This window comes from Ranitomeya imitator, chromosome 4, assembly GCF_032444005.1.
Source record: "Ranitomeya imitator isolate aRanImi1 chromosome 4, aRanImi1.pri, whole genome shotgun sequence".
In the NCBI taxonomy this organism is placed as follows: Eukaryota; Metazoa; Chordata; class Amphibia; order Anura; family Dendrobatidae; genus Ranitomeya; species Ranitomeya imitator.
The window spans coordinates 632,843,632-633,124,810 of NC_091285.1; the positions used below are offsets into that span (position 1 = coordinate 632,843,632).

The 281,179-nt window shown below is 44.7% G+C and overlaps 3 protein-coding genes across 5 annotated transcripts; 2 read left to right on the forward strand and 1 right to left on the reverse strand.

Annotated features, from left to right (window-relative positions):
• Window positions 1-38,542: 38,542 nt before the first annotated feature.
• LOC138677002 (adhesion G protein-coupled receptor E3-like) lies at window positions 38,543-146,152 on the forward strand. 2 transcript variants are annotated; one of them, XM_069766774.1, is made up of 19 exons: window positions 38,543-38,617; window positions 52,038-52,073; window positions 69,954-70,133; window positions 72,332-72,427; window positions 89,702-89,836; window positions 90,084-90,167; window positions 97,634-97,704; window positions 98,381-98,461; window positions 102,442-102,610; window positions 106,149-106,259; window positions 106,343-106,530; window positions 120,922-121,083; window positions 131,146-131,340; window positions 132,500-132,735; window positions 132,959-133,019; window positions 133,113-133,204; window positions 137,610-137,778; window positions 137,873-137,971; window positions 144,810-146,152. In XM_069766774.1, the coding sequence occupies exons 1-19, from the start codon at window positions 38,587-38,589 to the stop codon at window positions 144,867-144,869; spliced, it is 2,256 nt and encodes a 751-aa protein (XP_069622875.1). In that variant the 5' UTR covers window positions 38,543-38,586; the 3' UTR covers window positions 144,870-146,152. The 2 variants fall into 2 exon arrangements, with proteins under 2 accessions (XP_069622875.1, XP_069622876.1); XM_069766775.1 differs by lacking the exon at window positions 89,702-89,836.
• A 32,076-nt stretch (window positions 146,153-178,228) lies between these two features.
• TECR (trans-2,3-enoyl-CoA reductase) lies at window positions 178,229-226,337 on the reverse strand. Of its 2 annotated transcripts, XM_069766776.1 has the most exons (13): window positions 226,228-226,337; window positions 204,225-204,275; window positions 200,412-200,463; window positions 199,507-199,551; window positions 199,188-199,291; window positions 192,063-192,178; window positions 191,442-191,547; window positions 186,773-186,845; window positions 181,589-181,632; window positions 181,289-181,346; window positions 181,029-181,117; window positions 180,158-180,203; window positions 178,229-178,635 (listed from the first exon to the last, which is right to left on the reverse strand). In XM_069766776.1, the coding sequence occupies exons 1-13, from the start codon at window positions 226,240-226,242 to the stop codon at window positions 178,508-178,510; spliced, it is 927 nt and encodes a 308-aa protein (XP_069622877.1). In that variant the 5' UTR covers window positions 226,243-226,337; the 3' UTR covers window positions 178,229-178,507. The 2 variants fall into 2 exon arrangements, with proteins under 2 accessions (XP_069622877.1, XP_069622879.1); XM_069766778.1 differs by lacking the exon at window positions 226,228-226,337 and having other exon boundaries at window positions 204,225-204,503.
• A 45,609-nt stretch (window positions 226,338-271,946) lies between these two features.
• On the forward strand, window positions 271,947-277,629 carry DNAJB1 (DnaJ heat shock protein family (Hsp40) member B1). The gene is made up of 4 exons (XM_069766779.1): window positions 271,947-272,070; window positions 273,365-273,616; window positions 275,583-276,151; window positions 276,390-277,629. Exons 2-4 carry the CDS (start codon window positions 273,406-273,408, stop codon window positions 276,618-276,620), a joined length of 1,011 nt encoding a protein of 336 aa, XP_069622880.1. The 5' UTR covers window positions 271,947-272,070; window positions 273,365-273,405; the 3' UTR covers window positions 276,621-277,629.
• The last annotated feature ends 3,550 nt before the right edge of the window (window positions 277,630-281,179 follow it).

Genomic DNA, 281,179 nt, shown 5'->3' on the forward strand with positions numbered 1-281,179 from the left:
TGTGATCTGGTGCTCTGGACTGTGGACGCTGAAACCTTCAGTAAAGGTAAAGAGACTGCAACCTTGTGTCCTCGTTATTCACTGCGCCTCACACCATCCATCATCTACTCACTGGGAAGCCCTGGGGACATACTTGGGGACATACTTCACCTGTGGGAAAGTATACCATCTAGCTGCCATAACATCACCCTAGTGGACCCCTAAGCAGCGTCGGTCACCCTGACCGAATACCACAGGTGGCATCACGAACATTATCCCTTTAAAGACCTTTCCCTCATTTTATTATCGGACGTTCCCCTAGGGCCACGGACCGGGTCAGCCACCGTGACATCCCCACCGAGAACCGAAGGACCCGGTATTTTATTATTATTATTATTATACATTTTTATAGCGCCATTTATTCCATGGCGCTTTACATGTGAATACGGGGCAAATATAGACAAATACATTAAACATGAGCAGATAACAAGGCACACGAGTACATAAGGAGGGAGGACCCTGCCCGCGAGGGCTCACAGTCTGCAGGGGGTGGGTGAGGATACACTAGGAGAGGGAAGAGCTGGCTGTGCGGCTGTTCAGTAGGTTGAGGATCACTGCAGGCTGTAGGCTTGTCGGAAGAGATGAGTCTTCAGGTTCTTTTTGAAGGTTTCTATGGTAGGCGCAAGTCTGATGTGTTGGGGTAGAGAGTTCCAGAGTATGGGGGAAGCACGGGAGAAGTCTTGGATGCGGTTATGGGAAGAAGAGATGAGAGGGGAGTAGAGAAGGAGGTCTTGGGAGGATCGGAGGTCGCGTGTAGGTAGGTACCGGGAGACCATGTCACAGATGTATGGAGGAGACAGGTTGTGGATGGCTTTGTATGTCAGTGTGAGGGTTTTGGGGTACCGAGTACCCCATTCTCTACTGTTTTTACAAGAAGAGCTTTTCTAAGAGACTGTTCCTGATGACATCGTGAAAGTTTTTGCTGTTTTAAAAGTTAATAAGTGACTTGTGTATTGATACTTTACACTACCTCAGAGAAAGACTTGACGTTACCCTTAAGGGGATTGTTTACTAGTTGCACTGTGCTAAAAAGTTAATATATTATGGAAGTTAATATAATAGATAGTGAGTTAATGCGATAAAGAGAAATAGATAGTAATAATGTTTGCATTGCCGATAGTATGTAGTTAGAAAGTACAGTCATGGCCAAAAGTTTTGAGAATGACACCAAAATTATATTTTCACATGATCTGCTGCCCTCTGGTTTTTATTAGTGTTTGTCTGATGTTTATATCACATACAGAAATATAGTTGCAATCATATTATGAATACCAATAGGTTATATTGACAGTTAGAATGAGTTAATGCAGCAAGTCAATATTTGCAGTGTTGACCCTTCTTCTTCAAGACCTCTGCAATTCTCCCTGGCATGCTCTCAATCAACTTCTGGACCAAATCCTGACTGATAGCAGTCCATTCTTGCATAATCAATGCTTGCATTTTGCCAGAATTTGTTGGTTTTTGTTTGTCCACCCGTCTCTTGATGATTGACCACAAGTTCTCAATGGGATTAAGATCTGGGGAGTTTCCAAGCCATGGACTCAAAATCTCTATGTTTTGTTCCATGAGCCATTTAGTTATCACCTTTGCTTTATGGCAAGGTGCTCCATCATGCTGGAAAAGGCATTGTTGGGCGCCAAACTGCTCTTGGATGGTTGGGAGAAGTTGATCTTGGAGGACATTCTGGTACCATTCTTTATTCATGGCTGTGTTTTTAGGCAAGACTGTGAGTGAGCCGATTCCCTTGGCTGAGAAGCAACCCCACACATGAATGGTTTCAGGATGCTTTACAGTTGGCATGAGACAAGACTGGTGGTAGCGCTCACCTCTTCTTCTCCGAATAAGCTGTTTTCCAGATGTCCCAAACTATCGAAAAGGGGATTCATCAGAGAAAATGAATTTGCCCCAGTCCTCAGCAGTCCACTCCCTGTACCTTTTGCAGAATATCAGTCAGTCCCTGATGTTTTTTCTGGAGAGAAGTGGCTTCTTTGCTGCCCTCCTTGAAACCAGGCCTTGCTCAAAGAGTCTCCGCCTCACAGTGCGTGCAGAAGCACTTACACCAGCCTGCTGCCATTCCTGAGCAAGCTCAGCACTGCTGGTAGTCCGATCCCGTAGCTGAAACAGTTTTAAGATACGGTCCTGGCGCTTGCTGGTCTTTCTTGGGCACCCTGAAGCCTTTTTGACAACAATGGAAGCTCTCTCCTTGAAGTTCTTGATGATGCGATAGATTGTTGACTGAGGTGCAATCTTTGTAGCTGCGATACTCTTCCCTGTTAGGCCATTTTTGTGCAGTGCAATGATGGCTGCACATGTTTCTTTAGAGATAACCATGGTTAACTGAAGAGAAACAATGATACCAAGCACCAGCCTCCTTTTAAAGTGTCCAGTGATGTCATTCTTACTTAATCATGACTGATTGACCGCCAGCCCTGTCCTCATCAACACCCACACCTCTGTTAAAGGGAACCTGTCACCCCGTTTTTTGAGATTGAGCTATAAATACTGTTAAATAGGGCCTGCGCTGTGTGTTCCTATAGTGTATGTAGTGTACCCCGATTCCCTATGTATGCTGAGAAATAACTTACCAAAGTCGCCGTTTTCGCCTGTCAATCAGGCTGGTCAGGTCGGGAGGGCGTGGTGACATCGCTGGTTCTTCCTCAGCTTTACGTTGGTGGCGTAGTGGTGAAGACACAGCGCGCGATCTGCGCTGTCATCCCTTTCGTCGGTGGGGGCGGCCATCTTCCTGGGGCCGCGCGTGCGCAGATCGAGTGCTCTGCTGCACGGGGCTTCAGGAAAATGGCCGCGGGATGCCGCGCGTGCGCATTAGAGATCGCGGCGGCCATTTTCCCAAAGCCGAGTTTGCATCTCGGCTTTGGGAAAATGGCCGCCGTGATCTCTAATGCGCACGCGCGCCATCCCGCGGCCATTTTCCTGAAGCCCCGTGCAGCAGAGCACTCGATCTGCGCACGCGCGGCCCCAGGAAGATGGCCGCCCCCACCGATGCAAGGGATTACAGCGCAGATCGCGCGCTGCTTGTTCACCACTACGCCACTACACCACCAACGTAAAGCTGAGGAAGAACCACCGATGTCACCACGCCCTCCCGACCTGACCAGCCTGATTGACAGGCGAAAACGGCGACTTTGGTAAGTTATTTCTCAGCATACATGGGGAATCGGGGTACACTACATACACTATAGGAACACACAGCGCAGGCCCTATTTAACAGTATTTATAGCTCAATCTCAAAAAACGGGGTGACAGGTTCCCTTTAATGGATCAATCACTAAAACGATGTTAGCTGCTCCTTTTAAGGCAGGACTGCAATGATGTTGATATGTGTTTTGGGGGTTAAAGTTCATTTTCTGGGCAAATATTGACTTTGCAAGTACAGTAATTGCTGTTAAGCTGATCACTCTGACATTCAGGAGTATATGCAAATTGCCATTAGAAAAAATGAAGCAGTAGACTTTGGAAAAATTAATATTTGTCTCATTCTCAAAACTTTTGGCCATGACTGTAGGTAATAGTAAAATGTTTGATAAGGTACTTTTGAATAAATTAAAGGGGAGCTTGTCATGGAACATCAGCTAGGCGGAGCTGGTACGTAAGGAGAATAGCTGAACAGGAGTGAGAGTCTGTAGCTCCTAGTAGCACGTTTGATGTAGTTTGAGAATAAAATGTTAAATGATATACTTTAAATAAAATTGAGATTTTAGGAAACGAAATGCAGTAGGCCCGTGGGGGTAGACAGATAGTTCTGCATGTGTAGAGGAGAGGTAAAGAAAATGTTGATTTGCACTTTAAGGGTTAATGATAGTATGCCCTTATATTGTACTTGCACTTAGTAGATAGAATACCTCTATGGGTAATCGTGTTTCATAGATAAATAGTAATTATTTTCCATTTGCTTTTAAAAGTTGCACGCACAATGTAAATATGTTATTGTTTGCAACGTTCAAGTGTTCTCACCTTCCATAAAGGGATGCACTGTCATATTAACTTGCTTATTAGCATTTCAAAAATGTTGCATGTCTTTTGCTAATGTATTGTTGTTTCTTTTTCCCAGTCTGGGAGTACTGGATTTAACAAGGGGGGAGGGTGGGTGCAGGGTCCCAGAGTCCTGGTCGTTGCAGTAATGTTATTCTTCCACCAGGGGGAGTGATGTTACGTCTGAGGGCAATGAAGGAGATCTTCTGTCCAGGTATCACAACCACAAAACACAACTCACACTCCAGGCCACCAGGGGGAGCCTGTTGTGAATTCTGTGATCAAGCTCCCTCCTGTGGTCACGAGTGGTACTGCGGCTTCTGAGTTTCCTTCCTCAGGTGATGAGGTTAAGTCGTTAGGTGCTGCTCTATTTGACTCCACCTGGTGCTTTGATCCTGGCCTCCAGTCAATGTTCTAGTATTGGTCTTGCTTCCTCCTGGATCGTTCCTGTGGCCTGTCTGCTCAGCATAAGCTAAGTTCTGCTTGTGTTACTTTTGTTGCTATATTTTCTGTCCAGCTTGCTTTTTTGGTTTTGCTGGCTTGCTGGAAGCTCTGAGACGCAGAGGGAGCACCTCCGTACCGTTAGTCGGTGCGGAGGGTCTTTTTGCCCCTCTGCGTGGTTGTTTGTAGGTTTTTGTGTTGACCGCAAAGCTATCTTTCCTATCCTCGGTCTATTCAGTAAGTCGGGCCTCACTTTGCTAAATCTTTTTCATCTCTGTGTTTGTCTTTTCATCTTACTCACAGTCATTATATGTGGGGGGCTGCCTGTTCCTTTGGGGAATTTCTCTGAGGCAAGGTAGGCTTATTTTTCTATCTTCAGGTCTAGCTAGTTTCTCAGTCTGTGCCGAGTTGCATAGGGAACGTTAGGCGCAATCCACGGCTACCTCTAGTGTGGTTTGATAGGTTTAGGGATTGCGGTCAGCAGAGTTCCCACGTCTCAGAGCTCGTCCTATGTTTTGTGGTTTTTGTCAGGTCAATTGTGTGCTCTGAACTTCAAGGTCCATTGTGGTTCTGAATTACCTATTCATAACAGGAGCCATGCTTCTATCTACTAGGGCACTCCTCACACTTGGATAACACTGGTAGTTGGTTAGTAAGTCAGTCAGTCAGTCATAGCAACAGGAGAAGAATATCAGAGGGAGACTAGCTAGAAGCAGGCTGCCTCCTTCTGAAGCGCAGTACCGGTAGCCAGAACACCGAGGGAGTAAGGATCTCTATGCTTTACTTCAGTGTTATGATCCGGTGACCTTGGAGCTGCATGAGAACTTTCACTGGAGAAAGTGGCCACTATACTGACCGCAAACCTGAACTTAACACCGCAACTAGAAGTAGCCGTGGAGTGTACCTAACACACCTAGACACCTCGTCACAGCCGGAGGACTAAATACCCCTAAAGATGGAAATCGGAATACTGTCTTGCCTCAGAGAAAATCCCCAAAGGATAGACAACCCCCCACAAATATTGGCGGTGAGTCGGAGAGGAAAAAACATACACAGGCAGAAAAAACAGGATTTAGCACAGGAGGCCACTCTAGCTAGATAGGACAGGATAGGACAGAGTTCTGTGCGGTCAGTATTAAAACCCTTCAAAAAATCCACAGCAGAATATACAAAAAACTTCCTACATCTAACTAAAGATGTAGGAGCGTATATCTGCAACTCCAGTGAAACCAACCAGACTGAGAAAACACAGACACAGTCTAATCTGGACAAAAGAAAAACGAACGAACAGTACTGAAAATAAGCACACTGCATGTGTGCCACAGGAAAAGAAACAGACACTTATCTTTGCTGAACTGGCAGATAAGCAGGAGAGGCCAGGCAGAGATCCAACACTTCCAAAGAAACATTGACAACTGGCAAGGGCTAAAGGATCCTGCACACCTAAATATCCCAGTCAGAATTGTAATTATCCGATACACCTGGCCAGGACTGCGAGTCAGAGACAACTGCATTCCCACCAACAACCACTGGAGGGAACCCAAGAGCAGAATTTACAACAGTACCTCCCCCTTGAGGAGGGGTCACCGAACCCTCACCAGGGCCCCCAGGACGATCAGGACGAGCCAGATGAAAGGCACGGACCAAATCAGCAGCATGGACATCAGAGGCAAAAACCCAAGAATTATCCTCCTGGCCATAACCCTTCCATTTGACAAGGTACTGAAGCTTCCGCCTCGAAAAACGGGAATCCAAAATCTCAACATATTCCAACTCCCCATCAACCAACACAAGGGCCAGAGGATCAGCAGAGGGAACAACGGGCTCCACATATTTCCGCAACAAAGATCTATGGAAGACATTATGGATAGCAAAAGAGGCCAGAAGCACCAGTCGAAAAGACACCAGATTAATAATCTCAGAAATCCTATAAGGACCAATAAACCGAGGTTTAAACTTAGGAGAAGAAACCTTCATGACGGGAAGACAACCAGACCAGATCCCCAACCCGAAGCCGGGAACCAACACACTGACGACGATTAGCAAAACGTTGAGCCTCCTCTTGAGACAACACCAACTTGTCCACCACATGAGCCCAAATCTGCTGCAACCTGTCCACCACAGAATCCACACCAGGACAGTCAGAAGGCTCAACCTGCCCAGAAGAAAAACAAGGATGAAAACCAAAATTACAAAAGAAAGGCGAAACCAAGGTAGCAGAACTAGCCCGATTATTAAGGGCAAACTCGGCCAATGGCAAGAAGGCCACCCAATCATCCTGATCAGCAGACACAAAGCATCTCAAATAAGTCTCCAAGGTCTGATTAGTACGCTCGGTCTGGCCATTTGTCTGAGGATGAAATGCAGAAGAAAAAGACAAATCAATGCCCAGCCTAGCACAAAAGGCCCGCCAAAACCTAGAAACAAACTGGGAACCTCTGTCGGAAACAATATTCTCCAGAATACCATGCAAATGAACCACATGCTGAAAGAACAACGGAACCAAATCAGAAGAGGAAGGCAATTTAGGTAAGGGCACCAAATGAACCATCTTAGAGAACCGGTCACAAACAACCCAGATAACAGACATCTTCTGGGAGACCGGAAGATCAGAAATAAAATCCATCGAAATATGCGTCCAGGGCCTCTCAGGGACTGGCAATGGCAAAAGCAACCCACTAGCACGGGAGCAACAAGGCTTGGCCCGCGCACAAGTCCCACAGGACAGCACAAAAGAACGCACATCACGTGACAATGAAGGCCACCAAAAGAACCTACCAACCAAATCTCTGGTACCAAAAATGCCAGGATGACCGGCCAACACGGAACAGTGAACCTCAGAAATCACTCTACTAGTCCATCTGTCAGGAACAAACAATTTCCCCACAGGACAGCGGTCAGGTTTGTCAACCTGAAATTCCTGAAGAACCCGTCGTAAATCAGGGGAAATGGCAGAAAGGACCACCCCCTCTTTCAGAATACCGACCGGCTCTAAGACCTCAGGAGAATCAGGCAAAAAACTCCTAGAGAGGGCATCAGCCTTAATATTCTTAGAACCCGGAAGGTACGAGACCACAAAATCAAAACGGGAAAAAAACAAGGACCATCGAGCCTGTCTAGGATTCAGCCGTTTAGCAGACTCGAGGTAAATCAAATTCTTATGATTGGTCAAGACCACAATACGGTGCTTAGCTCCCTCAAGCCAATGTCGCCACTCCTCAAACGCCCACTTCATAGCCAACAACTCCCGATTGCCGACATCATAATTGCGTTCAGCAGGCGAAAACTTACGGGAAAAGAAGGCACACGGTTTCATTAAGGAACCAACAGGATCCCTCTGAGACAAAACGGCCCCTGCCCCAATCTCAGAAGCGTCAACCTCAACCTGAAATGGAAGAGAAACATCCAGTTGGCGCAACACTGGAGCAGAAGTAAATCGACGTTTAAGCTCCTGAAAGGCAGAAACAGCCGCAGAGGACCAATTCGCCACATCAGCGCCCTTCTTCGTCAAATCGGTCAAGGGTTTAACCATGCTGGAAAAATTAGCAATGAAACGGCGATAAAAATTTGCAAAACCCAAAAATTTCTGAAGGCTCTTCACGGATGTGGGCTGAATCCAATCATGAATGGCCTGAACCTTAACCGGATCCATCTCTATAGACGAATGAGAAAAAATGAAGCCCAAAAAAGAGACTTTCTGCACCCCAAACAGACACTTAGACCCTTTCACAAGCAGGGCATTGTCACGAAGGATCTGAAATACCATCCTGACCTGTTGCACATGAGACTCCCAATCATCGGAAAAAATCAAAATATCGTCCAAATATACAATCAAGAATTTATCAAGATAAGTCCGGATGATATCATGCATGAAGGACTGAAAAACAGATGGAGCATTAGAGAGTCCGAATGGCATCACAAGGTATTCAAAATGGCCTTCAGGCGTGTTAAACGCAGTTTTCCATTCATCACCCTGCTTAATACGAACAAGATTATATGCCCCTCGAAGGTCAATCTTGGTAAACCAACTAGCTCCCTTAATCCTAGCAAACAAATCGGAAAGCAAAGGTAACGGGTATTGAAACTTGACCGTGATTTTATTCAAGAGGCGATAATCTATACAGGGCCTCAAGGAACCATCTTTTTTAGCAACAAAAAAGAACCCCGCTCCCAACGGTGAAGAAGATGGCCGAATATGCCCTTTCTCCAAAGACTCCTTAATATAGCTCCGCATGGCGGTATGTTCAGGCACAGCTAGATTAAAAAGTCGACCCTTAGGAAACTTACAGCCTGGAATCAAGTCAATAGCACAATCACAGTCCCTGTGCGGTGGAAGAAAACTGGACTTGGGCTCATCGAATACATCCTGAAAATCAGACAAAAACTCTGGAATTCCAGAGGAGGAAGAAGAGGAGATTGACATCAAAGGAACATCATTATGAACCCCCTGACAACCCCAACTAGTCACAGACATGGACTTCCAGTCCAACACAGGATTATGTACCTGCAACCATGGAAAACCCAGCACGATAACATCATGCAAGTTATACAACACCAGAAATCGACAATCTTCCTGATTGGCTGGCGCCATGCGCATGGTTACCTGTGTCCAAAACTGGGGCTTATTTCTAGCCAAGGGTGTAGCATCAATGCCCCTCAAAGGAATAGGGTTCTGCAAAGGCTGCAAGGGGAAACCACAACGCTTGGGAAACTCAAAATCCATTAAATTCAAGGCGGCGCCTGAATCCACAAACGCCATGACAGAAAATGATGACAATGAGCAGATCAAGGACACGGATAAAAGAAATTTAGGTTGTACAGTACTGATGGTAATTGAACTGGCGATCCTCTTTGTCCGCTTAGGGCAGACTGAAATGACATGAGAAGCGTCGCCACAATAATAACACAACCTATTTTGACGTCTCAAACCTTGTCGTTCCGTTCTAGACAGAATTCTATCACATTGCATAGGCTCAGAAATTTGCTCTGAGGATAACGCCACAGCGCGCACAGTTCTGCGCTCCCGCAGGCGTCGGTCAATCTGAATGGCCAGAGACATAGAATCACTCAGACCGGAAGGTGTGGGAAACCCCTCCATAACATCTTTAACGGATTCAGAAAGCCCCCTTCTGAAAATTGCCGCCAAAGCATCATTATTCCATTTAGTCAATACAGACCATTTTCTGAATTTCTGACAATACAATTCTGCCGTCTCTTGACCCTGAGACAGGGCCAACAAGGTCTTCTCAGCTTGATCCACAGAATTAGGTTCATCATATAATAGTCCTAAAGCCTGAAAAAAGGAGTCAATATTAAGCAAAGCCGGATTCCCAGATTCCAGGGAAAACGCCCAATCCTCCTGCGGGTCGCCACGCAGCAGGGAGATTACGATTTTTACCTGCTGAATGGAATCACCAGAGGATCGAGGTCTCAGGTCAAAAAACATTTTACAGTTGTTTTTAAAACTCAAAAATTTAGACCTGTCACCAGAAAACAAATCAGGAGTAGGAATCTTCGGTTCTAAAGCAGGAGTCTGAACAATATAATCAGAAATACCTTGCACCCTAGCAGCAAGCTGGTCTACACGAGAAGCTAATTCCTGAACATTCATGCTTGCACCAGGCTCCTCAGCCACCCAGATACTAAGAGGGAAGAGAACACAAAACAGACTGGAGAAAAAAAAATGGCTCAAGAGCTTCCTTCCCTTCTTCTGAGATGCATTTAACTCATTGTTGGCCAGTTGTACTGTTATGATCCGGTGACCTTGGAGCTGCATGAGAACTTTCACTGGAGAAAGTGGCCACTATACTGACCGCAAACCTGAACTTAACACAGCAACTAGAATTAGCCGTGGAGTGTACCTAACACACCTAGACACCTCGTCACAGCCGGAGGACTAAATACCCCTAAAGAAGGAAATCAGAATACTGTCTTGCCTCAGAGAAAATCCCCAAAGGATAGACAGCCCCCCACAAATATTGGCGGTGAGTCGGAGAGGAAAAAAACATACACAGGCAGAAAAAACAGGATTTAGCACAGGAGGCCACTCTAGCTAGATAGGACAGGATAGGACAGAGTTCTGTGCGGTCAGTATTAAAACCCTTCAAAAAATCCACAGCAGAATATACAAAAATCTTCCTACATTTAACTAAAGATGTAGGAGCGTATATCTGCAACTCCAGTGAAACCAACCAGACTGAGAAAACACAGACACAGTCTAATCTGGACAAAAGAAAAACGAACGAACTGTACTGAAAATAAGTACACTGCATGTGTGCCACAGGAAAAGAAACAGACACTTATCTTTGCTGAACTGGCAGATAAGCAGGAGAGGCCAGGCAGAGATCCAACACTTCCAAAGAAACATTGACAACTGGCAAGGGCTAAAGGATCCTGCACACCTAAACATCCCAGTCAGAATTGTAATTATCCGATACACCTGGCCAGGACTGCGAGTCAGAGACAACTGCATTCCCACCAACAACCACTGGAGGGAACCCAAGAGCAGAATTTACAACACTTCAGAGACTGGCAGGACAGTTGATTCCACGTTGGCTGCCCGACCATATACCCAGGAGGCACGGTGGCAACTTGTAGAGGCCGGGGCGTCTCTAGGGTCCCTATAAAAATGCTCAGGCCACCAGTCATACGGGTTTGTCCTATCCGTCAGGGGGACAGAGAGGAAGAGATTTAACATCTACAATAGTTGTGAGGACCTCACCGAGTTGCTCAGCAGGGAGGAACTACAACACTCAGGCACTAGAGGAAGGCTACTGATTTCCACCTGGATAAGGGGCCTCTGAAATTGCCCTCAGACCTGCCGGACTCTGCCTGCCCTGTGATCTGGCGCTCTGGACTCTGAAGCTATCAGTAAAGGTAAAGAGACTGCAACCTTGTGTCCTCGTTATTCACTGCGCCTCACACCATCCATCATCTACTCACTTGGAAGCCCTGGGTACATACTTCACCTGTGGGAAGGTATACCATCTAGCTGCCATAACATCACCCTAGTGGACCCCTAAGCAGCGTCGGTCACCCTGACCGAATACCACAGGTGGCGTCACGAACATTATCCCTTTAACCCCTTTACCCCCAAGGGTGGTTTGCACGTTAATGACCGGGCCAATTTTTACAATTCTGACCACTGTCCCTTTATGAGGTTATAACTCTGGAACGCTTCAATGGATCCTGGTGATTCTGACATTGTTTTCTCGTGACATATTGTACTTCATGACAATGGTAAAAATTATTTGATAGTACCTGCGTTTATTTGTGAAAAAAACGGAAATTTGGCGAAAATTATGAAAATTTCGCAATTTTCCAACTTTGAATTTTTATGCAATTAAATCACAGAGATATGTCACACAAAATACTTAATAAGTAACATTTCCCACATGTCTACTTTACATCAGCACAATTTTGGAACCAAAATTTTTTTTTGTTAGGGAGTTATAAGGGTTTAAAGTTGACCAGCAATTTCTCATTTCTACAACACCATTTTATTTTAGGGACCACATCTCATTTGAAGTCATTTTGAGGGGTCTATATGATAGAAAATACCCAAGTGTGACACCATTCTAAAAACTACACCCCTCAAGGTGCTCAAAACCATATTCAAGAAGTTTATTAACCCTTCTGGTGCTTCACAGGAATTTTTTGAATGTTTAAATAAAAATGAACATTTAACTTTTTTTCACAAAAAATGTAATTCAGCTCCAATTTGTTTTATTTTACCAAGGGTAACAGGAGAAAATGGACCCCAAACATTGTTGTACAATTTGTCCTGAGTATGCCAATACCCCACATGTGGGGGTAAACCACTGTTTGGGCGCATGGCAGAGCTCGGAAGCGAAGGAGCGCCATTTGACTTTTCAATGCAAAATTGACTGGAATTGAGATGGGACGCCATGTTTCGTTTGGAGAGCCCCTGATGTGGCTAAACATTGAAACCCCCCACAAGTGACACCATTTTGGAAAGTAGACCCCCTAAGGAACTTATCTAGAGGTGTGGTGAGCACTTTGACCCAACAAGTGCTTCACAGAAGTTTATAATGTAGAACCGTAAAAATAAAAAATCATATTTTTTCACAAAAATTATCTTTTCGCCCCCAATTTTTTATTTTCCCAAGGGTAAGAGAAGAAATTGGACCCCAAAAGTTGTTGTACAATTTGTCCTGAGTACGCTGATAGCCCATATGTGGGGGTAAACCACTGTTTGGGCGGATGGGAGAGCTCGGAAGGGAAGGAGCGCCGTTTGACTTTTCAATGCAAAATTGACAGGAATTGAGATGGGACGTCATGTTGCGTTTGAAGAGCCACTGATGTGCCTAAACATTGAAACCCCCCACAAGTGACACCATTTTGGAAAGTAGACCCCCTAAGGAACTTATCTAGAGGTGTGGTGAGCACTTTGACCCACCAAGTGCTTCACAGAAGTTTATAATGTAGAACCGTAAAAATAAAAAATCATATTTTTTCACAAAAATTATCTTTTTGCCCCCAATTTTTTATTTTCCCAAGGGTAAGAGAAGAAATTGGACCCCAAAAGTTGTTGTACAATTTGTCCTGAGTACGCGGATACCCCATATGTGGGGGTAAACCACTGTTTGGGTGGATGGGAGAGCTCGGAAGGGAAGGAGCGCCGTTTGACTTTTCAAAGCTAAATTGACAGGAATTGAGATGGGACGCCATGTTGCGTTTGAAGAGCCACTGATGTGCCTAAACATTGAAACCCCCCACAAATGACACCATTTTGGAAAGTAGACCCCCTAAGGAACTTATCTAGAGGTGTGGTGAGCACTTTGACCCACCAAGTGCTTCACAGAAGTTTATAATGCAGAGCCGTAAAAATAAAACAAAATTTTTTTCCCACAAAAATTATTTTTTTAGCCCCCAGTTTTGTATTTTCCTGAGGGTAACAGGAGAAATTGGACCCCAAAATTTGTTGCCCAATTTGTCCTGAGTGCGATGATACACCATATGTGGGGGGAACCACTGTTTGGGCACATGGGAGGGCTCAGAAGGGAAGGAGTGCCATTTGAATGCAGACTTAGATGGAATGGTCTGCAGGTGTCACATTGCGTTTGCAGAGCCCCTAATGTACCTAAACAGTAGAAACCCCCCACAAGTGACACCATTTTGGAAAGTAGACCCCCTTAGGAACTTATCTAGATGTGTGCTGAGCGCTTTGACCCACCAAGGGCTTCACAGAAGTTTATAATGGAGAGCCGTAAAAATAAAAAAAAAATTTTTTCCCACAAAAATTATTTTTTAGCCCCCAGTTTTGTATTTTCCCGAGGGTAAAAGGAGAAATTCGACCCCACAATTTGTTGTCCAATTTGTCCTGAGTGCGCTGATACCCCATATGTGGGGGGGAACCACTGTTTGGGCGCATGGGAGGGCTCGGAAGGGAAGGAGCTCCATTTGGAATGAGGACTTAGATGGAATGGTCTGCAGGTGTCACATTGCATTTGCAGAGCCCCTAATGTACCTAAACAGTAGAAACCTCCCACAAGTGACACCATTTTGGAAACTAGACCCCCTAAGGAACTCATCTAGATGTGTTGTGATATCTTTGAACCCCCAAGTGTTTCACTACAGTTTGTAACGCAGAGCCGTGAAAATTAAAAAAAAAAATCTTTCCCCCCAAAATTATTTTTTAGCCCCCAGTTTTGTATTTTCCCAAGGGTAAGAGGAGAAATTCGACCCCAAAAGTTGTTGTCCAATTTGTCCTGAGTACGCTGATACCCCGTATGTTGGGGGAAACCAACGTTTGAGCGCATGGCAGAGCTCGGAAGGGAAGGAGCGCCATTTGGAATGCAGACTTAGATGGAATGGTCTGCAGACGTCACATTGCGTTTGCAGAACCCCTAATGTACCTAAACAGTAGAAACCCCCCACAAGTGACCCCATATTGGAAACTAGACCCCCCAGGGAACTAATCTAGATGTGTTGTGAGAACTTTGAACCCCCAAGTGTTTCACTACAGTTTATAACGCAGAGCCGTGAAAATAAAAAATCTTTTTTTTCCCCACAAAAAATATGTTTTAGCCCCGAGTTTTGTATTTTCCCAAGGGTAGCAGGAGAAATTGGACCCCAAAAGTTGTTGTCCTATTTGTCCTGAGTACGCTGATACCCCATATGTTGGGGTAAACCCCTGTTTGGGCACACGGGAGAGCTCGGAAGGGAAGAAGCACTGTTTTACTTTTTCAACGCAGAATTGGCTGGAATTGAGATCGGACGCCATGTCGCGTTTGGAGAGCCCCTGATGTGCCTAAACAGTGGAAACCCCCCAATTATAACTGAAACCCTAATCCAAACACATCCCTAACCCTAATCCCAACAGTAACCCTAACAACACCTCTAACCCTGACACACCCCTAACCCTAATCCCAACCCTATTCCCAACCGTAAATGTAATCTAAACCCTAACTGTAACTTTAGCCCCAACCCAAACTGTAGCCCTAGCCCTAACCCTAGCCCTAACCCTAATCCTAACCCTAGCCCTAACCCTAGCCCTAACCCTAGCCCTAACCCTAGCCCTAACCCTAGCCCTAACCCTAGCCCTAACCCTAACCCTAGCCCTAGCCCTAACCCTAACCCTAGCCCTAACCCTAGCCCTAACCCTAGCCCTAGCCCTAACCCTAGCCCTAACTCTAACCCTAGCCCTAATGGGAAAATGGAAATAAATACATTTTTTTAATTTTTCCCTAACTAAGGGGGTGATGAAGGGGGGTTTGATTTACTTTTATAGCGGGTTTTTTAGCGGATTTTTATGATTGGCAGCCGTCACACACTGAAAGACGCTTTTTATTGCAAAAAATATTTTTTGCGTTACCACATTTTGAGAGCTATAATTTTTCTATATTCTGGTCCACAGAGTCATGTGAGGTCTTGGTTTTTGCGGGACGAGTTGATGTTTTTATTGGTAACATTTTCGGGCACGTGACATTTTTTGATCGCTTTTTATTCCGATTTTTGTGAGGCAGAATGACCAAAAACCAGCTATTCATGAATTTCTTTTGGGGGAGGCGTTTATACCGTTCCGCGTTTGGTAAAATTGATGAAGCAGTTTTATTCTTCGGGTCAGTACGATTACAGCGACACCTCATTTATATCATTTTTTTATGTTTTGGCGCTTTTATACGATAAAAACTATTTTATAGAAAAAATAATTATTTTTGCATCGCTTTATTCTCAGGGCTATAACTTTTTTATTTTTTTGCTGATGATGCTGTATGGCGGCTCGTTTTTTGCGGGACAAGATGACGTTTTCAGCGGTACCATGGTTAGTTATATCTGTCTTTTTGATCGCGTGTTATTCCACTTTTTGTTCGGCGGTATGATAATAAAGCGTTGTTTTTTGCCTCGTTTTTTTTTTTTTTTTCTTACGGTGTTTACTGAAGGGGTTAACTAGTGGGCCAGTTTTATAGGTCGGGCCGTTACGGACGCGGCGATACTAAATATGTGTACTTTTATTGTTTTTTTTTTTTTATTTAGATAAAGAAATGTATTTATGGGAATAATATTTTTATTTTTTTTTCATTATTTTGGAATATTTTTTTTAATTTTTTTTTACACATTTGAAATTTTTTTTTTTTACTTTTTTACTTTGTCCCAGGGGGGGACATCACAGATCAGTGATCTGACAGTTTGCACAGCACTCTGTCAGATCACTGATCTGATAGGAGTGCAGGCTGCTTCACAGTGCCTGCTCTGAGCAGGCTCTGTGAAGCCACCTCCCTCCCTGCAGGACCCGGATCCGCGGCCATCTTGGATCCGGGGCTGGAGGGAGCAGGGAGGGAGGTGAGACCCTCGCAGCAACGTGATCACATCGCGTTGCTGCGGGGGGCTCAGGGAAGCCCGCAGGGAGCCCCCTCCCTGCGCGGTGCTTCCCTGTACCGCCGGCACATCGCGATCATCTTTGATCGCGGTGTGCCGGGGGTTAATGTGCCGGGGGCGGTCCGTGACCGCTCCTGGCACATAGTGCCGGATGTCAGCTGCGATAAACAGCTGACACCCGGCCGCGATCGGCGGCGCTCCCCCCGTGAGCGCTGCCGATCGCATATGACGTACTATTGCGTCCTTGGGAAGAAAAGCCCACCCCACATGGACGCAATAGTACGTCTAATGGCAGAAAGGGGTTAAAGACCTTTCCCTCATTTTATTATCGGAGGTTCCCCTAGGGCCACGGACCGGGTCAGCCACAGTGTCATCCCCCCTTGAGAACCGAAGGACCCGATACCGAGTACCCCATTGCCCTAACGTGGGGGCGATCGACAGGCAGGAGTCCATATTTCAGAATCTTGCTAATTGAGTGGTGTAGGCAGGAGTCCACATTTCAGAATCTAAATTATTTGTGCTATTAGTGTGGTGCAACCTGTAGTCCATATTTCAGAATCTGAATCGTTTCTGCTAATAGTGTGGTTCAGACAACAGGCAATTTTTCAGTATCTAAATCATTTGTGCTAATAGAGTGGTGAAGCCAGGAGACCACATTTCAAAATCTAATCAGCTTTTGCTAATAGTGTGGTCCAGCCAGTAGTCCACATTTCAGAATCTAAATCCTTTCTGCTAATAGTGTGGTTCAGACACCAGACATTTCAGAAATCTAAATCATTTGTGCTAATAATGTGGTGCAGCCAGGATACCACATTTCAGAATCTAAATAGCTTTTGCTAATAGTGTGGTCCAGCCAGAAGGCCACATTTTAGAATCTAAATAGTTTGTATAAATAGTGTGATCCAGCCAGGAGTCCACATTTCAGAATCTAAATCTTTTCTGCTAATAGTGTGGTCTAGACATCAGGCCACATTTCAGAATGTAAATCCTTTCTGCTAATTGTGTGGTCCAGATACCAGACCACATTTTAGAATCTAGATTGTGCAGATAGTGTGGTCCAGCCAGGAGTCCACATTTCAGAATCTAAATCCTTTCTGCTAATAGTGTGGTCCAGACATCAGGCCACATTTCAGAATCTAAATCATTTTTGCTAATGGTGTGGTCCAGTCAAGAGTCCACATTTCAGAATCTAAATCATTTCTGCTAATAGTGTAGTCCAGACACCAGGCCACATTTCAGAATCTAAAACTTTCTGATAATAGCATGGTCCAGACACCAGGCCACATTGTTTAATCTAAATCCTTTCTGCTAATAGCGTGGTCCAGACACTAGGCCACATTTCTTAATCCAAATCCTTACTGCTAATATTTTGCTCCAGACACCAGGTCACATTTCTGAATCTAAATCCTTTCTGCTAAATTATACCATTTCTACTCTGGGGACTTTGATGCTACTTTACTGGTGTGGCAAAAATTTGGGGAAATGTTTGGGCTCCAAGCTGGGTCTCCTTCGTGTGTTGCCTAAATTTGGTAGGGGTCTTAGAGCACCAGGCCTACACCTGTCACTCTTCCACCTGTTACTGATCAATGTTTCAGCTAGAAATGCTGGTCCAAGCCTTGTCCAAGGCTCTGTCCCATGCATTCATGCTGCACAATTATACTATTTGTTCCCTGGGTCAATTGATGCCACTTTTCCTAGTGTCTGTGCCTAATTTGAGCTGTTTTGGAAGTTTTTTGGTCCTCCTGAAGGTGTTGTCTCTGCGTTTGGTTTTGCCTCCCATTGAATTCAATGGGGTTCGGATATGTTCGGTGAACTGTTTGGCGAGCATTGGGACATTCACCAATCCGAACCGAACCTTGAAAGGTTTGCTCATCTCTTATCATGAGCATGGATACAACAATATATTACATCATAGAAAATGCAGACAGTAAGGGAAATCTGTTACATGAAAATTGTGTTTATGTCTGAAACACCAAAGAGGAATTGCTTAGAAGTCATTTATAGATGTTGTAATATTTATCAAAGCACAGATCGTTTTCTTAAAGTGTGAATGAGAGCGTACGAGAGGTATCATTAAACAAAATATCACAGTATATAGCTTAACTATTCACCATTTATATACTGTGATCAATCGATAAAGCTTTTTTAATAAGAGGTTTACTATCTTATTTTTTTGTATATTTTTTGCTTTGCAATTTAAGTTTAATTTATGAATACTTATTGAATTATTTTGTTTAATGATGATACCTCTCGTATGCTTTCATTCAAATTTCAAGAAATTGATCTGTGTTCCAGAAGTCGTAAGAGACAACACAATTTGTGGGTGGTGAGTTACTGAAGGTCCAGCATGGTGAAACAATGACAGAGTCGAGTGAAGCCTCCGAGGGTGGCGGACGGTGCAACCGGAGAAATAGAGAAACCTGAGGAGATCAGATCCACAGCAAGGATGCGGCCTTGCCCTCTGGCGTTCCTGACAACTGAGTACAGGAGAGCCAGAATTCGGCAGCTGGTGATTAACTTAAGGGGTCTGGGCTGGATGGAAGAGAGAAGGAGGCGGGCCAGAACCAGGGCTACAAGGTATTGAGATCTGGCAACCTGGGGAGATGTCGTCATCTATTACCTGCTGCATAAACTGGGGTCCATAGAAGAATTTGGGACCCACCACCATGTTCTGTTGGACCAGAGGGCACCCGAGACAGAACACCTAACCCGAAGGCTGAAGGAACTGATGGCCAGAATCAGGGTCACCTTCCTAAAGATTTATTGTATGCCATATGCAAATTGCCTCTTCTGAGAATAAGAGGACTTAAACTCTATAGCGCCACCTGTTGGAAGTAGCGATCCAACAAGTCACAATCAACTCTTTAACGAGTCGTGCAATATGACTTAGGATTAAAGCCAAATCAGTATCTCAATTCGCAGACACGGTGTTTCGGGCTGTTGGCCCTCGTCAGTGCGAAGCATGAGAACTGATTTGGCTAGGTGAGAGGCTCTGGACTGGGGTCTAAGGGGTATCGTTTCTCCTTGTGGAGAGTGACATACCATCTCTGGCTTGTCAAGGTAAGGAGGCTTATTCGCCGTGCAATGCTCCTCTGGGAAATTAAATATGCAAATTGCCTCTTCTGAGAAAAAGAGGACTTAAACTCTATAGCGCCACCTGTTGGAAGTAGCGATCCTACAAGTCACAATCAATATGACTTAGGATTAAAGCCAAATCAGTATCTCAATTCGCAGACACGGTGTTTCGGGCTGTTGGCCCTCATCAGTGCGAAGCATGAGAACTGATTTGGCTAGGTGAGAGGCTCTGGACTGGGGTCTAAGGGGTATCGTTTCTCCTTGTGGAGAGTGACATATCATCTCTGGCTTGTCAAGGAAAGGAGGCTTATTCGCCGTGCAATGCTCCTCTGGGAAATTAAATATGCAAATTGCCTCTTCTGAGAAAAAGAGGACTTAAACTCTATAGCGCCACCTGTTGGAAGTAGCGATGCTGCAAGTCACAATCAACTCTTTAATAGGCATTATTCGGGAAAGCAGGGAGCAGGATGAGCCCTTCTTGCTGAATGTAAGGGCCTGGGAGCGGGTTATCGAGGTGGCTTAAGTTGGGACTACCACCTCTAGGGCATCAGATGGTCCCAAGGGGTCCCCACCATGCGAGACCATGTAATGGTTCAAGTGATGCAGGGGGCAGTAGTCCATTCCTACATGTCAGGAGCTCCAGTACTGCCTGAGGCCAGGTCACTTGCAGCCCAGGTTCCTGGAAACCGGGCTCCAGGAAGCAGGTGGAGCATTCCCCAGAGGCACCTAAAGAAAGACAAAATGTGGATGCCTGAACTAGAAGGGAGGAGTCTACTTTGCAAGCTCAGATGTGCTCGCTACACAAGGAAAATGTAGTAAAGGAACAGTTCTGCATTCCTGCGGGAACATATTGACCAGAAACCCCCAAGTGGTAGCCAGGATGGCCAAAGCTTTGTGTCTCCCCTATCCCAGTTTGTTTTACACATGTTTGCATAGCTCCTTGCTGGATTGAGGGGCTGTGAACTTTTAAAGAATCCCAAACCCTTTACGGTCCCTATGGACTGTACATATTGCCCTCATGAATTCTGTCCCCTCTCCATGGACTCTGCCCCCTGATTTTCCATGAACTTTGCCCTAAGAGACTGCGAGCCTAAGTCTAGGGTGGCATTGTGTAATTTGAAGGGAATGTTGGTCACGAAAGGGGGTGGAGAGGAAATGGACAACCTGATGTTTCTAGCAAGGAATACAAAGTGTTGTGCCCTATCCCACATGCCATAATCTGATAAACTTGAACTGACCAGCAAACGTTTGTTGGTTGAAATTAACCTGGTGTCCCGAGTTGTTTGTGGTGGCTCCTGAAGATGGAGGCTTGCAGAGAGTGAAGGCCTTCCCTACTAGTGAGTGTAATGCACCTCACACCTGTCAGCACACCGGGACTGGAACATGGTTTTCCTGTAAAGTGGAGAGTATGATGGGACAGCAGCTCGATTATGACTGCCGCACTTGGCCACTTTACAATTACACAAGGAGATCCTAGACAGGGAAGTTGAAGGGCATCAACCCAGCCGCAGAATTTATTTCTTTGTGTGAGGAGGAACACGAGGAGCATATCCAGAGCCCTACAGTAATAAGACATTAAGTGGGCTACTAGTATGCATGTTTCTGACCATACTGTCAGAAATATACTCCATTAGGGCGAGATTCCTGTAGTGAGACCTGTGCTCAAAGTCCCATACAATGCAGCTTAATTAGCATTCACCAGAGAACACCAGTATTGTGAGGTCTACAGATGGAAGCAGGTTCACTCTAAGTCCACATGTCTGACATGAAAGAGTCTGGAGACACAGTGGTGTTATGCTGCCTGCAACATCATCTAATATGACTGATTTGGCGGTGGGTCAGTGATGTTATGGGAAAATGTGTCCTTGGAGGATTAGAGCGCCCCATAGGGCCGTGGGATAGTCTGTACAGGTCCAACAGTGTTCTGTCTTCATACACGTTGATACGGTGTGTGATCCGACATACGGCATAAACCACTTCTGTCTCCCAAATAAGCAGACTGTTCTCTGTAGTCTAACTTGTTTATTGGTAAACATGAGCGCGGTAAAACTATAAGAATACAAATGATTTGAGTAAGTATTGGGCAAATAATAACATGACTGCAACTAACAGGGAAAGCATACAGGATGATGCAACTTCTATAATAACTACATACAGCAGGTAACTGAAATCACATTTCCTGTGTACTGGCTGCTATACAGTTAATCACACTCTGTACAACATTACATAGCAAGAACAGGGATAATGGTCTTACCGGATAATCTTAACCGGAATGGCAAGTAAGTGAGGTAGTTCAACACAGCAGATTAACACGTGTGTCCAGGGAAATACACAGAGAGAAAATGGAGTTTCCCCTTCCCATGATACCTTGGTGAATCCCAGAATGCAACACTCTAATAGTTACTGAAAAACACAGGTAATAAATGTAACTACCACTGGGTGGTGCTATAACACAGCAAAACCAAAACTATGGTATTAAACCTTTTTAATACAAGATATGAACCTGTCCTTCGCTAGAAAGGGCAGAACACTCTCAGCTTGGCATCAACTGATGCCACCCACAGGTTCTTTTGGTGAAAACAGTAAGACAAGTTCCGCAACTGGTCTGAGGAATAGTTTACTCTCCCCGGACTTGCCTACTTTGACCTCAACCTTACGCACTTTCCCATCTTTGCTTGGGAATATTTTAGTGATGAGGCCTAGTGGCCTCTCATTACGGTGAGACTGGCTGTTTTTCATGAGAACAACATCGCCGGTTTTGATGTTTGGTTTGTCGGTCTGCCACTTCTTCCTGGGTTGTAAGGTGGAGAGGTACTGCTTCCTCCATCTGTCCCAGAAGGTATTGGAGAGACTTTGGACTTGTCTCCATTGTCGTCTGTAGAGGTCTTTGTTGCTAAATTCTCCAGGTAGAGCGCTGAGAACGCTGGCTTTCTGAGTAAGTAACATGACAGGAGTGAGAATGGTCGGATCCTCAGAGTCACTAGAAAGTGAAGTCAATGGTCTAGCATTAATGATCGCCGAAACTTCTGCCAGGAATGTGGTCAAACTTTCATGTGTGAGTCTTGCGCTACCTGCTTGCAAGAAGATGGAGTCAAGGATTCTGCGTGCCATTCCTATCATCCTCTCCCAAGCACCTCCCATGTGAGAAGAGTGTGGAAGATTGAAAGTCCAGGTGCATCCCTGCTCGTTCAAGTATCTTTCCACACTGGTGGTGTCTAGGTTGGAAGGAATTTGAAGTTCTTTCACTGCTCCTACAAAGTTGGTACCTCTATCGGAGCGTATGTGCTTCACGGGCCCTCTGATGGAGATGAAACGTCGGAGTGCATTTATAAACCCTGAAGTGTCCATGGACTCAATTACTTCGATGTGGACTGCTCTGATGGACATACAGGTGAACATAACCGCCCAGCGTTTGGCGTTGGCTTGGACTCTTCTAGTGTGCCGTGCAACCACAGACCATGGCCCGAATACGTCCAGTCCGACGTTGGTAAAAGGAGGTTCTGTACTAAGTCTGTCTGGTGGGAGATTGGCCATCTTTGGCTTTTGAGTCCCACCACGGAGTTTGCGACAAATCACGCAGTTGTAAATGAGTTTACTCACGCATCGCTTTGCTCCAACTATCCATAATCCAGCCGTTCGTAGATTTCCTTCGGTAAACAGTCGGCCCTGATGTTTCACCAAGACGTGGTGGTGTTGCACAAGCAGGGTCGTGACATGATGATGTCCAGGAATTATTATAGGGTGTTTCTCCCCAAATTCCACTTCAGCTTCTTGAAGACGACCTCCAATTCTTAACAGCCCATCTTGGTCGATGATTGGATCAAGCTTCTTCAAGACACTGTCTCTAGAGACAGGTTGGTTTTTATTGAGGTTATCTATTTCTTTGGCGTAACATTCACGCTCTATGGTACGAATTATAACGTTCTTGGCATTTTCAATGTTTGGAATGGTAAAGGCAAGCTTGCAGTGGTGCCAACCATTGCAAGGTTTCTGGATGGCGGGTGACGTTGACTTGTAGGATCGAGCCACATGAATTAAACAAACGAGGGCACGAACAAGCGAGTTCCAAGTTGAGAACCTATTGAAACGGTGGGATTTGAGGTGATTGTCTTTAGTCACCGTATGTAGGACGGATACCTGAGGGCGGATTTCCTCATCTGCCACCGGATCTACCAGTTCAAAGATGTTTGACTCGTCCATGTATGGCGTCGAACGGTATAAGAATGTAGGGCCAGTAAACCAGGTTGTGTCCTTAAGGTGACTTGCTTCAATGGATCTGGTTGCGTGGTCCGCAGGATTGTGGTTTGTGGACACATAATGCCACTGTTTAGGGTCGGTGGATCTCCTGATCCTTAGCACCCGATTGCTGACATAGACATAGAAACGACGAGTTTCATTGCAAATGTACCCCAACACTACCTTGCTGTCGGTGTAGAACTCGATTTCTTTGACCTCCAGGTCCATTTCTGTCGAGATAAGCTCAGCTAACTCTACTGCTAACACAGCTGCACAGAGTTCCAGTCTGGGTACTGTGTGTTCACGGAGTGGGGCCAATTTTGTCCGGCTCATAACAAGCCTCACGTGGCATTGTTCATTGATGTCAGTAGTTTTCAAATACGCCACTGCTGCAATTGCTTTGGTTGAGGCATCGCAGAAGATACAAAGCCTTTGCATCTTGATTTCTGTTGATGGCACAGAAGCATATGGTCGTGCAACGTAGAGACTTGACAGGGCTTCTAAAGAGTTCTTCCATCTTACCCACAAGTCTCTTTTCTCACTGGGAAGCGGATCATCCCAATCCGACGTCTCTTGGGTGAAGTCTCTCAACATCATTTTACCTTGGATAGTTACGGGAGTTATAAATCCCAGAGGATCGTACAAGCTGTTCACAACGGACAGGACGCCTCTACGCGTGAAAGGTTTCTCTTCTTCGCTGATCTGGAAGGTGAATGCATCCTTTTTCAAATCCCAAAGTAAACCCAGGCTCCGCTGCATAGGAAGGGAGTCCGTGCTTAAATCCAAGTCTTTTAAATCGGTTGAGTAATCTTGAGAGGGAAAGGCTGTCATTAGTTTTTGGCTGTTGGAAGCAATTTTGTGCAACCTCAGATTGGATGAAGCGAGCATTTCTTGTGCCCTTTTCAGGAGACTGACTGCCGACTCATCTGTGGGTGTGGATTTCAGGCAGTCATCTACGTAGAAATCCTTTTCCACAAAAGATCTTACATCCGATCCATACTTTGCTTCACCCTCTCTGGCTGAATGTCTAAGCCCATAGATAGCGACAGCAGGGGAAGGGCTGTTCCCGAAGATGTGTACCTTCATACGATATTCCACGATGTCCTTGTAGGGGTCATTATCGCGGTACCAGAAAAACCTCAAGTAGTTTCTGTGTTCTTCTTTAACAAGGAAGCAGTGAAACATCTGTTGTATGTCGGCCGTAAATGCTACTGCATCTTTGCGGAAACGAAGGAGTACTCCCAGAAGTCTGTTGTTGAGGTCTGGACAAGGTAGAAAGACGTCGTTTAAAGAAACACCTTCGTATCTGGCACTTGAGTCAAATACCACTCTTATCTGACCAGGTTTCTTCGGATGATACACGCCGAAAATAGGTAAGTACCAACATTCCTCGGAATCTTGAAGTACAGGTGCAGTTTCCGCGTGGCCACTCTGGAATATTCTCTCCATGAAGGTAAAGAAGTGTTCTTTTGTCTCTGGTGACTTCTGCAGTTTGCGTGTAAGGGAGACAAATCGACTGTACACAAGTTCTCTGTTGTTGGGTAAGCGTTGCCTCTGTGGTTTGAATGGTAAAGGTGCGACCCAACTCTTTGATTCATCTCTTACTATCTCTCGCTCCATGATGTCCAAGAACAGTCTGTCCTCTATGGACGTTGCTACCAGGTTGTCTTCTCTTGTCCTGTGGAAAACTGTGCACCCTATATGATCTTGCTCACCGTCGCATGCATGGTCTTCACAGGAGGGATCAGCTAACGGACAAGATGGAGGGGTGTTGTGTGGCAATTCTTTAATCAGGAAACTGCTCTCGCATGGCTGGAAGAGAGACGGGCATCCATTCTCGAGGGTATTGGTGAGCATGCTGTTGACTGATGTCGGCCTGTGTGCTCCACCCAAACAGACGTCTCCCACAATGACCCATCCTAGGTCAAGTCTCTGAGCATATGGGGCATTTTGTGGGCCGTTGATCTGTCCTCTAGCCTTGTGGACCCGTAGAATGTCTCTTCCGAGGCGTAAGACAATAGGGGCTCCTTGGTCAAGCTCCGGTATCAGGTGAGCTATACGTCTCAAGTGGGTGTGATGAGCTGCTACCTCCGGTGTAGGTATCTCAGACCTGTTGTCCGGAATTTGATTGCACTCTAGTATTGATGGTAAGGATAAGCAGGTTTGACCGTCCATAGACTCTACTTTGAATCCGGTCGCTTTTCTCGACAGTACCTGCACATGTCTTCAAGGAGTACGGAGAGCCGGGACCAGCAATGTTGAAGGTGTAGAAGAGAAAGGGCTTAGCTAGAGACCTGTTGCTCTGATCATCCAATATTGCATATACCTTGATTGCCTTATCCCGTTGGCTCTCTGGGAATACTCTGACAAGACAGATCTTCGAGCAGGATCTTCCTGCTACAAGTTCCTTGCAGATCTCTGTACACTGAGAAGTGACCACTGGGGTGTCAATGTCAGTGTCCATCTGTTTTTCGGCAGACTCTTCTACTCGCGACGATACCCCTGAGGGTGGTCCAGGGTGTAGAGCCGTGTTATGCTCCGCACTACTGCATTCTGCGCATTTCACACTGGTTTCACAGTTCTTGGCGAAGTGTGAGGTAGTCGCGCAGCATCTGAAGCATATCTTGTTTTCCCTTAGGAAGCTCTTACGGTCTTCTAGAGGCTTCTCCCTGAAGGCTCTACATTTTAGTAGAGGATGAGGTTTCTTGTGTAGGGGGCAGTGTTTGCTGAGATCCTGAGGTTTGTCCTCCTCTGGAGAGGACTTACTTGCCCTGTAAGGAAAACCTGTGGAGGTAACATTAGTTTTGTGTACTGCCACAGGTGTTTTACTGGGTTTTACACCGGAGGCAGTGGTATATGACATAGTGAAATCGAAACTGGGGTCATTTCTAACTTTAGCCTGCTGAGCAACAAAGTCTACAAACACCCTGAAAGGAGGAAATGGCACCTTATGAGCCTGTTTGTAACGGGACCCGTGACTGACCCACTTTTCTTGTAAATTGTAAGGGAGCTTTTGGACAATCGGGTTGACACCTCTGGCAGTGTCCAGGAATGCCAACCCTGGTAGGTCACCTTCTGCCTGAGCAGCATGTACCTCCATTAACAAGTCGCTCAGTTCCCTGAGCTTTTGATAACCCTTATTTGCTATCTTGGGGAAATCATCAATTCTTTTATACAAAGCATTTTCTATAGCTTCTATTGACCCATAACATTCTTCGAGTCTCTCCCACACCATGCGAAGTCCTGTGTGTGGGTACTTTATGTTAATGTTCCTGATTCTTTTGGCGTGTTCAGCTGACTCGTTCCCAAGCCACTTAACCAGTAGATCTAACTCTTCACTACTGGAAAGATGCAAGTCTCTGATGGCGTTCTGGAAGGAGGCTCGCCAAGATCTGTAGCTTTCAGCTCGATCGGTGAACTTTACAAGTCCCTTGGTGACCAGCTCCCGGCGGGTAAAGAACCTTGCAAAGTTCATAGTGGCTGAGTCAGTGCCAACATGAGCTGGTGTGCTGTTGTCATGCGGTGTGTGTGGTGCATCCTCATACCTGGTAGGAGCTTCTGGCTTAGGAAAGTCTGTATAAAACCGTTCTGAAGCGAAGGGTGTCCCTGTCAGTCTGGGAGGAGGCCGTACCTTCTGTTCTGTAAGACGGTAGTGGTGGTCGACGTCGTTTCGCAGTATACCTTCCTGCTTCCAGTACGGTGTTTGGAGGAAGGATCTCTGGTAATCTGTATAGGCTGGTTGGTGTAACGGATCAGAGTTGTCTTCTATTCCAGGATGTTGGTGGACATATTCTGAGACGCGTTGAGCAGGGTCCTGACGATCAAGGTCTGGTCCACGTACGTCGCTGTCACGCTCAGATTCGGGAAACTCCACGACTTCTAAGAACTCAGCTTTGGCTATTGCGGCTGCTGCTTCTTTTTCAGCGGAAAGCCTTTCTAAGGTTGCTCGCAGGCGTGCTGTATCTGCGTCTCTATCGGCTTGCAGGCGGGCTCTTTCTGCTTTTTGGCAGGCTCTTTCTGCTTCTTGGCAGGCTCTTTCTGCTTCTCTATCTGCTTGCAGGCGAGCTCTTTCTGCTTCTTGCTCTGCTTGTCTTAACTTTAACTGCATCTCTTGTGCAGCGAAGGAGGATCTTACCTTCGCCGCCTCAGCTTCTGCTCGGGCGAGGGTGACAGACCTTATCGAGGAAGACTTGCTAGAACGGCTTGTTTGAGACCTCGTCCTGACTGAGGATGCTCGACTTGCAGACATCGTGTGTCCGTTTGCAGGCTGTAGGACGTCTCAGAGCGGGTAGGAATGACTTCAGCGTAGACTGAGACGTGTAGCGCTTGGCGGGCAATATGGCAGCCGCTGCGGTATCGGCAGGCTGTGCGGTGAGGTACAAGCGGCTGTGTAAGTGGTCTTGTTATTGCTGGCGTCTAGCCTGGTTTTGCTAGCCTCCGCTGGTATTTAGCTTCTGTTTTACTGCTTGCTGGTATCTAGCCTGCGTTTTAATGGCCTCCGCTGGTGTCAAGAATCCGTTTTACTGTTCTGTCTTCATACACGTTGATACGGTGTGTGATCCGAAATACGGCATAAACCACTTCTGTCTCCCAAATAAGCAGACTGTTCTCTGTAGTCTAACTTGTTTATTGGTAAACATGAGCGCGGTAAGGGCAGAACAAACAGGACAGTTCTTAAAGGGGAAGTTCACGGCAGCAGTAACCCGGTCCGTGGCCCTGGGCATCCATAAATAAATTGTTATTAAAGGGGATTAAAGTTTTTAGGAGAAAATGTTCTGGATGCCACCCGTGGTGTTTGGCTATAATAGCCGACTCTGCAGTCAGATCCTCTGGGGCGATGGTGGTGCAGCAAAGATGGTGCAGCTCTCCACGGGTAGGGCTAGCCCCAGGGCTGATGTAGAGTTAAATGTTAAGATGGCCGTTGTGGTTGTGCCAGGCAGGTGACGCAGCAATAACTAGAAGGACACAGAAGGGTGCAGTTTCTACTTTTACTCACAGTTCTCCAGTGCAGAAACGCCAGCCGGGTGCTGTGTGCTACAGGTCAGTGGCCCAGCAAACTCCCAGGTAAATTGAGGTACACTTTTCCAGGACTCCTCTCTTAAGCTTTTCTCACTATGGTTGTCTCACTATGCTGGCTTCCACTTCTCTTGCCCAGCACCTCACCCACAATATCCCAAGTCAGCAGCCACCAACCTGGTCAGGCGACGTCCTCTGAGTCCCCTGGATTCTATATGGCTACCTTTTTAGCCAGTTATGGGTGGATGTGGCTATGACTCTTGCAGATGCCACAGCCTCCGGTTTCTTAACCGAACCTGGAAGATTTCCAGTAAATTGGGGCCGGTCCCCTGACTGAAACCTGGTCCCTCTTCCCGACTACGGTTGGCATGGATTCCTTCTTGTTCTCCCTCACACTTCTCTTCTCAGTCACGTTCTTCACTCCTCTCACTTTGGTCTTCCAGAACCAACTGCTCTAGCACACTGTCCTTGCCGCCTTCTAAGCTCCTCATCTTTTTCTACCTACCCCACCCACTCCCACCACGCAGTCCTATCCAGCCTGGGATGAGGCCTTCCTCCCTAAGGGTACGCCCAGACCCTGACTAAACTGGTATGTGTTGGGTGTGAGTGTTAGAGTCCTGGGTGGTGCCCCACTCGTTACCTGAGAGTGGGATACCACACCTCTGGATGAGGTGCAGTACCTCTGTGGCAACTGGATCCTCAGGGGTGCCACAGGATCACATAAACATCCACGTGATAGCCAATGGCACCCTGACTGGTGTTAGGTGATAGGATGAAATCCTCAGACCCATTATCAGATCTTATACTAGTGCATTGTTTCGTCCCGAGGACCAGAGGAAGTAAGCAGTTCCTGGATGATGAAGGAATTAATACCATTGACTAGCCCTCATGTTGCCCAGACCTGAATCCAATATAAATCCTCTAGCACATTATCTAAAGACGCAAGTAATGCCACAAACTGTCCAGAACTACACTGATGCCATAATCCAAATCTGGGAGAAGACATCATCCACTTTTTCATCAAGAACTTGCCCTGACATTTTCCATTGTCAGAAGAATGATATCTACACATCCTCCTAGAGTGACTTCTCGAAATGAAACAGGAGCAATTTGGTGATGATGAACAATGCTTTCTCCAGCATGACAGAAACTGTCACAATTAATTTTTGGTTTTGTGGCAGCTCTGGTTCTGCTATAATTTAAATGTGGCTTTTTTCATTTTGGGCCAGCAAGGGTTAATGTTAGTTTCCTTGCTGGCAGTTGTTTTGTTGCTGGTCAACTGATGTGGGTGGTGACCACTGCCTCCATCCTTTAATCAATCACATGATGCATCAGCTGACTGTTGATAATAGAGTTACTCTATGAAGACCAGCCTAGGAGTTTGGCACTTTCTGGTGCCAGTGGTTTATCTGATACTTCTGTGGAGTTCGATTTCCTGATTCCATGTTCTCTGCTCTGTGGAGCTTGACAGCGGAGCCTGGAGCTAAGTTTCTTCTTCCCTTTCCTTGTCTGTCTTGTGCTTGTCACTACCCCCTATGTTTATACCATCTGCAGTGGTGAGGCTAGTGTCCTTGCCGGCCAGTGAACTTGCCAGGGTATAGTGAGGTGACAGCTAGGGACTAGGCACATGACGGCGGCGAAGGGAAGGACCCGCATAGGGCATTAGGGGCGCTTATGGATAGAAAGAAACAAGTGCCACTTATAAAGTGAAACAATAAAAAAGGGGGGTTATACAGTTGACATAAAGTCAACAATTGGAGAGAACACCCCTATAGGATAAATAGATACGTCCTGTGTTAGCCAGGATGGGATCTATATGATTATAGGGAACACCATTACAAATTCATAAGGTAGTGCCTATGAGTAATAATTCACAAAAAGCACAATGGTATACTCCTATATATATATATATATATACATATATATATATATATATATATATATATATATATATATATATATATATATACAGTCAATTGTAACATCCAATATAAGAAAAGTCACCGCTAATCATAATGTATTGGTATACAGATTTTCAACAATTACAAAAGTAAAAAAGAAAAAAGGAACAATCTCACCAAATTAGATGGCTGTGTGTAATTAATTTGTAATTGTTGAAAATCTGTATACAAATACATTATATTTGGCGGTGACTTTTCTTATATTGGAAGTTACAATTGACTGCATATATATAGGTGTACTCCATTGTGCCTTTTGTGAATTATTACTCATAGGCACTACCTTATGAATTTGTAATGGATGGTGTTCCCTATAATCATATAGATCCCGTCCTGGCTAACACAGGATGAATCTGTTGATCCTAGAGGGGTGTTCTCTCTAATTGTTGACTTTTATGTCAACTGTATAACCCCCCCTTTTTATTGTTTCACTTTTATTGGTGGCACTTGTTTCCTTTTTAATCGATTAATAAAAGGTATTTTCTAATTCTCACTTTTTGCTATATTTATATTATTTTTGGTGAGATCCTTAATATATTTGGTGGTATTATTCCATCACTGCTTTTTTCGAGCCCAGGTTGTGGTCAGGAGATGCCTCATTCCTTGCTCCCTACTGTTAGGGCCTTCCTCTCCCTTTTTCCCTCCCGTTGTTGGTGTTTCTTGGTTGTCCGCTGGACTTACCCTTGTAGGTCATGACAGAGACCATGTCAAAAGGCAAAAGCGATAACTATGTTGCTCTATGAACAAAGCATTGAATTTTTGAGTACATGGCTTCGAAACTTCCCACATCTCAAACCTATTAAGAACATGTACTCAATCCTCAAAAAGAGCGTATATCAAAAATAAAAAAGAAATCGTGATAAACCCCAAGCACCAATTAGACGAGAATGTGTCATCACTCAGGATTTGGCTCAGAAGCTGATATCCAGCTGCCGGGGCGAAGGGCAGAAGTCTGATTGGTATGGTGAAATTAATGCAAATTTGATCCGTTTATGATTTTATTACTTTAATTTTTGGGGTGATTTGGAACCCACTTATCAATTGATTGATAATTTTGGTTTCCAATGACCATTAATACATAATTTTGTTCTCACTAAATTACACAAGTTATGTTAGCAAAGATTTAATCCTTTGTTCAGTGAGATCCGATGTGTAATTTAAATATTCTTTTCATTTTTTGAGCAGTTTACTGCACTGCTCAGCATGACCTGACCAGAATATACTTCCTATTACTTTACAGTTCATGAGAACTTCATCTACATACTGTTTGGTTTTGTAATCTTGCCTCAAAATTTGCATTCCTTGTCTTGTGTATTCTATTTACTTCCTTCTTCTGCTGTAAATGCATCTCATTAAATGAAACCTGTGACTGTAATTCCCAAAGGGTTTCTTTTCCCCATCCTGTCTATGCACTATCACTGATAAAATGTTCTGCATTGCATTTCTTCCGCTCATCACCTAAAATAACTTTAAAGTGTAACTAAACTTTTAAAACATTATTTTAAATGTTGTAGCCCCTTAAACATTATGTACAATACTTTTGTCTAAGTATTAGACTGGTGTAGAAAAATATACAAAGTGAATGAACAAAAGAGAAATCTAAGGCCATGTTCACACTTTGCGGCGTTCCTCTGCGGGTTCTCCCGCAGCGGATTTGATAAATCTGCAGGGCAAAACCGCTGCGGTTCTCCCTGCAGATTTATCGCGGTTTGTTCCGCGGTTTCCGCTGCGGGTTTCCGCCTATACTAATGATGCTGCATATGCAGCAATATGCAGCATCAATAGTAATGTTAAAAATAATAAAAATTGGTTATACTCACCCTCTGATGTCCGGATCTCCTTGGTGCTGCACACGGCGGTCCGGTTCCAAAGATGCTATGCGAGAAGGACCCTTCGTGACATCACGGTCATGTGACCGCGACATCACCGCAGGTCCTGTTCGCACAGCAACTCTGACCGGACGGCCGCGTGCAGCGCTGAGAGGTGAGTATAACATGATTTTTTATTTTTATTCTTTTTTTTACCCCAAATATGGTTCCCAGGGGAGTCTCCTCTCCTCCACCCCGGGTAGGAACCGCACATTAGCAGCTTACTTCCCGCAACGTGGGCACAGCCCCATGCGGGAAGTAAGCGGTTCAATGTATTCCTATGGGTGCAGAATCGCAGCGATTCTGCACAAAGAAGTGACATGCTGCGGGTTTTAAACCGCTGCGTTTCTGCGCGGTTTTTCCGGCAGCATGTGCACAGCGGTTTGCGGTTTCCATAGGGTTTACATGTAAATGGAAACGCTATGGAAACTGCTGCGGACCGCAGCATCAAAATCGCGGCGGTTCCGCGGTAAAAACCGCGAAGTGTGAACCCAGCCTAAATGTTCCAAACATCTTGGAGAACTAACCACAGATCTTCCGTGGATAAAGGATTGAACAAATCATTCTGTCTCTTCATATAATCCAAGACAGACTCGATGATGCTGAGATCAGGGCACTGTGTGTGTCATATCATCACTTCCAGGACTCCTTGTTCTTCTTCCCATGAAGATAGTTGTTAACGACATTTGTGGTCGTTGTCCTGCTGTAGCATAGCCAGTCAGATGCCTCCCTGATTATATTACATGATGGATAACTAATTGTTCATATTTCTCAGCATTGAGGTCACCATTAGTCTAGACCAAATCCCCAACTTCATTTGCTGAAATTCAACCCGAAATACGCCAGAACCCCCCACTGTGATGTTATAGATTTTCGACTGCAAATTTTCTATGAAGACCACTTGTGGCCAGACTTCTTCAAACAGTAGATTAGTGTAGCTAGGTTCCACTGCCTGCTGCAAGTTCTAAGCTGATGGCACTGCTGGATATCTTCTCATTTCCAAGGGAAGCAGCCATGATGTATCTTTCATCTGGTCAACGACTGGGACTATGGTCCTCAATGTTGCCCATTTCTTGGGGTCTTCCATGCTGAGGCATATAGGCCGATACCTATCCATCATGCAATACCATCAGGGAGGCATCTCATTGGCTCCAAACTTATTTTTCAGCAGGACAACCATCCCAAACATACGGCCAATGTCACTAAGTGATATCGTTAGTGTAAAGAAGAGCAAGGAGTTCTGGAAGTGATGATATGGTCCCCAAAAAATTCTGATATTGACATCATCGAGTCTGTCATGAAGAATAAAGAAACAGAAGGATTTGCACAAACAAAATCCACAGTAGATCTGTGGTTAGTTCTCCAAGATGTTTGGAACAATTGTAAGGATATGGATATGCTGCCCACATTTCCCTCTTGGATAAACAAGTTTTTTGTCATTGCTAGGAAATGTTATGTGATGTGATATGTTATGTGATGTAATGTGAATTGTGATGTGCATTAAGATGTTAGTGATGTTGGTAATATGTGTGGTTTGGCCATGGAGATAGTTATAGTTAATATTTGGGACAAGGCCAGAGTGGGATGTGAGAAGTCACAGGGAAAGTGACAACTTCCTGTCAGAGATGCAGTTGGGGCCTGAAGTGCATAGTGAGTGGACCTAAAGGTCCAAGGTGAATAGTGCTGGATTCTGGGATGACCCTAAGTGAGAAGAGACTGAGGAAAAAGGGATAGTGAGACCTGGAGTAGAAGTGACTGAGAGACAGAGTGATCTTCCCGAAAAAGGATCCCGCAAGTGGACGTCTAACCACAAGACCCAGAGCTTATAACTCTATAAGGTAATGGGCCTAACTAGACAGGTAAAGTGTCCCGAGCAGGAGTTCTATAGCGTCAGCATTACCGGTCATACTGGCACCTTAAAGGGAAAGGAGGATGTGCAACGGCAGGACGAGTAAACAACTCGTGCTAAACAGGAATGTAGTGTTAAAATTGGCTGGTGGTGAAGTAGTGAGAAAGAGTGGACATAGAGAACACTGGAGTAAACTCGGGAAATAAACTGTGCGGAAAATGCTTTAAGTTGTACAGGAAACATTCATAAGACTGTGTACCTGCTTTCCCTTTGTCAAAAATCCCAGACGGGGTGGGTCGTTCAAATCCCATCACTGCCTCCAATTGTCAAGGATACACAGCCTAGGGGGTCACACCAATCCCACCACTTTTACCACTTTGCCACAGATGACACCGGGGAGTTCACACAGAACCACCAACCGTTCCACCAACTTTTTATCAGGAGAACGTGACTCCGCTGCCTCCATTTGTCAGGACAAGTACGCAATTGTCTGACGAGTGATGTATGAGAGGGCGGCTGCTTCCACTACTAGGCTGGTTATTGGGGAACTCACAGTGAATGTATGGTATGTACACCAACACAAGTAATATATATATACTATATATATATATATATATATATATATATATACACCCTGGTATTGTCACTGCCAGATTAACAAAGGAAACTACTCGCTGCCACCACCAATTATTTATAAAGGCCAATTGGACACCTGTTACAGATAGTGTATTACTTCGGGGGGGGGGGGGGGGGGGTTTACAGAGTAAGAGGAATAGAGCTATTCAATTTTATATTTAATCCAGAAAGATAGGTTGTTTATAAAAAAAATATACAATCATACAGAATGGGAACAAAATAGTACAGTATGTATAATTACATAAAATAAAAAGGGATAACAAAAGAAACTTACTAAACACTGGTCACAGAAATGGCTCAGAGCTTAGCGAAGGGAAGCATTTAGATTGAGAGAACGTCCGGTGAAAACATGGGTCAAGCCTACATAGCAATGTATCTTCCTGTTATTGAACAAGAATTATAATCAGCACTGGCTTTTTATTAGTTTCTAAATTACGCCCACCCACCTCCCCTCGTTGATTTCATGTGAGTCAGATTGTGGGATGTACTGGGTCTGTTAGAATTTTATGCGATCCCCAAATCACAAGATGTCTTCACCTCTGAAGATCACTGGCGTTAAATATTGGCGTCAATTTTTTTATCATGATTTTACCGATACATAGAGACCAACTATGACAAGTAAACCATCATCTATCAGGCAGTTATTCAACTGGAGGAATTTTAATGGCCCCACAGCGATGTGAAGGGGTGCGTCACATCCGTCTTTCTGCTACGACGCTGAACATCTGTATCCCATAAAATATTAGGTTGATACAAAACCCAATGTTCCTATCTTAACGCCGGAGCTGGCCGGTCTAACTGCCATTGTTATTGTTCAGTTTTCTTTCATCATAGGAGCTTCTGCCTGGGGGAGGACAGTTTTCTTCCTTTTTGTACACAGAGCTCAGCCTTCTTGTCTCAGAAGAATTCCCTGTTTCATTACCTGGCCACTGCATGGGGCTGCTGCTTAAAAGGTTGCTTTAATGTGTTTTCTCTCCCTAGCTATAAATAATTTCCTCTCTTCCCCCACATGTTCCATTGTGAGGTCTTACTTCCAAAAAGGGTTTGGATTGTCAGCTCTGTCTCCTTCTGGAGATGACTTATGGATTACATTTTTTTCCATGACACCCTTCTATATATGTATTCCCTACTAAATCTCTATTTAGTAAAGTTTATTTTTGAATTGTGATCTCTCTCATTAAACTGTGAAACATTGATACTGACAAACCAGCATAATCGCTCACATGCATCCTGCACGGGCGTAACTCCCTCACACACCCATCTGGGACCCTCATATTCATGTAATGTGTCGGGGCGCAACAGACGGGGCACCTCGTCCACGACTACCTCCCTGCGCCATGTTACTCAACCTCCCTGTCGAGTTCCTTCAAAAACTGTGTACAAGCAACAAGTGTAACTAGAAGAACTTATGTTGTTTTGCAAACAAAGTGTGTACAGTGTACACTTGAAATATTAATTTAATTTAGATTTCTCTTTTGTTCATTCACATTGCATTTTGTAAATTTATAAAAATAAACTATTGCTTGTCCATTTATTAAATCATTCTTTGCAGCATGTTTTCCACACCTACCTAACACTTTTGCACAGGACCGTATATAGTAACATAGTAACATAGTAACATAGTTAGTAAGGCCGAAAAAAGACATTTGTCCATCCAGTTCAGCCTATATTCCATCATAATAAATCCCCAGATCTACATCCTTTTACAGAACCTAATAATTGTATGATACAATATTGTTCTGCTCCAGGAAGACATCCAGGCCTCTCTTGAACCCCTCGACTGAGTTCGCCATCACCACCTCCTCAGGCAAGCAATTCCAGATTCTCACTGCCCTAACAGTAAAGAATCCTCTTCTATGTTGGTGGAAAAACCTTCTCTCCTCCAGACGCATATGAATGGAGTTGTGTGTTCTGAGACCGCCACTGGTTGCTTAAACCCTAGAATGCGTGACTTCACAAATCTATGCAGTGCCCAAGGGTTCTGGTCGTTGCAGTAATGTCATTTTCCTCTGGGGAGAGTGATATTACATTTGAAGGCAAAGAAGGACAACTGCATCCAGGTATCACAAACATGCAACACATTTCACACTCCAGGCCACCAGGGGAGCTCTGCTCCTATTTATTAGGGCACTCCTCACACTTAGGTAAAACTGGTTACGTGGGGAGGAAGTTAGTTAGATGCTGGCTGAGATTCGCTCAGGTAGTTGGTCCCTGACAGGGGTGGGATCCTGTCAGAGATCGAGGAAGAAGGACACGGAGCTGTGCATGCCCTGAGAGCTGCAGCTTCAAGAAAGAGACACTGAAGGAGAACTGTATTGTAGAGAGGGTGAAGAAGTCATAGCAAAGGAGAAGATACCAGAAGGGGAACAGCCCTACACAGGCTGCCTCCTTCTGAGGCGCAGGATCCCGGTAGCTGGAATACCAAGGGAGCAATGATCCTTTATGCCTTGCTCCAGAGACCGACAGGACAGCTAATTTCATGTTACCTGCCCGCCCTATACCCAGGAGGCAAGGTGGCACCCTTTAGAGGCTGGGGCATGATAGAGTCCCTGTAAAACACCTCAAGCCACCGGTCATACGGGTTTGTCCTATCCTATCCGGGGGACAGAGAGAGAGACATAACATCTATAACATCTGTGAGGACCTTATGAGAAGCTTAGCAGTAAGGGACTACAACACCGCAGCGCTAGAGGAAGGCTACTGATTTATTCCTGCACAAGGGGACTCTGGATTTGCCTCCAAACCGGCCAGACTCTGTCTGCCCTGTGATCTGGTGCTCTGGACTGTGGATGCTGAAGCCTTCAGTAAAGGTAAAAAGACTGCAACCTTGTATCCTCGTTCTTCACTGCGCCTCTCACCATCCTACCATCTACACACTGGGAAGCCCTGGGGACATACTTCACTTGTGGGAAGGTATACCATCTAGCTGCCATAACATCACCCCAGTGGACCCCTTAAAGCAGCGTCGGTCACCCTGACCGAATACCACAGGTGGCGTCACGACTCATGAACATTTCCCCTTTAAAGACCTTTCCCTTTTACACGGACGTCCCAGGGCCACGGACCGGGTCAGCCACTGTGACATCCCCCATGTGAACCGAAGGACCCGGTACCGAGTACCCCACGGCCCCATGGGGGTGCTCCATCAACACTTTTATGTAACGGGGGCCTTTTAGGCAACATATTCTAAGTAAAGTAATTTTGCAGATAATAGCAAAAAAGTAAGCACCGGGGCCTAAAAGGCCCCCGATACACATTCTAGGGCCTGTGCATCTCCCAAATAAACACACACATGTGTACCGGCTCAATCGAAAGTCTATGGGTTGATACAACAATGTGCTGTCACTCATACAGAACTTCGGAGCTTCTGCTTGAGCATTATAGTTCCACATGCATTTATTTCCCCATGAGGCTACTAGTAGTAAAAGATCACTGTAATTTGCCCAATAGGCAGATGCCGACCATCACTTGACTCTTGCCCTGGCCATGTAGACTAGATACAAATCAGGAATTTCACAAAAAATAACATTTCTTTTAATTATGAGTCACTGCTTTTTTTTTTTTTTTCGGAAGGAAGTACAATGTAACAAGGGCTATCACAAGAGATCACTCTCACTTCTCTTTATCTCTGGTCACAATGCAGAGCTCGAGAAGATTCCTGCTCTATGGTGAGTAGCTGGATTTTTATATTTTCGTCCCAAAAATGAGAGAGACAATTACAAATGTAGGAGATCTGGACATGGGCATAGGGGGTCACCTACAATTACTTATGTATTTCCAAAGTGACGAATTTATTCTTTTGTATGATCCTAGTGCTTGATCATTAAGAACCGTATTTAAGGCGTATAAATGAAACATTTGTACACGCCAGTTCCGACAAGAGCTAATATGTATTCCTTAGAATATACACAGTAATATTATAAAAATTTGGGATGAGTCTAAACTTCCAATTATTATACCCTAACTGATTAGCTAGTCTGATTACCCACCATCCCTACATTTTTGAGGTTATGGTTTATCTACCTTGCACTAATGAGGGATAACAAGTCCGAAACATCTGTATGGAACTTGGTAGAAATGTTTTTAAGCGTGGTTACAATACTAAACCATTCCTGTTCGGAAATGTGTAATGAAAGTGTATAAATAACTTCTCTCTCAGTGAATGGATTTCGGATTACAGTTTCCCTCCTGGTGATCTAGGTCTGCTCTTGAGATCCTTATTCCTGGATCAACCAAGAGTGATGCTTGGGCTGCAGTCCAAGCAACTATTTGGGCAACAATAAGTTTTATTAGGCTCAGTGTTAGCCACCTGTCCTTGGAGAACTTACTGGTTTGGATAGGCTTGTAATGGCCCTGGGCACCTTTACCTTTAAATAAAAGCTTATGATTGAGTTCATTCTTGTGCATTGTTGTGTGACCTACTTGTTATTTTTGATTTTTGCACCTGGATGAACAAAAGTGTAAAAACATGCAGCTGTGTGAAGTGTGCACGGGCTCCATACAGTTCTGTACTGCAGACCTGTCCTTGAGAACAACTTCTGATCACAGTATGGGCTTGTAAAAGGCTCTAAAGAAGCCTTCTTCTGAATGGTTCAAAATCTCAAGTGGGGGCTTCACTAAAAGCAAAAACTATCTAGAAACAATTGGACACAATAAATGACATCCAATTAAGCACACTACGATTTTTTTTTCATGTAGACTCCATGTAAGTCAGGGTTCATTATCCCAATGAAATTTATTACTGTCATATTCAGAGTCTGCCTTGTAGAAAACTTGGCACTCAGGTACATGTTGTAAGCAGATAATTTTATTTTGTGCAGGCAATCCAAAAATAATAATAACAATCATCTTTTTTTACATAGCCCAACATATTCCGCAGCGCTTTACAGTTTAACAGTTTCAAACACAAGTCATAAGTAACAACGTTAACAATACAATAAATAAAGCACAATAAGACGACCCTGCTTGTGAGAGCTTACAATCTACAATGAGGTGGGGGAGATACAAAGTACAGGTGTGTATTTATAATGATGCGTTTACAGTGCCTTGCGAAAGTATTCGGCCCCCTTGAACTTTTCAACCTTTTCCCACATATCATTCTTCAAACAAAGATACCAAATGTAAATTTTTGGTGAAGAATCAACAACAAGTGGAACACAATTGTGAAGTTGAACGAAATTTATTGGCTATTTAAAATTTTTGTGGAAATTCAAAAATTGAAAAGTGGGGCGTGCAATATTATTTGGCCCCTTTAACTTAAAGGGAACCTGTCACCCCCAAAATCAACAATGAGCTAAGCCCACCAGCATCAGGGGATTATCTACAGCATTCTGGAGTGCTGTAGATAAGCCCACGATGTATCCTGAAATATAAGAAAAAGAGGTTAGATTATACCTACCCAGGGGTGGACCCACTGCAGTGGACGTCGCGGTCCGGTCCAGGGTCTCCCATCTTCTTACGATGACGTCCTCTTCTTGTCTTCACACTGCAGCTCCTGTGCGGGCGTGCTTTGTTTGCCCTGTTGAGGGCAGAGCAAAGTACTGCAGTGCGCAGGTGCCAGGCTCTCTCTGACCTTTCCCGGGGCCTGCGCACTGCAGTACTAAGCTCTGCCCTCAACAGGGCAGACAAAGTACGCCTGCGCCGGAGCCACAGCATGAAAACAAGAAGAGGTCATCATCGTAAGAAGATGGGAGGCCCCGGACCGGACCGCGACGCCCATCGGACCGAAAAGCAGCGGGAACGCCCCTGGGTGAGTATAATTTAACCTCTTTTTCTCATATTTTAGGAAACATCGGGGGCTTATCTACAGCATTCCAGAATGCTGTAGATAAGCCCTGATACTGGTGGGCTTAGCTCATCATCGATTTTGGGGGTCACAGGTTCCCCTTAATACTTTGTTGCGCCACCTTTTGCTGCGATTACAGCTGCAAGTCACTTGGGGTATGTCTCTATCAGTTTTGTACATTGAGAGACTGAAATTCTTGCCCATTCTTCCTTGGCAAACAGCTCGAGCTCAGTGAGGTTTGATGGAGATCGTTTGTGAACAGCAGTTTTCAGCTCTTTTCACAGACTCTCGATTGGATTGAGGTCTGGACTTTAACTTGGCCATTCCAACACCTGGATATGTTTATTTGTGAACCATTGCAGTGTAGATTTTGTTTATGTTTGGGATTGTCTTGTTGGAAGAAAAATCTCCGTCCCAGTCTCAGGACTTTTCCAGACTCCAACGGGTTTTCTTCAAGAATGGTCCTGTATTTGGCTCCATCCATCTTCCCATCAATTTTAACCATCTTCCCTGTCCCTGCTGAAGAAAAGCAGGCCCAAACCATGTTGCTGCCACCATGTTTGACAGTGGGGATGGTGTTTTCAGGGTGATGAGCTGTGTTGCCTTTATGCCAAACATATCGTTTGGCATTGTTGCCAAAACGTTCGATTTTGGTTTTATCTGACCAGAGCACCTTCTTCCACATGTTTGGTGTGTCTCCCAGGTGGCTTGTTGCAAACTTTAAATGACACTTTTTATGGATATCTTTGAGAAACGGCTTTCTTCTTGCCACTCTTCCATAAAGGCCAGATTTGTGCAATTTTGGAAATCATTTTGTATCCAAAACCGGCTTTAAACTTCTCCACAACAGCATCACGGACCTGCCTGTTGTGTTCCTTGGTCTTCATGATGCTCTCTGTGCTTCAAACAGAACCCTGAGACTATCACAGAGCAGGTGCATTTATATGGAGACTTGATTACACACAGGTGGATTATATTTATCATCATTAGGCATGTAGGACAACATTGGATCATTCAGAGATCCACAATGAACTTCTGGAGTGAGTTTGCTGCCTTGAAAGTAAAGGGGCCGAATAATATTGCACGCACCACTTTTCAGTTTTTGAATTTCCACAAAAATGTAAAATAACCAATAAATTTCATTCAAGTTCACAATTGTGTTCCACTTGTTGTTGATTCTTCACCAAAAATTTACATTTGGTATCTTTGTGTTTGAAGCATGATATGTGGGAAAAGGTTGAAAAGTTCAAGGGGGCCGAATACTTTCGCAAGGCACTGTACAATGATGGTCCAGCCATCTTGAGGGAGTGGGGGATAGGTGGAGATAGTGAATGGGCTACACACGCACCCTTACACATAAAATGATTTTAATTAGGGAATGTGATGGGCCGCTCTGGACAAATATGTTTTGAGGGTGCGCCTAAAACTATGCAAATAGTGGATGGTCCTAGTTTCTTGGAGTAGAACCTTCCAGAGGATTAGTGCAGCGCTGGAGAAGTCTTGGAGACAGGAGTGGGAGGTACGGATTAGTGCAGAAGTTAGTCGAAAGACACTTGCAGAGCGGAGCGATCGGTTAGGCCGATAGACCGAAATAAGGGTGGAGATGCAAGGGGGTGCCGCATAGTGGAGAGCTTTGTGGGTGAGAACAAGTACGTTGAATTGGATCCTATAATGAATGAGCAGCCAGTGTAACGACTGGCGAAGAGCGTCTGCATGTGAATATCGATTAGCCAGGTAGATGACCCTGGCTGCTGCATTAAGGATAGACTGGAGAGGGGAAAGTCAAGTGAGGGGGAGGCCAATTAATAGAGCGTTACAGTAGTCCAGGCGGGAGTGGATCAGAGCAACAGTGAGGGTTTTAATTGTTTCCATGGTGAGAAAAGGGCGAATTCTAGAGATGTTCTTTTGGTACAAGCGGGCAAGAGATTGTATATGGGAAGTGAAGGAGAGATTGGTGTCAAACATAACACCGAGAAAGCACGTCTGCTGTCGGGGTATTATTATGGTGCCACGGAGAGGGAAATGTCATATTTAGGGAGGATAGTAGACGGTGGGAGCAGAAGAAGTTCAGTTTTGGAGAGGTTGAGTTTCAGATAGAGAGCGGACATGATGTCGGAGACTGCGGACAGACAGTCAGTGGCGTTCTGTAGTACAGCAGGGGTAAGGTCAGGGGATGATGTATATAGTTGTGTGTCATCAGCATAAAGATGGTACTGAAAGCCAAATCTGCTGATGATCTGTCCAATTGGGGCCGTGTAGAGAGAGAAGAGAAGTGGGCCAAGGACTGAGCCCCGACAGTGAGAGGAAGAGGGGGCAAAGTGGAGCCAACGAACCGATACACTGAAGGAGCGGTCAGAAAGATAGGATGAGAACCAGGAGAGGGCAGTGTCCTTAACCCATTTACCCCCAAGGGTGGTTTGCACGTTAATGACCAGGCCAATTTTTACAATTCTGACCACTGTTCATTTATGAGGTTACAACTCTGGAACACTTCAACGGATCCTGATGGTTCTGACATTGTTTTGTCGTGACATATTGTACTTCATGAAAGTGGTAAAATTTATTTGATATTACCTGCATTTATTTGTGAAAAAAACAGAAATTTGGTGAAAATTTAGATAATGTCGTAATTTTTCAACTTTGAATTTTTATGCCCTTAAATCACAGAGATATATCACACAAAATACTTAATAAGTAACATTTCCCACATGTCTACTTTACATCAACACAATTTTGAAACCCAAATTTTTTTTGTTAGGGAGTTATAAGGGTTAAAAGTTGACCAGCAATTTCTCATTTTTACAACACCATTTTTTTTAGGGACTACAACACATTTGAAGTCACTTTGAGCTGTGTATATGATAAAAAATACCCAAATGTGACACCATTCTAAAAGCTGCACCCCTCAAGGTGCTCAAAACCACATTCAAGAAGGTTATTAACCCTTCAGGTGTTTCACAGGAATTTTTGGAATGTTTAAAAAAAATTGAACATTTAATTTTTTTTCACAAAAAATTTACTTCAGCTCCAATTTGTTTTATTTTACCAAGGGTAACAGGAGAAATTGGACCCCAAAAGTTGTTGTGCAATTTGTCCTGAGTACGCTGATACTCCATATGTGGGGGAGTAAACCACTGTTTGGGCGCACGGCAGAGCTTGGAAGGCAAAGAGCGCCATTTGACTTTTCAATGCAAAATTGACTGGAATTGAAAGGATGCCATGTCGCGTTTGGAGAGCCTCTGATGTGCGTAAACATTGAAACCCCCCACAAGTGACACCATTTTGGAAAGTAGACCCCCTTAGGAGCTTATCTAGATGTGTGGTAAGCACTTTGACCCACCAAGTGCTTCACAGACGTTTATCACGCAGAGCCCCCAGTTTTGTATTTTCCCAAGGGTAACAGGAGAAATTGGACCCCAAAAGTTGTTGTCCAATGTGTCCTGAGTACGCTGATACCCCATATGTTGGGGTAAACCCCTGTTTGGGTGAACAGGAGAGCTCGGAAGGGAAGGAGCACTGTTTTACTTTTTCAACGCCGAATTGGCTGGAATTGAGATTGGACGCCATGTTGCATTTGGAGAGCCCCTGATGTGCCTAAACAGTGGAAACCCCCCAATTCTAACTGAAACCCTAATCCAAACACACCCCTAACCCTAATCTCAATGGTAACCCTAACCACACCCCTAACCCTGACACACCCCTAACCCTAATCCCAACCCTAATCCCAACCGTAAATGTAATCCAAACCCTAACCCTAACTTTAGCCCCAACCCCAACCCTAACTTTAGCCCCAACCCTAACTGTAGCCCTAACTCTAACCCCAGCCCTAACCCTAGCCCCAACCCTAACACTAACCCCAACATTTTACCCTAGGCCCAATCCTAACTTTAGCCCCAACCCTAGCCCTAAATCTAGCCCTAACCCTAGCCCTAACCCTAATGGGAAAATGGAAATAAATACATTTTTTAAATTTTATTATTTTTCCCTAACTAAGGGGGAGATGAAGGGGGGGGGTTTGATTTACTTTTACAGCGAGTTTTTAGCGGATTTTTATGATTGGCAGCTGTCACACACCAAAAGATGCTTTTTATTGCAATAAATAGTTTTTGCGTCTCCACATTTTGAGAGCTATAATTTTTCCATATTTGAGTCCACAGAGTCATGTGAGGTCTTATTTTTTGCGGGACGAGTTGATATTTTTATTGGAACCATTTTTGGGCACGTGACATTTTTTGATAGCTTTTTATTCCGATTTTTGTGAGGCAGAATGACCAAAAACCAGCTATTCATGAATTTCTTTTGGGGGGGCATTTATACCGTTACGCGTTTCGTAAAATTGATAAAGCAGTTTTATTCTTCGGGTCAGTACGATTACAGCGAAACCTCATTTATATTTTTTTTTATGTTTTGGCGCTTTTATGTGATAAAAACTATTTTATATAAAAAATAATTATTTTTGCATCGCTTTATTCTGAGGACTATAACTTTTTAATTTTTTCGCTGATGATGCTGTATGGCGACTTGTTTTTTTGTGGGAGAAGATTGACGTTTTCAGTGGTACCATGGATGTTTATATCCTTTTTTTATCGCGTGTTATTCCACTTTTTGTTTGGCGGTATGATAATAAAGCGTGGTTTGTGCCTCTTTTTTTGTGACGGTGTTCACTGAAGGGGTTAACGAGTGGGACAGTTTTATAGGTCGGGTCGCTACGGACGCGGCGATACTAAATATGTGTACTTTTATTGTTTATTTTTTTTAATTTAGATAAAGAAATGTATTTATTTGAACAATATATTTTTTTCTTTATTTAGGATTAGGCTGCTGATCGCGCTGGAAGTACTATTCCGTCTATGGGAAGTAGGGCCCACCCCACATGGAGGGAATAGTACGTCCAATGGTAGAAAGGGGTTAATGCGTAGTGACTGAAGCCTAGAGAGTAGGAGATGGTGGTCAACAGTGTCAAAAGCTGCAGAGAGGTTGAGAAGAATGAGCAGAGAGTGGTCACCATTACACTTTGCTGTCAGAAGGTCATTGGTCACTTTGATGAGTGCAGTTTCTGTCGAATGTAGGGGGTGGAAACCAGACTGTGAAGGGTCTAGGAGGGAGTAAGTGGAGAGGTAACGGGTAAGGCGGGAGTAGACTAGGCGCTCCAAGAGTTTAGAGATGAAGGGGAGGTTGGAGACTGGTCTGTAGTTATTTGTGCAGGATGGATCAAGAGAGGGTTTCTTTAATAATGGAGTAATGATAGAGTGTTTGAAGGAGGATGGGAAGATGCCCAAGGAGAGGGAGAGTTTAAAGATTGTAGTTAGGTGAGTTGTGATGACTGGAGTGAGCAACTGGAGGAGATGTGAGGGAATGGGGTCGGTTGTGCATGTAGCCGGACGAGAAGAAGAGAGGAATACAAAAAATCCCAGACTCATATTGTTCAGCAAACTAAGCGAAATCGCCTAGCTACTCACATACCACTCCATATTGAATATACTAACAAAAGGAGAAACATAGGAGTTTATGGTAAAAATTATTACAAATCTTTATTAACAAAGTCACACATAAATTGACAAACTATTAAAAGATGTGATAACAAGGACACCAACCTAGGTAATATTCAGCACCATATCAAGTACCCGTCCAAAAAAAGGACTATAAGTATAATATAAGAATCCCCATCCAATATCAGGTCCATCCATATACTCCCCAAGTCATTGGAGGGAGGACGCCATTCATTATGACCTTATGGTTAATGCATAATAGTATCCCTAGATCCAAAGAGCCATTTTCCATTTTCCGTGCTAACATTCCAATATATATAGTCATAACATCAATGTGTGGCAAAAAGAATGGAGGTTACCTTTACCGGTGTTGAAATTCACCTCTGGACGCACCCCGACACGCGTTTCGCCGCTTTACAGCCCTGCTTTCTCCCCTTGAGAAAATAGGAGAAAATGGACCCCATAAATTGTTTTGCAATTTGTTCCGTATGTGATTATACCCCATATGTGGTCAAAAACTTCTTCTTGGGCACATGGCAGGGTTAGAAAAGGAAATAACTCTCTCCCTGGGATAAATTGTAAATGCTATGTCACAATTGAAGAGTCTCTGATATATCTAAACAGCAGAAATCCCCCACAAGTGACCCAGTTTTGGAAACTAGACCCCTGAAGGAATTTATCTAGGGGTTTGGTGAGAATTTTGAGCCCATAGGTGCCTCACAGAATGTTCTAACATTGAGACGTGGAAATATAACAATTTAGTGGTAACAATTTAATTTTTGTATTTGCTGCACATTTGTCAGGTAAACAAGGGTTAATAGATGAAACTAGACCCCAAAATTTCTTGCACAATTTCTCCCGAACACAATGCTGCTCCATATCTTGTCAGAAATTACTGTTAGGCCATACGTCAGGGCTGAGAAGGAAGGAGAGCTATTTGGCTTTTGGATCACATATTTTGTTAGAATAGTTTGCGGGAAACAGTTGCAGAGCCCCAAAGGTGCCAGAATAGCAGAAAATCCCCAAAGTGACCCTATTGTAGAAATTGCACCTCTCAATGAATTCATCTATGGCTGCAGTGACTATTTTGTAACATCTATGCCAGGCTTCTTTCTGGAGAATTGCAAATCTGCCAGTCTAAGGCCATGTGCACACGCTGCGGATTCCGTTGCGGAATTTTCCACAGCGGATTTGATTAAATCCGCAGTGCAAAAAGTACTGCGGATTTATCGCGGTTTTTTGTGCGGTTTCCACTGCGGTTTTAGACACCTGCGGATTTTTAACATGGAGCAGGTGCCAAACCGCTGCGGATTCTGCACAAAGAATTGACATGCTGCGAAAAATAAACCGCAGCGTTTCCGCGCGTTTTTTTCCGCAGCATGTGCACAGCGGTTTTTGTTTTCCATAGGTTAACATTGTACTGTACACCGCATGGAAAACTGCTGCGGATCTGCAGCGTCAAAACCGCTGCGGATCCGCAGCAAAAACCGCAACGTGTGCACATACCCTTGATCTGCCCATACATTATACCCCCATATATTGCAGCACCCCCATACATTGTGTCCAGCTTATGCGTCTGACGATACGCACTTCTAAATTAAGTGCCTTCTCTCCATTACAATAATGTGAAATAATTGACTGCTTACTGGGGTTTAAGCACAGTGGAGAACATTTGAATTTAGGAGCGAATAATTCACTGGATTTTATTTGGGGGGACGGGAGACCCCAGAAAACATGACTATGGCCAGATTTTTCAGTGAATAACGGCGATCACAAAAAAAAGTGTGCCGTCTGTTTCAATGATTTCTCTCTCTCTCTTCTAACATGATATACACCAATACCTCCGCCATCCCCGGACCCTCTTGATCCATCCCCCGCCCGGCATCATATTCTTTGGGAAGAAAAAAGGTGGACGCATGCACCGCCAAGATTTGCTGGCCGGTACTCGGCAATTTTTCCTATTGGTTCCTTTTGATCACTGTGATAGATCCTATCACAGTGATCAAAATAAAAAATATATAGTAAATCAAATCCCCCTTAATTAGATAAAAAATGATAAAATATATATATTTTTTTCCATTCTTTGCAGTTGGGCTTAGGGGTTGGGCTTTTGGTTGGGGATAGGCCTGTGTTAGGGTTAGGGCTGTGCTAAGGTTAGGGGTTAGAATTGTTTTTTTTTTCAAAAGTAAAAAAAAAAAACTGACGATATGACGGCTAGTGTTGAGTTTGCATCAGGTGCTAGGGTATGCACAGAGTATTGCGGATCCTGGCATTTTTTTGGGGGTGTTTTTTGGTTTGCAAAATGGGGTCAATTGTGGGGGCTTCTATTGATTAGGCACATCAGGGGCTCTCCAAACACAACATGGTGTCCGCTAATTGTTCCCAAATATTTTGGGTATGTTCTATCATATAGACCACTCAAAGTCACTTGAAATGTGAGGTGGTCCCTAAAAAATGGATTTGTAAATTTTGTTGGAAAAATTAGAAATCACTGATGAAAACTCATAACTTTCTAACAAAAAAAATGTTTTTAAAATAATTGTGCTGATGTAAAGTAGACACGTGGGAAATGTTATTTATTAACTACAGATGCTTCTCATAAAATTAGAATATCACCAAAAAGTTGATTTCTTTCAATTCTTCGATTCAAAGAGTGAAACCCATATATTATGTAGAGTCATTACAAACAGAGTGATCTATTTCAAGGGTTTATTTCTGTTAATGTTGATGATTATGGCTTACAGCCAATGAAAACCCAAAAGTTATTATCCCGGTAAATTAGAATACTTTATAACACCAGCTTGAAAAATTATTTTAAAATTCGAAATGTTGGCCTACTGAAATATATACGCTGTGTGCAGAATTATTAGGCAAGTTGTATTTTGATCACATGATACTTTTTATACATGTTGTCCTACTCCAAGCTGTTCAGGCTTGAGAGCCAACTACCAATTAAGTAAAGGTGTGCTTAATTATTAGGCAACTTCCTTTCCTTTGGCAAAATGGTCAGAAGAGAAATTTGACGGGCTCTGAAAAGTCCAAAATTGTGAGATCTCTTGCAGAGGGATGCAGCAGTCTTGAAATTGCCAAACTTTTGAAGCGTGATCACCGAACAATCAAGCATTTCATGGCAAATAGCCAACAGGGTCGCAAGAAGCGTGTTGGGCAAAAAAGGTGCAAAATAACTGCCCATGAATTGAGGAAGATCAAGCATGAAGCTGCCAAGATGCCATTTGCCACCAGTTTTGCCATATTTCAGAGCTGCAACGTTACTGGAGTAACAAAAAGCACAAGGTGTGCGATACTCAGGGACATGGCCAAGGTAAGGAAGGCTGAAAAATGACCACCTTTGAACAAGAAACATAAGATAAGACGTCAAGACTGGGCCAAGAAATATCTTAAGACTGACTTTTCAAAGGTTTTATGGACTGATGAAATGAGATTGACTTTTGAAGGGCCAGATGGATGGCCCAGAGGCTGGATCAGTAAAGGGCAGAGAGCTCCACTTCGACGCGAGCAAGGTGGAGGTGGGGTACTGGTATGGGCTGGTATCATCAAAGATGAACTTGTGGGATCTTTTCGGGTTGAGGATGGAGTGAAGCTCAACTCCCAGACCTACTGTCAGTTTCTGGAAGACAACTTCTTCAAGCAGTGGTACAGGAAGAAGTCGGTATCGTTCAAGAAAAACATGATTTTCCTACAGGACAATGCTCCATCACAGCCTCCAACTTCTCCACAGCACGGATGGCCAGTAAAGGTCTCAAAGAAGAAAAAATAATGACATGGCCCCCTTGTTCACCTGATCTGAACCCCATAGAGAACTTGTGGTCCCTCCTAAAATGTGAGATCTACAGGGAGGGAAAACAGTACACCTCTCGGAACAGTGTCTGGGATGTTGACCGTAAACAGATCAGGCAACTGACAGAATCTATGGATGGAAAGCTGTTGAGTGTCATCATAAAGAAAGGTGGCTATATTAGTCACTAATTTTTTGGGGTTTTGTTTTTGCATGTCAGAAATGTTTATTTCTAAATTTTGTGCAGTTATATTGGTTTACCTGGTGAAAATAAACAAGTGAGATGGGAATATATTTGGTTTTTATTAAGTTGTCCTACTAACATAGCCAAATCTAAAGAAAAAACCCACTCCAACTTCCAAAAATATTAAGCTTTGATATTTATGAGTCTTTTAGGTTGATTGAGAACATAGTTGTTGATCAACAATAAAAATAATTTTCTAAAATACAACTTGCCTAATAATTCTGCACACAGTGTATTCAGTAAATGCACTCAATACTTAGTCGGGCTCCTTTTGCATCAATTACTGCATCAATGCGGAGTAACATGGAGGTGATCAGCCTGTGGAACTGCTGAGGAGTTATGGAAGCCCAGGTTGCTTTGATATTAGCCTTAAGCTCATCTGCATTGTTGGGTCTGGTGTCTCTCATCTTCCTCTTGACAATACCCCATAGATTCTCTATGAGTTTAAAATCAGGCGAGTTTGCTGGCCAATCAAGCACAGTGATACTGTTGTTTGTAAAAGAGCTGTAGTGTTCCCACACCCTGTGCAGCAGAACACTCACATTAATTGCAGGGGTTCCCTCTGCTTCTGTCATTCCGGCTTCAGATCCACGGGTCTCACAAACAACCCCAGACACAATGTCTTTTCTTAACAGTTCAACTTTACTCACTAGTAGGGTTTTCATTACAAATGTGGAACAGTGCATACAGACTGACACTCCTATGGCTTTCCTGGTCTTCCTAGCAATCACTGCTCTTCCTAGACAATCCCTGTCCCATCCTGGCAATCTCTGCTCTTCCTGGATAATCTCTGTCCCGTCCGTGCCTTTAGGCCCACCAGCTTCCTCCCATTCCCCTTGTCTGGCTTCAAAAGGAAGAGGTAAAAGGCTTGCAGTCTCAACTTCACCTAGTCCCGTCGTTAGGCCCCGGATCCTCTTCGGAATGGTTACCGTTTAAGCTGGTGACTGCTGGTTAACTTTTTGATAATATTCTAATTTTATGAGAAGCACTTGTATCTTTCTGATTTAAGGGCACAAAAAAAAAATCAAAGTTTAAAAATTGCTAAATTTTTGAAATTTTCACCAAATTTCTGTTTTTTTCTTTCATACATACAAGTCATATCGAACAAATTTTACCACTATCATGAAGTACAATATGTCACGGAGAAAATACTCTCATAATCAGTGGGATACATTGAAACATATTACCCCATAAAGTGATACTGGTCAAAATTGTAAAATGCGGCTTGGTCATTAAGGTCAAAGTTTTCTCAGTCACTAGGAGGTTAAAGTTAATCAGAATCAGTGTTAATGATGGCAGCAATATACTGGCTACTATGTAAGATTAGTTTAATTATAATTGGCTAATTCTGAAGACAACCACATCCTTAATTAAAGAGGATGCAACCACTTTATTTTAGCTTTGTTATTTTTATTTTCCCTATCAAAATGATTTTAGCTTGTTTCTCAATTCATATGTACAGATCATGGGTGACATTAATAGTAGAAAACGTTCTGAAAAGGTTCTTCTTTGTATGATTTGTAATTTAACAGGGGTGTGTAGACTTTTTGTATCCATCGGTATAATCATTAATACATATGTAATATCTGTCATGCTAAAGCTGGTTTCAGTGCCCATATTACTCAGAGGCTGGTTTCAGTGCCCATATATTTACCACCTGGACTCATACGGTGATTTCATTGCATAACCTCAAGGAGTCTGGAGGCTATGGTCCACCTCTAGCTTACTTGTCTAGACATGACAGCTATATGTAACTGATTATTTTTTCTCCCAGGTCTCTGCTTCATCTTGCGTTGCTGCCCAGTCAGAGGTAAGTTGCAGGGGTAATAAAGGGAATCATTTGGATATGTGGGAGAAGGTTATATGGTGGCTGGTTGTGTACTGTGTAATACAGAAATGCTGAATATATACTGTGTGATGTGTCAGGGGCAGTAGCATAACTGGAGTCTGATGGGCAAGATGTGGACCCCATCCTGAATAAATTTGCAACCTCCATACTGGTATGTGGGTCCTTCATCCTGGTATATACGTCCCCTATTCTGACACTGTTCTTTAATGTATAGAAAAAAATAAGCTATTATACTCACCAGGGGCTTACATAGAAGTCATAGGGCCCCATAGCAGAAGTATAATGCACCCCCCCCCATAGTCCTCCACATAGTATAATGTATCCAATAGTTCTCCATACAATATACTGCACAGCCCATAGTCATCCTTTAAATGTAATGCACAGCCCATAGTCATCAGCCCGTTCATGGTTCGCAACCTTCACGGTTCAGGTCCTTTAACACAGGCACAAACACCTTCCTGGAGTGCTTCCTATCCAGGCACACTGAATGCTGCTGTCTTGGAAAGCCAGCCACTTAAACCCTAGATAATGCAACCACTCGATCATGTGACTGATGACATGATTGTGACATCACATAGGTCCTGTCAGCACACGGCGGAGATGCCTCTGTAGGTGGAGATAAGGTGGACATTCTCCCACCCGCTCTATGAATGTCCACATAAAATCCAGCCCATTATGCAACTTATTTTAAGCCTCAAAACACTTAATATTCTAGAGGAAAAACTCTGGTAGTGAAACATATCTCCCCTCCAGCACTTTAACAGTGACTTCGTCACACAGGGTAACACTTAAGTTTGCTTCCTCTGTCCATTTCCGCCAACCACGGACAACAAAGAGGGGCTCATTATCCTCTTTATCTACTGACAGTTGCACGCCCATCACCTCTTCCTCCTCGTCCTCCTCCATGTGTTCCTCATCTCCTGCACCTTCACAGCACACAGCGACTGTGTTTTCTGCAGCAGAGCATCCAGGCTGGAATAGTGGCAGAAACATTGCTGTATCAACAGGTTTAGGACGTGAGCCATGCGAGGCACATGTGTGAGGTTGCCCAGGGGCAGGGCCGCCACCAGGTTCTCACCGTTATCGCACATGACCTTCCCTAGCTCCAGGTTCAGTGTAGACGCCCATTGCTCTAACTCATCCTGGATAGCTGTCCACGACTCTTGAGCTGTGTTACTGCGATCTCCAAGGCATATTAATTTGAACACTGCCTGATTGCTGTTAGCCTTGGCTACGCAGTACAGGGGTGGGTGGGGATTTTCTCTGAACTGTTAAAACACATGTGTCATTAAGGTAGAGGTTTAGGGCACAAGTGGAGGCCCTGGAGAAAGTGGAGAAGCCAGAAGCAGTGGAGGAAGTGTTAGGTACAGAGGTTTGTCCTGCAAGCCTTGGGAATTCCAAGACGTGTGGCATCCCCTTGACCGCCTGTCCTCATAGCCACCAGAGTCACCTTGTGTCCAATTTGTGAGATGTAATGCCCCTTCCCATGTTTGCACGTCCAGGTGTCAGTGTTGAAATGCACCCCGGCAGACAGATTTTTTCAGGGAATGGGTTATCTTGTCTACGAAATGCTTTTGTAGCACAGGTGGAAAGGCAGCATTTCCGTAGCCAACAGTTTGGAGATGGTGGAGTTCAATCTCTTACCTTTGGCATGCGAAGGAGAAAACATTCTTTTACGTGACCACAACTGTGGGACCGAGGGCTGGCTGCTGTGCTGAGATAAGGTAGAGTAGGGTGAACATGACAAACTGCTGGACTGTGCTTAAGGTGCAGGCCGAGATGTTATGGTGGATTGAGACAGATGTGGTGTGCTCGGTGAAACAAAAATTGTAGGCATCTCCACTTCAGTAACAGCTGACAGGCTCTCACTCACCCCGACTGTAGGGGGTAGCAAGAGTAGGTTCTGCGGCCGGATACCTGTGAGAGAATTGCCATGGTGACAGAGGCGGAAGAAGCAGCATATTCGGTTGATGGGATGGCCCATGGTTAGTGAGGCCTGCTGGTCCACATTTTAGCATAGTGTCATTCTCAGACTAAGGCATGTTGATCGTGTATGTGGCGGTTCATGCATGTAGTAGTTAAAGTATTGCAATTTTTGCCTCTACTGATTAGTTTTTTCAAAGTTGGCAGATAACGTGAGTTGGGTCATCCATTGCGGTCTCTAAAAAGGCCCAGGCTAGGCAACCCTTGCCACTCCTGCGAACTTCAGACTTGCAACCGGTGCTGGCCATAGCCACAGTTGTGTCTGAGGATGTAGTACTTGTTGTGGTTGCATCAGTTTGTATCTGTGCGACAAGATGCAACATAACCTCCTCATCTTCCTCCTGCTCCACCTCCTCTGCTGAGCTGCCTCTGGATTTACACCAAGTGGAATCTACAATCTCATTGACATCCTCTCTTTTCTTCCGAGGGTCACCCACCTCCTCTTTCTGCCCTGACAAGACAGTACAGTCCACGAGTGCCACACGTATCTGAGTCTCATCATCATCTCCACCTCAGGGGCTAATTTTTGGTGAAGAGGGTCTACATTCTGCTGGGACCCTACTTTGCCCTGCGCCAAATCCAACAGGATAAAAATTGGAGCATCGGTGCAGATGCTTTCCTCCTCTAGATTCTGTGAATCTTTGGAGCAGACCTCTGATGCCCATGGAATAGAATGTGTGAACAACTCTGCAGACTGGTCCCTCTGTGGTTCCCCACAGTCAGTTGGAAAGTTGTGACGCAGGGGGAAACAAGGGTAATTGGGGTGCCACCACTGAGGACTGTACTGTGTGTGATGTCAAGGTGGAGGAAGAGGAGGAGAGGCCACTTGATGCAGCGCTTCCATCCACTTTAGCACATGCTCTTTCTGACCCTCATCTACAAGGCATACCGCTGTGTGGCTGCCAAAAAAAAGGGAGTCAAGTAGCCCGCCCAGTAACAGATGTTGTCAGTTGTCCTTGGATAGGACGAAATGGTGTTTTTTCAGTAGAGCTTTCAGCAACATTAACACCTAACCCATATACACGTTGAACACCAAGCCTATTCCCTCTTCACCTACGACAACACTATTAGCCCTAATGATTTTCATTAGCAAATGGAGCCTCCTGGCTGCACCCCAATATTAACCCTAGCGATTTTGATTAGAAATGGTCTTACTGAGTCTTGACTGCAGCACAGTATTAGCCCAAATAATTTTGAGTAGGACCTGGGGACTCCAGTCTGCACAACACTATTAAGCCTAATGATTTTGATTAGCAAATGGAGAATCCTGGCTGCCCCCAATATTAGCCCTAATGATTTTGTTTAGCAAATGGGGCCTCCTGGCTGCACAACACTATTAGCCCTAATGATTTTGATTAGCAAATGTGGCCTCCTGATTGCAACACAATATTAGCCCTATTTTTTTCAGCAAATGGGGCCTCCTGACTGCACCACAAAATTAACCCTCATGTTTTTGATTAGCAAATGGGGTCTCCTAAGTCATGTCTGCAACACAGTATTAGCCCAAATGATTTTGAGTAGGAAATGTGGACTGCTGCCTGCAAAACACTATTAGACCAAACTAGTTAGATGCTGGAAGGTTGATTTCACACAGGACAGGATTCTATCTAGCTATATGACAACAACATCGTCATCGCCGGCAGCTTTCTATCTGAAACAGGAGCGCACTGAATGCTGATGTCATCCACCAGTGCGGCTGTGTCAGACAGGAAGCACAGGACGGATCCTTGCAGCTCCGCTCCGCTGCCATTTTCTCCTGTTGGCAGTGGAGCTGCAGCTTTCGCTCCCTGCCCTCCGCACATGAGGGCAATCTGGCCAGGGGTCCCCTAGAACCTCGGGGCTGGAGAAACAGGTCAGATTGCCCTCATTATTAGCCACCCCCAGAAAGGGGCCCATCTCCACCTCCGGGCTCCGGTGCAGCTGCAGCGGCTGCACATGTGGCATGTCCGTCCCTGTCCCAGTGCCCAGGCCTTGATGCACAGGGTAATCTGACAAGGAGTGAAAAGTTTTGGAAGATAGAGGAGTGCCAGGCCGACTGTACCAGCGTCCCCTGTGATTTCTCTGTGCTGTACAACTATTGCGTATCCAAGCTGGACATGTGGCATGATCTGTCCGGCTAAGCCTTGCAGGTACTGGCCTGTCCTGCCGCTAGCGTTTTGTCAAAGCGGGTTTTTAGTGACACAAGGCATAATGACTGAAAATGCTGAGAGGCTGACTCTTATCAAAATGTACAAGGCCTGTATTGTCCCAGAATTCTCAATCCCAACAGATAACAGCAGCAGAACATAAAGTCAAATAAAATGTTCATTTTTTGGGGGGTGTATTCCCATTCACCTCTTCCCGCTTAAACAAGGGTATACAGTTCTTGATTTCTGAATTTTAGAGTCTTTCTTCTCCTCCAACATATCTACAGGTTAATGAGCCGACCATCGCTCCATTATGCGTCACTCTCTCCAAATTATTAGATGGTCATTATGCATCAAGCTCTCCAAATTTTTAGAGGGTCATCCTGCAGTGTTCGTTCAAAATGTTTGACTTCCAGGGTGTACGGCAGTTCCTTTTTCGAATTTTTGGTCATTGCACTTAGAGCACATAAAGGCACGGATGATTGACCTCGTGGAGACCAAAACATCCAACACCGCGGAGACACCATCACGTGTTTCTCAACGCAGTGATCCAGAACACTGCCCCCAAATATGCAAATGCAAGTAGAGGAGCTGCGGAGACACCATCACGTGTTTCTCAACGCAGGCAGTGAATAGCCAGGCCTTTCACCGGGAAGGAACAACCAAGGGAAGGGCAGCATCCAATAAAGGAAAACATCCAATAAAGGAAAACCACCTATGCCAAGCATGGTATCCATCCACAGACAGCTGTTTCGGGGTTTTTGCCCCTCATCAGTGTGGAGTAGGAAACTGGCTATCAGGAGCAGTGCCTAGTAGAAAGTCTATAAAGGCACGGATGATTGACCTCGTGGAGACCAAAACATCCAACACCGCGGAGACAGCATCACGTGTTTCTCAACGCAGTGATCCAGAACACTGCCCCCAAATATGCAAATGCAAGTAGAGGAGCTGCGGAGACACCATCACGTGTTTCTCAACGCAGGCAGTGAATAGCCAGGCCTTTCACCGGGAAGGAACAACCAAGGGAAGGGCAGCATCCAATAAAGGAAAACATCCAATAAAGGAAAACCACCTATGCCAAGCATGGTATCCATCCACAGACAGCTGTTTCGAAACAGCTGTCTGTGGATGGATACCATGCTTGGCATAGGTGGTTTTCCTTTATTGGATGTTTTCCTTCATTGGATGCTGCCCTTCCCTTGGTTGTTCCTTCCCGGTGAAAGGCCTGGCTATTAACTGCCTGCGTTGAGAAACACGTGATGGTTCGAAACAGCTGTCTGTGGATGGATACCATGCTTGGCATAGGTGGTTTTCCTTTATTGGATGTTTTCCTTCATTGGATGCTGCCCTTCCCTTGGTTGTTCCTTCCCGGTGAAAGGCCTGGCTATTCACTGCCTGCGTTGAGAAACACGTGATGGTGTCTCCGCAGCTCCTCTACTTGCATTTGCATATTTGGGGGCAGTGTTCTGGATCACTGCGTTGAGAAACACGTGATGGTGTCTCCGCGGTGTTGGATGTTTTGGTCTCCACGAGGTCAATCATCCGTGCCTTTATAGACTTTCTACTAGGCACTGCTCCTGATAGCCAGTTTCCTACTCCACACTGATGAGGGGCAAAAACCCCGAAACAGCTGTCTGTGGATGGATACCATGCTTGGCATAGGTGGTTTTCCTTTATTGGATGTTTTCCTTTATTGGATGCTGCCCTTCCCTTGGTTGTTCCTTCCCGGTGAAAGGCCTGGCTATTCACTGCCTGCGTTGAGAAACACGTGATGGTGTCTCCGCAGCTCCTCTACTTGCACTTAGAGCACAGACTTTATGAATATAGGACTCCCACTACCTAACAATTTTAACAGAATGTGTATGAGGCTCTCCTTTATGTTTAATACAGGGTGCATTGGAATCCCTCTTCCTTCTAATTTTTGACAGTTCTTGCATTGTCCACATAGGCTTTGTGCGTTTCCAGGTCCCTCCTTCATAAATTAAACAGGATGTGCCTGACCATGTCATATATATCACATGCCCAGATAAACTTACATTTGCCGGTGGCTTTAGTTTTATTTCCCCCTCTACTATGTCATCTACTGTAGTCGTATTCAAAGATGAAATACGATGAGAGATAACTCGGATATTAAGTGGGAAGGAGGTTAATTTTTTTTCTCTTTTTACAGTAATTTTGCCTTATATAGAAGTTATTATATAGGAAAGAATGTTTCCTAAAAAATGTTCCTGTAAAATCCTTTTTACCTTTGTTTTAGTATGTTTTATTGTCAGTTCGTAAAAGTTGCATAATATTCTGACAACCTTGTTTCCAGCAGTGACTTGACGCCACTATTATGGACTGACAATAAAACATACTAAACCGAAGATAAAATGGATTTTACAGGAAAAATAGTGATAGGAAACATTGTTTCTAATATAATGACTTGTATATAAAGAAAATTAAAAAAGAGAAAAAAAATGCCTCCTCCACCCCTTAGGCTATGTTCACATAGAGCATTTTACACTTCGTCATTGCTTTCAAAGTTGAAAAAAAAATCACTGGTAAATGTAATTTTAGCATTTCACTCACTTTTCTGATCATGTGGTGTGTGTGACATGGTCAGAAACATACTGTTTGATTTATCAAGGAAGGATTCTGAAACTCAGAAAGCCTATGCGACCAATACAAGAACTGCCAAAAATTAGACAGAAGAGGGATTCCAATACATCCTGTATCACACATAAAGGAGGGCCTCGTTCACATTCTGTTAAACTTGTCAGGTAGTGGGAAGCCTAGACTCATAAAGCCTATGCTCTAAGTGCAAGGGCTGATAAAAATGAGAAATAGGGACTGTAATACACTATGGAAGGTAAGCATAGAAGGGACTCAGAATAAATGATCTGACAATTGTTAAAAGAGTGGGACTTTCACATTTTAAAAAGATTGTACAAAGACAAAATATGTCAATGAATGCATGGAAAAAAGCTATTATGCTGTGGCCTGTGGTACAGAATTATGTGACCAGAAGTAACACTCATTTCCATCAGATTATAATCATATGAGATAACGAGAAGCAGAACAACATGGTAAAAAGCAAGAGCTTGACATGAATAAAGCTGTTGATGTGGCTAGTGAAGACTACGTGGATAGTAAAGATCTTACCACCATTGCTGTACTAAAAATTGAAGAAACAACACAAAACAATTATAGGATGGAGAAGGCCACATTCACTGTAACTAGAGAAGAGCAGAGGGTCAGAGCAGTTGAGTTAAAGAGAGTGACTGGCAGCGTGACAGCGGACCGATCCCCGGAAGAGGTGGACCTACTGCCGCAGAAAATGCGTTGTTAGTCATTGTCCGTGGCCATTTTATCGGAGACTCATATCCAGAGAGAGAATTTTAAAACCAGCAGGACACCTACAATTCCAAGGCCTATCTACTTAGTGCAAGGCCTAGCAAAAATGTAAAGGAGGGATTGCAGTACACCCTGGAAGAGACTTAGAGGAGGGCCTCAGAAAACATTTATTTACCATTTGGAAGAAGTGGGACTCCTAGACTAGTAAAGTGTGTGCACTATGTGCAAGGGCTGCCAAAATTAGAAGGAAGCACTGCAGCACACCCTGTAAGAGATGTAGAGGATGCCTCAGAAAATATATTTTTCCCATTTGGAAAGAGTGACACTCGCAGACTGGTAAAGCCGATGCCCTAGGTGCAAGGGCTGAAAAACATTTACCCCAGTGGGGTGTAGATATCTACAGTATATGTAAGAGATTTTTAGAGTTAGACCTCTAAAAATTATGAAGGAGGGCAGCATACACACCCTGTTAAAATTAAGAGCGAGGGTCTCATGATCACCCTGTTGATAAGGTAGATGAGGAGGAGGACACCATGAGCCATGTATACCCTTGTTTGGGTGGGAAGGGTAGCATGGGAATACCCCAGAAAAAAATCATTATCACCCAATCCGCAATGAGAAGAAGAGATGAGGCTGGGCTGGGTAGTATCACCTTATGTACTTTCTTCCTGCATCGCCACCTGGTCCGAATGCAAATCTTCCTCTTTAATTGTGAGCAGTGACCGTTTGAGTAGACACAGAAGCGTGATGTCTACGTTGATTATGTCATCATCGCCACTCTCCATCTTGGCTGATTCCTCAAGGTTTTGGAAAACCGCACAGATGTCAGACATCCATGACCACTCATCAGTTGTTATTAGTGGAGGTTGAGCTGAATACCCACAGGCATGTTGCAGCTGGTATTCAACTACTGTCCTCTGCTCCTCACAAAGCCTTGCCAACATATGCAATGTTAAGTTCCAGCGCACAGGCAGGTAGTATACCATTCGATGAGTTGGCAGTTGCAAGCTCTGCTGCAACACTGCCAGACCAGCTGCAGATGTAGGTGAAATGGGCACCCACATGGTGTACATTCACAAGTAGCTCAGCCAAATTTGGCTAGGTTTTCAGAAACTGCTGAACCGCTAAGTTAGGGTACTTTCACACTGGCGTTTTTTGTAATACGTCGCAATGCGTCGTTTAGGGGAAAAAACGCATCCTGCAAAGTTGTTTGCAGGATGCGTTTTTGCCCCATAGCGTAACATTACCGACGCTGTTGTGAATTCTGCTCTTGGGCTCCCTCCGGTGGTTATGAGTGGTAGTGCTGCGGTAGTTGGATCACAGCATTTATCAGGTGTATCCATTTTTTGCAATTTGGGCTGGGCTATTTAAGTCCTGCTTTATCCTTTAGTCAGTGCCAGTTGTCCATTGTTTTTGGAGGATTCACATCCATACTTGGTCTCTCCTGGTCTGCTGTTCATTTCTTCAAAGATAAGTTCTGGCCTTGTTTTTGCTGTCCACCTGCTGTGGACCTTATTGTCTGTGCATTTTCTTGTTTTGTTTTGTCCAGCTTTGTCTGTGAAGGATTTTTTGCAGCCTAGCTTTGTCTCTGGAGATGCAGATATACCCTCCATGTCTTTAGTCAGATGTGGTGTTTTGTATTTTCTGTGGTGGATATTTTCTAGTGTTTTGATACTGACCGCATAGTACTCTGTCCTATTCTTCCTTTTTAGCTAGTATGGCCTCCTATGCTAAATCCTGATTTCATGTCTGCGTATGTTATTTCCCTCTCCTTTCACAGTCAATATTTGTGGGCGGCTGTCTATCCTTTGGGGATTTTCTCTGAGGCAAGATCGTTTTCCCGTTTCTGTCTTTAGGGGTAGTTAGTTCTTAGGCTGTGTCGAGGGGTCTAGGGAGTGTTAGGTACCCCCCATGGCTACTTCTAGTTGCGCTGCTAGTTCAGGGTTTGCGGTCAGTAAAGGTACCACCTTCTCCAGAGTACGTCTCATGTTGCTCCTAGGCCACCAGATCATAACAGTACAACTGGCCAACAATGAGTTAAATGCATCTCAGAAGAAGGGAAGGAAGCTCTTGAGCCATTTTTTTTTCTCCAGTCTATTCTGTGTTCTCTTCCCTCTTAATCTCTGGGTGGCTACGGAACCTAGTATTAACATGAATGTTCAGGAGTTAGTTTCTCGGGTGGATCAGCTTGCTGCTAGGGTACAGGGTATTTCAGATTTTATTATTCAGACTCCTGCCTTAGAACCTAAGATTCCCACTCCTGATTTATTTTTTGGTGACAGATCCAAATTTTTGAGTTTCAAAAATAATTGTAAACTGTTTTTTGCATTGAGACCCCGTTCTTCTGATGATCCCATTCAGCAGGTTAAAATCATCATATCCTTGCTGCGTGGTGACCCACAGGATTGGGCATTTTCCCTGGAATCTGGCAATCCTGCTTTGCTTAATGTTGATTCTTTCTTTCAAGCATTGGGGTTATTGTATGATGAGCCTAATTCTGTGGATCAAGCTGAGAAGATCTTGTTGGCCCTGTGTCAGGGTCAAGAAGCGGCAGAATCGTATTGCCAGAAATTTAGAAAATGGTCTGTACTGACTAAATGGAATGAGGATGCCTTGGCGGCAATTTTCAGAAAGGGTCTTTCTGAATCCGTTAAAGATGTTATGGTGGGGTTCCCCACGCCTGCTGGTCTGAGTGAATCTATGTCTCTGGCCATTCAGATTGATCGGCGCTTGCGCGAGCGCAGAGTTGTGCACACTGTGGCGTTGTGCATGAAATGTGTCTGGGTCCCCCTCCCTGCCCAGCATCATACCTCCCAACTTTTGAAGATGGGAAAGAGGGTCAAAGTTTGCTTTGCGCGCCACGGCAATTTTTAGGCCACACCTCTGGTCACACCCATTCATAACTAGTCACAACCATATCCACGTCCCAACCACACCCATTTAGCACTGCTGATCACACTGTTTCATGAAGAATAATTATAAACAAAAAAATATGGCCACACAGTGCTCCATACTGTATAATGGCCACACGGTGCTCCATACTGTATAATGACCGCACTTGATGCTCCATACTGTATAATGACCGCACGTGATGCTCAATACTGTATAATGACCCCACATGATGCTCCATACTGTATATTGGCTGCACATGATGCTCCATACTGTATAATGACCGCACATGATGCTCCATACTGTATAATGACCGCACATGATGCTCCATACTGTATAATAGCCGCACATGATGCTCCATCTATATATATAATTGCCTACGGGTTTTTCCGTCTGTCTGTCTGTCTGTCTTTCTGTCTTTCTGTCTGTCTGTCTGTCCAGGAAATCCCACGTCCCTGATTGGTCGATGCAGCCAGGCCTCGACCAATCAGCGATGGGCACAGTATCGACGTAGAAATCCCGCGTCTCTGATTGGTCGAGGCCGCCAGGCCTCGACCAATCAGCGACGGGCACAGCGACGATGATGTCATAAAGGACGTAGACATCCCGCGTCTCTGATTGGTCGAGGCCGCCAGGCCTCGACCAATCAGCAACGGGCACAGCGACGATGATGTCATAATGGTTGCCATGGTGACAATGATGTCATAAAGGTTGCCTCGATCAATCAGCGACAGACACAGTCTGCCGCGAATTCTAGAATCATCATTGTCCATATACTACGGGGACATGCATATTCTAGAATACCCGATGCGTTAGACCGGGCCACAATCTAGTACTGTATAATGGCCTTACATGATGCTCCATACTGTATAATGACCGCACATGATGCTCCATACTGTATAATGACCGCACATGATGCTCCATACTGTATAATGACCGCACATGATGCTCCATACTGTATAATGACCACACATGATGCTCCATACTGTATAATGACCGTACGTGATGCTCCATACTGTATAATGGCCACACACGATGCTCCATACTGTATAATAGCCGCACACGATGCTCCATACTGTATAATGGCCTTACATGATGCTCCATACTGTATAATGACCGCACATGATGCTCCATACTGTATAATGACCGCACATGATGCTCCATACTGTATAATGACTGCACATGATGCTCCATACTGTATAATAGCCACACATGATGCTCCATCTATATATATAATTTTCTAAGGGTTTTTCCGTCTGTCTGTCTTTCTGTCTGTCTGTCTGTCTGTCTGTCCTGGAAATCCCGCGTCTCTGATTGGTCGAGGCCCGCAGGCCTCGACCAATCAGCAACAGGCACAGCGACGATGATGTCATAAAGGACGTAGAAATCCCACGTTTCTGATTCAGCGACGGGCACAGTATCGACGTAGATGTCATAATGGTTGCCATGGCGACGATGTCATAAAGGTTGCCTCGACCAATCAGCGACGGGCACAGTCTGCCTAGAATTCTGGAATCATCATTGTCCATATACTACGGGGACATGCATATTCAAGAATACCCGATGCGTTAGAATCGGGCCACAATCTAGTACTGTATAATGGCCCCACATGATGCTCCATACTGTATAATGACCGCACATGATGCTCCATACTGTATAATGACCCCACATGATGCTCCATACAGTATAATGACCGCACATGATGCTCCATACTGTATAATGACCGCACATGATGCTCCATACTGTATAATGGCCCCACATGATGCTCCATACTGTATAATGACCGCACATGATGCTCCATACTGTATAATGACTGCACATGATGCTCCATACTGTATAATAGCCACACATGATGCTCCATACTGTATAATAGCCAGACATGATGCTCCATACTGTATAATGGCCCCACATGATGCTCCATACTGTATAATGACCGCACATGATGCTCCATACTGTATAATGACCGCACATGATGCTCCATACTGTATATTGCCACCACTGCATTGTACTATGTGCACATATATAGTGTTACATGCACTGACCAGGCTGCAGGAACTCACTTTATAATATATATCTCATATATAATGTGGGATGTCCTGGAGCCGGGCTCAGGGTCACACAGTGCAGGGTGAGGATAACTGTGAGTTATTGCTACAGCTTACATACAGATCAGGTGACGCTGAAGCCGGGACCTTATCTGTCTGTAAGCTTAAGATGGTGCAATAAATCTCACAGTACAGAGAGATCTACAGAAAGCAGGAATGAGATGAAGCCCTTCACATACCTCCTGCCCGGGACCCCATGGCTTTCTACTAATCTCTCCTCTCCAGGCCTCCAGCAGAGTGAATCAGGCGCGCAGGTGACATCAGATCAGCAGACACACAGCCTGCTGTCTGCAATGGGAAATGCCGGCCGGCACTTGTAAACTGCTGATACAGTGCGGGGCCTGCACCGATCTACAGCTGCACCGGTTGAACCGGCGGTAGGTCCGCCCCTGGTCTAGAGCTGAACGACAAGGATTTAGGCGTCAGAATAGGTTGTGTTTTTACTGCGGCGATTCTGCTCATGTTATTTCTGATTGCCCTAAGCGTACAAAGAGAATCGCTAGTTCTGTTACTATCAGTACTGTACAACCAAAATTTCTGTTATCTGTGACCTTGATCTGCTCATTATCGTCATTTTCTGTCATGGCATTTGTGGATTCAGGCGCCGCTCTGAATTTAATGGACTTAGAATTTGCCAGACGTTGTGGTTTCCCCTTGCAGCCTTTGCAGAACCCTATTCCTTTAAGGGGGATTGATGCTACACCATTGGCTAAAAATAAACCTCAGTTTTGGACACAGCTGACCATGCGCATGGCGCCAGCCCATCAGGAAGATTGTCGTTTTCTGGTGTTGCATAATTTGCATGATGATATTGTGCTGGGTTTTCCATGGCTACAGCTCCATAATCCGGTGTTAGATTGGAAATCCATGTCTGTGACTAGTTGGGGTTGTCAGGGGGTTCATGATCACGTTCCTTTGCTGTCGATTTCCTTTTCCCCCTCTTCTGAAATTCCTGAGTTTTTGTCATGTCAGATTTCCAGGATGTATTCGATGAGCCTAAATCCAGTTCCCTTCCACCACATAGGGACTATGATTGTGCTATTGACTTGATTCCAGGTTGTAAGTTCCCTAAGGGTCGACTTTTCAACCTGTCTGTGCCAGAACATGCCGCCATGCGGAGCTATATTAGGGAGTCTTTGGAGAAGGGGCATATTCGGCCATCTTCTTCACCATTGGGAGCAGGTTTTTTTTTTGTTGCCAAGAAGGATGGCTCCTTGAGACCATGTATTGATTATCGCCTCTTGAATAAGATCACGGTCAAATTTAAATACCCTTTGCCTTTGCTTACTGATTTGTTTGCTAGGATTAAGGGGGCTAGCTGGTTTACTAAGATTGACCTTCGAGGGGCATATAATCTTATTCGTATTAAACAGGGTGACGAGTGGAAAACTGCATTTCATACGCCCGAAGGCCATTTTGAATACCTAGTGATGCCATTCGGACTCTCTAATGCCCCATCTGTGTTCCAGTCCTTCATGCATGATATCTTTCGGAGTTATCTTGATAAGTTCATGGTTGTATATTTGGATGATATTTTGATTTTTTCCGATGATTGGGAGTCTCATGTGAAACAGGTCAGGATGGTATTTCAGATCCTCCGTGATAATGCTTTGTTTGTGAAGGGGTCGAAGTGCCTCTTTGGAGTGCAGAAGGTTTCTTTTTTGGGCTTCATTTTTTCTCCCTCATCTATAGAAATGGATCCGGTTAAGGTTCAGGCCATTCGTGATTGGATTCAGCCCACATCTGTGAAGAGCCTTCAGAAATTCTTGTGCTTTGCTAATTTTTATCGTCGTTTCATTGCCAACTTCTCCAGTGTGGTTAAACCTCTGACCGATTTGACGAAGAAAGGCACTGATGTGACAAATTGGTCCTCTGCGGCTGTTTCTGCCTTTCAGGAGCTTAAACGCCGATTTACTTCTGCCCCTGGGTTGCGTCAGCCGGATGTTTCTCTTCCATTTCAGGTTGAGGTTGACGCGTCTGAGATTGGGGCAGGGGCCGTTTTGTCTCAGAGGAATTCTGATGGTTCCTTGATGAAACCGTGTGCCTTCTTTTCTCGGAAGGTTTCGCCTGCGGAACGCAATTATGATGTCGGCAATCGGGAGTTGTTGGCTATGAAGTGGGCATTTGAGGAGTGGCGTCATTGGCTTGAGGGGGCCAAGCACCGTACTGTGGTCTTGACCGATCATAAGAATCTGATTTACCTCGAGTCTGCCAAACGACTGAACCCTAGACAGGCTCGATGGTCCCTGTTTTTCTCCCGTTTTGATTTTGTGGTCTCGTACCTTCCTGGTACTAAGAATGTTAAGACGGATGCCCTCTCTAGGAGTTTTTTTCCTGATTCCCCTGGGGTTCTTGAGCCGGTCGGCATTCTGAAGGAAGGGGTGATTCTTTCTGCCATCTCCCCTGATTTACGACGGGTTCTTCAGGAATTTCAGGCTAATAAACCTGACCGCTGTCCAGTGGGGAAACTGTTTGTTCCTGATAGATGGACTAGTAAAGTGATTTCTGAGGTTCATTGTTCTGTGTTGGCTGGCCATCCTGGGATTTTTGGTACCAGAGATTTGGTTGGTAGGTCCTTTTGGTGGCCTTCTTTGTCGCGGGATGTGTGTTCTTTTGTGCAGTCCTGTGGGATTTGTGCGCGGGCTAAGCCTTGCTGTTCCCGCGCTAGTGGGTTGCTTCTGCCTTTGCCGGTCCCTGAGAGACCTTGGACGCATATTTCTATGGATTTTATTTCAGATCTTCCGGTTTCCCAGAGGATGTCGGTTATCTGGGTCGCTTGTGACCGGTTTTCTAAGATGGTTCATTTGGTACCTTTGCCTAAATTGCCTTTCTCTTCTGATTTGGTTCCGTTGTTTTTTCAGCATGTGGTTCGTTTGCATGGCATCCCGGTGAAAATTGTGTCCGATAGAGGTTCCCAGTTTGTTTCTAGGTTTTGGCGGGCCTTTTGTGCTAGGCTGGGCATTGATTTGTCTTTTTCTTCCGCATTTCATCCTCAGACAAATGGCCAGATGGAGCGAACTAATCAGACTTTGGAAACTTATTTGAGATGCTTTGTGTCTGCTGATCAGGATGATTGGGTGGCGTTCTTTGCCATTGGCCGAGTTTGCCCTTAATAATCGGGCTAGTTATGCTACCTTGGTTTCGCCTTTTTTTTGTAATTTTGGTTTTCATCCTCGTTTTTCTTCAGGGCAGGTTGAGCCTTCTGATTGTCCTGGTGTGGATTCAGTGGTTGACAGGCTGCAGCGGATTTGGGCTCATGTGGTGGACAATTTGGTGTTGTCTCAGGAGGAGGCTCAGCGTTTTGCTAACCGTCGTCGGTGTGTTGGTTCCCGGCTTCGGGTTGGGGATTTGGTCTGGTTGTCTTCCCGTCATGTTCCTATGAAGGTTTCTTCCCCTAAATTCAAGCCTCGGTTTATTGGTCCTTACAGGATTTCTGAGATTATCAATCCGGTGTCTTTTCGCTTGGCCCTTCCAGCCTCTTTTTCCATCCATAATGTGTTCCATAGATCTTTGTTGCGGAAGTATGTGGTGCCAGTTGTTCCCTCTGCTGATCCTCCGGCCTCAGTGTTGATTGATGGGGAGTTGGAGTATGTGGTTGAGAAGATTTTGGGATTCTCGTTTTTCGAGGCGGAAGCTTCAGTATCTGGTCAAATGGAAGGGTTACGGCCAGGAGGATAATTCTTGGGTTGTTGCCTCCGATGTTCATGCTGACGATTTGGTTCATGCCTTTCATTTGGCTCGTCCTGATCGGCCTGGGGGCTCTGGTGAGGGTTCGGTGACACCTCCTCAAGGGGGGGGTACTGTTGTGAATTCTGCTCTTGGGCTCCCTCCGGTGGTTATGAGTGGTAGTGCTGCGGTAGTTGGATCGCAGCATTTATCAGGTGTATCCATTTTTTGCAATTTGGGCAGGGCTATTTAAGTCCTGCTTTATCCTTTAGTCAGTGCCAGTTGTCCATTGTTTTTGGAGGATTCACATCCATACTTGGTCTCTCCTGGTCTGCTGTTCATTTCTTCAAAGATAAGTTCTGGCCTTGTTTTTGCTGTCCACCTGCTGTGGACCTTATTGTCTGTGCATTTTCTTGTTTTGTTTTGTCCAGCTTTGTCTGTGAAGGATTTTTTGCAGCCTAGCTTTGTCTCTGGAGATGCAGATATACCCTCCATGTCTTTAGTCAGATGTGGTGTTTTGTATTTTCTGTGGTGGATATTTTCTAGTGTTTTGATACTGACCGCATAGTACTCTGTCCTATTCTTCCTTTTTAGCTAGTATGGCCTCCTATGCTAAATCCTGATTTCATGTCTGCGTATGTTATTTCCCTCTCCTTTCACAGTCAATATTTGTGGGCGGCTGTCTATCCTTTGGTGATTTTCTCTGAGGCAAGATAGTTTTCCCGTTTCTGTCTTTAGGGGTAGTTAGTTCTTAGGCTGTGTCGAGGGGTCTAGGGAGTGTTAGGTACCCCCCACGGCTACTTCTAGTTGTGCTGCTAGTTCAGGGTTTGCAGTCAGTAAAGGTACCACCTTCTCCAGAGTACGTCTCATGCTGCTCCTAGGCCACCAGATCATAACACGACGCATTGCGACGTATTGACACACGTCGCAACCGTCGTGCGACGGTTGCGCCGTGTTGTGGTGGACCGCCGGGAGCAAAGAACGTTAAATGTAACGTTTTTTGCTCCAGATGGACCGCTTTTTCCGACCGCGCATGCGCGGCCGGAACTCCGCCCCCACCTCCCCGCACCTCACAATGGGGCAGCGGATGTGCCGGAGAATGCATCCGCTGCACCCATTGGGGTTACTCAGAGGTCTTTCCAATGATCTTTTTATACTTAGGACTGTGAAACTCAAGCCTTTTAATGAATAAGGCAAGGCGCATGGTGGCATATATCACTATATGCGGCTCACACCAAATCCTACACCAGCCACTACAGGAGTAAGATTTGTGCTGTAACGAATGAAGCCAATTATCATGAATTTGAAGGAGATCACCAGGCCCTGTCCCAGCTATGCCCACTTTTTTGGAGCTGGGGTGAATATAACACGAATATGCCAAAAGTCGCACATTTTAGCACAACCTCACATTTGCACAAAAAGTGCAACTTTCCAAAACTTTTTTTTCACCACAAATCTGCGTTAATGAATGTCCCCCATAGTCGCAATCAGTCTGGTTAGTTTATTTACACCGAATATGACAAGAACCTAGGGGACATGTTCACACCAGCAACCATTTTCCCCTGGTCCTATTACAGGTAATATAGAGGCGGTGTATGATTAGAGCGATATATGGGTAATAGTAATGTAGAGGTTGAGGATATATGTTAGAAATGATATTTTAAATACTGACATTATGTACCGTATAATTAATCTAGCTTTATATATAACACATTGTTGATTTCTCCTTACTGTAGGAATTGCGTACGTGCCCGACAAAGCGATCAATTTTACTAAGTGTGATCCAGCACAGGATCAGTGCCCCACTCATTCCTTCTGTGAGGAGTCAAAATACGGCTACTACTGTAAATGTGGCCAATATTTCTACAATGAGAAGGACAAGACAAACATCGTTTACCCGGGTGGAGAGTGTCTCGGTACTGTGCACCAACTTACTTTGTCATTTTTTATTTTATTTTATAGTCATTGAATTCTCAGGTTTCTCAGGCACAATCACCTTGTAGTTAGGTGGAACATCTGTAAGGCCAGGTTCACATTGCGTTAACAGCAGCCCGTTCAACACATGCGTTAACGGGCCGCTGCCGCGTCCCTGGGTCCGTCACTCAATGACGGCACATCGCTAGCGCACGCCCACTGTGGGCATGCACTAGCGATGCGTCCAACATAGGACTTAATGGCGGCGTTAACGGACTACATTACACCGCGTTATGCCGCGGTGTAACGTAGTCCGTCTAACGGACGCCTATAACGTAATGTGAACCCGGCCTAAAGCTGTAATGGGCCAATACCTACCATGTATAATACTGTTAATGCTTTATGTCATAGAGATGTTTTTTGGCCCACCACAAAAGTCACCAGGGTTGCGCGCGACTGTTACCTCTGCAACCCTGGAGCTCTGCTTTGCTGGACTAATTATAAATATAGTGATATATAGAAACTCACAGAGAAGAGCATGGGTCCCATATAATACAAATTACTGTCAAAGTTGACTAAATGTATATACCCATATATTTAGAGGACTAGTAGGTGTATACTCCCAGAATACATTATTAACACAAAAGGGATTGGAGTTCCATACACATAGGAATGTAATAAAAAGTAAACTTTATTGAAAAATACAAAAGACATACAACAATATGAATAAAAAGGACAAAGAACACCTAGTTGGGAAACAAGTGAAACCTCAGCACCAATGAGTATATGTACACTCTCACCAAGATATAGCATGTATACTGCTCTATGATGGTTATATAGCACCCAGTTAGTATATCAGCAGTGTGCATGAAGATCACTGAATGCCTATATATACATGTGTGCCCTAATGTTTGTCATAGTGACCAGCACACAAAAAGGAAATAGAGCAGTCTTAGTGTATCAAATAGAAGATTATCTTACCCATGATGGAAAAAAGTAAAGTGCCGAGGTGCCAGATCGACCCCCCAGATCGACCCCCGAGACCAATTATGTTTTTTTGGTCACCGTGACACTTCATTAAAATGCAATAACGGGTGATCAAAAAATCGTGTCTGCACCAAAATGGTATCATTAAATATGTCAGCTCGAGATCACGAAAAATGGAGACACTACGGGTATAGGAATATGGCACAATTTTTTTTTTACAAAGTTTGGAATTTTTTTTCACCACTTAGATAAAAAATAACCTAGACATGTTTGGTGTCTATGTACTCATAATGACTTGGAGAATCATAATGGCAGGTCAGTTTTAGCATTTACTGAACCTGGTAAAAAAAAAGCCAAACAAAAAACAAGTGTGGGATTGCACTTTTTTTGCAATTTCATCACCCTTGGAATTTTTTTCCCGTTTTTTAGTACACAACATGGTAAAACCAATGGTGTACAACTGTCCCGCAAAAAATAAGCCCTCACATGGCCATTTTTCCAGAAAAATAAAAAAGTTATATCTCTGGGAAGAAGGGGAGCAAAAAACGAAAAGCAAAACTGAAAAAAGCTCCGGGGGTTAAGGGGTTAAAGACATAAAAATGAAAAAATTGAAAATTGCTAAATTTTCTAAAGTTTTGCCAAATTTCCAATTTTTACACAAATAAACACAAGTCATATCAAAGAAATGTTCCACTATTGTGAACAACAATTTGTCATGAAAAAACAGTCTCAGAATCAGTGGGATCCGTTGAAGTGTTCCAGAGTTATAACCACATAAAGTGACACTGGTCAGAATTGTAAAATTTTGCTTGGTCATTAAGGTCAAAAGGGGTTAAATGAGCCAAATAAACCAGTACGTAGGTCATACTAGATTATACTTTTGGTGCATATTTAGAAACTTTTATCTAACTTTTCACCACTTCTTGGTTGGTTTTATAATGAGGTTTCCACTTCCTATTAAATGACATTATATAGTCCATCAGGAGATACAGATGAAGAACAAAGTTCTTTGAATAGGAGCACCCCTTGTAGGGATCCTCGCTTTCAGGTAGCAGTACACACAGAAAACAGCCTTTTCTCCTGCATCAAACCCCCCCCAAAACAGTCTATATAGTAGTACAATGTCCACCAATGTGGGCTCACCCGTTTTTCAATGTCGATAATCCTCTAACCTATTTTTATACTCTCACTGAACCGTATGTTCACCCTCCAGGAGTCTGTGACACGAACGGAAATATTTCCATATGTGCCTGTCGTAAAGATGGATTTGTTGCCCAGCTAAATGACAAAGGGCTCTATGCATGTACAGGTAAGAATCCTGCCATCATGTTATAGTAATATTTAGGCTGGCTTCACAAGTCCAATAATCATGGTCCAAGAACAGGCCACTAGTGATGAGCGAGTGTACCCGTTGCTCTGGTGGTCTCCGAGTATTTGTAACTGCTCGGAGATTTAGTTTTTGTTGACACAGCTGCGTGAATTACGGCTGCTGGCCAGCCTGAGTACATGTGGGGGTTGCCTGTTTGCTAGGGAATCCCCACATGTATTCAAGCTGTCTATCAGCTGTAAATCATGCAGCTGAGGCAACGAAAACAAAATCTCCGAGCAGTTACAAATACTCGGTGACCACCCGAGCGTGCTCGAGAAAACCCGGGCAACGAGTATACTCGCTCATCACCACGGACCAACACTAACCGCTGGTCTTTTAATTTAAATGATTTTTATTAATCTTTCATTTAAACAGTTTAAAAGGTTGTAGAGTACAGAAATAAAGAGGGAGTAAGGGGTGAGGTACACGGGGAAGAAGGGGGAAGGGGACAGATTGTTGCATTTAACACAAGAGATAGTCCATACAAACATCTAGTGATTCTACTGTATATTGGAATCTCCCATTAACTTAAGGTGAGATATTTAATGCCACACCAATTGAGGGGTTACACTGGTGGTCTATCCAAGGGGCCCATATGCTGAAGAATTGTTCAGATCTATCTGTTCCGGTAGCTTCTATGCGTTCATACAACATTAATGTGTTTTTTCTATATATAATCTCAGGCTAGGATAGTTTTGAAGTCTTCCACTTAGAAATGATATGTATCTGTGAGGCCACAATTATAAAATTAATTATTACCCTATTAGTTTAATTATTGGTACCTTTCAGATTATTCCCCAAGAGTAAGATTGCAAAGTCAAGTTGCAATGATTTATTTATATATTATTAATTAAGGTAATGATTTTTTGCCAGAAAGTTTTCACATGTGGACAGGACCACCAAATATGCTCTCTATCGCCTGGTATATTACATAGAGATGAGCGAATATGTATGGAAAACGATCGCCAAACTTAAATTCGGCTCAAATATGGTACATTCGGATTCGTGATCGGTAACACGAGCATTTTTCTTAAAATAGGAAAGAGTCAGTATACAGTTAGGTCCATATATATTTGGACAGAGACAACATTTTTCTAATTTTGGTTATAGACATTACCACAATGAATTTTAAACAAAAGAATTCAGATGCAGTTGAAGTTCAGACTTTCATCCTTCATTTGAGGGTATCCACATGAAAATTGGATGAAGGGTTTAGGAGTTTCAGCTCCTTAACATGTGACACCCTGTTTTTAAAGGGACCGAAAGTAATTGGACAATTGACTCCAAGGCTATTTCATGGACAGGTGTGGGCAATCCCTTCGTTATGTCATTCTCAATTAAGCAGATAAAAGGCCTGGAGTTGATTTGAGGTGTGGTGCTTGCATTTGGAAGATTTTGCTGTGAAGTAAGCATGCAGTCAAAGGAGCTCTCCATCCAGGTGAAACAAGCCATCCTTAAGCTGCAAAAACAAAAAAAAACCCATCCGAGAAATTGCTACAATATTAGGAGTGGCAAAATCTACAGTTTGGTACATCCTGAGAAAGAAAGAAAGCACTGGTGAACTCATCAATGCTAAAAGACCTGGGCGCCCACGGAAGACAACAGTGGTGGATGATCGCAAAATAATCTCCATGGTGAAGAGAAACCCCTTCACAACAGCCAACCAAGTGAACAACACTCTCCAGGAGGTAGGTGTATCAATATCCAAATCTACCATAAAGAGAAGACTGCATGAAAGTAAATACAGAGGGTTCACTGCATGGTGCAAGCCACTCATAAGCATCAAGAATAAAAAGGCTAGACTGGACTTTGCTAAAAAACATCTAAAAAACCCAGCACAGTTCTGGAAGAACATTCTTTGGACAGATGAAACCAAGATCAACCTCTACCAGAATGATGGAAAAAGAAAAGTATGGCGAAGGCGTGGTACAACTCATGATCCAAAGCATACCACATCATCTGTAAAACACGGCGGAGGCAGTGTGATGGCTTGGGCAAGCATGGCTGCCAGTGGCACTGGGTCACTAGTGTTTATTGATGATGTGACACAGGACAGAAGCAGCCGAATGAATTCTAAGGTATTCAGAGCCATACTGTGTGCTCAGATCCAGCGAAATGCAGCAAAACTGATTGGTCGTCGTTTCATACTACAGATGGACAATGACCCAAAACATAAAGCCAAAGCAACCTAGGAGTTTATTAAAGCAAAGAAGTGGAATATTCTTGAATGGCCAAGTCAGTCACCTGATCGCAACCCAATTGAGCAGCATTTCACTTGTTAAAGCCTAAACTTCAGACAGAAAGGCCCACAAACAAACAGCAACTGAAAACCACTGCCGTGAAGGGCTGGCAGAGCATCAAAAAGGAGGAAACACAGTGTCTGGTGATGTCCATCAGTTCAAGACTTCAGGCAGTCATTGCCAACAAAGGGTTTTCAACCAAGTACTAAAAATGAACATTTTATTTAAAATTATTGAATCTGTCCAATTAATTTTGGTCCCTTTAAAAACAGGGTGGCACATGTGAAGGAGCTGAAACTCCTAAACCCTTCATCCAATTTTAATGTGGATACACTCAAATGAAAGCTGAACGCCTGAACTTCAACTGCATTGGAATTGTTTTGTTTAAAATTCATTGTGGTAATGTCTATAACCAAAATTAGAAAAATGTTGTCTCTGTCCAAATATATATGGACCTAACTGTAATTCGGTAAAAGATAGAATAAAAGCCGGCAATTCATGTGCCGCGTTCAGTAAAATCACAGCGTGACAGGTTAGAATAGAATAGATAGAATAGATATATACACATAGAATACATATATACATATATACATATATATATACTAGCTGAAGAGCCCGGCGTTGCCTGGGCATAGTAAATATCGGTGGTTAGCTATAGCACCTCACTTCTCTTATTTTCCCATCACGCCTCTCATTTTCCCCCTCACATCTTTCATTTTCCCCCTCACACCTCTCATTTTCCCCCTCACTCCTCTCATTCCCCCCTAACACTTGTCATTTCGACCTCACATCTGTCATTTTCCAATCACTCCACTATTTTCCCTCACTCCTCTCATTTTGCACTCACACCTTTTCATTTTCACCTCACACCTCTCATTTTCACCTCACACCTCTCCTTTTCCCCTCAGTATATACATGTTTGCCATCTCCTTTATATATAGTATACACCTGTATGTCATCTCCTGAATATAGTATATACCTGTATATCATCTCCCCTGTATGTAGTATATACAGTGGGGCAAAAAAGTATTTAGTCAGTCAGAAATAGTGCAAGTTCCACCACTTAAAAAGATGAAAGGCGTCTGTAATTTACATCATAGGTAGACCTCAACTATGGGAGACAAACTGAGAAAAAAAAAATCCAGAAAATCACATTGTCTGTTTTTTTAACATTTTATTTGCATATTATGGTGGAAAATAAGTATTTGGTCAGAAACAAAATTTCATCTCAATACTTTGTAATATATCCTTTGTTGGCAATGACAGAGGTCAAACGTTTTCTGTAAGTCTTCACAAGGTTGCCACACACTGTTGTTGGTATGTTGGCCCATTCCTCCATGCAGATCTCCTCTAGAGCAGTGATGTTTTTGGCTTTTCGCTTGGCAACACGGATTTTCAACTCCCTCCAAAGGTTTTCTATAGGGTTGAGATCTGGAGACTGGCTAGGCCACTCCAGGACCTTGAAATGCTTCTTACGAAGCCACTCCTTCATTGCCCTGGCGGTGTGCTTTGGATCATTGTCATGTTGAAAGACCCAGCCACGTTTCATCTTCAATGCCTTTGCTGATGGAAGGAGGTTTGCACTCAAAATCTCACGATACATGGCCCCATTCATTCTTTCATGTACCCGGATCAGTCGTCCTGGCCCCTTTGCAGAGAAACAGCCCCAAAGCATGATGTTTCCACCACCATGCTTTACAGTAGGTATAATGTTTGATGGATGCAACTCAGTATTCTTTTTCCTCCAAACATGACAAGTTGTGTTTCTACCAAACAGTTCCAGTTTGGTTTCATCAGACCATAGGACATTCTCCCAAAACTCCTCTGGATCATCCAAATGCTCTCTAGCAAACTTCAGACGGGCCCGGACATGTACTGGCTTAAGCAGTGGGACACGTCTGGCACTGCAGGATCTGAGTCCATGGTGGCGTAGTGTGTTACTTATGGTAGGCCTTGTTACATTGTTCCCAGCTCTCTGCAGTTCATTCACTAGGTCCCCCCGCATGGTTCTGGGATTTTTGCTCACCGTTCTTGTGATCATTCTGACCCCACGGGGTGGGATTTTGCGTGGAGCCCCAGATCGAGGGAGATTATCAGTGGTCTTGCATGTCTTCCATTTTCTAATTATTGCTCCCACTGTCGATTTCTTCACTCCAAGCTGGTTGGCTATTGCAGATTCAGTCTTCCCAGCCTGGTGCAGGGCTACAATTTTGTTTCTGGTGTCCTTTGACAGCTCTTTGGTCTTCACCATAGTGGAGTTTGGAGTCAGACTGTTTGAGGGTGTGCACAGGTGTCTTTTTATACTGATAACAAGTTTAAACAGGTGCCATTACTACAGGTAATCAGTGGAGGAAAGAGGAGACCCTTAAAGAAGAAGTTACAGGTCTGTGAGAGCCAGAAATCTTGATTGTTTGTTTCTGACCAAATACTTATTTTCCACCATAATATGCAAATAAATTCTTAAAAAAACAGACAATGTGATTTTCTGGATTTTTTTTTCTCAGTTTGTCTCCCATAGTTGAGGTCTACCTATGATGTAAATTACAGACGCCTCTCATCTTTTTAAGTGGTGGAACTTGCACTATTGCTGACTGACTAAATACTTTTTTGCCCCACTGTACCTGTATGTCATCTCCCCTGTAAATAGTATATACCTGCTGTATGTCATCTCCTCCTGTATATTGTATATACCTATGTGTCATCTCCTCCTGTATATAGTATATACCTGTATATCATCTCTTCTGTATATAGTATATACCTGTATGTCATCTCCTCCTATGTATAGTATATACCTGTATGTCATCTCCTGTATATAGTATATGGAGCGCCCCCAGTAGTAGGGCTGTGAGGTACTCGGAATCGGGTCCTTAGGTTCTGGGGATGTCACGGTGGCTGACCCGGTCCGTGGCCCTAGGGGTGCGTCCGTTGATAAATTGGGAAAGGTCTTTAAAAGGATAATGTTCGTGACGCCACCTGTGGTATTCGGTCAGGGTGACCGACGCTGCTTAGGGGTCCGCTGGGGTGATGTTATGGCAGCTGGATGGTATGCCTTCCCAAAGGTGAAGTATATCCCCAGGGCTTCCCAGAGTGTAGATGGTAGATGGTGGGTGATCTAAGGCGCAGTGAATAACGAGGACACACGGTTGCAGTCTCTTTACCTTTACTGAAGGCTTCAGCATCCACAGTCCAGGGTAGGGACCACAGGGTAGGCAGAGTCCGGCCGGTCTGAAGGCAAATCCAGAGTCTCCTTATCCAGGAGGAATTCAATAGCCTTCATCTAGCGCCTGGGTGTTGTAGTACCTCCCTGCTGAGCAACTCAGTAAGGTCCTCACAACTATTGTCGATGTTAAGTCTCCTCTCTCTGTCCCCCTTACGGATAGGACAAACCCGTATGACTGGTGCCTTGAGGCTTTTTATAGGGACCCTAGAGACGCCCTGGCCCCCACAAGTTGCCACCCTGCCTCCTGGGTATATGGTTGGGTAGACAACGTGGAATTAACTGTCCTTTTTGTTTTGCGTACCTAGTACCCTCACTAGAGCTATCAACCTTTCTAAAATTTGATGCAAGTATTTTTCTTGCACTTCAATTTTGCGTAAGTGTTCTTCGTCAATGGTCTTGTTCATCTTAAGTCTATTTTCGAGTTCCTTCCATTTTTGAAAGCTAGTCATGTGATCTTTGCTTTTTTCGTGGCTGGCTAAAATAGCAGATATGGTTTTCCAGTCATTTACACTATCAGTACCTAAGGCTGAGCGTTTGATGATTCCTAGTTGAAGTGATGAGTCTGTAAACAACGTGCAGCAAAAACAAAAAACTGAATTTTTCTGAATAGAATACATTAGCCAATTGCGATCAAGACTTTCACCATTGACAAGACGACGTTTATAGTGAACACAAGAACTTTTTCTTCGATTAGTGTCCAAAGGAAAATCGAAATCTTTAACTTGTGTTGGGCCGAGTTTTACTACATGTAGGCGTAAGTCATCATTGATTACGGTCCACGTAGCGGGATCGTCCGAATAGTCTTTGTGTAGTATTTCTATAGATGTACCAGCCTCCATGTCAGTACTGGTACTTTGATCAGATCTACCACCAGATATTGATGGTTGTAATTCACTATTTTCAGCATGAGAAACAAATTCTATTTCCACATTCGATATTTCAGAGGCAACATTGCTTAGATATTTTAAAAATGACCCTTTGATTTTTAAAGTGATTTCTCAGCTTTTCTTTTACGGTTCTGAAACCCCGAAAGTTTTTTCTTCTTATCAGCCATGACTCGTTACAACACACAGCATTTACCTAAAAGTTAACACGCCGATTAAAATTGTTATCTGAACATTATATAATACGATTTTACTCTTAAGACAAAAACCACAAATTTCTATAACAATTTCCAATGTTTCCAATATTTTTGAAAATCAAAACAATATACCTACCTCGCAGCGCCTAACACTTTAGAACCTAGGCCAAAAATTTACTAAAAACCTCCTATTTTCTATTTGCATTCATGATACCTCATGGAACAATGAATCTAATGAATATATAAAATAACAGCAATGACTCACATGATAAAGCATGCAAACAGTAGAGACATACCTCGAAAATATTATAATCACGCGCACCGATATGCAAAAAACGTAGATACTATCTATCTCCCTTGCCTTAGCTGGCCTGACTGGCAGTCCAGCCAGGCAGTCTACGCCAATGCGTCAAAACAAACTCCTCCCACTAGCCACATCGACTGCTGATGACATCTATCAATATAATCGCCAACTAGTACCTAGTACCTAAAGTCCAAACTACGTATAAATAGGCCGTATGGTAGACCTATCTTTTAACCCTCCGCCAGGAACAATATTTGCACTAACTCTTAATGGAACAATGTGCCTGTCAGGCGCAGGCTAGAAAAATGCCTAGAATATCTAATTTTCTCAATTTCAGTGATCTAAAAGTGATCAGAGACCTTCATAGGGATGTAATAAAAGAGACTACACATTATACCACCCTGCCTCCTGGGTATATGGTTGGGCAGCCAACGTGGCATTAACTGTCCTGCCAGCCTCTGAAGTAACGACATAGAGCTCCTTACTCCCTCGGTGTTCTGGCTACCGGTAGTGCGCTTCAGAAGGAGGCGGCCTGCTTCTAGCTGGTCTCCCACTGACGTTCCTCTCCTTTTGCTATGACTTCTTTTCTCACTCACTGCAACACAATTCCTTTCGTGTCCTTTCCTGGGATGCTGCCGCATGGGATGCAGGCGCAGCTCCGTGGACCCTCATGCTCTGCAGAACTCAGTCTGCTCTGTCTGAACTGTTCTGCAGACTGTTCTAACTTCCTAACCAACCCACCAGTTTTACCTAATTGTGAGGAGTGCCCTAATAGATAGAAGCGTGGCTCCCCCTGGCGGACTGGAGAGTGAAGTGTGTTTTGTGGTTGTGATACCTGGACAGAAGATCTCCTTCATTGCCCTCAGACGTAACATCACTCCCCCTGGTGGAAAAATAACATTACTGCAACGAACCAGGACTCTGGGGTGCTGCATATATACCTGTATGTCATCTCCCCTGTATATAGTATATACCTGTATGTCATCTCCTCATGTAGATAGTATACACCTGCTGTGTGTCATCTCCTCATCTATATACCTATGTATCATCTCCTCTTTTATATAGTATATACCTGTATGTCATCTCCTCCTGTATATAGTATATACGTGTGTCATCTCCTCCTGTATATAGTATATACCTGTAAGTCATCTCCTACTGTATATAGTATATACCTGTGTGTCATCTGCTCCTGTATATAGTATATATTTGTGTGTCATCTCCCCTGTATATAGTATGTACCTGTATGTCATCTCCTCCTGTATTAGACCTCATTCACACGTTATTTGGTCAGTATTTTTACCTCAGTATTTGTAAGCTAAATTGGCAGCCTGATAAATCCCCAGCCAACAGGAAGCCCTCCCCCCTGGTAGTATATATTAGCTCACACATACACATAATAGACAGGTCATGTGACTGACAGTTGCCGTATTTCGTATATGGTATATTTGTTGCTCTTGTAGTTTGTCTGCTTATTAATCAGATTTTTATTTTTGAAGGATAATGCCAGACTTGTGTGTGTTTTAGGACGAGTTTCATGTGTCAAGTTGTGTGTGTTGAGTTGCATGTGGCGACATGCATGTAGCGACTTTTGTGAGATGAGTTTTGTGTGACAACATGCGTGTAGCAACTTTTTGTGTGTTGAGTTCCATGTGACAGGTTAGTGTAGCAAGTTGTGTGCAGCAAGTTTTGCACATGGTGAGTTTTGCGTGTGGCGAGTTTTATGTGTGGTGCGTTTTGAGTGTGTGCAAGTTTTGTGTGAGGCAACTTTTCCATGTGTTGCAACTTTTGTGCATGTGGCAATTTTTCCGCGTGTGCAAGTTTTGCATGTGGCGAGTTTTCCATGAGGTGAGTTTTGCACGTGTGGCGAGTTTTGCATATGGTGAGTTTTGCATGTGGCGAATTTTGCGAGTGGTGAGTTTTGAGCTGTGACTTTTGTGTTTCGACTTTTATGTGGCAAGGTTGGTGTATTGTGGGTATGTGTGGTGAAATGTGTGCTGAGGGTGGTATATGTGTTCAAGCACGTATAGTGTGTGGCGCATTTTGTGTGTGTGTTCACATCCCCGTGTGTGGTGAGTATCCCATGTCGGGGCCCCACTTTAGCAACTGTATGGTATATACTCTTTGGCACCATCGCTCTCATTCTTTAAGTCCCCCTTGTTCACATCTGGCAGCTGTCAATTTGCCTCCAACACTTTTCCTTTCACTTTTTCCCCATTATGTAGATAGAGGCAAAATTGTTCGGTGAATTGGAAAGCGCGGGGTTAAAATTTTGCCTCACAACATAGCCTATGATGCTCTCGGGGTCCAGACGTGTGACTGTGCAAAATTTTGTAGCTGTAGCTGCGAGGGTGCAGATGCCAATCCCGGACGTACACACACACACACACACACACACACACACTCAGCTTTATATATTAGATATATATATAGATATCAGTGACACACACACACACATATATATACAATACAGTATATATATATAAAGCCAGCAATTCAACAGCCGCGTAGTGTAGAATCATTGCAGTAGCCGACAGCATAGAAGAGATGGATTACATGCAGTAAATGCATATAGAATAGATATATAGATGCCAGTGACAAATACAATTAGTACAGTGTGTGTGCAGCTTACTGTACATGTATTTAATTGTTAAAAGATTATTTTTCTGAAAAAAATGTTGTGAGCTCCTGTGTAATTTTTGTAACTAGCAGAGGGAAAGCCGACGGCTGGGGGACAATGTTTATAGCCTGGGAAGGGGTTAATACCCATGGAGCTTCCCAGGCTATTAATATCAGCTCACAGCTGTATACTTAGCCTTTACTGGCTATTAAAATGGGAGACTCTAAAAAAATGATGTAGGGTTCCCCTATCTACTATATAATTGTCTAAGGGTCACTTCCGTCTTTCTGTCCTTCTGTCTTTCTGTCTGTCTGTCACGGATATTCATTGGTCGCGGCCTCTGTCTGTCATGGACATCCAAGTCACTGATTGGTCGCGGCAAAACAGCCATGACCAATCAGCGACGGGCACAGTCCAGAAGAAAATGGCCGCTCCTTACTCCCCGCAGTCAGTGCCCGGCGCCCGCATACTCCCCTCCAGTCACCGCTCACACAGGGTTAATGCCGGCGGTAATGGACCGCGTTATGCCACAGGTAACGCACTCCGTAACCGCTGCTATTAACCCTGTGTGTCCCCAACTTTTTACTATTGATGCTGCCTATGCTGCATCAATAGTAAAAAAAGTAATGTTAAAAATAATTAAAAAACTGCTATTCTCACCCTGCATAGTCCGCTGAGCCGCTCGCGCCTGCTGCCATCTTCCGTTCCTGGCGATGCATTGCGAAATTACCCAGAACACTTAGCGGTCTCGCGAGACCGCTAAGTCATCTGGGTAATTTCGCAATGCATCCTGGGAACGGAAGATGGCGGCAGCTGCGCGCGTATCGCCGGAGCTCAGCTGGATCCCAGGGATGAGTATATAACTATTTTTTATTTTAAATATTTTTTTAACAGGGATATGGTGCCCACACTGCTGTATACTACGTGGGCTGTGTTAGATACCGCTTGGCTCTGTGCTATATACTACGTGGCTGGGCAATATACTACGTGGCTGGGCAATATACTACGTGATTGGGCAATATACTACGTGGCTGGGCAATATACTATGTGGCTGGGCAATATACTATGTGGCTGGGCAATATACTACGTGACTGGGCAGTATACTACGTGTCTGTGCTGTATACTACGTGGCTCTGTGCTGTATACTACGTCGCTGTGCAATATACTATGTGGCTGGGCAATATACTATGTGGCTGGGCAATATACTATGTGGCTGGGCAATATACTACGTGGCTGGGCAATATACTACGTGGCTGGGCAATATACTACGTGACTGGGCAATATATCATGTGGCTGGGCAATATACTATGTGGCTGGGCAATATACTATGTGGATGGGCAATATACTACGTCGCTGGGCAATATACTATGTGGCTGGGCAATATACTACGTGGCTGGGCAATATACTACGTGGACATGCATATTCTAGAATACCCAATGCGTTAGAATTAGGCCACCATCTAGTAATTAATAACCAGCAAAGGCTCTGCAGACAGCTGTGGGCTGATACTAATAGCCTAGGAAGGGGCCATGGATACTGTCCCCGCCAGGCTAAAAACATTAGCTCTCAGCCACCCCATAAAAGGCGCATCTCTAAGATGCGCCAATTCTGGCACTTAGCCTCACTTTTCCCACTTGCCCTTTAGCTGTGGCAAGTGGGGTGATAATTGGGGGGGTTGATGTCACCTTTGTATTGTCAGATTACATCAAGCCCCAAGGTTAGTAATGGAGAGGCGTCAATAAGATTCCCCCATTACTAACCCCATAGTCACATTGTATGAAAACAATGGGGCGGCTGTGAGCTGCTATTTTTAGGCTGGCAATATCCATGGCCCCTGGCAAAACCAGGGATTCAAGCTTCAGGAGGCTAATTTGCATATTCCAGGTGCCTTCTGGGAGAAGCGAAGTCTCCCTAAGCTAGAAGATCGTTGGGTACAGCCGGGACCAGCTGCTTCGAAAGCATCACCAAACCAGAGATTCAAGCTTCAGGAGGCTAATTTGCATATTCCAGGTGCCTTCTGGGAGAAGCGAAGTCTCCCTAAGCTAGAAGATCGTTGGGTACAGCCGGGACCAGCTGCTTCGAAAGCATCACCAAACCAGAGATTCAAGCTTCAGGAGGCTAATTTGCATATTCCAGGTGCCTTCTGGGAGAAGCGAAGTCTCCCTAAGCTAGAAGATCGTTGGGTACAGCCGGGACCAGCTGCTTCGAAAGCATCACCAAACCGCGTGCCTTACGGCGCGCGAATTTTTGCCTGTAGGACATTATTGCAAGAGAGCTTGGCTGAGTAGATTACACAAGAAGGAAAACACACAGCAAGTCAGCAGGATCTAGGAGCAACATGGCAGATGTGACAACCTACATGGTGAGCTGCAGCATGTGCTACATGTTCACAGATCGACCAGAAGAAGAATCCAATTTCACCTGTCAGAAGTGTAGACTAGTGGCCCTTTTAGAAGAAAAGGTGCGGGGTCTGGAAGAAAGAATAGCAACTTTGAAACTCATCAAAGAGAATGAAGACTTTCTAGACAGAACAGAAGCATCTCTACTGGTCACAGAAGGTGCAAAAAGTGTCAGAGAACCTCCAAAAGCAGATGAGTGGAAGCATGTGACCAAAAGAAGCAAGAAGACCATGGAGAAATCACCAACCACACAACTGAAGAACCGATATCAAATCTTTGTAGAGGATGAAGATGGCACACCTAAGAATGAAGCAATACCAGCAAGCAAAAAAGAAAAGGGCACACAGCAACAAGTGACAGCAAAAAGTACAGCCAAGAAGCAACGAAGAGTGGTGGTGGTGGGAGACTCACTACTGAGAGGCACAGAAGCAGCCATCTGCAGACCGGACATAACTGCAAGAGAAGTATGCTGCCTTCCAGGTGCGATGATCAAGGATGTGACCGATAGGATACCAAAGCTCTTCAGCTCCAAGGACATCCACCCATTTCTTCTGATACATGTTGGCACCAATGACACGGCAAGGAAGGACCTACCGACAATCTGCAAGGACTTTGAAGAGTTGGGGAAGAAAGTAAAGGAACTGGATGCACAGGTAGTTTTTTCTTCTATCCTTCCAGTAGACGGGCATGGCACCAGGAGATGGAACAGGATCCTTGATGCAAACAACTGGCTAAGACGATGGTGCAGACAACAAGGATTTGGATTCCTGGACCACGGTGTGAATTACTGGTATGATGGACTCCTCGCCAGAGACGGACTACACCTCAACAAACCTGGGAAACACACATTCGCCAGAAGACTCGCTACACTCATCAGGAGGGCGTTAAACTAGAAGAAGAGGGGACGGGAAGAAAAACATTAGACTCGAACAAAGACGACCCAGGAAAACATACTCAGAAGGGAGGTAAGAACATTTCTAAAACAATCCACAGTGAGGAGATTGGAACAAAACAAAATCCTCTGAACTGCATGCTCGCAAACGCCAGAAGCCTGACAAACAAGATGGAAGAACTAGAAGCAGAAATATCTACAGGTAACTTTGACATAGTGGGAATAACCGAGACATGGTTAGATGAAAGCTATGACTGGGCAGTTAACTTACAGGGTTACAGTCTGTTTAGAAAGGATCGTAAAAATCGGAGAGGAGGAGGGGTTTGTCTCTATGTAAAGTCTTGTCTAAAGTCCACTTTAAGGGAGGATATTAGCGAAGGGAATGAGGATGTCGAGTCCATATGGGTTGAAATTCATGGAGGGAAAAATGGTAACAAAATTCTCATTGGGGTCTGTTACAAACCCCCAAATATAACAGAAAGCATGGAAAGTCTACTTCTAAAGCAGATAGATGAAGCTGCAACCCATAATGAGGTCCTGGTTATGGGGGACTTTAACTACCCGGATATTAACTGGGAAAAAGAAACCTGTGAAACCCATAAAGGCAACAGGTTTCTGCTAATAACCAAGAAAAATTATCTTTCACAATTGGTGCAGAATCCAACCAGAGGAGCAGCACTTTTAGACCTAATACTATCTAATAGACCTGACAGAATAACAAATCTGCAGGTGGTCGGGCATTTAGGAAATAGCGACCACAATATTGTGCAGTTTCACCTGTCTTTCACTAGGGGGACTTGTCAGGGAGTCACAAAAACATTGAACTTTAGGAAGGCAAAGTTTGAACAGCTTAGAGATGCCCTTAATCTGGTAGACTGGGACAATATCCTCAGAAATAAGAATACAGATAATAAATGGGAAATGTTTAAGAACATCCTAAATAGGCAGTGTAAGCGGTTTATACCTTGTGGGAATAAAAGGACTAGAAATAGGAAAAACCCAATGTGGCTAAACAAAGAAGTAAGACAGGCAATTAACAGTAAAAAGAAAGCATTTGCACTACTAAAGCAGGATGGCACCATTGAAGCTCTAAAAAACTATAGGGAGAAAAATACTTTATCTAAAAAACTAATTAAAGCTGCCAAAAAGGAAACAGAGAAGCACATTGCTAAGGAGAGTAAAACTAATCCCAAACTGTTCTTCAACTATATCAATAGTAAAAGAATAAAAACTGAAAATGTAGGCCCCTTAAAAAATAGTGAGGAAAGAATGGTTGTAGATGACGAGGAAAAAGCTAACATATTAAACACCTTCTTCTCCACGGTATTCACGGTGGAAAATGAAATGCTAGGTGAAATCCCAAGAAACAATGAAAACCCTATATTAAGGGTCACCAATCTAACCCAAGAAGAGGTGCGAAACCGGCTAAATAAGATTAAAATAGATAAATCTCCGGGTCCGGATGGCATACACCCACGAGTACTAAGAGAACTAAGTAATGTAATAGATAAACCATTATTTCTTATTTTTAGTGACTCTATAGCGACAGGGTCTGTTCCGCAGGACTGGCGCATAGCAAATGTGGTGCCAATATTCAAAAAGGGCTCTAAAAGTGAACCTGGAAATTATAGGCCAGTAAGTCTAACCTCTATTGTTGGTAAAATATTTGAAGGGTTTCTGAGGGATGTTATTCTGGATTATCTCAATGAGAATAACTGTTTAACTCCATATCAGCATGGGTTTATGAGAAATCGCTCCTGTCAAACCAATCTAATCAGTTTTTATGAAGAGGTAAGCTATAGGCTGGACCACGGTGAGTCATTGGACGTGGTATATCTCGATTTTTCCAAAGCGTTTGATACCGTGCCGCACAAGAGGTTGGTACACAAAATGAGAATGCTTGGTCTGGGGGAAAATGTGTGTAAATGGGTTAGTAACTGGCTTAGTGATAGAAAGCAGAGGGTGGTTATAAATGGTATAGTCTCTAACTGGGTCGCTGTGACCAGTGGGGTACCGCAGGGGTCAGTATTGGGACCTGTTCTCTTCAACATATTCATTAATGATCTGGTAGAAGGTTTACACAGTAAAATATCGATATTTGCAGATGATACAAAACTATGTAAAGCAGTTAATACAATAGAAGATAGTATTCTGCTACAGATGGATCTGGATAAGTTGGAAACTTGGGCTGAAAGGTGGCAGATGAGGTTTAACAATGATAAATGTAAGGTTATACACATGGGAAGAGGGAATCAATATCACCATTACACACTGAACGGGAAACCACTGGGTAAATCTGACAGGGAGAAGGACTTGGGGATCCTAGTTAATGATAAACTTACCTGGAGCAGCCAGTGCCAGGCAGCAGCTGCCAAGGCAAACAGGATCATGGGGTGCATTAAAAGAGGTCTGGATACACATGATGAGAGCATTATACTGCCTCTGTACAAATCCCTAGTTAGACCGCACATGGAGTACTGTGTCCAGTTTTGGGCACCGGTGCTCAGGAAGGATATAATGGAACTAGAGAGAGTACAAAGGAGGGCAACAAAATTAATAAAGGGGATGGGAGAACTACAATACCCAGATAGATTAGCGAAATTAGGATTATTTAGTCTAGAAAAAAGACAACTGAGGGGCGATCTAATAACCATGTATAAGTATATAAGGGGACAATACAAATATCTCGCTGAGGATCTGTTTATACCAAGGAAGGTGACGGGCACAAGGGGGCATTCTTTGCGTCTGGAGGAGAGAAGGTTTTTCCACCAACATAGAAGAGGATTCTTTACTGTTAGGGCAGTGAGAATCTGGAATTGCTTGCCTGAGGAGGTGGTGATGGCGAACTCAGTCGAGGGGTTCAAGAGAGGCCTGGATGTCTTCCTGGAGCAGAACAATATTGTATCATACAATTATTAGGTTCTGTAGAAGGACGTAGATCTGGGTATTTATTATAATGGAATATAGGCTGAACTGGATGGACAAATGTCTTTTTTCGGCCTTACTAACTATGTTACTATGTTACTATGTTACTATGTTACTATGTTACGAGCCTGAGAATACCAGCCCCCAGCTGTGAGCTTTAGCAAGGCTGGATGTCAAAAATGGGGGGCACCTCATGTCGTTTTTTTAATTATTCACTTAAATAATTAAAAAATATGGCTTAGGGACCCCTCTATTCTTGACAATTAGCCTTGTTGAAGCTGACATCTGAGGGTCGCAGCCCCCAGCTGTGAGTTTTTCTTGACTGGTTATCAAAAATACAGGGGAACCCACACAGGGTTTTTTTTTTTTTAAATTATTTATTTACAGTGCAGGAGCGGCTGATGAATACTCCCATCTGCTGCTGCTGCTCTCACTGCTATTAGCGGCAGCAGGTGTCAGCTGATGGGAGCTGTCGTCTCATCCGCTGACACCAGTGCCCAGAGGTAAATTTCATACCTCTGATCACAGCTGAGCGCTCACGCTGTCTTCTGATAGCATGGGAACCATGGCTGTCTGACTGGCGGGGATGATTTCACCGCCGATCAGAAGCGCTACACCAGTGTTTCCCACGCTGTCACACATCATGGCAAACACCGGCTTTTGAGCTCTGTACGTTCGGCTATATTCCGCGATTAAATCGGCTAATATTGAAAATTCGGCGATCGTGAGCTGAACCGACTATTGAAATACTCGCTCATGTCTAATTATACATTCCCTAAAGCATCTGTCTGAAGTATTAGGGTATATCTTATGGAGTTTCATGGCGACATACAGTAGTATGTTCTGAACAGCAATTTGATAGATGTTTTGACTAGAGAAGTTTGATTACTGCCTTTATGAGAAGTTTTTACAGCAGCGAGACCAGTCTCACTAGATAATACAAAACCAAGCTCTTCTTCCCATTGAGTCATGTATTCCATTTTCTTGTTCTTGGAACGGAACGTTAAATATAGAGTAAAGTAGGGAGGTAGTCCCACATGCAAAAGAGTTATAAAGGCATTTTAAGTTTGAAAGTTGTAAAGATAGGTGTATTCAAGTCACCCGAGTTTTTTTGGGTGAAATGTAAAACTTAGTTGATGTGCATCAATTCTGTCAAGGGTGAATCGTATTTTTGAATGAACTCTGGCCTAGTCATAACAGTATTAGCTGGTGATCAGAGATGTTTCAAGACAGTAATCTTTTTAGATAACCACCACTTGGAAAAATCATTAGCAGTCACCAGGGATGAATGCTCAGTTTCTTGGGAGCATGCCATGGGAATAATTATGGGGCCACGAGTATGAATGTCTGTCAGCCGTGCTCAGTTTAGGAAACTCTTATTGCTGCAGATGAGGAACCTAGAGAAATGGCAGCTCTGAATGTGCACAAAGCTTAGCATTGGGTATTTGGAAAATCCCATTAAAGGGAGCCTGTCAGGTGAGACAGATTAACTCTGAGTCTGGCCAAAATTAATTTTAATATAATTGTTTCTGGCAGATAAATGCAGGAATGACTCCGATTGTCCTGCTCGAGCCTCTTGTCATTCACAAGCCTGCCACTGCAATGATATTTGCCCACAACCAACTACCGGTAACTGTGTTACTCTAGTGACACTGAATGGAGTATGTGCCGGTAAGAAAACTGTTTAAATTAAAGGTATTTTCTGGGATTTTCTCTTGATGTTCTGTCTTTAGTATAGTCCATCAATGTATGACCCAGGCCCCCCACCAACCTAGAGAACCAATGGGCCGCAGTGTGCGTTCGAGTGATGAGACACATTTATTGTGCTCAATGGTGGGATTGTGCCACAAAAGATCATGCATTATTGGCTATGCTAAGAAACGTACTTAAAAAACTTTTCTTAAATTGTCTTCATCAGCCCCAAGTACCACCACTAGTCCATTGCTGACATCATATAGGACCATGGGAGGCGTGCGTACAGTAATTCCGACAACACAGCCAGGTGAGTATTGCAAAAGAGTCATCAACTTAGTGTGAGATGTTAGTCATTGCCTTGAATTTTGAAGATTTCGTTGGTGAGATTCCAAATACCATATGAGTTTAGGAGTTTAGGATTTCTTGGATTTTACTTAAATGGGAATTTGATATACTGACCTTTATGATAAATCACATATTATCAGATCGGTGGGGGTCCGAGACCCAGCACTCGCACCATTCAGCTGTTAATAGCTCCAATGGCGGCCAGATATAAACATTGAACAGTACCGCAGTACACAGCTCCAATCAATATACAGCAGACACTACTGTGTACTGCAGAACAGCTTCTATGCAGCAGCGACTGACTATTACAGTTCAGTGTTTCCATCCGGCCATCACCGGAGCTATAAACAGCTGGATGGTGCGAGTGTTGGGTATCAGAACCACAGCGATCTGCTCACATATCATAAGGGCAGGTCCTCCATATCAAAAGGCCAGAATACCCCTATAATATTAAAAAATCATATAATTTCCCATTTTATTTCTAATCTAACTGAACATACCAACCTATGCTGATTTTTGTAGTGCATTATCCGCTATCATTAATAACATAATGATATTGTCAATAATAAAAAAATAATTATTGTCATTTCTAGAAGGGGTTACATGTCAAATGGAAAAGAAAATGCTATACTCCACTGCTAGTCATATTATCCGGTAATAAAATACTGTTAAATGTGGCATTAAAACAAATTCAGCACCATTTCTCCTTGAATTAAATACTGTAAAGGGATTGTTTCTCTGAAACAGTGCCAATCTTGTCAATGGACTGTGTCTGGTATTGCAGTTTAGTCATGTAAGAATCTGCCTATTTTTCACACAAACAGAACTCAATTTTTCATTTGTCTAATTGTCAATCTGCTGCCATAGTCATTATTTATTGTCATGGCCAACAGACCTTCTTTTGGTTCACTCAAGTGTAGTTGAACAGGTGACATCAATCCTTTTTCTTAGCTAGAGGAAACCTTGGATGTTTATCTTCTTGCCCCTAGAGGACTATCTTTCCTAAGATGACTGCTGACACCAAGATCTGGGCTTTGTCCTTGGATTATGGAAAAAAATTGCCAGCCTTGACTCTGGGACATCTTGTATCTCTTCAATGGAATTTTTGTGGATGGTTAAACAAGAACACTCCCACCTGTCAATAAGTGGAGATCTCTAGACTTCAATTGAACTTTATTTTTATATTTTTCCTGTGGAAACTAATTTGGTGGACATTTTTTTATTGGGAAATTAATGGTAAACATGGCATATGGGGTATCAAAACTTGATTTCCTAAGATTTTATTAAAACATCTTCTCCATCATCAGCCCCAATCTCTACCACAGATCCTTTGCTAACACCGAGTGTGAACATGGGAACATCTACAACAGTCTATACAAGAAAATCAAAAGAAAAGGGCAGACGCACAATCAGCTCCAAAACACCTATTGTACTACCCTCAGACCAGTCAGCGTTATATTTAGCCACTACGGAATGCGGTGCTCGTAGAAAACAGGAGAAAGTTCTGAAATAACGAAGAATATAAGAAAACGAGCACTCACCATCCGTGCAAAAATGTCCTTCCTTTATTGAGGCTTCATATTAAAACAGCAAAACATAGCAGGGAGAACCTGTGGTTCCAAATGACGACGGCCGTTTCGCTCTCCTGAGCTTCTACGGGTCTAATGGTAACTCCAGGTGGGAGGACTTATCAAGCGTATCCGCCCGGAAAGTACTATACCACCTGTGAGCGTCACCAAACTACGGAACTCCTACTAAAAGGTAAAAACTTTAAAAACAATATGAAATAGAACAAAATGACTTAACAAACATGTAAAGATGCATTTACAATAGAAAACCACAGAGTACTGCAACAACTTGCCAAAATACCTTTATAAGAAGACTAACATATCAGTACGGTCATTTAACCCTAAGGGGCCCGTTGCATCTACTCTCAATATCCACCTCCCCTCTCTTCTTAATAATAGCTTATGGAGGTCATCTCCTTGTTCTGATAGGGTTACCCTCTCAAAGCCTGCAAAACGCAGGCATGCTGCATCTCCTGCATGGTGGATGTGTACATGACTTATGAGTCTAGGGACTCCCTTACCGGTGCTGATAAATTTAAAGTGTTCCCTGAATCTGATGAAAAGGGGGCGTATAGTTTTTCCCACATAATAGAAGCCGCACGGGCAGAACAGGACGTACACTACATACGGAGTTCTACAGGAAATAAAATCCTGGACTACATGTCAAACAGGACCAATTTGGATCAATTTTCCTACTAAATGGTAAGTACAGAAGTTCCAGTGTCCACATTTCACATTGCCTTGTGGGATGCCCGCTGTTAACCAATCAACTCGTTTTGACACCACTCTATTACGCACCAATACATCCTTCAGGTTTTTTCCTGTTTCCTGGAAAGCACATGGAGGAGGACATGTGCCTGCAGAGTCCGTGATGGCTATCTGAGTTTTGGAAGCTACCGTCCTTCTGAGGTTCTGGAACTGACAGGTTGGAGCTTGTCGAACAAGTCATAGTATGGGTCAGTGATCCCTTACTGGAAGTCAGTACTGACAAGGAGTCAGGAGCTCCTGGAAGGTAACCTTGGACAAGAGGGTTGTAAGAAAGGCAGATGGGTGTATCTGGTATTGGAACAGACTGGTTGTCATAACATAGTTCATTGATGTAATGAAATGGACTGTACTTTAGGTGGTTTATGCTGTGTATAAATAAACTGAATGGACTGTCTTAAGTGGAATATTGTTCCTGTGTGCCTTAATCCCACTGACAAGTAAGTGTTCCCAAACACATTCAGTGAGTGCTATCTCACAATTGGTGGAGAATGCGGGCATCAGTCCAGGAGGTACCTGGGAGGATTACAGCAGGTGATTGCTGTGGATCGGCGGGTCCATAAAATCTGCAGATCGGAGGCTTGCAGAGCTGTGTAGAGCCGGGAAGAGAGGTGCAGAGCCTTGTGGAGCTGTGTAGAGCCTTGCAGAGTGGTGCGGAGCCTCGCCATGCAGACCTGTATAGAGCCGTGAAGAGAGGTGCAGAGCCTTGCACAGCGGTGTGGAGCCCTGGGGTGGAGAGCCAGTGGCTGCAACAGAAGCTGTGGCAGCACCAGTAGGAGCTGGTGGGGTGTTGCAAGAGGACATTGCCAGACCAGGTCAGGCAGTCTCATAAAGGGCCAATGCAAGCCCAGAGAGATATCAGCGGACTGTGCGAACTGAGGCCTGAGGGGGATCCCCAAAAGGGGTGGAGTCCCAAAAGGGGGGCGGTGACCCAACTGGGGATGTTTGCCCAAAGGGGGTGGAGTACAAAAAGGGGGCAGAGTGTCCCAAGGCAAAAGGGGTGGCGGTGACAGAAAAGGGTGAGATGGCTGAATATGATGAAGGCTCCAGAGAAACTGATGCAGAGGAGCTGGAGTATGTGGGATACTCTGCAGTTCCAGAGAATTGAGAGGTAGCTAAAGGTGACATGGCAGGCCCTCAAGAGAGGGTCAAAGTTGTTACTATAGAACCCAAGAGGAGGCCAAAGGCACAGAGGTGGTGGAAGCCGCTGAAGAGGTGACCTTGGTACCAGATAACTCTTCAGAGGATGCAAGCTCAACTGATTCTGAGGGTGGTGGTGCCGAGAGAACTCGGAAGGGACAAGAAGAACTCCAGGGGCAAGCGGCTGAGAGCAGAATAGGCGAGCTGGAGAAAGAGGTGTCTAAGCTCAGAGGTCAGTGGTTTATGCTGTGTATAAATAAACTGCATGGACTGTTTTAAGCGGAAAATCTTTCCTGTGTGCCTTAATCCAGCTGCCAAGTGAGTGTTCCCCAACACATTCAGTGAGCGCTATTTCACACCATCCTTTGCATAAATATGACAAGAAGAATAATGGAAACTTAAAATATGGAGGAAAGAAGGGGATGGCACATTCAGAGTAGGATACATGTTCAAATTTTGACAAATCCTAGGAGATCTTCTTAAAAACTTTAACAGGTGGGTCACGTGGATACCAAAATCCAATGTGCCGCCTGTCACTGTTCAGATGTTTTAACCTTCCCTTTGGATATCACATCATAAGTCTCTAAGTAACCCAATGAGCGCACCGTTGCTCACCCTACAGCACACTTTTTGGAGGAAAAATGTCTCTCCAATACCAAACTGATACATGAAATAGGATCCAACATGGTGATTATAAGCCCATGTGGATCTTTCCCCATCGTCCAGGATACTTCCATTCAATAGCTGCCAACAATCTGCTTCTTCATCACTATTCCCTCTGAGTTTCCCATACATACGTACACTTGGTTCATCAAATGTGTCCTAAGTGCAGATTGGGGAGTGAGCCGCAGCGAGATACCCTATCTTGTTCGAGAACCTCATAACCCTTCTTTTTTTTTAATTCAACATGGGCAACCTTTTTGTATCCGACATTGGCCGATGGTGGTCCATTTGGTCAATACTAGCTTTATATACAGTATATGAACACATGCTTGAAAGTAAGGGAAGAGCACTTATCGGGCAACACAATATCAGATGGGGAGAAGAGAAAACCAGACATAAAATGTGAATGACTGGAAGAATAACACCCTCAATCCCCCAAGGGTGGCTCGCTCAATTCCATTCAATGAAAACAATCTTTTCCCTATTGAATCACGTCAGCATGCAGGGTTGTGTGCAGCAAATACTGCATATTTCTCCTGACACAGCATATGGCAAGTATCCCACAAGTGTTTCCATACTGTTACCATAACAAGCTTCTTTTCTGGCTGCAGACTACGTGGTGTCATAAACCATAGAACTTCCTAAATCCAAAAATGAGAACTATTTTAGGAACTAATTTAGGAACTATTTTCAGTAAGGTTTGATAAAATGACCATGAGTGCAGCCCATCCGAAACACCCACAGTGTCTCCATTAGACCAGGGTCACTGTTGTGAATTCTGTGGCTGAGTTCACTTCTGTGGTCACAAGTGGTATTGCAGTCTCTGGGCTTCCTCCCTCAGGTGTTTTGGTGAGCTCGTTGGCTGCCTTGCTATTTAGCTCCACCTGAGTCTGTCTTCCTTGCTCCTTGTCAATGTTCCAGTGTTGGATCTGAGCTACTGCATCTTTCCTTGGGCCTGCTGCTCTGCTAGATAAGTGCTTCTAGTTTGTTTTCTGTTTTTTTCTGTCCAGCTTGCTATTGTCTTTTGCTGGAAGCTCTGAGAAGCAGAGGGGTGCACCGCCGTGCTGTTAGTTCGGCACGGTGGGTCTTTTTGCCCCTTTGCGTGGTTTTCGTTTTAGGGTTTTTTGTAGACTGCATAGTTCTCTTTGCTATCCTCGCTCTGTCTAGAATATCGGGCCTCACTTTGCTGAATCTATTTCATTCCTACGTTTGTCTTTTCATCTTGCTAACAGTCATTATATGTGGGGGGCTGCCTATTCCTTTGGGGTATTTCTCTGAGGTAAGTCAGGCTTGTATTTCTATCTTCAGGCTAGTCAGCTCCTCAGGCAGTGCCGAGTTGCATAGGTAGTTGTTAGGCGCAATCCACTGCTGCTTATAGTTGTGTGAGGATAGATCAGGTACTGCAGTCTACAGAGATTCCACGTCTCAGAGCTCGTCCTATTGTTTTTGGAAATTGCCAGATCTCTGTATGTGCGCTGATTACTGCACGCTGTGTTGCCTGATTGCCAGCCATAACAGGTCACACTTGCGAGTTCAATGCGAGTAACTCAGATGTGATGTTGTTATCGGACCGCTGAGGCCTTTCATGGACGGCACGGGGAAGGCTAGGTTCACACTTGCATTGTGCAGTCGGTTCAACACATCCGTTAAACGGACTGCACTAACGCAAGTGCCGACTTTGGCACTGCGCTAGCACAGATGGAGCATCTGCTAGCTCCATCTGCGCTGGCAGTGCGCTAGCAGTGACGGACCCGGAAACGCTGCAGCCCGCATCTCGGGTCCGTCACTCAATGACGGCACACCGTTAGCGCACGCCCATTGCGGGCAGGCGCTAGCGATGCGTCTGCCATTGAAAGTAATGGCGGCGTTAACGGACTACGTTACACCGCGTTATGCCGCAGTGTAACTTAGTCCGTTAAACGGGTTCACACAACGCAGTGTGAACTCAGCCTAAGGTGACTCTAACAGGACTTTATTAGATGCACAGTCGATGACGTCCCGTCTTTACTGTAGCCAATTACAAGCCTAAGGGGTCAGATAACCTAAGAACAGAATGTCATCACTTCTGATTCAGATGGACAGCACTGGAGTGGCATGAGCTAGAGCGACGGGGGTTTTCAACTTGGTGAGCAATGTCTCGTTTACTAATTTATACAATTAAGGGGTTTTCTCAAGTTTGGAAGTTATCAGCTATCCATGTGATAAGGGATAACTTACCGATTGCTGTAGTCATCACCGATCCCGTGAACCAGGGCTCGTGAGAGCCCCATGCGAAGTGGTGGTTGACCATGTACACCTCCATTGATCATGTGCACATCCACTCCATTAATTTTAAAAGTGTAATAGCCAAGCACGGCACTCAGTTGATCTTCGACATGCCCATTAAGAACGAAAGAAGCAGGAGTGCGCATGATCGACCCCTGCTCCATTCGCATAGGGCTCTTCAAAACGCCAGTTCTCGGGATCGGTGGAAGTCCCAGCCGTTGGACCCCCAGAAATCATAAAGTTATCGTCTAGCCCATAGATCCCCCAACTTGAGAAAACCCCTTTAATTGCCTGTGGGATTATTTTTTAATATAAGTTGGATAACTTATTTACATTGCCTTGTCCTTTACAAGCACTTAGTTCTATCAATCGTCAGGGTCACAGTTGTTAAACCTTTACCAGTTGGATATTGATGCCAATTTGACATCAATGTCTTTCCTCATACAACTCCCTCATTTCAAGACGAGAATTCATTTTTTGGTTTCATAAATTTCATAAAAAATATTTTACCAAATATAATCCCTACCAGATTAGATTTATTTGTACATTATAGTTATAGAAGACAGAGCGGAGGGGCCGCCGCTGCAGTTTCTGTGTATGTGCGGCTGTATGCTATGAGAGGTGCAACAACAGAGAGAGCCATCTGACCTGCAGAGACAAAAACTAAAGCCTAGATAAGGTCTTTCTACTTTGCAGGTAGTCTTTCAATCACGGGTAGTGACCGGTAGGTGGAGATGGCAGTTCTCTAGAGCAACATGGGAAGGCGTAATTTATGGCTGATAAAAAAAAGAGCAAGTCCTACAGTATATTTGCAACTTGGACCAATTAAATTACCGTAATGTCTATCGAGGAGCGCTGTGTGATGCATTCTAAAATCACCACCATGGGCACCAACAGAGCTTGTACCACCCCTGCTGTAAATAAATAAAAAATGAACTAATAAGTGCTAAATTACATCTAAGTGGAAGTTAGAGCCTCTGCATTGTGAGAATGAACTTCTTACCTTTTTTTTTTTTTCTCTTTCCAGGGTATGACAGATGTCACAGTGAGTCCAGCACCGACCAGGAACTCGAGAAATGTGAAAAACATAATAGCATGGTATGTGATGCTACCAAATCCTTGTGTAAGTGCATAGAGATATACATCTCAGAACACTTTTCTTAATTTCTTAATGGATATGAGTACTTTTTCTCAAATCATAAAAATATCAAATAAATTAACTTAGTTATTTGTTTTGATGAAAAAAATCCTATTTGTGTATACAGATCCAACGCAGAACTAGGTGTTCCCAGGTTACAGACTACAAACAAATCCTTAGTAGTCTGATAATGTGTTTTTCTCATCTCTTTGTCCCCTCTATTGTCTGTAGGTTGTCAAAAGAGAGGATAGAGAGTAACACATGGATCAGATAGGATCAGACTACACAGGATTTGTTCGTAGTCTGCTACCATGTAGACGTATAGCTCAGCATAGGAGCTGTATACACAAAACATAAGCTAATTTTAATCAAGACCATTTGCAAAAGTTGACTATTTTTATTCTAGGTTTATGGCAGCTGAATTAAACATATAATTTAAAGTGAAAATATACACGATATGATAGAGGAGCTTCTATCCTGATGATGGTGCCTGTGTGGGATCCTGCAGTTGCACCTGCTGTGCTGGGCCTCATTCACATGACAATAATATGAAGTGTGAAAGCTTCGCACCAGAAGGATAAGTAGACATTATTTCATGTATATATATTTTTAGACACTTTGTTTAATTCTCTATAGGATCCGCTGTGCACATTCTTGAAATCCATTGAGAATATTACAGAAAATGCCTGTGAGAAAAATAAAACCAACCCTGTTGAGGTAAGAAAAGAACTGATGAGATTTGTAAGATTTTTATTTCCTATTGTTCTGCTTCTGGGACCTAATTAAAAATCCAGAAATCTACTTTTTCCCATTTAGAATCTTACATAATTTTCTTTAAGAATTTTATTCAACTTCTTATGACGTGAATGCCCATATAGACGGCTTAGGGGGGTTCAGCCTACTGAAAGATTCCCTTTAAGATTATGAGTCGACTGCCAGGGCCGTGGGGTACTCGGTACCGGGTCCGGTCGACTCAAAGGGGGATGCCACTGTAGCGGCGACCTGGTCCATGACCATGGGCGCCCATGTTAAAGGGACGGTCTTTAAAAGGGGTTTTGAGAATAAAGTTTGTTCGTGAGCGCAACCTGTGGTATTCGGTCAGTAGGGACCGACGCTGCTTAAAGGGATCCTCTGGGGTGATGGTATAACTTCCCACAGGTGAAGTAGGTCCCCAGGGCTCCCGTGTGTAGATGAAGATGGTGAATGGTGCAGTAAAGAACGAAGGACAAAGGTTTGCAGTCTCTTTACCTGGTTTACTGTAGGCTTCAGGCAACCGCAGTCCAGGGCACCAGATTACAGGTACAGGCAGGGTCCGACTGGCTTGGAAGCAAATTCAGAGTCCCTTTTACCAGGTGAAGTTAGAAGCCTTCCTATTAGTGCGGTGATGTTGTAGTCCCTTACTGCCTATGGCTTCTGGCAAGGTACTCACAGTTCTCTTTCTGTCCTTCATAGAAGTGGGACACAAACCCGTATGACAGGTGGCTCAAGTCTTTTTGTATGGTCTCTATCACGACCCGGGCTCTATGTGCCACTGTGTCTCCTGGGTGTTATTGCAGACAGGTTATATGTAGTCTGCTGTCCTGCCGGTTTCTGCTGTGCCACTTAGAGTCTGACACACCCTTGGTCCTCCGGCTACCGGTATCTGCGCTCTCCAGGGAGGTAGCCTAGTCGCAGCTGTCCTCCCCTGTTGTCACTCGCCTGTGCTTCTCTCTCCTGCACGCTCACTAAACACTGCTCTTCCTTCGGTATATCATGATCCAGGAGCTGCAGCACTTTCTCGTAGCTGCACGGCCCCTCTACTTCCTTCCCCTCTGTCTCTCTGACAGGAACTAACTCTCTTTCCCTCCAAACCAGAATGTACAGTACAGACCAAAAGTTTGGACACACCTTCTCATTTAAAGATTTTTCTGTATTTGCATAACTATATAAATTGTACATTCACACTGAAGGCATCAAAACTATGAATTAACACATGTGGAATTATATACTTAACAAAAAAGTGTGAAACAACTGAAATTATGTCTTATATTCTAGGTTTGTCAAAGTAGCCACCTTTTGCTTTGATGACTGCTTTGCACACTCTTGGCATTCTCTTGATGAGCTTCAAGAGGTAGTCACCGGGAATGGTTTTCACTTCACAGGTGTGCCCTGTCAGGTTTAATAAGTGGGATTTCTTGCCTTATAAATGGGGTTGGGACCATCAGTTGTGTTGTGCAGAAGTCTGGTGGATACACAGCTGATAGTCCTACTGAATAGACTGTTAGAATTTGTATTATGGCCAAAAAAAAGCAGATAAGCAAAGAAAAACGAGTGGCCATCAAGCGCTATAAAAAAACTGGCTCACATGAGGACAGCCCCAGGAAAGGAAGACCAAGAGTCACCTCTGCTTCTGAGGATAAGTTTATCTGAGTCACCAGCCTCAGAAATCGCAGGTTAACAGCAGCTCAGATTAGAGACCAGGTCAATGCCACACAGAGTACTAGCAGCAGACACATCTCTACAACAACTGTTAAGAGGAGACTTTGTGCAGCAGGCCTTCATGGTAAAATAGCTGCTAGGAAACCACTGTTAAGTACAGGCAACAAGCAGAAGATACTTGTTTGGGCTAAAGAACACAAGGAATGGACAATAGACCAGTGGAAATCTGTGCTTTGGTCTGATGAGTCCAAATTTGAGATCTTTGGTTCCAACCACCGTGTCTTTGTACGACGCAGAAAAGATGAACGGAAGGACTCTACATGCCTGGCTCCCACCGTAAAGCATGGAGGAGGAGGTGTGATGGTGTGGGGGTGCTTTGCTGGTGATACTAATGGGGATAAATTCAAAATTGAAGGCATGCTGAACCAGCATGGTACCACAGCATATTGCAGCGGCATGCTATTCCATCCGGTTTGCATTTAGTTGGACCATGATTTATTTTTCAACAGGACAATGACCCCAAACACACATCCAGGCTGTGTAAGGGCTATTTGACCAAGAAGGAGAGTGATTGGGTGCTACGCCAGATGACCTGGCCTCGACAGTCACCAGACCTGAACCTAATCGAGTTGGTTTGGGGTGAGCTGGACCGCAGAGTGAAGGCAAAAGGGCCAACAAGTGCTAGGCATCTCTGGGAACTCCTTCAAGATTGTTGGAAGACCATTCCCGGTGACTACCTCTTGAAGCTCATCAAGAGAATGCCAAGAGTGTGCAAAGCAGTCATCAAAGCAAAAGGTGGCTACTTTGAGGAACCTAGAATATAAGACATAATTTCAGTTGTTTCACACTTTTTTGTTAAGTATATAATTCCACATGTGTTAATTCATGGTTTTGATGCCTTCAGTGTGAATGTACAATTTTCATAGTCATGAAAATACAGAAAAATCTTTAAATGAGAGGGGATGTCCAAACTTTTGGTCTGTACTATATATCTAGGGAAGCCATCCATTAACTGGATCAGGGCTCCCCCTTCTGGCCCGGAGTGTGAACATGTTGTATGCATTGTGGTGATAAAAGAGATCTTCCTTTGCTTCCAAGCGTGAGATCACTCTCCCCATTAGGAAAGCAATGACACTGTGACGACCAGGCCCTGGGGTGTCACAATTATCTTTAATAATGCTTAATTTTTTGTTCCCAACTGTTGTGGTTACCAGAAGTTTTCTGACATGTTAATCATTGTTTTAACTAATTAAGAATGTATTAGAGAACCCTCGTTTGTATTTGCTCTTCACTAGCCCAAGATACTATCATTGATACATCCCACAATAACTGTAGGACTGATGAGATCAATGTTCAGTAATTAGACCCTAAAAATTTACAAAAATCTCACTGTTAGATGTGTCAGGTACTGGGGTGTACTGGAACCATATGAGAAGACCTGTGATAGTTGGGTCCCTATTGGACATTTTACTAGAGCTTGAAGTTCTGCCATTGTATCACGGGGATACCATGACAGAGAGATCGTGACGTCTGGTTTCACGTACTCCTGCACTGGTTAGAAATACTTCACCATCTTAATAAACAGCGCAGGTTTTTACCTTGCTGGCAGTGCAAGGTTTAATCAGTTCAGTTGCAGCTCATGGAGCTCTTCAACATGGCTTGTTTCAGCTGTTCAGTGTTGGCCACTCCCCTCTGTCATATACACTCGCCTCTGGAACTTAGGAATTGCCAGTGTTCGTTCTTACTGCCTGGTTTAGAGTTCTAGGTACAGTTCGTGGGTGGAGCTGGATTTGGAGAGTTGTTCAGGAGATTGTTTGGATATTTGTTTTGTGTGCACATCCTTATCCTCTCCTAATTCAGAGAGTGTATTTTGTGTGATTGCTATTTTCATTAATCCTTGTCCGTCTTCCCTTGTTTGTCTGGTTAGTTTTATCGAATACACTACGGCTTCTCACCTCCCTGGGTGGGGGAGGGGGCAGATAAGGGTTGATTTAGGAACATAGCAAGGTAGAAGGTGTCTGCATATCCACCTTCTGGACTAATTTGGGGGACAAGAATAAACTAGGGCTCCACTAATTCTATGGAACTGGTTAGAGCCCATAGTCCCAAGGCACTGCGTAACACCAATGTATGTACAATAATTAGATTTATCACTTGGGACATTTGTCGTATATCTCGGTGGACGGCACTAGAGTTATTTTTAAAGGTTTTTGTATCTAGTCTTTTCCTAATGTTATTGGATTTGCTTCTAAATGTCCTAAATTTCGTCATCTTCATAGAAAGTGGCAACTCAAATCACTAACCTTCTCAATCAAACTTCTTTGAAAACATTCAATTCCACCGAACTCCAAACAGTTTTCATTGCTGTAATCGAGAAAGTGGAAACTTCACTACTTGCATCTTTTGCTACAGACCCCAGAGATCAGCGAATAAACACTGCTGAAATCAGTGAGTAGATAAAAACTTGTATTATTATTATTATACATTTTTATAGCGCCATTTATTCCATGGCGCTTTACATGTGAACGGGGCAAATATAGACAAGTACAATAAACATGAGTAAAACAAGGCACTCACAAGTACATGAGGAGAGAGGGCCCTGCCCGCGAGGGCTCACAGTCTACAGGGGATTGCCAATATTTTTTGTATGGGCAGGCAATATACACCTTTTTTTCTGGGGGGGAAAAATCACTTTGATTGCAGCTAACTTTTAAAGAAGTTGTCCACTACTTTTACATTGCTGACCTATCCATAGAATATATCATCAATGTCTGATCAGCCTGAGTCCGACACCCCTGCCGATAAGCTGTTGTCGGTGTCGGCGGTGGCCGGCAGCTGGAAGTACTCACTTGTGAGCTGCTCTATTTTCTGTTAGTGGCCAGGGCTTGGTACTGCACATCCACCTCCTATTCAAATCAATAGGAGGCGGATGTGTTGTACCCTGTGGTGGCCACCCTCAGAAGATAGAGCATCTCGGCAAGTGAGTACTTGCAGCTGGCTGCCACCGACACCAATAACAGTTGATCGGCGAGAGTGCCGGTGTCGGCCCCCAGCCAATCAAACATTGATGACCTATCCTAAGAATAGGTCATCAATATAAAAATAGTGAGCAACCTTTTTAACTATTATACTGTATATCAGTTCAAATATTCAGCAATGCATGAATAGTCCCTGTACTGACCCTACATTGATGGCAACATCTCATTCCTAAGATCTTTCCACATATTTTTATGGCAACTTGGATTCCTAACAGGAAGTAAAAGCAGCTCTCATAGAGGTTTGTTAGATACTAGATGGTGGCCCGATTCTAACGCATTGGGTATTCTAGAATATGTATGTTTGTATGTATGTATATAGCAGCCACGTAGTATATAGCACAGCCCACGTAGTATATAGGAGCCACATAGTATATAGCAGCCACGTAGTATATAGCACAGCCTCGTAGTATATAACACAGCTCACGTAGTAAATAGCACAGCCACGTAGTATATAGCAGAGCCACGTAGTATATAGCAGCCATGTAGTATATAACACAGCCACGTAGTATATAGCACAGCCACGTAGTATATAAAACAGCCCACGTAATATATAGCAGCCACATAGTATATAACACAGCCATGTAGTATATAGGAGCCACATAGTATATAGCAAAGCCACGCAGTATATAACACAGCCCACGCAGCATATAGCACTGCTCACTCAGTATACAGCCCACATAACAGACAGCCACGTAGTGTATAGCACAGCCACATAGTATATAGCATAGCCACTTAGTATATAGCAGCCACTTAGTATATAGCAGCCACTTAGTATATAGCAGCCACTTAGTATATAACACTGCCCACGTAGTATATAGCACAGCAGTGTAGTATATAACACAGCCCACGTAATATATAGCACAGCTCACGTAATATATAGCACAGCCCACGTAATATATAGCACAGCCCACATAATATATAACACAGCCCACGCAGTATTAAACACTACCCACGTAGTCTATAACACTGCCCACATAGTATATAACAACAGCCCACGCAGTATATAATACAGCCCACACAGTATATTACACTGCCCACGTAGTATATAACATTGCCCACATTATATATAGCACAGCCCGCGTAGTATATAACACTGCCCATGTAGTATATAGCAGCCATGCAGTATATAACACAGCCCAAGTACTATATAGCAGTGTGGGCACCATATCCCTGTAAAAAAAAAAAATTGAATTAAAAACCAGGCGAGGCGTTTAGCGATGCTCCTCGCGACACTCTGGTCCCAAGAATGCATTGCGGTCTCAAGATGATGACGTAGCGGTCTCGCGAGAGTGCTATGTCATCATCTCACGAGACCGCAATGCATGGCCCGGAGCGTCGCAAGGAACGGGAAAGGCGCCGGAAGGTGAGAATAGCACGATTTTTTATTTTTTTTATTATTTTTAACATTAGATCTTTTTACTAAAAAGTTTGTCACATAGGGTTAATAGCAGCATTAACAGACTGCGTCACACCGCGTTATGCCGCGGTGTAACGCAGTCGGTTTAACGGACTGCTACAACGCTATGTGGGTGGCGGGCGCTGACTGGGGGGGGGAGAATGGAGGGGGCACTGAGTTCAGGGGAGTAGGGAGCGGCCATTTCGAGGCTGGACTGTGCCAGCTGGCCACGACCAATCAGCGACTTGGGATTTCAGTGACAGACAGACAGAAAGACAGACAGACAGAAAGATGGAAGTAACCCTTAGACAATTATATAGTAGATGTCTAAATCAATCAGGACTGACCATAGCTTGGATGATGTCCTGGGAAGTACTTCTCCTTAGTATGGCGTACCAAAGAGTGACTAAATAACACCGATGAACCAGTTATGTAGAGATGCCGCAATTGTAACAAGTCCGTTCATGATATTTCTTCCCTCCTAAATATTCCGCCATCACCTGTAAGTGATTGAGAAGTGGAAGGAACCGCAGCAACTCAGCCACAAAGTGGAGACCATGTAACATTACAGAGCAGGGTCACCAAGTGCTGAGGAGCAGAGGACAGAAAAGCCACCAACGTACTGCTGACTCAATAACGGCCAGACCTCCTCTAGTATGTCATAGTATTCTGGAGAAAACACGACAAAGAAACAGGCAAAGGTGCTTACTCGTGATGAGCGAATATACTCGTTACTCGAGATTTCTCGAGCATGCTCGGGGGTCCTCCGAGTATATTTTAGTGCTCGGAGATTTCGTTTTTATTGCCGCAGCTGAATGATTGACATCCGTTAGCCAGCATAAGTACATGTGGGGATTCCCTAGCAACCAGGCAACCCCCACATGTACTCATGCTGGCTAACAGATGTAAATCATTCAGCTGTGGCAATAAAAACGAAATCTCCGAGCACTAAAAAATACTCGGAGGACCCCCGAGCATGCTCGAGAAATCTCAAGTAACGAGTATATTTGCTCATCACTAGTGTTTACCTGTCCAGGCCTCAAGTCAAATGCACTATCATGGTGCAGGGGGCCCAAGTAAAGATGGCGGCTGCACAGGTGCGGTAATACCAAATGAGACAGCCAGCCTACAATCAGGGATTGGCCGCTTGGCACAGCAGTGCAAATAAATAACCTGCAGCAGTGTTCACACAGCATCTGGATAATAGCCTATTAGTAACGCCCTGTGGCGGGCTGACCGGTGCTAACTATAATGCGCACCTGTGTAGTCGTCATCTTTACTTGGGCCCGCTGCACCATGATAGTGCATTTGACTTGAGGCCTGGACAGGTAAGTACCTCTTTGCCTGCTTCTTTGTCACGTTTTCACCAGAATATTGGAGGCTTTTTCCTCCTTTTTTGTTGTGTTTTCTCCTCCGGTATATTGTAAATTGGTGCTTTGTTGGCTAGTATTATAAGAAGGCTAATAATATCTTAGAAAGTATGACATGGCACCTATATGTATGACCAATACACCCTAATAATCACATAAAGCCTCTTTTTTATCTTCTATAGAGGCAGAGATGAAGGTTTCTGATGAGCATTGTGCTAGTGGATCTTCCATTTTTCTTAAAGTCGATAAAGACAATATGCAAGTACCGTGCTCACTTGTCAACTTCAAAGGTGGTAAGTCTGGAGTTGACTGTAGTGACTTTACAGTTGCATTAGTTGATCATATGCTTATTCTGTAATATGTTTGTGCTTATCAGGTGGAGCCATTTTCATCTCATACAAAGTTCTCAACGCCAGGCTAAATGGCAGCATTCTTGCAGCTCTTGGGGATTCTGATAATAGATCAAGAGAAGATATTATCTCCTCAGTGGTTGGTGGCATTATCACAAGTGACAAAACACAGAATCTGGGCTCACCAGTGAGATTCACTCTGAAACATATGATGGTCAGTACAAGAAATTTCCAGTGCCTTGCGAAAGTATTCGGCCCCCTGGAACTTTTCAACCTTTTCTCACATATCATGCTTCAAAACATAAAGATACCAAGTGTAATTTTTTGGTGAAGAATCAACAACAAATGTAACACAATTGTGAAGTTGAACGAAATTTATTGGTTATTTTACATTTTTGTGGAAATTCAACAACTGAAAATTGGGGCGTGCAATATTATTCGGCCCCTTTTACTTAATTCTTTGTTGAGCCACCGTTTGCTGTGATTACAGCTGCAAGTCGCTTGGGGTATGTCTCTATCAGTTTTGTACATCGAGAGACTGAAATTCTTGCTAATTCTTCCTTGGCAAAAAGCTCGAGCTCCATGAGGTTTAATGGAGATCGTTTGTGAACAGCAGTTTTCACCTCTTTCCACAGATTCTTGATTGGATTGAGGTCTGGACTTTGACTTGGCCATTCTAACACCTGGATACGTTTATTTGTGATCCATTCCATTGTAAATTTTGCTTTATGTTTGGTATCATTGTCTTGTTGGAAGACAAATCTCCGTCTCAGTCTCAGGTTTTTTGCAGACTTCAACAGGTTTTCTTCAAGAATGGTCCAGTATTTGGCTCCATCCATCTTCCCATCAATTTTAACCATCTTCCCTGTCCCTGCTGAAGAAAAGCAGGCCCAAACCATGCTGCCACCACCACCATGTTTGATAGTGGGGATGGTGTGTTCAGGGTGATGAGCTGTGTTGCCTTTACGCCAAACATATCGTTTGGCATTGTTGCCAAAAAGTTTGATTTTGGTTTCATCTGACCAGAGCACCTTCTTCCACATGTTTGGTGTGTCTCCCAGGTGGCTTGTTGCAAACTTTAAGTGACACTTTTTATGGATATCTTTGAGAAATGGCTTTCTTCTTGCCACTCTTCCATAAAGGCCAGATTAGTGCAGTGTACGACGGATTGTTGTCCTATGGACAGACTGTCCCACATCAGCTGTAGATCTCTGCAGTTCATCCATAGTGATCATGGACCTCTTGGCTGCATCTTTGATCAGTCTTCTCCCTGTTTGAGATGAAAGTTTAGAGGGACAGCCGGGTCTTGGTAGATTTGCAGTGGTATGATACTCCTTCCATTTCAATATGATCGCTTGCACAGTGCTCCTTGGGATGTTTAAAGTTTTGGAAATCATTTGAATCCAAATCCGGATTTAAACTTTTCCACAACAGTATAACGGACCTGCCTGTTGTGTTCCTTGGTCTTCATGATGCTCTCTGTGCTTTAAACAGAAGCCTGAGACTATCACAGAGCAGGTGCATTTATGCGGAGACTTGATTACACACAGATGGATTATATTTATCATCATTAGGCATCTAGGACAACATTGGATCATTCAGAGATCCACAATGGACTTCTGGAGTGAGTTTGCTGCATTGAAAGTAAAGGGGCCGAATAATATTGCACGCCCCACTTTTCAGTTTTTGAATTTCCACAAAAATATAAAATAACCAATAAATTTCGTTCAACTTCACAATTGTGTTCCACTTGTTGTTGATTCTTCAACAAAAATTTACATTTGGTATCTTTATGTTTGAAGCATGATATGTGGGAAAAGGTTGAAAAGTTCCAGGGAGCCAAATACTTTTGCAAGGCACTGTATGTCATGCTAGTTGTTGAGTAACATTCATGGATCTTATTTGTATAATAAGCAAAGTAAATAGGCTAAAAAGCCACAGCCAGCTCACCGATCCACGCAGGTGCACGGAACTTCATCTCGGACCAGGATGAGTGAATATAGCGAAAATAAAAAAAGGCGTTCCAGCTCCGTAAAACTTCAAAACTTTTTTTCTCCATTAAAAGTAGATACAGCAACTCCTTGCCTTGATGCAAATGTCTGAGTGCAGAGTACATGCGACGCGTTTCGATCGTGCCCGATCTTAATCAATGCATGGTTTCTTGGAGATTGCGGTGATTGTTAAACGCTCATGGACCAATCCTATTAACAATTCAAGTCACATGACTATTACTGCAGGTCCTGAATGCACAAACTTCACAGCAGCTGCAAAGAATTACACCTAACCACGGTAAAGTAACAATACCTAACAGAATATTCCTCATAAAATATACAGCTAAAAAATACAATCAATAATACAATGAACAACTAGCAATAATGATACATAATTTCATTTTTACGATTAAGACCAAGTGGATATCTAGTTCGCAAATTGTAGATCCAAAAAGCTTCTCTGGTTAGAAGCTGTCTTTTAACATCTCCACCCCGCTGTGATAAATTAACATGCTCTATGCCCTGAATCGTCATCATGGATATATCTCCTGCATGATGTGCACTAAAATGTTTTGCAACGGCTGATACATTTCTATTAAGAGTGTTACTGCTCCCTAAATCCCTCAAATGCTCCAATATTCTGGTTTTCAACTTTCTTGTTGTGCATCCTATATATGCTACATTGCATTCGGTGCAATCAATTTTGTAAACTACGTTACTAGTATGACAATTAATAAAACTTTTTATATGATAGGTTTTAATTTTATCCCTATCCTGAAATGTGTTTTTTTTGTTGATGCATTCCGACAAGTACTGCAAGCAGTAACACCACATTTATAGAAGCCCTTGCATTCGAGCCATGTTTTTGAAACCGGCTGCGATGAGAAAAAACTCGGCAATAGTGAGTTGCCAATAGTCGGCGCTCTTCTAGCCACAACATTAAGACCGTCTTTTAGAATTTCAGAGAGTGAATCATCTTCTTGTAGTATAGGTAACCTTTTTAAAATTATGTTCTTAATTTCCTGAAACTGAGTGCTATATTGGAAGCACACATAAGGTTTTTTCCTTCTTGTTTCTTTTCCTCTCTTATTTTCTCTGTCCGGTACTAGAAGACTGTCTCTTGACTTGCTCAGTCTCAACTATTTTCTGCGCCCTATTTCTTTTAATTTTACTTTTAAGCGACGAAACTCCTCTTTTCTCAATGTGTCTCTATCTCTACTACAATTTCTTTTAAGCCGCGTGTATTCCCCGACAGGAATCGATTTGACGGTATGTTTGGGATGGCTACTCCTTGCATGTAACACAGTATTGCCACTTATGGGTTTAACATGCGTTTTGCTGTCAACGATCTCATTTTCAACGCCCATCAGATCTAGGTCCAGGAATGAGATTTCACTCTGGTTCCATCTGTGGGTAAATTTGATGCCATAATCATTTCCATTGATGTACCCCATAAAGTCCGGTACGGCAGACACATCGCCACCACAAATAATTAGGGTGTCATCGATGTATTCGGAGATTGTTTTTTCGTGACATATTGTACTTCATGTTAGTGGTAACATTTCTTCGATATTACTTGCGATTATTTATGAAAAAAATGGAAATATGGCGAAAATTTTTAAAATTTTGCAATTTTCAAACTTTGTATTTTTATACGCTTAAATCAGAGAGATATGTCACGAAAAATAGTTAATAAATAACATTTCCCACATGTCTACTCTACATCAGCACAATTTTGGAAACAAAATTTTTTTTTGTTAGGGAGTTATAAGGGTTAAAAGTTGACCAGCAATTTCTCATTTTTACAACACCATTTTTTTTTAGGGACCACATCACATTTGAAGTCATTTTGAGGGGTTTATATGATAGAAAATAATGAAGTGTGACACCATTCTAAAAACTACACCCCTCAAGGTTCTCAAAACCACATTCAAGAAGTTTATTAACCCTTTACGTGCTTCACAGGAACTGAAACAATGTGGAAGGAAAAAATGAACATTTAACTTTTTTTTGCAAACATCTTAATTCAGAACCATTTTTTTTATTTTCACAAGTGTAAAAACAGAAATGTAACCATAAATTTTGTTATGCAATTTCTCCTGAATACGCCAGTACCCCATATGTGGGGGTAAACCACTTTTTGGGCGCACCGCAGAACTTAGAAGTGAAGGAGCGCCGTTTGAATTTTTCAATGCAGAATTGGCTGGAATTGAGATCGGACGCCATGTCACGTTTAGAGAGCCCCTGATGTGCCTAAACAGTGGAAACTCCCCACAAGTGACACCATTATGGAAACTAGACCCCTTAAGGAACTTATATAGATGTGTGGTGAGCACTTTGAACCCCCAAGTGCTTCACAGAAGTTTATAACGTAGAGCCGTGAAAATAAAAAAAATCGCATTTTTTCTACAAAAATGATCTTTTTGCCCACAAATTTTTATTTTCACAAGGGTAACAGGAGAAATTAGACCACAAAAGTTGTTGTGCAATTTCTCCTGAGTACGTCGATACCCAATATGTGGGGGTAAACCACTGTTAGGGCGCGCCGCAGAGCTTGGAAGAGAAGGAGTGCCGTTTTACTTTTTCAATGTAGAATTGGCTGGAATTGAGATTGGACGCCATGTCGCGTTTGGAGAGCCCCTGATGTGCCTAAACAGTGGAAACCCCCCACAAGTGACACCATTTTGGAAACTAGACCCCTTAAGGAACTTATCTAGATGTGTGGCGAGCACTTTAAACCCCCATGTGCTTCACAGAAGTTTATAACGTAGAGCCGTGAAAAAAATAATTGCATTTTTTCTACAAAAATGATTTTTTGCCCACAAATTTTTATTTTCACAAAGGTAACAGGAGAAATTAGACCACTAAAGTTGTTGTGCAATTTCTCCTGAGTACGTCGATACCCAATATGTGGGGGTAAACCACTGTTTGGGCGCACCGCAGAGCTTGGAAAAGAAAGAGTGCCGTTTTACTTTTTCAATGTAGAATTGGCTGGAATTGAGATCGGACGCCATGTCGCGTTTGGAGAGCCCCTGATGTGCCTAAACAGTAGAAATCCCCCACAAGTGACCCAATTTTGGAAACTAGACCCCCCATGGAACTTATCTAGATGTGTGGTGAGAACCTTGAATGCCCAAGTGCTTCACAGAAGTTTATAATGCAGAGCCGTGAAAATAAAAAATATTTTTTTTTTCCACAAAAAAGATTTTTTAGCCCCCAAGTTTTTATTTTCACAAGGGTAACAAGAGAAATTGGACCCCAAAAGTTGTTGTCCAATTTGTCCTGAGTATGCTGGTACCCCATATGTGGGGGTAAACCACTGTTTGGGCGCACGGCAGAGCTCGGAAGGAAGGAGCGCCGTTTTGGAATGCAGACTTTGATAGAATGGTCTGTGGGCATTATGTTGCGATTGCAGAGCCCCTGATGTACCTAAACTGTAGTAACCCCCCACAAGTGACCCCATTTTGGAAACTAGACCCCCCAAGGAACTTATCTAGATGTGTGGTGAGAACTTTGAATGCCCAAGTGCTTCACAGAAGTTTAGAATGCAGAGTCGTGAAAATAAAAAATATTTTTTTTTCCACAAAAAAGATATTGTAGCCCCCAAGTTTTTATTTTCACAAGGGTAACAGGAGAAATTGGACTGCAATAGTTGTTGTCCAATTTATCCTGAGTACGCTGATGCGCCATATGTGGGGGTAAACCACTGTTTGGGCGCACGGCAGAGCTCAGAAGGGAAGGAGCACCTTTTTGGAATGCAGACTTTGATAGAATGGTCTGTGGGCATTATGTTGCGACTGCAGAGCCCCTGATGTACCTAAACTGTAGTAACCCCCCACAAGTGACCCCATTTTGGAAACTAGACCCCCCAAGGAACTTATCTAGATGTGTGGTGAGAACTTTGAATGCCCAAGTGCTTCACAGAAGTTTAGAATGCAGAGTCGTGAAAATAAAAAATATTTTTTTTTTCACAAAAAAGATATTGTAGCCCCCAAGATTTTATTTTCACAAGGGTAACAAGAGAAATTGGACCCCAGAAGTCGTTGTCCAATTTATCCCGAGTACGCTGATGCCCCATAAGTGGGGGTAACCCACTGTTTGGGCTCACAGCAGAGCTCAGAAGGGAGGGAGCACCATTTGACTTTTTGAGCGCAAAATTGGCTGTCGTGTTTGGAGACCCCCTGATGTACCTAAACAGTGGAAACCCCCCAATTCTAGCTCCAACCCTAACCCCAACACACCCCTAACCCTAATCCCAACCTGATCCATAATCCTAATCACTAACCCTAACCATAATCACAACCCTTACCCCAAAACAACCCTAATGTCAACCCTAACCATAACCCTAATCAAAACCCTAAATCCAACACACCCCTAATCCTAATCTCAACCCTAACCTCAAACCTAACCCTAATCCCAATACACCCCTAATCACAACCCTAACCTTAACCCTAATCCCAAACCTAACCCTAATCCCAAGCGTAACCCTAATGCCAACCCTAACCCTAATACCAACCCTAATCCAAACCCTAACCCTAATCCCAGCTCTAACCCTAACTTTAGCCTCAACCCTAGCCCTAACTTTAGCCCCAACCCTAACCCTAGCCCTAAGGCTACTTTCACACTTGCATCGTTTGGCATTCCGTCGCAATCTGTCGTTTTGGACAAGAAACGGATCCTGCAAATGTGCCCGCAGGATGCGTTTTTTGCCCATAGACTTGTATTGCCGACGGATCGTGACGGATGGCCACACGTCACGTCCGTCGTGCACTGGATCAGTTGTGTTTTGGCAGACCGTCGGCACAAAAAACGTTCAATGAAACGTTTTTTTTGTACGTCGCATCCGCCATTTCTGACCGCGCATGCGTGGCCGTAACTCCGCCCCCTCCTCCCCAGGACATAGATTGGGCAGCGAAGGCGATGAAAAACTACAGCTGCTGCCCACGTTGTGCACAATTTTCACAACGTGCGTCGGTATGTCGGGCCGACACATTGCGACGGCCCCTGTTGTGATAGGCAATTCAGTAACACAATGTACATAGCGATCAGAGCACATACAGTGATCTGACAATAACCCAAAATAATAGAACGAGCTCTGAGACGTGGGAACTCTGTAGACCGCAATCCCTGATCCTCTCCAAACACAACTAGAGGCAGCTGTGGATTGCGCCTAACGCTCCCTATGCAACTCGGCACAGCCTGAGAAACTAACTAGCCTGAAGATAGAAAAATAAGCCTACCTTGCCTCAGAGAAATACCCCAAAGGAAAAGGCAGCCCCCCACATATAATGACTGTGAGTAAGATGAAAAGACAAACGTAGGGATGAAATAGATTCAGCAAAGTGAGGCCCGATATTCTAGACAGAACGAGGATAGGAAAGATAACTTTGCGGTCTACACAAAACCCTAAAGAAAACCACGCAAAGGGGGCAAAAAGACCCTCCGTACCGAACTAACGGCACGGAGGTACACCCCTTGCGTCCCAGAGCTTCCAGCAAAACAAATAGACAAGCTGGACAGAAAAAATAGCAACAAATAGCAAAGAAGCACTTAGCTATGCAGAGCAGCAGGCCACAGGAATGATCCAGAGATACACAAGTCCAACACTGGAACATAGACAGGAAGCATGGATCAAAGCATTAGGTGGAGTTAAGTAGAGAAGCAGCTAACGAGCTCACCAGATCACCTGAGGGAGGAAACTCAGAAGCTGCAGTACCACTTTCCTCCACAAACGGAAGCTCCCAGAGAGAATCAGCCGAAGTACCACTTGTGACCACAGGAGTGAACTCTGCCACAGAATTCACAACAGTACCCCCCCCCTTGAGGAGGGGGGTCACTGAACCCTCACCAGAGCCCCCAGGCCGACCAGGATGAGCCACATGAAAGGCACGAACAAGATCGGGAGCATGGACATCAGAAGCAAAAACCCAGGAATTATCTTCCTGAGCATAACCCTTCCATTTAACCAGATACTGGAGTTTCCGTCTTGAAACACGAGAATCCAAAATCTTCTCCACAATATACTCCAATTCCCCCTCCACCAAAACCGGGGCAGGAGGGTCAACAGATGGAACCATAGGTGCCACGTATCTCTGCAACAATGACCTATGGAATACGTTATGTATGGAAAAAGAATCTGGGAGGGTCAGACAAAAAGACCCAGGATTAAGAACCTCAGAAATCCTATACGGACCAATAAAACGAGGTTTAAACTTAGGAGAGGAAACCTTCATAGGAATATGACGAGAAGATAACCAAACCAGATCCCCAACAAGAAGTCGGGGACCCACACGGCGTCTGCGATTAGCGAAAAGTTGAGCCTTCTCCTGGGACAAGGTCAAATTGTCCACTACCTGAGTCCAAATCTGCTGCAACCTGTCCACCACAGTATCCACACCAGGACAGTCCGAAGACTCAACCTGTCCCGAAGAGAAACGAGGATGGAACCCAGAATTGCAGAAAAACGGCGAAACCAAGGTAGCCGAGCTGGCCCGATTATTAAGGGCGACTCAGCCAAAGGCAAAAAGGACACCCAGTCATCCTGATCAGCAGAAACAAAGCATCTCAGATATGTTTCCAAGGTCTGATTGGTTCGTTCGGTCTGGCCATTAGTCTGAGGATGGAAAGCCGAGGAAAAAGACAAGTCAATGCCCATCCTACCACAAAAGGCTCGCCAAAACCTCGAAACAAACTGGGAACCTCTGTCAGAAACAATATTCTCTGGAATGCCATGCAAACAAATCACATGCTGGAAGAACAAAGGCACCAAATCAGAGGAGGAAGGCAATTTAGACAAGGGTACCAGATGGACCATCTTAGAAAAGCGATCACAGACCACCCAAATGACTGACATCTTTTGAGAAACGGGAAGGTCAGAAATAAAATCCATAGCGATATGTGTCCAAGGCCTCTTCGGGACCGGCAAGGGCAAAAGCAACCCACTGGCACGAGAATAGCAGGGCTTAGCCCGAGCACAAATCCCACAGGACTGCACAAAAGTACGCACATCCCGCGACAGAGATGGCCACCAAAAGGATCTAGCCACTAACTCTCTGGTACCAAAGATTCCAGGATGACCAGCCAACACCGAACAATGAAGTTCAGAGATAACTCTATTCGTCCACCTATCAGGGACAAACAGTTTCTCCGCTGGGCAACGATCAGGTTTATTAGCCTGAAATTTTTGCAGCACCCGCCGCAAATCAGGGGAGATGGCAGACACAATTACTCCTTCCTTGAGGATACCCGCCGGCTCAGATAAACCCGGAGAGTCGGGCACAAAACTCCTAGACAGGGCATCCGCCTTCACATTTTTAGAGCCCGGAAGGTACGAAATCACAAAGTCAAAACGGGCAAAAAACAACGACCAACGAGCTTGTCTAGGATTCAAGCGCTTGGCAGACTCGAGATAAGTCAAGTTCTTATGATCAGTCAATACCACCACGCGATGCTTAGCTCCTTCAAGCCAATGACGCCACTCCTCGAATGCCCACTTCATTGCCAGCAACTCTCGGTTGCCCACATCATAATTTCGCTCAGCAGGCGAAAACTTCCTGGAAAAGAAAGCGCATGGTTTCATCACTGAGCAACCAGGACCTCTCTGTGACAAAACAGCCCCTGCTCCAATCTCAGAAGCATCAACCTCGACCTGGAACGGAAGAGAAACCTTCTGCACACCAAAGAGACACTTTGATCCCTTCACAAACAAAGAATTAGCACGCAGGACCTGAAAAACCATTCTGACCTGCTTCACATGAGACTCCCAATCATCCGAGAAGATCAAAATGTCATCCAAGTACACAATCAGGAATTTATCCAGGTACTCACGGAAGATGTCATGCATAAAAGATTGAAACACTGATGGAGCATTGGCAAGTCCGAACAGCATCACTAGATACTCAAAATGACCCTCGGGCGTATTAAACGCAGTTTTCCATTCATCGCCTTGCCTGATTCTCACCAGATTATACGCACCACGAAGATCTATCTTAGTGAACCAACTAGCCCCCCTAATCCGAGCAAACAAATCAGATAACAATGGCAAGGGGTACTGAAATTTAACAGTGATCTTATTAAGAAGGCGATAATCTATACACGGTCTCAGCGAACCATCCTTCTTGGCTACAAAAAAGAACCCTGCTCCTAATGGCGACGATGACGGGCGAATATGCCCCTTCTCCAGGGATTCCTTCACATAACTGCGCATAGAGGTGTGCTCAGGCACGGATAAATTAAACAGTCGACCTTTTGGGAATTTACTACCAGGAATCAAATTGATAGCACAATCACAATCCCTATGCGGAGGTAGGGCATCGGACTTGGGCTCATCAAATACATCCCGGAAATCAGACAAGAACTCTGGAACCTCAGAAGGGGTGGATGACGAAATTGACAGAAATGGAACATCACCATGTACCCCCTGACAACCCCAGCTGGACACCAACATGGAATTCCAATCCAATACTGGATTATGGGCTTGTAGCCATGGCAACCCCAACACGACCACATCATGCAGATTATGCAACACCAGAAAGCGAATAACCTCCTGATGTGCAGGAGCCATGCACATGGTCAGCTGGGTCCAGTATTGAGGCTTATTCTTGGCCAAAGGTGTAGCATCAATTCCTCTCAATGGAATAGGACACTGCAAGGGCTCCAAGAAAAACCCACAACGTTTAGCATAATCCAAGTCCATCAAATACAGGGCAGCGCCTGAATCCACAAACGCCATGACAGAATACGACGACAAGGAGCATATCAAGGTAACGGACAGAAGAAATTTTGACTGTACAGTACCAATGGCGGCAGACCTAGCGAACCGCTTAGTGCGCTTAGGACAATCAGAGATAGCATGAGTGGAATCACCACAGTAGAAACACAGCCCATTCAGACGTCTGTGTTCTTGCCGTTCAACTCTGGTCATAGTCCTATCGCACTTCATAGGCTCAGGTTTAATCTCAGGTAATACCGCCAAATGGTGCACAGATTTACGCTCACGCAAGCGTCGACCGATCTGAATGGCCAAAGACATAGACTCATTCAAACCAGCGGGCATAGGAAATCCCACCATGACATCCTTAATGGCTTCAGAGAGACCCTTTCTGAAAATGGCTGCAAGCGCAGATTCATTCCATTGAGTGAGCACGGACCATTTTCTAAATTTCTGGCAATATAGCTCTATCTCATCCTGAGCCTGACAAAGAGCCAGCAAATTCTTTTCTGCCTGATCTACTGAATTAGGCTCATCGTACAGCAATCCAAGCGCCAGGAAAAACGCATCGATATTACTTAATGCAGGATCTCCTGACGCAAGACAAAATGCCCAGTCCTGAGGGTCGCCACGCAAAAAAGAAATGACGATCCTAACCTGTTGCGCTGGGTCACCAGAAGAGCGAGGTTTCAAAGCCAGAAACAGTTTACAATTATTCTTGAAACTCAGAAATTTAGTTCTATCTCCAAAAAACAAATCTGGAATAGGAATTCTCGGTTCTAACAAAGAATTCTGAACCACAAAATTTTGAATATCTTGAACTCTTGCCGTGAGCTGATCTACACATGAAGACAGACCTTTAATGTCCATTGTAACACCTGTGTCCTGAAGCACCCAAATGTCTAGGGGAAAAAAAAGACAAATCACAGTGCAAAGGAAAAAAAATGGTCTCAGAACTTCTTTTTTCCCTCTATTGAGAATCATTAGTACTTTTGGCTTCCTGTACTGTTGTGATAGGCAATTCAGTAACACAATGTACATAGCGATCAGAGCACATACAGTGATCTGACAATAACCCAAAATAATAGAACGAGCTCTGAGACGTGGGAACTCTGTAGACCGCAATCCCTGATCCTCTCCAAACACAACTAGAGGCAGCTGTGGATTGCGCCTAACGCTCCCTATGCAACTCGGCACAGCCTGAGAAACTAACTAGCCTGAAGATAGAAAAATAAGCCTACCTTGCCTCAGAGAAATACCCCAAAGGAAAAGGCAGCCCCCCACATATAATGACTGTGAGTAAGATGAAAAGACAAACGTAGGGATGAAATAGATTCAGCAAAGTGAGGCCCGATATTCTAGACAGAACGAGGATAGGAAAGATAACTTTGCGGTCTACACAAAACCCTAAAGAAAACCACGCAAAGGGGGCAAAAAGACCCTCCGTACCGAACTAACGGCACGGAGGTACACCCCTTGCGTCCCAGAGCTTCCAGCAAAACAAATAGACAAGCTGGACAGAAAAAATAGCAACAAATAGCAAAGAAGCACTTAGCTATGCAGAGCAGCAGGCCACAGGAATGATCCAGAGATACACAAGTCCAACACTGGAACATAGACAGGAAGCATGGATCAAAGCATTAGGTGGAGTTAAGTAGAGAAGCAGCTAACGAGCTCACCAGATCACCTGAGGGAGGAAACTCAGAAGCTGCAGTACCACTTTCCTCCACAAACGGAAGCTCCCAGAGAGAATCAGCCGAAGTACCACTTGTGACCACAGGAGTGAACTCTGCCACAGAATTCACAACAGGCCCCGTACCTACGTAAGTGTGAAAGAAGCCTAACCCTAAATTTAGCCCCAACCCTAACCCTAAATTTAGCCCCAACCCTAACCCTAAATTTAGCCCCAACCCTAGCCCTAACCCTAGCCCTAACCCTAGCCCTAACCCTAACCCTAGCCCTAACCCTAACCCTAGCCCTAGCCCTAACCCTAAGCCTAGCCCTAACCCTAGCCCTAGCCCTAGCCCTAACCCTAACCCTAACCCTACCCCTAACCCTACCCCTAACCCTAACCCTTGCCCTAACCCTACCCCTATCCCTAACCCTAATTTTAGCCCCAACTGCTGTTCTCCTGCCGGCCGGCAGATGGAGACAGATGGCGGGCGCACTGCGCATGCGCCCGCCATTTTCTTCTGCCGGCGGCCAGGAGGAGCAGCAAGAGGATCCAGTGACACAGGTGAGTATTGTAGGGTCCCCGAATCCCCCTATTTCTCTGTCCTCTGATGTGCGATCACATCAGAGGACAGAGAATTACACTTTACTTTTTTTTTTTTTTTTTTGCGGTCGCCGGATCAGAGGACAAAGAATTACACTTTACTTATTTTTTTTTTTTTTGCGATCGCTGGTAAACGGTTAATTACCGGCGATCGCAAATGCGGGATGGGTTAAAAACCCCCCGAATCATGTTCTCTGGGGTCTCGGCTACCCCCGGCAGCCGAGACCCCGGAGAAAATCCGACTCTGGGGGCCGCTATTCACTTTTTCCACAGCGCCGTTAATTAACGGCACTGTGGTTTAAGTACCCTAATCGCCCGCCGTTAAATGGCGTATCGGCGGTCACTAAGGGGTTAAATAAGCGTATTCCTAATATTCCTAGATATTCCCTGGCCCTTATCACATTTATATTTTTAGCAGCTAAACAAACTATAGCTTCGGCTTGGAAAAAAACAGGCTTGGACGTATCGGGAGTTAAATCTCGCCTTTCCTGGTATATGGTAAATGAAAAATTAACTGCTATACTAACTGACAGAGTCGACAGATTTGAACTTTTTTGGCTCCCCTGGGCAGAATATGCAAGCCACACCCCTTTTAAAGGATGAAGGGAGTGGTCACCACCAACATCAGCTGACCCAGCAGCAATGTAAAGCAATGCAAAAACACCAGCGGACACCAGGGGAGGGAAACTGCATTATCCCCCAATGACCAGAAAGGAAAAAAGGTCTTAAACTAAAGGAAACCAGATCTGCCATAAATCCAAAAATGGATCGTGACATAATGATTCTGTCTTGGAGCTGTTCATAGCCATTGGATGGGAATAAAATGATGTCTTGTGCAGGTTAAAGGGAACCTGTCACACCCAAAATCGAAGGTGAGCTAAGCCCACCGGCATCAGGGGCTTATCTACAGTATTCTGTAATGCTGTAGATAAGCCCCCGATGTATCCTGAAAAATGAGAAAAAGAGGTTAGATTAAACTCACCTTGGCGGGCGGTCCGATCCGATGGGCATCGCAATCCGGTCCGGGGCCTCCCATTTTCTTACGATGACGTCCTCTTCTTGTCTTCATGCTGCAGCTCCGGCGCAGGCATAATTTGTCTGCCCTGTTGAGGGTAGAGCAAAGTACTGCAGTACGCAGGCGTTGGGAAAGGTCAGAGAGGCCCAGCGCCTGCGCACTGCAGTAATTTGCTCTGCCCTCAACAGGACAGACAAAGTATGCCTGCGCCGAAACAGCAGCGTGAAGACAAGAAGAGGACATCATCGTAAGAAGCTGGGAGGCCCCAGACCGGACAGCGACGCCCATCAGGCCGGACAGCAGCGGGAACGCCCCTGGGTGAGTATAATATAACCTCTTTTTCTCCTCTTTCAGGATACATCGGGGGCTTATCTACAGCATTCCAGAATGCTGTAGATAAACCCCTGATGCCCGTGGCCGCAGCTCACCTTCGATTTTGGGGGTGACAGGTTCCCTTTAATCTTAATAAGAGGACCACTAAGAAGTCATATCAACTGGACAATTGACTGTCCATTTTCCTTTTCCTGACTATTATTCATTGTTGTTTTATAAAATCAGCAGTGAGATGAATAATAGCTTTATGTAACCTACCTATACCTCTTTTTTCCATATAGGCTGTAAAACCACACTACAATACACGGTGCGTGTTTTGGGACTCCAAAGTGTGGTCAACCCAAGGATGTGAAACTCGGCAGTCAGAGCGAGAGAACAGCACGCTTTGCCTCTGTACACATCTCTCCACCTTTGCTGTCATCATGGCACCCACTCCAATTGAGGTGATATGAATATGATGCTGGAATTGTTACCTATTTATTGTTATTTAGGAGTAATTATGCGGTGTGTGGACTTCCGACAATCTGAGTAATGAACTGCCAAACCCAAGGGGTGTAGCATCAGGGTCTGCAGAGGTAAAAGTTGCAAACATTCTATGTGATTTAAGGGAACCTGTAATGTTCAAAAATATTATTTACCTACAGAAATAAGGTTTATCTTCAGGTAAATAAAGTAAACATGTAGCCTGGCTGCCTTTATGAAAGTGTGTCTACTAGGTGAAAATGAAACCATATCCTTCTGGAGCCATTCGCGTTCAGTCAATGGGGCGTGCAAGGACAGTTACATTCATCGCTCCTTATACTGTGAGTGGCGGCTGTAATCACTGCTCACCAATTTGATTGACAGATGGCTCTGCAACGCATCTGTTCAGAGCGAGCTCATACGAATTTTGACTTACTACAATTGGCCTTCAAAACAGCATCTAATCTTCCAGGTGCAGTATACCATTTTTGAAGGAACATAGAACAGAAGTTATATCAAGCATCTTGGAGAACTAACCACAGAGCTTCTGTGGACGTCACTTGGGCAGATCCTTCTGTGTTGTCATGTAACACCACACGGACTGGATGATTATGAGATCAGGGCTCTGTAGGGCCATAACATCACTTCCATGACTCCTTGTTCTTCTTTGTGCAGGATATAGTTCTTACTGACATTGGCTCTATGTTTAGGGTTATTGTCCTGATGCAGGATAAATTTGAGGCTCATTCAAAAAAGCTTGAACAGCACATGATGGTGTCCCAGTCTGCTTTGTAATCTTTGCCAAGAAGAGACCTTGCTGATACAATATAACTACCATGTGTCTTGATTCCTTTGCTCAGTCTTAGGTCTTCAACACACGTCCTGGTGATTTCTGTACTGGAAAAAAACAGTACTGGTGTAATCCGTGGTCCGTGTGCCATCCGCGTTTACGCATGTGACATCCTTGTGCCATCTGTATGTCATCGTTGTGTCCGTGTGCTGTTTGTCTGACACGTATGGAATGAAATGCAGCATAAGAATTAAAGAGTTTTATGAATAAAATATGTTGAAAGATAGAGATAGATAGTGATGGGGAACATAGGTAGATAGATAGATAGATAGATAGATAGATAGATAGATAGATAGATAGATAGATAGATAGATAGATAGATAGATAGATAGATAGAAATATGTCAGTGTGATTTCTAATCAATGCTTTGCATGCTTATTTTTCTATATTTCTATTTATTTTTTAAATAAAGAAATAAAACAGCATGGGGTGCTCCGTAATTTTCATAACCAGCTGAGTGAAAGCCAACAGCTGGGGGCTGATGTTAATATTCCGAGAATGAGCCAAAAGCCATAAAGGTTCCTAGGCTATAAATATCAGCTCATAGCTGTTTGCTTAGCCATTACTGGTTATTATGATGTATATACAACTATTTCCCAATTTGTCTCCACACCAGGTCAAGTGGAAAGAGCGCAGACTAAACACCAAAATTGGCGCATCTAATGGATGTGCCATTTCTGGGGCGACCGAGGTCTGATATTCTTAGTCTAGGAGGAGGACCAATATCCATTGCCCCTGCCTAGGATATTATTATAAACCCGCAGCTGTCTGCACAGCCTTTGCTGGTTAGTAAATACATGGCTGACCCCATGTCATTTTTGGGGGCATCTCCCCAAAAACCAGTAAAGACTAAGCAAACAGCTGTGAGTTGATATTAATAGTCTGGGAACCTTTATGGCTATTGGTCCCTTCCCAGAATATTAACATTAGCTCCCAGCTGTTGGCCTTCCCTCAGCTGGTAAGGACCTCATGCCATTACTTAAAAGAAATTATTTCTTTAAAATGCGCGATACACAGATTCCGGCCGCGGTTGCTGACTACAACTATCATCAGACTCACCTGGTTCTGCTAATCGCAGGGAAACTAGGTGACAATGATGACAGTTGTAGTCATAGCTAGAAACAGATGGTGGCCGCTGACTACAGCTGTCATCAGACTTGCCTGGTATCGCTGATCGCAGGGAGACTAGGAGAGGATGATGAGAGATGGACTCAGCACCCAGCACCTGGAAACAGCGCAAACTGTACTGCTTTTTCCCAGATGCCGGTAAGTGTCACACTGTCACAGAGAAGAAAAAAAATATCTTTGGAGACCTATATCCTTAAAAAATTCACATATCATTTTCATTTTCATTTTATTGTTATAATATTAAAAACCAACAAAATAGGTGCACTCAACACAAACCATCACCATGACAACAACATATCATAGAAAAGACCAGGGTGGTGCCTAGCTCTGTATTACACTACCTGCACCCTGCCTGCCAGCGGAGGTTGGCACCCTATAGTCCTGCGCAATTGGCGCCCCCGCTCACCATCGACTATCCCTCCTACCCCTATTGGGCCCTAATAGGATGGGATAGGAACACATAAACAGTCATAACAAACCACAGTCGTTTGCATGATTGAAGCAAAAAAATGAGGTCTATAATACTATCTATTCTGCCCCTGCCTGTCAGCGGAGGTTGGCACCCTATTATAGTACGACAGTGGCGCCCCCGCTCCACGACGACTGTCCACAATCCTGTCCCTTGTTAGATGATTAAGGGTATAATATGTAATAAGGTGCTGTAGTGCTTATCAAAATGTATAAATGCTCCCCAGGATTACATATATATGTACGGATCCCCTCAGTATAACTCTCATTCGTAATACATGTATACCAGACACAGTACAGTTTGATGTAAAGAAATTCCAAGTATCTGGCCTAGTGCACATCCAGATCACCCTGGTGCACTAATCATTACCAAATATATATAATCCACAATCAATCGGTGTCACCACTATTCGGACCCCAAATAATAGACCATAATCAATCGGTCTCCTTGCTATTAGGATACCGTACAAAACCCTTGGGCACAACAATATATATTGCTTATATGTCTATAAGTGTATCCCTTCTGTACTCGACGCGTTTCCCCTCACTATTGCATGAGGTTCATCAGGAGCAATACACATTTCTAAAGGGTTACTTAGTTCTTATCTTCATAATTGGTGTGTCATAACCGATATATGGTACAGCATCTCAGGGCGGATCCCCTCTTGATATGGTGGATCAAGAGGGGATCCGCCCTGAGATCCTGTGCTCTGTGGTACTGTGTGCCCTCCAAATTCTAAAGCAACTATCTACAATATAGTAATGCTGGGTGCAAGTGTCATAGAAAACACTGCCCACATTTTGCCCACTAGAACATAATAATGCCCTGTGTGCCCCTTTGATAGTCACAGTAACCTGAATTTCCCATAATAATAAGTTCTTTCTTTACATTTAATAATGTTCCGAGTCTCCCCCCTGTACAGCTCCCCTATACACAGAATGATGCTCTCTTATACACAGTCTAAAGCCCCCTCACTGTATATATACTGACCCCTTAGTATTCCCCAAACTGTTTAATACTTCCAACACTGTAATCTCCACACTGTATGACATCCCCCTAGATAGCCTCCATATAGTATAATGCAACAGATAATTCTCAATATAGTCCTCAACAAAGTATAATGTACTCCCTATATGCGTCCATATAGTATATTGCACTCCCCATAGGCCTCCATATAGTATAATGCACTCCCCATAGGCAGACTCTATATAGTATAATGCACACCCTATAGGCAGACTCTAAGACTCTATAGTAGAATGTACCCCCATAGGCAGACTCTATAGCATAACGTACCCCCCATAGGCAGACTCTATAGTATAATGCACCCCCATAGGCAGACTCTATAGTATAATGCACCCCTTTAGGCAGGCTACAGTATAATGCACCCCCATAGGCAGACTCTATAGTATAATGTACCCCCATAGGCAGACTCTATAGTATAATGCACCCCAATAGGCAGACTCTATAGTATAATGCACCCCCATAGGCAGACTCTATAGTATAATGCACTTCCCATAGGCAGACTCTATACAGTATAATGCAGCCTCTAATATAATGCACCCCCATAGCAACCTCTATAGTATAGTGCAGCCTCTAATATAATGCACCGCCATAGGCAGCCTCTATAGTATAATGCAGCCCCTAATATAATGCACCTCCATAGGCAGCCTCTATAGTATAATGCAGTCCTTAATATAATGCACCGCCATAGGCAGACTCTATAGTATAATGCAGCCCCATAAAAAAATAAATACAATACTCACCTTTCCTCCAGTTCCTCCACTGATCTGCGTGCCCGCACATCTCCGGACCACAGGTGCCGAGTTGTTACATCATCGTGACTTCCTGTCAGTGTCGGCGTCAGTGACGTCAGACACTGAGTTGGGGATGATGGGCCCCCCTCCTTCTCAAGGGCCCATACTGGCCGGGTGGCAGAGCAGGGAGATCAATACTCCCTGCTCTTCAGCAAAATGTAACTGTATCGGCGCGCTGCGCACGCAGATACAGTTGCAGTGAGGTAGCTCCGGATGGGCCTACTCAGAGCACGGGGCCCGGGGCGACCGTGTCCTTTGCTCCCCCGGTAGCTACGCCACTGACACACTGAAATAAAAAACGGATGTATGAAGGGGGCCTTACTATGTTGATTTGGGACATGAAAAGTCTTCCAAAACCTCACCCATCAACAGATATTGTCTGTACCTCACCCAGTTTTAAACCTCATACACAGCTGTTTCTCTTTCAATTAATGCACACGTTTCTAGCTACAACTGAAAATGATCATCATTATCACCAGTTTGGTATAATTTGTTACTCATACACCAGGCTATAATCCTACAAAATCCCTGACTTTGTGCAAGTGTACCTAGAAGAATTGACGCTGTATGAAGGCAAAGACTGGTCACGGCAAATATTTATGTGATTTAGGTTTCTCACATTTGCATTGTGTTAATTGATAGAAAGTAAACTATTAACACTTGTATTTCTTAAAGTATTTTTACTTTGCAGCAATTTTTACACCCCGGCCTAAATCTTTTGTGCAGAACTGTATATAGCTCAAACCTATGTAAACACTTTCATGGAAATCTTTGATCTGCACAGCTTCCTATTATTACGGTATATGGTACATATAATATATATATATATATATATATATATATATATATATATATACATGTTCTCATGTGTACATGGGATAATCCTTGTTGCTGTAGCCCCCCAAAAAATAATTTAAGAACAGATAGAAGGCAGAAGCAAGTCCATGCATCTTACTTCAAAAAGCCCTGGGAAAAGGATATTCCTTACAGAGCATGGTCTAGGTCAGTGATGGCATACCTTTTAGAGATCAAATGCCCAAACTGCAAATCAAAAGCCATTTATTTATCGGCAATTTACCCTAAATACTGTGGTTTTAGTTTAGAAAAAGCAACGATACACTAACACCTTTTGTCTTAACCCCTTAGTGACAGAGCCAATTTGGTACTTAATGACCGGGCCAATTTTTACAATTCTGACCATTGTCACTTTATGAAGTTATAGCTCTGGAACGCTTCAATGTATCCCACTTATTCTGAGAATGTTTTTTGTCACATATTGTACTTCATGTTAGTGGTAACATTTCTTCTATATAACTTGGATTTATTTATGGAAAAAAATGGAAATTTGGCAAAAATTTAGAAAATTTCGCAATTTTCAAACTTTTAAACTTTTAATTTTTGTACTCTTAAATTAGAGCGTGTTGTCAACCAAAATAGTTAATAAATAACATGTCAACTTTACATCAGTTTTAGTAACATTATTTTTTTTTGTTAGGATGTTATAAGGGTTTGAAGTTTACCAGCGATTTCTCATTTTTCCAACAAAATTTAAATCCATTTTTTTAGGAACCACCTCACATTTGAAGTGAGTTTGTGGGGTCAATATAATAGAAAATACCCAAAAGTGACACCATTCCAAAAACTGCACCCGTCAAGGTGTGCAAAACCACGTTCACCCTTCAGGTGCTTCACGAGAACTAAAGCAATGTGGAAGGAAAAAATCAACATTTAATTTTTTTCACAAAAACTTTACTTTGGAAACAATTTTTTTATTTTCACAAGAATATAAGGAGAAAATGGACCACAAAATTTGTTGTGCAATTTCTCCTGAGCATGCCAATGCCCCGTATATGGGGGAAAACCACTGTTTGGGTGTATGGCAGGGCTCAGAAGGGAGGGAGCACTGTTTGACTTTTTGAACGCAAAATTGGCTGGAATCAGTGGAGGTGCCATGTCACGTTTGGAGACCCCCTGATGTATCTAAACAGTGGAACCCCCCAATTCTAACTCCAACCCTAACCCCATCACACCCCTAACCCTAATCCCGACCATAACCCTAACCACAACCCTAACCCCAACACATCCCTAACCCTATTCCCAACCCTAACCGTACTTCCAACCATAACCACAACCATAAACCTAACCCCAACACCACCCTGACCCCGACACCTCCCTAACCCCAACACAACAACCCTAACCCCAAAACAACCATAATCCCAACGATAACCCTAGCCCAACCCTAACCCTAGCCCAAACGTAACCCTAGCCCCAACCCTAACCCTAGCCCCAACCCAAACCCTAACCCTAACCTTAGCCCAATCTTAGCTGAACCCTAACCTTAGCCCAACCCTAGCTGAACCCTAACCCTAGCCCCAACCCTAACCCTAGCCCAACTGTAATCCTAGCTCTAATCCCAACCCTAACCCTAATGGAAAAATGGAAATAAATATATATTTTTTTATTTTGTTATTTTTACTTAAGGGGGTGATAAAGGGGGGTTTGATTTACTTTTTTTATTTTGATCACTATGATAAAGTCTATCACAGTGATCAAAATGAACCAAGAGGAAAAATTTCCTACTGTTGCCAGGTGCCGGCCGACAGAGCATGCAGGTGAACTGCGCATGCACCCACTATTTTCTTCCTGGAAAAAGACATTGCCATCTGGGGGACATCACGGAGGGGTGCAGGAGGGACAAAGGAGGTACCAGGGGAGAATCCAGGGACCCCATTTCTCTCTCCTCTGATGTGCAATCACATCAGAGGAGAGAGAAATTAAACGGTAAATCAGGCTTTTTTTTTGTGGTCGCCGTTATTCCGTGAATAATGGTGATCACAACAGTGGGGTCGGTAAAAACCGACCGAATCATGTTCTCCGGAGTCTCAGCTACCCCCCGGAGAATTTCCGACTCTGGGGGGGCGTTATACACTTATTTCTCAGTGGCGTTAAAAAGTGATGCTGAGGGATAAGTACCCTTAACTGCCGCTGTTAAAAGGCGTATAGGCGTATTGGCGGTCGTTAAGGGGTTAAAAGAAAACACAATAACAGAGCTTTCAATCATGCAAATAACTTTTAAAAAAAGGTAAAAGTTTGCATTTTGCATGCTTCTCTAGAAGGAACTGTGTATGGTTCCTGCACAGGGAAAAACAGTACTGATGAGATCAGTGGTCCCTGTCCGTGTGCCATTCTTATGTACTAATATGGCATCCGTGTGACTACCATGAATCTGTTTGCTGTTCCCAGGTGCCAGCTGCTGAAGGCAGCTCTAATCATTGTCGCCTGGTCTACCTGAGGTTAGCGTGATTAGGCGACAATGATGGGAGTTGTATTCAGCACCCGCTGAGTAAAATTAAGAATTAAATTAAAAAAATTGCATGGGCTCTTGCGTAATTTTCAGAACCAGCAGAGAGAAAGTACCCAGCTGGGTGCTGATGTTAATAATCTGGGAAAAGCAACAATATCCCAAAAGGTTCTCGGGTTTTCAATAACACCTCACAGCCGTTTGCTTAGCCTTTACTGGTTACGGTAATTTACTGGGGATCTCAGAAAAAAATGGCATATAGTCCCAATATAAATTCAAACCAACAAAGGCTAAGCCAACAGCTGTGGGTTGATTTTAATAGCCTGGGAATGGCGATCAATATTGCCCCCCCTCCCGGGCTACCAACATCAGCCCCAGCCACCCCAGAAATATCACGTCTGTAAGATGCTACTAGCTACTTGTCCTATGGCGGCAGCAAGTGGGGTATTAGGGTTGGGGTTGATGTCAGCTTTGTATTGTCAGCTGACATCAAGCCCAGGAATCAGTAATGGAGAGTTATCTATAAGACGCCCCCATTACTAACCCCTTAGTAAGTTTTGAAATAAACACATAGCAAGAATAAAATCCTTTATTTGAAATAAAACTCAACGTCATCTTTTACACATTTATTAAAAAAAAAGTTATACTCACCTTTACACCTAGAATCCATTGATGCCTATGTCCCCTGTAAAAGACAAAAAATAATTTAACAACCATATTCCTCACCTGTCCAACCAGAAGAAAATCCATTGAAGCCCATGTCCCCTGTAAAAGACTAAGAATAATAAGTACCCATATTCCTCATAACCTGCCTTCAGCAGCCGGAGCCTGGGATCAGTGTGAACTGTACCGCTTTTTACCAGACACCAGTACGTGTCACACTTATGACACACAGTTGTAATCCGTGTGTAATCAGTGTGCAATTGTGCGGCATGCATTTTATCTGTGCTGTGCAAAAAAAAATGACACGCCTGTGGGTTTTCCACACGGACACACGGTCCATGTGAAAAACCTGACATATGCGCACTACCATTAAATGTAATGGGTGCGCGTATGTCCACATTTGCGATTTGTGTTCCTTAAAAAATGGACCGCATACGGACATAAAAAATGGACATGCGAAGGGGGCCTTATAGGTACTCCTTTGAAGCCAGTGTGTTATGGGTGCTCTCAGGAAGGCACGGTATCATATGTACTCTTCAGATAACACTGTGTTATGGGCACTCTTCATAGGCACTGTATACGGACTACTTGGCTACAGCACGGATCACTCTGCTGGTCTACGGCTAGACAGGGACCAATAAAATATCATCCTTTGGCCACTTGACAACTGAGGCCTATTACAGGGCATCAGCAGAAGCAAATCTGATGATGTTTCCAGTCACTTGAGGTCTTAGTGATCAAATGCTCAAACAATGGGACATCATTACTCCCTGTCTTGCTAGAGACCACTAAAGCAGCTTGTGCTACACCAAGACTGAGGAACCTTTTTTTCTCCCAAGGGCCATTTAGAAATGTATAACTTAGTTCCGGGCAGTACTAAATTTTCAGCTTGAACCACTGGCAGTACAGGAGTACATCACTAGAACCACCAGCCATACAGAAACAGATCACCAGAACCAGCAGAAATACAGAAATACTTCACCAGAACCACCAGCAGTACACTAATACATCACCTGATGCACCATCAGTACAGGAATACATCACCAGGACCACCAACAGTACATGGTTCATCAACTGTAATGTCAGGTCAGACCAATATACATTTGTATCGCTAGTACAATTAATTTGCTGGGCACAGGTGCAATTCACCTTCTCTGAGCCGCCTTTGAGCTTGCCAGCTAGCTCAGAGAATCCCAGAGAACTGTGGAATTACAGGAAAGGTCATAGTGCTAGGGCGACGGCACACATGCCCACAGATAGAGATCTGAGTGCCACCTCTGGCACGTGTGACATAGGTTCACTACCACTGGTCCAGATTAAGACAATCCATAATATATACAGGTCATGATCTACCTTGAGTCAAGAAACGAATCATATCAGAATGATCAGATAATTAATCCCACCTACGGGCATGTGCACATGTTAAGTATTTTGTATAGAAATTTCTGCATCATTTCTGCATTTCTTGGCAGGAAAAACGCAAAGTAAAATAGTTGCGTTTTTTACTTGAATTTTTGTTGCAGATCTTTGTACACTTATTAGTATGCGTGAAATCTGCAGCACAAACCCTGAAAATATTAGCATGCTGCAGATTGAAATGTGTGCGAAATCTGCAAGTCAAAAATAAGCAATTTGTGCACTTTTCTGGCATCAGGAAAGCTTTTATATTTTCTGACAAATCTGAGCAGAAAAAATGCACAGGCCCTAATGCCGCATATCAGAACTGCATTTCAGGGCTGTTGCAGTCCAATTCTCCATATCAGAAGAAGTACAATGTCCTTCAGAATCACTTCTAAGCCTTTGTTTTCTCAACCCTAGGTGGACGCTGGCTTACGACTGATCTCTCACATCGGCCTGAGTATGTCCCTTGTCTGCTTGTGTCTCTCTTTTCTCACTCTCATCCTCTGTCGGTCTCTGAGAAGCGCTCACACCTCCGTTCTGACCGCTCTTTGCGGATGTCTGTTCTTGGGCCAATTTCTCATTTTGGTGGGTCTTCAACAAACCCAGAATAAGGTAATTATGGCTCCATGAAGTACTGCAGGTCTCCTAGAGCTGATGGGAGATCCTGTTTCTTTTCCTTTAGGCTTAGGTCTCTTTATAACTGCTTTAAAGGGGGATCTACATGACTGCTTCTTTCGCTAAACAGTGCCACACCTGTCCACAGGTTGTATGTGGTATTGCAACTCAGCTCTTTTTCACTTTAAAGGGGTTGCCTACTTTTTGCTTATATTTCATTAACACAATTCAATATGTTTAATGGCATATGGTTCAGTATTCCCTCCAGCCTGCAAGGTGAAGCCCCTCGAACATCTACTGATGCACGTGTAAACTTACTGTTGCGCTCATAGATTCAATATAGCGCCATCTGAGTGCCAATTAGACCATTCATTTTACCATATCTACAATACAATGCATTGGAAAATGAGGGGGGGGAATTCAAGTGTGATGAAATGGTGAAAACAACCAAATATCACCATTGCTTTTTGAGATTTTTCAGTATTCATTGTGCAGTAAAAATGACCTGGCCACGTGATCTCCCATATTATAGCGAATACAGGGATGCCAAACAAGTTTTTTTTTATGTCATTTTTAAAAAAAATTGGGTTTGTGTTTCGATTTTATTTTGTTGGCGACCTGTAACTTTTTCCGTTGGCGAACCTGTGTGATAGTTTGGCTTTTGGCTTAAAGAACAGCATAAAATACATCTCACATAGTCTAATCATAAGAGAATACCCCTCATTGCCTGGAGACTTACCTTATCAAATTTTTGAGGACCATGTCTGTTCCCATATACCAAATGTACCCATATTGGCCCATTGTGAAATCCACAAGACTCTTGTATCCATCCATCTCATGGCAATAGCCTTAAGGGCCTAATCAACTTTTCAATGAGAAGAGTGTGAAGTTAGTGAGACCAGGTCTCCTCGTTCATAATAAGCACAACTTGGGACAGAGTACCACATAGACCATCGATGATTATAACCTCACACCAGACATTTTACTGTCTTTGGTATATATCTGCATTGAAGACTCTATTCATTTGCTATGGTAAAATCATGGCTAGCATGGTGGACGCCAACGGACCACATTATAAGTCAATTGGGTCCGAATGTCTCAGAAAAATGGAGATGCAAATGTGATTATAGTCTAACACTAATTGTCTTCATTTCAGATCCTCTGTGCTGTGATTGCGGGCTGTCTACAGTTCCTCTTCCTCTGTGCATTCTGCTGGATGACTATTGAAAGCTTCCTTCTCTTCTTGACTGTCCGAAACCTTCAAGCTTTGAATTACATGAACTCTCAACGCTCTAATTTCCCATTTGTCTGTCTGATTGGGTTTGGAGTCCCCGTCATCATAACAATTATATCGGTATCATCATATCCAGATCGTTATGGGGAAGAGACACAGTAAGTCCATCATTGAATCAAGACAGGTTCAGGCTGAATAAAACCAATAACCCTCGTAAATGTCTCTGGTAGACAATTGGATAATCTTTGGTGTCTTCATGGGGTGGGCAGCGACATCATAGTCCAAGCTTCAGAATCCAAGATGATCGGACAAGACTGATGAAGCAACGAAAAAATAAAAAATGTCCTGTCATGTTTTTTTTTCTACTCTTTTTTCTTTTAGTTGCTGGCTTAAAATTAGTCACGTCTGGAGTTTCCTTGGTCCAGTTTGCATGTTTATCTCTGTGAGTATCTGGTATCCTTCTTGTCTTCTGACCCTTCTGCGTTCTGTTATATCTTGATAATTTACTTCCTCTTCTCTTCGACTCTTTCATCAGGCTAATTTCGTTCTCTTAGTCCTTACGTTCTGGCTCCTCAAGAAGAAGTTGGCATCTCTAAACGCTAATGTCTCCACTCTAACACATACTCGGTAAGCTCGAGACAAAAAAAACTGTTGGATGTTAGGAGTCATAATATTCCAATTTTGATTAATATTGGGTTTATGGTCATTCAGTATATAAACACATAAATTATGATGCCGTGATAACATATCATAGTCACCTTCTTTACTGTTTTCATCTCTTTTTTGGGTCACTTTTTACTCTGCAGTCAAACATATACAGTCAACACCTGATGTAGATCTATTATACCCATGAATAACATAACAAGAGTTCTTTTAGCCCTTGTGAAAAATATGAACCTAGGCCCCTACCAGCATGTTGTCAGACGGATGCAACCCTGAAATAATCTCCTCTGTCCTGGCCCTCATCTTTTAATTACGTATCCCATCATGGCCCCTATCCTGTATGTAATGTCCCATATCTTAGCCCATGTCCTGTAATAATGTCCCCCATCCTGGCTTTAATCATGTAATACTGACTTCCATGTTGGTCCCCATCTTGTGATAATATTCCTTGTCCTGACCACCATCCTGTGATAATGTCTCCCATCCTGTGATAATGTCCCCGTCCTGGTCCTCATCCTGTAATAATGTCCCCTGTCTTGGCCCTTTCCTGCAATGTCTCCTATCCTGTCCCCCCTTCTGTAATAATGTTCCCCATCGTGGCCCCCATCTATTTATATAATTGTCTATGGGTCACTTCCTTCTGTCCGTCTATCACGGAAATTCCGCATCGCTGATTGGTCGCGGCACAAGGCCGCGACCAATCAGCGACGGGCACAGTGAGGCCGCAAAATGGCAGCTCCCTACTCCCCTGCCGTCAGTGTCCTCTCCATACTCCCCTCCAGTCAGTGCTCACTCCGTTAATGCTGCTATTAACCCTGTTTGACCAACTTTTTACTATTGATGCTGCCTATACAGCATCAATAGTAAAAAGATCTAATGTTAGAAATAATAAAAAAAATAAAAAATCATTATATACTCACCTTCTGTCGGCTCCCGGATCCAGCACAGGCCTTTCCTGCTCCTCACGATGGTCCGGTCCATGCATTGCAGTCTCGCGAGATGATGACATAGCGCTGCGTCATCATCTCGCCAGACCACAATGCACTCTTGCGACCGGAGCGTCGCGAGGAGCATCGGGAAACACCTGGGCTTGATCCGGGGGCCGATGGAAGGTGAGTATATACCTATTTTTTATTTTAATTCTTTTTTTTAACAGCAATATGGTGCCCACATTGCTATATACTACGTGGGCTGTGTTAGATACTGCGTGGGCTGTGTTATGTACTACATCTCTGTGCTATATACTAAGTGGGCTGTGCTATATACTATGTGGCTGTGCTATATATAACGTGGCTGGGCAATATACTACATTGCTGTGCTCTATGCTACGTGGCCTGGGTTATATACTGCATGGGCAGTGTTATATACTACGTCTCTGTGCTATATACTACGTGGCTGTGCTATATACTACGTGGCTGTGCAATATATTACGTGGCTGGGCAATATACTACGTGTCTGTGCTATATACTACGTGTCTGTGCTATATACTACGTAGCTGGGCAATATACTACGTGGCTGGGCAATATACTACGTGGCTGGGCAAAATACTACGTGTCTGTGCTATATTCTACGTGGCTGGGCAAAATACTGCGTGGCTGGGCAATATACTACATGGCTGGGCAATATACTACATGGCTGGGCAATATACTATGTGTCTGTGCTATTTAGTACATGGGCTGTGCTACATACTACGTGGCTGTGCAATATACTATGTGGGCTGTGTTATATACTATGTGGGCTGTGTTATATACTATGTGGCTGTGCTATATACTACATGGGCTGTGTTATATACTACGTGGGCTGTGTTATATACTACGTGGGCTGTGTTATACGCTACTTGACTGTGCTATATTTGTCTGCTGTATCTGTGCATCATGAATCATGGTATGTGTTAAAGAGGGGGCCCACTGAGATTCTTTCGCCCGGGGCCCTCAAAAACCTGGAGCCGGCCCTGGCTTCACTGATTGGTCAGCCCGGCCGCGAACAATCAGCGACAGTCGCAGTCCGCCTGCGAATTGGCACGGAATTTTAACCACGTTTCGCTCATTGGTCACGGCCGGCTGAATCCTGTGTATAAATTGCATTATTCTGAAAACTTCATAAATAAACTACATACATATTCTAGAATACCCGATGCGTTAGAATCGGGCCACCATCTAGTCTATTTATATAATTGCCTTGTAATGTTTTAATTTCCTGTTCTGTCCAGATGTCACCATATCCCAGAATTCCAAGCGGAGGAAGGTCACCAACCGCCATATTAGGACACCCAAGTGATGGGTGTCTCAATATGGAAACTGCTGCTGGTACCAACCTATTGCGCGGTACCACCAGTGAAACACCGTCGCACCACACACACGCACACACACACACTCTTTATATGCCGTATGCACCACACACACACGCTCACACACTCTCACACTCACACACTCACATTCACACACACACTCACACACACACACTCACGCAGCCTTTTGTGCGGTACCACCAGCGGAACACCGTCGCGAACCCGCGGCCGCCAGGATCAGTCGAATGATTCACTGACTGCCGTCATCTTTGTACAGGAGGAGCGCATGTGCAGTTTTAATGTGACTGCCGCTTTCTGCACAAAGATGGCGGCGGTCTGATTTACTGCGCCTGCATGAATTCCGCGCAGGTGCAGTGAATCATTCAGCTGATCCCGGCGGCAGATGCGCGACGTGTTTACAGGCAGAGGAAGCCGGTCACATTAAAGGGGTTTTCCCACAAACGAAAGTTCATTTTAAAAATTGACTGTGTCTGACCGTGTACGGAGCATACCACATCTCCTGGGCAGGGGAGGAAACAACAAATAATACTGACATTACAGCAGGGGATCACAGTGGATTCATTTTGTGAGGTAAAATATTTCACTGATTTCACTGTTTTTAAAAAATATTTTACCTCACAAAATGTATCCTCTGCGATCTCCTGCTGTAATGTCAGTATTGTCTTTTGCTTCCTCTCCTGCCCAGGAGCTGGTACACGGTCAGACACAGACAATTTTTTTAATGAACTTTTGTTCGTGGGAAAACCCCTTAAAAATCAAATATCAATGCCAACATAGCTCCTCATAAAAAGTATGCCAATGACAATGAAAGGAAAGCAGCAAAGGCACAAAGTCGCAGACAACAAACGGCAAATGAGACTCTTGAAGAGCAACAGCATCGCTGGGACAACACCAATGCATATAAGCGTAGGCATCAATCACATGAGTCCCTTGATGCAAAAGTCATTAGATTATCACAGGATGCCAGTAGGCAACAACAGCGCCGCATGCCTGCCCCCATCGTGATATTACTGCCTTCCGATGTGATAGCATCGGGCCTCCATCTAGTGCTGTAATAATCTACCCCATCTTGGCAACCATCCTGCAATAATGCCTCCTTTTCTAACCCCATGTTGTGTTAATGTCACCAATCCTGGCCCCTATCCTGTATTAATGCTCCCATCTTGGCCCCTCCTGTAAAAATGTTGCCTATCCTGGCCCCCATTCTCTAATAATGTCACCTATCCTGTTCACTTCCTGTAATAATGTCCCCCATCTTGGCCCTTTTCTATAATAATGTCCTTGATCCTGTAATAATGTCCACCCTGTCCTGGCGCCTTCCAGTCCCCCATCCTTGCCCTTTCCTGTAGTAATATCCCCCTCCTTGTAATAATGTCCCCCATCCTAGCCCATATCATGTAATAATGCCCCCAGTCGTGTAATAATGTCCTCAGTCCTGGTGCTCTTTTCCGACACATTAAAAAAAATTCATAAATAAACCATTCTTCTCATCTGTCTCTGCTACTGCGGAAAACAGCATCCTCATCTTGCTTCACATTCGGTGCATGGAGCAGCACATGGCAGTGACGTCATGCACCACTCGTGACTGGTACACAGACAACAGCTGCCGGCATCTGACTGTCTGGCAGCCTGTATGGCTTTTGTGGTGCAGGGAGCCAATGCCTCTCTGCACCGCAACACATTTCAGCTGAATGTACGTCCAAGGATGCACATTCAGCTGAAAATAGCACTGACATGGGTTGGCCACCTGACTGTATAGGCCCAGTCGCACACTTTGTGACCGCCATCATTATGCCCCTGTTGAGCACTAATCTTGGCTTTTTCTGGCATCCCCATAGGGAATGACTGGAGCACAGGTTCAGCATGTGCAGTGTTGCTCAATTCTAAAAATGTTCCCCATTCTGCTGATCAGTCTCAGCAGTTAAACTCCCACGACCTATAGTTATTATCTATTGTTTAAATAGGTGATATCTTATCTATAATGGACAGCCACTATAATAAACTCTGAATTAAATTCTGAAAATATGGAATTACATAATTTGACCCTTACTCTCCCCGCAGCCTGCTGATATTCAAGGCCTTTTCCCAGCTCTTCATACTCGGCTGTACATGGATCATTGGCCTCTTTCAGTTCGGATCTGAGTATCTTGTTGCGTCTTACATCTTCACCATCTGCAACAGTCTCCAAGGAGTTTACATCTTCATAGTTCATTGTCTGCTCAACCGCCAGGTGGTTCACCACCCATTATTTCCTACATTGTCCCAATATGATCACAGTCTCTAAATGAAGGTTACTGGATGCTCTTCTTACCTTTCCTTTATAGGTACGCGAAGAGTACAGCAGAGTGTTCAGGAGGCTTTATTCCAAGAAGTCCACATCGGACACGACGACTGGTAGTACTGTGCCCATGACTATAAAATCAGTAAGTCTCAGTATTATCTAATATCCTATCCTTTTACCATTTTTCTGGTCAGTTTCCTCATTTTTTTTGGGGATGAGAAAAAAATGGAGGTTTTCCCAGCTTCTCCTATCAAACTGAAAATTGACACCACACAGATGACATCCAAATACTGGTCGATTTTTTTCACGGGCCCATAGACTTTCATTGATGAGTTTCATCTGACTCTCAGATCAATATCGAACAAGTCTCCGTGCTTTTGTGTGGACCACCGGGTCTCAGGAAAAAATAAGACATTCACCGTGTGTCCGTGTGCAAAACACGTAGACATGTCCGTTTTTTACCGGCAGCACGGACCACAATACGGACAGCACACGTGCACACGGAGAACAGTGTACACTCTCCTCTGTGTGCACGTACCGCCCGCAGGATAGACACCGCTACAGTAAGCGCTGTCCCGCCTGCGTGTGGTGCTGAAGCCAATATTCATCCCCAGCGTTGGCTGGAGAGAAGGAATGAAAAATCAATGTTTTTTTTATTCGCCCCCCCCACCCCCCCTCCTGCCGGGTAATACTCACCCAACTCCTGCGATGTCTCCTCTCAGCGCCGGCAGCAGGTCCTGTGTGAGCGGTCACATGGTCCCGCTCATTACAGTGAGGAATATGCGCCACACGCAGGGGACAGCGCTTAACTGTAGCACTGACTCCTGCACGGTCCGTGTGGTCCTCAGTCGGCACACGGGCGGCACACGGCTGCCGCACGTGTGCCACACTGATGTGCTACGTGAGCACACGGATACACGGACACGGATAATTCCGGTACCGATTTCTCCGGTACCGAAATTATCTGGACGTGTGAAAGAGGCCTAAGCTGGCTATTAAAAATTACTGATTAGTGATTATATATCTCATTGACATATCTCTATCTATCTATTCTATCTACTCTATTCTGACAGTTCGGGCTATGAATTTTCGGTACTTGGCTGATGAAATGTCAGGTTTCCTTTGAGATGTGTGTGTAAAATTCGGACGGCACGTGTGCCGTGCATTTTTTTTTTCTTCCACCCATTCACTTGCACCAATCCAATCCGATTCTCACAGACAGTCGCAGCATGCTGCAATTTTTTTTCTCAGCCCGATCCGAGCAGAGAAAAAAAAAATCGCAGATGAGCGCTGATTCATTTGAGTGAGTGAACCCTCATGTTGTCCCAGGCAAATTTGTATACCCATCAATTTTTTAACCAAAATCCCATGCCACATGGACCCGTGTAAATTCAGTAGAAATTATGGCATATTTGTGCATTGGACTGCATATGGGCATATTAAAAAAAAACGGCGCTTCAGCAATACTGAAGTACTGATATACTATACAGCACACTAATTTTTCCGTATGACCATGAAAAGGACACGATTTTAAGCAATATGGATACCTTCCTTCAGTTTCAGGAGGTCGCCTCAATGCTCTAGTGTTTGGAACTCAGGAATGTGAGGGTCCCAGCACTTCTGAAACTGATGGTGCCCGTATCGTACCAGATCAACATTTTCCTGGTAAGGTTCCCCAAACAGCAAAGAAGGTGCAGAGTATGCTCCAAGAGGGGAATACAAAAGGACACAATTTACCATTGTGAAACCTGCCCTGAGAAACCTGACCTTTACATTAAAGATTGCTTATATCCATAAATTAATAAAATTTGGCTTGATCCTGTTGACACTTGTATAATCTGATGCACTCTGCACAACTTATACATACCACCCTATTATAAATTCATACACCAGTAAAACCAAAAGCATTATTGTCATTACTATAGTTATGCCTCTAGACAAATCCTGAAAGGGATCAGTTTTCAAAAATGGGGTCACTTGTGGGAGGTTTCCACTGTTTAGGCACATCGGGGGCTCTCGAAACGCGACATGGAGTCTACAGACCATTTCATCAAAGTCATCAAAATGTCACTCCTTCCCTTCCAAGCCCTGCCGTGTACCCAATCAGTAGTTTCCCACAACAAATGGGGTATCAGCGTAATCAGGAGAAATTGCTCAACAAAATTTGGGGTCCGTTTTCTCTTTTTACCCTAGTGAAAATTAAAACATTTGGGGCTAAAGCAACATTTTTCTGGGAATTTTTTTAAATCATTTTTACGGTTCAATGTGGTAATATTCTATGAAGAACTTGTGGGTTCATGGTGCTCATCACATGTCTAAATACATTTCTTGATGGGTCTAGTTTCCAAAATGGGGTCACTTTGGGGGGTTTCCACTCTTTAGACACATCAGGGCCTCTCCAAACACATTCAAAAACTCAAACAATGCTCCTGTCCTTCTGAGCCCTGCCGTGTGTCCAAACAATAGTTTTCCCCAACAACTGGGGTGTCTGAGTATTCAGGAGAAATTGAACAACAAATTGTATGGTCTATTTTCTCCTGTTACGTTTCTGGAAATAAAAAATTCGGGGGTAAAACAACATTTTTGTGGGAAAATTCGATTTTTTTTTTTATTTTCATGGCTCTATGTTATACAATTTTGTGAAGCACCTAGGGGTTCAAGGTGCTCACCACACATCTAGATAAAATCCCTGAGGGTCTAATTTCCAAAATGAGGTTACTTGTGGGGCGTTGCCACTGTTTAGGTACATCGGATCTCCAAACGTGACATAGTGTCTGCTCTCGATTCAAGACAGTTTTGCGTACAAAAGATCAAACGGTGCGCCTTCCCTTTCAAGCCATGCGTTATACCCAAACAATAGTATTACACCACATATAGTGGCTATCTAAGTAATCAGGAGAAATTGCACAACAAGTTGTATGGTCGATTTTCTCTTGTTACCTTTGCAAAAATAAAAAATTTGGGGCAAAAACAACATTTTTGTGAGAAAATGTGATTTTATTTATTTTCATGGCTCAATCTTATAAAATTCTGTGAAGCCCCTGAAGGCTTAAGGACTCACCATACAGCTAAATAAATTGATTGAGTGGTCCAGTTTCCAAAATGAGGCTACTTGTGGTCAGTTTCTGCTGTTTAAGCACATCAGGGGCTCTCCAAACGCAACATGGCATCCGCCTCTATTCCAGACAATTTTGGGTTCAAAAAGTCAAATGGCGCTCCTTCCCTTCCGAGCTCTGCCATGGGCCCAAACAGTGGACTTCCCCACATATAGGGTATCGGCACGCTCATAAGAAATACCCCAACCAATTTTGGGGTCCATTTTTTCCTGTTACCCTTGGGAAAGTTAAAAAAAAAATGTGTCTAAAGTAAATTGTTTGTGAAAAAAAAAATTTGTACATTTTTTTCCACATTGCAAAAATTCCTGTGAAGCATCTGAATGGTTAATAAACTTTTTGAATGTGGTTTTGAACACCTGGAAAGAAGCCGTTTTTAGAATGGTGTCACTTTTGGGTATTTCCTATCTTATAGACCTCAAAGTCACTTAAAATGTTAGGTGGTCCCTAAAATAAAAAAAAAGGTTTTGTAAATTTTGGTAAAAGGAGAAATCGCTGGTCAATTTTAACCCTTATAACTTTCTAACAAAAACAAATTTTAGTTTAAAAAATTGTGCTGATGTAAAGTAGACATGTGGGAAATGTTATTTATTAACTATTTTGTGTAAAGCGTCTCTCTGATTTAAGGGCATAGGAATTCAAAGTTTGAAAATTGCCAAATTTTTCAAATTTTCACCAAATTTCCATTTTTTTCACAAATAAATGCAAGTTATATTGAAGAAATTTTACCGCTATCATGAAGTACCATATTTCATGAAAAATAGCCTGTGAATCAGCGGGATCCGTTGAAGCGTTTCAGAGTTATTACCTCATAAAGTGACACTGGTCAGAATTGTAAAATTTTGCCTGGCCATTAACTTGCAGGCCACCTTGGGAGGTAGAGGGGTTTATGCTTGGTGAGATGTTCTTTTCCTGAACTTCTGTGCCCTTTTTTCTCCACATGTACTGTACCTTTGATGATTGTGGCCAAAGTGTTCTATTTTAACCTCATCGGTCTACAGGACTTGTTTCTAAAATGCATCAGACTTGCTTAGATGTTCTTTTGCATACTTCTAACTCTGAATTTTATGATGAGGATGTAGGAGAGGTTTTCTTCTGTTGGCTCTTCCGTGAAGGCCATATTTATGCCGGTAACTCTAAACATTAGAACAGAACAATCTATCGCAACTCCAGAGTCTGTTAAATCTTTCTGATGATCTTTTGCAGTCAAGCGGGGGTCCTAGTTTGCCTCTCTAGTATTCCTAGAAGCATCTCTCAATGAAATTTTGCTTGGTCTTCCCGACTTTATATTGACCTCCACTGTTAATGTTACCTGCCATTTCTTAATTACATTTCGGACTGAGGAAAGGGCAACTTGAAAACCCTTTGCTATCTTCTTATAGCATTCTCTTGCTTTGTGGGCCTCCACCATTTTTAGTTTTGGAGTGCTAGGCAGCTGCTGATTTTTGGCACAAGGTTAAAGGAGGCTGTGTTTTTATAAATTTGCATCACCTGGCCTTTCCTAATGATGATAGGAAAAAAAGCCATACCCATAACGGGCTAATTAAGGTCTATAACCTTGGTCAAAGGTGTCTGAGCACACAAATCTCCAAGGGTGCCTAAACTTTTGCATCAGCCCATTTTCCTTTTTGTAATTTTTAAAATGTAAAAAATAACAATATTTTTTGGGAGGCCAAAATACAAAGGAAATGTATCATCTTTAAAGGGAACCTGTCACCCCGAAAATCGGGGGTGAGGTAATCCCACCGGCATCAGGGGCTTATCTGCAGCATTCTATAATGCTGTAGATAAGCCCCCGATGTTACCTGAAAAAGGAGAAAAAGACGTTATATTATACTCACCCAGGGGCGGTCCCGCTGCTGGTCTGGTCAGATGGGCGTCTCCGGTCCGCTGCGGCGCCTCCCATCTTCTTTCCATGACGTCCTCTTCTGATCTTCAGCCACGGCTCCGGCGCAGGCGTACTTTGCTCTGCCCTGTTGAGGGCAGAGGATAGTACAGCAGTGCGCAGGCGCCGGAAAGGTCAGAGGCTCGGCGCCTGCGCACTGCAGTACTTTGTCTGCCCTCAACAGGGCAGAGCAAAGTACGCCTGCGCCGGAGCCGTGGCCGAAGATCAGAAGAGGACGTCATGGAAAGAAGATAGGAGGCGCCGCAGCGGACCGGAGACGCCCATCTGACCAGACCAGCAGCGGGACCGCCCCTGGGTGAGTATAATCTAACGTCTTTTTCTCCTTTTTCAGGTAACATCGGGGGCTTATCTACAGCATTATAGAATGCTGCAGATAAGCCCCTGATGCCGGTGGGATTACCTCACCCGCGATTTTCGGAGTGACAGGTTCCCTTTAACTTTATCCCTTCTGGAGATCATTTCATCTTTAACTTTCTTTACTGCTTGCAATAGCAGTAATTTTGACCAGGGGTACCCAAACTTTTACATGCCGCTTTATATGAGGACTTAATTGCTGCAGATGATACTGGCACAGCTCCTGAGCCTGCAACATCCCGTAATGTTATTGTACCGGAAAGTGCTGGAAGTTGCTTCAGTCTTTGACATACAGCTTTATAAAAGTTTTGGAAGACGTTTAAAGCATTGTTATTATGTGCCAGTATGGTCACTGAGATATTCAAGAATCTCAAGAATCTCAAAAAAGCTGGATGACAGCCATTGTGAGTGATACCCTGGGATCCCAAAATAAATATACGTAAATGTGTTGTCCTTTATAAAGTTTTTCTGCCTCGGAAAATTGAATAGATTTTAAAATAACTATCATAAAAATACTCACCCTCTTCAGATGATGCACTGCCTCTCCACCGCTGTGTCGGTCATTGTTGATAGGTTGCAGCGGTGACATCACATCAACAGTGCACATGACTGTTGCAGCCAATCACTGATATAAGGCACAAAATGCAGAGTCAGGTGATTGGCTGCAGAGGCAGCACAGCACCCAGGGAGGGTGAGTATTTCTGTGATTGCTCTTTTAACGGTATGCAAAGTCATGGACCACTAACATTAATGGGAATCTGTCACCAGGTTTTTGCTTCCTCCTCTGAGCACAACATAACGTACAGCCAGAGACCCTGATTCTAGCAATTTGTCACTTAGTTTACTAACTGCAGCAGTTATGATACAATCAGAGTTTTTAGATGAAGCGGAACTCAGAAGAGGGGGCGTGGTCAGACCAGGGCTCACATGAGCTGTAGTCCAGGCAGTGATAATCTCCTGGTAATAAAACATTCATTGCATTGAAACAACAGCACACAGCCTAATAAGTGACACATCTCTGAAATCTGCGTCTCAGCTCTTACCTCATGCTGCCCTCACATTACATAGCAAATACCTGCTGACAGATTTCCTTTAAGTAACATTATTGACGTCTCATTTCTTATAACACTGTGGTAACTTGTTGTTTTGCGATTACGACTGGTAATGTATGAATGAATGAATTAATTAATTAATTGAAAATGGAGTGCTACTATTGCTCTCATCAGTGGGGTGCCTCCCTAAACTGATATGGTGCGATCAGTGGTGAAGGCGTCAGACTGAGTAGGTTATACACTATTGACAATTGTGAATAATATCAGCTGTGAATGCATTCAGCCATTTCCAGGAGGAATAACAGAGGAACACTCAAGGCGGATTTCTAAGAAAAGATGTTAAAACATTATTATTTCATGTGGAATAAAACCATTTATTAATAGAGATGTCAGAAGCTGACAACTAATGGTATCTATCTGTAGGGTCAGCTGTCCTGTATAGTCTAGTAATATTTTGGAGAGACGCCCCCAGACTATAATACATTTTACATTATTATAAATCTCCTTATTTTAGTAGCTCAGATCACCAAGTAATGCATTGTGATCCTTTCACAGAGTCAAGTCTTTGCGGCATCAAAAGAAGACGACGTGCGCAACATGGAGATGAGCTATTGAGAATTAATGGACTCTTCATGTTCCCGTCCCTTTACCAAAATGTATTACACCACCAAGGGCATAAAGTCCATATAAACAATATGAAGACCTCAGGGCACCTCCTCCCTGCTGGCGCCATGATGAAGATGATAGCCAAGCAGTTGGATTAGGACAACCAGAGGCCATGATTTTGAGTGCCCACCCACCATCTATACCAGCTTTTACTTGTACTGTCATCGTCATTACTACCACTGTACATAAAGGACCTATCATCAACAAGGTATATTGAGTTATTTGTGACTCATCCCATGAAAAAAATAGAACCTAATGACAAGTGATTGGCTTCAAAGTCACCCCCAAATGGCATTATCTTCTGCTACATTTGGGACCCTTTATGGTGGCACAGCCTGGGTCTCCGGAGGATCCTCTGGTACTCTGCATCTGAATCAAGAATGAGAATGGATTTACTTTAAAAACTGAAATAAGGTCCGAAAGCAAGATTGGGAAGAGGATGGTGGGCTCCCACTCCATCCAGACTGTCTGTGTCCTGAACTGTTTAATCAGGTTCATCAGGAGCAAGCTGAGATGTCTGCTTAAAGGGGGCCTGATACCACATCAGAAGTGGTCACTTTTCGCTCTTATTTTATTCCCACTGTTCCCCCGAATATTCCATTTTCGGGGTATTTTTAAATCCTCCATACGGTTCCACAAATAAAGACCTTTTTATTTAATGCTAAGTTTTATGGTCTTTACTAAGGGGGCGTGGCTCACGGGGTAATAATGCAGAGACCTCTAAGGACACGCCCCCAAAGAATTCACTGAGCCACGCCCCTTAGTGAAGACAATAAAAATTAGCACCAAATAAAATGGCCTCATATCTCTAGAACTTTATGGCGGATTTAAAAAAAAAATAAAAACCAGAATACTCAGGAGAACAGCGGAAATAAAATAAGAGCAAGACCTTGACATTTTTAACCTGGTGCCAGATCCTCTTTAATAAGGGTTTTCTTATGTAACTATATTTTAACAAGTGAAGGGGCATTATTTTGTGGCAGTAATATATTGGTATTACACGTACCGTGCCGATCTCCTCCTTTTTGAAGAGCTGCCCTCGCAGACTGCAGAGATTTCCCGACAGTTGATGGAGGATCATGAGACCAAACAAGACAACCCGCCTCCTCCAATGAAAAAAACGCTGTATATGGGAAAACATTTCTATCGGAGGAGGCAGATGGGATTTTATGTGGTTCTGTGGTGTGAATTATTTTACCTTGTGGCAAGAAAATAAAACCGGATGGGCTATCCTCAGTGTGGGAGCGAAATTCTTTGTGTGCCAACCGCTATGTTTTTACTTAAACTTGTGAAATGTTCTAATAAATAAATTATACATTTTATGAAAAGGTTACAATGCCCTCATAGAAGTAATATAGGCACTCTTTCCATAGACAAACAGGCTCATTACTATTTTGTTTAATTAGCAGTGTAACATGTAACCACTAGGCTCCATGTCAAAATTTCCGCTTTGTATTCTTACAGCTAGACAACTTACAATATGCCACTAGAGGGCGCTCACCACTTAGAGATTTACATTACACACTACTGTTGCACTCAATAGTGCATTCATGTATGATGAGCTCCCTCTAGTGGTGGCAGAAAGAGTAGTATCATTTAACTCCAGATTTTCTTATAGATTGCTCAGAACAGAATTTGGCTTGAATCCCTGGGACAAACATCTGCCGCTATTGTGGAGAAGTGCCAGTCCATTCTGTAGACATGGAGAAAGAAGATGTCTAACATTAGAAGCAGTTATTCCCATCTGCAGATATGGGGTTAATCTGCAGGTGAATAGTGCCCGCACTTACCCGAACGCTGCAGAATGAGAATTAACTTTATTCTCCCTGGCAGCGTTTGAGTTTCAGTAAAGGGGTGATGACGGCGTGGGTCCAGTCACTGCTTTAAGAATACAGAACATCCGCTGTATCCGCTCCCCGGGCCTTGACTGACAGCCGACCCCAATGCAGAGCCAGTGCCAGCTGCCGCTCTATATAGTGCGATGACTGAACCCACGGGCACCGACCCGTAACTGAAACACGAACGCTGCCAGGAAGAATAAAGTTCATTTTCTCCCAGCAGCGTTCGACTAAGTGCAGGCGCTGGGCAGGTATAAGCGGGTCACTTAGTACCCTGTTTGTGCTCGTCACACTGGCCACCCTCGGTCCCTTCAGGAGTGTGGCCCTGGCCTACACCTAGTACCGTACATCTACACTGGTACTAATGGCCCAGTTCACTTGGGTTTCCTTGTCACCACAGCAGACGTGCGTCTTCGTACAATGATCAGCTTCCGATCTTTGATGTTCGACCTGCGGCATCTGGATATCGGGTCTTGGTTGGTGAAGACTGAACTTTGGGTCTCGACCAACTCAGTCTGGGCTTCAGTGCTTGACCAACGATGTCTCGCCTGCCTTTGTCTCCCGCCAGCCTTCGGTCGCTCAGCCTCTGCTTTCAGCTGCTCACATGCCATCTCGGTCTTGCTTACTGGAGCCAACTGCCTTCGTGCCTTACCACCTCAGCCTTTTATATTTGATAACTGCGCCACAGGTAACACCTGACCTGGTGTTTCCTTCAAATTCATCCCTCCAGAAATGCTTCCTCCGTCTTTTAGTTCCACCATACTTGGTTCACTCAACATTTGGTCGTGTGTGCCATAGAACATTGATGAATCACATCTTCTTACACAGGCTTGGGTCTACAAGTGTTCAGTCATTCTATGTGACTGCAGACTTGTGAATCCTCACAGTGTGCAACCGCAAGTTTTCAATTTGTATACTTCCATCGACATTCCGACTAGACGTGTCTGGCTTCGCTTAATTCACTTGCATTGCGCACGGCCGCACATGGTATATGATGGCATGTATGTAAATTGCATACTTGCGGTCATGCACCTGCCTGCTCTCGGTGCTAGAGGATCCTGACAGTGTGCACACTATGAGGATTTACAAGTCTGCAGTCACGTAGTGACTGCGAACTTTAACCCCAATCCTGGGCAACCCATTAAACTTCAACTCTTTCCAATCCAGTTTGTTTGCAAAATTTATGGCTTTCGTTAATTGGTCTATTTACAAAAATATTGGCCAAAACATAAAAAATAAACACCTATAATGGCAACTTTTTACAAGGATTATGTACAACTGCTGGAAAAGTCAAGCCAGTCCACACATATCACACCATACTAGCTCCATATGCAGCTCCATGTGGCAATCTGCAAAAACAGATGAGTGCCAGATCTGCCACTAAATATGTGAGATGTGTGTCGGCTCACCAAGGTGATATAAATTGTTGTGGATTCTGTTTTTGGGCTCCCTCTGGTGGTTACAGATGGTACTGGGTGACTTGTGTTCTCTGTGGTCTCTGGTGTCCACCTGTTCTATCAGGATATGGGAGTTTCCTATTTAACCTGGCTTTCTTGTCATTTCCTCGCCGGCGAGCAATGTAATCAGTGTGTCTTGTTACCTCTGCTTTCCGCTTCAGTAATCTTCAGGACAAGCTAAGTTTTTGATTTTCCTGTTCCACGTTTTGCTTTATTTTTGTTTTAGTCCAGCTTGCAGTTATGTGATTCCTTGTTGCTGGTTGCTCTAGTGGGCTGATATTACTCCTCATGTTCCATGAGTTGGCACATGAGTTCAGGTAATTTCAGGATGGTTTTTTGTAGGGTTTTTCGCTGACCGCGCAGTTCACTTTTGTATCCTCTGCTATCTAGTTTTAGCGGGCCTCATTTTGCTGAATCTGTTTTCATTACTACGTATGTTCTTTCCTCTCATTTCACCGTCATTACATGTGGGGGGCTGCTATTTCTGTGGGGTGTTTCTCTGGAGGCAAGAGAGGTCTTTGTTTCTTCTAATAGGGGAAGCTAGTCCTTCGGCTGGCGCGAGACGTCTAGAATCATCGTAGGCACGTTCCCCGGCTACTGCTAGTGTTGTGAATTAGGTTCAGGATCGCAGTCAGCTCAGTTTCCATCACCCTAGAGCTTGTTCTGTTTTTTGTGTGCTTGTCCTTTTGTGATCCCCTGCCATTGGGATCATGACAATAAATGTGTATACCTGTGTCCGCATCAGTATAATACTGCACCTTTTGTAAATAGGTTTGTCCCAGTTCCCGGAGTGTTAAGAGGTAATATGCGGCCGGCTTAGACAGGCACGGCAGTAGGTAGATTTACAAAAAGCATAGTAAGTACAGATTGTTTGGGTGCCACACTGTACAGCACAAGAGTCTCAGCCTTCCGGCTGTTTTTAATTTTCTGGTTGAGTCATCTGTGGTGCCCCAGGGTCCTGGTCGTCACAGTAGCATTGCTTTCCTCACGGGGAGAGTGATGTTACGCTTGAAGGCAAGAAGGGATAACTGTAACCAGGTTCCACAAACATGCAACACATTCACACTCCAGGTCTCCAGAGGGAGCTTTTGATCCTATTTACTAGGTGACTCCCCCATATATATATGGTAGTCTGTAGGGAAAGTTATAGAGTTCTTGCCAGGAAATAGACTGGATCAGTCTGAGGCAGAAGGGGGTTTATGGAGCTGTGTAGCCGCAGTGTAGCAGTTCCCGGAAAGAGACATTCAGAAAGCCGAACACATTGCAGTGAACGTGCAAGAGAGCAAAGCACAGGAGAGGATACCAGGGGGAGACGAGCCCCGAGCAGGCTGCCTCCTTCTGAGGTGCAGAAACCAGTAGCCGGAACACCGAGGATCGTAAGGCCCTCCACGACTTAAATCAGAGATCGGCAGGACAGCTGAACTCCATGTTATCTGTCCGCCTTAGTACCCAGGAGGCACGATGACACCCTTAGAGGCTGGGGCGTGCTAGAGTCCCTATAAACCGCCTCAAGTCACCAGTCATACGGGTCGTGTCCTATCCTATACGGGGGACAGAGAGAGAGAACATCTGTGAGGACCTTATGTGACGCCCTAGGCAGTAAGGGACTACAACACCGCGGTGCTAGAGGAAGGCTTTGATTTCCACCTTGGTAAGGGAACTCCTAACTTGCCTCCAAGCCGGCCGGATCCTGCCTGCCCTGTGATCTGGTGCCCTGGACTGTGGCTTCTGAAGTCTTCAGTAAATAAGGTAAAGAGACTGCAAACCTGTGTTCTCCTTCTTCACTGCACCTCTCACCATCTTCCATCTACACATCTGGAGCCCTGAGGATATACTTCACCTGTGGGAAGATATACCATCTAGCTGCCATAACATCAACCCAGAAGAGCCCTTAAAGCAGCGTCGGTCCCCACTGACCGAATACCACAGGTGGTGTCACGAACATAAACTTTATTCCCTTTAAAGACCTTTCCCTTTTAAAATGGGCGCCCAGGGCTACGGACCGGGTCGCCATCGTGACAATCCCCCTGTGAACACCACCGGACCCGGTACCAAGTACCCCACGGCCCAGACGAGGCAACTCACATCCACATATCTAAGTAAAATGATTACGGTGAGTGAACTGTGTAGGAGTCGGTTTTCTTGCCAGTGACCTCGCTCTATCCTGAGGAATACACCACGGTACAAGACTTACAATTTGGTGTAGTTGGCAGCATACAGCAATCGTTGTGGACAGGAACGTGGCGGAAAGCAATTCCCTAGTGCTGGTTCAGGGCCCAGTTTAAGGTGCCCCAGCCCAGCAAGGCCAGCTTGACCCGACACAGGCTAGCAAATCAGCAAAAGTGTAGCCAGTAAGGCCAGCCCAGGCAAGGTACCTTCCGTCAGGGACACTGCTTCAGCACATGGCCAAGTTCAACAATAGTAACATGGGTTTTCAGGATTGGATAGAGAGAGTTCAGAGTGCGGTCCAGGTGTGCAACCTGACCCCGGAGTTACAAGCAGCGGTAGCTCTGAATGAGCTAGAGGGTGATGGCAGGCGGACATTGATGGTTCACTCTGAAACTGAGATGGAGACACCACATTGCTCTGCTGGACAGGGTCTATGGGTCCCATGTGCAGGTGGTGCAGCTAAAGAGCGAGTTCTTTAACCTGATGCAGTACCCTGATGCCCTTCAGGAGGCGATACAGGAGATCCGGAGATGCAACCTAGCAGGCATGGGCGCCTTTCAAGAGCTGGATCGACTCCTGAGAGACCAATTCATTGCTTGGATAGCTAATAATACCTTGAACGACAAGCTCCAAGAGATGATTCGAGGAAACTCAGCTCTGAAGTTCGACGACATCTACCTGGCCACCCTAGAACAGGCGAAGGAGTCAAATCTTGTGTTCAAGAAGTCAGTGAGTAGTGCCCAAATTATCGAAGGTTCGATTGGGTCAGAGGAGGTGACAACACTGAGGGAGGCGGTCCAGACTCTGACAACAGCAATGTAAGAACAAATACGGGAGCTCCATTTAGAGCAGTGTTCCCCAACTCCGGTCCTCAAGAGCCACCAACAGGTCATGTTTTCAGGATTTCCTTAGTATTTCACAGGTGATGAAATTATTGCCTGTGAAGGTGATGCAATTTTCACCTGAGCAATACTAAGGAAATCTTGAAAACATGACCTGTTGGTGACTCTTGAGGACCGGAGTTGGGGAACACTGGTTTAGAGGTAACTCAGATGAGGACTCAGGCACTCTATGCACTGCCAACAGTACCATGGTCATGAGGCCCTATGGCAAGACTGGCCAACATAAGAGATCCCGTGAGTCACGACACGCCTGAACCATGACCCTTCCGTGGGCCCCAATGTATGAGCTGCTGACGTTACAGCCATATAGCTAGGGACTGCTCTGTACAGATGGAGGCCGAGCCAGCATTAAACTTCCGCCAGTCACAGTAGTTGGGCTTCCTGCAGCGGTACACCAAAAGGCAAGCTCCATGCAAGATGAACATGACATATATGACAGCAACCCCATTCTGGAAGCTGACTTAGAAGGCCAGAATGTATGCTCACTAGCTAACACTGGGTCAGAACGCACCATTATGCCCCTGGAGTTTTTCAAAAGGCATTTTAGGCAATGATGGAGCCGGAAGATGGAAACGTCATCAGACTGACGGCGACCATTAACAGTGAGATGGACATACAAAAAATTGTCTGGATGCAAGTTCGATTGTTTGGGTGGGACATTGGCAAGAAGGAAATCATGCTTGTAGACCATCCATCCTGGAAAGGATTGGATGTGGCACTGGGTATAAACGTGTTGAGATATCTAGACCACCATCTTTATGCCAGAGAATGGCCTAAGTATTGGCAGCATGCCACCACACGCTGGCCGACTCAGAAGATTCTGCAGCAGATTGTGAGAAGCTGTAGTCTGAGAAAGTGCACCATGTGCACCCAGTCCATAGGACGAGTGAGGGTGCCACCGAGGACTCCAGGGAAGATCAAGCCACAGCAAGAACATATATTGATGCTGCCAGTGGGAGCTGGGTGTCAACTAAATGGGCTGGAGGACCTAATCGAGCCTGCCACCCAGGGAGAGACGTTGACCAGACCACTGGTAGCCTAGGCCCTTGCCACTGTGGATAGGTGTGTGCACATACGGTGTATTAAGGTTCTAGACAGCGAGTTAACATCCACGGAGGTACCTTGCTGGCCGCAGTCTAAGTGCCTGATGAGAAAGTCCTTCTTGGCAGAGATTTCACTTTACAGCCAGATAGAAAGTCAGCCTGGACCTATGTCGTAGATCTTCAATGAAGACAAGCCCCAACAGTGGAGTGGAATGTCCAGGAGATCAAGGCCCTCATGGAGGTGGACTGTCGGACATTGATACTGGGACAACAAAAGCCTCTATAAGAAACTGGGAATTCCAAGAGATGATGAGGACTTTGGATATGCTACCGCTATTTAATACAAACCCCTACGGTTTTGTGCCATTCCGAGAATGGTACCTGCAGATCCCACCAAAGATGTACCAGTAGGGGAAACATATGGTGGCCTGCACATTGGCAAATTGGGTACTCCAAGAAAGCCAAAGTCCTTGGGCTGCACCAGTAGTCATGTTTCAGAGGAAGGACAGGTCCCTTCGTTTCTGTGTGGACTACCGGAAATTGAACTCCCAGACTGTCGAGGATAATAATAATAATAGTCTTTATTTACATAGCGCCAACATATTCCACAGTTGCCTATCCTCTTCCACAGATCAAATAGTCTTTATCCGCACTGAGTCATGAAAAGTTCTTCTCAACTCTTGACCTAGCCTGCAGATACTGGCAGGTACCTGTGGGCAAGAAAGACAAGACATCCTACCCATGGGACTCTGCGAGTTCAAACAAATGTCTTTGACTTGTCCAATGCCCTGGGGACATTCCAGCGGTTGATGGAGCATTGTCTGGGTGACCTCAACTTCGAGTCAATATTGATATACTTGGATGACGTGGTTGTGTTTGGCACCTCCTTAAAAACATCTATAGAAGCTGCGACAAGTTCTAGGGTGGTTGCAAGGCTATGGCCTCAATGTCAAATCCAGAATGTTTCAATACTAGATAGAGTACTTAGGACATGTGGTCACCCCAGAGGGCGTGCAGCTGGCTGCCAGCAAGGTGGATGCTGTCCAGAAGGGGCCTTAGCAAATATCCTCCAGGAGGTACATGTCTTTTTAAATCTGGCAGGATAGTATCAAATGTTTATAGCCAAGTTCACTCATCTGGCTGGCCCAATAAACTCTGAATCTTAGCTAATGACCTGCATTCTGGAACTTGGCACATTCAGGTGGGGTAGCTTTGGCTGATTGGGGAAAGTTCAAGATGACCTTCTGTACCTATGGAGAGTGAAAGAGTGGGTCCTGATAAAGGTCTGGCCACGGCCGGAAGATTAGGCCCATCTGACTCAGAGGTCCAGTAGCTGCTGAAGCAAAAGGATAAGCTGAGTGATACCCAGGAGCTTCTGTGTCAAACTGTCTACTGACAGTCAGAGTTGCAGTAGTGACAGCAGATAGTCCTTCCCATGTCATTGGGGCCGGCAGCTGCCAGGGAAGCCCATAAGGCTACGTTCACATTTGCGTTGTGCGCCGCTGCGTCAGCGACGCAACGCACAACGCAAATAAAAATGCACCAAAACGCATGCTAAAACGCTGCGTTTTGCGACGCATGCGTCCTTTTTTGCCGAAATTTGGACGCAAAAAAATGCAACTTGTTGTGTTTTCTTTGCCCAACACTTGCGGCAAAAAAAACGCATGCGTCGCACAACGCAGCACAACGCATGTCCATGCGCCCCCCATGTTAAATATAGGGGCGCATGACGCATGCGTCGCCACTGCGGCGCCCGACGCAAACACGCAAAACGCTAATGTGAACGTAGCCTAAGACGGATGCCCATTTTGGAAGTGATAAAACGTACAGTTGGCTCCAGCACTTGGTATATTGCTCTGACTTGAGAGACATGGTAACTGAGGCATGTCTCAGGTGCTGGCCTTGCTGGAGGAATAAGAGCACCGAGCAGGGGGCCCATGTCCAGACCATTCAAACTTCTGCGCCCCTAGAGATCCTGATGATTGACTATGTACATATTGGGTATTCTGTCTTGGAACACTCATGCTATCTGGTAATGACAGATCATTTTACAAAATACACAATGGCTGTACCCACCAGAGATCAGACGGGAGAGTCGGCCACTGAGACGGTCTGCAAACACTTTATACAAGTGTTCGGAAGTTAGAAGAGAATTAATTTGGATCAGGAGGCATGATTCCAGTGTATGTTTATAGCCAAGTTCAATCATTTGGCTGGCCCGAAAAACTCTGAATCTCAGGCTATTACCTGCATTCTGGAATTTGGCACATTCAAGTGGAGTGACCTAGCTGTACCAACTTTATGGCATACTACACCCAAGGTAATGAGCCATGCAAGCTGCTTAATCGCTCTCTGCTCCATATGCTGGGGACTAGGAAGGATAGTCAAAATGCCAAGTGGTTGGGATACTTACCCAAATTAATGTGAATCTATAACAACAGGGTACAGAGCACCACTGGCTACTCATATGCTCATGTTCAGGAGAGTAGGCTAGGAGATCGAGGATCTGCACATGCCCGACCCAATGGACCCACTGCCAAGAAATCGCCTGTGGTTGAGAGCGGTGCACAAGGTTGTGGGGAGCAACTGAGACAAGTGGTGCATCCCAACTCAAGGCCCATGCAGAAAAACTAGTATGTTTCAGGTGATCGGGTGATGGTAAGGGCCAAGAGGCCATCTGAGAAGTTGGATGGGCAGTGGGAGGCGGTCTGATTTGTCGTGAAAAGGAGGGTAGATGTTAACATCCTGGTCTATGAGGTAGTGCCAGTAGGGACTGTGGGACCCTCGCGGAATCTTCACTGTAGCAAGTTGAGACGCCGCACCATTGACGAGCCTATGGCTGTGGGGGAAGTACCTACTCTTACTTTGAAAGCAGCAGCATACCTCTTAGATGAGGAATGGTGGGTAGTCCTGGCATCAACAGAGAATCCTGCAATTGCAGGCTTACCACCTGGGGAGGAAGTTGCGCACAGGGCAGCTACTTCCCACACATATGTGCCCACTATTCCCAATCCTATGACTCTGTGTAGGATAGCCAGATCTAATGCTGGTTTACCCCCATAGTGCCATGATCAAGACAAATTTGTATGAGGAGGGTTGTAGAGGATATCAACCTCTTGTGGGGTGGCATGTGGGATGCGTGTCGGTTCATCAGGGTGGCATAGATGTGTATACCTGTATCCGCAACAGTATAATAATGTACCTGTTGCAAATAGGTTTGATCATCTGTCGTAATTTTGTTATTTGGTCAAAAGATGTCACTGTTGCCTAAGCATTACTGAAAGACTGTAAGATACATATTGAATGTCAGAGGTGAAGTTACAAACTGAGTTGATGTGAAACACAGGAAGAGAAAATGTGACCATCTAGGGCAGTCTGCAGAGAGAGGACATGCCAGAGGGGAATCCAGCGACATCCTCTTGTGGAGGCATCTCATGGAGACCAGAGCAGTGACAGAGTGGAGCCGATCGTGTCCCTGACCAGAGTTTTTCCAAATGTGAGGAAATTTCTTGCAGGGTTCCTGCTGAGAGGCTGAAAAGGCTGGTGCCTAAAGTGAAAGGTGATGGATGCCACAGAGGAGTTAAGTCACAGTCATCAACGATACCATTCACCTACTGGAGATACTCACCATCCATCCATATACCCTGATTGTTTATCCAGAGTAGACCCGGGTAGGTAAGAAAACTAAGGCCCACTGCGCCGCCGCTGCACCCACTTCACTACATTCTGGCGCCAAAATATTCAAGACTGAGATAGAGCATGTAGTTAGATAAATAGGAATATTTACTGTTTCAGGCCATGTTTATTGCAAAAATCAGAGTCCGGAACTTCCGCATTTGCTGCCACGGTCCCTGTTTGTTCTGTAATTAGAAATCCTAATCCACGTCTAGGTACGCAAATGAACTGCAGCCAAACTTGCATCACAGTTGGTTAACTGTTAAGGCATTTTCGTCATAGTTGAAGACGGACTATTCCTCTGAGTTCATTGAAGTCACATCGGGACGGGAAAGGGATAATTGGTTGGGTAATTGATTGTTAGATTGTAAACTGTTGTGCTGTACTGCAGGCGAGCCCGTATGTTACACTAATATAATTGTCCCAGTTCCCGGGGTGTTAACAGGTGGCCAGTATATACAGGTACGCCAGTAGGTAGATTTATAAAAAAGTTTAGTAGGTACCGATTGTTTGGTCGCCATGCTGTATAGCACAAAATGCAAAAGAGTGTATAATGTTTTCTATTTTCTGGTTGAGTCATCCAAATAAATAAGTAAAATAATTAAGGTGAGTGAACTGTGTAGGAGTTGGTTTTCTCGCCCGTGACTTCGCTGTATTCTTTCTAATTCATGCACCTTTCTACTCTGTAAATCGACCTGAGATCATTGGAAATAGTAACCTGGACTTTTAGAATCATGCTAACATTATGGGCACTGAAGAGCATAAAATCTCAACTAACAGACAATTAATTTCTAAAATAAAATAAAAAAATGTGGGATGAGGCACCATTGTTGATGAAACTGCATATGAGAGCAGTGTGATACTTTGGGTCATTTTCCAGCTCTCCTGCCTAGACTCGAGGTTACATGGTAGAACTTTGGTGGTCTGTAGCCACCATACCTTTTATCCAGGGACCTCAATAATTCAACAGGTTTTGCAATGTTTAGACATTGTGTGTAAATGCTGTAATATTTATAACTTCCTAATGTGGTGTGTAAAGCTGGGATGCCTTTAGAAGCGAGTGTTAAATGCAATCACGTGACCCAGGTCCCCAAGTCTATCTCCATCTTGTATGAAGACTTGTTCTCCTAATGCCGGGTTTACGTGACACAACTGCATGACATGAAAGCCCATCGGAGGATGTTTAATGCAAGAGAAATTGACATGTTGAAGATTTGTGAGGAAGACAGGAATAAAAGAGGAAACTATGTAATTAAACATGGAGCTACTGTTTACATAACAAGAGAGTACATTATATACTAAGGCATGGCACAATACATAATAAGTGAATACACTATATACTAAGGGACAGCACTAGACATAACAAGAGAATATACAATGGGACAGCACTATACATAAGTGAGTACACTATATACTAAGGGCCGGCACTATACATAAATGATTACACTATATACTAAGGGACGGCACTATACATAATACGTGGGTACACTATATACTGGGGTATGGTGCTATACAGTGGGTACAGAAAGTATTCATACCCTTTTAAATTTTTCTCTCTTTGTTTCATTGCAGCCATTTGGCAAATGCAAAAAAGTTCATTTTATTCACATTACTGTACACTCGGCACCCCATCTTGACTGAAAAAAAGCAGAAATGTAGTAATTTTTGCAAATTTATTAAAAAAGAAAAACTGAAATATCACATGGTCATAAGTATTCAGACCCTTTGCTCAGTATTGAGTAGAAGCACCTTTTGAACTAGTACAGCCATGAGTCTTCTTGGGAATGATGCAACAAGTTTTTCACACCTGGATTTGGGGATCCTCGGCCATTCTTCCTTGCAGATCCTCTCCAGTTGCATCAGGTTGGATGGTGAACGTTGGTGGACAGCCATTTTCAGGTCTCTCCAGAGATACCCAATTGGGTTTAGGTCAGGGCTCTGGCTGGGCCAGTCACAAATGGTCACAGAGTTGTTCTGAAGCCACTCCTTTGTTATTTTAGCTGTGTGCTTAGGGTTATTGTCTTTTTGGAAGGTGACCCTTCGGCCAAGTCTGAGGTCCAGAGCACTCTGGAAGAGGTTTTCATCCAGGATATCTCTGTACTTGGCCGCATACATGTTTCCTTCAATGACAACCAGTCATCCTGTCCCTGCAGCTGAAAAACACCCCCATAGCATGATGCTGCCACCACCATGTTTCACTGTTGGGATTGTATTGGGCAGGTGATGAGCAGTGCCTGGTTTTCTCCACACAAATAGCTTAGAATTATCACCAAAAATGTCTATCTTTATCTCATCAGACCAGAGAATCTAATTTCTCATAGTCTGAGTCCGTCATGTGTTTTTTAGCAAACTCTATGCAGGCTTTCATATGTCTTGCACTGAGGAGAGGCTTCCGTCAGGCCACTCTGCCATAAAGGCCCAACTGGTGGAGGGCTGCAGTGATAGTTGACTTTGTGGAACTTTCTCCCGTCTCCTTACTGCATCTCTGGAGCTCAGCCACAGTGATCTTGAGATTCTTCTTTACCTCTCTCACTAAGGCTCTTCTCCCATGATTGCTCAGTTTGGCTGCATGGCCAGGTCTAGGAAGACTTCTGGTGTAGGAAGACTTCTGGTGGTCCCAAACTTCTTCCATTAAGGATTATGGAGGCCACTGTGCTCTTAGGAACCTTGAGTACTGCAGAAACTCTGTTGTAACCTTGGTCAGATCTGTGCCTTGCCACAATTCTGTCTCTGAGCTCCTTGGCCAGTTCCTTTGACCTCATGATTCTCATTTGGTCTGACATGCACTGTGAGCTGTGAGGTCTTATATAAACAGGTGTGTGTCTTTCCAAATCAAGTCCTATCAGTTTAATTAAACACAGCTGGACTCCAATGAAGGAGTAGAACCATCTCAAGGAGGATCACAAGGAAATGGACAGCATGTGACCTAAATATGGCAAAGGGTCTGAATACTTATGACTGTGTGATATTTCAGTTTTTCTTTTTATTAATATTACTACAATTGTTTTTTTTCAGTCAAGATGGGGTGCAGAGTGTACATTAATGAGAAAAAAATGAACTTTTTTGAATTCACCAAATGGCTGCAATGAAACAAAGAGTGAAAAGGGGTCTGAATACTTTCCATACCCACTGTACATAATAAGGCAATATTCTTACATCAGCGTGAAGTTTGAATTTTTTTCTCTTTCAGCACACAAACCCCTCGGGTATGACTTCACAGTTGGATCTGGGAATGTCAGATATATGTGAATATCTCTATAAAACTCTATTGGTCCATGTGATGTCCGATTAAGAAATTTGACAGCACATGGATATTTCACACGAATGTGTGAATGCAGTCTCTCCTGAGTTCTCTCTTTCTCGAATACGTTATAAGTCTCTGGCAGTAGCGTAGCTACCGGGAGAGCAGAGAGGGCCATCGCCCCAGGCCCGATGCTCTGAGGGGGCCCACCCGGAGCTACGCTACTGTAACTGCATCGGCGTACACAGCGTGCCCATACAGTTACATTCTGCTGCGAAGCAGTGAGAATCGATCTCCCTGCTCTGCCGCCCGGCCACTATGGGGCCCCTTAACAGGAGGGGGGCCCAGTGCTAGCAGTACCCCCCACTTGTCACCGCAGGTTCAACTGTATCGGCTAGATGCCAATACAAATGACCACATTGATGAGAGTGGGATCGTTACGCTCCTTCTCTCATCATCCCCCTCTCAGCGTCTGATGTCACTGGCACAGACACACAGCGGGCGTGATGACGTCACTACTTAGCGCCCGCTGTCCGGAGATGTGCGGATGCTCGGGACAGCAGAGGAATGAGCAGAGGTGAGTATTGTATTTTTTTTTGGGGGGGTGCATTGCATTACATATAGTCTGCCTATGGGGAGTGCATAATACGACAGTCTGCCTATGGGGGTTCATTATACTACAGATTCTGCCTATGGGGGGCTGAATTATACTATAGATTCTGCCTATTGGGGTGCATTATACAATATAGACTCTGCCTATGGGGAGTGCATTATACTATATAGAGTTTGCCTATGGGGTACATTATACTATGTAGTCTCCCTATGGGGGTACATTATACAATATAGAGTCTTCCTATGGGGAGTGCATTATATAATATATAGTCTACCTTTGGGGAGTGCATTATACTATATAGAGTATGCCTATGGGGAGTGCATTATACTATAGTCTGCCTATGGGAAGTGCATTATAAAATAGAGTATGCCTATGGGGAGCGCATTATACTATAGAGGACTATGTGGTGTATTATGCTATATGGAGGCTATCTAGGGGACCATCATACAGTGTGGAGATTACAGTGAGGGGGCCATCGTACAGTGTGGAGATTACAGTGAAGGGGCCATCATACAGTGTTGGAGCCATCAAATAGTTTGGGGTCTACTAAGGGGTCAGTATACTGTGTGGGTGGTACTATACAATGAGGGGGCATTATACTGTGTATAACAGAGCATCATACTGTGTATAGGGGAGCTGTACAGGTTGAGATTCAGGACATTATTAAATGTAAAGTGGGCTCTTATTGTTATAGAGGAACTCAGGTTACTGTGACTGTCAAATGGGGAAGACAGAGGGCGTTATTATTTTCTAGGGGGCAAAATGTGGGCTCTGTTTTCTACGGCACTTCCACACAGCAGGTGCAGTAATAGGGACACATACGGCAGCAGCGGCTCAGTATTGGGGTGACACAAGGATGAGGAGTTTGTGCAGGTTGGGAATAGTCCCATTGGGGACAGTGCTGAAAATATGAGATGTAAAATGTGTCTTTGTTATATTCTCTGCAGACGAGTCCTGGCTGGAAGAAGTTGTCATGTTGGTCTGGGTCAGATGGAAAAGACGGGAAAAGTGAACGATTCCATCAGAAAGAACGTCAGCTGTATGTCACCATCTATAACTGAGCAGCATGGTGGGTCAGTGGTTAGCATTGCAACGCTGGGGTCCTGGGTTCAAATCCCACCAGGGACATCATCCAAAAACATACTGATAGGGATTCTAGATTGTGAGCTCCATCGGGGACAGTGATGATAATGTGTGCAAACTGTAAAGCGCTGCGGAATATGTTTGCGCTATATAAAAATAAAGATTATTATTTATTATTATCATCTGCAAGGCCACTGTACTATAGATTGCATGGGGAGGTCACTATACAGGCACCCAGACGTTTACATGCCAGTCCTTGGTGGCGTCCTCTCCTAAATCCTAATTTATTTCCTTGTATTTAGTGCATACCTAGTGTATATTTTGCATCTCTATCCATTACGCAAGAAGACGAGCAGGTGCGTCAGGGTATGTGGCTTCTTAACACGGACACGCAGTGGTAACACCGATGCATTCATAGAATTGACATAATGTAACACAATCAATGGGAGAGCAAGTGCCGACACCTTTAACCCCTTAGCGACCGCCGATACGCCTTTTAACGGCGGCCGCTAAGGGTACTTAACCACAGCGCCGTTAATTAATGGCGCTATGGAAAAAGTAAATAGCTCCCCCCAGAGTCGGATTTTCTCCGGGGTCTCGGCTGCCGGGAGTAGCTGAGACCCCAGAGAACATGATTCGGGTTTTTTTTTACCTACCCCGCATTTGCGATCGCCGGTAATTAACCGTTTATCGGCGATCGCAAAAAAAAAAACCGCGATTTCTTTTTAATTTCTCTGCCCTCCGATGTGATCGCACATCAGAGGACAGAGAAAAGGGGTCCCCGATCGCCCCCCGATACTCACCTGTCTCCCCCGGTGCTCCTCGTGGCTCCTGATGGGCGCCGCCATCTTCAAAATGGCGGGCGCATGCACAGTGCGCCCGCCGGCCGGCCCCGGGAGAATCTTTGGGGTCTCGGCTACCGGGGGTAGCCGAGACCCCCAAAGAGCATGATCAGGGTCGGTTTTACCGACCCCTGTTTTGCGATCGCCAGTAATTAACTGTTTACCGGCGACCGCAAAAAAAAAAGCAAAGTGTAATTCTCTGTCCTCTGATGTGATCGCACATCAGAGGACAGAGAAATTCGGGGACCCTATTATACTTACCGGTGTCCCTGGGTCCTCCTGCTGCTCCTCCTGGCCGCCGACGTCTTCTGGGGAAAAGGGTTAGGGCTAGGGTTAGGGCTAAATTTAGGGTTAGGGTTGGGGCTAAACTTAGGGTTAGGGTTGGGGCTAAATTTAGGGTTAGGGTTGGGGCTAAATTTAGAGTTAGGGTTGGGGCTAAATTTAGGGTTAGGCTTCTTTCACACTTACGTCAGTACGGGGCCGTCGCAATGCATCGGCCCGACATACCGACGCACGTTGTGAAAATTGTGCACAACGTGGGCAGCGGATGCAGTTTTTCAACACATCCGCTGCCCAATCTATGTCCTGGGGAGGAGGGGGCGAAGTTACGGCCAGGCATGCGCGGTCAGAAATGGCGGATGCGACGTACGAAAAACGTTACATTGAACGTTTTTTTGTGCTGACGGTCCGCCAAAACACAACTGATCCAGTGCACGACGGACGCGACGTGTGGCCATCCGTCACGATCCGTCGGCAATACAAGTCTATGGGCAAAAAAACGCATCCTGCGGGCACATTTGCAGGATCCGTTTCTTGTCCAAAGCGACGGATGCCAAACGAGGCAAGTGTGAAAGTAGCCTTAGGGCTAGGGTTGGGGCTAAAGTTAGGGTTAGAGTTGGGGTTAGGGTTTGGATTAGGGTTGGTATTAGGGTTAGGGTTGGCATTAGGGTTACGCTTGGGATTAGGGTTAGGTTTGGGATTAGGTTTAAGGTTAGGGTTGTGATTAGGGGCGTATTGGGATTAGGGTTAGGTTTGAGGTTAGCGTTGAGATTAGGATAAGGGGTGTGTTGGATTTAGGGTTTTGATTAGGGTTATGGTTAGGGTTGACATTAGGGTTGTTTTGGGGTAAGGGTTGTGATTATGGTTAGGGTTAGTGATTAGGATTATGGATCGGGTTGGGATTAGGGTTAGGGGTGTGTTGGGGTTAGGGTTGGAGCTAGAATTGGGGGGTTTCCACTGTTTAGGTACATCAGGGGGTCTCCAAACACGACAGCCAATTTTGCGCTCAAAAAGTCAAATGGTGCTCCCTCCCTTCTGAGCTCTGCCGTGCGCCCAGTGGGTTACCCTCACATATGGGGCATCAGCGTACTCGGGATAAATTGGACAAGAACTTCTGGGGTCCAATTTCTCCTGTTACCCTTGTGAAAATAAAAACTTGGGGGCTACCAAATCTTTTTTGTGAAAAAAAAAATATTTTTTATTTTTATGACTCTGCATTATAAACTTCTGTGAAGCACTTGGGCATTCAAAGTTCTCACCACACATCTAGATAAGTTCCTTGGGGGGGGTTAGTTTCCAAAACGGGGTCACTTGTGGGGGGTTACTACTGTTTAGGTACATCAGGGGCTCTGCAAACGCAACATAACGCCCGCAGACCATTCTAAGTCTGCATTCCAAAACGGCGCTCCTTCCCTTCCGAGCTCTGCCGTGCGCCCAAACAGTGGTTTACCCCCACATATTGGGTATCAACGTACTCAGGAGAAATCGAACAACAACTTTTGTGGTCTAATTTCTCCTGTTACCCTTGTGAAACTAAAAATTTGGGGGCAAAATATCATTTTTGTAGAAAAAATGCGATTTTTTTTTTCACGGCTCTACGTTATAAACGTCTGTGAAGCACATGGGGGTTCAAAGTGCTCACCACACATCTAGATAAGTTCCTTAAGGGGTCTAGTTTCCAAAATGGTGTCACTTGTGGGGGGTTTCCACTGTTTAGGCACATCAGGGGCTCTCTAAATGTGACATGGCGTCCAATCTCAATTCCAGCCAATTCTGCATTGAAAAAGTCAAACGGCACTCCTTCACTTCCAAGTTCTGCGGTGCGCCCAAACAGTGGTTTACCCCCACATATGGGGTATTGGCGTATTCAGGAGAAATTGCATAACAAAATTTATGGTTACATTTCTGTTTTTACACTTGTGAAAATAAAAAAAAATGGTTCTGAATGAAGATGTTTGCAAAAAAAAATTTAAATGTTCATTTTTTCCTTCCACATTGTTTCAGTTCCTGTGAAGCACGTAAAGGGTTAATAAACTTCTTGAATGTGGTTTTGAGCACCTTGAGATGTGCAGTTTTTAGAATGGTGTCACACTTCATTATTTTCTATCATATAGACCCCTCAAAATGGCTTCAAATGTGATGTGGTCCCTAAAAAAAATGGTGTTGTAAAAATGAGAAATTGCTGGTCAACTTTTAACCCTTATAACTCCCTAACAAAAAAAAAATTTTGTTTCCAAAATTGTGCTGATGTAAAGTAGACATGTGGGAAATGTTATTTATTAACTATTTTTTTCGTGACATATCTCTCTGATTTAAGGGCATAAAAATACAAAGTTTGAAAATTGCAAAATTGTAAAAATTTTCGCCATATAGAAATGTTACCACTAACATGAAGTACAATATGTCACGAAAAAACAATCTCAGAATCAGCGGGATCCGTTAAACCGTTCCAGAGTTATAACCTCATAAAGTGACAGTGGTCAGAATTGCAAAAATTGGCTCGGTCATTAAGTACCAAATTGGCTCTGTCACTAAGGGGTTAAAAAGGGCGCCAGAAGAGGGTGTTATTATTTTACTGGGGTGGGGGGAGGGGTTAAGGAGTTGTCGGAGTAGTGGACAGTCCCTCTAACTTTAGATACTGAAGTAACAGCAAGTAATATTAACTACAGACAACTAAGGCCAAATTCAGATGTCACCGAGTACGGACCGCGATGCACAGACTGGTTGTGTGTCCTAACCTGAACTAGAGAGCCGCATACGTGCATATACGGGGCTGTCCAGCGCAGATCAGTCCGTAGTCTGTAGTCTGACCGTCATATTTGGATTTATTTTTAGAATTCCATTAAGTTATTTGAATATACACAGGCTTTTTTAACGATAAATGTATCCTTGCTTGTCTTCATGCAGAACCATAAATGGCCACTATAAGGCGCTATATATCATATAATACGTTGCAGACCTCTTCATTTATACTTCCTAACTAGAAAACCATTGCTAATATTTTACAGAGGAATAAACAAATCTGGAAAGGCAGAAACTGTAATAAATCATCTCTGTTTTCTCTACCGAGAATCTGGTTGTCAGTTTTCCCCTCCTGCGGCACTGAGCGCAGAGCAGCCGACATTTACAGAAGTTCACTGAATGGTTAAATTGTCCAATATACAATATTCTCATGTATACAAGGACACAAAATTCTGCTCCTCATGCCCTAAGGGTGTTCCAGTGGTCCCTGACCTGTGGCTCTATAGTTTTGTAAAACTACAAGTCTCAGCATGCCCTGATGGGCTGCAGCCATGCTCTAAATGAATAGAGTAAATCCCGCATTATTTGAAAGGCAATCTGTCAGCTCATTCTAATCGCCATCAAACCGACGACACGTGCTTGTAAGGTAGGTAAGTGAATTCATAGCTTCATTATGGGTTAGACCCCTCCTAAAAACAAGATATTCCCTGTCCATAGCAGTTGGACCCCAGGGCTGCAGCCTCATTCTAAAAGGAGCAGAGGTGCGAATGTGCGGCCGGCACTCCATTCATTGTCTATGGGACTGATGGAAATAGCAGAGTGCTGTACTTGGGAATCCCGTAGACAATGAGTGGATATACGCACCGGAACTCTATTTGTTTTTTCAGAATAAGTTGAAGTTTTTAATTATATTATTTTGGTGAGAATTATCAGTTTTTATGCCATTTTTAGCGCGGCTATATGATGAAAACACAGCATTTTAGTGTCTATTTTGTGCTGTGTTCACAGTATTGGTTACATGTGACCATTCTATTGCTCAGCTTGTTATGAATGCAGAGATAACAGTTGTGTAGTTTGTTCCCATGGATATTCTGATATAATGAGGCTGCTCACACTGCTGTCCACCCTGTCTATCTGTTCTAATACTGGGGATAGCAGAGGTGGTGAGGTAAGAAGAGGCTGCTCACACTGCTGTCCACCCTGTCTATCTGTTCTAATACTGGGGATAGCAGAGGTGGTGAGGTAAGAAGAGGCTGCTCACACTGCTGTCCACCCTGTCTATCTGTTCTAATACTGGGGATAGCAGAGGTGGTGAGGTAAGAAGAGGCTGCTCACACTGCTGTCCACCCTGTCTATCTGTTCTAATACTGGGGATAGCAGAGGTGGTGAGGTAAGAAGAGGCTGCTCACACTGCTGTCCACCCTGTCTATCTGTTCTAATACTGGGGATAGCAGAGGTGGTGAGGTAAGAAGAGGCTGCTCACACTGCTGTCCTATCTGATCTAATACTGGATACACCAGGGGTGCTAATGTAAGAGGCTGCTCACACTGCTGTCCACCCTTTCTGATCTAATACTGGAGATACCAGGGGTACTAAGGAAAGAAGAGGCTGCTCACTGCTGTCCTCTCTATCTGATCTAATACTGGCGATACCAGGTGTGCTCTGACCACCACCTTCTTTCTTTCTCTATCAAGAACTGCCATCCCGCGCAGGTCACCCCCAGTTTCCACACTTATAGAAACATACAGGCCATTAACACCCAGAAACTTATGAAGAACTTGCAGTCCTCATTGGCCCCTATCTCCTCCATCTCATGTCCTGATTCTGCACTGAAGCATTACAATAAAACCCTGCAAAGTGCCCTGGATGAAATTGCACCTTCTATACATAGAACTCGGCACAGACGGCGACAACCGTGGCACACGCTGCAAACACGTTTCCTGCAGCGGTGCTCCAGGTGCGCCGAACGTCTGTGGAGAAAATCTAATCTACCCGAAGATTTCATCCATTATAAGTTCATGCTTAAAACATACAACTCTGCCCTTCACCTCTACAAACAAATCTATTTCAACACCCTCATCACCTCACTATCCAATAACCCTAAACGTCTCTTTGACACTTTCCATTACCTACTCAACCCAAGAGTGCAGGCCCCAACCACAGATCTCCGCACAGACGATCTGGCCAATTACTTCAAAGAAAAAATTGACATCAGACAGGAAATTATCTCCCAATCCCTTCATACCACGCACTGTCCTCCCTACCCCACTGCATCTAGTTCACTCTCTATCAACCAGTTACAGAAGTAATCAGGCTCCTTGCCCGACCACTTGCACCAGTGACCCCATTCCTTCACACCTCCTCCAGTCCCTTTCCCCGGCTGTCACCTCTCACCTAACAAAAAATATTCAACTTTTCTCTCTCTTCCGGTATCTTTCCCTCCTCATTTAAGCATGCCATCATACATCCATTACTTAAAAAACCATCCCTCGACCAAAACTGTGTCGCTAACTATAGACCTGTCTCTAATCTTACTTTCATCTTTAAACTCCTCGAAGGCCTGGTCCACTCCCGTCTTACCCGCTATCTCTCAGATAACTCTCTTCTCGACCCTCTTCAATCTGGCTTCCGCTCTTTACACTCTACTGAAACGGCCCTCACTAAAGTCTCTAATGATCTACTAACAGCTAAATCTAATGGTCACTATTCCATGCTAATTCTCTTAGATCTCTAAGCAGCATTCGATACTGTGGGTCCCCGGCTCCTCCTCACTATACTACACTCCATCGGCCTCAAGGACACCGTTCTCTCCTGGTTCTCCTATCTCTCTGACCGCTCTTTCACTATCTTTTGCTGGTTCCTCTTCCTCTCACCTTCCCCTTACTGTTGGGGTTCCTCAAGGATCAGTCCTAGGCTCCCTCCTTTTCTCTTTGTATTCTGCCCCTATTGGACAAACAATCAGTAGATTTGGGTTCCAGTACCATCTCTATGCTGACGACACCCAATTATACACTTCTGCTCCTGATATCACGCCGACCTTTTTAGCTACCACTGATTGTTTACCGTTGTTTCTAACATCATGTCCTCCCTCTATCTGAAACAGAACCTGTCAAAAACTGAACTCCTCGTGTTCTCTTCCTCTATTAACCTACCTTTGCCTGACATTGCCATCCTCGTGTGTGGTTCCACCATTACTCCCAAGCAACATGCCCGCTGCCTTGGGGTCATCCTTGATTCTGACCTTTCATTCACCCCCCACATTCGATCACTGGCTCGCTCTTCTTATCTGCAGCTCAAAAACATTTCTAGAATTCGCCCTTTTCTTACTTTCGACTCTGCAAAAACTCTTACTGTTTCACTTATTCATTCTCGTCTGGACTATTGTAACTCTCTACTAATCGGCCTCCCTCTTACCAAACTCTCCCCGCTCCAATCTGTCCTGAATGCTGCAGCCAGGATCATATTCCTCACCAACCGTTACACCGATGCCTCTACCCTGTGCCAGTCATTACACTGGCTACCCATCCACTCCAGAATCCAGTACAAAACTACTACCCTCATCCACAAAGTGCTCCATGGCTCAGCACCACCCTACATCTCCTCTCTGGTCTCAGTCTACCACCCTACCCGTGCCCTCCGCTCCGCTAATGACCTCAGGTTAGCATCCTCAATAATCAGAACCTCCCACTCCCAGTTTCCAAGACTTTACACGTGCTGCGCTAATTCTTTGGAATGCACTACCTAGGTTAATACGATTAATCCCCAATCCCCACAGTTTTAAGCGTGCCGTAAAAATGCATTTGTTCAGACTGGCCTACCGCCTCAACATATTAACCTAACTATCCCTGTGTGGCCCATTCAAAAAAATAAAATAAAAACATAATCAGGTTCCTTGGATCATGTTCTCATACACTTTATGCAGTTAATAGCCCTCTGTGTCTGTACTGTTACATATTTAGGCTGATAACTGGTTCATGCAGCTTTACATGAACACCCGATTCTTACACTATGGCCGGTCCGAATAACTAAAGCAATTGTTACCATCCACCTCTCGTGTCTCCCCTTTTCCTCAGATTGTAAGCTTGCGAGCAGGGCCCTCACTCCTCTTGGTATATGTTTTGAACTGTGATTATTGTTATGCTGTAATATCTATTGTCTGTACAAATCCCCTCTATAATGTAAAGTGCTGCGAAATATGTTGGCGATATATAAATAAAATTATTATTACTGAGGTAAGAAGAAGCTGCTCACGCCTACGTGCCCCCTTGCTCGGTCATAGGTGACAGGGGCAGATCAGAAGTTTGGCCATATAGTGTATGACAGACAGTAAAGTAAGCACACGGTTATGTCACACAGACAAGACACAGGTCCATGTACTACGTTTGGAAAAACCAAATTCACGTCATAAGTTCCTCGGCCTGAGTGATGTCCTGAACCTTTTCTGGTACGGTAGGAAATAGTGAGCGCAGCAGATCGGGGCCGCGCCTGTTACGCAGCTCCTGGATGATGATGATGAAAGCTCCTTCTGAACAGCGTCATCCACCTCCGCCTGGAGCCCAAGTCATCGCGCTATAAAACTTGTCTGCTTCTCATTTACAGTAAGAACAGAGGGGTGAAGTCATCGCTTAGCCACGTGACGGGTCCTGACGTGGATTGTGCAGTATTCCTGAAATATTTCAATGAATTGAGATATCCCAGGTACCTTTTTATAAGTTTTATACTAGCAGGAGATACAGTTAGGGCCAGAAATATTTGGACAGTGACACAATTTTCGCGAGTTGGGCTCTGCATGCCACCACATTGGATTTGAAATGAAACCTCTACAACAGAATTCAAGTGCAGATTGTAACGTTTAATTTGAAGGGTTGAACAAAAATATCTGATAGAAAATGTAGGAATTGTACACATTTCTTTACAAACACTCCACATTTTAGGAGGTCAAAAGTAATTGGACAAATAAACATAACCCAAACAAAATATTTTTATTTTCAATATTTTGTTGCAAATCCTTTGGAGGCAATCACTGCCTTAAGTCTGGAACCCATGGACATCACCAAACGCTGGGTTTCCTCCTTCTTAATGCTTTGCCAGGCCTTTACAGCCGCAGCCTTCAGGTCTTGCTTGTTTGTGGGTCTTTCCGTCTTAAGTCTGGATTTGAGCAAGTGAAATGCATGCTCAATTGGGTTTAGATCTGGAGATTGACTTGGCCATTGCAGAATGTGCCACTTTTTGGCACTCATGAACTCCTGGGTAGCTTTGGCTGTATGCTTGGGGTCATTGTCCATCTGTACTATGAAGCGCCGTCCAATCAACTTTGCAGCATTTGGCTGAATCTGGGCTGAAAGTATATCCCGATACACTTCACAATTCATCCGGCTACTCTTGTCTGCTCTTATGTCATCAATAAACACAAGTGACCCAGTGCCATTGAAAGCCATGCATGCCCATGCCATCACGTTGCCTCCACCATGTTTTACAGAGGATGTGGTGTGCCTTGGATCATGTGCCGTTCCCTTTCTTCTCCAAACTTTTTTCTTCCCATCATTCTGGTACAGGTTGATCTTTGTCTCATCTGTCCATAGAATACTTTTCCAGAACTGAGCTGGCTTCTTGAGGTGTTTTTCTGCAAATTTAACTCTGGCCTGTCTATTTTTGGTATTGATGAATGGTTTGCATCTAGATGTGAACCCTTTGTATTTACTGTCATGGAGTCTTCTCTTTACTGTTGACTTAGAGACAGATACACCTACTTCACTGAGAGTGTTCTGGACTTCAGTTGATGTTGTGAACGGGTTCTTCTTCACCAAATTAAGTATGCGGCGATCATCCACCACTGTTGTCATCCGTGGACGCCCAGGCCTTTTTGAGTTCCCAAGCTCACCAGTCAATTCCTTTTTTCTCAGAATGTACCCAACTGTTGATTTTGCTATTCCAAGCATGTCTGCTATCTCTCTGATGGATTTTTTCTTTTTTTTCAGCCTCAGGATGTTCTGCTTCACCTCAATTCAGAGTTCCTTTGACCGCATGTTGTCTGCTCACAGCAACAGCTTCCAAATGCAAAACCACACACCTGGAATCCACCCCTGACCTTTTAACTACTTCATTGATTACAGGTTAACGAGGGAGACGCCTTCAGAGTTAATTGCAGCCCTTAGAGTCCATTGTCCAATTACTTTTGGTCCCTTGAAAAAGAGGACGCTATGCATTACAGAGCTATGATTCCTAAACCCTTTCTCCGATTTGGATGTGGAAACTATCATATTGCAGCTGGGAGTGTGCACTTTCAGCCCATATTATATATATAATTGTATTTCTGAACATGTTTTTGTAAACAGCTAAAATAACAAAACTTGTGTCACTGTCCAAATATTTCTGGCCCTAACTGTACATGCCAGCATACCCAATGACATCTGATCTCGTAGAATTAGTAATAACTAGTGACGAGGAAGTATACTCGTTGCTCGGGTGGTCTCCGAGTATTTGTTAGTGTGCAGAGATTTAGTTTTCATCACCGCAGCTGCATGATTTACAGCTACTAGCCAGTCTGAGTACATGTGGGGGTTGCCTGGTTGCTAGGGAATCCCTACATGTATTCAAGCTGGCTAGTAGCTGTAAATCATTCAGCTGAGGCGATGAAAACTAAATCTCCGGGCAGTTACAAATACTCAGAGTCCAACCGAGCATGCTCGGGAAAACCCGAGCAACGAGTACACTCGCTCATCACTAGTAATAACTCCTTTTACTGCAAGGTCTTACACCAATGAGTACCTGATTCAGAGTACAGGGTGACTGTACATACAGAGTGCAGGTTTCTTAGCCAGTCATATATGATCTTTAGAATTTTTCTCAATTTTGGCCTTGAAAACAGTAAGAAAGCTTTTCTTTCATATGCACCATAGTGCTCCCATGGTCATAATCTGAATTTTCTCAAATTCTCGCCTTTAGTGTAGCTGTCAATCACTCATATTGATAGAATTACGTCCCAAAGTTTGCATAGCGCTCTGCTGCTTGCGGAGGAGCGTGTCACCAGACCTGGTCACCAGCCTCCTCCAAGGAGGATACGGGAGGACAGGTCTGGTGACATGCTCCTCCGCGGCACTTCACCACAAAGTAGATGGACGCTGAGCCTGTAATACTTACATACAAGAAGGTGCCACAAAATCAGATCACCAACATTTCTTAAACTAAAACGTAAAGTGGCCAACCCCTTTGAGATGACTCAACGCAAAGTGTAAGACCATCTAGTCCTTTAACTACAATCAGCAAAAGTTAACCCCTTAATCGATTTCCCTGTGATCAGAAATATGAATAACATCTGTGTAAAAAAATATATATCACAGGGAATAATACTTGGACCGCTGTACACATACAGTTCAGCGCCAAAGGAGCAATAAGAACATATAAAGAATGATGGGGGCGGCGGACCAGGAACTATTCAAATATAGGGTACTTTATTGAAATACAATACAAAAACATAACATATCATTAAATAACAGTTCAAAAACATAACATAATATCATTAAATAACAGTTCAAAAACATAACATAATATCATTAAATAACAGTTCAACCAAGATATTCAAATGGTGAGCCTGACAAAGGAACGCTGCCGAAACGCACGTCGGGGGAGGTGGCATCATCACTGTTACATAGATAAATCATCATGTCCTCAGACTTTGCAGCATAGCAATATGCATTAATATGCTGGTAACATTTTTATGTTCTCCCTTGTGTTTATAGTACATGCACTTTATCATTTAATTGGTAGTATAGGTTTACACTGGGATTGCAATACTCTGATACGTTACTCGTTCATGTCATAATACAATGTGCTTGCTGCTACTGTAACAAAATTTTCCTGTAAGGCCAGCGTCACACTCAGCGTATGCAAATACGGTCCGTATATTACGGCCGTAATACGCTGAAAAGTCCCGAAAATAGTGGTCCGTAGCTCCTCCGTAGGCAGGGTGTGTCACCGTTTTTTGCGCATGGCATCCTCTGTATGTAATCCGTATGGCAGCCGTACTGCGTGTTTTTATCGCAGGCTTACCAAACTGACATACGCCTATACAAGGGATCCATGTGTTAAAAAAACAAAAAAACAACATATATACTGTATATATATATATATATATATATATATATATATATATATATATATATATATATATATATATATATATATATACATATATATACAGGTCCTTCTCAAAAAATTAGCATATAGTGTTAAATTTCATTATTTCCCATAATGTAATGATTACAATTAAACTTTCATATATTATAGATTCATTATCCACCAACTGAAATTTGTCAGGTCTTTTATTGTTTTAATACCGATGATTTTGGCATACAACTCCTGATAACCCAAAAAACCTGTCTCAAAAAATTAGCATATCAAGAAAAGGTTCTCTAAACGACCTATTACCCTAATCTTCTGAATCAACTAATTAACTCTAAACACATGCAAAAGATACCTGAGGCTTTTATAAACTCCCTGCCTGGTTCATTACTCAAAACCCCCATCATGGGTAAAGGCCCCGTCACACATAGCGATGCTGCAGCGATACCGACAACGATCCGGATCGCTGCAGCGTCGCTGTTTGGTCGCTGGAGAGCTGTCACACAGACAGCTCTCCAGCGACCAACGATCCCGAGGTCCCCGGTAACCAGGGTAAACATCGGGTAACTAAGCGCAGGGCCGCGCTTAGTAACCCGATGTTTACCCTGGTTACCATCCTAAAAGTAAAAAAACAAACGCTACATACTTACCTATCGCTGTCTGTCCCCGCTGCTCTGCTTCTCTGGTCTGGCTGTGAGCACAGCGGCCGGAAAGCAGAGCGGTGACGTCACCGCTCTGCTTTCCGGCTGACCGGCGCTCACAGCCAGACCAGAAAAGCAGAGCAGCGGGGACAGACAGCGATAGGTAAGTATGTAGCGTTTGTTTTTTTACTTTTAGGATGGTAACCAGGGTAAACATCGGGTTACTAAGCGCGGCCCTGCGCTTAGTTACCCGATGTTTACCCTGGTTACCAGCGAAGACATCGCTGAATCGGCGTCACACACGCCGATTCAGCGATGTCAGCGGGACCTCAACGATCAAAAAATGGCCCAGGCCATTCCGACACGACCAGCGATCTCACAGCAGGGGCCTGATCGCTGGTACGTGTCACACATAGCGAGATCGCTACTGAGATCGCTGTTGCGTCACAAAACTTGTGACTCAGCAGCGATCTCGCTAGCGATCTCGCTATGTGTGACGGGGCCTTAAGACTAGCGACCTGACAGATGTCAAGAAGGCCATCATTGACACCCTCAAGCAAGAGGGTAAGACCCAGAAAGAAATTTCTCAACAAATAGGCTGTTCCCAGAGTGCTGTATCAAGGCACCTCAATGGTAAGTCTGTTGGAAGGAAACAATATGGCAGAAAACGCTGTACAACGAGAAGAGGAGACCGGACCCTGAGGAAGATTGTGGAGAAGGACCGATTCCAGACCTTGGGGAACCTGAGGAAGCAGTGGACTGAGTCTGGTGTGGAAACATCCAGAGCCACCGTGCACAGGCGTGTGCAGGAAATGGGCTACAGGTGCCGCATTCCCCAGGTAAAGCCACTTTTGAACCATAAACAGCGGCAGAGGCGCCTGACCTGGGCTACTGAGAAGCAGCACTGGACTGTTGCTAAGTGGTCCCAAGTACTTTTTTCTGATGAAAGCAAATTTTGCATGTCATTCGGAAATCAAGGTGCCAGAGTCTGGAGGAAGACTGGGGAGAAGGAAATGCCAAAATGCCTGAAGTCCAGTGTCAAGTACCCACAGTCAGTGATGGTGTGGGGTGCCATGTCAGCTGCTGGTGTTGGTCCACTGTGTTTCATCAAGGGCAGGGTCAATGCAGCTAGCTATCAGGAAATTTTGGAGCACTTCATGCTTCCATCGGCTGAAATGCTTTATGGAGATGAAGATTTCATTTTTCAGCACGACCTGGCACCTGCTCACAGTGCCAAAACCACTGGTAAATGGTTTACTGACCATGGTATTACTGTGCTCAATTGGCCTGCCAACTCTCCTGACCTGAACCCCATAGAGAATCTGTGGGATATTGTGAAGAGAAAGTTGAGAGACGCAAGACCCAACACTCTGGTTGAGCTTAAGGCCGCTATTGAAGCATCCTGGGCCTCCATAACATCTCAGCAGTGTCACAGGCTGATTGCCTCCATGCCACGCCGCATTGAAGCAGTCATTTCTGCCAAAGGATTCCCGACCAAGTATTGAGTGCATAACTGAACATTATTATTTGATGGTTTTTTTGTTTGTTATTAAAAAACACTTTTATTTGATTGGATGGGTGAAATATGCTAATTTATTGAGACAGGTTTTTTGGGTTATCAGGAGTTGTATGCCAAAATCATCAGTATTAAAACAATAAAAGACCTGACAAATTTCAGTTGGTGGATAATGAATCTATAATATATGAAAGTTTAATTGTAATCATTACACTATGGGAAATAATGAAATTTGACACTATATGCTAATTTTTTGAGAAGGACCTGTATGTATATATATGTGTGTATATATATATATATATATATATATATATATATATATATATATATATATATATATATATATGTGTATGTATGTATGTATGTATGTATGTATGTATGTATGTATGTATGTATGTATGTATGTGTGTGTATGTGTGTGTATGTGTATATATATATATATATATATATATATATATATATATATATATATATATATATATATATATATATATATATATATATATATATATATATATATATATATATATATATATATATATATATATAATTCCTTCATACAGCGCTAGATAGCAAAACGCCGGTAATTGAATTACCGGCTTTTTCTTTCTCCTTCCTAAACCCGACATGATATGAGACATGGTTACATACAGTAAACGATCTCATATCACCATTTTTTTTGCATATTCCACACTACTAATGTTAGTAGTGTGTATATGCAAAATTTGGCCCCCCCCTGGCTAAAAATATCTGCCCCCAGCCACCCCAGAAAAGGCACATCTGGAAGATGCGCCTATTCTGGCACTTGGCCACTCTCTTCCCATTCCCGTGTAGCGGTGGGATATGGGGTAATGAAGGGTTAATGCCACCTTGCTATTGTAAGGTGACATTAAGCCTAATTAATAATGGAGAGGCGTCAATTATGACACCTATCCATTATTAATCCAATAGTAGTAAAGGGTTAAAAAAACACACACACATTATTAAAAATTATTTTAATGAAATAAAAACAAAGGTTGTTGTAATATTTTATTGAACGCCCAATCCAATCACTGAAGACCCACGATCTATGAACATCCAGCAGAGGGCGCCTCACCGCAAATGAAGCTAAATATAGATCAGTGACCTATATTTAGCATCATTCCCCGGGGTTTTGCAGCGAGGAGCAGCCTGCATTAGCGGAACTCCTTGCTGCAAAATGTTTTAACCTCTTCAGAAGGATTTACATCGTTGGACTTTACAGATCTGCGGATGGTAAGTATATTGTTGGTTTATTATGTTTTTTCTTTTACAGAACGAGGGTCTTCAGTGATTGGATTGGGGCGTTAAATAAAATATTACAACAACCTTTGTTTTTATTTCATTAAAATAATTTTTAATAATGTGTTTTTTTTAACCCTTTCATTCAATTGGATTAATAATGGATAGGTGTCATAATTGGCGCCTCTCCATTATTAATTAGGCTTAATGTCACCTTACAATAGCAAGGTGGCATTAACCCTTCATTACCCCATATCCCACCGCTACACGGGAATGGGAAGAGAGTGGCCAAGTGCCAGAATAGGCGCATCTTCCAGATGTGCCTTTTCTGGGGTGGCTGGGGGCAGATGTTTTTAGCCGGGGGGGGGGGGGCCAATAACCGTGGACCCTCTCCAGGCTATTAATATCTGCCCTCAGTCACTGGCTTTACTACTCTGGCGGAGAAAATTGCGCGGGAGCCCACGCCAATTTTTTCCGCCATTTAACCCTTTATTTTAAGAGCTAGAACGGCCAAATTTTGCATATACACACTACTAACATTAGTAGTGTGGAATATGCAAAAAAAAATGGTGATATGAGATGGTATGTATATATATATATATATATACCTATTCTATGTATACATATTTATTCTACCTATTCTGCTGTAAGCGGTCAGTGTGATTTTACTGTACACCGCACTGAATTGCCGGCTTTTCTCTCTAACACCGCTGCGTATTTCTCGCAAGTCACACTGCTGGTCCGTGCGTGATCCGTATTTTTGGGGCTTCCATAGACTTTCATTGGCGTTTTATTTGCGCAATACGGTGACAAACGCGGCATGCTGCGATTTTCTACGGCCGTAGAAAGCCGTATAATACTGATCAGTAAAATACGGCAGATAGGAGCAGGGGCATAGAGAATAATTGTGCCGTATTTTTTGCGAGTTTTACGGACTTAGTTTCTGCGCTCTTACGTCCGTAAAACTTGCAAGTGTGACGCCGGCCTTAGGCGGTGGTACCATACTTCTGGCTCACCATTTGAATATCTTGGTTCACCTGCTTTTTAATGATATTATGTTATGTTTTTGTATTGTATTCCAATAAAGTATTCTATATTTGAATAGTTCCTGGTGTGTCCCCTTCTTTCTTTATATGTTCTTATTGCTTTCACTACAATGTAGGGAGGCATCGTTCTTAGAATAAATCAGCCCTAAATGGTTATCCTTCCTCCAATATGTACTTTCTTACAGAGAGCTGGTTATAAAGGCGTCATGCTAAAAGAAAATGTTATTCAAATACCCCATTCATTTTAATTTGTTAACTAGACAGACCCTGTAAAAAAAGGTTTTTGCTATGTAATCTGAGTGCAGTATAATCTAGGGCAAGACACGCCTAATTACAGGGATGTGTCACTTTACTGGATTGTGGTGCAGTTTTGGTAGAATCCCTGTTTTATCTGCTATATAGCAACGCCCACACCACTGATTGGCAGCTTGCTGCCACTGTACCTAGGAGGCTGCCAATCAGTTTTGGGGGCGGGGTTACACACATTAGCCTGACTGATGTGCACATGAGACCTAGTCAGTGATAAAACACTGATTGTATTTAATCAGCAGGAGATTAGCTACAACGCATATCCTAGTAAGTAACACATCACTGTAATTCGGCTCAATTGCCCTATGATTATGCTATTCGCAGATTAAATAGCAAAAACCTACTGACAGATCCCCTTTAAGTACTTACAAGCTTCGACGGGTGTATTCTAGAGGTCAGGAAGTATTGGAGCAGCAGAACAAATTTCTGTCACACCATTACTGGTACATGACATCATTGCCCAAAGTAAAGAAGCGCGGTGACAGGTTAGAGGTGACCAGTGCATGACATTTCACCAAAAGACAACCATGATCAACATCCAGATCTACTTTATAATTTCCCTATGCTTTAGGAGTACCAAAAACGTGCTAACAAATTTAATTAATAAAATTAATCCCATCGCGTCACAGTATAAAAAAAAAAAAAAAAAAAAAAAAGAGAGAAGAAAAAATAATAAAGATGGGACTGATTCTTCCAGGGACGGCCCATGAGGAGGCAGAAGTGTCGTCGTCGGACTTCAGTGTGGGGTCCTTCAGCTCAGTGCATACTGGGGAGGTCAGAGTTCTAGATTGGGGTCATGAGGGCAGTAAATCACAGGATGAAGGGGACGATGGGAGAGCGGAGAGGAGGATAGTCCTTGAACTCCTTCAAGTAGCTGCGATGTTTTCCTTTGGCCCAAATTGTCATTTGGATGAATCCAACCAAGCTGAAGAGAGCGACTGACAAAAGGGAAAAAAATGGGTTAAGATGTGACAACCTTATTAATATGAAAAGATCCAAAAATTGGCAGATAATGGTCATCCCATAACAAATTTAGGATCTCAAAAATATTCCGAGGACAAAGCAGATTATGCTATATTTCAGAAGTATGATCATCTGTAAAGGAAATCTCAGTGCAACGTTATGTGATGACCACAATTTTTCATTTTTCCAACATTGTGGTTTTCCGTCCTTAGGCCAGAGTCACACATCCGTGACCAACCATGGGTCTCCAGATCTGAACTCGACAGCCTAATAGGTATTCTACATAACTATATATGAGGCTGTCAAATTTGGGTCAAGAGACCTATGGCCGGTCTGAACCGCGGTGTGAATCTGGGTGTACAGGAGCAGCAGATTACTTTTTATAGACTAGTATGGTTCGGGTCACACTATCGACATAGCTTCTTTATGTAAGGTGACTTTTTTTTTGCACTGCCGATTCAAACGGACACCCACTTCACCTTCAACGAGGACCTTTGGGGGGTTCTAGTATTTTTTTTTTATTTTTTTTTTTTACAACAAAGAACCTTTAGAGCAGGGGTCCCCAACTCCAGTCCTCAAGGCCCACCAACATGTCATGTTTTCAGGATTTCCTTAGTTTTGCCCAGATAATAATTGCATCACCTGTGCAATGCAAAGGAAATCCTGAAAACATGACCTGTTGGTGGGCCTTGAGGACTGGAGTTGGGGACCCCTGCTTTAGAGGACAATTACGGTATCTTACCATCATACAGGTCTTACGTTGCTTTCACACTGCTGCTTAGGAGGTTCCTTCAAAATTTAAAAGTTCGCAGACGAGCCAGTTTTATACATGAGTATATGTTGTACATGACAAAGTCAGGCCCGATCACATGAATGGCTACCCACGTAATACAAAAACGGCTTAAAGGGGTTATCTGGGACTATTTTTTTTATCTCATGAGGCTAAGAATTGACCGGCAGGTAGTTGCTAACTTCTGTTCTGCCCAGCATTGGCTAAAGTGATCATCGACTGTTCATTTTACCTCACTTCCAAAGAGCCACACTACCTCTTCCAGGCTACTCGGTCAGCAGGGCTTGATTGTCAACATCATGCTCATTAACAGCCAGCTCCCCGCAGAAAGGCTGTGGGGAGCCCGCTATCAATCAGCCTTACGTCAGCAGTCACATCCCATCAACAAAGAGCAGAAGAGAAGAAGCTGCTCTGTTGACATGATGTCACCAGAAGCCACAGGAGTGGATGATGACCTCTCTGAGCATGTATAGACTGACGCTGGGTTGAACAGGCAGGAAGTAAGAAACTACCTGTCTGTTGTTCTTAGGCCTATAAGAGAGAAAGAATACAGTAGTACTGGATAACCTCTTTAAGTGTTAGAATAGGAGCGGATCTCAAATACGGTGGCCTCACAACCATCTGCCTGTATGGAGCATAAGACATTGGTCCTTCTAATGAGACAACCCCATCAGGCCACTCAACTAAAAAAAAAAGTTCACACTCACCAGGAAGACATTGGGTCATGATGGCGAATCCAATCCAAGAGCCAACCTGAGACACGGAAGCGGAAAACGTTTAAATTTGAGATAAACTATAGAAAATACAATACAAGGTGAAAGTCCAACCCGTAGCTTTGGAGCCACATGTAGCTCACGGGGCCCTAGATCTGTGGCTCCCGGCTGTCTGCCAGCTTGGTGCATTTAGACCAGGTCTAGCAAACATCTATGAAGAGAAGGTCTCCAGATGGTGACTTGTAGCCCCAAAGAGAAGAGCAGATCTGGATGTGCAGATACTTGCAGTGGTTTAGTGGGGAGTGAAATAAATAAGCTGGGGATAGGTAGAGGGGAGCTTGAAGATGGGTGCCACAGTGTTGAGGGTGCGCTTGATACGAGAGTATGAAATGTAGGGTAAAGTGGGAACCTTTGGATGCAATTATACTGCCTATATGGGATGGAGCACAAGGTCTGGGGAGCTTTGGTGGTCATCATACCAGTATGGAGGGCTCTGTCACTACTGTGGTGGGGGAGCTGGATGAGGCTCAAGGTTGGGGACGACTGTTGCTTTTAGGGAACATGAAACCTAGAAATGATTTATAAAAGTGAATCCTGTTCCATCTTTCTTGCATCACAGGTCAATATCGTGCCGTTCTGTTCCATTTTGTGCTGGGCACTACACGACAGAGGGGAAGGGGGGGGGGGGGGGGAAACAATCTGTGCATCCTCATACACACAGGAAAGAGGGGAGAGGTTCCTGCTGCAGTTACATATAGGACAGTGAGGAGGTGACCACGGGACAACTCCAGGGACACAAGAATATTTCTTTATATAATTTTACAGCATCATTTTCTATGTACCCCATACTAGCCCGCCCGCTCACCTCGTATGTATAGTTGGGGCAGGACACCAGCAGGAAAAGCCACGTGAATGGGTTACGAGTTGGGAAAGGAATCTTCCTGGTCTTTGAGCCTTTGGATAAAAATATAGAAACCGAAACAAACTAAAAAGAGCATTATACAAGGGGTAGAATACATTTCCATGTTCTTTTGGGGCCTGTTTTTTTGAGGATTTTATTACAGACAGCACGTAATAAGAAATATCTGGGAAGAGCCCTACCACAACCTATGGCTCAGGACTTACCGGCCGGCCGCAGGTTCCTCAGGGCTATGTGTATGGAGAAATTGCCCAGCTGACAGAACTGACAAAGAGAAGATGGAGAATTATCATCCAGAATACAAGTATTTTCATTTTAATAAAAAATTTTTTTTACACTTTTGCTGATTGGGAAACATCTCGTATTTTTAACCCCACTCTATATCTGCAGGGTTTCTCAGGGTATGACCCCGCACAGAGCCGGGATAGCCCCCATGTCTAGGTTCTCAATCACAGCCGCCGCTGAAAATTAACCCTCTTTAAGAGGATAATAGTGATGTCTCTTACCAAGAAAATGGCCACTGCCAGCTTCACTTGTTCTTCTCCAAATACTGGTAGAAATAAAACACATCAAGGTTAAGACATCTACTTTCAATTGTGTCCCCTATACTAAAATGTTCCAAAATTAATTTTCGGGAGACTTAAAAAGGGGTTGTTCAGGCTTGGGGTCCAGGTGTGCAGTCACTATGTGACTGCAGACTTGTGAGTCCTCATAGCGTGCATTGTGCGCGCTCTGTCATGATTCTCTGGTGCCAGGAGCAAGTGGTCATGTGACCTCAAGTGCGCAACTTGTATGCCCCGGCCACATTACATAGTAACATAGTTAGTAAGGCCGAAAAAAGACATTTGTCCATCCAGATCAGCCTATATTCCATCATAATAAATCCCCAGATCTACGTCCTTCTACAGAACCTAATTGTATGATACAATATTGTTCTGCTCCAGGAAGACATCCAGGCCTCTCTTGAACCCCTCGACTGAGTTCGCCATCACCACCTCCTCAGGCAAGCAATTCCAGATTCTCACTGCCCTAACAGTAAAGAATCCTTTTCTATGTTGGTGGAAAAACCTTCTCTCCTCCAGACGCAAAGAATGCCCCCTTGTGCCCGTCACCTTCCTTGGTATAAACAGATCCTCAGCGAGATATTTGTATTGTCCCCTTATATACTTATACATGGTTATTAGATCGCCCCTCAGTCGTCTTTTTTCTAGACTAAATAATCCTAATTTCGCTAATCTATCTGGGTATTGTAGTTCTCCCATCCCCTTTATTAATTTTGTTGCCCTCCTTTGTACTCTCTCTAGTTCCATTATATCCTTCCTGAGCACCGGTGCCCAAAACTGGACACAGTACTCCATGTGCGGTCTAACTAGGGATTTGTACAGAGGCAGTATAATGCTCTCATCATGTGTATCCAGACCTCTTTTAATGCACCCCATGATCCTGTTTGCCTTGGCAGCTGCTGCCTGGCACTGGCTGCTCCAGGTAAGTTTATCATTAACTAGGATCCCCAAGTCCTTCTCCCTGTCAGATTTACCCAGTGGTTTCCCATTCAGTGTGTAATGGTGATATTGATTCCCTCTTCCCATGTGTATAACCTTACATTTATCATTGTTAAACCTCATCTGCCACCTTTCAGCCCAAGTTTCCAACTTATCCAGATCCATCTGTAGCAGAATACTATCTTCTCTTGTATTAACTGCTTTACATAGTTTTGTATCATCTGCAAATATCGATATTTTACGGTGTAAACCTTCTACCAGATCATTAATGAATATGTTGAAGAGAACAGGTCCCAATACTGACCCCTGCGGTACCCCACTGGTCACAGCGACCCAGTTAGAGACTATACCATTTATAACCACCCTCTGCTTTCTATCACTAAGCCAGTTACTAACCCATTTACACACATTTTCCCCCAGACCAAGCATTCTCATTTTGTGTACCAACCTCTTGTGCGGCACGGTATCAAACGCTTTGGAAAAATCAAGATATACCACGTCCAATGACTCACCGTGGTCCAGCCTATAGCTTACCTCTTCATAAAAACTGATTAGATTGGTTTGACAGGAGCGATTTCTCATAAACCCATGCTGATATGGAGTTAAACAGTTATTCTCATTGAGATAATCCAGAATAACATCCCTCAGAAACCCTTCAAATATTTTACCAACAATAGAGGTTAGACTTACTGGCCTATAATTTCCAGGTTCACTTTTAGAGCCCTTTTTGAATATTGGCACCACATTTGCTATGCGCCAGTCCTGCGGAACAGACCCTGTCGCTATAGAGTCCCTAAAAATAAGAAATAATGGTTTATCTATTACATTACTTAGTTCTCTTAGTACTCGTGGGTGTATGCCATCCGGACCCGGAGATTTATCTATTTTAATCTTATTTAGCCGGTTTCGCACCTCTTCTTGGGTTAGATTGGTGACCCTTAATATAGGGTTTTCATTGTTTCTTGGGATTTCACCTAGCATTTCATTTTCCACCGTGAATACCGTGGAGAAGAAGGTGTTTAATATGTTAGCTTTTTCCTCGTCATCTACAACCATTCTTTCCTCACTATTTTTTAAGGGGCCTACATTTTCAGTTTTTATTCTTTTACTATTGATATAGTTGAAGAACAGTTTGGGATTAGTTTTACTCTCCTTAGCAATGTGCTTCTCTGTTTCCTTTTTGGCAGCTTTAATTAGTTTTTTAGATAAAGTATTTTTCTCCCTATAGTTTTTTAGAGCTTCAGTGGTGCCATCCTGCTTTAGTAGTGCAAATGCTTTCTTTTTACTGTTAATTGCCTGTCTTACTTCTTTGTTTAGCCACATTGGGTTTTTCCTATTTCTAGTCCTTTTATTCCCACAAGGTATAAACCGCTTACACTGCCTATTTAGGATGTTCTTAAACATTTCCCATTTATTATCTGTATTCTTATTTCTGAGGATATTGTCCCAGTCTACCAGATTAAGGGCATCTCTAAGCTGGTCAAACTTTGCCTTCCTAAAGTTCAATGTTTTTGTGACTCCCTGACAAGTCCCCCTAGTGAAAGACAGGTGAAACTGTACAATATTGTGGTCGCCATTTCCTAGATGCCCGACCACCTGCAGATTTGTTATTCTGTCACGTCTATTAGATAGTATTAGGTCTAAAAGTGCTGCTCCTCTGGTTGGATTCTGCACCAATTGTGAAAGATAATTTTTCTTGGTTATTAGCAGAAACCTGTTGCCTTTATGGGTTTCACAGGTTTCTGTTTCCCAGTTAATATCCGGGTAGTTAAAGTCCCCCATAACCAGGACCTCATTATGGGTTGCAGCTTCATCTATCTGCTTTAGAAGTAGACTTTCCATGGTTTCTGTTATATTTGGGGGTTTGTAACAGACCCCAATGAGAATTTTGTTACCATTTTTCCCTCCATGAATTTCGACCCATATGGACTCGACATCCTCATTTCCTTCGCTAATATCCTCCCTTAAAGTGGACTTTAGACAAGACTTTACATAGAGACAAACCCCTCCTCCTCTCCGATTTTTACGATCCTTTCTAAACAGACTGTAACCCTGTAAGTTAACTGCCCAGTCATAGCTTTCATCTAACCATGTCTCGGTTATTCCCACTATGTCAAAGTTACCTGTAGATATTTCTGCTTCTAGTTCTTCCATCTTGTTTGTCAGGCTTCTGGCGTTTGCGAGCATGCAGTTTAGAGGATTTTGTTTTGTTCCAATCTCCTCGCTGTGGATTGTTTTAGAAATGTTCTTACCTCCCTTCTGAGTATGTTTTCCTGGGTCGTCTTTGTTCGAGTCTAATGTTTTTCTTCCCGTCCCCTCTTCTTCTAGTTTAACGCCCTCCTGATGAGTGTAGCGAGTCTTCTGGCGAATGTGTGTTTCCCAGGTTTGTTGAGGTGTAGTCCGTCTCTGGCGAGGAGTCCATCGTACAAGTAATTCACACCGTGGTCCAGGAATCCGAATCCTTGTTGTCTGCACCATCGTCTTAGCCAGTTGTTTGCATCAAGGATCCTGTTCCATCTCCTGGTGCCATGCCCGTCTACTGGAAGGATAGAAGAAAAAACTACCTGTGCATCCAGTTCCTTTACTTTCTTCCCCAACTCTTCAAAGTCCTTGCAGATTGTCGGTAGGTCCTTCCTTGCCGTGTCATTGGTGCCAACATGTATCAGAAGAAATGGGTGGACGTCCTTGGAGCTGAAGAGCTTTGGTATCCTATCGGTCACATCCTTGATCATCGCACCTGGAAGGCAGCATACTTCTCTTGCAGTTATGTCCGGTCTGCAGATGGCTGCTTCTGTGCCTCTCAGTAGTGAGTCTCCCACCACCACCACTCTTCGTTGCTTCTTGGCTGTACTTTTTGCTGTCACTTGTTGCTGTGTGCCCTTTTCTTTTTTGCTTGCTGGTATTGCTTCATCCTTAGGTGTGCCATCTTCATCCTCTACAAAGATTTGATATCGGTTCTTCAGTTGTGTGGTTGGTGATTTCTCCATGGTCTTCTTGCTTCTTTTGGTCACATGCTTCCACTCATCTGCTTTTGGAGGTTCTCTGACACTTTTTTCACCTTCTGTGACCAGTAGAGATGCTTCTGTTCTGTCTAGAAAGTCTTCATTCTCTTTGATGAGTTTCAAAGTTGCTATTCTTTCTTCCAGACCCCGCACCTTTTCTTCTAAAAGGGCCACTAGTCTACACTTCTGACAGGTGAAATTTAATTCTTCTTCTGGTCGATCTGTGAACATGTAGCACATGCTGCAGCTCACCATGTAGGTTGTCACATCTGCCATGTTGCTCCTAGATCCTGCTGACTTGCTGTGTGTTTTCCTTCTTGTGTAATCTACTCAGCCAAGCTCTCTTGCATTAATGTCCTACAGGCAAAAATTCGGTTTGGTGATTCTTTCCAAGCAGCTGGTCCCGGCTGTACCCAACGATCTTCTAGCTTAGGGAGACTCTTCGCTTTTCCCAGAAGGCACCTGGAATATGCAAATTAGCCTCCTCAAGCTTGAATCCCTGGTTCTAACTAGATGTGTCCGGCTTCACTCCGTTCACCTGTATTGAGTGAGGTCTCACACGTCTAGTTGGCATGTATGCAAATCACAAACTTTAGGTCACCAACACACCCGCTACAGGCAAATCCTGACAGCGCACATACTGCGAGCTGTGAGGATTCACAAGCCTGAAATCATACAGAGTGACCCGAAACCTGGACATCCCCTTTACAAAAGGTAAAAAATAAAAACCACCCACTGAATCAGACCAAGTGAGTGATTGAATAGAGGACGGCCACAGTATCTGGGGAGTATAATAAAACTTTATATTTCCCTAGTAGTGACATCAGTCCTCCAGTAGCCATGAGAGACCCTCATTAGCCCCAATCATTATACAGAGCTACCTCAATTGTTATCACTGAGCCACCTTCTTCCCGGTTTGTAAAAGAAGCCCCCCGTAGTCACCGCAGCCCCTTACACTTTACAGTAATTCACGAAGGCAGCAAACAAAAAAATGAAAAATAATGGTTCACAAGTTCAGCGGGTGCCAGCTAGCGCCATAGTACTCCTGTTTTATGACAGTCTGCAGCACGGGAGACATTTACAGCCGTATCATAAATGGTTATAGCACCGCACCACTTTTTTATAAGCCTCCGAGGCCTCCTTATAAGCCAGATTGTGATCTGTGACGTCCCCACATAAGACTTACCTGGGGGGGTGTACAGGGGGTGATTGATGTAGTACGCCATCCACGCTGCAAATCCCCAGTAATACATACAGTTCTGTAACACAGAGCAAAGACGGGAAGGGGGGGATTGCAGACAAGACGCATGTATAACCGTGTGGTCGTAAAACAGAGTCTTGGGTCAGAGCCTCAAAGCGTCATCTGCACATGGGGTATTTACGATCTGTGTACACGCAGGTTTCCTCCCATATAGCTTGGCTATTGAATTTCCCATAAAAATAATATGTTCGAGTCCGCGAGGCTGAATGTCTCATCAATTCAGCAGACGCAACACAAGCCGATCAAGGCACCTGTGACGAGATTGCAGGGTGCTGACGTGTTGCAATGACAGTCAGGGGTCTGCTGTTGACCCCCACGCCCATAATTACAATACTCCTGTGAAAGCGAGCCCATGGCCGGCATTAATAGGAGACCGTGATTTTCTCTCTGCTATGTATAGTACAAGTGATCAGACAATGGCAGTTTCAAGCAAGTCCCCTAAGGGGACTGTTAAATACAGCAAAAAAAAAAAAAAAAAGTTTGTAAAGACATGAACAAAAAAAAAAACTCCACGGAAGTTAAAAATCACCCCCTTTTACATTAAAAATAAAACGTTACCTTTTTTTTTTTACCTTTACAACATTGCAATAAAACGCGATCAAAAATTGTATTTACCCCAAAATGGTATCTGTAAAAATGCATGCTCCGGGTGCAAAAAAAAAAATAAGCCCTCAGAGCCCCAGATCCCAAAAATTGAAAGTTTCCGACCTCAGAAAATTTGGATTTTTTTTTTTTTTTTTAAGCTGTGAAAAAAAAAATAAAAAATGTTTAACCATATAGTAAAACCATGGTAAATAAAAAACCCAAGAAACAATGGTAAAATTGCACTTTTTTTTTTGCAAGTTCAGCGCACTTAAACATGTTTTTCCCTTTTTCCAGTGCATCCCATGATAAAAAGAATGGTCTCAATCAAAAATACAACTTGTCCCGCAAAAAAGAAGCCCTCATACGGCTAGATTATAAAAATTATGGCTCTTGGAAGGTGAGGAAAAAAGGTAAGCGGGAAGAAAAACATAAAAAATACAAAGTGGCTGTGGCGTGGAGGGATTAAAAGAGAACATGTCATTTGAAAAATGACCTGTTGTCAAATCAGGTTTTTAGGTATAATATATATGCCCGTCGCTGATCGGTCGCGGCAGCCATGACAGGTATACATGCCCGTGCCCGTCGCTGATCGGTCGCGGCAGCCATGACAGGTATACATGCCCGTGCCCGTCGCTGATCGGTCGCGGCAGCCATGACAGGTATACATGCCCGTGCCCGTCGCTGATTGGTCGCGGCAGCCATGGCAGGTAGCTGCCGAGACAAATCAGCGAATGAATAACTGTGACAGAAAGACAGACGGAAGTGACCCTTAGACAAATATATATATATATTTGTCTAAGGGTCACTTCCGTCTGTCTGTCTTTCTGTCACGGTTATTCATTCGCTGATTGGTCTCGGCAGCTACCTGTCATGGCTGCCGCGACCAATCAGCGACGGGCACAGTCCGATTAGTCCCTCCCTACTCCACTGCCCGGCGCCCGCTCCGTTGCCTATGCAGCATCAATAGTAAAAATATGTCATAGTAAAAATATGTCATGTTAAAAATAATTAAAAAAAAAAACCAAACCTGCTATACTTACCCTTCGCCGCTCCTCGCCACGCTTCCGGTCCCAGGGTTGGTGTGCGACAAGGACCTGCCGTGACGTCACGGTCATGTGACCGCGACATCATCATAGGTCCTGCTCACACCAACCCTGGGATCGGAAGCTGCCGCTTGCAATGGAGCGGTCCCGGGAGCGTGGCGAGGAGCGGGAAAGGCGGCGGAGGGTAAGTATAGCAGGACTTCAACGGGCTATAGGTGAGTATATGTTTATTTTTGTTTTAAGTCTCTATACTACGTGGCTCTGTGCTGGGCAATATACCGTACTATGTGGCTGTGCTATATACTACGTGGACATACATATTCTAGAATACCCGATGCATTAGAATCGGGCCACCATCTAGTATATATATATATATATATATATATATATATATATATGTGTATGTATGTATATATATACAGGTCCTTCTCAAAAAATTAGCATATAGTGTTAAATTTCATTATTTCCCATAGTGTAATGATTACAATTAAACTTTCATATATTATAGATTCATTATCCACCAACTGAAATTTGTCAGGTCTTTTATTGTTTTAATACTGATGATTTTGGCATACAACTCCTGATAACCCAAAAAACCTGTCTCAATAAATTAGCATATTTCACCCATCCAATCAAATAAAAGTGTTTTTTAATAACAAACAAAAAAACCATCAAATAATAATGTTCAGTTATGCACTCAATACTTGGTCGGGAATCCTTTGGCAGAAATGACTGCTTCAATGCGGCGTGGCATGGAGGCAATCAGCCTGTGACACTGCTGAGATGTTATGGAGGCCCAGGATGCTTCAATAGCGGCCTTAAGCTCATCCAGAGTGTTGGGTCTTGCGTCTCTCAACTTTCTCTTCACAATATCCCACAGATTCTCTATGGGGTTCAGGTCAGGAGAGTTGGCAGGCCAATTGAGCACAGTAATACCATGGTCAGTAAACCATTTACCAGTGGTTTTGGCACTGTGAGCAGGTGCCAGGTCGTGCTGAAAAATGAAATCTTCATCTCCATAAAGCATTTCAGCCGATGGAAGCATGAAGTGCTCCAAAATCTCCTGATAGCTAGCTGCATTGACCCTGCCCTTGATGAAACACAGTGGACTAACACCAGCAGCTGACATGGCACCCCACACCATCACTGACTGTGGGTGCTTGACACTGGACTTCAGGCATTTTGGCATTTCCTTCTCCCCAGTCTTCCTCCAGACTCTGGCACCTTGATTTCCCAATGACATGCAAAATTTGCTTTCATCAGAAAAAAGTACTTGGGACCACTTAGCATCAGTCCAGTGCTGCTTCTCTGTAGCCCAGGTCAGGCGCCTCTGCCGCTGTTTATGGTTCAAAAGTGGCTTTACCTGGGGAATGCGGCACCTGTAGCCCATTTCCTGCACACGCCTGTGCACGGTGGCTCTGGATGTTTCCACACCAGACTCAGTCCACTGCTTCCTCAGGTTCCCCAAGGTCTGGAATCGGTCCTTCTCCACAATCTTCCTCAGGGTCCGGTCTCCTCTTCTCGTTGTACAGCGTTTTCTGCCACATTGTTTCCTTCCAACAGACTTACCATTGAGGTGCCTTGATACAGCACTCTGGGAACAGCCTATTTGTTGAGAAATTTCTTTCTGGGTCTTACCCTCTTGCTTGAGGGTGTCAATGATGGTCTTCTTGACATCTGTCAGGTCGCTAGTCTTACCCATGATGGGGGTTTTGAGTAATGAACCAGGCAGGGAGTTTATAAAAGCCTCAGGTATCTTTTGCATGTGTTTAGAGTTAATTAGTTGATTCAGAAGATTAGGGTAATAGGTCGTTTAGAGAACCTTTTCTTGATATGCTAATTTATTGAGACAGGTTTTTTGGGTTATCAGGAGTTGTATGCCAAAATCATCAGTATTAAAACAATAAAAGACCTGACAAATTTCAGTTGGTGGATAATGAATCTATAATATATGAAAGTTTAATTGTAATCATTACATTATGGTAAATAATGAAATTTAACACTATATGCTAATTTTTTGAGAAGGACATTATATATATATATATCACATGCAATTCTCACACTGGTCACCGGGCCTAATTTAAGACTCCCACTTTGTGTTGGGCACATGGACATCGGCAGGCAGAAGCTGAGGCAGACTCCATCTTCTGAGCAGGCAGTCATTAGGGCAAAAGTCACATGATGGGAAGCAGGCCCTCAAACATTCCCTTCGGTGAATGGTGGATCCTGTGTCATTTACCATCGTGAAACTGTCTGTGATGATAATGAAACTACTGAAAAGACCACGGCACACATCAGGAAGTGCGAGTCTCTAGTATTATTGCTCCCATATCGGCCGAAATGGTAACTTTTGACCATAAATAACGATCAGCTGCTTTAGTGAAACAATAAGGCTGTGTGCACACGATGCAGATTTGGTGCAGAAAAATCTGCTGCAGTTCTGCACTAAATCTGCATCTCCTGGCAGAATCCGCAGGTGCGTTTTTTATGCGTTTTTGATGCGTTTTTTATGCACAAATCTGCATCAAAAACACATCAAAAACGCAACTGCAGATTTCTATTATGGAGGGGTGCAGAAACGCTGCAGAACTGCACAAAAGAAGTGACATGCACTTCTTTGAAATCTGCAGCGTTTCTGCGCAGATTTTTCTGCACCATGTGCACAGCTTTTTTTTTCACATTGATTTACATTGTACTGTAATCACAGTGCAGTTCTGCAGCGTTTCTGCTGCAGAAAAATCTGCTGCAGTTCTGCACTAAATCTGCATCGTGTGCACATACCCTAAATCGTTTGTTTGGAAGGATGCCATGTTGTTAGTCCGTAGCCGCCGGCCCAGAGACCTGCAAACTACCTCCTGAAATCCCTGGTGTGAAATTATGGCCAATTTGACAGTTTTTTGCATTGTTTCAATAACACACAAAAGAAATAAACACGTGTTTTCCCAAAATTTAGCATTTACTCGTACCTTAAAAATATTCCTGAGCGGCATGGTGCCATGAGAGAAGCGGTGTACGAAGAGAGTTTCCAGGAGACGCTTGATATAGTGAAACGAATGACAGATACAGGCCAGGCTGCAGGAGACAAAAGATTAGCCCAAAGTAAATTACACTAGCTAATGTGATTTTTCAACAAAAACTGAAAATTGGCAGCAAAAATACAAGGGGTTGACCTTGGATAGTGGCAGATTTTAATTCAAAACTTTACACATGCCTCTAAAATGGACTATCCCTTTAAAAGCAACTCTAGAGCAATCGCTAAACTAGCATAGCTGGCGGTCATCCTCAAGGTTGTGGGGGGCCCTAACGGGTCATCCCCTTCCGCTAGAAAATCAGAAAGCGATGTATACCATTACTTTCTGTAACAGAAATCAACTTTTACATCCACTGCGCTCTGAGGATTCTGTCACAGTCTACACAGTAAAGCTGCCATGTGATCTTCAGAATAGACGAGTGGGGAAAGTTAAATATCTCAAGATTTGTTATCTGCATAGATGGTCACATTACGCCTGCTTTGATGCAGCCTTAGAAAGAAATCCGTCCGTTATGCAAGTACGGTATATCCATAATACAAGGTCAGCGATACTCACTGTACCACAGAGTGCCGGCTCGTGATGAAGTCGTACTTGGGGCCATAAATGAAGGGGACTCGGAAGTAGAAGAGCAAGTAGATGACCAGCGGCCCTGCGTACTCTGTGAGGAACACCTAGAGGGGCAGACAGCTCTCATCAGACACAGACCTAATGAACGCGGAGGCCCCGGCAGCGCCAGGCGGCACAATATAAACATCTTCACATTAATGCGCGACATCTTCTTCAAAGGGAAGAGGGAACAGCAAATCCACTTCCCTGTGTAATGAAAGCTGACATTTACAGCTACACAGCCACTGCCCCGACTGCAGACACCTGCTCTGCAATCAGGACGACATTTGGCTTTGACTTTGATGTACAATGATTGAGACATGTTTGGCAGCACAAGAAACACGGACATGCCGCACTCATTAGTCTGGCCGACCGTGCCAGGACCAGTATAACCACTCATACCTTTATTTATGACCATACCACATGCAGTACACGCACGCTTCCCTCTGCACTGTGTGTACCCATGTGCCACGTGCACGCTTCCCTCTACCCTGCCTGTACACATGCGCTACGTGCACGCTTCCCTCTGCACTGCGTGTACCCATGTGTTACGTGCACGCTTCCCTCTGCACTGCGTGTGCCCATGTGCTACGTGCACGCTTCCCTCTGCACCGCGTGTACACATGTGCTACGTCCACGCTTCCCTCTGCACCGCATGTACACATATGCTACGTGCACGCTTCCCTCAGCCCTGCCTGTACACATGTGCTAAGTGCACGCTTCCCTCTGCACCGCCTGTACACGTGCTACGTGCACGCTTCCCTCTGCACCGCCTGTACACGTGCTACGTGCACGCTTCCCTCTGCACTGTGTGTACACATGTGCTACGTGCACGCTTCCCTCTGCACTGCCTATACACATGCTACGTGCACGCTTCCCTCTGCACTGCGTGTACCCATGTGCTACGTGCACGCTTCCCTCTGCCCTGCCTATACACATGTGCTAAGTGCACGCTTCCCTCTGCACTGCCTGTACACGTGCTACGTGCACGCTTCCCTCTGCACTGCGTGTACCCATATGCTACGTGCAAGCTTCCCTCTGCCCTGCCTGTACACATGTGCTAAGTGCACGCTTCCCTCTGCACTGCCTGTACACATGTGTTACATGCACGCTTCCCTCTGCACTGCCTGTACACATGTGTTACGTGCACGCTTCCCTCTGCACTGCCTGTACACATGTGCTAAGTGCACGCCTCCCTCTGCACTGCCTGTACACGTGTTACATGCACGCTTCCCTCTGCCCTGCCTGTACATGTGCTACGTGCACGCTTCCCTCTGCCCTGCGTGTACACACGTGGCACTTGCATGCTACCCTCTGTGCAGTGTGTGTAAATATAATATTTTTACCCACACCTATACTCTTTGCAGAGGGAAGCGTGCACGTACTGCATGTATACACTCTGTGTACAGATACGAGTACAGGTATTACATATAAACACTGTGCAGAGGAGAGCATGCATACACTGTATGCACATGTACCATGTGCATGTTTTTTTTCTTTTTAGAAATTTCTGATACTTCAATACAATTTTTTCCCCTCACTTAAAGGGGTTGTCTCATAAACAAAGTTCATTTTTAATCAAGACATCTTTGAATAATAATAATTTCCACATTTGGATGTCTTTAAAGGGAACCTGTCACCTGAATTTGGCGGGACTGGTTTTGGGTCATATGGGCGGAGTTTTCGGGTGTTTGATTCACCCTTTCCTTACCCGCTGGCTGCATGCTGGCTGCAATATTGGATTGAAGCTCATTCTCTGTCCTCTGTAGTACACGCCTGCATAAGGCAAGATTGATTTGCGCAGGTGTGTACTATGGAGGACAGAGAATGAACTTCAATCCAATATTGCAGCCAGCATGCAGCCAGCGGGTAAGGAAAGGGTGAATCAAACACCCGAAAACTCCGCCCATATGACCCAAAACCAGTCCCGCCAAATTCGGGTGACAGAGTCCCTTTAAAAAAAAAAAAAATGTTCCTGTGCTGAGATAATCTTATAAATGTGCCCCTGCTGTGTACTGTGTAATAGCCCTGTCTGACCGTGAGGGAACACGGTGTGATCATACCACAGCTTCTGGGCAGGGGAGGAAGCAAAAGAGAGGATACAGACATTACAGCACGGGATCGCAAATAATCGGCTGTGATCCCCTGCCGTAATGTCTGTATATTCTCTCTTGCTTTCTCCCCTGCCCAGGAGCTGTGGTATGATCAGACCATGTTCCTGTATGGTCAGACACGGCCATTACACAGGGGCACATTTATAAGATTATCTCAGCACAGGAACATTTTATTTAAGCACATCCAACTGTGGAAATTATCATTATTCCAAGATCTATTGATTAAAATCAACTTTAGAATTGAACTTTGTTCATGGGAAAACCCTTTTAAATTTTGCATCACCGTGATTGTACTGATGGGTAGTATCAGGCTATAAAAAGAAGAAAGGCAACAATCGTTTTCTTCAAACCTTATAAAATATTTTTAATGTATTAAATATCCAGATGCAAACGCGCTTTCAAAAAACACTTTCATCGTATCCACCCGCGGAATGATCATGCTCTGTGTATTCATGCATAAGATACCTTAATCCATAGAGAAATCCCAGTTTCATTGCGCTCCAATTGTCCCATATAAGGGTATTCGAAATAAGGGTCCCAGCCTGCCGCCTCTACGCGCGTTTCACGGTCTTCGTCAGAAGGCGTGGCTTACAGACGTGCGTGTGACACTATATGTAGTGAAGTGCACTAAACAGAAGGGTCCGCCGTTTGGGGACGTTGGTCAATGGGCGGCGCATGCGTGGACTCCCGCACCACGTGAGGGTACTTCCTCCTGCACCCGTGGAACGCAAGCGATCAACCGCTGATAAATATCGGGGATCACGTGCATACCAAATGAGCACATCGGGAGGACTCTGATGCAGCGAGGCCCAGGCACGTGTACTGACTGGGGAGGAACAGACATGGAAAGGTGATATGTATAAATGCAAGGAGATTGGGAATGATGTAAAGAATTTAAACATAGGGAAAAAACACAAGATACAAAATTAAAAACTTGGAGGTAATTCAATGACAGAATGTACATACATAAAGTGTAAATATAAATGTAAAAATGGAAACAAAATAAAATGAAAAAAAAAAAAAAGGGGGGGGGAGAGGGCATGAAGTGAAGGTGATAATAAACGTGATTGATGGATAAAAATAAGTGACAAATTATTAATACACTTAATACGTGTAAAGGACAGAACCCTGTTAAATAATTAAGGGGGTGATATATGTGTGATGAAAAATTAGGGATACTAAATATAGGAAAGTGTTTAAAATAATTATGTATAATGTGCTGTGAGGATTATGAAATATTAAAGAAAAACAAATTAATCATTAGTTCCAAACCAGCCAAAAATTAATATAAAGCAAAATTCAAATAAACCATAATATTTTGATCCTTATTTTGAGCCTGTAAGAAAAAGAAAATTTGTTAAAAAAAACAACAAACATTCCTGCCCACCCGAGATCCTGAAAATATGTTATTTAGATTGAAAGTTGTTTTACAAAATTATTACAGAAGTTTTCTTTTCATGTCATATAAGTGTATCAGCACCTGGTGCTTATGAGCAAAACTCGGAAATATTTTATCTCCAAAGTCCCCAGTTGGATATCACCAGAATCCATTCCAAGAAGTCCACATAATTTACCGGGAATGTAGATTACAAATCACTCAGCCTTTCATCCATATAATATAACATAATCCACCCCTGATATTCTTGGTCTTTACCATAGAGAGGTTCCAGGGATCCCCAAAAGGGAAAGACCACACTCGGACACCAACCGAACGGCGAATTCAGAAGACGACGACCCGGAAACAGGCAAGTTAACTGATGAATCTGAAATGTTATAGGAAAAATAAAATCACATAATAAAACACACTAAATCCTAAACAAATATACTAGACACAAGTAAAAAATAACAAAAACCCATAGTGTATATTGAACCTAAAACCATGATTTTCATTTAAACCATCCGGTACCAAAGTATTGAGCCTAAAAATCCATCGGCTCTCCACTTGGGATAGGACTTTAAATAAATTCCCACCCCTCATTCCCAAAGTTACCTGGTCTATGGCCATAAATGGAAGGCCCGTCACATTGGAGTTGTGGACAGCTCTAAAATGCCAAGGGAGAGCCTTAAATTGTTCACCTTCCTTAGCCTCTTTAGATTTTTCGATGTCTCGCACATGTTCCCGTGTTCTTATACGAAGCTCTCTAGTTGTCATACCAATATAGATTTTGTTACAAGGACAACGTGCGAAGTATATTACTCTTTGCGATGTTCAGGTAAGACATTTTTTGATTTGAAATCTTTGTGTATGGTCCGAGTTGTAAAATTCTTTACTCTTAACCGTATTGGCACAGGCTTTGCATCTTTCACCGGGGAAGACGACTTGTATTTCTCCGAGCAAGTTTTTTCGAGATGGTTTAGCAGGGGAATAATAGCTCCTGACCAATAAATCAGATTCTTAGATGTTTTTGCTGTTATGAGTGGTTTTGATGTAAGACTTTTCTTCAAAATAGGATCAACAAGTAGGACCATTCCACCGGTTATGAATAATCTCATTTAGCTTTCTCCACTGGCTATTAAAAGGTGGAATTAATCTCACCTTGGACATATCCGATGTTTTCTTTTTATTCTTGCTCTGATATAGCAACTGGTTTCTTGTCACACTTTGTGCTCTCTTGTATGCATATCGTATTTGTCTATGTCCTTAGCCCCTCTCCAGGAATCTAGAGTAGAGATCAGTTGCTTGTTCCTGATACGGCTGTCCACAACTCCGATGTGAGAGGCCTTCAATTTATGGCCATAGACCAGGTAGCTTTGGGAATGAGGGGTGGGAATTTACTTAAAGTCCTATCCCAAGTGGAGAGCCGATGGATTTTTAGGCTCAATACTTTGGTACCGGATGGATTAAATGAAAATCATGGTTTTGGGTCTTTTCTTTTAGGTTCATTATACACTATGGTTTTTGTTGTTTTTATTTGTATCTAGTATATATTTTTTTATGATTTAGTGTGTTTTATTATGTGATTTTATTTTTCCTATATCATTTCAGATTCATCAGTTAACTTGCCTATTTCCGGGTCGTCGTCTTCTGTAGTAGCTTGTTCGGTTGGAGTCAGAGTCTGGTCTTTCCCTTTTGGGGATCCCTGGAACCTCTCTATGGTGAAGACCAAGAACAACAGGGGTGGATTATGTCCAATTTATGGATCAAAGGCCGAGTTCGTTGTAATCTACATTCCCTGTAAAATATGCGGACTTCTTGGAATGGATTCTGGTGATATCCAACTGGGGACTTTGGGGATAAAATATTCCTTCTCGAGTGAGTTTTGCTCATAAGCACCAGGTGCTGATACACTTTTATGACATGAAAATAATACTTCTGTAATAATTTTGTAAAACAACTTTCAATCTAAATAACATTTTCAGGATCTCTTGTGGGCAGGAATTTTTTTTTTTTATATAGTCAATTTTTTCTTATAGCCTCAAAATAAGGATCAAACTATTATGGTTTATTTGATACTTTGATTTATATAAGTTATTGGCTGGTTTGTAATTAATGATAATCTATTTTTCTTTAATATTTCATAATCCTTACAGCACATTATACATATTTATTTTAAACACTTTCCTATATTTAATATCCCTAATTTTTCATCACACATATATCACCCCCTTAATTATTTAACAGGGTTCTGTATTTTACACGTATTAATAATGTCTTAATTTCTCACGTTCATTATCATCACCTTCACTTCATGCCCTCTCCCTTTTTTTTTCCCCATTTTATTTTTTTTAATTTTTACATTTATAATTACACTTTATGTATGTACATTCTGTCACAATTACCTCCAAGTTTAATTTTGCATCTTGCAGTTTTTCCCCCATGTTTAAATTCTCTATATCATTCCCAATCTCCTTGCATTTATTCATATCACCTTTCCACGTCTGTTCCTCCCTGGTCAGTGCGCGTGCCCGGGCCTCGCTGCATCCGAGTCCTCCCGATGTGCTCATTTGGTATGCACGCGATCCCCCGCTGTTTAGTAGCGGTGGATCGCTTGCGTTCCACAGGCGCAGGAGAAGTACCCACACGTGGTGCGTCAGAGTCCGCACATGCGCCGCCCATTGACCAAAGTCACCAAACGGCGGACCCTTCTGATTGGTGCACTTCACTACACATACCGGCACACGCACACCTGTAAGCCACGCCTTCTGCCGAAGAACGGTGAAACGCGCGTAGAGGCGGCAGGCTGGGACCCTTATTTCTAATACCCTTATATGGGACAATTGGAGCGCAATGAAACTAGGATTTCTCTATGGATTAAGGTATCTTATGCATGAATACACAGAGCATGATCATTCTTTTTTAAGTTTAAGTTTGCTCTGAACTTTGATTTCTAGCTAAACTCCGATTTATTATGTCCCAAATTTCCTGCTTTTTTGGTGCTACTCTGTATTGATAGACTTTTTTTTTTAATGGTTTCAATTAATAAAATGGATAATTTTGCTCAAATATACTCTTTGACCTTTTTCTGTGTTTATACACTTAAGTGGTGTTATCTGATTACTTGAGAGTTTTCTTTAACAAATCTTTTATACCCATCTGGGAAATATTTGCGTTGCATGATGGCAGTCCGGCCAATATCTGTGTCCCAAATTGCTTTGCACCGCGGACGGATACGATGAAAGTTTTTTGAAAGCGCGTTTGCATCTGGATATTTAATACATTACAAATATTTGATGCACTTTGAAGAAAAGGTTGCGCATTTCTTTTCGGGTGCTAACAGAGTGACTTTGGTGCTCTCAAATAATATGCTCGAGTCCCCGGCTGTTAAGCAATCCCTGCTTGTGTTGCAGCCGTCGAACATCCGTGAGACATGCAGCCGCGGTGACATGAGCATATTATTTGAGCACACTGAAGTCATTCGGTTAGCACCCAAGCATGCGGAGATAACACCTTATCCCAGCACATTCACTCATCACTAGTTTCTGAGGAGCTGAATGGTGTCCATTAGGGAGGAGTACTCACAGTGACCCAGCTGATCTGCGCCCCCAGGTCTCTGAAGTACAGGGTGGCAGTGGTGCCCACAGGCAGATTCTGCAGAATGTCCTCTTCTTTCAGCGACCGTCCCTCTGTGACACAGACGGATCCAAGAATTTATAAGGTGAAGTGCAGCGCTCAGAGATAACCTACACTGACGCACCACTAAAGAGATTGACTCAACAAATTTGTTAATAAATAAAATTATCTTTACTCAGTGTGCTGGAAAAAAAAAACAACAACAAAAAAAATACAGCCCTAATCAGTTACAAATTCAGAGTATTAAATCCAATAAGAGAAGACTTACTGGGGTCCAGACGCAGTGACTGGCGGGCTGGGTACCACTCCGGATCTAATGAAAGAAAGAAAAAAATAATAGCCCAGTACACAACCGGTGTCTTCATCCTAGATGGAAACGGCTCTTCCATGGTTGGAGGTGACAGGACGCACGTGGGAGAGTACAGGTGACCCGGCTGCACTTGACTCCTCACAACCACATAATGTAAACGTATGGAAATATGGAACGGGCTCAAGAGCTGAGCCTGCACCATACCTGGCAGATGTGGACTGTGCTACACAGCCAGCATTTGCCTGTAACAGCAATGGCCGGAGCCTGCTCACTTCACTGTTAACCCATTTAAGTGCCACGATCAATTAGTGACGAGGAATATCGCTGTATCCATAAAAGACTGATCAAAATTAATTTATTATTTTAAATGCCAAACATTAGAGAAGGTGTCGGAAGACCCTGGTCCAGTGACCACGTCCATAATCTGTGGAGGCCAACCTTCGTCCTACCTGCAGGAGTACCGGCACCTATCACTATTAGCAGGCCCAGTGTGACGTCAAGCGTGGCCACAAATTAGTGGCGTAGGGGATTCCAACAGGTAGGAGGCGGTTTGCAGGGCTCTGGTCCACCAGCCATGGACTACAGACAAGGGCGCTGGTCCAGGGTCCTGAAAATCTTTTAGCTGGACTCTTATTAACCCATAAAGTCATTTGCTGATGAGAGTCCCTTTCAGAAGAGCAGGAGCAGTGAATTCAGGGCAGTGGAGGCCGCTGTAACATGCTGGTGTCAGCAGGAGACATAGTCTACACAGCTGTAAGGACTCGGTGGTGACATCTTGACGCTAATTACAAGCTGCTAATGACATTACAGCACAGTCACAAGGACACAGGGATTAATAGGACAGACACTGCCTTCATACGTACGGGACTTGTTGAACATGTTCTTAATGTCTGCTATGGTAGCATTGGGTTCCACCTAGAAAACAAGGCAAGTTCTAAATGAATAAACCAGGAGCTGGTGTTATGCGCTAGGCAAAAGCACAAGACGGATCTGCAACATGTCCAATCCCCCGGAAGACCTCCAGCTTCCCTCACTATACTGTCAAGACATGCCACTGAAAACCCTAGGAAAAGGGGTTCTCCACTTTGGACAGTCCCACACTTGGAAGGACCTCTCTACAATTTGCCAAACGCAAAGTATTCCCCAGCAATCAGCTGTAATCTGTGAGGAAATGGGATTGTAGTAGATCGATTTCCTTGAAGCACCAGTGCGGGAAATGTATAAGGGATTGCCAGACTTATGATATTGACGGGGGACACCGACAACTAGCAATGGACGGATATAAATGGAGCAGGAACATTAAAGCTGAGATTCCTGTGTAGTGGCCATTTTCGGTAATTGTGGCTCAGCTACCTTCGAAGAGAAAAGGAGCAAATGGGCACCATACTGTGAAAGCAGCTGTAAAGCTGAGGCTACGTTCAGTTTATATCCGGTCACTGCCGGAGCTACACTCCTCACTATTGAAATTGTAATACCAAAAAGGAAAAGTCGTGAAGTTATGGAAATCAACGACCTCCTACACGTGTTTAATTGGAGACAAGTCTGGAGACACTGCAGGCCATGGTAGCACGTTTAGGCCATGCAGGTTCCTCACAGTCGCACGAGCAACATGAGGACTTAAGTTGTCGTATTAAAAAAACGGCTCCTGGGACAATGTGGAGAAATGGCAGTACACTGGTTCCACAACCATATCAATCCACAGCTGTAAGTATACCTGGAATAAAGACTGAAGATGTCCATACATTATGTCACCCCACACCATAATCCCAGGAGTAAGACCTGTGTAATTTTGATTTGTGAAGACCTTATGGCGTTGTCCACGTGGTCTCCAGACCATTCTCCAGCTGCCATTGCATCCAAGACAGAAAGGGGACTCCTCACTGAAGAGGACAAACCTCATTCCAGCCTCCTTTACCGCCTTGCTCAGCACCATGATAGCCTTTGAGTATGGTGGCGTGAGGTCAGAAGACACCTGCAGCTGGAAGTGTGACTAGTAGCCCAATGTTGTGCAAACAACTTCTGATGACTTGTGTAGACACCTCAGGCTTAGTATGGGAGATCCAATTTCAATTGCAGTAGAGAATGAATCAATCGTGAAACCAGTGGTACGGCTATTTCACCAAAGTGTCCCAGGAACCATTTTTTCAACAAAACAACGCCAGACTGCATGTTGCAGGTGCTACTGTGAGCAGCCTGTGTGGCCTAAACATGCTCTCATGGCCTGCAGCGTCTCCAGACTTTTCTCCCATCAAAAACCATCTAGGATGTAATTGGTCGGCAATTACAAAAGGAGCTGCCAGCAGTGGATCTTGATGATTTGCCCAAGTGCATTCAGAGCAGCAGAACATTTCTCAGACAACCATTAATAACTCATTAATAGCAGCCAAGTCTGTAAGTGCGGGGATTTCTGAAAAATATGGATCAATCGATACAGAACAAATTGAGACATTTTGAAAATTTTCCTTACATTTTTTTTCCATAATTTACATATCATTAACATGTCTCTCCACCTGTGATTTGCATAATTCACGGCTTTTGCTAGTAATATTGAGTAGTGTATAAACGGCTGATCACTGGGGGGTGCTGGACATCCACCCATCCGACATTGAACTGTCCAAAACGAACGGACAAGCAACTGCAGAGAGAAATATCCGATTACATTATTCCAGACACCTGACCGCTGCAGACAATCGCAGGTTTCAGCAGTCCTGGGACATCCAGATGGTGCACTCCTCGCTTTTTGAGCCAACCAATGGAATGGCACAAACTGGCCAACGGGGGTGGGCGACAAGAGGAGATTATGCCTCTGATATTTTAGAATAACCCATGTCTACATTTTTGTGGCAACCTCTTTACCAGTTACAAATTGCTGGACTTAAAAATGAAATGCTGCTCCAGGAAGAACATTCACGATAATCTGTCTAAATCTCTGACGGCAAGCAAAGGGATTTAGGACTAAAGGAGTTATATGCAAATAGAAAAAAAAGATAGCGGATTTCTTCCAAATAGCACCACCTCTGTCCACAGGCTGTGAGTGGTACTGCAGCTAAGACAGGTGTATACATTTGTATTTCTACTCCTGAACAATCCCTTTTATACTAAGCTCTAGAGGCTCCTTTCCTCAAGGCATCAGTGGTGATCTGAGCTTGTGTATCCTCCCTGATGTTATCTTCTGAGAAGTTTCGATGTCAGCGCCTAGTAATGAGAGGATATATACGTATGCATGTGCATAGACGACACTAGACCCCTCTCCATACCGAATGGACAGGCATTTCTGAGATTAGTTTATCTTACAGCTACATTTAGTCCTAATGTGTTTAGCAAAACATGCCTGCTGGTATATCGCCCTACACCGGATACCAATGAAACAGATCCCTGGAATGCGTATATAAGGCCCGCCATAACTCTCTAGCTCTCAGGCGCAAGTTATGAGACACACTCAGGACTGTCAATGTGAGATCATCAGGTTACCCATCGGTGAACCATTCATGTATAACCTCCTCAAAATCCACCAATGTCATATCCTCTGTCCCTAACTTTCCATCAGGTGCCATATTGTTTACACCTGCCTAATATTCCCACTCCTCCAGATCCCCACTGCTGATACAAACTACTCATGTCCTCTGCTTTAATATGTGACAGAGCTTTCCGAACTTCCCTGCCTATAGCTGTCCAATCCTCAATGCCTCCTACCCGCTTACTGTCCATCCTCTTCTACCTTCCATCATGTGCCTTCCCTTCTACGATCCACCAAGCTGTGGCTTCATCTCAATCCTTGGTGGCACCCCCAAATATCTCCACATCCATTAGGTTCTACTTAAAGTGGTTCTCCTGCCCTCTCAACTTTTATTATTTCCTACAAAAGCAAAGAATGCTATAAAATGGCCAAAAAAAGTAATCAAACCCCCACCGCTCCTGTGCCGCCATTTTCTAGATCCCCCCATTGGTCTCTGCTTAACGCGTCTCTAATGATGAAGACCTCAGCAGTCAGGTTAGTAATTGGCTGCAATGGTGACATGTCGATGTTCAAATATAATTAGTGGAGGCCAGGATATGAGGATCATTGGGTGCACAGTATTCGTTAGCTGAGAATTACCATGTTTGTTATTATACAAATTTGTAAAAGAGTTCAAGGGGCTGAACCATCCTCTTTTACTAGCCCCTAATAAATATTCATCTTCACTCCTAGCTTCAGCCATGGCCAAGAACAAGCCTATTAAAATCCAATGTATGCACTGCATGTCCACCTTGCCAACCAATATCCTCCTGCCATTGCTTCTCTCCTTCCCCCACCTCCACTGGTAACCAAAATACACTGTCCCCTGCCCATTATAAGTCCACCTTCCTCATTCCAGTCTATATCATTCCAAGATTTTAGGACAAGATCTCTTGATGTCCTTTTTCAAAATACTAACCAGCGGGAATCAACCAGTAGTAGGTGGCACCGATGTCCTCCCATGCCCCTTTCCTGCCAATTCTCAACCTTATCACTCACTACCCCTGGCCTACTTTTTGTCAATTCTCTTACTGGACTGATACTCATCATCTACACTCCGAAGATCTCAAAATGGGCTTTTCTGATGTCCTCTCCACTACAATGATACCCACCCATATAATATGGTCCTCCCAGTGCCAGCTACCCAACACTTGAATTCCTTCACGTAGCGGCTCCTTACCTTGTCCAGGAAGCAGAGCTTCTCCCGTGTCTTGGCATCAAGGATCTCCACCTCGAAATAAACAGTAGCACGTTTAGCAGGGGCTTTTTTCTTTGGAGGTTTAGAAGATGAACGTTTGACGCTAGCAGAACTATCATTCTGAGGCTTGGGCCGTCTTATTTCCGAAACCACAGAGTTCATATCCATGTCACAAAAAAAAATTCTTGAAGAAAGTGAACCGACTTTTCTTTTACCCTGCGGATCCCCCAATCCTCTCAGGCAAGCTCCTTCTGTGTTGCAAACTGCCTCTGCTTTCGTTAGCGATGATCTTATTTTCAGGGATATATTACTATCTCAGCAATCTTTTTGCTTCCTCAGCAGTCTCAAACGTTCTCTTTAAATGCAGACCTCTCTCTCCCCCGAGAAGTGGTCTCTATGACAGGTGTAAGAGCTTAGGGCACCACTTCTCCGACACTTGGATAATATATCACTTTCTTAGGCGTCCTAGGTAGCTGCTTACATAGAGTCTCTCTCTCCCTCTCACGCTCGCTGTCTAATATCTTCTATTACTTTGTAGCATGCTCGAATATTACACATACAGGTTCTCTCTTCCACGTTCTCACCCTTGGCAGTCTCACACTCGGACTGTCCAGATGTAACATGAAGCAGATCTCTATATTTATCATCCTAGGCTATTTCACATCTGTTAGTGATTCTACACTTCCGAGACTCCCACCCACCGAGATCCCACACATGGACACTACCAACTTTTCGATAGACCACATCTTCTGGTCTCTGCCCACTCTCTGTGGGTGTGCCAATTTTCTCTTCCTCACCTAACTTCTGCCATTCCGGTTTATGATTCTCCGGACATGCTGTACTCTCTCTCTCCCCCTCTTGGCCCTCCCTTTGGCCGAGGATGTCTCTCTACACCTCTGTGGTTGTCTCTTGGTATTCATTGATCTCAGCAAATATCTGGGCTCAGTCCCAAAAGCCTAATTATAGACTGGCCCCCATACTACCTCCCCTTCCGCAGAAGACACAAGACCCCCATACAACATGAGAGCGAGAAAACACACATTGTACGAGAGGCAACCCCGAAAGAGATGAGACCTACCACACCAGAGGTGAGTACTCTATAGCGGACATCGTTTTAACCCTTTTGCAGGTGCAGAGAGTATTAAGATGCTTTGGGAAATTGTGTTTTACCTGGCAGGGTCTGACCTGACGAAATCATATATCAGAGCAAATCCCCCTGTGGATTAGCACTCTGCAGAGTCTAGCAGTCGTGCCTCCAAGGAGTACGCCGCCCACCGGTGACAACTTGATAGGGGCAGTCTGGCGATTCTGTTTTTTTCGAGTTTTGTCTTTTACATCCAATTTAAAAAAAAAAACATTTTATGGAGGCTAAGTTTTTCAGATTGGCTGACAGACTTCATCCTAGATAAATGGGCTGACTGATCACAGCATCTAATTAAGTGTTAATTAAAAGCTTTTCTCAAGAGTGACTTGTATAGGGCCATCATGTTTCTCGCAGGTTGATTGATTTTTCGAGAGAGCTGACTACAGATGAAGGTCAACTTCCAGTGCAATTAGAAGTCCGGACCCAACCAAACTTCACAGATATCACTATAAAGTTCGACCACTAATGTGATTTATGACAATTTATCAGACCAGATAAAAACAATTTAGATTTTACACAATAGTGTAAGGAAATGTTGACATGGAGATTTTTGGGATGTGCTTTTCCTGAATACATCAGGTTATGGCGAGATAACCACAGCATTTTTGTTTCATTTTAGTGCCAAGCCATTTTGATAACAACACAGGAAATTTGCACTAATAAAAAATATATATATATATATATATATATATATATATTGACCTGCGATGTTAAAAAAAAAAAAGAGCTGCAGATAAAACATGTGGGGGGGGGGGGAAAAATATGTGAATAAGAATTAGAAATCTCATTCAATCGGCATATCCTGCAAAAGGAGTTTCCCCCCCCCCCCATGAAAAATGAACAAAAAAAACACCCACAAACTACATGAGAACAAGTAATTTTTCCATGTAATATAGAATGCAGTGTTGTACAGGAACCACAAAAATCTCATTAACAAAGCGGGTCTTTTTTTACCTGCAGTGCGCAAAAAAAAAAAGTTGAAGTTGTCCACTACTATAACTTTTTTTTTCTTCTCGTAAATCTTGCTATTATGTGCCATTGAAAACATCCACTGTGTTTATTTTAGCAATATTACCTTTTATCATGCTGTAGCAGCACATCTTCAGTGCTGGATCCAGCTCTCATGGGGTTAATCGCCAACTTCCTTTCTCCTGACCTAATACTACAAGTTCCATGATGCTTTGCACTGGCCTCTAAGTCCCAACCTACCACACCCACTCCAAAACACACCCAAACCCCTCCAAAAAAGATTTGTGATGTCATTTCTGTCCAACCACCTCTTTTACATTTGTCCAACCCACACTCCATTACAGATAGATACAGTAGATGTATGCATCTATAGATCTATATATATGTAGATCTATCTATCCATCTGTCTATCTGTGTGTATAATGGAGTTTGGGTTGGACAAATGTAAAAGAGGATGTTGAACAATAATGACATCACAATTTTTTGTTTTGTTCAATAATACATCTATTTAGCTTTCAAAAACGCATACAAAAAAGCATGAAAAAAAGTACAAAAATGCATAAAAACCGCACCAAAAACGCATCAAAACTGCACCAAGAAATAAATCAAAAACGCACAAAAACTGAACCAAATCCGCCAAAAAACTGCATCAAAACTGCACTAAAAGCTGAACCAAAACCGCACAGAAACTGCACCAAAACACACACCAAAAACTACATCAAAACCGTGCAAATACCGCACCAAAAAAACGCATCAGAACTACACCAAAAGCTGAATCAAAACCGCACCAAAAAACCCATCAAAATCGCACAAAAACCGCATTAAAAAACACATCAAAACCGTGCAAAAAACACGCAAAAATGCATAAAAAATGCAGCTGCGTTTTCTGCCAGGAGATGCAAATTTTGTGCAGAAAATTCAGCACCCAAATCTGCAACGTGTAATCACAGCCTAAAACTGACCTGCCATTATGATTCTCCAGGTCATTACGAGTTCATAGACACCAAACACTTCTAGGTTATTTTCTCTCGAAGTGGTGAAAAAAAAATTCCAAACTTTGCTAAAAAATAAATAAAATAATTGCGCCATTTTCTGATACCTGTAGCGTCTATATTTTCTGAGATATCGGGTTGGGTGAGGGCTAATTTTTTGCGTGCCGAGCTGCCGTTTTTAATGATACCACTTTTGTGCAGATATCTTCTTTTGATCGAACATTATTGCATTTTAATGCTATGTCGCGGCGACAAAAAAAACAATTTTTGCTTTTGATTTTTTTTCTCGCTACGCCGTTTAGCAATCAGGTTAATCCTTTTTTTTTTTTTATTGAAAACAGCTGACATGTTGCGGCTTTGAAGTGGGCTCACCGCCGGAGCCCACCTCAAAGCGGGGGATACTGTCAGCTGACGTACTATTCAGTCAGCTGGCAGAAAGGGGTTAATGAACAATAGGTTTCAGTTTAAAGAAAAAAAAAATGACGTGGGCTCCCACGCAATTTTCTGCGCCAGAGGAAAGCCGACGGCCGGGGCCAATATTTGTAGCCTGGGAAGGGGTTAATACCCATGGCCCCTCTCTAGGCTATGAATATCAGAACGCAGCTGTCTGCGTAGCCTTTACTGGCTAGTAAACTAGGGGAACCCCCGCCCCCCCCCCTTCCCCCCAAAAAAAAATGACATGGGGTCCCCCTATATTTTATAGCCAGAAAAGCTATACGGCTTTCAGCTGGGGCTGATATTGATAGCCTAGAGAGGGGCCATGGATATTATTGCCACCCCCCCGGCTACAAATACCAGTCCACAGCCACCCCAGAAATGGCGCATCTGTAAGATTCCGGCACTTAGCCCATCTCTTCCCACTCCCGTGTAGCGGTGGGATATGGGGTAATAAAGGGTTAATGTCACCTTGCTATTGTAAGGTGACATTAAGCCGGGTTAATAATGGAGAATTGTCAATAAGACACCTATCCATTATTAATCCTAGAGTAGTGAAAGGGTTAAAAAAAAATTAGACAGCCAGAAAAAAAAGTATTTTAATATTAATTTAACCATACTTCAGTGCCTGCAAAAAAGTAAAAATAATAAACCGTATACTCCCTGTCTGCCGCAGTCCAATTAATAACGAGTGTCCCACTACGATCTCCCCTATAAAACAGTGACATCGGGTGATGTCTCTACTCTCTAGGACCCTCAGTGACACACTGACAGGAGACAATGGCTCCTGCAGTGCATCACTGAGAGGTTACCTTAGTTCACTGGTCTCACTTTATGGCAAAAGCTGCGTGGGAACTTTCTCACACAGCAGTGCCAGAAGTGAGACTAGGGACTATTTTCTCACAGGGGCATGGGAATACATTGTGGAAGGATACCTTCCATCATTGTATTCCTGTATTCCTGGAGCCCCTGGAGAGCGGTCACATCCGCTGATGCTGCTGCTCTCCACAGGAGATCGTCGTGGGACACTCGTTTTAATTGGATATCTGCAGATCAGGGAGTATAGTGTTTGTTTGTTATTTTAATATTTTTTACAGATGACACTGGCTTCGGGGATCAAAGTGACAAGTGATGGTGAGTATGTACTCTATGTTTAATGTACTGTATGTCTATATGTATGTTGTATGTATGTACTGTGTATGAGGTATGTCACTTGTCGCATGCTGCATGTCACATGCGGCATTTCACATGCTGCATGTCGCGAGTTACATGGCGCATGCTGCATGTCACATGTTGCATGTCACTTGTCGCATGTTACATGTTGCATATCGCACGTCGCATGGTGTATGTCTATGTATATTGTATGTATGTTGTATGTACTGTATGTGTGTAATGTAGTGGTATGTATGTAGTATGTATGTTTGTGTTTTTGTTTTGTTTTTTACATTCAACACATTAGCCGGATGATGGGACTACTACTGTCCCATCATTGGCTAATGTGTCACTCGCTGTCACTGTAGCAGGCATAGCCCGATGGGACTTGTAGTCCCATCGGACGATGCCTGCACAGACACACACACCAATGACCCCCCCGCCCGAAGACCACTGCACGGCCAGCAGACCCACCGCACACACTCGCAGACCCCAGCACCGCCCGGCGCCGGCACATCACAGCGCAGCCCCACCGCACCGCCCGGCGCCAGCACATCACAGTGCAGCCCCACCGCACCGCCCAGCACATCACAGCGCAGCCCCACCGCACCGCCCAGCACATCACAGCGCAGCCCCATCGCACCACCCGGCGCGCAGACCCCCGCGCCCACAGATCCCAGCGTAGGCCCGCCCATCCCATCACAGCCTGCACATCCCAGCCTAGCCCCGCCCACAGCCCAGTGACCGCTGTCTGTGAAGGCTGGGTCACGCCTGATGCTGACGTCACGTCAATTTCCAGAGTCTGGAAATTGACGTGACGTCAGCGGAAATTACTGGCGGCTGCAGCCTGGGGGTCACGTGACCCGGACTCAGCCGCCGGCATAGCGTCGCTCAGAGGCGAAAACGGCAACAGAAGGTATTTGCAAAATTCATTAGGGGCCCCGGGGGAATACATTAGGGGGTTAATTGAAAGTAGTGGACAACCCCTTGAATTCCTCCAAAGCTTTTACTGCAGGTTTTCCCTATTGAGATGAAACAGAAAAAAAAAAATGCATAAAAATTAGTAGCTTCCACCAGTTTTCTGGCCATAGCCTGCCCTTTTCTTGCAGAAAAAGACAAAAAAAAAAAAAAAAATCAGAAAAGGCTACTTGGAGACATACCCTACCATTTGAGAACATACCAGTCACATTCAGATGGCTTCCAGGGCATATATTCTGCCTCCCTGGCAGGGTGAGTTGGATTGTGCGTAAAGAAGCAGGTCTAGACTCCGAGGACTGCTTCTATGGAATACATATGGATCGGATATCTTGCTTTTTTCCCAACTGAAGTCTGTGAGGTTCCCCATGGTCGGACCTGCACCAACACATACTGATAGCCACCATAGCTTTGGGGCAATTTATGAAAATTTCGATTAACACAATATCCAACTTAGATACTTTTGGATGTGGGTAGACCGCCACCAGCAATCGGATGTTTTATAGAAAAGCACAGAGGAACTAGTAATAAAATTCTAAGAGTATCAACTACTTGGTGAGCAGGATTCCTAACTAAGAGGGTACTTTTAATGCAAGAGGCCATAAAAATAACCTTTGGCTTCCCACGCAGTATTTTAAATAGTCATCTCTACTGACATGTCCTTTCTAGTAAATACTTGTATTTCCCTTGAAATAACAAAACTGCATTTTTTAATTTGTTTGTTTTTTTGGAACTTGCTGTTCCTCTCTTCCTCCAAATATACACATTTAGATAATAGCAGAGTCCCAACATCCTCCTTGTCAATAGGAGCGCCCCTGATCGGTGTCTCTGTCCAGTCAATACTGACGGGGTCAGTGTGCGTGCAAACTTTTTTACCAGTGTTCCCCAACTCCAGTCCTCAAGAGCCACCAACAGGTCATGTTTTCAGGATTTCCGTAGTACTGAAGAGGTGATAATTGCGTCACCTGGACAATACTAAGGAAATCCTGAAAACATGACCTGTTGGTGGCTCTCTAGGACCGGAGTAGGGGAACACTGCTTTATACCATGAAGGACACCCTCGGCACACCAGATCGAGACAGTTCCCCAGAAGCACACTAATGCCCAGATTTAGTAAGAATGGTGGTTAGTCTGCCATTCTTAATGAAGAGTGCGCTGGAGTAAGATGTGCGCCTCTAATGAATTTGCCGCATCTTTCTGGAGTGTGCCAATGCTAGAAATGTACGTCATCCAGGGGTGCAAGTCATGAAGAAGTCATCAGAAATGTTGGGCCATGCATCATCTCAGCTCCGCTCACTTTCCAAAAAGTTGGAGGAGATGACTGGCACTGGCATGAAAACGCCAAAAGTTGCCAAGTTTTCATGCCATTTTAAGGCAAAATCTGCTTGATGAACTGGGCCTAGAGTCTTCAGAGGTTCAAAACTTGGAAGTACTATATTCTTTAAAGGTGGTACACAATGTTTTGGTTCATATTAAAGACTTCGAAAGGTATGAAAAAATAAACAATATCTTTACATTTTATTTCACATGGTTCAAAAAGTGGTGTCCAAACAATGAAAAAAACGTGCCCACTGATGCCGAAGCCCTTAGTCATGACCATGTGGATCCTTTTTTTGTCAATTTTCTCTGGTGGTCAACGGTATTGGATCCATGCTTGTTAACAAGGGGCAACGCTACATTTACCACACAGTGAGGCTTTTCCCAATTTTTCTTTTGGTCCTTCTATATTTGAAAAACAAGTCGCCGCTTTCGTTGTTTGAAGGATACAAGGGATGCACTAAAAACCAGTCTCCGCTAGAGGTTTTAGGTATATCTATGTGCAGACTGTTTCCTTCATTGTTCTATGTATTTGTAGTCTTTGTCAGGACTTATAAAATCTAGTAGCACCGATAGTAAGTCTATTACGTGAAGCTGCATTTTTTTTTTCAAAAGTTTCCCCTGCCCCGTGTAGGTTTTTAAACATCGTATTGTTATTTACACACACTGATGAAAGTCCTTATGAGAGCCAAAACGCATCGTATAACGACTTTTAAAAATAAAGTACATCCAAGTTTTGAAACACTGAAGACTTGGCGTGTTTGTGGAGAGCTCAGTGTATCTGCTGCGCCAAGGCTGCCCGTTATTAAGTAGGCATCTGTAGTAATCCTGGGATTAGGAGGATCACCAGGAGGATGAGGACACTGGCTGAAAGCTGTCACTATTTACAAATACAAGTGGTCAATGGAGTTGTTCCTGGTGTTTCCGTCATGTTGGGGCAGAGTCAGGAGAGCCTATGGGTCCTCCTGAAGCAGATACAGCGGAGTACATCCTGTATACTGGTGATGGGCTCTCAGCGTTTCGTCATGTTGGGGCAGAGTCAGGAGAGCCTATGGGTCCTCCTGAAGCAGATACAGCTGAGTACATCCTGTATACTGGCGATGGGCTCTCAGCGTTTCGTCATGTTGGGGCAGAGTCAGGAGAGCCTATGGGTCCTCCTGAAGCAGATACAGCTGAGTACATCCTGTATACTGGTGATGGGCTCTCAGCGTTTCGTCATGTTGGGGCAGAGTCAGGAGAGCCTATGGGTCCTCCTGAAGCAGATACAGCGGGGTACATCCTGTATACTGGTGATGGGCTCTCAGCGTTTCGTCATGTTGGGGCAGAGTCAGGAGAGCCTATGGGTCCTCCTGAAGCAGATACAGATGAGTACATCCTGTATACTGGTGATGGGCTCTCAGCGTTTCGTCATGTTGGGGCAGAGTCAGGAGAGCCTATGGGTCCTCCTGAAGCAGATACAGCGGGGTACATCCTGTATACTGGTGATGGGCTCTCAGCGTTTCGTCATGTTGGGGCAGAGTCAGAAGAGCCTATGGGTCCTACTGAAGCAGATACAGCTGAGTACATCCTGTATACTAGTGATGGGCTCTCAGCGTGTCTTCTCTGCCGTACCCTCAGATTGCTTCCACACAGGCGGTAAGTGATTCTAATATCTATTAAGGAACTTCTTTATGTGCAGTTCCCAATCATCAGAATGACAACTTCTATATGAGGCACGGCTCGAAGAACACTGCTGCGGACCTTTGTAAACAGATTGCTGGAAAAGCAGGATGGACGATTAGCACAGTAGCTGGAGATGTTAGGCAGCAGTAATCTCACCAAGGTGTTAACAGCATTTCCACATAGTGGATCAGAAGCAGAACAGCAGGAGGCATCACAGCGAGGCCTGGATGTATAAACAGAGAAGATCATCTACCCCAATCAGGTCTCATACTGCAGTGACTTGGGGTTAATGCATGTTCACCCTGGCCAGCTCCTCCTCACACCACTCTAGTAGATCAAACGGTTTCTCCCATGTGTGTACATAGGAGACCTGACAAGCACCTGAAGTGGTGACAGGAGAAGCCAGACTGGTCAGGTCTCTTCTTACGGTCCCTAACATGATCCTTTTGCTCAGTGACAGGCTCTCATTCATGCTGAAGGTTCCTCGCTAGAAAAGTACAAAGGGAGAGACTTGTCACTTAAGGGGAGCGGACAGGGAGAAGCCACTGGAGATCTACTTGTCATACTAGTCACTCGTGCAGCTCGGTCCTTGTTGAATTTTAAACTATGCTTTTCTCTGAAATGTCGTAGAATTTCAGAGTCAAACATACCGGTACCTGGCTAAAATCTTACGGCTAGTATCAGGTGCCTGTTGCCCGTGGATAAGCTGTCAAGTTCCCTTTAGCTTTTATTAAATCATTTGTAATAAATGGCACCAAAGAATAATAAAAAATTATGTTGAGAGTATTGGGATGCCAAATTCTAATACAGAATGGAAGATCACTAAGTTATTGTGTCCCCAAAGTCCTGAGACCAAATAAAGGACGATTGGTATCGGTGTCCTGACAGATATTAACGTGTAGTATTAGGGTCTGTGAACACATTGCAGATTTGGCTGCGGATCCGCACCAGTTTTCCATGTGGTGTACAGTACCATGTAAACCTATGGAAAAAAAAATCCGCTGTGCATATGCTGCGGAAAATTCCGCGCAGGAACGCAGCGGTTTCTTTTCCGCAGCATGTCAATTCTTTGGGCGGAATCCGCAGCGTTTTACACCTATTCCATTATAGGAATCCACAGGTGTAAAAACGCAAGCGAAATCCGCACAAAATCCGCAGGTAAAACGCAGGTCATTTTACCTGTGGATTCTGAAAAATCTGCAATGGAATCCGGCAACGTGCGCACATAGCCTTAGAACTGTTCCATAGCACGATAGTCATAGTTCTACCCTGATTAGCATGAATAGATATATTAAATTCCACCCCAATTGGTGCAGCATAGAGAAATGATACGGTTAATCCTAAAAAGAGCGGTTGAGGTTACTGCCCTCAAGAGTACGTCTGGTCACCACTTATCCCTGTATTGTCAAACACTTGTACCATTAGTGACCAGTTAGCACCAGCCCTGGTGGTCAGAAACAGATAGAATACACATCCTGACAAGAACAGTTGAGTTGGGCACCAACGGACTATTTAGTTCCATCCAAAATATGAAAACACATCGAACAAGGACAGTGGTTAATGCTCCAATAAGAACAATAGGTTTAGAAACTTCCACCTCAATTGGTGGATTATAAGGAACCTGGATAGTGTTTGTCATTCTAAGGACAGTTTAGGGTCCATAACCAGTTTAGCACCATAACCTAGGATTCTGTCCAGCCCATGCCTCAAGTAGAACTATGGATCTATTTGGTAACACCCCAATCGGTGCACTACATGGAATTAAACAGTGGTTACTCGTCAAATAGGGATGGCCTGTCCCAGAGAACCATCAGGTGGGTGTTGCCCGCACCCGAGTGTTGTGCCAGTTACCGTTTTCGTTAGCACTGTAATTTTTAGGGGGATCCTCACCTCATTTTACAGCTAGGTGGGCTGATACTTTGAAGGACCTGTGTAGCAATGTCTACTTTTACCTAAAAAGGAGAGAGAAACTGGTGCACAAAGTATGAAAGGTGGGTGGCATAAAGGAATTGTGACGTCAGGGACAACCTCGGTGGGGTTGTATGTATAAACTGCTCCATGTTGCGATAAGAGAATAGAGAAGAGGATCAAGTTTGCTTTGAATTTCTTGAAATTTAAGGTTTCACCCGAATTCAAGTATTTTGAGATTTGATTTGCAAAAAAAAAACTTGCCCATTTCCCACACTGCTGAAGCATCAGAGAGCGGGCTAACTTTATTAGGTTTGGCCATGTCAGCTTCCCCATAACGCCATGTAGCTTAAGGTACCGTCACATTAAGCGACGCTGCAGCAATATAGACAACGAGCCGATCGCTGCAGCATCGCTGTTTAGGTCGCTATAGAGACGTCAAACACGGCAACACCAGAACGATGCAGGAGCGATCCAGTGACGTAACGGCGACTCACTTATCGTTCTCGCTGGTTGTTAGCTCCATGTAAAAACATTGCTGGCATCGTTGCTCTTGCTGTCAAACATGACGAATCACGCCGACCTGTCACAGCGGGATCCTGATCGCTATCCAGGACGCTGCAACGTCACGGATCGTTGTCGTTCTCGTTGTAAAGTTGCTCAGTGTGAAGGTACCTTTAGACACCTAGAGGATTATCTCATCTTGTACAGTGGTGGTGTACCTGAGCCATCACAGATCAGCTATTCCCACCGGAGCCCAGTTCCTACGGCAGACTATTTCCAACTCCAAAATCACTGGGTAAGTATCTCTCGCCTGTAGAGTGTAAGTGCTTATGGTTAGCAGGATCCCCGCTCTCTCGCCTGTAGAGTGTAAGTGCTTATGGTTAGCAGGATCCCCGCTCTTTCGCCTGTAGAGTCTAAGTGCTTATGGTTAGCAGGATCCCCGCTCTCTCGCCTGTAGAGTGTAAGTGCTTATGGTTAGCAGGATCCCCGCTCTCTCGCCTGTAGAGTGTAAGTGCTTATGGTTAGCAGGATCCCCGCTCTCTCGCCTGTAGAGTGTAAGTGCTTATGGTTAGCAGGATCCCCGCTCTCTCGCCTGTAGAGTGTAAGTGCTTATGGTTAGCAGGATCCCCGCTCTTTCGCCTGTAGAGTGTAAGTGCTTATGGTTAGCAGGATCCCCGCTCTCTCGCCTGTAGAGTGTAAGTGCTTATGGTTAGCAGGATCCCCGCTCTCTCGCCTGTAGAGTGTAAGTGCTTATGGTTAGCAGGATCCCCGCTCTCTCGTCTGTAGAGTGTAAGTGCTTATGGTTAGCAGGATCCCCGCTCTCTCGCCTGTAGAGTGTAAGTGCTTATGGTTAGCAGGATCCCCGCTCTCTCGCCTGTAGAGTGTAAGCTCAGCTGGGTTCTCGTTCTCTTTCTCACTGTCTCTCCTCTCTCCCACGTGTATTTTCCAGGCAATCACAAGCTTTCCAGTATTGAGAATCTTGTGAACTTTTTTTGCCGCAAATCAAATTTTGGGGACAAATTTGAGTTTCCGCTCATCTCTAGTTGTGATGAAAGATTCTACTGCTTTACAAGCAATGGAGCCAATCCACGAATCCTCCCATCAGCTGGAATGATAGGTCCCCGGCAGCCCACATTGTGCATTGGCACGGAGCGATGATGTGGGAAGGTTTCTATAAACACCAGAGCAGCTCTGGTGGCAGCAATTCCAGACCAGACAACATCAGAGTCTTCAGCTTTGACAATGTCTTTTATCTACCATCATCCTCTGATGATTTCAAAAGAACTAAGAGCCTTCGGATAAAGAAATGTAAAAAGTTACAAGTCCGGCCCTATAGTCTAAGTCTGGACACAGGCCTTTAGGAGCTTATATGGAGCAGCTTTAGAAAATGTCCCTCGATCACTGATCCTGACCATCTCTTATAGGACGCCTCACCTAACCGTCCTTTTTACAATATTTGACGATTGCAAGTCTGTCAGAGAGATGATTCCAACAATCCTCATTGGGACTGGCTGGGGTGGAACGCGATTGATCAGGTTTGATGGGGACAACAATACCAATCGTCCCTCCATTACTTGGTCTCAAACGGTGGGGACACTGTTACCTCCCATCTGCTATTTAGGTTAGCCTACGGTCACCGGTAGGCTCAGTTCCTTTCCTTACATTGGCATAAGCTAATATTGTTACATCTGGGCAGTGGCGTTCAGGTGGAGTCGTGCAGTCCCACACCTTTACAGGCTCTGACCGACAGATCACAGTCTGATAAAGTTGAGGCTCGTACATTTCACATACGAGCGATTACTCAATAAAAGCCTGGATGAGATATAGGACTGAACTAAAGCCTGAGTTTATTTTTAATTCAAACAAAAAAAGGATCTTAGACCTGAGGAGTCACGTGTATTTACTTTGAAATTTTGTGTCAGAATGGCTAAATAATCCTAATATCTACATGAACAATTTGCTCCAGGTATACAGAGCTCATGAGTGTAAGTGTATTCAATGGCTGACTGCCCACCCAGAGAAAGCTGCAGCTTGTACTGAGTGTGAGATCTCAGCAGGGAGGAGGGACACTGAGGAGCTGTATTGTTTACAGGGTTATTCCTAACATTGCAAGCTATTAGTGATGAGCGAGTATACTCATTGCTTGGGTTTTCCAAGTATTTGTTATTGCTCGGACATATAGTTTTCATCACCTCAATTGCATGATTTACGGCTGCCAGATACGCTGAACACATGCGAGGAATGTTTGTTTGTTAGGGAATTCCCACATGTATTCAGCTTATCTGGAAGCCGTAAATCGTGCAACTGAGGCGATGAAAATTATATCTCCGAGCAATAACCAATACTCGGAGGTCACCCGAGCATGCTCGGGAAAACCCAAGCAACGAGTACACTCGCTCATCACTACAAGTTATCACTAGCAATAGGATTGATGGAGGTCAATGAAAGAACAGCCACCGCTCCATTCAGGTGAATTTTGGAACCATCGATCAGCAATTTGTCACTTATTATACATAGGTGATAAGGGTTCATTCCAAAACTTGAATTACAAGGAGACCTGTCGCGTAAACAAGTCACATGGCGCCTGATTTTTTTGTAACTGGCTTGTTGCAGCAGCTTTGTGCTGTGATGTAACAGTGACACCTGGCGTACTTTGGCCGCATGAATGGTATTGCTGTTAAAAGGCGCCATGGACCCCATCCTTAATCTTTTCACTGTCCCTCCTCCACGATGAGATCTCACACTGCTGAGTACAAGATGCAGCGGTCACGATGGATGAGTGGAAAGAAAAGAATACAATGCAGCTCTCTTTCGCTGGAATCTAAATGCTCATCCTAATAACAGGATTATATAGCCATTCTCTCTGACTTTTCACAGTAAGTACACCAGCCTGCTTCACTCCAGATCTATTTAATAATGTAAGCAGTTTGTATGGTGATATCTGGTGACAGATCTGATCAGATTTTTTACTTTTCTTTAGAGGATCTGTAGCTAGATCAAAAGCGGACACTTTTTGAACTTGTAATATTCTTTCTGCTCCCCAAACGTTTTTTGTTTTTTTAAAGCCACCATACAGTTCCAGAGATGTGTCTTTTGATCAAATATCAATTTTTATGGTCTTTTACCAACGGGGGAGTTGCTTGAGAAGTAATTAATAATGAAGAGCAGCCTAACGACATGAGAACCCAGTGAGACACTCCTCCTTGGTAAAGAAAATTATAATTAGCTGTCACGATCCATGTTTGGATCTGTGGCAAATCTTGCCTCTCAGATTAAAATTTTCCTTTCAGGTAATCAGGGGTTAATGCAGTCACCCCCACACACCCCCCCGGTGGCCGTTGGTGTAATTACAATGCTGCCTAGTCTGCTGATGTGCTTGGTGACCACTCCCTCCATCTTTTTAAAGGTCTCCTGATGCACCTTTTGGAGACCAACACAGCTGGAGACAGGAGCTTACTGAATGCTGTGGTTCTTCAGCTGAATACTGATATCTGGAGCCTTAGGGTACCGTCACACAGTGGCATTTTGATCGCTACGACGGCACGATCCGTGACGCTCCAGCATCGCACCATTATCACTCCAGCGTCGTAGACTGCTGTCACACTTTGCAATGTACGACGCTGGAGCGATAATTTCATGACGTATGTGCGATGTAGAAGCCGTTGGTTACTATGCGCACATCGTATACAATATCGTGCACACCTTTGTTACACCATGCGATCATGCCGCCACAGCGGGACACTAGACGACGAAAGAAAGTTTCAAACGATCTGCTACGACGTACGATTCTCAGTGGGGTCCCTGATCGCAGTAGCGTGTCAGAAACAGCGAGATCGCTGGAACGTCACGGATATATCGCTGGAACGTCACAAATCGTGCCATCGTAGCGATCAAAATGCCACTGTGTGACGGTACTTTTACTCTTCTGCGCAGTTCATTGCAACAAAGAAAGCTAAGTGAATTTGATTGTTGCTTTGTCCCTTTGTGGTCTTACCTTACTTTGCTTTGTATTAGTGCAGTGGTGGGCTCTCACTTGCCAGCTCCCTATTTAGGGATAGGAGCAGGGCAAGTGAGGGATTAGGTATCCTGCTCAGTGACGGGGTGAAAGAACTCTTAAAGGGACGCTAGTAAGAGCAGGTCACATCCTCATGGGAAGGGAAGGAGGTGTCCTTTCCCCGTTCCCTAGAGACAGGAACCACCCTTGTTAAAGTGTCCCCTTTTGTGTTTTGCAGTTTTGTCACTGTCCACTCGTCGGGTCACGCCAGGACAGTCACTTCGTCACATTAGCCCTAAATTTAAAAAAAGCGTCCATATCTGAGAAACTATACAGTGGATTTAAAACACAAAAGTGGAGTTTTCTTTGACCGTTTTAATCCTTAAGAGATTACCATTTTTAAGTCCTTATTAAACCGTCTTATATCAGGAACTGTGTCTCTGACATTGGCGGTTGTTTAGTTGCCTTCTCTCAAGAACAAAAGGATTAGTGTTCTACGTGCCCTACTCGTAACTGACTTCACCCTCCCTTCCCCCTGACACTATGGCTAATAACAGCCATAGAGTCCGTTGATACTTTTGGTGGCTCTAGTCTCTGTTTGCCCCTTCTTTACTGACACTGTGCTGTACAATGACAGTGCACTCTGTTGCCAGCTCAACACTTCTGATCAGAGCCAGCGAGAGAGCGCACTGTCACTGTGCACTGAGAAGACCAGTGTACAGTGAAAAGATCTTACAGTGGGAATATCTGAATTGAGAACCTGCGCATGCTCGGTAAAGCTGGACTAGCCCAACTCCAGCAATAGACATCACTGATGACTCTTCCCTAACGGGATGAATTATAATGATTTGTTCTACGTTTACTAATGTCATTATATTTTGTTTTGTCATTTATTCTCCCAGCTGTAGCACTTTATGCAATTAATCCTATGTGGTGATTGGTTTATCCTCTCTGTAGAAGTTTCCCTTGTTACTTTGCTTTTAACACACTATGACTAAGGGCGCACTTGCCGCACCAGAAACGCGTCGGGTTTCTTTTAACAGGATTCAATAAATTTGTTTTACCTGGATGGACGTCCGGATTGAATCCTCTTTCCCACTACCATAACATTTTCATTTTTCATCCCATAGAGCTGTTCGAGGGCTTATTTGTCCCATGGAGAGAGAACATTTTTATTCATACCACTTTGGCCTAGTTAGAACATTTTTTTTTCTCTGTTGGGGAGAACAAAATTGCGCACTTTTGAATTTTTTTCAGTTTCATTTTATATTTTGATAGATCAGACTTTTTTATGGTCACGTCTATATCACATGTATTTTAGATCTTTATTTTGAATGGGGGGAGAAAAAGGCAGGGAGCGGGGATTCGAATTTAATAATTTTTAAAACTTTTTTTAAATTTTTTTATACTGTATTACTTAGTCCCCTTAAGGGACTTGAACCTGCAATTCTCCAATCACTTGTGCTATATATAATATTGTGACAGTCATTATCTGCCGGGTATGGGGCGAGAGCTCATCCAGGGAGTACAAGGGATGATTCAAATTTATATTTTCACTAATATTTACCTTTTTAGGCCCCTTAAGGCTATATTCACACTTTGCGGATTTTGCTGCGGATCCGCAGCGGATTTGACCGCTGCGGATCCGCAGCAGTTTCCCATGAGTTTACATTTCAATGTAAACCTATGGGAAACAAAAAACGCTGTGCACATGCTGCAGAAAAATCCGCGCGGAAACGCTGCGGATTACATTCCGCAGCATGTCACTTCTTTTCTGCGGATTTTCAGCTGCTCCAATAGAAAACTGAAGTTGAAAATCCGCAGAAGAAAACGCAGTAAAAACCGCGATAAATCCGCAGTAAAAACCGCGATGGGTTTTCACTGCGGATTTTGCAATTCCGCTGCGGAAAAATCCGCAGTGGAATCTGCAAAGTGTGCACATAGCCTAAAGGGCTTGTCCAGGACTGTATTTTATTTTATTTGGCAGGGAGATGCTAACAGACTCCATTACCTGCCTGTTGCACCCAGAGCTGCCTCTCAGATGTCAATTACTGCTTGTATTGCGTACATGTCAACAGAGCAACTCTTCTCCTGGGCTGGTCTGTCCACAGGGCATGACTGCCGACATCTTTCTGAATGACAGCCGGCTCCCCGCAGTTAGGCAGCAGGGAGCCGGCTGTACATCAGCCCCCATCAATAGAGCCGAGTGGAAGAGAAGTCGCTACTCTGTTAAAGGGACACTGTCACCTGAATTTGGAGGGAACAATCGTCAGCCATAGGGGCGGGGTTTTCGGGTGTTTGATTCACCCTTTCCTTACCCGCTGGCTGCAATATTGGATTGAAGTTCATTCTCTGTCCTCCATAGTACACGCCTGCGCAAGGCAATCTTGCCTTGTGCAGGCGTGTACTATGGAGGACAGAATGAACTTCAAACCAATATTGCAGCCAGCATGCAGCCAGCGGGTAAGGAAAGGGTGAATCAAACACCCGAAAACCCCGCCTCCATGGCTGAAAATTGTTCCCTCCAAATTCAGGTGACAGTGTCCCTTTAAAGTGATGTCAGTAGAATTGCCGGCATGCAGGTCTGTGACCACTCTATGCCGGCAGAGATCTGTGTCGGGCCGAACAGGAAGGTAGTTACCAGCCACCTGCCTGTTAGTTCTTAGGCCCATAGTGAAAAAAATGTTAATAGTCCTGGATAACGCCTTTTATCTTCTCTTCTATATACAATATATAGCCAAAATGATGTTCTCATACGAAGTCCCGGCCGCAGGATGACTTCGATGGCACAATAAGGAGCTCCAGCATGTCCCTGCCTGCCGCATCAATCCATGGGCTCCCAGTGATGGCGTCTTGCAGGGGGAGGGGAGGCTATGCATGCGTGCACCCGCAATCACTGACCGACAGCAGCATCTAAATAGTTAAAATCTAAAGATTGGAGCTTAGAGCCGGCAGCTCGGCTCCGTACACCGGAGCCAGATACGCGACACATTATTATGTCACATGTCAGGAAGGGTTAATGGGAAGAATGTCAAAAATATTCATGCTGGGAGTTGTAGTTTCACAGCAGCTGCCCTGGTGGATGACTTCCTTGGTGACTTGTGGAACATGAGATCCTATCGTTGACCGTGAAGGGTTAACAGATCAGCGTCGTTATCACCGGACTTTACCCCCTCATACCACAAAGACGAGTATCTGGCGGGACATCAGTCTGCTGACTATGGGACCAGGATTAGCCACAGTCTGACCGGTCCACGGTCACGGAGCGCACACAGGCGCCATCAGTCCCATAATTGTACGGATGAGAAATACATCAGAAGTGACACTGATGGATTTGGAAATCAACGTGATCTCCATGACAACAGTGGAAGCTGTACAGGGACACGTTGTGTAGTGCGGCCTTGGTCATTGGGCCAGCATCGCTCTCAGTAGCACGGCCTCGCTCAGTGGGGCCGCCTCGCTCTCAGTAGCACGGCGTCGCTTAGTGGGGCCGCCTCGCTCTCAATAGCACAGCCTCGCTCAGTGGGGCCGCCTCGCTCTCAATAGCACAGCCTCGCTCAGTGGGGCCGCCTCGCTCTCAATAGCACAGCCTCGCTCAGTGGGGCCGCCTCAATCCCAGTAGCACGGCCTCGCTCTCAGTAGCACGGCGTCGCTTAGTGGGGCCGCCTCGCTCTCAATAGCACAGCCTCGCTCAGTGGGGCCGCCTCAATCCCAGTAGCACGGCCTCGCTCTCAGTAGCACGGCGTCGCTTAGTGGGGCCGCCTCGCTCTCAATAGCACAGCCTCGCTCAGTGGGGCCGCCTCAATCCCAGTAGCACGGCGTCGCTCAGTGGGGCCGCCTCAATCCCAGTAGCACGGCCTCGCTCAGTGGGGCCACCTCACTGTCAGTAGCACGGCCTCGCTCAGTGGGGCCACCTCACTGTCAGTAGCACGGCCTCGCTCAGTGGGGCCACCTCACTGTCAGTAGCACGGCCTCGCTCAGTGGGGCCGCCTCAATCCCAGTAGCATGGCCTCGCTCAGTGGGGCCGCCTCACTGTCAGTAGCACGACCTCGCTCAGTGGGGCCACCTCACTGTCAGTAGCACGACCTCGCTCAGTGGGGCCACCTCACTGTCAGTAGCACGACCTCGCTCAGTGGGGCCGCCTCACTGTCAGTAGCACGACCTCGCTCAGTGGGGCCACCTCACTGTCAGTAGCACGACCTCGCTCAGTGGGGCCACCTCACTGTCAGTAGCACGACCTCGCTCAGTGGGGCCACCTCACTGTCAGTAGCACGACCTCGCTCAGTGGGGCCACCTCACTGTCAGTAGCACAGCCTCGCTCAGTGGGGCCGCCTCAATCCCAGTAGCACGGCCTCGCTCTCAGTAGCACGGCGTCGCTCAGTGGGGCCGCCTCAATCCCAGTAGCATGGCATCGCTCAGTGGGGCCGCCTCAATCCCAGTAGCATGGCATCGCTCAGTGGGGCCGCCTCAATCCCAGTAGCATGGCATCGCTCAGTGGGGCCGCCTCAATCCCAGTAGCATGGCATCGCTCAGTGGGGCCGCCTCACTGTCAGTAGCACAGCCTCGCTCAGTGGGGCCGCCTCAATCCCAGTAGCACGGCCTCGCTCTCAGTAGCACGGCGTCGCTCAGTGGGGCCGCCTCAATCCCAGTAGCATGGCATCGCTCAGTGGGGCCGCCTCACTGTCAGTAGCACGGCCTCGCTCAGTGGGGCCGCCTCAATCCCAGTAGCATGGCCTAGCTCTCAGTAGCACGGCGTCGCTCAGTGGGGCCACCTCACTGTCAGTAGCACGGCCTCGCTCAGTGGGGCCACCTCACTCTCAGTAGCACGGCGTCGCTCAGTGGGGCCGCCTCAATCCCAGTAGCACGGCGTCGCTCAGTGGGGCCGCCTCAATCCCAGTAGCACGGCCTCGCTCAGTGGGGCCACCTCACTGTCAGTAGCACGGCCTCGCTCAGTGGGGCCACCTCACTGTCAGTAGCACGGCCTCGCTCAGTGGGGCCACCTCACTGTCAGTAGCACGGCCTCGCTCAGTGGGACCGCCTCGGTCTCAGTAGCACGGCGTCGCTCAGTGGGGCCGCCTCGCTCTCCGTAGCACAGCCTCGATCAGTGGGGCCACCTCAATCCCAGTAGCACGGCCTCGCTCTCAGTAGCACGGCGTCGCTCAGTGGGGCCGCCTCGCTCTCAGTAGCATGGCCTCGCTCTCAGTAGCACGGCCTCGCTCAGTGGGGCCGCCTCGCTCTCAGTAGCACGGCCTCGCTCAGTGGGGCCGCCTCGCTCTCAGTAGCACGGCCTTGCTCAGTAGCACGGCCTCGCTCAGTGGGGCCGCCTCAATCCCAGTAGCATGGCATCGCTCAGTGGGGCCGCCTCACTGTCAGTAGCACGGCCTCGCTCAGTGGGGCCGCCTCAATCCCAGTAGCATGGCCTCGCTCTCAGTAGCACGGCGTCGCTCAGTGGGGCCACCTCACTGTCAGTAGCACGGCCTCGCTCAGTGGGGCCACCTCACTCTCAGTAACATGGCCTCGCTCAGTGGGGCCACCTCACTCTCAGTAGCATGGCCTCGCTCAGTGGGGCCGCCTCACTCTCAGTAGCACGGCCTCGCTCTCAGTAGCACGGCCTCGCTCAGTGGGGCCGCCTCACTCTCAGTAGCACGGCCTCGCTCTCAGTAGCACGGCCTCGCTCAGTGGGGCCGCCTCGCTCTCAGTAGCACGGCCTCGCTCAGTGGGGCCGCCTCGCTCTCAGTAGCACGGCCTCGCTCAGTGGGGCCGCCTCGCTCTCAGTAGCACGGCCTTGCTCAGTAGCACGGCCTCGCTCAGTGGGGCCGCCTCAATCCCAGTAGCATGGCATCGCTCAGTGGGGCCGCCTCACTGTCAGTAGCACGGCCTCGCTCAGTGGGGCCGCCTCAATCCCAGTAGCATGGCCTCGCTCTCAGTAGCACGGCGTCGCTCAGTGGGGCCACCTCACTGTCAGTAGCACGGCCTCGCTCAGTGGGGCCACCTCACTCTCAGTAGCATGGCCTCGCTCAGTGGGGCCACCTCACTCTCAGTAGCATGGCCTCGCTCAGTGGGGCCGCCTCGCTCTCAGTAGCACGGCCTCGCTCTCAGTAGCACGGCCTCGCTCAGTGGGGCCGCCTCACTCTCAGTAGCACGGCCTCGCTCAGTGGGGCTGCCTCACTCTCAGTAGCACGGCCTCGCTCAGTGGGGCCGCCTCACTCTCAGTAGCATGGCCTCACTGTCAGTAGCACGGCCTCGCTCAGTGGGGCCGCCTCGCTCAGTGGGGCCTGCCCAGTAGGGCCACCTCGTTCTCTGTGGCATGCCCTCGCTCAGTGGGGCCACCTCGTTCTCTGTGGCATGCCCTCGCTCAGTGGGGCCACCTCACTCTCAGTAGCACGGCCTCGCTCAGTGGGGCCTGCCCAGTAGGGCCACCTCGTTCTCTGTGGCATGCCCTCGCTCAGTGGGGCCACCTCACTCTCAGTAGCATGGCCTCGCTCAGTGGGGCCGCCTCGCTCTCAGTAGCACGGCCTCGCTCAGTGGGGCCGCCTCACTCTCAGTAGCACGGCCTCGCTCAGTGGGGCCGCCTCGCTCAGTGGGGCCTGCCCAGTAGGGCCACCTCGTTCTCTGTGGCATGCCCTCGCTCAGTGGGGCCACCTCACTCTCAGTAGCACCCAGTTCCCTCTCGGTAGGTGCCCCCAAAATGAATGATGTGGGGGGCACATGGCTGCACAGTGCTCTAGGCACGGACTGTACCGCTGCCTCGATCAGTCCTGCGCGGGACCTCTCAATAACAGCAACTTTCTATCACTTCTGGCGTTCTGGAATATTTTTGTCCCTCCGCGGCCCCCGTCCTCATTCTCCGCAAGGTCTGTGGTAACGGACAGCGGCCGCCATTGTGCTCTCACACACTCAGCGCCCGCACTCAGCCCGCGGGCCGGTACTTACCTCATAATGCTTCATGGCTACACCTGGCTCTTAGGCCACACTCAGCAGCTTGCAGGTACCTGCCGGGGATCCAGCCAGGGCGGGGCCAACTAAGCGACATAGTGACAGACAAGGGGCTCAACCCAATCAAATTACAAAATACGAGTTATGGGGTGGAGTTATAAGAACGCCCTGCCAATAGGAGTCGCAGTTCCATCTATGGGCGGAACAAGAGTAAGGTGCAATGGGCGGATGGGCGTTAATGATTGACGTTTAATCAGCCAATAGCAGGCAGGGATTTTTGTGGCGCTGCTCTCTAGCCAATGGGAGTCGGGGGTTTGCTGGGAATGATTGACAGCTGTCAGGCTATTTGTAGCGCTGCACTGGGGGCGAAGCCGGGCAGTCACAGCCAAATCTGTGTCTACACGGGATCGCGCTTCGAAACATCCCTTTAAGACAACCATGAGCTGCAGCAGTAATTTAGAAGGGAGATTATTATTATTATCCAGCTGGGCTTCAATCATGGGAAACAGAACAGATCACATGTTGCCCACAGCAACCAAAGTTCTGCCTAGGTACAGAAAAGCTAAAATCTGGTTGCCATAGGTGACAGTCTCCCTGGCAATGCTTAGTATGATGGGTGTGCGTTCCCCGGCCTCATCGATGCCCTCACCGCACATGCCCAGACAGTGGTGACGCAGGACATGGTCGGACTCTGCAAGCGTCATGGCTGCCTGTGTCCTCTACGTCACCGCAGCCATCGTGGGCATGTGCAGTGTGGCGATGAAGCCGGGGAGCGTACACCCCGATCACTGCGCATTGTTGTGTACAGCTGACGTGTCTCTAACAGCCGCTGGTGGAATCGCGATCCACCCGAGGCTGTTAACCTCTTAAATGCCACCGTCAATCTCCAGTAGCGACATTTAGCTCGCACTTACCGGATTTGAATCGCCCCCACGTAAGGGCAATGGGGTACTCGGTACCGGGTCCTTCAGTTCCCTCAGCGAGGATGTCGAACTCAGCGAGAGTTCGTAGATAACGGTAGTGTTCGTGACGCGACCTGTGGTATTCGGTCAGGGTGACCGACGCTGCAGTCTGGGTCTGAGCTACTGGCCATGGCGTCCTCCACGTGGGTCGCTTTCTGGTCTCTTTCCCGCTCTCTTCTTCGTGGGCGGTTTCGTTTCTTGTTCCTCCGCCCCCCATTGAGAATCAGGAAGCAGATCTTGGCTGCTGACGGACACGTCCTCAAGGTGCAGAAATATTTAGACTGGGCGGCCATTTTCGTTCGCGCCCTCTAGTTCTTCTACACCCACTTCCACGCCCTTCTTCTTCTCCTGCTCTCCTCGTGGCGCGGCAATGGCGGCAGTTTTGGCGGGAATCTTGCGTCAATAGCAATGCACAGTCCTCGCAATAAATCACAATTCCAACACGTCTCAATCACAGTTCCAAGGCACACATGACCCAATCCTTCAGGCTTAAGTACGATCCTGTTCGTGACGCCAAGTTGGAGCACCCCCAGACACAGGGCCACAGGTCACTCGGTAACGGTCCTTTCTGCTCGGTTACGCGGTTGTCATGGTGGCTGGACCCGGTCGTGACCCTGCTAAGGGGCGTCCAATAAAGGTTTTGGTACAGTCTGTCAGGGGTTCGTGACGCCACCTGTGGTGTTCGGTCAGGGTGACGCTGCTGTGGGGTCCGCTGGGGTGATGTGATGGCAGCTAGATGGTATACCTTCCCACAGGTGAAGTATTTCCCCAGGGCTTCCCAGAAGTGTAGATGATGATGGTGGATGATGCTAGGTGCGGTAAATAACGAGGACACAATGGGTGCAGTCTCTTTACCTTTACTGAAGGCTTCAGCATCCACAGTCCAGAGTGCCGGATGACAGGGTAGGCAGAGTCCGGCCGGTCTGATGGCAATTCCAGAGTCCCCTTATCCAGGTGGAAATCAGTAGCCTTCCCCTTGCGCACAATAATGTAGTAGGTCCCTACTTGCATTAGGTCCCATAGGGTCCTCACTGTTCTTACTTCTCTCTCTCTGTCCCCCAGATGGATAGGACATACCCGTATGACGGTGGTGGCCTGAGGCTATTTTATAGGGACTCTAGTGACGCCCCTCCTCTGCGATGCCACCGTGTCTGCTTAGGTGTTTAGGTCGGACAGCCAACTTGGAATCAACTGCCCTGCCGGTCTCTGAAGTAAAGTGTAGAGTCTATTACTTCCTCGGTGTTCCGGCCACCGGATCTGCGCTTCAGATGGAGGCAGCCTGCTTCTAGCTGGTCTCCCGCTGATGTTTCACTCCTGTTGCTATGACTTCTGTGCTCACTCACTACAGCACACTTCCCTTCTTGTCCTTTCTTAGGAGGCTGCCGCATGGGTTGCAGGCGCAGCTCCGTGTCCTTCTCTCCCACTGAGCCGCTGATGTTCTTCCTTGTTCGTCTGTCTGCCTGACAGGTATTCCCTGGGCCGAGCCCAGTCTGCTTCTCTCCCTCTCCTTCTCCTTCCGACTCTCTCCCTTAGACTGTCTGATTTCCTAACCAACCCACCAGTTTTACGTTATGTGAGGAGTGGCCTAATGAACAGAACCCTTAGCTCCCCCTGGTGGACTGGCGTGTGAAGTGTGTGTGTGGCTGTGATACCTGGCAGGGTGAACTCCTTTGGTGCCATCAGACGTAACATCAGTCCCCCTGGTGGAAGAACGGCATTACTGCAACGACCAGGACTCTGGGGCGCTGCAGAAGTGCGCCAGAAATACTGCCCATTGGAGACTGACATGTAAATGGATGCTGGTGCATATAGTAAAACATCAAAGCTCAAACTGTTACCTTACACTCCGGTCCTCAAGAGCCACCAACAGGTCATGTTTTCAGGATTTCCTTAGTATTGCCCTGGTGATAATTCCATCACCTTCACAGGCAAGAATTCCACCACCTGTGCGATACTAAGGAAATCCTGAAAACATGACTTGTTGGTGGCCCTTGAGGACCGGAGTTGGAGAACACTGCGCTTAAGCTATAATAGCGGGTGGCTGGGGGTTTTTTTGGTCGCCGCTACATTGCAATAAAATGCAATAACGGGCAATCAAAAGAACGTATCTGCACTAAAATGGCATCAATAAAAACATCAGCTGGGCACGCAAAAAATAAGCCCTCACCCAACCCCAGATCATGAAAAATGGAGACGCTACTGGTGTCGGAAAATTGCGCCATTTTGTTTGGTTTTTTTTTTACCAAAGTTTTGGAATTTTTTTTCACCACTCAGATAAAAAATAACCTAGTCATGTTAGGTGTCTATGAACTCGTAATGACCTGGGGAATCATAATGGCAGGCCAGTTTTAGCATTTAGTGAACATGGAAAAATAAAAAACAACTGTGGGATTGCACTTTTTTTTTGCAATTTCATAGCACTTGGAATTTTTTTTTTTTCCATTTCCAGTACACGATATGTTAAAACCAATTGGGTCTTTCAAAAGTACAACTCGTCCGGCAAAAAACAAGCCCTCACAGAAAAAAAGTTATGGAAGAAGGGGAGCGAAAAACGAAAACGCAAAATATGAAAATACCTCTGGTCTTGAAGGGGTTAAAGGGGTTGTCCACTACCAGGACAATCATTTCTCAATCTGATTGTTTGCATAATCGCATACTCACCTCCCGTTCCTGCACTTACGGTCCCAAAGCTTACATGTAGTAAGAGGTCAGGGGGACATTTTCCCTCCAAAGCAGGTGGAATTGTGCATTAGGCCGGCGTCACACTAGCGTATTGCATCGGATGCGAGAACATCGGATGTGATATGCTAATGACCCTCGGCTCCTGCTCGCAGCAGAGCAGGAGCCGAGTGTCATGCGTCTGTGCTCCGATTCTCTCGCACAGGGAGGATCGCTCCACAGCTGCGGTGGAGGCGGAGAAATTACTTTCTCCATCTCCTCCATTGCTGGTGTCCGCTTATAGCGCACATCACTCGGATGTTATCCGAGTGGTGTGCGCTGTCTCACTCGCACCCATAGGCTTATATGGGTGCGAGTGAGCCGCGAGTTTTCCTCTGTCCGAGACAATCACAGCATGCAGACCGAGGAAAACGGCCGACAAAAAGTCGGCTGCTGGGAGCGGCCCCATAACTTAATATTGGTCCGAGTGCAATGCGATTTTTTTATCGCATTGCACTCGGCCGTTTTAAACGCCAGTGTGACGCCGGCCTTATAATGAGATACTGGACTATAAAGGGCCCATATACTGTTTTTCTTTTTTTACCACAGGGTTTCTCTTCTGTGTCTCCATCACTGCTTCAATTTATGCTACAGTGTTCTGAAATACCTTAAAGGGAGTCTGTCACCTCATTTTTGGCTTATAAGCTGTGGCCACCGCCATCAGGGGCTTATTTACAGCATTCTGTAATGCTGTAGATAAGCCCCCGATGTAACCTGAAAGATGAGAAAAACAAGTTAGATTATATTCACCCAGGGGCTGTTCCGGTGCGGTCCGGTCCAATGGGCGTCCTCTTCTTGTCTTCCTGCCGAGGCTCCGGCGCAGGCAGACTTTTGGCCTGTTGAGGGCAGCGTAAAGTACTGCAGTGCGCAGGCGCTGGGCCTCTCTGACCTTTCCCGCCACCTGCTGCCCTCAACAGGGCAGAGAATTACGCCTGCGTAGGAGCCGCGGCAGGAAGCAAGGAAGAGGACGTCATCCTATGAAGATGGGAGGCGCCGGACAGGACCTCGACGCCCATCGGACCCGAACCAAACCGGGACCGCCCCTGGGTGAGTATAATCTAAAGGTACCGTCACATTTAGCGACGCTGCAGCGATCTAGACAACGATGCCGATCGCTGCAGCGTCGCTGTGTGGTCGCTGGAGAGCTGTCACACAGACAGCTCTCCAGCGACCAACTATGCGAAGTCCCCTGGTAACCAGGGTAAACATCGGGTTACTAAGCGCAGGGCCGCACTTAGTAACCCGATGTTTACCCTGGTTACAAGTGCTAATGTAAAAAAAAAAAAACACTACATACTTACCTACCGCTGTCTGTCCCCCGTCGCTGTGCTTTCCTGCACTGACTGTGAGCGCCAGCCGGAAAGCAGAGCGGTGACGTCACCGCTGTAATCTGCTTGCCGGCCGGCGCTGACACAGTGCAGGGAAGCAGAACGCCGAGGGACGCGACAGACACCGTAATGTAAGTATGAAGTGTTTCTGTTTGTTTTTTTTACATTTACACTGGTAACCAGGGTAAACAACGGGTTACTAAGAGCGGCCCTGCGCTTAGTTACCCGATGTTTACCCTGGTTACCAGTGAAGACATCGCTGAATCGGTGTCACACACGCCGATTCAGCGATGTCTGCGGGAGAGCCAGCGACGAAATAAAGTTCTGGACTTTCTGCTCCGACCATCGATGTTACAGCAGGATCCTGATCGCTGCTGCCTGTCACACTGGACGATATCGCTATCCAGGACGCTGCAACGTCACGGATCGCTAGCGATATCGTTGTGAAGTTGGTCAGTGTGAAGGTACCTTTACTCATTTTTCTTATCTTTCAGGCTATGTGCACACGTTCAGGATTTCTTGCAGAAAATTCCTGAGAATTCCGGACATTTTCTGCAAGAAATCCGCAAGAAAACCGCATGTGTTTTTGCCGCGGTTTTGACGCGTTTTTGCCGCGGTTTTTTCCAGACACTTCCCAATGCATTTGGGAGTGGGAAATCCGCAAAAAAAAAAAAACGAAAATTAGTGAACATGCTGCGTTTTTTGCTGCGATGCGTTTTTTTCGCGGAAAAAAACGCATCATGTGCACAAAACATGCGGAATTCATTCTAAATTATGTGATGCTTATTGTATGCGGTTTTTTTTGCGGTTTTATAGCGTTTTTATCGGGAAAAACCACGAAAAAACCGCAACGTGTGCACACAGCCTCAGGGTACATCAGGGGCTTATCTACAGCATTACAGAATGCACATGGCATTTTTGCTGTGGTTTTTTTCTGCAGCAACACCTGGCAGTAAAGAAGCTGCAGGGAAAAAAAAAAGCAGGTTTTGCCTGTTTTTTCCTTGCATTTTTTGTGGGGTTTTTTTTTTTTTTGCAGTGTTTTTGTCATGCTGCATTTGTCTCTTGCGCACGCCGATAAAGTTTAGTGCCGAAAAAAATCATATTCTACTTCCTAAGGTTTTGCCACAAAAAAAAAGCAGCAACAATTCGATATTTTTTCAGCATTTTTTTCACCACCCATTACTTTCAATGGGTCCAAAACTGCTGAAAGAAGTGACACGCTCCATTGTGCAAAAACCAAGCAAAGCACAAAATACTGAGGACAAAAAAAAAAAACACAAGCTGTGGCTGAGATATCTGAAATCTCATAGGCATAGCTGGTACTATAAAACGCAGCTGAAAATTTGCATGCAAAAAAAGCATTTAAAAAAAAACGCAGCAAAAACGCCACATGTGAATATAACCTAGGGGGAACAGATATTGTGCAGATTTCCCTTCCGGGAGGAAAATCGCCAGTGGATGATAGATTGCTGTTATTTTCAGGTTGGAAATTACCTTATTTTTTATGTTGCATGTTTTTTGCTGATTTGTCCTATATTGTCCAATATATAGCCTATTGGAGTGGCTTAAATTCGAGGTAAACAATTAAATGGCTTTTCCTATTTCACATATTAGTCCCTAGTCTCAGATCTATACAAAATGACACGCTGAGCTCACCCTGCCGGGGTCCAGTGATGCCTCTCTGCCTCTCCTCTGGCCTTTGATGATAAACAGCAGTGGTGACGTCACATAGCTGCAGCCAATCACTGAGCTCAGCATTTCGGTGCCATTGAGCTGCTGCGTTGGTTGTGGATCCTCTGCTACCCCACAGCAAAATCCAGATGTGAAATATTAAAAAATAAAGCAGACGCACGCCTCCAATGGTGATCCCGTCACTAGAAGCGAGGCTTCCATATTAGCCTTGGTGCATAATGACCTTCTTTGGTGACGTTCCATGCCAAGTGACCGCTACCGCCAATCGAAAGCTGTGTGGTCACATTGGATAAAACATCATCCTAGGAGGACATGATCAAAATGTAAAAAAAAAAATGCTACTACTCTGCTAGGACCATGTGAATATCCATAAACATTTCATATATATAGATAATGTGTGTAAAGCGCTGCGCAATATGTTAGCGCTATATAAAAATAAAGATTATTATTATTATATATGTCAGGGGTCTTAGAGTACCAAGATCAGTATCCCCATCACAGTCACAACAATGAATAACTGGGAGAGTTATGAGCATATAAAGCCTAAGGAAAGGATGCAAAGCATCCAAAGCACATCACTCAAAAGAGATAAATGTGAAAATAAAATAAATGTTATTCCAAATAGATACATGTTAAAAGAAAATATGCAAAAGGGATGAAAAAAAGGAGGAAAAATACTCAAGTAAAAATTGGTGGTAGAGCGGAGTAGTACTGAGTATAGTTTTGGGCACCGGTGCTCAGGAAGGATATAATGGAACTAGAGCAAGTACAAAGGAGGGCAACAAAATTAATAAAGGGGATGGGAGAACTACAATACCCAGAGAGATTAACAAAATTAGGATTATTCAGTCTAGAAAAAAGACGACTGAGGGGCGATCTAATAACCATGTATAAGTATATAAGGGGACAATACAAATATCTCGCTGAGGATCTGTTTATACCAAGGAAGGTGACGGGCACAAGGGGGCATTCTTTGCGTCTGGAGGAGAGAAGGTTTTTCCACCAACATAGAAGAGGATTCTTTACTGTTAGGGCAGTGAGAATCTGGAATTGCTTGCCTGAGGAGGTGGTGATGGCGAACTCAGTCGAGGGGTTCAAGAGAGGCCTGGATGTCTTCCTGGAGCAGAACAATATTGTATCATACAATTAGGTTCTGTAGAAGGACGTAGATCTGGGGATTTATTATGATGGAATATAGGCTGAACTGGATGGACAAATGTCTTTTTTTTCCGGCCTTACTAACTATGTTACTATGTTATGTTACAGCCTTGAAAGATAAAGCCATTCCTAAATTTGGGGGAGATTCACAAGGAGTGGACTGCTGCTGGAGTCATTACTTCACCACACACAGACATATCCAGGACATGGGCTACAAGCAGTAGTGTAGCTACCGGGGGGCAGAGGGTGCGGGTGAAGCGACGGCCGGGGGACCACCACGGTGCAGGAAGACTACTGTACACAAGATGAGGTGCAAACAACAAAGGGTAGATTTATTGGAAGGCAAGGAAGGAAGGGAATGAGGAAGATGCAAACAGGGGTATACAATGGCAAAAGACAATTTACAAGAGTAATAAACTTTATCTTTTCCATAAAATAGCACGGTGCTCCAACTATTGCAGACTCAAAATATGTCTAACAAGCAAATGTAAACAATAAACAAGTGATGATGCTACTCTACGTCAGGGCTGCCACTAGAAATTTCGGGGCCCCATACTGGCAAAATTTTCGGGGCCCCCTTGAGACTCCGCCCAGGCTCCACCCCAGCCCCGCCTCCAGGCTCCACCCCACGAACTGTCCACAGTCCCACCGCTCTCTCTTGGAAAATCTCCACTTCTCACCTATCACACATTAACAGTTCCCATCACCAGATCACACATATAGCCGGCAGCTTTTGTTTTGGCCAAAAGATTTTTTAAGCCGCCACCAGAACACGGTAGACACTTTTGGCCGGGCCCTACTCTGCTGTAACCTACTAAATATTTGTTAAAATATGCAATACAATTTAGGTATATTTTTATTTATTTTTCAATTTTTACAATGACCTATAATACTACATACAAGGAACAAATACCACAGCACTATGACCAGATGACATATTACCACCACAGTGACCGAATAATATCAAATACAAGGAACAAATACCACAACACCATGACCAGACCGCATATAACCACAAATGACTGAATACTACAATACTGATCAGTAATAAAAATAAACCCACAATACTATCACCATCAGTGCCATTATACACAGGAGATCTGTAATTAGTAAGCAGTGTCTGTGTACAGGTAATACAGTGATCACCGGTGACATTACACACAGGAGCTCTGTATATAATGTATACGTAATACAGTGATCACTGGTGACATTGTACACAGGACCTCTGTATATAGTATACAGTGTATAGTGTCAGTGTATAGTTAACACTGACTCACCAGTGACGTCTCTAGGTGAAGTCCTTCATCTTTCATCCAGCACAGACCGCCATCATTTCTTCCAGCCAGGACTCGTCTCTGCAGGAAATAACACAGTTATCTCGAGTTCCACTTGCAGAACACATTACTTAATTTTCACAGCCTCTACATTACACCACATAAAGAAGGTGACATAGCATCACTCTGCACATTAACAGGACCTCCCCCCATTTAAAACAGTATACTCAAAAAATAAAATAAATACATCACTGCAATAATAATATCCCTTAATTAGCCCCTATGGTAATATTCGCCATCCTAGCCCCCGTGTGTCTCATTGCAGGCTCCAGCCATATGTTCTCCCATCCTGCCCTCATGAGTATCCATTCTGCCCCATATGATCTCCCCATCCTGCCCCATCTGTCTCCATCGTATCCATCCTGCCCCATCTGTTTCCAATCCTGCCCCATCTGTGTCCAGCACTCTGCCCCATCTGTGTCCAATCCTGCCCCATCTGTGTCCAGCACTCTGCCCCATCTGTGTCCAATCCTGTCCCATCTGTGTCCAGCACTCTGCCCCATCTGTGTCCAATCCTGCCCCATCTGTGTCCAGCACTCTGCCCCATCTGTGTCCAGCACTCTGCCCCATCTGTGTCCAGCACTCTGCCCCATCTGTGTCCAGCATATCTGCCCCATCTGTGTCCAGCACTCTGCCCCATCTGTGTCCAGCACTCTGCCCCATCTGTGTCCAGCACTCTGCCCCATCTGTTTCCAATCCTGCCCTATCTGTGTCCAGCACTCTGCCCCATCTGTGTCCAATCCTGCCCCATCTGTGTCCAGCACTCTGCCCCATCTGTTTCCAATCCTGCCCCATCTGTTTCCAGCACTCTGCCCCATCTGTCTCCAATCCTGCCCCATCTGTGTCCAGCACTCTGCCCCATCTGTTTCCAATCCTGCCCTATCTGTGTCCAGCACTCTGCCCCATCTGTTTCCAGCACTCTGCCCCATCTGTCTCCAATCCTGCCCCATCTGTTTCCAGCACTCTGCCCCATCTGTGTCCAGCACTCTGCCCCATCTGTGTCCAATCCTGCCCCATCTGTGTCCAGCACACTGCCCCATCTGTGTCCAGCACTCTGCCCCATCTGTGTCCAGCACTCTGCCCCATCTGTGTCCAGCATATCTGCCCCATCTGTGTCCAGCATATCTGCCCCATCTGTGTCCAGCATATCTGCCCCATCTCTGTCCAGCATATCTGCCCCATCTCTGTCCAGCACTCTGCCCCATCTCTGTCCAGCACTCTGCCCCATCTCTGTCCAGCACTCTGCCCCATCTCTGTCCAGCACTCTGCTCCATCTCTGTCCAGCACTCTGCCCCATCTCTTCCCAGCACTCTGCCCCATCTCTTCCCAGCACTCTGCCCCATCTCTGTCCAGTACTCTGCCCCATCTCTGTCCAGCACTCTGCCCCATCTCTGTCCAGCACTCTGCCCCATCTTTGTCCAGCACTCTGCCCCATCTCTGTCCAGCACTCTGCCCCATCTCTGTCCAGCACTCTGCCCAGCACTCTGCCCCATCTCTGTCCAGCACTCTGCCCCATCTCTGTCCAGCACTCTGCCCAGCACTCTGCCCCATCTCTTCCCAGCACTCTGCCCCATCTCTGTCCAGCACTCCGCCCCATCTCTGTCCAGCACTCTGCCCCATCTCTGTCCAGCACTCTGCCCATCTCTGTCCAGCACTCTGCCCCATCTCTGTCCAGCACTCTGCCCCATCTCTGTCCAGCACTCTGCCCCATCTCTGTCCAGCACTCTGCCCCATCTCTGTCCAGCACTCTGCCCCATCTCTTCCCAGCACTCTGCGCCATCTCTTCCCAGCACTCTGCCCCATCTCTGTCCAGCACTCTGCCCCATCTCTGTCCAGCACTCTGCCCCATCTCTGTCCAGCACTCTGCCCAGCACTCTGCCCCATCTCTGTCCAGCACTCTGCCCCATCTCTGTCCAGCACTCTGCCCCATCTCTGTCCAGCAATCTGCCCCATCTCTGTCCAGCACTCTGCCCCATCTCTGTCCAGCACTCTGCCCCATCTCTGTCCAGCACTCTGCCCCATCTCTGTCCAGCACTCTGCCCCATCTCTTCCCAGCACTCTGCCCCATCTCTGTCCAGCACTCTGCCCCATCTCTGTCCAGCACTCTGCCCCATCTCTGTCCAGCACTCTGCCCAGCACTCTGCCCCATCTCTGTCCAGCACTCTGCCCCATCTCTGTCCAGCACTCTGCCCCATCTCTCTGCCCCATCTCTGTCCAGCACTCTGCCCCATCTCTGTCCAGCAATCTGCCCCATCTCTGTCCAGCAATCTGCCCCATCTCTGTCCAGCACTCTGCCCCATCTCTGTCCAGCACTCTGCCCCATCTCTGTCCAGCACTCTGCCCCATCTCTGTCCAGCACTCTGCCCCATCTCTGTCCAGCACTTTGCCCCATCTCTTCCCAGCACTCTGCCCCATCTCTTCCCAGCACTCTGCCCCATCTCTGTCCAGCACTCTGCCCCATCTCTGTCCAGCACTCTGCCCAGCACTCTGCCCCATCTCTGTCCAGCACTCTGCCCCATCTCTGTCCAGCACTCTGCCCCATCTCTGTCCAGCACTCTGCCCCATCTCTTCCCAGCACTCTGCCCCATCTCTGTCCAGCACTCTGCCCCATCTCTGTCCAGCACTCTGCCCCATCTCTGTCCAGCACTCTGCCCCATCTCTGTCCAGCACTCTGCCCCATCTCTGTCCAGCACTCTGCCCAGCACTCTGCCCCATCTCTGTCCAGCACTCTGCCCCATCTCTTCCTAGCACTCTGCCCCATCTCTTCCCAGCACTCTGCCCCATCTCTGTCCAGCACTCTGCCCCATCTCTGTCCAGCACTGTGCCCCATCTCTGTCCAGCACTCTGCCCCATCTCTGTCCAGCACTCTGCCCCATCTCTGTCCAGCACTCTGCCCCATCTCTTCCCAGCACTCTGCCCCATCTCTTCCCAGCACTCTGCCCCATCTCTTCCCAGCACTCTGCGAGTCTGCCCCATCTCTGTCCAGCACTCTGCCCCATCTCTGTCCAGCGTTTTGCCCCTGTGTCCAGCGTTCTTCCCTGGGCCCCTGGGTCGCCGCTCTCAAGAAAAAAAAAAAAAAGAAGTTCTTCTTACCTGGCCGCGCTCCTGCGGCAGGCGAAGTCTCCACGCAGCTGCAGCGTGCATGCACTCGCCGGCGACTGACAATGATTTCAGACGCCGGCGACATGCACGCACGCTGCGGCTGACGTCAGCGCCTGCACGTCAATAGCTTTAAACAGCTGCAGCGTCGGCGCCAAGGGCCCGGTTCAGCCTGCGGCTGCCGGTAGGGGCCCGGTGAGCAGATAAGATGGGGCCCGATGCGGGCCCCCTCTGCTCACCGGGCCCCATACGCCAGTCACGGCCATCATGCCCTGATGGCGGCCCTGCTCTACGTATAACCTCCCTGGCCTTTACTAAGCAGGCCACACGGCTCCCATGTACTGACTATTGAAGCCTACACTAGGCCCTAACAGGTGCACCAAACAGGAACAAACTCACGGTGATGTTGGAGAGTCCCAGGGGGGCCCCCCAGCAGTCTAATACGGTGGTGCACACGGCTTTCTGTCAGCTCTGTGAAACGTGGTCTTCTCCTTGCTTCTGGATCCTAGGGATGCTCCTGGAAACTGTAAATCCCTTTCTCTGTATCTTCGTGGCTCTCTTGCAGCTATATCAGGACACAGTTCTCTCTTTCAGCTATCAGCACAAAAAGTCCTCTCTGCAGCAGCCTCAGCTCACACATGCTGCTCCATCTCCACAACTGCACTCTGCACAGACTAATTCATTACAACAATTATTGCAGGGGAGAAGCAGAGCATTCCATCACGCCAGAAAAGGGGGTGCAGACTCTTAAAGTGACAGCGTGTTTCTTACTGTCCATAACAGCACCATCCTCTTACACGGGCGCCCCGGGCCCGATGCTCTGAGGGGGCCCACCCGTAGCTACGATACTGTAACTGTATCGGCGCGCGCAGCTCGCCGATACAGTTACATTCTGTGGCAGAGCAGAGAGAATCGATCTCCCTGCTCTGCCGCCCGGCCACTATGGGGCCCCTGAGCAGGCGGGGGGGCCCGGTGTCAGCAGTGGGCCCCCCGCCGTCATCAGAAGATCAGCTATAACGGCATTAAGCCGATACAGCTGACCGCAATGATGGGAGAAGGAGCGCTACGCTCCTTCTCCCATCATCCCCTTGTCAGTGTCAGCGTCTGACGTCGATGACACTGACAGCGGGCGCGATGACGTCACTGCCCGGCTCCCGCTGTCAGGAGATCAGCGGGAGCAGTGCAGGAACCAGGAAGAAGAGAGGTTTTTTTTTTTTTTTTAATGGGTGCTGCTGCCTTATTACAGAGTCTGCCTATGGGGGCTGCCTTATTACAGGGTCTGACTATGGGGGTGTTGCATTATTACAGAATCTGACTATAGGGGGGCTGCCTTGTTACAGGGTCTACCTATAGGGGGACTGCCTTATTACAGGGTCTGACTATGGGGGTGCTGCCTTATTACAGGGTCTGACTATGGGGGGGCTGCCTTATTACAGGGTCTGACTATAGGGGGACTGCCTTATTACAGGGTCTGACTATGGGGGTGCTGCCTTATTACAGGGTCTGACTATGGGGGCTGCCTTATGACAGGGTCTGCCTATAGGGGTGCTGCCTTATTACAGGATCTGCCTGTAGGGGTGCTGCCTTATTACAGGATCTGACTATGGGGCTGCCTTATTACAGGGTCTGTCTATAGGGGTGCTGCCTTATTACAGGGTCTGACTATGGGGGTGCTGCGTTATTACAGGGGCTGCCTTATTACAGGGTCTGACTATAGGGGTGTTGCCTCATTACAGGGTCTGACTATGGGGGTGCTTCCTTATTACAGGGTCTGCCTATAGGGGTGCTGCCTTATTACAGGGTCTGCCTGTAGGGGTGCTGCCTTATTACAGGGTCTGCCTATAGGGGTGCTGCCTTATTACAGGGTCTGACTATGGGGGTGCTGCGTTATTACAGGGGCTGCCTTATTACAGGGTCTGACTATAGGGGTGCTGCCTTATTACAGGGTCTGACTATGGGGGCTGCCTTATTACAGGGTCTGACTATGGCGGTGCTGCTTTATTACAGGGTCTGCCTATAGGGGTGCTGCCTTATTACAGGGTCTGACTATGGCGGCTGCCTTATTACAGGGTCTGCCTATAGGGGTGCTGCCTTTTTACAGGGTCTGCCTATAGGGGTGCTGCCTTATTATAGGGTCTGACTATGGGGGCTGCCTTATTACAAGGTCTGCCTATAGGGGTGCTGCCTTATTATAGGGTCTGACTATGGGGGTGCTGCCTTATTACAGTGTTTGCCTAAAGGGGTGCTGTCTTATTACAGGGTCTGACTATGGGGGGATTTTACTGCCATTCTGACATGGATTTTCAAAGTAAGTATTCATCTGGGTTGAGGACTACATTGGGGGACATTGTAAACTTCCTGGGTGAGGCAAAACTTCCCAGGATAGGCGACTATGATAGGAGGAGGTTGGATGAACCTATATCGGAGGAGGAGATTAAACTTGCCATCATGTCAATGCATCTGCATATTTCCCATAAGGGATGGGGGCAGTGTTCTGGAATCACTGCGTTGAGAAACACGTGATGGTGTCTCCGCGGTGTTGGATGTTTTGGTCTCCCCGAGGCCAATCATCTGTGCCTTTATAGCCTTTTTACTAGGCACTGCTCCTAATAGCCAGATTCCTACTCCACACTGATGAGGGGCAAAAACCCCGAAACAGCTGTCTGTGGATGGATACCATGCTTGGCATAGGTGGCTTTCCTTCATAGGATGCTGCCCTTCCCGTGGTTGTTCCTTCCCGGGGAAAGGCCTGGCTATTCACTGCTTGCGTCGAGAAACACGTGATGGTGTCTCCACAGCTTCTTTACATGCATCTGCATATTTCCCATAAGGGATGGGGGCAGTGTTCTGGAATCACTGCGTTTAGAAACACGTGATGGTGTCTCCGCGGTGTTGGATGTTTTGGTCTCCCCGAGGCCAATCATCTGTGCCTTTATAATGACTAATAACAAGACCCCTGGAGCTGATGGACTCCCGGTTGAGATATATAAGAATTTATTGGATATTTCAGTGGCTAAATTAAAGATAGTCTTTGAGGTGCTACAGGAGGAAGAGTTGCCGGTGTCCATGAGAGAGGCGATAGTAGTGGTCATTTTAAAGAAAGGTAAGGACCCAGGATTGGCGGAGTCATATAGGCCAATTTCGTTGCTGACGGCAGATGTTAAGATTTTGGCTAAGGTAGTGGCTAATCGGTTGGCAAGTGTGGTCCAGAATCTGGTCCATCCTGATCAATCTGGTTTTATGCCAAATAAGTCTACAGCGATAAATTTACGTAGATTATTCCTGAACTTGCAGCTGCCGTCGGCCACGAGGGTAATAGAGTTGTAGTCTCACTGGATGCGCGTATAGCGTTTGATAGTGTTGAATGGTGCTATCTTTGGGAGGTTCTGAGATCTTTTGGTTTCGGGCCGACTTTTATCTTGTGGGTGAGGTTGTTGTATTCTTCTGGGTGAGAGTTAATGGAGAGCTGTTTGGAAGTTTCGGTTTATATAGGGGGACTAGGCAGGGGTGTCCGCTGTCTCCGCTGCTTTTTGCTTTGGCAGTGGAACCTCTAGCACAGACATTTAGGAACTCTGTTTCAGTTAGGGGGTTCTGGTATGGCATGATAGAGGACAAAATAGCCCTATAGCAGATGACATGCTACTATATTTCGAGACCTTGTTTGGGGGAAGAAACAGCCTAGAATTAGGCTGGAATTGCTTCAGAGGCCTAAAGATGGGGGGGGGACTGGCCCTTAAGGATCCCTGGATCTATTTTTTGGCAACGCATGGTCAGCAGATGAGAAGTTGGAGAGAGGTGAATGGACTGGGCTCGGTTCAACGGATTTTGGTTTGGTTAGTGGGAAGGAACCTATTGGTTCAGGGATTGGAGGCAGGGGGATTCAGGAAGTTTGAAACGGCTTGTCCTACCTTGACATTCATTCAAAAGGTATGGGAGACAATTAAAATGACAAGGGGAGTGGGACTTTTAACAAATCTTTCCCCAATATTGCACAATGAAATACTACCTGAATTTATTAAAATAGGGGAATTCAAAAATTGGAAAGCATTGGGTATTCAATATATGGCTCAGATTCAGGACGCACAAGGACTGTTATCCTTTGAGGCACTGCAGGAGAGTTACGGGTTGCAGGAGACTTGCCTATCTTGTGCAGAGTAAAATGATGGATATGGGAATTTGTAGAGATATTGTGGTGGACTATGTGCGACGGGAGGAACAAAAGGGGTAGTCTCTCGGATATTTTTAGGGATTTGTTATACACCTTTCTTAATAGATTCCCTATTAAAGCAAAAGAGAAATGGGAGGAAGAGTTGGGAAGGATAGAGGAGGATAAATGGGAGGATATCATGGAGTATATTCCCCAATTATCATTACGTGAGCCGGGTAGACTTTCGCAATTATATGTGCTTCACAGAGTATAGAGAACTCCAGATAGACTATATAAGGCAGGGCTGAGACAGACCTCCGAGTGTCCTAGGTGCCAGTCCGAGGGGGCAGGGATTCTACACGTTATGGCAATGTACGAGATTGAATTCATACTGGCTGGATGTGGGAGAAGCAACTGGAAAATCGTATGGCTGTGCAACTGAAAGAGATCCTGTGATAGATATTTTGGGATATGTGGAAGAGATCAGAGTTCCAAATCCTCATAAAGTGGCCATAGCTAGATTATTGCATGTTGCGCGAAAGCTAATTGTCAGTCACTGGTTGAGTGAGGTACCGCCGACTCTGCAGGAATTTTATAGACAGTCTGATATGGTTATTAATATGGAAAAGGGAATTTATGAGAAAAGGAAAAGTGTGAAAACCTTTGAAACACTTTGGAAACCGTGGATGGAGAGGAACTGATTCCAAGGAATGTGGCTTTATTATGTAAGCAATGTATGCTATTGTCCTATTCTTGTTTATAGAGGCTTTAAGGGAGGGGGGATGTAATGGGGGGAGACTGTTTAAAAAAAATTTTGTAAACATGTTTATTCTCCTTTTTGACACAATTGTGTCCGTTTGCCAACTTAACTACTTTTTAATTAAAAAAAATTACCGTATCTGATTTAAAAATAAGTAATGCATGCAAGTTTGTATAGTGAAATCTGGCTACGGGTCAGCTTTAAACGATAAAGGGGACAGCGGCTTAAAAGGGTTTTCCTTGAAGGGCAAAACAATCACTGTGATGAGCAGGGTACACGATTTCTATTAGGCTAACGCAATCCCTAATCAGCAGCATTCATGTGAGCCAATTGTCACATTAATAAAAATACAAGCGATCTATTCTGGGTATCGAAACTGCTGCCTCGAAGTGCCATTCAGTGACATGTGGAAGTGATACCCCCTGTTGGAACTGCATCAGGTGAATACTTGAAGGAGGTATTTGGCTGCAGGAGATGTGCATAAGCAGAATTACTGGGGCACAGGGCCACACTCGGCACGACATGACTGCTCAACATTTACAATATTCTCATCTATTGCATTTTTTTTCCTATCATTTATAGAAATATGTAGAATTTTTTAAAACTAAAACAAACAACTTATGTGCCATTACTCCTCCCGCACTGTATTGTCATCCAGATTCTCAATGAATGGAAAATCTGCAACACAACTGGGCCAAATTGTAATTCAGGAGTGTGAGAAAGTTGGGTGACCCTCTATGTGTCAGTTGTGATGGTTGCCAGAGGCGCAGATGTAAGATCCTGGGGTCTTTGTCTCTTTTGTCTCAATTCATCAAAGCGACTACACCAGAATTTTGGCATAAATTGCTTTGAAACGTCACAAAATTATTGCACAACACAAGGTTGCACAAAAAAACTTGTAACGTTTAGCAATTTTGCACCAGTTTTATTCAGTATTGCCAAAAATGGACAAGAATGGTGCGGGGACGAGGGCTGGACGTCACAGCTCGTCGAATTCATGATGAGCTGTGATATACCACAAATCCAACACGTTCCCTCATCAAGACTAGCGAGAACAATGCACGTCTTGATGAATTGGAGGCCCAACTGCTACCTCTGCACCCCTATTGATCATACTTTGCATCTAAACATGACATCCAGAAGGATTTCTAGAAAAATAGTGAGAGCACTGGGAGTCCTAGAAGAGATGACCACTCTCCCAGGTGACTCCAAACCTCCCAAAAAGCAAACACTGCTGGAAGGATTGATGGCATGATGGGCTATCATAGATTTGTTAAAAATAATCAAGATTTATACATTCATACATAGGATCAAGACAAGATGGATAGAGAGATAGATAATAGATAGAAAAATGGAGGTAGTTATAGAGGGTGAAAAGGAAAGAAGCCACCACCACTTGTAGAAAAGATACCAGTGTCAAATTAGCCATAGGCCACGTTCCCACTCAGTATTTTACCTCAGTATTTGTAGACAAAAATCGAGAGAGGAACAATCAGAAAAAAGTAAAATGCTGACCGAATACTGAAGGTGGGAGCGTGGCCATAGATGGTAACTTTTGGAGTGCTTCCATTTTTTTTAGAAATTATATCAGAAGATACTGGGGTGGCTACCTGAAGTCTTTCAGCCCTTGTATGAGAAATTGGGAATGCTTTAATCTATTTTTGAAGATTGATGGTAATTGGTGGTAGATAAGACAGGGGACTAGTTGAAGACGTGATTTATGGCAGTGTTGTTGGTATAGGAACCAGAGAAGCGATGGAGGGCGGGCGAAGTTGCTGAAGGTGTCGGTATGAGAATAAAATTACAAACCTGGCAATCTTCTTAATATCATGGATACTTGTGATGTCCTACACAGCTCAGCAGTGTGCTAGTCCTCCAGGATCCCAATGACTCGCTTTGATCAATAGTCCCAAAAGTATTTGGGAATGGCTAGAAGTTAGGGAGAGATATGATATCAGTTTATGATAGAACGGGTTATCCTTTAAAAAAAGAAAAAAAAGCTATATACCTCATTAGCAATCTCTGAATTTAGAGGAAGCCCTCTCCATCTCTTGTCTTGAGTGGAGAGTGGATGCACAGAGCATCTCTTGCTCCGGAGGAATCTTCCTATCCTCCTATACAGACAACCCATTCATTTGGATAGAAGTGTAATAATTCTCTTCATTTGTGGTGGCGCTGTTGGAATTTGAACACAGAAAGGCCCCAATTAATCAAGATTGGTGTTTTGTATGTCAATCTTGGAGTTACAGTGCTTTGAACTTCGTGAACTTTTCCACAATTTTTTACCGTTACACCAACAAACTTAAATGTATTTTATTGGGAATTTATGTGACATACATACACAAAGTACCACGTATTTGTGAGGTGTAGAGGAAGTTATGCATAGCTTTCTAAACATTTAAAAAATATGTCGGACCACCTTTTGTTCTAATTTCTGCTGCAAGTCTTTTGGGGTCTGTCTCTACCAGTTTTGCACATTAAGAGGTGACATTTTTACCCATTCTTCTTAGCAGACTCTCGCTCAGAGAGATTGGATGGAGGCGTCTGTGAACAGCAATTTACAAGTCTTGCCACAGATTCTCAATAGAATTTAGGTCTGGACTGTGACTGGGCCATTCGCACACATGAATTTGCTTTGATAAACAATCCATTGTAGCTCTGGCATTACGCCCCAGTTTTCCTCCAGGACAGCTCTTTAGTTAGCTCCATCCATTTCCCATCAACTCTTACCAGCTTCCCTCTCCCTGCTGAAGAAAAGCATCCCCATGGCATGATTCTGTCACCACCATGTTTGATGATGGGGATGGTGTTTTCAGGGTGATGTGCAGTGTTAATTTTCTGTCACACATAACATTTTGCATTTAGCCCAAATATTCTACTTTGGTCTCATCTGACCAGAGCACCTTCTTCAGCATGCTGTCTTTGCCCCCTACATGGCTTTTTGCAAACTGCAAATGGGACTTCTTATGGCTTGATTTAAAAAATTGGCTTATTTCTTGCCACTCTTCCATAAAGGCCAGATATGTGGAGTATATGACTAAAAGTTTTCCTGTAGAAAGATTCTCCCACCTGAGTTGTGGATCTCTGCAACTGCTCCAGAGTGACCATGGGCTTCTTGGTTGCTTCTCTAATTAGTGCTCTCCTTGCTTGGCATGTCAGTTTAGGTGGACGGCCATGTCTTGATAGACTTGCACTTGTACCATATTCCTTCCACTTTTGGATGATGGAATGAACAGTGCTCTTTGAGAAGTCCATAGCTTGGGCTGGTTTTTTTTATAACCCAACTCTGCTTTACTCTTCTCCAAGTTTATCCGTGACCTGTTTGGTGTGCACATTGGTTTTCATGATGCTGCTTGATCCCTAATCTTCTTAAACAAACCTCTGAGACCTTTGTGGAACAGCTGTAGTTATACTGAGAAAAAATTACACATAGGTGAACCCAATTTACTAATTATGTGACTTTTGGAGGCGATAGGTCACTCAGGATTCTATTTAGGGGCATCAGACTACAGAGGGCTGAATTTTCTGATTTATATTTAAAAATATTTAAAAAGCCATGTATCATTTCTTTTATACTTTACAAATACTTGCTACTTTGTGTTAGTATATGACATAAAATACCAATAAAATACATTGTAGAAAAATGTAGAAAATTTACAATACATGCGCCAAATTTATGAAGAGGCATGCGCTATTGGGCTGCAGTTCCCTCACATCTTTAGAACGTCCACGATTTGTCCAAAAGTAGGTGTGAGAGTAGCTGCACATTAGCTGATCGGCTGCACTGCTCGCAGGGCATAACAATGTCACGTAAGCCCTGGGAAACGGCGCTGACATTGCTGGAACGGCGCAGGTCCAGGAGGTGGGTATCTTTTATTTTACACTTAGAGGGTATAGAATTGATGAAGGGATTGTCCGAGTAGTGACAATTCATGTTTCAGCTACCATGTTCCACAGAAAGAAATGTACACCATGCCTTGGTCTGGCGTACAATTGTGTCATAAGTTACGATAATTCTGTGGTGTAAATTCTGATTAATTTGATGCTCATACTTGCTCACGCCCTTCCCACCTGATCTTTGCCCAGTTTTGAAAAAATTGGCAAAGTTGGCATAAAACCACCAAAAGTCTCAAAATTTCCAAGTAGTTTTACAGTAGAAAACTGGCATTAACGGCTCGATCAGTTGGGCCCAAAGTCCTTTCCAGTAAGATTCTCATCATCCAGTGTAATATTATTACAGATTTTTCTGTCCACACCAAAAGGCATGTAAGAATTGAATGGAAACTACGGCACCAAACTCTCTCATATGTATTAATCCCCCCTTATCTCAACTAAAGAAATCTTGTAAAAAGTTACCACAGTACACAAAGGATGATTGATCACACTATTTCTTTCAGAAAAAATCAGTAATTACAATTAAAATAAAAATAATCAGGAAATCGCTCAAATAATAATTCAACGATGTACTAATTTTACCTAAATTGATTACTCACAATTGGGGCTAATAGTAAAGCAGGGCCGCTGTTTTATGGTCGCCTGTAGTTTGTGTTCTCTTCACATCCTATCTCGTGTCCGCTGCATAAAAAGGATAGAGTTTTTACTGTCCCTTTATTATAGGAAATGGCAAATATCACAATGAGGCTTAATGTTCAGATTAGGCTATGATAACGATGGTATAAGTGATAGCTTCTAGCAGTAATGCCCATATCACCACCTGTAGCTGCTATGCCCCCAGATCAGCTGTGCTATGTGTGAACAGGTGGTGTTATGGATCTGTAAGGTGGACGGTCTGGCATCTTCATCGCCTGCAAGCTGATATGTTCCTGTCAGGGAGGCCCTGTTTGACTTGTGCCCGGTGTGGACTTAGCATTGCATTAGCAGAAACCGCCCTATAACGACTCTCATTAGCCACAGTTTAGACTCTATGCTGGCTTTTCCTTATGTTAGCATTTGACTCCAGGCAGGACCGTGTTTGGGGTCCATGCTGCCCCTACTGGTATGTTGAAACAAAGTGCTCATACTCTTTAGATCAGGGATCCCCAACCTAAGGCCCGGTAGCCACATGTGGCAGGCAGGACCATGATGTGTGGCTCCCGGCTGTCTGCCAGATTGATGCATTAGCACCAGATCTAATAAACAGCTATGAAGAGCAGGTCTCCAGATGGTGACTTGTGTGAGAAGAATGAGAAGAGCATATCTGGATACATACATATGGGACTTGGGGTTGGAGAGATAAATTAAGTAAGTGCTAAGGAGGACCCAAGATGATACTGCCAGATAGAGGGTGTGCTTGACGCTGGATGCGATAGCCCGGTTGGAGTTCTTGATGTAAGAATATTGAATGAATGTAAGGTGGTAACCCCTAAATGCAAGTATACTACCTTGTGATTTCTGGAGGTGAACTTTGGCTGTCATTAAACTGATTATGGGACATTGGGTGTCACTACAGTGGGAGATGCAGGAGATGAATGTCACTATTCGGGGTGAGGGGCTCTGGATGTGGCTTGTGACTCTCTCCAGGGCAGGTGTTAGGCGAAGGCAGACTAGGCATCTTCCTAGGGCCCCCGCTGCCCCAAGGTACCCTAGCCTGTTGTGTGCCGCTAACGCCTCTGCCTCTGACGCAGCTGGTACTCGATGTCACTTCATCGCGCACCATGCTATGCCGGGCAGTGGAGCCGCTGCATTATACTATATGGGGTGGCTGCATTATACTCTATAAGAGGGCTCCAATGTACTATATGAGCGGGCTGCATTGTACTTTATAGGGTGGCTGCATGAAACACTATGGGGTGGCTGTATTACACCCTATGGGGTGGCTGCATTTTAATCTACGGGATGGCTGTAATATACTCTATGAGGTGGCTGCATTATACTCTGAGGGGGCTGCATTATACACTATTGAGGACTATTTGATGCATTATACTATATGGGGGCTGCATTATACTATCGGACTATGGGGTGTGCATTATACTATATGTACTATATGGGACCTGCATTATACTGTATCGAGGACTATGGAGAATGCATTATACTATGAAGAACTATGGGGTGCATTATACTTTGGGGAGTGCATTGTACTGCATGGAGGACTATGGGGGGTGCATTATACAATATGGAGGACTGTATTATACTATATGGAGGACTATGGGGAGTGTATTATACTATATGGAGGACTATGGGGAGTATATTATATTATATGGAGGACTATGGAGCACATTATACTATATGGAGAACTATGGAGCACATATACTATATGGAGGACTATGGGGCACATTATACTATATGGAGGACTATGGGGAGTGCATTATTCTATATGGAGGACTATGGGGCACATTATACTATATGGAGGACTATGAGGAACATTATACTATATGGAGGATTATGGGGTGTGCATTATACAATATGGAGGACTATGGTGCACATTATGCTATATATAGGACTATGGGGTGCATTATACTATGTGGAGGACTATGGGGTGTATTATACTAAGCAAAATGCTGCCTATTTATCGAGTGATTGGATTGTTTATGCCCCAACAAAAATCAGTGTTTTCAGCAACACATTGCTCAGTGAAAACTGCAGATATGCTGCTGATAACATGATACTGTATGTGGACAGATTGGTCTACTAGTGATTGTTCTGTCCCCATCATTGTTCCTCAGCATTATACAATATGGAGGATTATGAGGAGTGTATTATACTATGTGAAGGACTATGAGGAGTGTATTATACTATATGGAGGACTATGGGGAGTGTATAATATTATATGGAGGACTATGGGGCACATTATACTATGTGGAGGACTATGGGGCACAATATACTAAATGGAAGACTGTGTGGCACGTTATACCATCTGGAGGACTATGGAGCACATTATACTATATGGAGGACTATGGTTCACATTAAACTATATGGAGGACTATGGGGCACATTATACTATATGGAGGACTATGAGGAGTGTATTAAACTATGTGAAGGACTATGGTGAGTGTATTATACTATATGGAGGACTATGGGGAGTATATTCTATTATATGGAGGACTATGAACACATTATACTATATGGAGAACTATGGAGCACATATACTATATGGAGGACTATGGGGCACATTATACTATATGGAGAACTATGGAGAGTGCTTTATTCTATATGGAGGACTATGGGGCACATCTATATGTATATAATTGTCTAAGGGGTACTTCCGTCTGTTTGTCTGTAACTAACTTCCGTAACGGAAATCCCACGTCCTAAAATTTAACTTTATTTCGGCAATTTTAAAACAACCAGGTCAGGAGAGTAATCAGCGGAACAGAGAACTGGACGACGATCGTTTCGTGCACAAGCGCTTCAACAGGTCCTGTTGAAGCGCTTGTGCGTGAACCATTTTTGCTCTACTTTTTACTTGCTTCAGTAGTCTCCTTAGGAGACTTGAAGCTGCGATTATCTGATCACTTGTGCTGAACAGAGCAGGGATTCAGCCCTCCTATGTGTAGCAAAAATCATCTCATAGGAGGTTTTCAATGACAGTCATGGGGGGTCTTCTGCAGACCCCGACTGTCATGACAACCTATCAGCGCCCCGCAATCACGTGACAGGGGTGCTGCCAATATGTCACTTTCTCAGCTGCTTGCTGCAGTTTTGATTCAAAACTGTTTTATCTGCTGAAGATCTCACCCATTCAAGACTATGAGTGTGCAAAAAAACCCTCGTATCATCCATGTAGCATCCAATATTCATAGATCCAGCACCATTATTAACCAGTTCAAGACTGGGCCATTTACCTCCTGTTCTTGATCAGGCACATTTTTTGTGTTTAAATGAGCTGTATCATTTTTTTCTTGTACGGATATTCAAGTAATTTTTGCGCCTTTTTTTCCGTGATACACTGGGTTTCATTTTAATGTCGCTATCAAATTATCTCTTTTTTTTATTTTGCTGATATCGGTGGAAAACTAGTGTCTATTTTCCAAATTTTTTACATTTTTTTTACCACAAATAATGTCCAAAATACATTTCGAGATGTGTTCCCCATTCTATAACAAATATTTTTATTTATCGGACATTTTTTTTTTAATTTATTTTTTTAGGGAAGGTGAAGCTAGTAACAGCGATTTTGATTGACGGTGGAATTTATATTTAGGCCGGTTTCACATTTGCGGTTGTGTCCGCAGCATTTCTTCCGCATATATCCGCATGCGTTGTGTATTCCTATATTTAACATTAGGGACGCATGCGTCTGCGATCGTTAGCTATTGGCCGCGTTTGACGACGCATGCATCGTTTCGTCGACTGCGGTTTTGCGCGGAAATGCAACATGTAGTAATTTTTAGAGGAGTCAATTTGCCGCCTATAAACGTATGCGGTCGATTGCGTAAGGAATGCGCCAAAAAAACACATTGCTGTCTATGTGAACGCATGTGTTCACAAGCACATGTGTTTGCTTGCGTTCGTAAAAGCATGTGTTGCACCAAAGAAAAACATGTCTAGACACTGATAAGCCACCCCCCACATACCAGGTGATAAAGGGAGGTAGTGGACATTTGCAGGTCACTACTCAGCAGACAGCCAAGCAGAGCATACAGACTACAGCACCTTTGAGAAAACAAGCCTCTGAACAATGTGAGTATATCTTAGCCAATGCCTTTATTTTCTATTTTCTGTCTCTACATGTCCTAATTTCTGCCATTTCTTTCTTTCTCCATGCATCAGAATGTCTTCTTCTTCTGATGAGGAGCAACATCCTGGGCCTTCCGAAGTAGAACATGTCAGTGATGTGAGTACTCACCTCCTCAGATTGGTAAGTATTCACTGTCAAATCTACACATATGATAATCTTTTGTTTTTCATTTTTTTTTAGAGCACTTCTTCTACTGTGGCAGAGACTGGGCAGGAGCAGTGAAGTCACGGTCGGGTGGCAAGGTGGCAGCGTGTACGTATACAAGGCTGACTGCTGTATCCTCACTGATGTATTCTTTAATCTTCCTTTTTGTACTTTACTCTTTCTTTTTAATTCTCTTCTGGACTACTTTTGTACCTTGACTTTCCTTATTCATGCCATTTCTCAACCTCTGTTTTCTTTCTTTTCCTTATGTTAATGTATCCAACATTAATGTCTTTATTTAATTTTTAGGTTCCAGAACGGGATGAAGACCTCATAGAAAATGACCTCCTCATCTCCCTGGTCCAGGAGCGAGTCCCGTTGTGGGACACCCGGGATCCACTGCACTCAAACAAGGTAACGATCCGGCGCCTATGGAATGAGGTGGCCAAAGCGATGTGGGATGGCTGGGACAACGCCCCGACTCAGGTCCGAAATGCATTTGGTAAGTATTGCACTGCAGTGTGAAGCAGCAGAGACCTTGGCCATGCTCACTCAACTGTGTGTGATGAAAGAAACTCTCAGGAGTTTCTCTCATCACACACAGTTGTGTGAGCACGGGCAAAAGTCCAATTTCTGACCATTATGGTTTGGGTTTTTTTAACAGTGGCCAAAGTCAAAACACGTTGGCGTTCGATGAAGGACCGCTTCAACTAGGACCTGCGTCAAGAGAGTCATGTTCCCAGTGGTTCAGGAGCAAGGATCCGAAAGTACAAATACCATCGTGTTCTGGCATTTTTAAGACCGGTCCTTGCCCAGAGAACGTAAGTATTTATCCTGTGCATTAGGTTGTGTTGTATTGCCATAATTTGTATGTTTCTATTCCACAGGAGTTGTCGTCTGCTTAATTTTTGGTATTTTTTTTTTCCTTTTTTCACAGCACATGGAGCAGTACTGTCGGCCCAGGTTCTGGAGCGGTCCTTCATCAAACAGCCACGGACCCGTCCCAGCCATCCAGCAGCGCTGCAGCAAGTGGGTCTGCCACACAAGCTGGAGACCAGGAAGCTGGTCCATCAGGTCTTCCCCTTTCCCAGTCCTCTGCCACTCCCCCATTTTTTGGGAGCTCCTCCCAGCAGCAGCAGAGTGCATCAGACAGGTCCCTCATGCCCGAGTTTTTGCACTTGAGCTCTGTTTTTCACGAAGGACTCAAGGCTTTGGGTGACCAAATGGATATTTCCCTTAGCCACATGAATACACGTATCCAGGAGGTCACCAAAAGCCTTGAACAAGTAAAAGCCGACCTACAGAGGCCAGCACATCATTTTTTTAACCAAATTGAGCAGGGCATGTCGGAACACCTTACTCCTGATCTCCAGCTTAGTGTCATGCAGGCCTTCAATGCTGCTTACGTGCAGGCTATGCAGCAGAGTCGGTATTTTCAGCAGACAGTGGTGGCATATCCACCTGTGCCTTCACTGTCAAGATTAACCTCAATGCTGACCTCTGCTGCATACCACTGCACGGCCACCTCTATTCCTAGCACTGCCGGACACCAGTACAGCACCACCACCGTGCCGAGTGCTGTTGAACAGCCCACTGCCACCACCATCACAACCGCTGCTTCTGCTTGGACCTCCTCCACTGACACCACGATGCAGCAGGACCCTGGCATGGCCTTCCGTAACGCCACCACCACCACGATGCAGCAGGACCTTGGCATGGCCTTTCGTACCGCCACCATCACGATGCAGCAGGACCCTGGCATGGCCTTCCGTACCGCCACGATGCAGCAGGAGCCTGGCATGGCCTTCCGCTCTACAAGCACTATGGACTCTGGCATGGCTGCACGCTCTATGAGCACTATGGACTCTGGCATGGCTGCACGCTCTACGAGCACTATGGACTCTGGCATGCCTGCACGCTCTACGAGCACTATGGACTCTGGCACAGTGCAGCCGGACCCTAACAGGTCACCCACCACGACCATGTCACGACAAATGAGTCCTCCGAGGCTTCCCAGAACCCGGCAAAAAAACAAAAAAAAGCGGACTCTTAGTATTCCTCCCCCTTCACCTCCCAGTGTGTCTGTAATGTCAGGTTTGTCTCACCGATCCAGTGCATGTCAAGCCTCTCATGTGTCAAGCCCTATTCCCGTACTACCAGACCCCTCAAGTTTCATTGCCCCTTCTCCTGCCACCCCTGCGTCGTCCACTGTTAGCCAGGCCTCACTGCTTCACCCCCCCCATTTACATCACTCTACCCCAAGCAGGCGCAGTTAAATTTAAAGTTTGTGTAAAAAAAAAAAAATATTATGTTTTGCCTTAATTATGTAAGGTTTATTGTGTCTTTCACACCGTGCGCCGAACACTTAATTTTTTGGCCACATCATAGCTCCAGTAGTTAGCAAATAAATGACTGCAGCTTTGTGTGTCTTTAGTATAGAGATATGAGGTGGGCCAAAAAAATAATTCATGTATTATCTCCATAATCTCTTCCTTTAGTCTGTGACTAGTGTTGCAGACTGAAGAGAAAATGGCGGAAATACAATGCAGAACTATACTCAACAGGTCAGGTGTCCAAAAACTCATTAGTTAGGACACCTGACCTGGTGAGTAGAGAACTGCCTTGTATAACCTCCATTTTCTCATCTGTGTACGTAATATTCCACACAAAGTGAAGGGACCATGGTGGTCATAAATACGGTATATCTATGCTCACCTGTACATGTGTCATAAATAGTGAATTCATGAGGCTGTTATATGTGCATCATGAATTCATTATTTCTGACACCTGACTTGATGAGTATAGATCTGTTTTGTATGACAGTCATTGTCTCTTCAGTCTGTGTCCAATGGATACTGCAGAACAGAACCAGGACGCAATGACGTCAACAACCTTACCACTAAAGCAACATGGCTGCCGTCACACTAGCAGTATGTGGTCAGTGTTTTATATCAGTATTTGTAAGCCAAAACAAGGAGTGGAGCAATTATTAGAGGTAAATTATAATATGAACATAACTAGCACCTCTGCCTTTATCACCCACTTCTGGTTTTGGATTACTAATACTGATATTAAATACAGACCAAATACTGCTAGTTTTAGGACAGACTTGGTTTGTAGAGGAAATACATAGGAGACACGGTCAAGACAACAAAAAATAAAGTTTATTAATGAGAAATATTATTAACATTTAAGAAAATTACTGGTACAGATAAAATTACAACACTACATTTACACAACATTGTCCTGCCATGACACACGTCCAATATCAGAATTAAAAAAGGCGGAAAATTGGTCCCGCATGTGACCAACTTCAGCAGTTGACCGCAGCGGGTGATGATGGTAATCGGGAAGTGGGTTTTGCAACTGGTTCATCCAGATCAATGTTGGGTCACTCCTTAGCCATTATGTAATTGTGCAGAACCACACAGGCTTTAACAACCTCGTCGACTGTCTCCATTTTTAGATTAATGGCTGATGCAAGAATGCGCCATTTTGAGACTAGAATGCCAAAGGAACACTCTACTGTTCTTCGGGCCCTGGTCAGTCTGTAGTTAAAGATCCTTCTAGTGTGGTTCAAGTCCCGACTGGAATAGGGCTTCAGTAGGTTTTCACACATCTGAAAGGTCTCATCCCCAACCATAAGAAATGGCATCGGTGGACCTTGAGTGTTAGGGAGCGGTTGTGGCCGTGGAAAATTAAAATTTTTGCCATACACACGGCGGCCCATATCAGAGTTCTTAAAAGTCTGGGAATCGTTGCCACAGCCAAAAGCTCCAATGTCCACGGCGATGAACCGACAGTTAGCATCGGCTATTGCCATGAGTATCACAGAAAAATATTTTTTGTAATTGAAGTACTCCGATCCTGTTCTGGCTGGTTTGATAATGCGGATGTGCTTTCTGTTGTGAATTCTGTGGCAGAGCTCCCTCCTGTGGTCACAAGTGGTACTTCGGCTGATTCTCTCTGTGAGCTTCTGTTGGTGGAGGGAAGTGGTACTGCGGCTTCTGAGTTTCCTCCCTCAGGTGATCTGGTGAGGTCGTTAGGTGCTTCTCTACTTAACTCCACCTAATGCTTTGATCCTGGCTTCCTGTCAATGTTCCAGTGTTGGACTTGCTTTTCCCTGGATCATTCCTGTGGCCTGCTGCTCTGCATAGCTAAGTTCTTCTTTGCTATTTGTTTGCTATTTTTTCTGTCAGGCTTGTCTATTTTGTTGCTGGAAGCTCTGGGACGCAAAGGGTGTACCTCCGTGCCGTTAGTTCGGTACGGAGGGTCTTTTTGCCCCCTTTGCGTGGTTTTCTTTAGGGTTTTGTGTAGACCGCAAAGTTACCTTTTCTATCCTCGCTCTGTTAAGAAAGTCGGGCCTCACTTTGCTGAATCTATTTCATCTCTACGTTTGTCTTTTCATCTTAACTCACAGTCATTATATGTGGGGGGCTGCCTTTTCCTTTGGGGTATTTCTCTGAGGCAAGGTAGGCTTATTTTCTATCTTCAGGCTAGTTAGTTTCTCAGGCTGTGCCGAGTTGCATAGGCAGAGTTAGGCGCAATCCACGGCTGCCTCTAGTGTTGTTTGGAGAGGATTAGGGATTGCGGTCTGCAGAGTTCCCACGTCTCAGAGCTCGTTCTATGATTTTGGGTTATTGTCAGATCACTGTATGTGCTCTGACCGCTATGTCCATTGTGGTACTGAATTGCCTTTCATAACAGCTTTCCATCCACCGCTCCTAAACAGTTGGGGAAATCACACACACGCCAGAATTTTTCCGCAATTTCAAGCCACATGTCCAAGGTGGGTAGGGGTATAAACTCATCCCGGAGAACATTCCACAAAGCCCGACAGGTGTCCGCAACTATTCTGGACAGGGTGGAAATTCCAAGCCAGTATTGGAAGTGGAGGGATGATAAACTCTCTCCGGTTGCCAGAAATCTGTAAGAAAAAAAAAAATGTACAATCTATTCTATTTATGGTGTGGTTATGCTAAAGACAGAAAGGAAAATACCCAAAAAATACATGTCTGAACACCCAAAATTTGGACTGCCATTGGTTTAGATTTGGAACGTACCTTAATGTAACCAGTAGACGTTCCTCGGGTGGAATCTCTCTACGGAGCTGGGTGTCCTGTCTCCGTATGGTTCCTTGGACACGAGCAAGCAAATCCCGGAACGCGTCTTGCGATATCCTTGTATATTCTTGGAATTTCTCCGGGTTGGCATTAAGCTCGCCATACAGCGTGTGATAGGCTCCACGTCTCTCACGTAATTCAATAATGGGGTGTCTCCAAAAACGCCTACGCCGCCTCCTTCTCAATCTTTCGTGATTTCTGTCTTGCTCCCAAGCAAACACACAGGCAAGAAACAGCTTGATGCTTAAATCCAGGTTGAAATTAAAGCTCTCCATGCGAAGATCCATTATGACACAGCATACAGGAGCAAAATCTGAAGATTTCAGCTGTTCAAGGGTCTATATATAGAGATCCCATAATATACGCCCTCTGTAGTTCCACTGGCGCTGTCTGGTTATCTAGATTTTTCTCCTGTTAAATTTTTCACCCTGCGCACCAAAAACGCAAACGCAGAAAAAAATGCATAGAAACACGTACAAATGGAGCGTTTTTAATAGCATGCGTTCCCCGCATGCATCTATAAAACGCTGCGTTTATACGTGTTTCTATGCGTTTTTTCCTGCACTTGCGGATGAGGATTAAACGCTGCGGATTCTACCGCAAATGTGAAACTAGCCTTATTCACTGCAATTTTTTTTTAGTTCGTTTTCATTTATTTTACGATTGTAGACCCCAAAAAGGTCATAAAAAACATTTAGGGGGGAAATGCAATATTTAAATTTCATGCGTGGTTTTATTCAAGCTTCCTGGCTGCACAGCAGAGCTGTCCGGGGTCTCCAATGACCCAGCAGCTCTTGAGCGCACCTTATAAACAGCGATCATATGGCCGGCGTAGGAATCGCCGGTGGTGCTCCCTATCACTGCGTACACTGGACTTGTTTAGTGCTATGTGTACAGTGTTGGAGAAGGCAGAGATGGTAATAAACCGTGTCTGCCTTCTCTGAGGGGACTCCACCTGGGTGTGACAGCCGGACTCCTGCTTCCGTAGCAGGAGCTGGATGTTTAAATTCTATGGATGGTCCAGAAGTGGTTAAATGGGTTGCCCACTTTCAGTAAGTGCAAAGTACATAAAATAACAAACTCATTAGGACCAACCCCGGATTCCAGCATCGGCATTCCCGTCACTACTGCGGTCACGGTGTGTTGACTACAGAGGTAACGTCACCTCTGCAGTCAGTCACCGAGCTCTGTGCTCCTGCAGAGGTTGACGGCACGTGACGCCGAGCCCACAAACTGGCTGGCTGCAGTGGTGACTAGAGTTGAGCGACCTTGACCTTTTTAGAGTCGAGCCGGGTTTCGCGAAACCCGACTATCTCAAAAGTCGGGTCGAGTGAAATCGGCCGATTATGACGTAAAGTCGGGATCGACCGAAACACGAAACCCAATGCAAGTCAATGGGGCAGCATAGTCGGCAGTGAGTGGGGGCCAGGAAAACACCTAGAGTGCCCATTTTAATGTCAAAACCATCCATTCTTCTTAATGAAGCTTGTCAAGCGTAATTTACCTTATAATAATTGGAAGGCATTTGAAATTGGGGGTCATTTGGCTAAAGTTGTGGTGGGTAGGGCTGGTTCAAGTAATTAGTGGGCCCAGGAAATCTGGACCACGTCACGGCAGTGGAGCAGGGAGAGGTAAGTATTTCAACTTTGCAAGTGCTGTGAACCTGAGCAAGCAGGGGGGGCCCACTCGTTGGCATTGGCACTGGCACAGGGCCCCTCAAAGTACAGCGGTGTGTTTGCACGGCGGGGGCGCCTCCCACCGGCAGCAACACTTTTGCGTACTATGAGAGGCCCTGTGCCAGTGACGTCGCCAACTAGTATTCCTCCCCCCACCTGATGAAGGAACCTGCACTTTCATCTGCACCTTCCTCTTTGTCCCTGTGTAAGGTGGTATGGTATGCGGGAAGAGCAACCTGACTTTCAGCAGGGTCACAATGTTGTTGTGTAGCGTGCACGGGGAATGTTGCGTTATGGGTCAATGTACCAGCAGACTCATCTATCACTGGCTGGGCAATGGGCAGGATGAGGAGGAAACACAGATATAGGCCCAAAGAATAAAGTTGGCTAAATGCAGTTCAAAATTGGTAACACAGGAATAACCAGGGGGCATTGCAGTGGAGGACAACTGGAATGAGAGGCTGACACAGAGAGTAGGCCCAAATCAGTAAGTAGTCGAAATGCAGTTCAAAATTGGCAACCGTAGTAAACAGGCGGCACAGCTTTGTTCAGTGGAGGAGAACAGCAAGGAGTGGCAGACACCGATAGTAGGCCCCAACCCAACTAGTAGGCAAAATGCAGTCTAACATTAACAACTACTTAACGAGCGCCTGAAAACGGAATTTCAGGACAGGAAACCAGGAGAACAGCAAGGAGTGGCAGACACCGATAGTAGGCCCCAAACCAACTAGTACGCCAAATGCAGTTGTTCCGTTTAACCACAATTTAATGAGAGCCTGAAGATAGAAGTTCAGGAAAGGCAACCTGTAGAACACCTTGGAGTGGAACACACCATCTCTCTACACCCCATACCCAATTTGTAGGCCTAATGCAGTGTAGTTTCCAAGAACTACTAAACGAGAGCCGGAAGATCGAAGCTCAGGAAAGGCAACCTGGAGAACACCTTGGAGTGGAACACACCATCTCTCTACACCCCATACCCAATTTGTAGGCCTAATGCAGTGTAGTTTCCAACAACTACTAAACGAGAGCCGGAAGATCGAAGCTCAGGAAAGGCAACCTGGAGAACACCTTGGAGTGGAACACACCATCTCTCTACACCCCATACCCAATTTGTAGGCCTAATGCAGTGTAGTTTCCAACAACTACTAAATGAGAGCATGAAGATCGAAGCATTGGCGAGGAAACCTGGGGAACACCTTGGAGTGGAACACACCATCTCTCTACACCCCATACCCAATTTGTAGGCCTAATGCAGTGTAGTTTCCAACAACTACTAAACGAGAGCCGGAAGATCGAAGCTCAGGAAAGGCAACCTGGAAAACACCTTGGAGTGGAACACACCATCTCTCTACACCCCATACCCGATTTGTAGGCCTAATGCAGCGTAGTTTCCAACAACTACTAAACGAGAGCCGGAAGATCGAAGCTCAGGAAAGGCAACCTGGGGAACACCTTGGAGTGTAACAAACCCTCTCTCTACACCACGGAAGGGCTGATTCTTAGGAAGGAAGGCTGTCGGAAAGAAGCAGGGCGCGTCCGAGGGTGATTATATTCTTATTAGGTATATACTCACCCTCGGACGCGCCCTGCTTCTTTATTTGTAATGAATGTTTATTTGCAATGTGGTTTTGACTTACTCTATTTTTTTGGTAAATAATGATTTTATTATTTTCATTGTTTTGCATCTTCTTAGCAATAATATAAAGAAGACGCGACAGGACAACACTCGGTGGATGCCATATCTGTGTTTAAAATTGAAAAAACCTTTCAGTTAACTACTTGCAGGAGAAAGTTATTGTAGCTGGTGGCCATTTTTAGTACTGTACCAGATTTTTGTTGTATGTGTTTGTTTTTAATGTTAAAATGTCTGCATTTGATATCTCTCCAGTATTTTCTTTTTTATAAGCAAAATACTTATTTTTATATTTTCTGATGTTGGTTCCAGGGGTACACGGGCAGCAGTGGTGTGGTCAGTGGAGGCCTAGTGGAAGGAGTGACCACAGACAGGCATCGAAGGCCTAAAATAATAACACATGGCTGTAGGCAATTTTAAATTGGTTCCAGGGGTACACGGGCAGCAGTGGTGTGGTCAGTGGAGGCCTAGTGGAAGGAGTGACCACAGACAGGCATCGAAGGCCTAAAATAATAACACATGGCTGTAGGCAATTTTAAATTGGTTCCAGGGGTACACGGGCAGCAGTGCCCTGGTCAGTGTAGTAGTAGTTGAAAGAATGGACCGCAGACAGGCATCGAAGGCCTAAAATAAAAAAATTGGGCTGGCTGTAGGCAATTTTAAATTGGTTCCAGGGGTACACGGGCAGCAGTGGTGTGGTCAGTGGAGGCCTAGTGGAAGGAGTGACCGCAGACAGGCATCGAAGGCCTAAAATAATAACACATGGCTGTAGGCAATTTTAAATTGGTTCCAGGGGTACACAGGCAGCAGTGGTGTGGTCAGTGGAGGCCTAGTGGAAGGAGTGACCACAGACAGGCATCGAAGGCCTAAAATAATAACACATGGCTGTAGGCAATTTTAAATTGGTTCCAGGGGTACACGGGCAGCAGTGCCCTGGTCAGTGTAGTAGTAGTTGAAAGAATGGACCGCAGACAGGCATCGAAGGCCTAAAATAAAAAAATTGGGCTGGTTGTAGGCAATTTTAAATTGGTTCCAGGGGTACACGGGCAGCAGTGGTGTGGTCAGTGGAGGCCTAGGGGAAGGAGTGACCGCAGACAGGCATCGAAGGCCTAAAATAATAACACATGGCTGTAGGCAATTTTAAATTGGTTCCAGGGGTACACGGGCAGCAGTGGTGTGGTCAGTGGAGGCCTAGTGGAAGGAGTGACCGCAGACAGGCATCGAAGGCCTAAAATAATAACACATGGCTGTAGGCAATTTTAAATTGGTTCCAGGGGTACACGGGCAGCAGTGCCCTGGTCAGTGTAGTAGTAGTTGAAAGAATGGACCGCAGACAGGCATCGAAGGCCTAAAATAAAAAAATTGGGCTGGCTGTAGGCAATTTTAAATTGGTTCCAGGGGTACACGGGCAGCAGTGGTGTGGTCAGTGGAGGCCTAGTGGAAGGAGTGACCGCAGACAGGCATCGAAGGCCTAAAATAATAACACATGGCTGTAGGCAATTTTAAATTGGTTCCAGGGGTACACGGGCAGCAGTGGTGTGGTCAGTGGAGGCCTAGTGGAAGGAGTGACCGCAGACAGGCATCAAAGGCCTAAAATGATAACACATGGCTGTAGGCAATTTTAAATTGGTTACAGGGGTACACGGGCAGCAGTGGTGTGGTCAGTGGAGGCCTAGTGGAAGGAGTGACCGCAGACAGGCATCGAAGGCCTAAAATAATAACACATGGCTGTAGGCAATTCTAAATTGGTTACAGGGGTACACGGGCAGCAGTGGTGTGGTCAGTGGAGGCCTAGTGGAAGGAGTGACCACAGACAGGCATCGAAGGCGTAACATAACAAAAATGTCAATACAATGGTATTGTCAGTGGCAGGCATTGAAGGATGTCAGCGCATAGACTAAACATTGGTGGAGCTGTGAGATAATTTTGCAAGTGGTAGAGCACTGTTTGAGCTGGGGTGGGGGGAAACTGTCTTGTGGCCGGCGGTACAGGCCCAGGGCCCCTCATATTACAATGGTGTGTCTGACGTTGGGTGCGCACCACCACCGCCAGAGACACTTTATTGTACTAGGAGGGACCCAGTGGCAGTGCCGTCGACCAAAAGCGGGCTCACCCACCTCTTCAGACAAACTGCACTCTCACGGGTGCTGTCGCCAAGTGTCGATACCACGGCCCCGTGTGGGGAGTTTGGCCATTTAGTGAGGTGTAAACATGTCGTATGCTGGACAATCAGGTGCAGAAAATTACGAGATTGGAAAAGGCATTCAGAATAGTCCACAGGCAAGACCTTTTCATAGGAAAGCTAGGTGTCAGCCGGGCAAGGTGGGGCAAAAGATTTTGAAATCCAGTTGTGGTTCATTTTAATGAAGGTTAGATCATCTACATTTTGGGTAGCCAGACGAGTCCTTTTTTCTGTTAGTATTGAACCTGCAGCACTGAATACTCTTTCTGATAGGACACTAGCTGCCGGGCAAGCAAGCTCCTGCAATGCATATTCTGCCAATTCTGGCCAGGTGTCTAATTTTGATGCCCAGTAATCAAATGGGAATGAGGGTTGAGGGAGAACATCGATAAGGGATGAAAAATAGTTTGTAACCATACTGGACAAATGTTGTCTCCTGTCACTTTGAATTGATGCTGCAGTACCTGTCCTGTCTGCGGTCATAGCAAAATCACTCCACAACATGGTCAGAAAACCCCTCTGGCCAACGCCACTTCTGATTTCTGCCCCTCTAACTCCTCTGGTCTGCTGGCCCCTGCAGCTCGTGTGAGAACGATCACGGGCGCTGTGTGCAGGGAATGCCAGAAGCAAACGGTCAACAAGAGTTGATTGTTTGGTTGCTAATATTAGTTCCAAGTTCTCATGTGGCATTATATTTTGCAATTTGCCTTTATAGCGAGGATCAAGGAGGCAGGCCATCCAGTAATCGTCATCATTCATGTTATGCGTGTGTCCCTTTTGAGGATACGTAAAGCATAATCCGCCATGTGGGCCAAAGTTCCAGTTCTCAAATCTGCGGTTGTGCTTGGTTGAGGGGCAGTTTCAGGCAAATCCACGTCACTTGTGTCCCTCAAAAAAACAGAACCCGGCCTTGCCGCGCCACCAATTTCCAGTGGCCCCGGAAAAGCTTCCTCATTAAAAATATAATCATCCCCATCATCCTCCTCGTCCTCCTCCTCCTCTTCGCCCGCTACCTCGTCCTGTACACTGCCCTGGCCAGACAATGGCTGACTGTCATCAATGCTTTCCTCTTCCTCAGCTGCAGACGCCTGATCCTTTATGTGCGTCAAACTTTGCATCAGCAGACGCATTAGGGGGATGCTCATGCTTATTATGGCGTTGTCTGCACTAACCAGCCGTGTGCATTCCTCAAAACACTGAAGGACTTGACACATGTCTTGAATCTTCGACCACTGCACACCTGACAACTCCATGTCTGCCATCCTACTGCCTGCCCGTGTATGTGTATCCTCCCACAAAAACATAACAGCCCGCCTCTGTTCACACAGTCTCTGAAGCATGTGCAGTGTTGAGTTCCACCTTGTTGCAACGTCTATGATTAGGCGATGCTGGGGAAGGTTCAAAGAACGCTGATAGGTCTGCATACGGCTGGAGTGTACGGGCGAACGGCGGATATGTGAGCAAAGTCCACGCACTTTGAGGAGCAGGTCGGATAACCCCGGATAACTTTTCAGGAAGCACTGCACCACCAGGTTTAAGGTGTGAGCCAGGCAAGGAATGTGTTTCAGTTGGGAAAGGGAGATGGCAGCCATGAAATTCCTTCCGTTATCACTCACTACCTTGCCTGCCTCAAGATCTACAGTGCCCAGCCACGACTGCGTTTCTTTCTGCAAGAACTCGGACAGAACTTCCGCGGTGTGTCTGTTGTCGCCCAAACACTTCATAGCCAATACAGCCTGCTGACGTTTGCCAGTAGCTGCCCCATAATGGGAGACCTGGTGTGCAACAGTGGCAGCTGCGGATGGAGTGGTTGTGCGACTGCGGTCTGTGGACGAGCTCTCGCTTCTGCAGGAGGACGAAGAGGAGGAGGAGGGGGTGCGAACGGCTACAGCCAACTGTTTCCTAGACCGTGGGCTAGGCAGAACTGTCCCAAACTTGCTGTCCCCTGTGGACCCTGCATCCACCACATTTACCCAGTGTGCCGTGATGGACACGTAACGTCCCTGGCCATGCCTACTGGTCCATGCATCTGTTGTCAGATGCACCTTTGTGCTCACAGATTGCCTGAGTGCATGGACGATGCACTCTTTAACATGCTGGTGGAGGGCTGGGATGGCTTTTCTGGAAAAAAAGTGTCGACTGGGTAGCTCGTAGCGTGGTACAGCGTAGTCCATCAGGGCTTTGAAAGCTTCGCTTTCAACTAACCGGTAGGGCATCATCTCTAACGAGATTAGTCTAGCTATGTGTGCGTTCAAACCCTGTGTACGCGGATGCGAGGCTAAGTACTTCCTTTTTCTAACCATAGTCTCATGTAGGGTGAGCTGGACTGGAGAGCTGGAGATCGTGGAACTAGCGGGGGTGCCGGTGGACATGGCAGACTGAGAGACGGTGGGAGATGGTATTGTTGCCACCGATGTCCTAGATGCAGTGTTTCCTACTACGAAACTGGTGATTCCCTGACCCTGACGGCTTTGGCCTGGCAAAGAAATCTGCACAGATACTGCAGGTGGTGCGGAAAATGGTGGCCCTACACTGCCGGAAGGGATGTTGCGTTGCTGACTAGCTTCATTGGCCGAGGGTGCTACAACCTTAAGGGACGTTTGGTAGTTAGTCCAGGCTTGCAAATGCATGGTGGTTAAATGTCTATGCATGCAACTTGTATTGAGACTTTTCAGATTCTGTCCTCTGCTTAAGGTAGTTGAACATTTTTGACAGATGACTTTGCGCTGATCAATTGGATGTTGTTTAAAAAAATGCCAGACTGCACTCTTTCTAGCATCGGATACCTTTTCAGGCATTGCAGACTGAGCTTTAACCGGATGGCCACGCTGTCCTCCAACAGGTTTTGGCTTTGCCACGCGTTTTGGGCAAGATACGGGCCCGGCAGATGGAACCTGTTGCGATGTTGATGCCTGCTGCGGCCCCTCCTCCTCCGCTTCTGAACTGCTGCCGCCTGCACCCTGTTCCCCCAATGGCTGCCAATCGGGGTCAAGAACTGGGTCATCTATTACCTCTTCTTGTAGCTCGTGTGCAACTTCGTCTGTGTCACCGTGTCGGTCGGTGGTATAGCGTTCGTGATGGGGCAACATAGTCTCATCAGGGTCTGATTCTTGATCAGCACCCTGCGAGGGCAATGTTGTGGTCTGAGTCAAAGGACCAGCATAGTAGTCTGGCTGTGGCTGTGCATCAGTGCACTCCATGTCAGATTCAACTTGTAATGGGCATGGACTGTTAACTGTTTCACTTTCTAAGCCAGGGACGGTATGTGTAAAGAGCTCCATGGAGTAACCCGTTGTGTCGCCTGCTGCATTCTTCTCTGTTGTTGCTTTTGCTGAAGAGGACAAGGAAGCGACTTGTCCCTGACCGTGAACATCCACTAACGACGCGCTGCTTTGACATTTACCAGTTTCACGAGAGGAGGCAAAAGAGCTAGAGGCTGAGTCAGCAAGATAAGCCAAAACTTGCTCTTGCTGCTCCGGCTTTAAAAGCGGTTTTCCTACTCCCAGAAAAGGGAGCGTGCGAGGCCTTGTGTAGCCAGACGACGAACCTGGCTCCACAGCTCCAGACTTAGGTGCAATATTTTTTTTTCCACGACCAGCTGATGCTCCACCACTACCACTACCCTCATTACCAGCTAACAATGAACGCCCCCGGCCACGACCTCTTCCACCATACTTCCTCATTGTTTTAAAAACGTAAACAAACTAACGGTATTTGTTGCTGTCACACAAATTACACGGTGAGCTATAACTTCAGTATGATTTAGCTACCCCTTTACAGGTGAGTGACACCACAACGAAAATCAGGCACAATGTTACACACTCTGTTGTTGGTGGCAACAAATGAGAGAGATGCCACACACGCAGGACTGTCACTGAAGCACAAATGTAAATATTAATCTCCCACTGATTTGATTTTTTTTTTTTTTTCAGGGAGACTTTAGGAAAAAAAAAAAAATAGAATAAAATGATTTTTTCAGGAAGAATTTAGAAACCAAAGAAAATAAAATGATTTTTTCAGGGAGAATTTAGAAAACAAATAAAACAAAAAAAGGCTTTCTATGGCCCACTGAGTGAGAGATGACGCACACAGGAGTCAGGAGTGGCACACAAGCCCAGAGGCCAATATTTATCTCCCACTGATTGATGTAGTGATTTTTTCAGGTAGATTTTGGAACCCAAATCAAGCTAAAAAAATAATAGGCTTTCTATGGCCCACAATTGGAGAGAGAGAGAGAGAGAGATGGCACACCCAGGAGTCAAGACTGGCACACAAGCAGAAAGGGCAATATTAATCTCCCACTGATTTGTTTTTTTTTGTTTTTTTTTTTCAGGGAGACTTTAGGAAAAAAAAAAATAGAATAAAATGATTTTTTCAGGAAGAATTTAGAAACCAAAGAAAATAAAATGATTTTTTCAGGGAGAATTTAGAAAACAAATAAAACAAAAAAAGGCTTTCTATGGCCCACTGAGTGAGAGATGACGCACACAGGAGTCAGGAGTGGCACACAAGCCCAGAGGCCAATATTTATCTCCCACTGATTGATGTAGTGATTTTTTCAGGTAGATTTTGGAACCCAAATCAAGCTAAAAAAAATAATAGGCTTTCTATGGCCCACAATTGGAGAGAGAGAGAGAGATGGCACACCCAGGAGTCAAGACTGGCACACAAGCAGAAAGGGCAATATTAATCTCCCACTGATTTGTTTTTTTTTGTTTTTTTTTTCAGGGAGACTTTAGGAAAAAAAAAATAGAATAAAATGATTTTTTCAGGAAGAATTTAGAAACCAAAGAAAATAAAATGATTTTTTCAGGGAGAATTTAGAAAACAAATAAAACAAAAAAAGGCTTTCTATGGCCCACTGAGTGAGAGATGACGCACACAGGAGTCAGGAGTGGCACACAAGCCCAGAGGCCAATATTTATCTCCCACTGATTGATGTAGTGATTTTTTCAGGTAGATTTTGGAACCCAAATCAAGCTAAAAAAATAATAGGCTTTCTATGGCCCACAATTGGAGAGAGAGAGAGAGATGGCACACCCAGGAGTCAAGACTGGCACACAAGCAGAAAGGGCAATATTAATCTCCCACTGATTTGTTTTTTTTTTGTTTTTTTTTCAGGGAGACTTTAGGAAAAAAAAAATAGAATAAAATGATTTTTTCAGGAAGAATTTAGAAACCAAAGAAAATAAAATGATTTTTTCAGGGAGAATTTAGAAAACAAATAAAACAAAAAAAGGCTTTCTATGGCCCACTGAGTGAGAGATGACGCACACAGGAGTCAGGAGTGGCACACAAGCCCAGAGGCCAATATTTATCTCCCACTGATTGATGTAGTGATTTTTTCAGGTAGATTTTGGAACCCAAATCAAGCTAAAAAAATAATAGGCTTTCTATGGCCCACAATTGGAGAGAGAGAGAGAGAGAGATGGCACACCCAGGAGTCAAGACTGGCACACAAGCAGAAAGGGCAATATTAATCTCCCACTGATTTGTTTTTTTTTGTTTTTTTTTTTCAGGGAGACTTTAGGAAAAAAAAAAATAGAATAAAATGATTTTTTCAGGAAGAATTTAGAAACCAAAGAAAATAAAATGATTTTTTCAGGGAGAATTTAGAAAACAAATAAAACAAAAAAAGGCTTTCTATGGCCCACTGAGTGAGAGATGACGCACACAGGAGTCAGGAGTGGCACACAAGCCCAGAGGCCAATATTTATCTCCCACTGATTGATGTAGTGATTTTTTCAGGTAGATTTTGGAACCCAAATCAAGCTAAAAAAAATAATAGGCTTTCTATGGCCCACAATTGGAGAGAGAGAGAGAGATGGCACACCCAGGAGTCAAGACTGGCACACAAGCAGAAAGGGCAATATTAATCTCCCACTGATTTGTTTTTTTTTGTTTTTTTTTTCAGGGAGACTTTAGGAAAAAAAAAATAGAATAAAATGATTTTTTCAGGAAGAATTTAGAAACCAAAGAAAATAAAATGATTTTTTCAGGGAGAATTTAGAAAACAAATAAAACAAAAAAAGGCTTTCTATGGCCCACTGAGTGAGAGATGACGCACACAGGAGTCAGGAGTGGCACACAAGCCCAGAGGCCAATATTTATCTCCCACTGATTGATGTAGTGATTTTTTCAGGTAGATTTTGGAACCCAAATCAAGCTAAAAAAATAATAGGCTTTCTATGGCCCACAATTGGAGAGAGAGAGAGAGATGGCACACCCAGGAGTCAAGACTGGCACACAAGCAGAAAGGGCAATATTAATCTCCCACTGATTTGTTTTTTTTTTGTTTTTTTTTCAGGGAGACTTTAGGAAAAAAAAAATAGAATAAAATGATTTTTTCAGGAAGAATTTAGAAACCAAAGAAAATAAAATGATTTTTTCAGGGAGAATTTAGAAAACAAATAAAACAAAAAAAGGCTTTCTATGGCCCACTGAGTGAGAGATGACGCACACAGGAGTCAGGAGTGGCACACAAGCCCAGAGGCCAATATTTATCTCCCACTGATTGATGTAGTGATTTTTTCAGGTAGATTTTGGAACCCAAATCAAGCTAAAAAAATAATAGGCTTTCTATGGCCCACAATTGGAGAGAGAGAGAGAGATGGCACACCCAGGAGTCAAGACTGGCACACAAGCAGAAAGGGCAATATTAATCTCCCACTGATTTGTTTTTTTTTGTTTTTTTTTTCAGGGAGACTTTAGGAAAAAAAAAATAGAATAAAATGATTTTTTCAGGAAGAATTTAGAAACCAAAGAAAATAAAATGATTTTTTCAGGGAGAATTTAGAAAACAAATAAAACAAAAAAAGGCTTTCTATGGCCCACTGAGTGAGAGATGACGCACACAGGAGTCAGGAGTGGCACACAAGCCCAGAGGCCAATATTTATCTCCCACTTTTTTTTTTTTGTTCCAGGGAAAATTTATAAACCCAATAAAAAAAATAATAAATAGGCTTTCTATGGCCCACTATCTGAGAGACAGAGAGAGATGGCACGCTTAGGACTGGCACACAAGCCCAAAGGCCAATATTAATCTCCCTTTTTTTTTTAAGGGAGAATTTATAAAACCAAAAAAAAATAAATAAATAGGCTTTCTATGGCCCACTATTTGTGAGAGAGATGGCACGCTCAGGACTGGCACACAAGCCCAGAGGCCAATATTAATCTCCCACTTTTTTTTTTTTTTCCAGGGAAAATTTATAAACCCAATAAAAAAAATAATAAATAGGCTTTCTATGGCCCACTATCTGAGAGAGAGAGATGGCACGCTTAGGACTGGCACACAAGCCCAAAGGCCAATATTAATCTCCCACTGATTGATTTATTGATTTTTTCAGGTAGAATTTAGAACCGAAATAAAGCAAAAAAAAAAAAAAAAATGGGCTTTCTATGGCCCACTGAGTGAGTGATGATGCACACAGGAGTCAAGAGTGGCACACAAGCCCTGAGGCCAATATTAATCTCCCACTGATTGATGTAGTGATTTTTTCAGGTAGATTTTATAACCCAAATCAAGCAAAAAAATAAATAGGCTTTCTATGGCCCACTGAGTGAGAGATGACACAGACAGGGATGGCACTCTAGCAGAAATGTCAATCTTAATCTCCCACAAAAAAAAAAAAAAAACAGGGACTGTCCTACAATTACTATCTCCCTGCAGTATTCTCAGCCAGGTATGGCAGGCAGCAATAAGGAGTGGACTGATGCACAAATTAAATAAAAAGTGTGTACAAACCAAAAAGATAGCTGTGCAGAAAGGAAGGAACAAGAGGATTTGTGCTTTGAAAAAAGCAGTTGGTTTGCACAGCGGCGTACACACAGCAATGCAGCTATCAGGGAGCCTTCTAGGGCAGCCCAATGAGCTACAGCGCTGAGGGAAAAAAAAAAAAATGTAGCTTCCACTGTCCCTGCACACCGAAGGTGGTGTTGGGCAGTGGAAATCGCTACAGCACAAGCGGTTTGGTGGTTAATGGACCCTGCCTAACGCTATCCCTGCTTCTGACGAAGCGGCAGCAACCTCTCCCTAAGCTCAGATCAGCAGCAGTAAGATGGCGGTCGGCGGGAACGCCCCTTTATAGCCCCTGTGACGCCGTGGACAGCAAGCCAATCACTGCAATGCCCTTCTCTAAGATGGTGGGGACCAGGACCTATGTCATCACGCTGCCCACACTCTGCATTTACCTTCATTGGCTGAGAAATGGCGCTTTTCGCGTCATTGAAACGCGACTTTGGCGCGAAAGTCGCGTACCGCATGGCCGACCACGCACAGGGGTCGGATCGGGTTTCATGAAACTCGACTTTGCCAAAAGTCGGCGACTTTTGAAAATGAACGATCCGTTTCGCTCAACCCTAGTGGTGACGTCACTTTACATACTTTTGGGGACCACTTTACTGAAAATGGACATCCCCTTTAACATAGGCAGCTGTATTTGGGATTGTAAACGTCAGAAATTCTTGATGTATAAAAACTAAAGGCTTATGGAGGTAAAAAATGACTCATAGATGACAAGATGGATGAAAATTCCTTCGTTCATCAGTTTCCGACCTCAATGTTTGTTGCTTTCCTGTCAGCAGACGCTTATCACTGATCCGCTTATCACATACGCAGTCAGGAGACCCATATGGGGGGCAGCGGTGGTTACCTCAAGGGGGCACCAATTTGAATGGCTACTCTGCTAGACCGCTCATATAAAAGGTTGTCATTGTGCTTTTACAGAAGATATAATTAAGAAATGGCCTCCGCATTTACCCCCTTGATAAAAAGACAGTAGAAAGTGGTCACTGTCAGTTGCTAGGAGACCACATAGCTCATCGAGGTAAGTCCACCACACAGTGCATCAGCCTGCCCACACTGCCCAACTTCAAAATGGCGACAAAGCAGTTGGCCAACGTAGCCTCAGTTTTCTCCTCTGATTGGTTTAGTCGCTGTACGAAGCTTCCTGTGCAACCAATCATCTGTGAGAGGCGTGTCACATCGATAGGTCACAACCTGCAGCGTATTCATTGGCTGCGGATAGTCATTTGCCAGTGATTGGTGGAGCTCCTTAGTCTAAGCGCTGTGATTGGTCTACAGCTCGGGAAGTTTCTGGAGTGCGGAAGAAAGATCTGGAAGGTTCTGGAGGTGGAGCTGCGCGTACAAGAGCCTGGCTGTCACGGAGACTGGGCAGAGGAGTCGTTACGGCCGCGGCTGTGCAGGTACGTGGCGCTGCTGAGCGGCCAGGTGGATGGTCGGGCATAGGTGGGGTTATATGGGCACGGGTGAGATGAGGAGACAGGGCAGCCTATGTAAGGAGGGGGTCTGTGGCCCCACAGTGGTAATGTGTACACTAGGCACATTCATTCTCGGGGAGCTGTAATGTAACACACTCCTTACAGCAAGCAGAGGTAGTGAGACTGGTGGCGGTGACATGGGTATTATGTGCTGTTTGCCAGGGCTCCGCATAGGAGCTGTGTACGGAGAACGGGGCGCGGGGTCACCGCTGTAATAGCCCCTGTCCGGTACATTGGCGCCTTACAAAGCTGGATGGCTTAATAGGGGCCCGCCATGGCTGCGTCTGTGTTTGCATTTTATTATTATTATTATTATTATTATTATTATTTTTAACCCCTTCTTCAATGATCCATACACTTTTTTTTTTTTTTTTTTTTTTTTTTATGATTTTCAGTTGGTGTATGACAACTATTATTAATTTTTTTTTATTTTTTTTTTTTATTATTATTATTTTTTTTAGTATTTAACTTTTTTTTATTCTATTAAATAAAGAATCCGCTTGTGTCGCCACTTGCTGAGACCCGTGATCTTTTAGTAAATAGAGCTGTGTAGAAGCTTGTGTATTTAGCTGGTATTTACTATGTGTGTAATAAATAATATATATATATATATATATTTTTTTTTTTATTATTTCCTTATTTTTATATTGCAGGGGGTCGTCAGGTAAATCAATTACAGACCCTAGTTAAGATAAACCCAATATATTCTCCCCTCCCGCAGCGCCGCTGTTCCCACGCCGTGACGTTATTGTGTCACATAAAGGCTGCAGTCAATGAGCCGCTACACGTCCCATCACTGTGTGGGAACAGCGGCTGGAGCGTCGTCCCTGCAGGTTATTTTAGTTAAAGGGGGTTGGCCAATCTTGGAGCCCAAGCCTGGAAAACTCCTTTAATATCCTAAATTGATTAAGTTAAGGATGTCCAGTAGTGGACAACCCCTTTAAGACTAATTTCCCACGATATGTTTTTTATTTGCTTTTTCTCCACCAATTTGCTGCATTTTTACTATTTGTTTTTTTGTTTTTGTTTTTTCATGGGAGCCACCAACCAAACAGTTTTACTGTACCAGGCATTGGAAGTGAATGAAACTTATGAAATCTCGTTCAGACGCTGCTTATTTTTTCCGTATGCCCGGTCCCTGGTTTGGTGGCCCCCATCCTTGGTGCACCTCCTATCCTGCATGTTATTGCGTGATACTAATGTGCGGCGCTTTCTCCAGGTGTCTGACTACAGCACTAACTGGAAAGATCCCCCAGAAGAATGGGTAAAGATTATTACAAGACCCTTGGGTTGTCCAAGGGGGCATCGGAGGAAGACATCAAGAAGGCGTACAGGAAACAAGCCCTGAAATATCACCCTGATAAAAACAAGGATCCGGGGGCGGAGGAGCGCTTTAAGGAGATCGCGGAGGCCTACGATGTGCTGAGCGACCCCAAGAAGAGGGAGATATTCGACAAGTTTGGAGAGGAGGGTACGTACAGGTCATGTAGACACTATAAGGTGGCATAGAACTGGTGATCCCGACACACGGGGATGTGATGAGTGAGACCCCGAGCTTTGTGTAGATGGCTAGGGAGACGTGCACTCGGTGACGTTGCCTTCTTGCTCATAACTAGGTGGTGACCACAATGACGCATCTTTCTTCAGCCTTGTGGAATTCGGAGATCACCTGGCAACTAGTAATATTCACACCCCACATGCGCCAAACAACCAGTGTGGGCATGTTATTAGCACGCGTACCACGTGGCATGCAGTGCCCTTTTTCCTGGCAGATTGAGGGCAGGGCACTTTCTTATTGCTTCTTTATTGAGCTTGACAGATCCTGTCTACTAAAGTCTCAACTTTTTATTGTCATGTTGTCACTTTTGGTTAATTTGCACAGAATATTCTAATCTAATCATCTGGACTTCTTGTCGCTTCTATAATCCGTAGGGATTGTCAGATGAGGCCCCTGCTGACGGCTCGTCCTGCTTCTACTGATCTCACCTGTATGATTGATATACAGTAGAATGTATGAGGAGCCATGACTGAGCACGTCCTGTCCTGCCAGAGCCTCGGGATTTCTGCAGATCACGACATGCCTCCTGCTTCTGTCTTTTAATGTCAGTTCCTTTTCTCAGTTCTTAGGCCTCTTTCACACTTCAGTCTTTTGGCGTCAGTTTGAATTCGCTGTTTTCGTCAAATAGCGGATTTGCCATTTATTTTTTTGGGGCGGATCCGCTATTTTCCCATAGACTTGCATTAACAACGGATTGTGGCTGGTCGTCCATTCCATCCGCCATGTGACAGATCCGTCGAAATTTGGCGGACGTCGTCTAGACATTGACGGACATCGTAACGTCTTTTTGTCTGCGCCGAAATGGCGGTTCCCGACGAATCTGTCGCGTCCGCCATTTCCTAGAATGGCCATCCGTCATTTGGCGGATCCATCGCCCCAATCCGCTTTTTCAATTGAGCATGCTCCAAAAAGTAGATGCTTTTCCCAGACAATCCCAAAACTATATAAACAGGACAGGTGGGCTTCATTCCTCAATGTGCCATCAAGCAGAGAAGAAGCAGAGAGAGAACACAGTGCCAGCCAGCAAGACAGACCCTGCCCGAATGATGACTGCCAACCGCTTAGCCTCAAAAGTGAAATCCGCACATAGCTTCACAATATTCGCCAGTACTCCTTCCATCTCTGCCACTTTCTCTACAACCTTTCAAAGATGTGGTGTAAATACACTGTATATATAGTTTCTAGTAGCCAGTCACACTTCCCAGTCGCAAAAAAACATCGGAGCACCGTGTCCCGTATGGCCATGAGGGCCTTATGTACGGCCGTGAAAAAATATCGAGCTTGCTCGATATTTTTCACGGCTCATGGACACAACCTCCATTTAAAGCAATGATACCACAAAAATGTTAGCTTGTTTTTGCAGTACACCGTATTTGCGGATTGCCGTTTCTTTTCCCTTGCAATTTGTTACAACCGGGAAAAACGGCGATCCGAGAAGGGTTTTTTGCGGCCCGTTTTTGCGGGAGATCGCAAAAAAAAAAAAACGGCAATACAACCGCCAAAAATCCAGGCATGTGTAAAAGTAGCCTAAGTGCAATCCTAGGCTTTAAATGTCTCCCAAGAGGCCTGGTGAGGTATCGTGCTGATGTATGTCTTTACAGTATGGCATCCCTATAAAAGCGTTGTATTGAACCATCATAACAGCACTTATAGTGCCGGTCAGAGGGTATAAAGTGTCGCGTCACTCCTGAGCGCTCACAGAAAGGAAGTAAATTGTTTTCAGCCCACTGTTTTGCATTCTATGAATGCCATTGTTCTTTCATGTGATTAGGACTTTTGCTTCGTACCATAAATTAAGATCGTCAAGTAATTTCAGGATGTTTCACTTTGTGATTGTAAACTAGTGATATTTATTTATTTATTTATTTTTTTTAAACAGGTCTTAAAGGAACTCCAGGTGGAGGAAGCGGTGGTCCCAACGGTCCTTCCTACAGCTACTCCTTCCATGGAGATCCTCACGCCATGTTTGCAGAGTTCTTTAGAGGTCGTAACCCATTTGATTCCTTTTTTGGAAGAGGAGAAGATGAGATGGAGACAGATGACCCTTTCTCCGGGTTCGGCATGGGCGGCTTTGGTCATTTGGGCGGCTTCCCCAGGGCTGCCCCTGGACAGCGTGAGGTAATCCCCAAGAAGCCAGACCCTCCAGTGATCAGGGAACTTCCAGTTTCTCTAGAAGAAATCTATACGGGCTGCACCAAGAAGATGAAGATTTCTCACAAACGATTGGGTCCGGATGGAAGGAGCGTACACACAGAGGACAAGATCCTCACCATCCAGGTGAAGAAGGGCTGGAAGGAGGGCACCAAGATCACTTTCCCCAAGGAAGGCGACGAGACTCCTAACAACATCCCAGCAGATATTGTGTTTGTGTTGAAGGACAAACCTCATTCAGTGTTCAAGAGAGATTCATCGAATTTGATCTACACGTCGAAGATCAGCCTACGAGAGGTGAGAGATCATGTATGAGATCTTGTGTATAATGGCCATATTGTAATAGTAGTGACGACCGCACAGTGGCTGATTGTTTCTCAGTTGCCTGTTCCGGGATTGTAGGGCTGTTGACTAAAGTCCAGTAGCCCAATGGCTGTTCACAAGGAACAACTGATTGCATAGTAAGAAAATAATTGCTGGGTTTAGTATCTTTAACATTTTCTTCTATCATCTACATTGATTTTTCTTATCACAGGCTCTCTGTGGATACTCCATCACCGTCCCGACCCTCGATGGTCGCAACATTCCACTTGTCAGCAAAGACATCGTCAACCCAGGGACCAAGCGCAAGATTCACGGAGAAGGACTTCCACTCCCTAAGGCTCCTGAACAGCGGGGGGATCTTGTAGTAGAATTTGATATTCGCTTCCCCGAACGTCTGCCTGCATCTTCTCGGGAAACACTAGAACGGGTGCTGCCTGCCTAATGATTGTGCTGCCCCCACCTAAAATGATACAGACCAAAGTGGCACTGATGGGCCTTGCTGTCAGTGCCTAAGAATCTGGAGAGACAGCTGACGGGGAACTATACTCATGAGCAAGACCCAATGAGTCAAAATATATCTATAAGTTTTTTGTTTTGTTTTCATTGATCCCTGTTGGGCTGCACCTATATAACAAAAGTCCTGAACCATTGAATGTCCTAGGTCTGCTGTTACATGAAATCCCCCATAGTCTCAGCATGACGGTGGTATGTGCACTCATTCCTTTTATAGTCTTATGTTACAAAACTAAGCAGCTGAATCTCAAGAATCGCGCAGCAGATCCCATAATTTCCCAATCATCTCATTCTTTTAGATCTCGGTTCCAGTACTATATCTGTGCTGACTGGAGCAGCACGTTGGCCTCTTACTAGCCTTGTTAACCCATCACTCTGCCCCATGTGGCATTGCGCATGCCACAAAGAGCCCAGTACTTGGCACAGAGATGATCGTGGGTTAGCTTTCTCCTAGAAGTGGCCCTTGAGATAAATGGAGAAAACCATTTTTTGACTTTTTTTTTTTTTGTGTGTGTAAAGCCTTGTTTTCTTTTTAATAGGAGGCCTTTTTTTTTTTTTAAACCTAGCTGGTGCCATGGAGCTGCAACGTACATGTATTTCAAATGGACTGGCTTACTCCAGTGTTCCCACTATAAATACATTTGTATTTGTGCTGTAAATATTACTGTATATATAGCTTTTTATTTTAATCGGATTGTCCTGTGTCTGTGTTTCATACTATATAGACATGACTTTCAGGCAACTGGAGCTGTGTGAGGTTGGGCTGGTGAATGATCGAGGGCGTATGACGTTTGGGTAGAGATTTTTGTTGTATTTGTATAAATTGCTGACACTTCCTAGTACTGCCTATGTATCCAGTGACCAGCCACAGGATACATGTGGCATGGAGGTCCTGGACTAAAACATCTCTAACACTAAATAAAAGTATTTTCAATAAGTATGGTCTCCATTTTTTAATTTTTTGGTCTATGTCAGTAGTTGAAGGCTGAAAGCTCCCGTTTCTGGGTGCTCTGGTACACAGTCGTTGGATAAATCAAGTTTCATGGCGTGGTCCTCTTTAAATTTTAGCAAGTCCGTAGCAAACAACTGCCATGCTGTAAGCTATGGTGAAAACTCAAAATCGTCCATAAGTCATCCTGTAACTTGCTGTAGGCTCGTTGATATGTGCACAAGGTACCCGATGCCTTTATTATGGTTAGTTTAGTTTGTCCTCTTGGGCTTCCTGTAATATTGTTCAACGCTCTGGTACAGACCTCCCGCTGAGACTGCTCAGGGCTTTTGATTGTGCACGGTAGCCAATCAGAAGAGACAAAACTGCCGGAAGGAGGGGGGAGAGAGCGGCCTGAACCAATGGGGAGTCAGTAGGTTTTCTCCAGATCACCTCACTTTCTCTACAAACATGCACTAGCGAAGGACTTCTTCACATGTACGTGTAGCATCTGTGCAAGCATGTACACGAGCTGCTTATCCACACATACCTATTAAATCCTATGGTGATCTGCACATGTCGTCATCCCACACCTCTCGCCCCCACCCCCTTTTTTTTTTTTTTTTTTTTTTTTTTTTTTTCTCTCTCCTGCTGTTTGTTCTCCAGCTGCACAGATGTCTAGGGCAATACAAATGTAACTGCATACAGCACACGGATGACTTCCGTGTACTACGTACCAGAGTAAAATGCATTCAAGAAATGTTGGTTACTGTACATGTATTAATCTAAAAAAAATGACATGGGGGGGGGATTTTTGATAAACAGCCAAGGTAAAGCAGACAGCTGGAAAGGTCCCTGGTTATTGGGCCCTGCCCAGCCTAAAAATACCAGCCATCCGCCGCCCCAGAAGTGGCGCACTGCATGAGATGCTCCAATTCTGGTGCTTCACCTTGGCGCTCTTTCCGAGTGCCCTGGTGCGTTGGCAGATGTGGTAATGGTGTTTGGGTTTGAAGTCGGCTGTGAAGTGTCCAAAAACACAGCTGACCTCAAGCCTTGATGTTAGTAATGGAGAGGTGTCTGTCAGATATCCCCATTAATAACACAGGAAAGAAAAGAATACACACCAAAAAAATACTTGATTGAAATAAACACTGCATCACTTTCCCTGGTTCACCACTTTTATTAAAAAAGAAGATCCCACGCAGGTCCAACGTAGTGCAGCGAACCCGGAGTACAAAGCCTATGGAGCCTTGTTCTGGGTCATGCCAGCATTGCTTGAGACCCGGCGACTCTGATGTTGATGTTGGTTACGTAGCCGCTCTTCAGTCTCCTAGTCACGCACATAGCAGCATGATCTGAAATGTCTGAAGAGCGGTAATGTTACTGATGTCACAGCTCTTCAGAGTTGCCGGGTCACTGCGTGACCAAGAAGTGGTTGTTGGCAAAGCATGTAGAGCCTCAGAACAAGGCTCCATAGACCTCGTATGGCTGGTTTGCCGCACTACGTTGAACCTTCGTGGGATCTTTTTTTTTAACAAAGTGAAGAACCAGGGAAAGTGTGGAGAACTGTTTATTTCAATCAAGTGTTTTTTTATTTTGTTTTTTTTTAATAACTGAGTTAGTATTGGGGGTATCTGATAGACACCTCTCCATTACTAACCCCAGGCCTTGATGTCAGCTGTGTTTTTTGGACAGTTCATAGCTGACATCAACCCCAAGCCCCATTACCCCGATTGCCAAAGCACCAGAAGGCGCAGTGGCAGAATTGGCACAGAACTGTGAGGTGGGGTCCGGAGCAACCAAACTGAGCACCGCTTTCATTTTACTTCAGTATAAGAACTGTAGGCTGCACAGTGATTGGTCGCTGTGGGGAGCAAAGGTCGGTTTTTTTTTTTGGTTTTTTTTTTCTCTCCTTGACAAAGCTCATAAGAGTGTGGTGGTGCGCTTACCGCGATTCCATTGAGCATTTAGTGGTTGTGGTGGATTAAGCTTCTGTTTTTAACCCCTTTCTGCCATCAGACGTACTATTGCGTCCATGGGGGGTGGGCCCTACTTCCCAAGGACGCAATAGTACGTCATATGCGATCGGCAGCGCTCACGGGGGGAGCGGCGCCGATCGCGGCCGGGTGTCAGCTGCCTATCGCAGCTGACATCCGGCACTATGTGCCAGGAGCGGTCACGGACCGCCCCCGGCACATTAACCCCCGGCACACCGCGATCAAAGATGATCGCGATGTGCCGGCGGTGCAGGGAAGCACCGCGCAGGGAGGGGGCTCCCTGCGGGCTTCCCTGAGACCCCCGCAGCAACGCGATGTAATCGCGTTGCTGCGAGGGTCTTGCCGCCCTCCCTCCCTGCTCCAGGTCCCGGATCCAAGATGGCCGCGGATCCGGGTCCTGCAGGGAGGGAGGTGGCTTCACAGAGCCTGCTCAGAGCAGGCACTGTGAAGCCTGCACTGCTGCATGTCAGATCAGTGATCTGACAGAGTGCTGTGCAAACTGTCAGATCACTGATCTGTGATGTCCCCCCCTGGGACAAAGTAAAAAAGTAAAAAAAAAAATTTCCAAATGTTTAAAAAAAATTAAAAAAAAATATTCCTAAATAATGAAAAAAAAAAAAAAATATTCCCATAAATACATTTCTTCATCTAAATAAAAAAAAAAAAAAACAATAAAAGTACACATATTTAGTATCGCCGCATCCGTATCGACTCGCCCTATAAAACTGGCACACTAGTTAACCCCTTCAGTAAACACCGTAAGAAAAAAAAAAAAAAAACGAGGCAAAAAACGACGCTTTATTATCATACCGCCGAACAAAAAGTGGAATAACACGTGATCAAAAAGACAGATATAAATAACCATGGTACCGCTGAAAGCGTCATCTTGTCCCGCAAAAAACGAGCCACCATACAGCATCATCAGCAAAAAAATGAAAAAGTTATAGTCCTGAGAATAAAGCGATGCCAAAATAATTATTTTTTCTATAAAATAGTTTTTATCGTATAAAAGCGCCAAAACATAAAAAAATGATATAAATGAGATGTCGCTGTAATCGTACTGACCCGAAGAATAAAACTGCTTTATCAATTTTACCAAACGCGGAACGGTATAAACGCCTCCCCCAAAAGAAATTCATGAATAGCTGGTTTTTGGTCATTCTGTCTCACAAAAATCGGAATAAAAAGCGATCAAAAAATGTCACGTGCCCGAAAATGTTACCAATAAAAACGTCAACTCGTCGCGCAAAAAACAAGACCTCACATGACTGTGTGGACCAAAATATGGAAAAATTATAGCTCTCAAAATGTGGTAACGCAAAAAATATTTTTTGCAATAAAAAGCGTCTTTCAGTGTGTGACGGCTGCCAATCATAAAAATCCGCTAAAAAACCCGCTATAAAAGTAAATCAAACCCCCCTTCATCACCCCCTTAGTTAGGGAAAAATAAAAAAATGTATTTATTTCCATTTTCCCATTAGGGCTAGGGTTAGGGCTAGGGTTAGGGCTAGGGTTAGGGCTAGGGTTAGGGTTAGGGCTAGGGCTAGGGCTAGGGCTAGGGCT

Excerpts from the sequence above, each read along its gene's own strand:
- TECR (XM_069766778.1), bottom strand. The coding sequence starts at position 204,410 with ATGGATATGAACTCTGTGGTTTCGGAAATAAGACGGCCCAAGCCTCAG. Across the intron at positions 200,464-204,224 it reads AGCTCTGCTTCCTGGACAAG|GTGGAACCCAATGCTACCAT; the intron begins GTAAGGAGCCGC and ends CTTGTTTTCTAG. Across the intron at positions 199,292-199,506 it reads GTCACTGCGTCTGGACCCCA|AGGGACGGTCGCTGAAAGAA; the intron begins GTAAGTCTTCTC and ends TCTGTGTCACAG.
- DNAJB1 (XM_069766779.1), top strand. The coding sequence starts at position 273,406 with ATGGGTAAAGATTATTACAAGACCCTTGGGTTGTCCAAGGGGGCATCG. Across the intron at positions 273,617-275,582 it reads CGACAAGTTTGGAGAGGAGG|GTCTTAAAGGAACTCCAGGT; the intron begins GTACGTACAGGT and ends TTTTTTAAACAG. Across the intron at positions 276,152-276,389 it reads CGAAGATCAGCCTACGAGAG|GCTCTCTGTGGATACTCCAT; the intron begins GTGAGAGATCAT and ends TTCTTATCACAG.
- LOC138677002 (XM_069766774.1), top strand. The coding sequence starts at position 38,587 with ATGCAGAGCTCGAGAAGATTCCTGCTCTATG. Across the intron at positions 133,020-133,112 it reads CAGTTTGCATGTTTATCTCT|GCTAATTTCGTTCTCTTAGT; the intron begins GTGAGTATCTGG and ends CTCTTTCATCAG. Across the intron at positions 133,205-137,609 it reads TCCACTCTAACACATACTCG|CCTGCTGATATTCAAGGCCT; the intron begins GTAAGCTCGAGA and ends CTCTCCCCGCAG.